Source organism: Ruditapes philippinarum, unplaced genomic scaffold (assembly GCF_026571515.1).
Source record: "Ruditapes philippinarum isolate M1 unplaced genomic scaffold, ASM2657151v2 ctg734_1_1_1_1, whole genome shotgun sequence".
NCBI classification, from domain to species: Eukaryota; Metazoa; Mollusca; class Bivalvia; order Venerida; family Veneridae; genus Ruditapes; species Ruditapes philippinarum.
The window spans coordinates 1-280071 of record NW_026855182.1 but is presented as its reverse complement, the minus strand read 5'-3'; the positions used below and the strand labels follow the sequence as shown (position 1 = coordinate 280071).

General features: G+C 32.9%; 15 protein-coding genes, 3 long non-coding RNA genes and 2 other non-coding genes across 27 annotated transcripts; 12 read left to right on the top strand and 8 right to left on the bottom strand.

The window, feature by feature from the left end:
• The first annotated feature begins 22131 nt into the window (after positions 1-22131).
• Positions 22132-23310, top strand: LOC132742346 (uncharacterized). Its single transcript, XM_060730719.1, has 2 exons — positions 22132-22247; positions 22602-23310. The coding sequence occupies exons 1-2, from the start codon at positions 22132-22134 to the stop codon at positions 23308-23310; spliced, it is 825 nt and encodes a 274-aa protein (XP_060586702.1).
• Positions 23311-29595: 6285 nt separating this feature from the next.
• LOC132742327 (uncharacterized) lies at positions 29596-36448 on the top strand. The gene is made up of 4 exons (XR_009627424.1): positions 29596-29687; positions 30434-30451; positions 34608-34679; positions 36414-36448. It is a non-coding gene; the product is annotated as an uncharacterized LOC132742327 (long non-coding RNA).
• A 14534-nt stretch (positions 36449-50982) lies between these two features.
• Positions 50983-58572, top strand: LOC132742341 (uncharacterized). The gene is made up of 2 exons (XR_009627426.1): positions 50983-51057; positions 51952-58572. It is a non-coding gene; the product is annotated as an uncharacterized LOC132742341 (long non-coding RNA).
• A 1863-nt stretch (positions 58573-60435) lies between these two features.
• LOC132742340 (uncharacterized) lies at positions 60436-64506 on the top strand. The gene is made up of 2 exons (XR_009627425.1): positions 60436-60576; positions 64274-64506. It is a non-coding gene; the product is annotated as an uncharacterized LOC132742340 (long non-coding RNA).
• A 135-nt stretch (positions 64507-64641) lies between these two features.
• LOC132742339 (chromatin accessibility complex protein 1-like) lies at positions 64642-71725 on the bottom strand. The gene is made up of 3 exons (XM_060730712.1): positions 71568-71725; positions 67024-67144; positions 64642-65512 (listed from the first exon to the last, which is right to left on the bottom strand). Exons 1-3 carry the CDS (start codon positions 71685-71687, stop codon positions 65424-65426), a joined length of 330 nt encoding a protein of 109 aa, XP_060586695.1. The 5' UTR covers positions 71688-71725; the 3' UTR covers positions 64642-65423.
• A 24-nt stretch (positions 71726-71749) lies between these two features.
• On the top strand, positions 71750-86567 carry LOC132742337 (uncharacterized). 2 transcript variants are annotated; one of them, XM_060730710.1, is made up of 10 exons: positions 71750-71928; positions 75300-75439; positions 76038-76507; positions 76811-76990; positions 78134-78256; positions 78712-78905; positions 79989-80096; positions 80736-80948; positions 81507-81575; positions 85974-86567. In XM_060730710.1, exons 1-10 carry the CDS (start codon positions 71872-71874, stop codon positions 86076-86078), a joined length of 1659 nt encoding a protein of 552 aa, XP_060586693.1. In that variant the 5' UTR covers positions 71750-71871; the 3' UTR covers positions 86079-86567. The 2 variants fall into 2 exon arrangements, with proteins under 2 accessions (XP_060586693.1, XP_060586694.1); XM_060730711.1 differs by lacking the exon at positions 71750-71928 and adding an exon at positions 74635-74772.
• Positions 86568-92840: 6273 nt separating this feature from the next.
• On the bottom strand, positions 92841-97818 carry LOC132742336 (large ribosomal subunit protein uL30-like). The gene is made up of 6 exons (XM_060730709.1): positions 97688-97818; positions 96914-97016; positions 96169-96335; positions 95212-95349; positions 94118-94227; positions 92841-93105 (listed from the first exon to the last, which is right to left on the bottom strand). The coding sequence occupies exons 1-6, from the start codon at positions 97696-97698 to the stop codon at positions 92897-92899; spliced, it is 738 nt and encodes a 245-aa protein (XP_060586692.1). The 5' UTR covers positions 97699-97818; the 3' UTR covers positions 92841-92896.
• A 1823-nt stretch (positions 97819-99641) lies between these two features.
• LOC132742335 (epidermal retinol dehydrogenase 2-like) lies at positions 99642-115024 on the top strand. 2 transcript variants are annotated; one of them, XM_060730707.1, is made up of 7 exons: positions 99642-100080; positions 103390-103555; positions 105816-105905; positions 107183-107337; positions 110530-110547; positions 112795-112920; positions 113175-115024. In XM_060730707.1, the coding sequence occupies exons 1-7, from the start codon at positions 99779-99781 to the stop codon at positions 113359-113361; spliced, it is 1044 nt and encodes a 347-aa protein (XP_060586690.1). In that variant the 5' UTR covers positions 99642-99778; the 3' UTR covers positions 113362-115024. The 2 variants fall into 2 exon arrangements, with proteins under 2 accessions (XP_060586690.1, XP_060586691.1); XM_060730708.1 differs by lacking the exon at positions 110530-110547 and having other exon boundaries at positions 99644-100080.
• A 672-nt stretch (positions 115025-115696) lies between these two features.
• LOC132742334 (uncharacterized protein C2orf50-like) lies at positions 115697-139242 on the bottom strand. 4 transcript variants are annotated; one of them, XM_060730706.1, is made up of 5 exons: positions 138812-139242; positions 120695-120850; positions 119871-119910; positions 119086-119103; positions 115697-117215 (listed from the first exon to the last, which is right to left on the bottom strand). In XM_060730706.1, exons 1-5 carry the CDS (start codon positions 138844-138846, stop codon positions 117024-117026), a joined length of 441 nt encoding a protein of 146 aa, XP_060586689.1. In that variant the 5' UTR covers positions 138847-139242; the 3' UTR covers positions 115697-117023. The 4 variants fall into 4 exon arrangements, with proteins under 4 accessions (XP_060586689.1, XP_060586686.1, XP_060586687.1 ...); XM_060730703.1 differs by lacking the exon at positions 138812-139242 and adding an exon at positions 132246-132638; XM_060730704.1 differs by lacking the exon at positions 138812-139242 and adding an exon at positions 124506-124805.
• Positions 121375-121446, bottom strand: Trnag-ccc (transfer RNA glycine (anticodon CCC)). The gene has a single exon. It is a non-coding gene; the product is annotated as a tRNA-Gly (tRNA).
• On the bottom strand, positions 121811-121881 carry Trnag-ccc (transfer RNA glycine (anticodon CCC)). The gene has a single exon. It is a non-coding gene; the product is annotated as a tRNA-Gly (tRNA).
• Positions 139243-148382: 9140 nt separating the features above from the next.
• Positions 148383-161481, bottom strand: LOC132742333 (nmrA-like family domain-containing protein 1). Its single transcript, XM_060730701.1, has 7 exons — positions 161046-161481; positions 158552-158736; positions 156154-156281; positions 153998-154142; positions 152528-152623; positions 151576-151769; positions 148383-150377 (listed from the first exon to the last, which is right to left on the bottom strand). Exons 1-7 carry the CDS (start codon positions 161084-161086, stop codon positions 150177-150179), a joined length of 990 nt encoding a protein of 329 aa, XP_060586684.1. The 5' UTR covers positions 161087-161481; the 3' UTR covers positions 148383-150176.
• A 4386-nt stretch (positions 161482-165867) lies between these two features.
• LOC132742330 (bone morphogenetic protein 7-like) lies at positions 165868-176618 on the bottom strand. Its single transcript, XM_060730697.1, has 6 exons — positions 175740-176618; positions 171693-171873; positions 170768-170919; positions 170165-170368; positions 169682-169752; positions 165868-168035 (listed from the first exon to the last, which is right to left on the bottom strand). The coding sequence occupies exons 1-6, from the start codon at positions 176131-176133 to the stop codon at positions 167775-167777; spliced, it is 1263 nt and encodes a 420-aa protein (XP_060586680.1). The 5' UTR covers positions 176134-176618; the 3' UTR covers positions 165868-167774.
• A 6880-nt stretch (positions 176619-183498) lies between these two features.
• LOC132742345 (protein lethal(2)essential for life-like) lies at positions 183499-183873 on the top strand. Its single transcript, XM_060730717.1, has one exon. The coding sequence runs from the start codon at positions 183499-183501 to the stop codon at positions 183871-183873; it is 375 nt and encodes a 124-aa protein (XP_060586700.1).
• Positions 183874-191120: 7247 nt separating this feature from the next.
• LOC132742331 (1-deoxyxylulose-5-phosphate synthase YajO-like) lies at positions 191121-200233 on the bottom strand. 3 transcript variants are annotated; one of them, XM_060730698.1, is made up of 9 exons: positions 200095-200233; positions 196987-197120; positions 196154-196299; positions 194700-194856; positions 193918-194091; positions 193373-193470; positions 192834-193018; positions 192147-192286; positions 191121-191623 (listed from the first exon to the last, which is right to left on the bottom strand). In XM_060730698.1, exons 1-9 carry the CDS (start codon positions 200111-200113, stop codon positions 191510-191512), a joined length of 1167 nt encoding a protein of 388 aa, XP_060586681.1. In that variant the 5' UTR covers positions 200114-200233; the 3' UTR covers positions 191121-191509. The 3 variants fall into 3 exon arrangements, with proteins under 3 accessions (XP_060586681.1, XP_060586682.1, XP_060586683.1); XM_060730699.1 differs by lacking the exon at positions 200095-200233 and adding an exon at positions 199083-199240; XM_060730700.1 differs by lacking the exon at positions 200095-200233 and adding an exon at positions 197664-197685.
• Positions 200234-205586: 5353 nt separating this feature from the next.
• LOC132742329 (zinc finger protein 2-like) lies at positions 205587-221259 on the top strand. The gene is made up of 4 exons (XM_060730696.1): positions 205587-205724; positions 208305-208486; positions 209215-209371; positions 221045-221259. Exons 2-4 carry the CDS (start codon positions 208397-208399, stop codon positions 221242-221244), a joined length of 447 nt encoding a protein of 148 aa, XP_060586679.1. The 5' UTR covers positions 205587-205724; positions 208305-208396; the 3' UTR covers positions 221245-221259.
• A 5-nt stretch (positions 221260-221264) lies between these two features.
• LOC132742344 (zinc finger protein 836-like) lies at positions 221265-226811 on the top strand. Its single transcript, XM_060730716.1, has 3 exons — positions 221265-222343; positions 224302-224408; positions 225272-226811. Exons 1-3 carry the CDS (start codon positions 222148-222150, stop codon positions 225713-225715), a joined length of 747 nt encoding a protein of 248 aa, XP_060586699.1. The 5' UTR covers positions 221265-222147; the 3' UTR covers positions 225716-226811.
• A 4632-nt stretch (positions 226812-231443) lies between these two features.
• On the top strand, positions 231444-237923 carry LOC132742343 (zinc finger protein 724-like). Its single transcript, XM_060730715.1, has 4 exons — positions 231444-231531; positions 234769-234993; positions 236097-236237; positions 237616-237923. The coding sequence occupies exons 1-4, from the start codon at positions 231444-231446 to the stop codon at positions 237921-237923; spliced, it is 762 nt and encodes a 253-aa protein (XP_060586698.1).
• A 2721-nt stretch (positions 237924-240644) lies between these two features.
• On the top strand, positions 240645-246956 carry LOC132742342 (zinc finger protein 596-like). The gene is made up of 4 exons (XM_060730713.1): positions 240645-240971; positions 241607-241679; positions 243980-244310; positions 246870-246956. Exons 1-4 carry the CDS (start codon positions 240764-240766, stop codon positions 246954-246956), a joined length of 699 nt encoding a protein of 232 aa, XP_060586696.1. The 5' UTR covers positions 240645-240763.
• Positions 246957-251121: 4165 nt separating this feature from the next.
• On the top strand, positions 251122-264365 carry LOC132742328 (zinc finger protein ZFP2-like; the record flags this gene model as incomplete). Its single annotated transcript, XM_060730695.1, has 8 exons — positions 251122-251361; positions 252646-252649; positions 253022-253138; positions 254267-254449; positions 256071-256220; positions 258003-258119; positions 260416-260544; positions 262527-264365. Coding segments are annotated over 8 exons (1236 nt in total), but the record flags the coding sequence as incomplete, so codon positions are not given.
• Between the last annotated feature and the right edge of the window lie 15706 nt (positions 264366-280071).

Below are 280071 nucleotides of genomic sequence, written 5' to 3'. Positions count from 1 at the left end.
TTGTGATTGTATAATATTTGACCTAATTATGGCCCTTTGTTTTTTTCCTTATACAGATTATATAGTGAACAATTTCTTCTGTGCGCAACTCCTCCTACATTTCTCAATGGATTTTGACCAAACTTTCACAGAAGCTTTGTTATCTAGTGCCCTAGCGCATATTATCAGAGTTTCGTGATTGGATAATATTTGACCTAATTATGGCCCTTTGTTTTTTTTCCTTATACAGAATATATTCAGTGAAAAAATTCTTCTGTGCTCCTACATTTCTCAACGGATTTTGTTCAAACTTTCACAGAAGCCTTGTCATCCAGTGCCCTGCTGATATTTTGTTGGGGTTTTGTGATTGGATATTTTTTTATCTAATTATGGCCCTTTGTTTTTTTTCCTTATACAGAATATATAGTGAACACTTTTTCTGTGGCAATTCCTCCTACATTATTCATGTTTTACATTGCACATAGTTACATTGTTTGTTGCTTGTATTTGTATTTCAAATACAACATATTTATCTACAATGGTGATAATTGAAAACCTGGTTTCGTGGCATTGCCATGTTTCTTGTTACTTTTATGCAAGTTTTGACAATAAAAGTTTATTTTAAATCATTGTTCTTTGTTTTGCTATGACTTTAACAGCATGTACATCAATTTCATACTAAAACACAATTAGTTATGTTTGAACTTACAAATGTAAGCACATGATGAGCTTTTCTTGTCCTTGAGTTTAAAATAAAAAGTCTCTTCATTAACTATGATTAAATAATGCTTATGGCATGGTCTTGAAGTAGTCATATAAGTCATGGCCGATTTAGGTCAAACTGAGTGGTTCTTTGTGTGCATAATGCAGTAGTATTATCTATTAATTCACTTATTACTATATTAGTAACAGAATTGCCTATGATTTCAACTGATTATGAGTGTCACAACTTATGGGTTTGGGGCCCTGGGCCAAGAACTAGTTATCAGCCCACTGAACATGAGTAGTGCAAAAACGGAAACAATGACGTCACATTTTACGTCATCAAATCAGCTAGCTGTAGATTGAAGCTTGCACATATTCCTTTGTTTTTAATTCACACGCATTAGGTATTTCTATGAAAATTTCCTTCCAACAGTACTTTCAGTGCTTTGATTTTTCTTCGCAATGGAAGCTGACATTTTGTACACAATTTGCGATGACGTCATACACATGTGCTTGTTAAAATCCGTAACGCTGGCTAAACACTACTAAAACAGATCCAAATGGGCGCACTCAATCGGGCTGCCCCCGTTCACATGTCCGATTTGTAGCGGAAAATTTGCCTGACCTTTACAGCGACAGGTTTTATACCCTTTTAGATTTTCAAGGCATTTTACTGAAATTCAAGGGGGTTTACTGAAATTCAAGGACAATTTTAGTGTTTTTTCAAGGCAACCCTGAATTCAAGGACTTTTCAAGGTTGAAACCAAATTCAAGGACTTTTCAAGGCCCGTGCGAACCATGTAGAAGATAAAACCAAAAATTACCAACTAGAATTCAAAACAAACTATAAGAAATTTTTTTATGACATGCTGCTTCTTTGACATCAACTTGTACAAAACAATCGACTTTATTTGTTGAAACAATTGCTCTCTCACATGGGTCAGGACTAACTTATGAATAAACAAATTGTTATGGTCAACTTACAGCAATCTTGATGAAGTAGTTGGACTTCCATGTTGCCTTGTCTTCCTTGACCATCTTGGTGAATCAGGGATAGCTGAGCAGTTTAAAGACAAAGCGGTTCTTGACAAAGATCTGAAAGATGTAAAAAAAGATTTTACTATGTAGTACTATATCTTATATTCAGGGTTCTCACTAGGACTTGAAAACATGGAGTCCATGGACTCCCAAGCCTGAAAAAGTTGGATTCCATAAGCGCATCACAATTAATATGTTTATAGATTAGTCATAATGCTCACAATAGCATTGCTGATATTTGGAATCTTCAAGAGACTTTCAAAGTTTAAAGTTATTCAAAACAAACTCTGAACTACATAGTATAACAAGCAATTATCATAGTATTGCAAGCAATCCATAAGTCCCCTACCGGTTAGAACCCCATCAACATTCTGAAGGGCCATTGGCCATTCACCAATGTTTCAATTTTTCTATATTTTAAGTAAATTTGTTGGAAAAGTTCTTTAAAAGTGCAGGGCTCATCCGGAAGGGCGATTCAGGCGAAAACTTCGCCGTGTATATTCCAATTTCGCTCTTCCGATTGATCAAAGAGAAGTCAACATCGCCGATAAAATCTTAATTCCCAAATAGTAATTACTTAGCGATGTAAAGAGCAGAGATTGTATCCGCCCATATGACGACCGCTAATTGTCATTATCCAATCAGAGCGTCGCTTTATACTACCCTTCTACCTGTTTAGCGAAGCGATAGACCGCCTACTCTAAACAGTAAATAATGAGAGCATCGGCCCGAAACGGTATTAAGTTTTGCGAGTTTAATACGGGATTTGGCGATAATTATACATTGTTTTTTCCCCGATTATCTAAACACGTGCAATCTTCCCTAATTGATATACACGATGCACTTCGATGGTGGGTTTTTAACCCGAGTAAAGGCGATGTGCAATGGATTTTTCACGGCTATCACAAAACTGTTAGTCAATTAAAAATAATCAATTTTATTAATGATCAGCGACCGGATTAAAAACTTAATCATAGTTTTGAATGATTTCAGTCTGTTAACATCAATTTTTACTGTAAATTGTTATGTCGCTCACGTCATGGCTACAAGGCGAAATGCCGAAACCGAGCAGTAAGAAAGTTACTGATTCTGATAGTTACACCTACGCAAAAATTTAAGAAAGCCAATTCGCAAAAATCTTGCGAATGGTATGTTGTAGACAGTGGGGGTGTTTGACATTGTTCTCTTTGTAGAAATGCCAAATTTGACACAGTTTACGCACGTGGGTAAGACATCCCGGCTAAACTACATATCGGTCGTATATCATGACAACAAAATTTGTCAGGAAAGAAGTGTTCTTATTGTTTCAATATATATATTTGTTTTAATGTCGTAAATATGACGCTCAGATTAAGATTTATCAATATTGTTAATTTTAAAAAGCATTATTTATAAAGATATTACCGAATTTAACGTTTCATAAAAATAAAGGGAGGTAATTAGAAATTAATTTTCTACAATTTCTCAGTCAAATTTTTCAATAAGAAATGAATGTATGTAATTTTAGTGATCAAATATAATGTTCACAAATGTTTGCAGTACATATTTTGCATATTCTTTGATGTTTGAAAATTGTTTTATAAGCATAATTATATGCATATAATAGTGACATTACAACATTCTGTTCATTGTAAGAAATTTCTGTTACCAGAACAGAATAGAACAGATAATATTAGTCAATATCCAATGTGACTTCATCTTCTTTTAAAGGTGAGGAAAGTATGAAATTGAATTTATCATCATATCTTTTCATACACATTACTATCAACAAATGTACATGAAAATATATAAACATATATTTAGAGAAAGCTTATAAATAGCTGATCAATAGATATCAAAAATAATTTTTTATGTTCATATTTGCAGCTCAAAAACATTTGGATGCCATTGCCATATCTACTACTAAATAATTAATCTACTTTTAATTTATACTACCATGAATTAATCTACTATTAATTAATAAACTGGAGAAATATTATAAGTGATGTTAATTGTGTTTATATTATAATTAAAGGATGTATAGCCATGCATGTTAATGCATACACATTGGGTTGTTTCCCTTCTCCCTAATTTTCGCGAGGTCGTCACTTCTCCCTAAAATTTCCCCCCAGGATGAGCCCTGAAGTGATCACAGGAAACAGTTTTTATGAACAGACAGACAGACGGACTGAATGACACTCTAAAGTTAATATTTGAAACATCCCTGTTACCAAAATATAACATTTTTAAAAGCAAAATTCTTAAAGAGGAGGCAACTCTTGAATTAAAGATGCAATTTCATAAAAATATTCATCTCTTTTTGACTAATCACAAATATTGTTATATTTGCCATGTTTTAAGCCTATTTGTTGCCAAGGCAACCAATAATTTTTCAAAGATAAGACATGCATAATCTCCAGACTGCCATCTACCCATATGATTGTCAAGTTTCATAAAAATATTTCCAGTACTTTTTGATTTCAGGCTTCGCGAAAGTTGCCGGACCGTCGGACATGTCCGGCAAAAATCAGGCCGGTCCGATTTTTTTTCCGGAGTTCCGGACCTTATGTCCGGTACGAATACCAGGATATATCCAAGATCGATCAAGACCGAGTTTTCTCCCTGGATTAAAAAAATGTAAAACGAGTTTTGATTCGCTGTTTCATTATAAGTGTCCAATACATACGACTGTCAATAACCAAAATGACGGTGTTACTACATTATTACGCTGGCGCTACGCCCGGCAAAAATCGTAAACTATCCAATGAAGAAAAAAAAGCGAAACAAAAGGAATACGAGTCCAGGCGCCCGCCGAGAAAATTTGTGGGTACCCGGTGAATGGAAAAATGGCTGCTTTGATCATGAATGTTTTGATTTCCAAACAGAGTCCATCCACAGGTGCTTGAAACAAACTTTTTAAAGTTTATATGGGCTATATACTATATATCTTTATATACATATATAGACTGGTTATGTAAAATATTTGATTATGTGACTAGCGCCTGTGAGTCCATCAATCTGGATAAACTTATGTTTTATTTAAAGGAATAAAATTGTGTTGCAAACCTTTAAAAGTTGTTATGGCTTTAAAAAAACACCAAGGTATTACCATATACATATATTTGGGGAAAAAAATTGGTCAGACAAAAGTTATTTCGGTCAGACAAGAATTGAAAGTTTGTCTGACCGAATGTCAGGCAAATTTTTCAGCAGTTTCGCGAAGCCTGTGATTTATCACTGGATTCAGTTTATGTGTAAAATTTGCCATATTTTCAGTCTATGTGTTGCCATAGCAACCAGAATTTTCAACATAGGAAGAAAAGAAAAAGGCGTGCATAATCTCCAGACTGCCATCTACCCATATTACAAGTTTCATAAAAATATTTCTCTTACTTTTTGCGTTAACACTGGATCCAGTTTATGTGTAAAATTTGCCATATTTTCATTCTATTTGTTGCCATAGCAACTAGAATTTTCAACATAGGAAGAAAAAACAAGAGCGATCAGTGATCACGTGTCGCCTCATGATGGCCAATTTCATGTTGGGACAAGTTTTGTGACAGACGGACAGTGCACAACTAGACTTGGTACTGATCATTCCTGTAAAGTTTGGATAAAATTGCACCAGTAGTTTATGAGGAGTAGTCCGGACAAGCTTTTGTGTATCTGGCAACACACAGAAAAAAACACCTTTTTATCAAAGGGCCATAACTCGGCCAAAAATCATTCAACCGGAAAACCCGTGCAATATGCGCAAGGACTTGAGCTACAGATCAATCCTGTAAAGATTCATTGAAATTGCATTAGAGGTATAAGAGAAGTAGTCCGGACAAACTTTAAAAATAAAAATTATTAAAGGGTCATAACTCTGACAAAAATCATTGAACCAGAAAATGCTGACAATATGCACAACTAGACTTGGTACTGATCATTCTTGTAAACTGCAGTGTTCTAGATAATTATTTTTACTCAAGAGTCAATACTCTCTGTTTTTTATACTTGAGAGTAAACTGCCAGTTTCTGGCCAAATGAAGGAGTAAATTGACTCTCAGTTTTAAGAACTTGGGAGTCAATTTGCCACATCTAAACTTAGGAACCATACTGCAAACAAAATGTACCCATACTGTAGATCACTTGTATTTTTTGGTATCATGTATTTACACTTTATACACATAATTTATCAGAAATATTGCAGCATGGCAAGGTATAATTTATATTTAGGTTTAAGGCATATTATAAAAACTTGAACCATTTTTATGTGAAATGAAGTAAATGTATACATGCAAACAGTTGTGACCTGCACTGAATTCTTTTAGCTTGTGGGCTAATAATCAACCATTTATATACCAAATTGTATGTTGAGATTACTGCTTTATTTTAAATTTAAAGGACTGTAAATTATCCAACATACAAATGAAATTAAATAAGGTGTGAAGTATAACTTAGTTTCATTGTATTTTTTTTTCTTTAAAAAGAGGAGCTAGGTACAAAATAAAAGGTTGCAATTAATGCATTTTTTTACCGTTCAATGTTAGACTTTTGGATGTTGAGGACCCCTTCTGTGGCTCATTTTCCACCCATTTTGTGCTTACAACACAAGACTCATTTCAAACGCACTACATCTGTCGTATCTGACGTTACAGACAGCCATGGGAAACCTTTACACCATGATTTGATCGTAGCATCTGAGTATTTTTGCTCTTGCAAACAATAGTCAAAATTTCTTCAATAATTGGCTGAATTACGCACTGAGAAGACACTGGGCTTGTAACACGGTAGAATGCGTCGATTTTTCATTGTTTGGGTTTTGAGCAAGACATTGTCAATGTAAACGATTTGATAATTTGATAAATTTGACAATATTTTTCGTCTACTCCAATAACGTGACAGACGCTTGATTTATCTTATATACATCTATTACCGCAAACTCCTCGCAGCGGTTACTTCCCCTGATCAGTACAGTAACCACTGCCACCACAAGTAAATTCGGTCGAATATAGCCGGATATATTTTTTTCACTTTTAATTTTAAAATAGAATACTTTATATCATTTTAGTTTTCTTTCGTTAAATAGTTATGCTTAATGTACAAGAATGTAAAAAAATATATGCATAAAAATTATTTTGTAAACATAACGAAATATATTTTCACTGTGACACCGTATGTATAGTAAACAATGGCAAAATTTAGACATTTATTGAACGATAGCGCAAAAGATTTGACCCGGCACTTGTTTTAAAGTTTAAACAAATTGTGTGTTTTGAACATATTTTGTTTGGTAAGAATGTAATTATAAATCTGCCAGTTTGATATGGGGTCCTTGGCGTTCTGAAACTGGCCGCCATGTTTTTGTCACATGATACAACTATCGTCACGTGATTTCAGTGGTGGCAGTGGTTAAAGTAGCAAAGCGTGATGTAACCGCTGTGAGGAGTTTGCTATTACCGAGCGTCTCAGTGATACAATGTTGACTGGTTTGAAATTATAAACCCAGCATGAGAAAATAACACACCTTTATAGAACAGTACGCTAACCAGTCAATCATGTTTATAGGTGTCAATGTAAACATTGCCTACGCCAAATTTGTTTCACTAAATGCGTAAACTGTAATTATTATGCGTAAATATACGCCAAAATAATGACAAAGCTAGCGTATCCTGAGTATTTGCTTGCGTAAATGACGCCGATACGCATGCTATCTCTAATGCTGTGTAAAGTTTGGATGAAATTGCACCAGTAGTTTATGAGGAGTAGTCCAGACAAGTTTTGTGATGGACGGACAGACAGACGACGGAGAAGTGATCCCTGTATGTCGCCACTACTCCGTAGAGGCGACACAAAAAAGACGTGCATAATCTCCAGACTGCCATCTACCCAGATTTGAAGTTTCATAAAAATATTTCCAGTACTTTTTGTGTTGCCACTGGATCCAGTTTATGTGTAAAATTTGCCATATTTTCAGGCTATTTGTTGCCATAGCAACAAGAATTTTCAACATAGGAAGAAAAGAAAAAGACGTGCACAATCTCCATACTGCCATCTATCCATATATCAAGTTTCATAAAAATATTTTCAGTACTTATCAAGTTATCGCGGGATCCAGTTTTGAGGACGGACAGACTGACAGACAGACGGACGGAGGGTAAACCTAAAGTCCCCTCTGGTAAACCGGTTTGGGACTAATTATTGTTTTGTTGTTAATATTAATTATGGAACAATAAAATTATAATGCATCAACATGTGGAAATCGTTGTTTTTTTTTCTCTTTTATACCAAATCAAATTTTATTCTGGTTAAATAAGTCCACTCTAAAGACCAAAAGTTTATATTTGTTAAAAAAAAAAAAACATATATATGTATATAGGCAGCATTTAGCGGAATGAATAGGAATATAATGTACAGCTTCACACAGTGTGTAAGAAATTCACACGATCAACCATTATTTTAGCAAATATCTTCAAAAGGGGGCAAATTGAAGATCGATATTTAAAGATTTAATGTCGAGTAAATAACAAATTAACAATTCATTGACATGTTTGGCTTGGAAACTGCGAATTTTTGTGCCCTTTGCGAAATTTTAGGGTTTCTGGCGAATGTGAAATCGCCGGTTTTGGGATCAATTTTCGGATAGAATGTAAATATCAAAGAAAAGCGTAATTACTAAGTCTGTGTATTTCGGTTTGTTGTCCTGGCATTTCGGCACAATATCTTAGTCTTAATACACTTATAGAACGTTTTGACAAGAATGAGAACAGCAAAATTTTGCATAGAAATGCCGAAAATAATTATGGTTCTTGTGCACTGCACATCTACCCGTTGAAAGCTATTTACATACAAAGTTTCATTTTGATATCTCTTATAGTTTTAGAGTTATGTCCTGGACAAGTTTTTTCTAACAGGGGAGATAATTAAAAAAACCGGGCAAAATAGAGTTATGGTTCTTTGACACTGCATATTCCCCCTCTGCCCTTGTATGAATCACTTTAAAACAAAAATACATTTTAACACATTATATCAAAAGTAAATCTTATCTTGTAAATTTCGCTTTACACGGTGATTAACTTTTATCGTTCGATGTATTTTCAGCTCAAACTTCACTATTTTAAATATTTTTTTTGGTTCTGAAATTTAATTTGCTCTAAAATCATTCAAAGAATGCATAAATATATAATTTACAAAATTACTTTAACAGATAAATGCACTATTTCAAAAATAAATCTTATTGTCGTAGCCACGATCTTATTTTCGCGAAAATAGCTTATTTTCGGTATTCATCTATACCGATCCCGGAGCACAAGTGGTCTCTAGTCCTATAATTATGACGTCGCTTTGAGATATTTTTGTTTCTGGGCAAAGCAACGTCATATCGAAATTGCTCAAAAACCCATAGCATGTTCCGACAGAAAATCGGGCGGAACGAAAAACAATGAAGACAGCCTGTATTTACATAAGTTTTGACCTATTTATAAACAAAACTAAACAAGATTGCATTTGAGAAAAATGCTATGCCACCGCATTAATACAATACTAAATAGTAGTGTAGGAACAGATTTTGTTTTGTTTCTATACAATTTTGAAGATTGTCATAATGCATAGATCCCTGACCTTATAAATAATCTAATTCTTATTATCAGATTAGTGGTTAAATCTGTTGTTAACTCAATAAAAGATCAGAGTAGGAATATATCAATGCACTCGAGTCTAGTAAATTTGGTGGTGAAGGTCATATTTCACACAGCCTAAATTTCATGACGACATCAAAGGACAACACAGTAAGACACTTTGTCAAAATCTAGGTCAGCTGAAATCAAAGTTCACTTTACATCTTAATCTGTGCACATGGTTCAAATTTCATAGCTGTACATCAAAGGACAAGAAAGTAGGTCACATCATCAAAATCTAGGTCACCTGATATCAAAGTTCAATTTTACAACTAAAACTGTGCACATGGTCAAAATTTCATTGCTGTACATCAAAGGACAAGAAAGTAGGTCACTGTCCCCTTGGGCAAGGCAAAATTTTGGACCCAAGGGTTCAATTCAAAACAATCTTGATATAGGTCCACCAAACAACATTTCAAGTCAAATATCTAAGCTGTAGCTTTCTCCCATTCAGAAAACATTTGTTTTATTTTCTGTTTTTACTATGTGTACAAAATGAGAATCAATGCCCCAGGGCAGGGCCAATTTTGACACCAGGGGAAAAATTTGAACACCTTTGGTAGAGGACCTATAGATGATATCGTCACCTTGGCGCAAAAAGTACTGTAACTGACATTTTTGAAATTTTACAGGAGACACAAAAAACTGATTTGTTCATTTTGAGTAAACCCTTTTAATTCCAGACAATAATGTTAAAATATCATTAATAAGTATTATTAAATTGGTTTTAAACATTACAATTATTCATTTATGGATAAAAAGTAATTAGACATTCTTCTACACTTACATGACTTTTTGCACTGCGATTTTAAACGCAAAAAGTGATGTAAGTGCACTTACCATAGTGTTTGCACTAACTCTAATTTTAAGTATCGAAGTTACTGCATTGCATAGACATTGAAAGATGTTTATTATAAACAAATTAATTGAAAGGTTTGTTTAAAATAGGTCATTGTGGATTATGAACCACATTTAATACATTAAACATATGAAAGATTCTTAGTTTAAAAACTGAATATTTTAAAATTAATTTTAAACAGTAACAGTAAATCCAAAGCAGTGTATTTTTTTTAATTTCAAAGTAAATGTAAGCATAAATCACAACAAAATTACATGAAAAACTTCAGACTCAGTTGGTTAAGTCTGTACATGAGCAATAATGAAAAGTGCAACATCCCTCACGCCCCCTAGCACAGACTTAAGCTGTACTTCATTTTCATCACTTAAAAGTACTGGAATCAGTGATTACAGAGAACTAGAAAAACATAACAACACTGAAGTGAAGTACGTGACAACTTATTAACCATGTTTTTTACTGTTGTCATTTGGAGATCTATATATCATAATCCTATGTCTCAATAATATCCAACCATCACAGGGACGTAGACTTTGAGATTTTGGATAAAACCACTTGGAATCTTGAACTTTTCTGAACATTTTGGTTGGATGTAGTCGAGATTTTGGATGAACCTGCTAAGAATCCTAAACTTTTCTTGTCCAACATATCCCTGTGAGATCCTTTTATATTATATCTCATGAACAGACTTTAATTTATATATATAATTTTGTTTTCATTTCAAAATTTTGATATACTGAATTCAAATTGTCTTATTTCCTGCCACCAAACTTTAAACATTATACGCCATATCACTATCATGGTTTAATAGCTTTGATTTTATATAAAAATTCAGATTAATTTCTGTGACATAATGTGGTTTGGGTCTTTGAAAATTGAGATTTTCTGTTAATTAAAGTGTTTTACATGCACGACATAGAGAATGAACTGAGTCATTCTAATTTTTGATAATAGACCCCGTTCTATATGTATGAATGTATGGGAGTTGTAGATGCACCACATTAAACTTAACATACTAGCAATTATGGTTTTGATCAATATATTATAGAAACAGATTACATGTCTTTGTCTGCCATGTTTTTATAGACATTAAAATAGAAAAGATAAACCAATGTTAGCAACTGTTTCTTTCCAGGGCTATATATATAAACAGTGAAATTGCAGTTACATTTTTATAATACAGTTGGTTTTTTATAAAGCAATAAAAATGTTCTGTTAAGCAAGTTTTATCTTTATTTTTATAATAAATAATTGAGTAAACAATTGAAAAAAACATTATATTACTTACAGCTGTCATAGAAACAATGTTGATGTATCATTGATATTTTTCTGTTGGTCAGTACACATTTTAAAAAATCGATAATTTTGTTTTAATAATTGAATGTCTAGAAATTGTGAAAATTCAACCAAAACATATGCAGAAGCATATTTCATGGCAGTGATGACAAAAAATTGTTAGCAAAAATCATGCAACGGGCATTTGTTTGAAACACTACTCTGGACACATTTATGAAAAGACCATGTTTTTACTGAAAGCATTAAAATTTTTTAAACAATTATGGAAAAGATTTAAGAGAGGTGACGAAATGTGTTAGTCATAAATTGTTTAAAAATTTTTAAACAATTATGGAAAAGATTTAAGAGACAAGTAGTACGTAATTATCAATATATCTGTGTATCATTAAAAAATTTTAATCTTAAATTTGTTTTCCACCGAATCAATGACAGCTCTTATTACTTGAATCATTTAAAAATATCAACAAAATTTGAATACAGAAAATATTATTTGTTGTTAAATTAAAATAAATCATTTTCTTTAAATGTTAGTTTCCTTTAGTCGATTTATATATAAAATTTGTATTTTAGAAATAATTTTGCTATTTAGTAATGCATTAGTGAAATATTTTAATGCAGTTACAATACTTTTTGCATCAAATTATTTTCAACTTATCTGTCTAAACATTGGCGCAAAAACTCATGTAAGTGTACTTACTGTAGTTTTTGCACCAACAAATTCTGAAGCTGCACTTACATTTTTTATTTTTATGCCAAAAAAGTCATTTTTTATCAAAATTCAGCTTCTAAACTTCAGAGACTGGTGAAAGTTTGTATTTCTAACCAAATAATGACAAAAAGTGATTTTCTCAAAAAATGTCAGTTACATTACTTTTTGCTCCAAGGTGACGATATTATATAGCAAACATCAAAGCTCTATGTCTTGTTCCTTCAGACAAAAATATTTTTTATTTTTTTACTATATGTACATAATGAAAATCAATGACCCCCGGGGCGGAACCAATTTTGACCCCAGGGCTATAATTTGAACAATCTTGCTAGAGGTTCACTACACAATGTTTCATGCAAAATATCTTAACTCTAGCATTTGTAAATTAAGAGAAGATGATTTTTTAAGTTTTTACTATATACATATAAGGAAAACCTATGGCCCCGGGGCGGGGCTAATTTTGACACTAGAGACAAAATTTGAACAACTTTGGTAGAGTACCTATAGATGATATTATTTAACAAATATTAAAGCTCTAAGCCTTGTACCTTCAGATAATAAGATTTTTTTATTTTTTTACTATTATGTATATATTGAAAATCAATGACCCCCGGGGCGAGGGCAATTTTGACCCCAGGGCTATAATTTGAACAATCTTGCTAGAAGTTCACTTCTCAGTGTTTCATGCAAAATATCTAACCTTTAGCATTTGTCAATTGCTAGAAGAAATTTTTTTTAAAGTTTTACTATAAGTTTTTACTATATACATAAAAGGAAAACCAATGACCCCCGGGGCGGGGCAGATTTTGACCCCAGGGCTATAATTTGAACAATCTGGGTAGAGGTCTACCATACAATGCCTTATGCAAAATATCTAAGCTCTAGGCCTTTTGGGTCTTTACAAGAAGGTGTTTTAAGTTTTTACTATATGTACATATAGTGAAAATCAATGACCCCCGGGGCAGGCTGATTTTGACCCCAGGGCTATAATTTGAACAATCTTGGTAAGGGTCTACGAGACAATGCCTTATGCAAAATATCTAAGCTCTAGGCCTTTTGGGTCTTTACAAGAAGGTATTTTAAGTTTTTACTATATGTACATATAGTGAAAATCAATGACCCCCGGGGCGGGGCCGATTTTGACCCCAGGGCTATAATTTGAACAATCTTGGTAGAGGTCTACCAGACAATGCCTTTTGCAAAATATCTAAGCTCTAGGTCTTTTTGGTCTTTACAAGAAGATTTTTTTAATTTATTCTTATAATTCCTTTTGGTTGCCATGGCAACCAGATTTCTGCATGGAATGAAATTCTTTGAACAACTTTGGAAGCCCTTCACCCAAGGATCAATCCTGCCAAGTTTGGTTGAAATTGGACTAGTGGTTTTTCACAAGAAGATTTTTTAAGTTCACTATATAATCTATATAACACACACACACACAAACAAACACACACACAGGTGAATCGCTATATGCCACCGCATCGCAGATGCTGCGGTGGCATAAAAATAAATACCTTTTGTCAAAATAATTAAACTGTCACATCTGAAAAATCATGATTAAATCCTCTCATGTATTTCAATTCTTTTTACAGCCGATAAACAAATGGCGGCCATAAAGTGCGCGAAATCTGATTGGCTAATTCAAATGCAAGCGTTTAACTGAGACAGAACAATCTAACGGAATAATTTTTTAACGAAATAATTGCCCATGCACCGTCAGTGTGTTCAAAAATATTTTTACGTTCAAAAATTTGGAATTAATCTGTAAAGCACCTTGATTAACCAGTATAGCTGATAGACAATCAAAGTGCTGCAGCACTGAATGCGACGGACATGCAACCGGAGAGACATTAAGGCTTCTTTTAAACAAAAACAGAACACAAAATATATAACAGAGAAAATTTGTTCCATACAAGTTCGAGATTTGTAGAGCAATATATTTTGTGTCCCAAACTGATATAATTCAGATTTTCTACTTTCAAGCACTTAAATACAGAATGAAATTCATGCCTAAAAACTCTGGTCAAACTTGTAAATCAGTGTCCTTATCGATTTATTCTAAGAAATGATATGTAAATAGAAAAAAAAACTGTCAACGAAATATTTCTAAAATAAATCCAGGCAAATAAACTTCAAACATAATACATTATACATTTGAGAATGCTATTTAGAATTGCTTCGTGTTATATCATAGTGGGCATATAGACAATAAAATATAAGTCATTTGTATTTTTATTTCTCTTGGATAATCATCGTATGTCTCATTAAAAAAATTTGGTTAAAATCATCAGCAATTAATAGTGTATTTTTTAGATTTTTTTATTTACAAGGTAAAGATGTAGAGGCCAGAGCACATCGTTTTTATTTTAATTTTAATGTCACTTAAGCACTACAGTGTTTAGTTGTCCTTTTCAATTTCACACTAAATTCCATTTTCAACTTGTTTGCTTCTTACAATTGTATAGAATTTCTAAAAGTATTGCATGTAATCCGCTGGTTTATTAATTACATGTATAATGTGTACTCCCTAATTATAGAGGCTATTCATTGCCAAAAATCCAGCCTTTGAAACTTGACAATGCATACTTCGGTTCTACTAAACAGATTAGTAAAAATCTAATTGTCGATCCGAGAGTTACATTCCGCACTGGTATTAAGCATTTTGATTATCTCGATTTGATAAAATGAAAGCTGTTAACATGCAACTTAGATAAATTGCAAACTGTATTTATAAATGTATAATTTCAAATTTGCGACATGTAGAAATGTAAACGATAGAACGTACACAATACGTTTAATGCTGTGCACCATGACGTTGTGAATGTAACTGCATCATCTTGACACACTCAGGTTTACAACACCACACTTTCCTTTTACATTCTAACGCGATTAACATTTGTAAACGATTTTGCAACTTCCATATATGGAATTATCACGGAAATAGACGAAAATTAATAGGCGGAGCCAATTTCACGAAAGCAGAATATAAAGAGAGGTAACTCTTGCTGGTACAAAAATATTTCAAATTATATAGAAACTGTTACATCAATCTTGACTTTGAACATCCTCTGATTTTGTTAAAACGTATTCTAGTACAGGATATTCAAGTAATGCAAAATTGGTTAAGATATAATGTAACAAGAGCTGTCCGTAAGACAGCGCGCTCGACTTTTTTATTGCTTGCCAATAAAAAAAGTTTTTGCAGTAAAAGGCAATACAAGAATCTCTGTATTTTTAAAGTGAACTAGTTGTTTGATACCCTTGAATATTACAGCAATGTTTATATGACATAATTTATGGTAAAGTGAACAAGTGGATAGGAATGAATTTTTTTAGATTTTTTAAGTTTTTTAGTGCTTGCCTATAATACAAAACATTGACAGTTAAGGGCCATAATTCAAATAAAATCTTTGACAGAATTACCTTCTCCTGGACATGTTTGGGAATCATGATTGTAAACAAGTATTCCAACTTTCAAATTAATATCTCAAACAGTTCAGTCAAAAAGTGGACTGGTACTAAAAACTTAACCAAGATTCTAAGTCGATAAAAGGCCTTAATTTTTAAAACAAATCCTTGACAGAGTTACCTTCTCTTGCGTACAGATGGGGGTAATGATGTGAAATAGCATTAAAAGTTTCAAAGCAATATCTCAAAGGGTTAAGGCAATAAGTGGATTTTTACCCATATTCAATGTATTTTCTAAGTCAAAAAGGGGCATAATTCTGTCAAAAACCTTGACAGAGTTATGTCCTCTTGTCTGTTGATGAAGGTCGTGATGGTAAACAAGTATGGTCAGTTTCAAAGCAATACCTCCAATGGTTTTGAAATAAAGTGAGGTGGTACAAAAAACTTAACCAAGCTCAATACACTTTCTAAGTCAAAAAAGGGCCATAATTCTGTCAAAAACCTTGACAGAGTTATGTACTCTTGTCTGTAGATGGAGGTTATGATGGTGAACAAGTATGGTAAGTTTCAAAGCCATACTTGTAATACTTCTGAAATAAAGTGGGGTGGTACGAAAAACTTAACCAAGGTGTGACGCCAACGCCGACGCCGGGGCGAGTAGGATAGCTCCCCTTTTCATAGAAAAGTCGAGCTAAAAATGTAACAACGTATATACTGATAATGAGCATAATAATATGCAAAAACTAAAGTTGGTGAAATAAAATAAGGAAATGTTTCCCATATATAATGACACACATCACTAATCATTGATAACAATGATAGGGTTTTGTGAGCCACGGCAATACTCTTAAGCATATCTTTTTTTTTTACCTTCAGCAAATAGTACTAGAATGCGATACATGGAAGGCACTTTTGGCAACACGAATAAAGAGAACTGAACAATAAGCCTGTGCCTTCTTTCTTTGAAGGACTATGTTGGATTGTAGAAAAACTCATATTTTTGACCAAGTGTATAACCACGAAACAATGCAAAGTTTACTATCGATAATTCCGTTGTATAACCAAAACTTGTGAATTTGTCCCATTTTAATGTTGAAATAAATATTCAGTGTATCCTGGCAACTCTGTTTACCTCCATTGGGAGGTATTTTGAGTCATAGGATGTGATTTATCCTTTTATTGATAAATATATGTAAGCTGATGTAGGTTAAGGTCTTTTTATGCATTGTGCTGAATCAATAGCACCTCTAAAATATGTGTATACATGCTGTCATTAGCTGTTACCTAGATTTGCTGTCTAGATTTGCTGTCTATATGATCAAAAACAGAGAACTACTTTTATGTACATGAAATACTTCACAGAATATTTATTAAGTTTTGTAAGTGATGGCTATCTAAGAGATAAAATAAACAAAGTATACATAAATTGATAATCAACATACATACATTTGGACTCTTTTAATTTTTTACTTATTGAAAAACAAAATGGGAAAAATGGGAAAATATATGGTAAAATAAAAAGTTATGTACGAAAGGGTACATACAACTTTGGTTTATAATTTTACTATAATAACTGTTAAAAGTTTTTTCTTGTCAAGTCATACGCTAGAATTAAAGTTACTAATATAATAGTACTACTAGGAAAGACAACAGCCAGAATTTGGTCTGTATTAGTAATTAGTCGTATCAAAATCTCTATCAGATGTTGACTTGAAAATTTGAAAGTGGTAAGGTAGCAGCTTAACTGTAAATGTTACTCATTCCTATGCAAATTGAAATATCATCAGTAAAATTTATTTGTCGTTGAATATAGTCTTTTCAATAGTTTTCACTTCCTTGAAAAATATTTAACCTCAGACAGTATGTAACCTGATGTTTTTGGGGTTTTTTTTAAGTTTCTTTTTCCAGGAAATGTGGTGTCTACAACGTTTTAAAACTTATATGCCTATATTCCTTTAAAGTCCGCTGATGTTGATTGTAGGCAATCATGCAAGTGAATTATGTTTAGTAACTAAACACCTAAAAGGTATGATAAACGGAAATTACGCCGCTTCTTGTCGCCGACGGTAAATACCGAAAATGAGCGGAAAATACGTTTATTTACGATGATTTAGTGGGCAGGGAAATGGGCGGAGCTTATTTTATCTCCTATTGAAAACGTGTAAAGCTGGATTATGCTGATCTGAATCATGATGGTTCGACAATGTAAAGCTAAGAATGTAACTTCTGTTTTGAGTATTCGAACACTTGGTATTGCTACTATCAGTTAATGTTTTGTCGTTTAACAAAATGTATTTTGTTGAAATGCATGTTTACAATGTTAAATCGGCAAACTCAATCCAAGTATTGTCCAACAATATTGACCTGGCACTTCATTAATTTCCGTAAAGGTCAGTCAGGTGATAAACAATGGTATCTAACGAATATATCGATATCTTTGTTAATTTCACACGTCAATGAGTTGTGGTGTATTGGTATAGATGCTAGACTACTGATCTGAAGTTCCGTGGTTCGATACCTTACCAACACCACGTTGTGAGGACATGCAATTTTTATTTCATTTTGTAATTTACTTGCAAGAATTAATTTAAAATCGTTTTACTACATCTGGTTTTTAGGATACCTTTTAAATAGTGGTTTTTATACAATTTTATTTTACATTCATTACATTATCTTTGATTAATAAAAAGGACAGCATGTTCATAATACAAATTAAAATATTACACATATGGAATACACAACCAAAAATCAAAACGTTTTGCACGAGTTAAGAGAGAAATGGAAATTTTGAAATTAAGAAAAGAAAATATGTAAAAGTGGCTGAACCAGGATTCAAACCTACGAGTGTACGTTTATATTCTTGAAGTGAAAGCCCTTAACGACTGTGCTAAGAGGGATTTGTAATTAAGAACATTTAACAACTGGTTATATACATTCATATCGATCTACAAATAGATAGTAACGTTTACGGAAATTACCGAATATGGGGTCAAATGCAAGAGTGCCAGGTCAATGTTGTTGGACAATATGCAACATTGGAGTTTACATACAAAGAAATACAATTGTATTTTTTCCATTAACAAACTGTTCAACTCAGATCAACAAGGATGGATTTTTGGCAACGAATAGCCTCCATACCTAATCGCCTGTCCAAAAATCAGAACAGGTGAAGCAGAATCTATTTTTAGAATAGCGAAGGTTAATTCATATCATGACCTAGAAAAATATGTAAACAAACCACAAGAATCGGAAGTAGAGCTGATATTATAACTTCCTTACCATGAAAGACTACATGGCGGTAAAGTGTTGAAAACTCACTTCTTACATGCATTTTCAAAAATAGATATTTATACTAACTATTGTACTGAATCTAATATATTAATAACTGCTGAATGTTCAGCTAAACCCGCGGTATGAGTCACGAAAATAGTTCTTCTTTTATTAATGCGCGAGTTATCCTAGAGTCACGAAAAACTTTTGATTTGTTAATAATAATGTTTTGTATGATGTAGAAATATTTATTTCCTACTAATAATGTCTTGGAACTCAGAGGTTACACCTTTATTGTAGTATAATTTGCTGTCCTACTTTTTCGACAGCGGTAAATCGTTTCAGCAGTAATTTGCATATTGCGCAATAATACTACGGGACTACAACGTTTTTATCAATAATATACGTTCATATTTTAACTTGGATAACTAAATTTGAAATTGAAAAGGCTAAATATGGAAGACATTAAGATATCCAGACAAAGTATGGGAGTTTTGAAGGATCAAATTCATGTACTATTTCTTGGGCTCTTAATCGGTTTAGGACACATTGCGCGAGTGTAGCCAACGAAATCCCATGTGTAGATGACTTAGCTCTGAACGCGCCTGAGGGCGCGTCCGTCGCAAAAATAGATTGATGTTTATATTTTATTTTAAATTGATAAGTACATTGTTTGAGAGTTTTTGTGTATTATTGAGCATGAAATTGAAAGAAAAGAAGATAAGCTTTTGAATAAAGCTTGAAAGGCAAGACAATAGACATTTTCTGAATTTTTTATGACGCTATGCGTTTTTGAGCAATAACTATTAGACGTCAGGCTTGACCGACATAAACTATAACAAGCCTGTAAAGCCTAATATATTGGACTAAAGTGGTCTCCTTCATTCAATGATGGGTTTCTACTGTACATCAACTTAATTAATTCTTGCAAAATGGCATTTCTTCCTTATTATTCAGCATTATATTACTACAAATGAAATCAGAAACAAATAAGCAAACCAAATGACGATATAACAGGCCTGAAATTTTCAAGTGGCATGTCGCGAAAACAAGTGCTAAAAGCGAGATATGACGACTGCTAGCGATTAAATTGATATGTTCTCAAATTTTTGATAAGTAAAGTATCTAATGAAACATAAGTTATATTTCTTCATATGTTTTTAACAATCATTTCACAGACTCCCTATAATTTTACTTTAACCGTTTCTGTACACCTACCTTGCCGTACAAAAATGTCGGAAAAGAAATTGCACGTGTTGCAGCCTCGTTATGAAATATAGAAAGTAGCGCAAAGATTATTTAAAGGAACAAAAAGTACACTTCACAAACTAATACAAATAGACATAAACAGCTAATAATGCTTTGAACACAACAGTTAGATTGCATTTTGTAAATATATATGTAAACAAGGCCTTTCAAAGAGAAGATCCTGATGTAAACTACTTTATATTTATGTCTTTCACAAAATTTCTTAGCTTGCACTGATGTAAAGTACCAAATTAATGGCCTTTCACAAAATTTGAAAGTTAATTTTGAGAAAATCTTATTCATATTGTATCAAATATGTACAGTTGACTTTATACTGACCGGATGAAAATGTAAATTTGCTAGTTAGAGTTAAAGTGATCATAAAAATTGACATGAAAAAAAAAACTCACGGAAGCACGTAAATATACAGTATTTCCTGAAAATAATTGTTGGGGAATAACCCTTTATGTTATTAAGGCAGGGATGTTTATAATAATTCAGATAATGTATACATGTCTAGAAGACATTTCTGTTACAGGGGACCCCTGATTTCGAGACCATTCACTGTATAAAATACAATGTAAGATAACAGGTGCAAAGTATTTAGACGAAAAAGTTTAAAAGACAAATCCCAACATAGAGACAACACATAGAATTTCCTACAAATCAGTAACGGTTTGTTTTACTTTTAAGTGCTGTGTGGCAGCCGTAAAAATGTTGCACCATACTTAATTGTTGTTTTTTTTTTTTTTTCTGGTCCTTGGGTATCAATGAGTCAATCACTTTTAAGTGTTGAACACTGAATACCGCTCAAGTCAGTGCTGGGGACCGTGTGTGGGATGTTGTACTTTTTCATTATCCCTCATTTACAGGCTCAATCAAACAGAGTCTCCAATTTTCATTTAATTTTGCTGTTTTTGATTAATGCTTTCAAGGGATCACTTTTCCAGATATTTTTAGATAATTATATGAAAGATGTTTGAAATTGGGTGGTTCAAATTAACTTTTAGTTTGGAATTTGCATGAAAAAGACATTCTTAAATTATTTGAATTATTAGTATTTTTAATAGATAACAATTCAACAGACCAATTTCTTATCCAACATAAAACAAAACCAGAATTGGCCGTCTTCTTTTTAAACAATTTAAACAAATTGTTCATTGATTTTGAAATTTTTAATCCGTAGACATGAATATTATATATAAGTTTTTTATTTTACAATGGTTGGTAAGAAGGATTATCATTAATAACTATTATTAGAGGGTTAATTGTGCTTTTGGTCACGACAATTTAGGGATATATATTTATATACTAATGTAGTGACAACTGGCGTATACCCAAATGAAAATTAAGTATAAGTGCTATATAGCCCTCAGACCAATTCGAAAACTCTTGAATCAGGACTGCACACCAACATATACTGAGTATATTTTTTATGTATATATTTTTTTCACTCGAAAGTACTGACGATGTATATGTTTAAACATTCTAACAGCACCTGTTGTTACAGAATTGTATCAAAATTCATAATTCATATGATAAATAACGAATATGTGAATGACAATTGTGCACATCGACAACTTTATATGTATATGTATACAACTTTTGTATGCTGTAAAGCCGTTGGGTTAATTTAGCTCGACGATTTCATTTTGATGTCAACATGAACATTTAGACGTTACCTGCAGTTTTGTTAAAGTACACCCAGTTTCAAGTTCGTTTAGTTTATGCTTTGTAATGAACAACATGTACTGTAACTATTAATGTTTAAATAGCTCGAACATAGTTTATAAAATTAAATAAACGAATCAAATCATCCTGAATCCCCTCATAACAAAAGTAGATCCGTCCAATATAATCTTGACATTCCTAATTGAAAGTGTGTACTGGGGCGGACTTGATTCGAAAAACTCCGTTGAACCCAGAGTACTACGGAGTACTCCGAGTAAAAGGAACGAATCAAATAAATTGAGAGTAAAAAGATGGCTACTTCTGTTAGAAATATTGTAGTTGCTACTACTTTAGCATTGTTTGATGAGACTAGCAGCAGTTCGTCAGACGAAGATGATGAAATTCAACCTCTTCTTGCTCTGGCTATGTACGTGATATTACGTGATATTTCATAAAGTCTTTTTAGACGAGTGTCGTACAATTCTACCATTAGACAAATCAATCCCTAGACAATTCGACCCCTCAATAAGCTTAGACAATTCGACCCCTGTGATAAAAGTAAAGGAAAAAAAGAAAAAAAAAGGAAAGGCAAAATTTTAATCTTGAGGACCATAATTATCTTTAAAGAAATATTGATGACTGATTTTATTGACATTAAAAATACTTAAGAGACTGCCTGATCTATAAATATTAAATACTAAGTGCATTAACTTAAAATATATTGTTTCTTATGATTAATTGATTCACAAATGCTGTATATGATTTTATTTGTTTCTTTCAGAGTTCGTCGCAAAAAAGCAAAAGTTGAAAATTATGTTGAAGAAGTGGTTCCTCGTTACACTTTAGACGACTTTAGGCGTTTCTTTAGAATGACAAGAGATACATTTGAAGTGATTTGTCAACAACTTGGAACAGTATTGCCAAGGTACCAAACTGCCCGTCCATCTGGACGACCTGCCATACCTCTTCAAAACCAGCTGATGATATTTCTTTGGTATATCGGCAGTCTTGAGCCTCTATGTAGAATCGGAGATCGATTTAATGTGACCGAGTTCTCAGTGTTACGCATTCGTCGAAGGATTTGTAAAATGTTGTTAAGACATTTCAAGTCTAAATATATAAAATGGCCAGATGGACAAGATCAACAAACTGTCATGAATGCATTCAGAGAGAAAAAGGAGTTTCCACTTGTAATTGGAGCTTTAGACAGTACCCATATACAAATTAGACCTCCTAAGGAGCATCCACAAACCTACGTTAACCGTAAAGGCTACCATTCAATCGTTCTCCAGTGTGTATGTAGAGAGGATATGAGGTTTACACATTGTTTTGCTGGATGGCCTGGGAGTTGCCATGACTCTAGGGTGTTAAAGAACACAGACTTGTTTCAGAATGCACAGCATTTATGTCAGGGTGGACACTTAATAGGAGACGGTGGGTTTCCATTGAAGGAATGGTTGATGACCCCATTTCGAGAAATAGGACTCTGATCCAGACCGACAAAACACATTATAATTACTGTCTTTCCTTCAACACGCCAAGTTATTGAAAGATCTTTTTTGGTCTTTTAAAGAAGGACGTTTTCGAACGTCTGCAGAACATTGATGTGCTCACTGTTTCAAGCAGCTGTGAGAAAGTATGCATTTCAGGCTGCATATTGGCATCATATATTGTATTACTTCAAGCGATGAACTAGAACGATTATTTTAATGATAATCAGAAGGACAAGAATCGCAAAACAGACACGTATGTGTTCTCTAGGACAATGATATGCTGCCGGGCATTCTTAAGCGAACGATCGTATTAGTCAGCAATCTCCCTTGAGGGGCAATAAGATAGCTGATTCGGTTTGCTGAAAAATGTACCCAATCCATGTCACTTTTTGTTATACTGCAAATCATCAAGCTATTTGTGCTACCTAAATGTACTGTAAGCTACACTATTAAAAAAACTGGACTTTTATGAAAATAAAATTGATGTTATAATATAACATGGAAATTGTCTTTATATGCGGTCACTAGGAGGATCAAGCATCCATGGTTTACAATTTAAATAAAGCTTAGGCGAGAGTATTCCACTTAGGCTATAGCTTTACATGCTCGTTATCTTACTTGTCGTTGGTCTTTTTGGATATATATTAACATTTTAAGACACACTTATTGCCAAATCAAAAGGTCCATAACTCATCGAAAACACTATTGATCTATAGCTGGTCTGGCCCCCTAAACTCGAACCTCATCCAATAAGTTATTTGCTCTCTAAAACTCATGAAACCTAGATTCAAACAGGATCAGCACGGCCACAGCTCATTAGAATCACACAGATCATTAATCTGGGGACAATGAGCCAATGTAGAAGTTTCTGTTGTGGACATAAAAGGTGATTTGAGCAGACTGAGCTAAATTAGGGGATAAAAGAAATGAGTGCTAAATCTAAATTCAGTACCTTTGTAGGACCCTTATATCCTGTCAAGGTTCATAGCTGCAACTTTTTAAATCAATAGGCTTGCAAGTATTGTTATCACAAAAAGTTAATATGTTAATCACAATGATACCTAAATGTAACTTTAGGATTCAATAATCCATAACTTATGTAGCCTAGGTAAATCCTAGATAAATGACAAACAACATGAATAATTCTGACTTGTACATCTATATATTCTATAAGCTTGCTACAAACAATAACATTTGTTTAATCGTAATAACTCTACAAATCACTATCAAACAACGCCACTCTTGAAAAAATTTAAAGAAACTTTACACAGGAGTATGCCAGGGACTGCACTTTTAAAGATTATGCCCTTTGGTCTTCACAAGCCAATATTATGCCAATAATAAATCTAAATTGGCTTCTTTTATGTGCTGAGCTGTTTCTGTTAGTAAAGTTTGACTAGCAATAATTCTCAAACTTAAGTTGATTAAGCAGAAAGTATTTCCAATGTCTATTCTCAAAGCAACCAATATTCATTACAACAGCATCCGAAGAAATTTTAAACTAATGACTAGTAATGAAGACATGTCATGCAAAAAAAACCACCAACATTAACATGGCGTATGTGTGGACAAGTATATATCCAGTTGAGTATTGCACGATGCTTAAAGAAGGCAAAGCAGTATTATGGGGTCTTTGATCAAGACTTTGCGGACATTGCGCAGATGCACGGGTATGGGCCTAGATTCCATATTATGTATTACTCATTATGTTGGTCTTTTGCCTACTGATATGGCTCAACTTATGTTTTCTTGCAAAAAGAATATAACATTAAATCCAACTGCTACTTGCAGAGAGTTGAAAAAATTGTCTTGTTAAACAACAAGTTTAATAAACAAGGTGCAGCAAATGCATATTTATGCAACAAAAAAGAAAGCTGAACCACAATAGGGGCAAAAACTATGTTAACATAAAACAAAATTCTATGTTTGATATGGTATCGGTATCTGTGCTCTGTTATTCTCTTGCTATTTATCTACCATTGTTAACGATAAGAAATCACAGAAAATGAAACTGAAGTTACACAATACTCAGAACATCACTTCTGCTGCAATGTAAGCAGGGACCATGATGGCTCCAAGCTAATCCACTCACCTGTTCATACTGGACCAAAGATAACCCATATACAACCCCAAACAAGATTTCATCAAAATAAACATTTCTGACAAATTTCAGAAAGAATTGATTGAATCAAGAATGTTTATTTTAGATGTTTTTGACAATATTACATTTAAGAAAAACAACAACTTGACCCCTGGTTGGTGTGGTCATTTTTTTGACACCCCTAGCATAATTGGTATTAATTTTTACCAGAGGACCACTATAAGATGATGCTGTAAATAAACCAAAATTCATTGCAGTCTAGCCCTTGTTGGTTTTTTGACAAAAGGATTATTTCAAAAAATTTTTCTTTTGGTTTTGCACATGAAGCGAGCCAGAAGCTCTGCAAGTAATGACCCTTCTCTGCTCATTTCATGCAATGAACATTCATACCTGACAAGTTCTCATTAACTTTCGGCCAGTGGGTGTTTCAGGACGGACAGAAGTTATATGTTTGAAATTGTTGACGGAAATGGTCGACGGACATCAGGGCGATCACAAAAGTCACCTTAGTCAACTTGCGCGACAAAGTGATGCTAAAACAAAAATGAACACGATTTTTTGAAAGAAAATGGTATGAAACTGGTCGAGAAAGCTAACTTAGCTACAGTCATATTAATTTGCTAAAGGCGACGCTAAAATGCTCCAACATCATACCAATTTTTCTATATCTAAATAAGTAATAAGACTTTCAGACATTTGAAACAGAGAAATGGTTTAACTGGCAGAGACACAACTTCAGCTAAAGTGAATTAACATATGGTGTTAACTTGTACTATTTTAGCAACATAAATGCAACTAACAAAATTTGAATAAAAACATGAAGGAATAAAATGCAATATAAAAAAAGACATATAAGAACTAATATGCTAACACCGGACACAAAAAGAACAAATTATGAACAAAATTTCATTACTTGAAGATACTCTAGAATTAGATATGAGTATATCCAGACTTATGAACTTGTTAGAACGATATGAATCACAGGATTTTGATTATCTTCATCACTACGATATGGACAGATATATCAACAATCCTCACAGACATGATTAATACACACATATCATTGTGAACCACCAATCTCAGCACAACACATCGTCGATATGAACTAGAACGATCCTATGCGATAATATAATAGCATAATCTTCTATAACTAGAATTTTTAAAAGACATAGTTTATATAAAAATATTACTATAAATAGAAAATATGGGGAATTTGCTTCTGTTAGATCAAATAAAAAATTCACTGGCTCAAAATGTTACCACAACTGGAACACAGACAAATGAATTAAAAAGTAAAATGAAATATATATCCAAATATACTGATATACAAATAAATGATAAAGAAAGTGTGCTATAACGATAGCTTGAAATAAAAATGTTCATGAACTTTTTGATTAATGGGCTATATTAGTGAGGAGTATACAGACTGCATAAATCTTTATAATATTTTTTTTAGGACATGAATCAGCTCTCTGAAACATTATTCATTTTTTCATTCATGTCTTCTAATCTCCTTTATCTTTCCTTCTCATTCTGTACAACGCCATCATTATTCATGCTTCACTTAAGCACAGAAATTAAATGAAAAAAATTAAAATATACAGTAACATGAAATATTGATGATTTTCCTTAATTATTGGAGACTAGAATACCTATTTATCATCAATGCAATACCATGATAACATAAGTACTATATACTAATATAAACAAAATAATCATGCTGCTATGTCAACAGCAAACCTTGCCAAATCAGTCCAATCAAAATCACCGATACTTACATCTGAACGTGTGACATAAATGAAAGTAGCTAGTTAACACTTACTCAATTACAATTACTGGATTCTAATGTTCGGTATGAAACCCTAAAAATTGAAAACATTTGAGATCCAAAAACTATTAAATACATAATATGAAGAGAATAATATAACGCATTAGCCATGAAACGATATTTATAATATCTTTAACATATCTATTGTCAACTGTAAACAGTATTAGGAGTTTTCATCCTTGAAATGACACTGCATGAATCAGTAAAATGAATGAATTTTAATGAATGCAATCTTTAAGAAACACTGATGCAATTATACTTATACAAACTGCACTTCCATTAAACTTCTGATCAAAAACAGTACACGACGATGATTCAAACGGATCCTGTAACATATATCTTTGAATCAAATACAAGCAAAATATAGCAAAGATAAAGTTCGAGATGCCCTGAAGCTCCATATTATAACAAAAATTTCAATTCCATCAATTCCTCTATGCGTTAACTTAATAATCAGATCTATACTAAATTTATGCGTATCCTCTGTTCTATTTGCGAAAAAGAATTCACCAAGCTATAACAAATTGATGATAGAAAAAAAAGCAAAAAAATAAAAATGTCACATAGAAATCACACAAATTAATAAATAACTAAAGATTTTCATAACAATGATAAATGGAAAGAGCTGGAGCCTATACTTAGTTTCGGAAAGCTTACTGGGAGGAACCTTTGTCTAGTAGACAAAAATATTTATAATAAGTTGTCGTACCATTACTAAATACAAGTCAAGAACAGACTTCGTTAAAGAGAAAATACACAATCAAAAAAGGCCTTACAATATCAAAGAATTGAGATTGCCAATTTATTACTAGATAAGTAGAAGAAAATATAATAAAAAAGACATATAGAAATCACTTTAAAGAAAATAAAAAAAAAATAAACTCTAGGATAATTATAAAAATATATAAAACTCAAAAATAAAAAAAAAATACTAAGAAATATAATGAAATTATATTAAATACCAAGATCGCTGAAATATTAAAAAATACAAACTAAAAAATAAAAAAGAGACAAAGCAAAAAAATAAAAAAAATATAAACAGGAAGTTAAAATTAACAAATGACAACGTTTAACAAAAAAAAAAAGAGAGATAAACGCATTATATCGATATTGATATTAATGAAACCAAAATGGCTAAAAAGTATATTATGTTTGAAAATGGTTAAACTTAAATTTTTATAACTAAGCATTATATGAAAATAATAAAACAGTAAAATAAACCATAAATAGATCTAAAAATAAATATAGAGAAGTAAATAAGGTAAATTACTTGACGACCAGGAAATAGATAAAAAACAACACAAGAGATAATAATATAAATATAGGGCAAAAATTTCCAAACACAAAAAAAAAATTAACGGATAACTTATCACATTACTTAGATACGTAAGAAAAAAAAAGAAAAAGGCCAAGAAGAAAAAACCTGTCACAAAACGGAAAAAATGACACGCAAATAACCGAACGGACAATTATTTTGTGAACAATAGGATTAAGCTGGGAAGAAATATAATCAGAATAAAATATATATTAATACCTTCTAAATTTATTTTGGTAATTAAGGAATAAAATTATATACCCTGAAGCTACACATGGATGGTTGCAAAAGACCTCCATAGACAGAAAAAACATGTTACAGTCTTCACATTGAAACATGGTTCGTCTTTCCGCCATGTTGGTTTGTGACGTCACACTCCAAAGTTCCCTGCCCATACGGTGGAGAGTTTGGAGTATACTCCGAGTGACTGCTCTACATCACTTGATTAAGATTTGGAGTAAAAGTCGTAGAAAGAGTAAAAAGAGTTGCCCAATCAAGTCCGACCCTGATTGACGACCAGGTAAACATGTGAATTTTGATTTTCAAACATGCGATATTTGTAAATATTAGTGTACACAGAGTTTAAATATTGTTCAAATGAAGGAAACAGTGCAGTTTATATAGCGGAATATGGGATCGGGTTCAAGCAAACCAAAAACTCAAGAAAAAACTCCACCAGCCAGATCTGATAATGTTTCCAAGTCATCAAGGCAACTTAAAATTGAAAAAAGTGAGAAGTCAGGACTTGGTGGAAATGAAAAGATCACAAATAACACGAGAACTGATAATAATAAGTTCCAAACAGCTTCTGTGACAACAAATAAGAACTCTAATGAAAAGAAAAATGGTAAAGTCAAAAACAACGAAACTTCAAAGACTTTGGGAAACTTTGAAAGTGATTCAGAATCAGAAGCTGGTGATATCAATGCAGTCTTAGAAGCGACAAGAAACGAATATAACAGTCAGCTTCGAGAACAGAATTTGAGAGAAAAACCAGGGACAATGATGCAAGTTATCCAGAAACCTATGCTCAAAGGACTGCAAAGGGAGCAGTACCAGGAATCAGCCGCAGGGAATTCTGCGGCAGAAAACTATTTATAGAAAATCCAGATGAATGGGAAGTGGATGAGGTAGGGATACATCTTTGATTTTGATGGCTATTGTAGTGCACAATGGTTCACCAACTAGTCTAAAAGTTAAATACAGCCACTTTTAAAAATCTTAGTAAATTAGCTTCATATTTAAATTTTAAATATTGAAAACTGCATGTATAGTATGCGTAGTCCTTGCATAGCTTTATCTTTAGAGCTACTTTTATTGACATCTGAGTAAATAAATTCCTGAAGATAAATGGATTAGAACTGTGATATACATCGTTAATATGATCAATTTATGTCTATAGTTATTATAAATTTATCTGGAAAATATCAATGGTTTGAAGCAAGAATTTAACCAACCCTGATCAATCTAAATAATTTTAATTTTTTTATTGGATTGAAAGTGTATATTGAATACAATATATTATATAAGTTTTGGAACAGTGAATAAAAATTTTACAGTTTTTACAGTACTTTAATTAGCACTGAGAAATCACTTTAATTTAGCACTGATAAATCTTTTTTTTGGAAATAATTTGACTGTGCTAGAAACATTTTTATATATTTAATAAAAGTCAAAATTTAAACAAAATTTTATTTTACACTTATCAAAGCCTGTAGATGCTTTTTAAACCTTTTAAATCCTTAAATGCATGCTTTTTACTGTCAATTTGCTTTGTCAAAATTATATTATTCTAAAATATATTTATGCATCTGTATCATAATTCATGTAACTCATTTTAGTAGTTTTAACATTTACCTTTCTTTCATGCTTCCAGCTTTTAGATTTGAACAAGGTAAGATATTAACATAGCCTTTGTAGAGCTCCCTTAATGCCTAATAAATCAACTTTTTTATATTAATTTTCTCACCACATTGTAAGCCATAAGTTTTAGCTTAAGAAAAATTGGCATTTTAGTTTTGTGTGCTCTTTTTCTGCACATTATACCCACCCTTTATCCCAATATAGAGTGTCAAAATTGTCAATCAATCCCAACTGAATGTGTTTTCTTTTATATATATGTGTTATAATTCAAGATTTTCATGTGTGAGTGACCTGTACTTAACACCTTGTATAACATGCTGAATATTAATGGATTTATTTAGCTTTGAATTTGGAACAGACTTTTTGAAAAGTCTGGGATTTCAGTACCAAAATACAAATAATAAGTAAGTTATATGTACCTGCAGTATAAAAACCGGGCCTGACTGCACCAACTCAGGCCTGGTTTTATACTGGTGGCAAAGATTAGTTCACTTGCATCTTCAGCAGGTTATTGATTAGGGCTTGAGAGAGACCACACAGCCCCAGCATTTGTTCAGAATATTTTGAATAAACCTGCAAAATTTCTTAAATGATACATGTCCAGCTTCCAATTTTGGAACAGTTGATTATCAATTTTTTAGGATGTGCAGGCTGGTCTAACTAGTGGCAATAACCTTTGAATAAAGGCTAATCATAATTGGTTCCAGCAGGGTTACAGTTTATAGATTAGTGTTGTTTTGGTAGACATAGATATTTCATCATAATTTTATTTGTGTTACATTTGTTGTTTTGCATGACATGCATGTACATGTAACAGTCCATATTGTTTCCATTTAACACCCCCTCCCTCTAAGTAGCCCCACTCCCACCACATTTTGTGGAAGAAAACATTCAGCCTTAATATATAATATTTATTACCCAATATGAAAGATCAAAATATTTTTATTTGAAAAATAACAATTAATGACACTTCAGTAATGTAAAATAAATTAAATTGATTTAAGAAATCCTGTATTATATATTAGATCATAATAATGAAAGATAATTTTTACAATTTAATTCTATCTTTTACATAACTAGAAATGTGTCATCATGCCACGGATGCCCCCGCATGCAGCCAAAATTTCAGATGTTATAATATTTAGTTCCAAATTTTGTTTGCACAAATTATTGTTTTCATTTTAAGTTCAAAGCCCTTAAAACTTTTCAATGTTAACACAAACCATTTTCATACAATGTTCAAGACACTGAAATTATTCAGTCTTAACCTTTTGAAAATAGCATATTTCATATTTGTAGCCAAAATAATGGCTACATACATTTCCATAAAAGTATGAGTGCTGAAACTGAAAGTTCAAAATTTTTCCAATATTCAAGAAAGATAAGTTTGTCCAAAATCATTGAACCACGACCAAATTCAAACTTAAACTGCTTATTCCTAAGATGTATCTATATTATTTTCAAAGTGAAAGGGACATAACTCTGCCAAAAAATCATCGAACCATGACCAAATTCCAACTTGACCTGCCCATTCCTTTGACATACCCATATGTCAAATTTGAGTTGAATATGTAACACTGTTGGGTAGATAATGAACAGAAACTGTAAATTTCATATTATTTTCAAAGTGAAAAGGGCATTACTCTGCCAAATATCATTGAACCATGACCAAATTCCAACTTGGCCTGTATTTTTGCATGACATATCCATATGTCAAATTTGAGTTGAATGTGTTGTACTGTTGGGGAGATAATAAACAGAAACTGAAAATTTCATATTATTTTCAAAGTAAAAGGGGCATAACTCTGCCAAAAATCATTGAACCATGACCAAATTCGAACTTGACCTGTGTTTTCTCATGACATATCCATATGTCAAATTTGAGTTGAATGTGTTGTACCGTTGGGGAGATAATGAACGGAAACTGAATATTTCATATTATTTTCAAAGTAAAAGGGGCATAACTCTGCCAAAAATCATTAAACCATGACCAAATTCGAACTTGACCTGTATTTTCTCATGACATATCCATATGTCAAATTTGAGTTGAATATGTGCAACCGTTACTAAGATAATGAACGGAAACTGATGATGACGGAATGACAGAATGACGGAAGGACGGAACAGGGTAACACTATATGCCCCGGCTATTACATGGCGGGGGCATAATAAACATTTTAATAGTTCTAATTAGTGTCCTCCTTGTCCCCAGGGGCATTAAATGGAAACAGTATGGTACCTTTAATGGCATCAGTTATTATACTTTTCTATACTGATTTAAAAAGCTGTTTTTCAGAAATGTGCTATCATTCCATTGTTATATAGTATTGTAGCTCTTTTAGCTATTTATTGAAGTATTCTAATAATGTTCACAGAAAAAAATCAGTAGATGAAAATTTGCATATCTTTACACTTTTTATTTAAGTTTTGTAAATTTGAACTTTTCTGTTATTCATAATGTTGAAACCCATTATGTTGGTTTTGTCATGGTGCGGCTCATATAATTCCTTCATTATGAGTTTCTTGTCATTTATGATACTTAATTCTATCATCATAATTATCTATGATAATACAGACCTTCAATTATAGACCAATTCACTTTAAACTGATGATATTTTAAATTAAAGTTTGCCTGTACTTTTCACTGAGTATATTAAATTTTGTATTACAAAAAAAGAGAATCTAATTACAGACTTTTTTTATGTGAGAAAACTTAATTAATAAGCATCATACAAAGAGCAACAAAATCAAACGACTCAAAGAGAATAATTATATTAATCAATTGTTGTTTAATAGAAAGGAGATCTTTTGAAAATATCATTTTGAAATACCGTTGGGATATATACATTGATTTTTCGTCATAATATGATTAGGTTATTTGAAAGTTGTTCAATATTCTATCCAATTAAGTAATGAGGTGTGAAAAAGAACATGCTTTAATCTCGGACAAGCTTTACTTATTAAGTGAATAATTGATTGATTTATATACATAACAAGCAGGTTATATCTATAAACAGTTAAAGTTCTTTCTAATAATTGAGGATGTCAGTAATATTGAAGTAGAAAGATATGGAAACCCTAAGCTAGGGAACCAAATAAGGCTCAGCAGCAATAGTTGTTATCCAGAACTTGGCAATGTGGGTTTTTCTAAGCTAACCCCCGGTACAATCAAACTACTGTAATAACTTCACGGTGCATCATCGATTACAATAGATAAATCAGCCTTCTTATTTTTCAAAGCAGAAACTGTAAAAGTTTGTTGGTACCCATGGATTTGTTGGGGAAACTCCAAAGTATTCTCAATTCCAGAGTAGACATGAGCTAGTCAATTGAAACTTGGCTGCCCAACCCTGCGGAGAATTGCAATGACTTTGACTTTGTATTCTTAAACTCAGCTTTTCAAGGAGTAGTCTTGAAAATATATTCTGATGATAAAACCCTTACTACATGCTACAGAAACAAAGAGTTAGGCATTATCATCACATAAGTGAGGCTTATTCCCAGCAGTATGACCAGTGACACATAAAAGGTTAAAATATTGTTCAATGTCACAGCACTGCCCTGTGGATGGGGATGGGGGTGGGGGGGAATGGTGGAAAGATAACAGTTTAGTAGTGAATTAATTATCCATGCTGGAGGAGGCAATGGGGAATATTGTTATAGCGGTACCCTTGTAATAATCTCTATCAGTCATTTCGCTGTTACACATTTTTACGCAGATTAGACACCAACTTGATACTTTATATAAGTTTTTGGTTGGGATGCATTGAGCAAGAATTGATAATTCTTCCTTTCATATTACATTTGCATTTTTGTTATTGCCATTTTCCTTTCAATTTCATGCTTGATTTTTATCTGGAGCTAAAAATGTCTCAAAGAGTAATAGAGATATCAAATTGAAATTTCATAGGTCGGTAGATCTTATTCATAGGAGGATTGCAGTGCACCAGGATGGTTAACTCTCCATTATTCATTATTTTTGAGTCCAAGCAGTTTTAGAGTTGAAATCATTACTAACCGTAAAGTCTGCCATGGTTGATATCATCATGATAAATTATCTATAAATTATAAAAATATATATAATATTGATACACTAGTCATATGGTTATTTCATTCGTTGTCAAATTTTTTACCTAAGATTATTTTATAAAAATGAATAGCAAGCTGTGTTTTACTTTATATTCCAGAATGAGACACAAAGTTTTGATGTGTCAAAGTTTAAACAAGCAAATGTAAACCAAAGAAACGACACTGAAGAAGTAAGTAGTGTGGATAAATGAGATATTATTTTATTAATATGTATGAAGCAATGTATTATTAAGTCATGGTGCTTTTTGTAGAGAAATAAAGAAGTAAGAAGATACTATTACAAAAGTAATTACTAGTTTAGTGATTTTATCTCGACTATTTGAAGAATAGAGGGACAATCATTACACTTTTTTTGGGCCAGAATTCAACACCATTTTCCCTCCCCAATTTTTTCCCTATAAAAAAATTCCAATATATTTTTTTTTTTACCTGCATAAAACCCTTATCAATATTATATTGAAATTTACTTTTTGCAAAAAGAAATAATGTAATGGATATGTAAAAATATGTAAACATTATAAGTATTTTTGTATCACAGATAAATTCCCCTTTTTCGTCAAAATGATACTAAATTCCTCGATATGAGTATCCCAGCCCCAATTCTGTACATGGTTATCAGGGCCCTGGCCTGGGCATAATAGCGTCTGCATTGAGTTAACACTTTGGTAAAAGTTTTACATGCAACTACTTGTACAACATCATATTACATCAACCACTGCAGATATATGTTAGTAACTTCACACACTTAAGATCATAAAGGGAGGTCACTTTCCAAGGCCATTTTGACTGAATTATGGCCCCTTGTGAACTTACAAAATTCCTGAATGTAAGTTTTGCAAGCTTCATCAATCTTCAGAACTACTGAGAGTATATAATTTTATTCATTTGAAATACATGTAGTTGGTGGTAACTGTCAATGCAGGCCTGTATTACGTCTTGGCATGAATGAAATATGGCCCTTTGTGAACATAGAAAATTATTTGGTCAATATCCAAAACTATTGGGCCAGGGACCTTTTCGAATTTAAAAAAATTAGTGTCATTTTGCCATTATTTGTGAAAATACGTAGTTTTCGGTTCAATTGCTAAATGCTGTTGTAGCTTAATAACATGGAAAAAAGTTTGAGTTTAAATAATATGTCATAATAATTATATTGATGGAAAATTACTGATCCATGACAAGCACCTTATTAAATAAAGAATTATTCTTTGATGTTTCTAATGTTTTTTGAATTCATTGACAATTCTGTCAAAACGATCATACATGCACACTAAATTATACTATTTTTCAATTTTATTGATCAACACCTCCAAGCAACAACCGAAATGTGTCTCCCAAAAGCCGTGTTAGTTCTCTACAGAGGTTGTATTGTATATTTGAGCCGCGTCACGACAAAACCAACATAATGGGTTTGCGACCAGCATGGATCCAGACCAGCCTGCGCATCCGCGCAGTCTGATCATGATCCATGCTGTTCGCTTACAAACCCTATAACAAGTAGAGAAACTGATAGCGAACAGCATGGATCCTGATCAGACTGCGCGGATGCGCAGGCTGGTCTGGATCCATGCTGGTCGCAAACCCATTATGTTGGTTTTGTCGTGACACGGCTCATTTGTCCCCTTCCACTGTGCTCTTTTACTTTGTGGGCCTATTCATTAATCAATTGTGTTTGGTTTTCTTGTTGGTTACTATAATTTCTTTTCATGTATTATTTGGTGATTATCCTGTCCATGCTCTGCCTTGTGTCCTGTCCTGTTTTGGTTTGAGGTCCTCCTGGGCTCCTGGCTGCTGGTCCTTGTTGCTGGGTTGTGTGGGGGTTGCAACTTCATTGAAAGCCACCTTTCCTTGTTGATCTTTTTAACTATATTTTAGAATTAATATGTATTTTATTCTTGTTACAGGATACTATGTTAAACAACGATATTTTCACACCAGAGATAACAGGTATGTTATTATTTTAGAAAGTTCATGCGGTTAATGTAGAAATTTGTTCAGTACATAAAGAAACAGTTATTATAATGAGAGTGTAGCAGAAAAAACTCTTTAAATACCCTGTAAAACTTGAATTTTATTCTTAAACTCATCCTAATTAATGGCCATAAATTGGTTTGAATTTGGAACAATCCATTGTTATTTAAAGGGTAAGAATATAAAATACTAATTCAAAAATTGATCAACCAACAAGACCTAAACACAAGATAGCCTCACACACTGTCCAAGTTTTATATTGGTGATGTAGCTAGATAAACCTTTAACCTTTTAATCAGCTGGAATGGTTTGAGACTTTTTCATGCCCCCGGGCATATAGTGAATGAACCGTCTGTCCGTCCGTCTGTCCGTACGAGGTTAACCTAGAACGGCAAGTTGGATTTTTCTTAAGTTCTACCTGTACCAATGGCTTCTAAGTTTACACACTTACTAATCAATACAAAGTACATGATCTGGGCAAGTTACATAACTCTGGCTTTCATATTTACCAAGTTATTGCCCTTTTCAGCACTTAGAAAATGAATAATGGTTAACCTAAAACGGCAAGTTGGAAATATCTTAAGTTCTATCTATACTAATGGCTTTATAATTTCCACACTTACTTATCAATACAAAGTACATGATATTGCCAAGTTATATAACTGTGTCATCCATATTTCCCAGTTATTTCCCTTTTTTCACTTTGAAAATAGGGCCTTGTCTGGTTAACCTATTTCGGCAAGTTGGATTTATCTTAAATTTCTCCTAATTGCTTAATTTCTTTAATGATATCTTTCATATTTAGTAGGTGGATATCTTTGATGGTCCTCTAATTTTTTGTGGAGTAAGCGGTCTCTAGGGTCAAGGTCACTGGATTAAAAAATAAATATAAACATTTTTGCTCATACAGCCTTTATATTTTAGTTGATGTTTTAGTTTAATACAAACATGGGAAGTCCTCCTTCTTTGGGTGTAGTAAGGGGTCATTTGGGTCAAGGTCAATGTTACCAATGTCAAGGTCACCAATGTTAAAATTGATTTTTACATTTTTACAGGTGTATTGACCTTATTCTATAGACAGATGTTATTTATAATTGATAGAAACATAAACTTTGATGGAGTTAGTGGTCAGTTGGGTCAAGGTCACCAGTTCTAAAAATAGATTTTTACACATTTGCTCATACAGCCTTTATTAAGTGACAAATATATTTTATATTTGGTAGGAAGATAACTTGCATGGTCATCATTTTGATTGGGGTAGGGATCAGTGGGTCAAGGTCACTTGTGCTAAAAATAGATTTTTACACTTTTGCCCATACAGCTTTTATTTATTGACAGATGTATTTCATATTTGGTAGGAAGATAACTTGCATGGTATTCTTCCTTTGGATGGAGTAAGGGGTCAGTTGGGTCAAGGTCACCAGTGCTAAAAATAGATTTTTACACTTTTGCCCATACAGCCTTTATTTATTGACAGATGTATTTCATATTTGGTAGGAAGATAACTTACATGGTATTCTTCTTTTGGATAGAGTTAGGGGTCAGTTTGGTTAAGGTCACCAGTGCTAAAAATAGATTTTTACACTTTTGCCCATACAGCCTTTATTTAATGACAGATGTATTTCATATTTGGTAGGAAGATAACTTGCATGAAGTTGAATATTTTTCATCTTCACAAGTCAGAGCAATGACTTGGCAACTTATATTTTTCACAATTACAAAATGCTATGACTTTGTCAAGCTATATTACTTGTGTTTACAATTTTTTGGCAATTTTTCTGTCCTTAACTGAGTGAATGGGTAAGCATTTTTAGCTCACCTGTCACAAAGTGACAGGGTGAGCTTTTGTAATCGCTTTTCGTCCGGTGTCCGTCCGTCCGTCATCCGTCCGTAAACTTTTGCTTTAAATGACATCTCCTCATAAACCACTTAGCCAATTTCATCCAAACTTCACAGGAATGTTCCTTTGGTGGTCACCTTTAAAAATTGTTCAAAGAATTTAATTCCATGCAGAACTCTGGTTGCCATGGCAACCGAAAGAAAAATCTTTAAATATCTTCTTTTAAACAACCCTAAGAGCTAGAGCTTAGATATTTGGCATGAAACATCTTCTAGTGAGTGTCTACCAAGTTTGTTCAAATAAAAGCCCTGGGGGTAAAATTGGCCCCGCCCCGGAGGGTCATTGATTTTCCCTATATGCATATAGTAAAAACTTTAAAAAACTTCTTTTAAAGAACCGTAAGAGCTAGAGCTTAGATATTAAGCATGAAACATCTTCTAGTGAGTGTCTACCAAGTTTGTTCAAATTAAAGCCCTGGGGTCAAAATTGGCCCCGCCCCAGGGGGTCATTGATTTTCCCTATATGCATATAGTAAAAACTTAAAAAATCTTCTTTTAAAGAACCCAAAGAGCTAGAGCTAAAATATTAAGCATGAAACATCTTCTAGTGAGTGTCTACCAAGTTTGTTCAAATTAAAGCCCTGGGGTCAAAATTGGCCCCGCCCCAGGGGGTCATTGATTTTCCCTATATGCATATAGTAAAAACTTAAAAAATCTTCTTTTAAAGAACCATAAGAGCTAGAGCTTAGATATTTGGCATGAAACATCTTCTAGTGAATGTCTACCAAGTTTGTTCAAATAAAAGCCCTGGGGTCAAAATTGACCCCGCCCTAGGGGGTCATAGATTTTCCCTTTATGCATATAGTAAAAACTTAAAAAATCTTCTTTTAAAGAACCCAAAGAGCTAGAGCTAAGATATTTAGCATGAAACATCTTCTAATGAGTGTCTACCAAGTTTGTTCAAATAAAAGCCCTGGGGTCAAAATTGGCCCCGCCCGGGGGGGGGGGGGTCATTGATTTTCCCTATATGCATACAGTAAAAACTTAAAAAATCTTCTCTTAAAGAACTCAATAAGCTAGAGCTAAGATATTTAGCATGAAACATGTTCTTCATGGGGGGGGGGGGGGTCATTGATTTTCCTTATATGTGTATAGCAAAAACTTAAAAATCTTCTTTGAAAAAAAACCCAAATAGCTAGAGTTTAGATATTAAGAATGAAACATCTTTAAGTAAATATCTACAAAGTTTGTTCAAATAAAAGCCTGGGGGTCAAAACTGGCCCTGCCCCAGGGGTGTCATTGTTTTTAACTATATGTGTATAGTAAAAACTTTAAAAATCTTCTTTTAAAAAACCCAATGAGCTAGAACTTAGATGTTTAGCATGAAACATCTTCTTATGGGTGTCTACCAAGTCTGTTCAAATAAAAGCCCTTGGGTAAAAATTGGCCCAGGGGTGGGGTGGGGTGGGGGGCCTATATACAGGTGAGCGACCTCAGGGCCATCATGGCCCTCTTGTTTGAAATATTGCTACTGACAAGAATCTGAGCCAGGGGCATTTGTGTTTAACAAACACGTTCTTGTTTCATTTGAAGTAGATAGGCCAAAGGGACATTCTCTTCAATTTGGAGAAAAATATTTTTTGCGAAAAGGGAAAGAAAACTCGTAGGGGAAAACTGTTTCATAGACATAAATGATTTTTTCTTGGTGAATTCTTAGGCATGTTAAGTGCCCATGCTAAAAGTAATAAGAGGGGGGAAAAAACCTGTAACCAAAAGAGATCATTCTCTGCTACTAATATAAGTCCAGTCTAGCCTCCACATCCGTGTTACGTGGTATGTCACTGCCTAAATGCTGTTGGTCAGTTCAATAATTTGATTCTAAAATCCATATGAATGGACTTTTTCCAAATTAAGTGGCAAGGGCAAATTCCTTACACAGATTTCACTGGTTAACTATTTAAACTTATAGGGTCATTAATTAATTTGGTTTATGAAGCAGGCTTCGAACTTAAAGCTTATTTTTTGTGTAAACTGTAGTCTTGAAGATTTATGTGGTGCTACATAATTAATGCACAAATGTAGATGGGACATTCATTGAAGAATTTGACCGTTTACATGTAATTGTAGAATTTAGCCATTCATTGAAGATAGGGCCAATCAGTGAAAAATTTGACCATTCAATGTAGATTGGGCTAGTCAGTGAAGAATTTAGCAATTCGGTGAAGAATTGGGCAATCAATGAAGAATTCAGTGAAGAATATTGCCATTTATTGTTGATAGGGCCTACATGTGAAGAATTATTTTCCATTTATTGTAGATAGGGCCTACATGTGAAGAAGTTTGCCATTTATTATAGATATGGCCGACATGTGAAGAATTTTGCCATTTATTATACTAATAGATATGCCTACATGTGAAGAATTTAGCCTTTTATTGTAGATAGGGACAACATGTGAAGAATTTAGCCATTTATTGTATATAGGGCCAACATGTGAAGAATTTAGCCATTTATTGTATATAGGGACAACATGTGAAGAATTTAGCCATTTATTGTATATAGGGCCAACATGTGAAGATTTTAGCCATTTAATGTAGTTATGGCCTACATGTGAAAAATTTAGCCATATATTGTAGATAGGGCCAACATGTGAAGAATTTAGCCAGTTATTGTAGATAGGTTGTTTATTGAAGAATGTAGCCATTTAGTTTGTAGATTGGGCCATTTATTGAAGTGCCTAGACAGGGCCTATCGTACATGAAGTTAGAGAATTTGGCTCCATTAATTGAAGACTTTTGGTAACTATTTGAAGGATTGGGGCATTCATATTAAAAATGGGCCATTATTGTAATGCTGTAGTTAAAATAATTTGATTTAAGCCATAAACATTAAACATGTGCTAGCTCCCTTGTTTGTAAATATTTTGATATGACATTGTATAGATCGGTTAATGAGAGACATTAGTGATTACATAAATTCCATTGATATAATTTCAAATTTGATGCACTGTACCACGACCTGCATTTTTAGCTCGACTATTCGAAGAATATGAGAGCTATTGTAGTCGCCCCGGCGTCGGCGTCGGCGTCAGCGTCCGCGTCGGCGTCTGCGTTGGTTAAAGTTTTTTGTAAAGTCAAATATCTCAATTATTACTTGAGATATTCAATTGAAACTTACAATACTTATTTATAGTAACAAGGTACATCAGATTGACAAGTTGGATAACTCTGCCTACAATATTGACAGAATTATGCCCCTTTTTAACTTAGTAATTTTGGTTAAAGTTTTTTGTAAAATAAAATATCTCAATTATTGCTTGAGATATTCAATTGAAACTTACAATACTTATTTATAGTAACAAGGTACATCAGATTGACAAGTTGGATAACTATGCCTACAATATTGACAGAATTATGCCCCTTTTTAACTTAGAACTTTTGGTTAAAGTTTTTGTAAAGTCAAATATCTCAATTATTGCTTGATATATTCAATTGAAACTTACAATACTTATTTATAGTAACAAGGTACATCAGATTGACAAGTTGGATAACTATGCCTACAATATTGACAGAATTATGCCCCTTTTTAACTTAGAACTTTTGGTTAAAGTTTTTTGTAAAGTCAAATATCTCAATTATTGCTTGATATATTCAATTGAAACTTACAATACTTATTTATAGTAACAAGGTACATCAGATTGACAAGTTGTATAACTATGCCTACAATATTGACAGAATTATGCCTCTTTGAAACTTTGAAATTTTGGTTAAAGTTTTTTTGTAAAGTGAAATATTTCAATTATTCCTTGAGATATTCAATTGAAATTTAAAATACTTTTTTATAGTAACAATGTACATCAGTTTGCAAAATTGCATAACTCTGCCTGCAATATTTGCAGAATTATTTGCCCCTTTGAAACTTAGAAATTTTAGTTAAAGGTTAAAGGTCTTCAAAGATATTTACTTGAAACTTTACACATGCACTTACGGTCATAATTGGAGGGTCATACTATCAAGCACTTAGAATAGTCGAGCGTGCTGTCCTACCGACAGCTCTTGTATTTGATTTAGGTTACTCTTATTCAAAGAGGTAATAGTCATTGAAAAATATTTATTGCACACATGAAATTATTTCATGTTTCTTTTGAAAGTTATGCTTTTAACTTTACTTGACAGTTTTTCGGCCTTATTTTGGTTCAAAAAGTATTTAACTGGTGATAAAAAGAAAAGCACCATTTAACTAGGTATTTAAATTTAAAATGCTATAAATCTGAAATCATTCTTGTTTAAATAAATTGGAGATTTAGCCTGTGTCAATTCAATGTTTTAGATATGGTGATATTTTAAAATAAAAAGTCCTCTGAATTAAAGTAAGAAGTCAATGTCGTTGATATATCGCAGTCTGTTTAATCCAATTTTATTAAATTTTTTTACTTGTGAGTTTTATGCCAATTTCAATACAATTGGTGGTGTAACTGGCAATCCCGCATAACTTAAAGAAGTAATTAGTCAGATTTCTCTGCTAGAAATCTCCGAATATCATAAACCTAAGTTACACTGCTGGTGGCGACTGTCTATACCAATGCGTCATTGCCGTCTTACACGGTCGTCACTGTTCGCTATTCAGTCAGTACTTATTTTGAAATATTCCCGAAAAATGATAAATGTTTCATTTTTCAAATTAAAAAATAGACAATTTAAGATATTTAGTGTGCAGATAACGTTTAAAAGAGAAATCACGGAATACCCTTATGTTAGAGTAAAACAATTGATTAGAGAGTGGTTAAAGGAACTCAACTGAAGTCTAATAGTCTAAAAACATAAAATTTGAAATTCTTTTATAAATCAACTGATGCTCTTAAAATGGAAAAACTATTATGCAGTAGATAGTTTATTTATAAACTCGGTATAAAATTAATACTCTTTTTTTTTTTATGTGGTTTTTGGCTGATTTGACAATGTTTTTTAATCTGGGGTCAATTTACTCAATAAAACTGATAATCCATCGGAATCGGAGTGAGCAAATAATCTGAAATTTTGTACACAAGTTTTTAGTTCAGACCTACATCCAGTTATACAAAAATCTTGAAAAAATATTTTCCTTCCCTTCATTTCAAAAAACCTCGTTGGAGTTTTTTGATATATTTTTGAAGTGGATGCATTATTACCGTTATGATTATATATTGCACACTCGAGAAAATTGGGGGGAAAAATCGGGCCAACAAATTTATCCCAAGGTATGAAAGATATATTCCTATCATCACATTTTGTTAAGACGAATAAACAAGTCATTTTCCAGTTCAACATAAATAATACCTCCTACAGTGGAAAAATCATTTGAAAAATCTTCAAATATTTGTATGAAAAAGTGGCCTATACTTTAAGGGTCAAAGTTCTTTATGGGATCTTGTAAAATCGATGAAAAGGTTAAAAACTGATAAATGATCAGTTAAATATTATTCAATATTGATTTCCTGTATCAGGTTTATTACCATAAATTCCCTAAAAAATGCCTTTTTTGTACAATATCATTGTGAAAAAAGTGACATAATAATTATTGTTTATCTGAACTATCGGTATACCGGTAATATATTTTTTGTGAAAATAGTGACAGAATTATTTATCTTAACTACAGATTACCATAATCACTCTAAAATTGATCCTTAAGAAGTTTTTCATTAAAATATAGTAATCATTTAAAATTTGTGATCAAATTATTGATATTGAATTAAATTAGCAGCTATCAGGAATATCCCAGTCCCATAATTAAATTAGGAATAGCTAATCAGGAATATCCCAGCCCCATAGAATATTTTTTTATAAAATGCTCTTTGTAAATCATTGATATATAAAAGGCACCAAATTTTAGTCCCTTAATCTTTTCTGGGTTTATTTTCTTGCAGCAATTTTAATTGCATCAATTTCATAAAGGAGCTAGTATTATCACAGTTAATAAAATGATTTAATCAAAGGGTAATGTCTTTTTCCTCTTATATTGACAATAGCTCAGTTAACGCTAGCTACCATTGTATACTAAAGCTAAAATGGTTGTTTCATTAACCAAATATGGGCCTATATCAAGAAGCGCTCTATTCTTGGTATACATGTACAGGTGAAAGACATATTTAATGAAATATTTCGTGTTTATGGGAACAATAAACTTTCTTTTTCATCTGTTACTCGGTGATGTTAGAAATTTAAAAGTGGTGTGGATTCAGTAAAAGATGCACCTCATGCATGTGGTCCGATAACTGCAACTTTGCCAAAAATGGTTGAAAAAGTAAATGATTTGATTGCTACTGATGCTTTGTTTGTTTGTTTGTTTCATTTTACGCCCTTTTTCCAACAGTATTTCAGTCATATAGGCGGGTAGTTTCCTAACCATCGTTCCTGGAGAGTTACACCAGTACTAGACTACCTTCCTCAGCGCTAAACTACCAAAGCATCTCCCGGGGATCGAACCCACGCCAGAGAGGTAACTGGAGTGGAAGTCATCGACTCTAACCCCTCGACCACGGAGGCGGTCTGCTACTGATGCAAGATTTACAACTAGGTGTATAGCTAAATGTGTTGGTATCTCCTGACTTGTTCGCGTAAGAATCTTCAAACATTTGTAGAAACAGTTCCCTAAATACAACAATTTAAACAATCTTATTGCAAATATCATCACTGGCGATGAGATGTGGGTTCACTTTTATGAGCCCAAGCGAAAGATATATAACAAAATATGAGCAACCAAAGGAAGTCAAAGACCTTGCATAGCAAGACGCACCATGAGCGTCAAAAAGGTCATGTATGTAACTTTCTTTACCAATCAAGGTCTTGCTATTCAAATTGCCATACCAAAGGATAATTCTGTTAATGCAAGGTTCTTCATAAATTATTGAAGTAATTGGTCTCTGTGGTGTTAGGTTGTTGCAAGACAATACTTCGTCACACAAAGCACCCAATGACCAAGAATATCTGAAACAGGAAAAGGGTGCCCAGCTTCCTCAACCCCAGTATTTGCCAAATATTACCCCGTGTGACTTTTTCATATTTCCCAGGCTCAAAAAAAACCTTGCTGGACTTAGGAAATATCAAACGCAAAAAAATTTCGGTTCAGCTATTTTCCAGTGTCAGAACACTATACCTGGAAAAGATTATGAAAACACATTTAAAAATTAGATTCAAAGACTACAACTTTGTATATCACATGGTGGTAAGGCCACCACGGTTACACGTTTAAACGGATCCGTTTCGAATTTAAGTCGTAAACGTTTACGTAATTTTTTAACGTTTAATCAAAATGACTATAATTTTATTGTCTTACAAAAAATATTAATAATTGCCTGTTATCAGGGATTTTATCAATTCATATTGGTTTATTCCAAAGTAAAAAACAAAACTTGGGTGGTTACAACCCTCCTCACAGCATCAAAGTGCAATAATCGCTCGACAAGTCATAATACATTTTGGTAAAGTTGTTTTACCCTTGATGCACAAAAGAGCGAAATAGGATACAATGCAGAAAAACTGTGCCCACTTAATCGTGATGAGCCCTGAATATTTATTTGTACATGTATTAATAATATAAAGTAAGTCATCATTTGGCGGCTTGAATACATGGTGTAATATAGTACATAGAAGTACCCCCCGTTTAAACTGTATCGTTTCAGTTCTTAACAATCGTGTAAAAATTGTAAACATGGGAGCTTTACATGGTGGTGTGTATTTTGAAGGACTGAGATAATTATTTTGGCACATACTGTTTGTTAAACATTCTCTGAAAATTGACCCAGTTGCATTCATATTTGAACACCCCTGGTAGTAATGAGTTTCAACAAAAGATTTAGTAACCATTGAAGTGTTATGTCTAAAACCTGATGGATGTCCAGTGCTCTTTTCATGAAACATAATGTCTTCAACAATGGGTAGTCCAGTGCTCTTTTCCTGACTTGTAGAGAAGTTGTAAGTAACTTAATGTTAAAATAAAGCTACAAGCCTACAACAAAATAGGGGGTTAATTTCATTGACAATCTGAAGAAAACAAGATCAGATTTAAAGTCCAAGCCCCCAGGTTAAGGGATTTTATAAAATCTGAGGGCTTGTGATGATGTTTATAAATAAACCATGGTGTATTAACATTATTCTTGCATAAAAGTATGTCTGATTCGGTAATTCCGCGATTTGTTTTCAATTTAAAGAAACTGGTTTCATTATAAATGCATTTCATGTGCATGTGTGTTGTCATGTGACAACGGAAGCCTGCCATTTCAGTTAGCTATTTTTACATGACCACCTGTGTCACGCATATAAAATGTGTAACAGTGGCATGTGCTTGTGTGGTTTTATCTGTTAATGCACATGTTTTCATCAATGTTATTGTACACCTGCGTGCCCAGTTTTTAAGTTTATATATTACCTGAAATTTTAGTATTGTATAATGGGATATTAATAATTATAAAGGTAGTTAAAATGGGTGTTCTGTAATACTGTAATAGATTATTGCAAACAAGTAATTAGTTATGTTATGTTTATCTGGAATTTGTTGCAACAGTTCTTATGTATCGGAGATCTGGAAATTAAAACTTTGAATAATTTATATTTAAAATCTTTCTATCAATCTCACAGTGGTGTTATTCAACCCCTCTCGGGGGAAATAGACATAAGGTACATGTGTAATGATTATATGAATTATTTAATTACAATGTGCAATAATTTAGGAATTGTCATTTCTATACATTTCTATATAATGGAAAGAATTATGGTTGAAATTAAAAGTAAATATGATCTTGTAATTATGAAATTGGCATCTAACAGGAACATTGGCAAAGGGTGGTTTTCAATGGTACAAATTACTTAATTTTTCCCGCAAATTACAATTATGAAAAAATATTACATGTATTGATTTATAATACTTGAGTAAAGATTTTAATTTAGGTGTCTGCCATCCCGTTAATAACATGCCTGTTAAAATGCTAACTTAAGTATAAAGCTCATAGGCCTTTGCTCCCAAAACAAAATTATATTTTTCGCTGCTCATATATTTTATTTCATGTAAATGAGTAATGTGCCATATCAACTGTTACATGTGTTCAGTGTGACAGTCTAGTATTATTATTCAGACGCGGAACCTATATTAAGGACAAAAATAATAATGTACTATGTCAATTTTTACCCTGATGCAGTTGTTCATGGACTGATTAAACTTTTTGAGCAGTATAAAAGTCGACTGCAGTATCAAAATATTAAATTGATTTGTAGTCTGGCCTGGTTCTAAAAGTTCCGGTGGCATTAGGTCTGGTATTATTACTGCTTATCTTTAAATAGTTATATACATATATACATGAAATGTTTTAGAATTCGGTGGTTAACCAACTTGCAGTAATGTATCACCAGAAGGTAACAAAGGGCGTTAGTATATCACTGCTTCGATGAATTGATGAATTCGGTCAGTTCAAATTTCATGTGACATATCATCAATCCCTCGGGGGTATTTAATGTTATTAAGCAATCAGGGAAAATCAGTTGGTTCAATGATGTTTACTTTAATTATTGATGAAATACATCACTGACAAAGAATTGTTTACATAGAAATTACTAGTGATGACACAATTCAAATTAAACATTATCAAAGAAATGACGTATTGAAACGTGTATAGGTGATGTTTTTATTTTATAGTCACCTCCAAATGGGAACACACTGCAATTAGTAGGCAATGGTACATTACAGTGATTACTCGAGATCTATTCCAGGAGAAACAAATGACTCTTATACATGCAACAATTTAAAGAGCAAGGGGTTGGGGGGTGTTGAAGGGGGATGGCGTTGGGGGATTAGGATTTTATTATACATGTTATAATATGCCTTTGCCTTCAATATGTCATTTTTCAGATTGATTTTAATCATCTGGAAGTTTTACTTTATTTTTTTTTATTCTATCAATGTTATGATATTTTGTGACATTTTTATCAAGGTTGTTGATTTCAAACTTGACTTGACCCTTACTGCTATGGGTTGGAATCCTGCAAAGGACTTTGGATTCTTTGATATGAGAAAGCTTTCCAGCAAGCTTACAGAATGTCTGTGGTTCTACTCAGGTGCCCATTCATACCGGAAATAATACACAGAAGGGCACCTAAGGTCTTCCTCCACCAGTAATTTGAGATGGAAAGGTGCCATATCACCTGTTCAGTGTTGGTGACACATTAACCCCCACCTCCCCCAAAAAAACCAAAACATTTGATAAATCTTTTTGCATGGCGGCTGGCATAAATAAATTGGTGATCAACATTATGAAATTAAAGGGCATTTTCATCATAGATATAAAAAAATCCCACTTTTTATTACTCTTTCAATTTATTGGAAGTGTACAATTACTGTTGTTCACCTACATTATGGTTATTACAAAATTTAACTGTTACAATAGTCCAAAGTTCTCAGATACAAAGTAGTCCCTGTGTTTACAGAGTATGAATTGATGCTTTCAGAGCCGCGTACAGTTTGATATAAGACTCTGTAAATATTTGCATAATAATCAAATTCCATAGATAGTAAATATTTATTTTGTCATTCGTTATACCTAATTGATATTTATCTAACAAAATTAGCTGCAGACGTCAATTATTTCCTGCCAGTTTATGTTCCCACAATGCATCATGCAATATTTAACATGTGGTCTATAATTACTCTGAACAAAGTCTTAAAATTGATGATAGATCACTGTAAAGCAATTTATATTTTGTCACAATTAGGAACGTCTATTAAATATGTAGCATCTTTGTACTGAATAACCTGTTGGCTCATGTGGAACGGAACAATAATATCTTGTTCTTAGAGTGATTCGTTGATACAGTTGCAAGTGTTAGCCATCGACTTGCCATATTTTTTCAATTTTTCTGTTGTAACATTAAAAAAACAAAATTATGGTCCCATTTTTTCTTAACCAAGTTTCAACATCGTTTTGTACATGAATTCATTTGTCCCAGTGAGCCTATATATACAGTTCAATGTGTGTAATCCTTTTATTCCGAAAACTGTATCATGTCTTGATGACAGGATTCTACACATTGATTTGGTGGAAAACTAGGAAAATAATTCTTAGATTTAAGCGCTTAATAGTAATAGGAGATCTTATTGCTGAAAAAAAGTTAAACATTTTTGAGTAAATTCTAGCAGATTAAGACTTCATGATATACTTTTAGCTACTGACCAATCTCATCTTTTTGATATTGACAGAAAACCCATTGAATTGAAAATGGATTGTTCAAAATTCTAATTCAGAAAGATTTAATAGCGTATGTTTTGTTTATGTCAACTTACTTCAATCACAGTAACAGATGAACCCAAATGGGTGTTACCAGTTAAAATGTTTTATAAAAGAATCATATCGTACCAATGTGTGTGTTTTTTAAATACAGGTTTTCAAGTGCATGTTAAACATTTGAGCTGGACGTTCACTTACAGTACGTTTTTTAAAGTGGAGAGTATCAAATACTTGTAGACTTATGATATTAATATAACAGGGTGTATACATCACCTAAATATGACATCTAGTTAATGTTTTTCAAGACTTGTGTTTATTTATCACAAGTTGTACCTAAGTGCCGTTAAAACACGCATGTAAAATTTGAATGATCTATGGATTAATTTCAATACACTTTATTGATAATATTATATACGTTAGTTATAATATTTTAATACCATATTTTACACTGGATTTAAGTAATTTCTATGTTTGGAATGTAACATTCCCTTTTAAAGCAGTGAACTTACTGCTTTTCACCACTTATTATAATATTATAAGTAAATTTAAGACCTATTTTTTCTTGAAAACTTAAAAATTGTCATGATAAAAAGTAATGATGTATATCTGAAATTGTTTCTGACATAAAATGGCAAGGAACATAGATATTTTTAATGGACTTTATTAAAAAAAGACAAATGAATGTCAAATTACTGATTGCGTCAATTACCGTAAGCAAGCAACTTTCTCATTGGTCACCATATGATTTCATGTATGTTTTATAAACAGAAATGATTGAGTATTGTACTAATGTGTAATATACACATATGATAAGTTGATATTTATCAGTTTGTGAAGCACCTTAATTCTTACAAAGTCAGTTTATTCATTTTTACTTAGTTTTATGTACACATTACATTTGAAATCATCCTGTTACAGATATTGTAACATTTCATGCAATTATCATTACATTTAGTACACTTATCATAACATTTAGTACAATAATCATAACATTTAGTACAATTATCATAACATTTCATGCAATTATCATTACATTTAATACAATTGTTGCTACATTTTGTACAATTATATTTATAAATTTTCATACAATTATCATTTTATTTCATACAGTTATCATTACATTTCATACAGTTATCATTACATTTCATACAGATTTCATAATATTTCATACATTTTAGCATAACATTTTGTGCAGTAATCATTACATTTTATATCCAATTATCATTACATTCATACAATTATCATTAAATTTCATGTAGTTATCATTAAATGTTCATGCAATTAGCATTACACTTCATGCACGTATCATTACATTTCATATCCATTTATCATTATATTTAAAACAATTATCATTACATTTCATACAATTATCATTAAATTCCATGCGATTATCATTAAATTTTCATACAATTATCATTACAGAGGTGAATGAGCATAGAAGAATGGCACCAGATCCAGAAAGCTACTATTTTCAGCCTAACCAGAAAAAGAAGTAAGTTGAAATAAATATGAGCTATGCATTGGTTTGTGTTTCTTTGTCAGCATTTTTGTTAAATTTGTTGGGCTGCTTAGCTGTGCAACAAATATAATGGAATTAATGCTGACCTCATGAATACTTACCTTTGTGAAATTATGTTTTGAATCTTGATACAAAGTGAGTACAATGCTGAGTTAATGGGATCATATTCAGTGAAAAGTTTGATTAAATTAAATGTACTTTAGGATTTTGTAAAACAAAAATTTATTGGTCCAAAAAAAAAAAATGTAATTTCAACTACTAAGTAGTGGTTTGCGTTACAATCACCATGTGAATCCTGTTAGTGTTACACAGGAATGGGAGTGTGAAAAAATAATCAAGTAATTGTGCAGTAATAAGAACAAAATCTTTGCAGTAGAGTGTTATGTTTTTGTGCGGAAGTTGGTATCTCCAAAACTACTTGAGGGAATAGGTTGAAACTTCACACACTTAGTTTAGAGCATTGTAGGAGGTCACTATCCAAGGCCCATAACTCTTACACAGATTTTATCATAGAATTATGGCCCTTCTGAACATAGAGAATTCTTCATTACCCAGGCTCTTGTTTTACTATCAAGCACTGAGAAAAGTTGAGCAAATAGCTCTTATTGTAAATACAATTGAGAGAAGTTAATGAGCACATAAATGGTGGCTAAGATGCTTTATTTCAGCTGGCATGACAAATATTTTTAAGGAAAGTGGTAACTTTTCAAGATTATTGGTTAGAATGACAACCTGGCAACTGCATTGGAGACTACTTTTGCCCATAGGATATTTGAAAAAAAAATTTACTTCAGAAACTTCTACTTGTATACATTTTGTATTATTTCATTTCAGATCCTTGTATGTATTTGTATTAATCCATTTCAGATCCTTGCCACATTATGATACCTCCGAGGAAGCCTTGTTAGATGAAATAGAGAAAGAATTTGATTTGTGATAAATTGTTAAATCATTCCAGATTATGACATCATTCTTTGCCTACCATAATGACATCATTCTTCGCCTACAATAATGACATCATTCTTCGCCTACAATAATGACATCATTCTTCGCCTATGATAATGACATCATTCTTCACCTATGATATATTACTCTCATAGTCAATCATGATATTTCATCAATTTTAATTTTTTATGACATATCATTGTTTTGTTTGTTATTTTAAAATTTATAATATGATTTCAACGTATGAATATATGTATGGTATGTAGTATCATGAAATTACAATATCTAATTAAATGAATCATGAAATAACAATACCTGATTGAGGTATCAAAATGAAGGATAATTGTAATTGAAGTTGGATACAGAGGACAGGTCAGGATATCACAAATGATGTATATTTTATGTATATAAAAATTGATATCATGTCCAGATAGTGATATCATTTTCAGTGTAGGATATCAAACAGAATAATTACATGATATAATGACATAGATTATGATATCATTATCAATGTATGATATTGTATACAATATATGATATCATTAACAGGATTATGATATCATTATCAAGGCATGATATCATATACAATATTTGTTATCATGAACTAGATTATGATATCATTATCAATGTATGATATCATATACAATATATGATATTATGAACTAGATTATGATATCATTATCAATGTATGATATCATACAAATATAAATATGATATTATGAACTAGATTATGATATCATTATCAATGTATGATATCATACAAACAATATAATATCAAGAATATCCCAGTATGGGATAAACTGTCTACTTATTACAGCATGTATTTAGTGATGTATATATTGATATCATGAAATACCATGATATTGTCTGTGTGTGATATCATTGTACAGAATGTGATATGATGGCAGCCATAGTTATGTACATTGTGATTATACCATACCATGATATTGTACATGTATATAGTATACATGTATATGGTATCAGGTATATTTGTCATGATACATTTTTAACTGTGATATCAGACATTAAACCATGATATTATGAGTGATATCAGGAAAATCTGTGTTATTTTATGATTTAACAGTATGTATTTTTAAGGTTATACCATATTTAATAGCTAGGATATCATGTTTTAACACTCTAAATGTTCTGATATAAAGATTTTTTTATTTTAAGATACCATCTTTGTTAGCACAAAGATAACAACTTTTTTTATGTGAAATATTGCAGTCAACTTTGATCTTTAATTCCTATCTTTCAAATTGTTTGATTTATTTTAGGCATTATGTAATGATTGTCACAGAAATAATAAATTTAATATGTAAGTTTTAAGACAGGTCTAAATGTTTGTATATATTATTATACAGTTAGATAATTATAATATTTAGTATAATAATGGACTGGTGGAGAATTTTTTTTTACAGAATCAGAATGTGATATATTTTTGTATAAAGTAAGAACAATTTTAATAGAAAATCAGAGTAGCCTTAGTCATCAGTATTTTTGATTTTGAAATCCCTAACATTTAGATAAACTGTTCAATATTCAGAGCTTGGCAAATCCATTATACAAATAAAGGCATACTTACCATGGTTAACGCATAATAATTTGTACTTTAAGTCAGGGGAACAAATATTTTATAAATTGGTGATATTTTGTTTTTAGCCAGTAGATTTATTTTATTGGTATTGAAATATATATATTCATAATTAATGACCATAATGGCATGTGATATGAACAAACTGTTCTAAAATTCTCTTGTGTTCTGTATATTTGTATTCTGATTTATTAGTCCCCTACCGGTTTACCGGAGGGGACTTTAGGTTTACCCTCCGTCCGTCTGTCCGTCCGTCTGTCTGTCCGAGCCAACATTTGATTATTATGAGCTTCATTCCGTAGTTAAATAAAGAACATAAACTCATAAAATTTAAAATTAAGAGCTATTTTTTGTTTTTATGAGCTTATTTTGCTTATGGACGTTGGTCCAGGTGGTGTTTATGAGCTCATTTGCCTCATAAACATCAAATTTTGGTACGTCCGTCCGTCAGTCCGTCCGTCCACAAAACTGGATCCCGCGATAACTTGAAAAGTACTGAAAATATTTTTATGAAAATTGGTATATGGATAGATGGCAGTCTTGGAATTATGCACGTCTTTTTTTTTTCTTCCTATGTTGAAAATTCTGGTTGCTATGGCAACAAATAGGCTAAAAATATGGCAAATTTTACACATAAACTGGATCCAGTGATAACGCAAAAAGTACTGTAAATATTTTTATGAAACTTGACATATGGGTAGATGGCAGTCTTGGAATTATGCACGTCTTTTTCTTTTCTTCCTATGTTGAAAATTCTGGTTGCTATGGCAACAAATAGGCTGAAAATATGGCAAATTTTACACATAAATAACGCAAAAAGTACTGGAAATATTTTTATGAAACTTGACATATGGGTAGATGGCAGTCTTGGAATTATGCACTTCTTTTTCTTTTCTTCCTATGTTGAAATTCTGGTTGCTATGGCAACAAATAGGCTGAAAATATGGCAAATTTTACACATAAACTGGATCCAGTGATAAAGCAAAAAGTCCTGGAAATATTTTTATGAAAACTGACATATGGGTAGATGGCAGTCTTGAGATTATGCACGCCTTTTTCTTTTCTTCCTATGTTGAAAATTCTGGTTGCTATTGGCAACACATAGACTGAAAATATGGCAAATTTTACACATAAACTGAATCCAGTGATATCTCAAAAAGTACTGGAAATATTTTTTATGAAACTTGACATATGGGTAGATAGCAGTGTTGAGATTATACATGTCTTATCTGTTCTTCCTATTTTTGAAAAAATATCAGTTGCCTTGGCAACAAATAGGCTTAAAACATGGCAAATATAACAATAATTTGTGATTAGTCAAAAAGAGCTGAAAATTTTTATGAAATTGCATCTTTATTTCAAGAGTTATCTCCTCTTTAAGAATTTTGCTTTTAAAATGTTATATTTTGGTAACAGGGATGTTTCAAATATTAACTTTAGAGTGTCCTTCAGTCCGTCTGTCTGTTCATAAAAACTGTTTCCTGTGATCACTTTTAAAGAACTTTTCCAACAAGTTTACTTAAAATAGAGAAAAATTGAAACATTAGTGAATGGCCAATGGCCCTTCAGAATGTTGATGGGGTTCTAACCGGTAGGGGACTTATGGATTGCTTGCAATACTATGATAATTGCTTGTTTATTTTAATTGTTGCTCTGTGACAAGAAGGAAACTTTGTAAAGCATTTTATTTATTGTTTAGTGATTGTAATTATTTATTTAAGTTACACAATTTATGTAAATAATGGTTTAAGAAAATTATATATCAGGGACAAATTTTGTGGTAAAAAACTACAGGTCTATTTTCTCAACACAATTCATTGTTAATAAAAAATTAGAAACCATGGGAACAGAAATTGCTCAAAGTGCATTCATCAGGTCATTGTCAATAATAACTTTTATTTCCAATAATTTCTTACATTATACTTGTCCTTTCTGTCAAGATAAGTTTGGAAGTGGTTTTATTTTGTGATTTTTTTCTATGTAAGGAAATTGTGTAAAAAAAGACAAAACCAATCCAATTGTTTCCGTTGTAATATTTCAAACTATGTGCTGAATATGTATATATGCTTTACTTTGTATATGTAAATGAAATTTGGGATAAACATGAACTTGACTTTACATAAAGGCAATTGAAAGGAAAAGTTTTTTTTTACTACTTTCTGTGTTAAGATATGAAGCAGCATATTGTTTGACCAGTGATTATTTCCTGTTCAAATTTATTAAAGGTGTACATTTGAGAAACTGTACTCTATGTGTCTGCCACACCTAGCGAAATATTTTGACATCTATCTCACTTTTAAGCTTTTGTGTCTCTATTTTAAATTACATTTAAGATTTTATTTAGTAATATTTTCTTTTTCTTTTAAGTTTGACTATTTTATAATGTTGAAAAAGTTCTACATGAATAAGTTTGAACAGTTATTTGAGAAATAATATTTTGTTCTAGAACAGTTTTTATCTGTTATATGAAGATTACGATGTAAGATTTGTAAAATTTGATCATGTATCTGACACAAACAATATCCATATATAATTCTTTTGGAGTTTGTATTCATGTATTATGTAAACTCTATCAACATAATTGTTAATGATATATTAAAATAAAAAGCAGCCATGTTTTTTTATGTTAATCCCAATTTTCAGTTATTTCCTTTGCTTAACTAGATGTAGATTTTTTTTATTTATTTATTTATTTACCTCTTTAGAGAGGAAAATTTACTTGTTACACTGTCCCTTATTTATCAGTTTGCAGCACCTTCTTGACAGTATCTTTGAATTATTTCCAGATTTCAACGAAACTTTGTTATGAATATTAAGTGTTGTTCGGATGAAATGTTTATTGATGTCCAAAAAAACTGCTTTTTACATTTGCAAACCATTAACATTCCATTCTATTTATAGTACGAGAGCATGATGTGTTATTTTAAACAAATCATTTCATTATCATAAAAATGTTGCCTCATTTTCAATTAATTTTAACCTCTGACCTTTCATGCAATTTTCACATGTATACAAGTTTGTAGGTAAAAATCCTTATTCTGCACATTTTCAAGGTCACAATTTAGTTCTGAAGGTCACATAATCACCTAACAAGGTTACATTTATGACATTGTCATAATCTTCAAGGGCGTATGACCACAAATCAGGTTCATATTATACTGTCTTCACTTTTTAAAAGTCACATGATCACAGCAATACTGTCCTCCATTTTCAAAGGTCACATGACCGCAAATCAAGTTCACATTATACTGTCTTCACTTTTTAAAAGTCACATGATCACGGCAATGCAAAAACTTATATAAATCTCAAGTAGAAAAAGGTTAAACAATGGAGTTATCTCCCCTTATGTGTAAGAGAGAAATTGATGAATAATTTTTTAAGTGAGATATGGTTTAAAAATTACTTTTTGTTTAAAAACCATTTTAATTTCTAAAAAACAAAAATCACTAAATCTAAAGAATTTTGTATTTATTTTTCAGTGTTTTAAGTATTTATAATGTACATAATTATAATGTACAAGTTTTCTGTGATACATCAGATATCATAGTATTGATATTTGAGCCGCGTCACGACAAAACCAACGTAATGCGTTTGCGACCAGCATGGATCCAGACCAGCCTGCCCATCCGCGCAGGCTGATTAGGATCCATGCTAATCACTTACCAACCCTTTTACAAGTATAGAAACTTAAAGCGAACAGCATGGATCCTGATCAGACTGCGCGTATCGCAGGCTGGTCTGGATCCATGCTGGTCGCAAACCCTTTATGTTGGTTTTTTTTTGTCATGACACGGCTCATTTATTTTCATAGTTACAAGTTCAGGAGAACATGGTTATTTTACTATAAGTATCTCTAAATTCAGCCAAGAAATATTATTACTTATCTTGTATTGACTAAACCCTTTAACCTGTGATAAGCCTTTGCCACAGGTATATAGCCAGGCCAGCCTACACATCTGTGAAGTCTTACTTGAGGACTGTTGGTAACTCTAATATTTGTATTTTGATATTGAAATCCCTTGAATTTTTAATGTACCTTTCAACTTAAAAGCTGGGCAAACCCATTACAAAAAAATTTTAGGTTTAGAGTTAGGGTACTTAAAGATATACTATGCTCAAATTTGATAGAAGAAAATATTGATAATTGCTATATAGTCTTTTTGTAAATACACATGTATAAAATAAACAGGTTTTGACTTCACACAAAGTAGATCTGTTATGTTTAAAATTCTACACACTATAAGGTATTAATATAGTGTCATCAAAAAAAAATGGCAGTAGAAAGGACCAACTTTTCTTGACTTGTAATAGGAAACACAGCTTCCCATACATAATTATTCATTCTTTTATTCAAATTAGACATATTCAGTAAGAATTTCTGTGATTAAAATATTTTAGGGGGTTTTAGGATGATCAGAGTATATCTTTAACATTTTGTGATGTCACTTTTCATTGGATAAAAGAGAGATTCACAAAACCAATAACCAATGCTGTAAAATTTATGAAGCAATTTTTATTTTTCCGCAAATGAATAGTTGTAAGTTTTGAGAAGAAAAATATTTTCTCTGTATTGTACCACTGAAAATGTGAAAAATAAGAAAAATCCAGGATTTGGATAGATAGGCTAAGCATAAATTTGATTAGGTAGGCCAAGTGTAAATCATATAATAATAAAAATTGTGATAACTATTGTAATAAAAAATGATATATCATTTACATGTATATAGAATTATATTCAGAAACCACCTGCCGTACTGTGATATGTTTTGTTGTGTTTTCGTTTTTCTGTCCAATATTTTGCCATTTTCTATTTATTTTGATAAAAAGAGTTTTATGTTTAAAGCAAACGATATTTGAAATGTTTACACATTGCAATTGGTGTGATGATCAGTCTGTCCACATTTTATACACTGTTGAAACAAAATAAAACTATTTATTAAAACTGATGGACCTTTCTTGTTGTAATTGTTATACCCTTACCATTTTTGTGTTGCCAGCTTCAGAAAAAAATGCATGGAGAAACATCCAATTTCTTCCTCTCCATCAATCAAGCTGTAAAGTTACCATTACTATAATTATTCTATCGTGAATGTACCATATCAACACAATCCTGTTTTGGTAATGATTTTTGGACAACAACAAAAATCTGCTTAACTAGTTTGTGCTTGCTGGTAAAATAAGTCTGAATAATGTGAATTCATTCAAAATCCATGCTACGTATCATGGTTTAGAACTGTTCACTGTGTAAGTAGGTATGTGAAAGTGGCTAAATAGCTCAAGTCAGTACAGCTTTCTAGGATCCTTGGTTCAAGTCCCAGGCATGCTGCAGATTTTTCTCACCCAGTGACATTTGGTTCCCATTGTAGGGCTCAGTTTAAATCACATTTGTCTGTAACTGTGAGAAATTCCATTGGCAAATATCAGTAAAGCGGGGAAGAATGAAATAGTTTAGAATTATTTAGGGAAGATGTGTAAGAAGCCGGATAGCTCTGGTAGAACCAATGGAACTGTATTCCAAGGGACCAAATTCCAAGTCCATTCATGTTGGCACATTTTTCTCACCCTGTGACATACAGTTTCGGACCTTGAATAGTGACATATTATTACGATTACAAAGACATATGTGAAGTTTCAAGAGAAAACCTTCTTTAGCTTTGACCATTGATATTCAACCAGGATTTTTCCAAGTTCAGAAAGGGCTATTATTCAGTCAAATCCATGCTAGAGTCACCAAAGATCTGGCAAAGAGGATATAAAATATATGACTATAGAGGTGCTATACATTTAAAATATTTATTTCATCATGCCATGTTTAATAAATTAATGTGATTCAATGAGTTTTTAACACATTTCATGTTAATGAATATCAATTCAGTTATGTATGAGTATGACTGTATAGTATCAATGTAATAAATGTTAACATTTCATATATTTAATTAACCAGGTCCCTTAACCCACTAAATATCTTAAATGGACTTGTCTAACTTTCAATCTGGGCAAAACCATTTATTATTTTTAGGTAAATTTTCAAATTAAGTACAGACTGATAAGCAAACTATCTACCCAAGTGACCAGTGCAGGGCATGATCTTTGTATACAAGGGTCACATAGGTAGAACCTGTTGCTGTCAGCAAGCTAAAGATTAAGGACTTCGGAACTTTAACAGAAGTATGCACACTGCCATAATAGTTCTTTATCAAAGAATAATGTCACATAGGAAAACATGCTCTTACATGACAATAATGTACCAAAAATACATGTAGGTTAACATAAAAAAGAACTATGGAACAAAAAGTGAATCGCCTTTGCCAACAGTTTAGAGCCAGCCCAGCCAAATTTTGTATTTTTGAAACTATAGAACAAAAAGTGAATGGCCTTTGCCAACAGTATAGAGCCAGGCAAGCCAGATTTTGTATTTTTGATAATAAAATCGCTTAAACTTTGAATGGACAATTCCAGATTCAATGCAGGACAAAACCACTTATTCAGCAGGTAAAATGTTAAAGGAATCCCACCGAAGTCCAAAAAAACTTAAAATCTTACACAGATCAGCTGAGGTACATGAAACAGAAAGAGCAAATGAAAATATAAATGTACTCGGAAATAAATTCAAAATCGTATTTGTGTGCCAGTGTCACCGTGTGCAATTCATAGCTTTATATCTTTTAAAAGTGACATTATGCCCAACTAAATGTACATGGTGAATGTACAAGTCAAAATAACTTTACATTCTGCCATAATTGTTTTAAACTTTACATCGTATTTTACACGTATAATCAATAACCCACGTGACTGGCAAATAATATCTAAATATCCCCAGGTTTGACTTTTACTTCAAAAGAAGAGGAGGAAAGTCATTTTATATTTTAGGCAGTTTTAATATAATCAATTATTGGTCGTTGACCATTATAAATTAATAGTCAATGTTTGGAAATATATATCTAATTAAGGTAGCTCGCTACTTTCCGACCGAAATTTGACAACATCTCAGATCTTGATGATTTTTTGTATGCAAACATATAGATATGTGAACTTTACTTCTGCAGTATTATTTTATAAATAAACACCGTTACTATGACGTCAAAGCGCCCTCTATCGGTGGCGGCGAAATTGCGTCTTTTTCTCAGTAAACCAATCTGTTCTTATCAATTTTCATCCGATTTCCTTTGTTTTTTTTTATAGTGTTCAGTAAATGTATGTCTTTGTAATATATCTTTCTTTAACATTTACTTAATAGTCTGCGATTCTACGTCATTATTTTTCTACATTCTGAACCGTCCATATCTGATGCAAATACGCGCGATTCGCAATAAAGGAATTGTGTAATAAAAAAAAATTCAAAGCACGGTGAGCTTTGCAAAATTTTTATCGAGCGTGTTTTGAGAAAGTGAAGGAAAATATTTATGCAATAAAAAATATAGGGTCAACGCGTAAGATATTTTGCTATTACTGTTTTAAAAAATAAAATAAAGGGGGAATGTAACGTAATGGTTTTTGGTGGCGTTAATAGACGTTGGAGTTCAAAAAAATAATACCCCAAATAACAATTTTCTTACGTCAAAACATTAACGATAGTAAGTAATAAACAACCAGGAAATTGATGAAATGTATATTTTTTTTTTAATTGTTGATTATTTTCTCAATGAAAGCATGCGCTAGATGAGCACATTTACAATGTTTAATCTTAAATACGTTTCCTAATTTGCAGGACGCAGTCTCATACATCTTTTTAATTTTTTATTTTATATTTTGATGTTTGTAATGAAAGAGTGAAAAGTGTTATATATGTTAACTATGAATTAACTAGTTTCAAAGGCGCAAAAAAAAAAATAAGATTCACATATTGCTGTATGAAAGAAAAGTAAGAATATTAGGTCGCTTACCTTATCCCGTTAGAATATTAATTTTACGTTACATTCAGCTTTTAAACACTTTCATATAATCACATACAGGCAGACGAGCCTCGGTGTCAAAACACATCGTAAAGATTGCAATTAAAATAGATATGCATCAAATGTGAAATAAGTGATAAAAAAATTTTCAGAAATAATATTCAATATGTTAAGAATTTTATAACAAACTGTACAAATTTATTTTTGCTTACCATTTTTAAGTGATGTGCAATACATAGATTATAATAATTATAATCTAATTAAAATGTCATAATTAGAAAATGACAAACTATAAAACTTTTTGGATCTCGGATTTACGTATACCTACTTACTGCTTTTTCATTACAGTATAACAAAGCGGCCCTCAAATAATTATTTATTTCTAAAGGTTCCACTACATTAGGCAACAAAGGGCATTTCTCTGTAGATGTTATACTGTATATTTTAATTAAACACAAAATATAATTATTAAATACCATGTGCAACTTTTGTTACCACTGAATTATGTTGACGTTACCGTGTTCATTTTTAATACAATACAGTTTGCTTTAAAACAAAAATATATAAAACAAAAAACAAAAACAAAAACGAAAACACACACCAAAAACACGTGTTTATGATGTAAACAATAAAGTGGACTTCTGCCTTATTAAGGGAGATCATAATCAGGTTTTTAACTTTGAATATTCTGTAATCGGTAAAGTGGTCTTACGCTGAATTCGGAGGGTATGAATTGGAGACACGATTGCGTATTGTACTAATAGATAATCCTTTAGAATTGTTTACTGTGTATGAAATGTTTCAAGGTCCACCTCGGACTCCTGTCATATATTTCCGTAGAGAAGTTGATACTGTGAGAAACACTGGTTTTGTTAAATTCCCGTCAGCTATAATTGAAAATACTGTTGAAAGCGGCGTTAAACCCAATATTAAAAAATAAAGAAGATATAAAACATAAAATGCATAGTTCATTATTTTCATAGGCTCTACATAGCACTGTATTATGTGAAGACAAAAACGAGCTTCTCCGAAAACCATATTCACACAAATTGAGGATCCTACATGATCGTCTTCAATACAAGAGAATCTGTATTAATTTTGATATGCAAAATTATCCGCTAATGAATAAATAAACGGATCTTTCGCCTCGAATCGAGCTTCAGGTCGCCTCAAAGATGCGCTAGTAAACGCATACCGCGAGTCAGCGAGTTTTAATAAATAATAATATCTGTAACTATGTGAAATGCGTGAGAAATTCAAGCCATAGCACGAGAACGTGATTTCTCCTTTAAATCTGAGTCTCACGCTTAGTGCAGGGATATTATTTACTAGTATTTAGCTGTGAGAAAAATAAGAATAACTGATGGCTGTTAATACATGAGCCGTGTCACGACAAAACCAACATAATGGGTTTGCGACCAGCATGGATCCAGACAAGCCTGTGCATCCGCTTTTAAACATTTTAACAAGTAAAGAAACTGATAGCGAACAGAATGGATCCTGATCAGACTGCGCGGATGCGCAGGCTGGTCTGGATCCATGCTGGTCGCGAAAGCATTATGTTGGTTTTGTCGTGACGCGGCTCAAATACATTTTTATACAAGTAGAAAAGTTTTAAAATGTCTGCTAGATTTATATAATTAAGACTACCAGTGAATCATGACTTACGTACAAATCGTTGTTACTTCCAGTTGATCATACATTTTTGAAACGTAAATTTGATTCATTTCCTAATAACTGATATATACAATTCGAAATTGTTACATACGTATGGTAACATGGAAGTTTATGTAGTACCGAGATACAAATAACATGGTGACACCGCGACTGCACCAGCCTTTTTATTCTTTTTTTCTGACATTCTTTGGAGAAATGTTTGTTTGTATTATTTCCACTTAGGTGGCCTTTTAATTATATCTTTCAATATTCTGATTGTATTTCAGTCCTCGAGGTATTAATAACCATTCGTTTGCAGTTTTTTTTAGATTGATACGAACTTTTGCAGACAGTCATACCCTGATTTGTTGTACATGTATATAATTGAAGTTGTTCATCGAAATGCGGGCACCTGACAGGACTTTTAAAAGAACATTTTACGGAACATGTCTAAATACTATTGTTGTTGATGGTTTTCACACATTTTAATTTCGGTCAGTATGCTATTTATCGGAAAAGTCGTGACAATTTCCTTGAGAAAAATATTTGATGTCACCAAAATCATTACGTTTACTCATCCTTTATCTTATATTAAATAAGTAATACCAAAATATCTTACGCGTTGACCCTATATTTTTATTGCATAAATATTTTTTTTCATGACTTCACTACATGTTAAAAAAAATACAGCAACATTCACCGTGTTGATTTTTTGTTATTTTACAATCTTTATTGCGATATCGCGTGATATTTGTATCATAAATTTACGTCAGAACGTGGGTTAAAATAACGTAGAATCGCAGAGTATTATGCAAATGTTAAAGAAAGACATTATTTCAAAGACAGACATTTACTGAACATTATAAAATTAAAACAAAGGAAATCGGATGAAAATTAATAAGAACAGACCGGTTTATTGATAAAAAGACGCAATTTCGCCGCCACCGATAGAGGGCGCTTTGACGTCATAGTTACGCTGTTTATTTGTAAAATAATGCTGCAGAAGTAAAGCCTACCCATCTATATTTATGTATACCAAAAATCATCAAGATCTAAGATGTTGTCAAATTTCGGTCGGAAAGTAGCGAGCTACCTTAAGCTCAACTTGGTAGTGCAAAATAAGTGACATGTCAAAAATATCTCAATCAATGTTATTTTGGGGTAAGAGATTGCAAATATGTACCCTTTATAATCATTAATAAATGTTCATTTTATGTGCTTAATTCTTGATGTTAAGTCACTGAACATGCCCATGGCATGAAACTTGGGACTATTAAATGCCTTTACTTTTATTATACCCTGAATATAACAGTGGTGAGACTTTCACAAAAAGTTTTAAACTTAACCACTTCAAGTTATAGCCATTGAAGAATGAAAGAAATATAAAATTGATGATCAGTTTTGAAAAAGTATTGCTGTGAAAGAATTTCATTTTTCATTTTAAGAATTGCTTCAAAATTGAGTCTCTTTACAAGTTATAATAACTTCATTTTGTTTCTGTATCAATAAATATTTATATAGTCATTGGCTATCTTATATGCATAAATCTTGAATTGTTTCAACATGTACATACATGCAGCTCAGACAGAATAAATACAATTAAAGCAGCACGCCTCCAGATTCATGCTTATTTTCATGAACATTTTGAAAATGTATTTTAATGTATAATATTGTGAAATAATCATAAGGAAGGAATTATCACATTATCAATGGCACAACCCACGTAAATTACCAAATCGTGGTCAAAATATGCTTAAAAACCCTAACTGCGTTAGTAACGCAGTAGAAATATAGTTGTAAATACTGAAAAATTAGTCATTAACCGCATGTCACATGTAAAATATTACTTGACTCTTAAATCATTTTGCTTTTCCTAAAATCGTGGTACACATTTTTCAAGTTTGATTTTACTGAAATATTTTGACTCATCTGAAGGCATGTAGCTTTAAAAATTATATCTTTTATAAAAAAAAAAATTCACTTCTAACAAAATTTATGTTATTTTGTCACTACTAGGTATTAATTGTCAAGTAACAGCAAATCCAAATTGACAGGTTTTTTTTTTCGAATAAAAATCTGCTCCTGGAGATTCTTTCATCATTTTCACTATAGTGAAAGTTTCATTCATTTTGTTCCATTTCTTTTGTCTATTCTGTTAAAAAAAAAGCCCACAATAGGCTGTGCTAAAGTTCTTGAATATCCTCGCCAATATATACAATTGTTTCACAATGATCCATCCCATTAAATCATCATGTGTCACTGTCACCTCCATTTTCTTCTTCCCATTTCTTCATTATTTCAAAAAATTCTCTAGCTTTAATCTTCTTTGGAATAATGTCTGAAAAAAAAAATTTTCTTTGGAATAATGTCTGAAAGAAATAATTTTCTTTTTAAATATCACACTAACGCAAACATATAATTATTTCATATCACTGTTGTAAATGTAAGGGTGGCCACAGATATTTCAAACCATTATTCCCTGATATTTCTCTGTAAAAAAATAATATCCTCTTAACAATTTTCCTGAAAAAAAAAACCCTGTTTATTTTTTTCCCTAAAAACCCGTAATAGGGTGTTTTTCCACCAAAAGAAAAAAAACTTTAAAATACTTTTCCCCCAAAAAAACTTTTTACTTTAAAAAAACCCCTTTTAAAAATATAACCTGTTATTTTTTAAAAATTAAAACGGGCCCCCCAAAATGTGAAAAACCCCTTTTTCCCATTATTTATAATAATAACATGCTTTTTAACCGGGAAAAAAAAAGGGCCCGGGGGAAAATTTTAAAAATTTAAAACCCTTAAAAGGCATCTTTCCCCCTTTTGAAAAAATCCCGTAGGGTTCATTTATAAATTAAAAGTTTAAGGGTAAAAATTAAAAAAAACCCCCAAAAAAGTGAATCAGTTAATTAATAAATAGGCCAATTTCCAGACAAAAAATATTTTGATTTCACAACTTTTAAAATTAAAACTCCAAAAAAAACAAAAAAAAAAGTTTAAAAATTTTAAAAAATTTTAATTTTTCAAAAACTTGCTCAACTGAAAATTTCCATAAAAAATTCTTTAAAATGGTTTTATAAACTTTGAAAAAGTTAAAAATCAGGGGGGAAAATTTCAAAAAATTTGAAAAAGGGGGAAAACTCCCCTTTTTTCTAAACTTGAAATTCCAGGGCCCTTTTATTTTTTAAAATTTTGGAAAATTAAAATAAATTTGAAAAAATTTTAAAATTTTAAAACCCCAACTTTTTTTCCCAAAACAAAAATTAAAAGATTTTGTTATTTAAATCTTTAAGAAAAAACTTCAATATTTAACCAATGAAAACATTTTTACCCAAATTGACAATTACTTCAAAACTTGCTCTATCTAGTCATTCACATAAAATATTCTCTTTAGAAATGGCTGACTATACATGATGTATTTCAAAAGAATTTGAAAGAGTAACAGTCTTTTTTTTTTTAAAGACTTGAAATTACATGCCACATAGATGTATCTGTTGATGGGTCTTGGTAATTTTTTCATTAATAAATTGACAGGGTTTTCGTTTTTATCTGAGCTTACCAAAACAACCAATTTAGCCAAAGGTCAAGGGGAATATTTAATCTACATGCTAAAAATACAACCAATTTTAAGAATATTTTAACTGACGATATGGATCGCCAATCTGTTGATAAGGAAAACCTTTGCAACTTTCATGGTTTTGCTTTTAGTCTGTTTACCATTTAAATAAATAAACAAAGAGGCTTCTGGTCTATCTATTTTTTAAAAAACAGTTTAGCAAACAATATATAGATAAATAATTTATACATAAACATCAGTTTTTTATGTGACAGTAGTAAGAAGTAAAGTTAAGACCTTGCAAAAACTGTAAAGTGTCAATGCCATCCACAATCTCCGCTAGATCATTATACTTGAGCATTCCCTTGTCAGAACTTTGTTCCAATGACACTTGTGCCAGACTCTGTATAAACATCTCCTGAAATGATATTTGAATACTAGTCAAAGTAAAATCTTTCTAGTTGTTAGCAATTCTTTTCATTGCTAGGCCAATTGCTCATGAACTGTATCACAAATAAAATCACTAGAAATGTGTCCATAGGAGTAAGGACACGGGTGCTGTCCATTTTATGACTCTAGGTCAAATATTTTTTGGACTACATGTGCCACAAGTTGAAAACTAAAAATCTTTTACTAAGTAAAGGGTAAGAACTTTACAAATACTGAATAAATCCACAAGCAAACCCCAAGGTGCATAAGTACACATGCTGACCAACATTCTTGTAAACTGTCAGGCCTACAAGTCAAATACTTTTTGAGCTATGCATGAGCAAGTTGAAAATTGCAAATTTATACTACTGTAAGTCAAGGTCAATAACTCTTAACAAAACTGAAAAAAAATCCACATGCAAAGTCCCAGGTGTATCACTGCAAAGCTTCACAGTGATGTTGATCATTATTCCTGTAAAGTTGGTTGATTCTAACTCAAGCACTAAAGGAACAAATAACACAACATAATAAAACAGCTTTTACTAAGTCAAGGGCAATAACTGTACAAAATACTGTATAAATCCACAAGCAAAACCAAAGGTGCACAACTACATTTGCTGAGCAACATTCCCGTAAGGTTTCATGACTCTATGTCAAATCCTTTTTGAGTTACATGCAACACAAGTTAAAAATTGCAAAATTTTAATAAGTCAAGGGCAATAACTCTAAAAATACTAAATAAATCCACACGAAAATACCCAGGTGCACAACTGCACATGCTGATCAACATTCCTGTTAAGTTTCATGACTCTAGGTCAAATACTTTTTGAGTTACATTCTACACAAGTTGAAAATTGCAAATTTTTACTACACATGTAAGTCAAGGGCAAAAACTCTAAAAATACTGAATAAATCCACACGAAAATACCAAGGTGCACAAATGCACATACTGATCAACATTATTATTCAGTTTCATGACTGTAGGTCAAATACTTTTTGAGTTATGTGCGACACAAAAGAGAACGGACAGACAGACAAGGGTAAATCTAAATGCCCCCCACCACCCTAAAGTGGGGGCACAACGAGTTCCATTGTGTAAACCAGGTCAACCTTTGACTATCTCAAAATTGCAGTTTGATAGCCGGTCAGCTAATTTAATTAAACAAAAATGGGTCAAAGACAGAAAAGGACGGGTTGCATTTGTATACCAAATATCATGATGCTGTGATGTTAAGAAAAAAATTTACCACTGAATATTAATGTCGAAAATTTAACAGTCAGTAAACAGGAAGTGGATGAGAAACAAACCTGACATAAAATCCCAAGATATGGAACTACTAGTCAATGCTGTAAGCCAAATATCAAGGGGCTGCTGAGAAAACTATTACAAAAATTTCCTACCAATGACCATTAATGTCGAAAATTTAACTAAGTCAGAAAAAGGAAATGGATAAGTAACAAGCCTGACATCAGATCCCACGATACGGGATTACATGTAAATGCTGTATGCCAAATATCACGAGGCTGTCATTAGAAGTTGCTAAAAAAACTGTTACGAAAATTTCCTACCATTGACCATTAATGTCGAAAATTGAATTAAGTCCATAAACAGAAAGTTGATGAGCGACAGACCTGAAATTGAATCCTACATTATGGGACCATGTGTCAATGCTGTTTGCCAAATATCAACAGGCTATGATAAGTACTTGCTGAGAAAACTGTTACGAAATTTCCTATCATTGACCATTAATGCCGAAAATTTAACTAAGTCCATCAACAGGAAGTAGATAAGTGTCAGACCTGAAATTGATTCCCACGGTATGAGACCATGTGTCAATGCTGTATGCCAAATATCAAGAGGCTGTGATAAGTAGTTGCTGAGAAAACTGTTACGAAAATTTCCTACCCTTGACCATTAATGTCGGAAATTTAACTAAGTTGATAAACAGGAAGTGGATGAGCGACAGCCCTGAAATCTGTTCCCACAGTATGAGAACAAAAGTTAATGCTGTATGCCAAATTTCAAGAGGCTGTGATTAGTAGTTGCTGAGTAAACTGTTACGAAAATGTCCTATCAATGACCATTAATGCTGAAAATTTAACTAAGTCGATCAACAGGAAGTAGATAAGCGTCAGACCTGAAATCGATCCCACGGTATGAGACCGTGTGTCAATCCTGTATGCCAAATATCAAGAGGCTGTGATAAGTAGTTGCAGAGAAAACTGTTACGATATTTCCTACCATTGAACATTAATGTCGAAAATTTAACTAAGTCGATAAACAGAAAGTGGATAAGCGACAGACCTGAAATCGATTCCCACGATATGGGACCATGTGTCAATGCTGTATGCCAAATATCAAGAGGCTGTGATGTGTAGTTGCTGAGAAAACTGTTAAGAAATTTCCTTCCATTGACCATTTTTGTTGAAAATTTAACTAAGTCGATAAACAGGAAGTGGATGAGCGACAGACCTGAAATCAAATCCCACAGTATGGGACCATGTGTCAATGCTGTATGCCAAATATCAAGAGGCTGTGTTGTGTAGTTGCTGAGAAAACTGTTACGAAAATTTCCTACCATTGACCATTAATGTTGAAAATTTAACTAAGTCGATAAACAGGAAGTGGATAAGCGACAGACCTGAAATCGAATCCCATGGTATGGGACCATGTGTCAATGCTGTATGCCATATTTCAAGAGGCTGTGATAAGTACTTGCTGAGAAAACTGTTATGGAAAGTTTTTCCCCGCCCGCCCACCAGACATTCACCATACTATAACCCGGGTTTGCACCAGTGCAACCCGGCCAAAAATGTAAACACAGGAAGGTTAAGAGTCAATTTGGCTCTCTATCAACTTGGCACAGGTCAACTCGGCCCACTTTTGAAAAAAAAAAACATATTAAACGTATTAATTTTTTTATTACTGTACTAGCATGTTTAAATATCAAGGGAAGTTGTTTGAAATGAGATATCCTCACATTGATTACCTTGGCAGCATTGTACAGATAATGGGAGATCTCTGCGTAGGAGATTGATATTCTTATATAAGTACATAGTACTTCTGTAGAATTATGGCTACAACTTAAATGGAGAATATTTACTCTATATTCGGTCATTACTTCTTTAGCCATCTTATTTTTTTGGATTCCTAATCCATAATTGTAGATATTTAGGCTTGTGTTATTTTATGTTAGGCAAGTACTTTGCCAAGAGGCAGTAGCTAGCCGTACTGGCCCGTACGGCTAGCCAAAGTTCTAGCCGTATGTGAGTCACGTTCGGCTAGCCAGATCACACTGAATTGGCTAGTCGTACAGCACTTTTTAAAATTACATGGAAGTCGAAAATGCATACCGTATGTTATTTCATGACTTTATTAAAGCAAGGATTTTAACAGAGAAACAGCAATTGTCTTCGTATGTTTACTTTTTAGAGATTAATCCGTCGCCATGTTGGCTACAGTACAGTAAATGATTAAGTATGAATATCAATCTTTGTCATCTCCAGATGGCGAGAAAAAAAGAGCGTTTAAAAATTGGTTGCAGTTGAAAAACATCAATTGAAATAGTTTACAAAATTGTGATAACAATCCTTTTTTGTTTCAATAAGTTCAATTTTCAACACCTTTAAAAATAAAAAAACACTGAAAATAATTGTTGTTGGCTCTAATAATTGCGTCAATTACTGACTATCATAGGGAAAGTTTGCATGTTCCGTGAAACGCATTCTAAAATTTTATTGTCAGTCCCTGGATAGGCTTTAATTAAGGCTTATTGATTGTGCTTTTTTACTTCTACTGTATTTAAAAAATTTAAAATTATTTTTGCTTTTCAAAGTGTTTTTTTTTAATGTTCTTTTTATTTATTCCATTGCGATCATACCATTATGAAAAAGCTTCATTTGCCGTTATGATTATTTATTCAATTCATCTGCATAATTAACAAAAATGATTTAATAATTTATCTTTCATACAAATAAAACAACAAATCATCTAAATTATGAAAAACAATGACGCTATTACTTATAACAAGAAACTTTGACACTTTTATCAAGATTACAACGCTTGTAGATATATTACCTGTCTTCGTATTCATTTTTTTTACAAAATGGCGTAGCATCTTTATTAAAGTAAACATACAAGGACAAATGCAGGGACTTGGTTAAAATCCTTGTTTAAAGACACAAATAACGTATGCATTTTCGACTCTCATATAATTTTGAAAAGTGCCGTACGTCTAGACAATACAGTGTGTCCTTGCTAGTCGTACGTGACTCACGTACGCCTAGAACTTTTGGCCAGCCGTACGGCTAGCCACTTCCTTGCCAAGAAGGTAAACAACACAAAGCAACATTACTGCTTAACTTGGGCAAAGATTGAAATGACAGAAAACATCTGGTTTCTTTGAAATTACCGTCGCTTTTGCTGCTAAAAAGAGTGCCTCCTGATTTATGTTGCTGACATCAGGTGAACTTTTCATGATTGTCCTCACCCGTGAAAGTGGTAATTCACATTTCCCTCTTTCGTCAGCCATTTTCCCGGCAATTGGCGAGCTTGATTAAAATATTTTTCAATGTTCCGAAATTAATCGAACCAATTAAATGATTAAAGGGAGACAATTTTGTTACAGCCTAATGAAATAAATCCGCCTACTTAAAAACTAAATTAATGAAGATTAATATGGTTGGCATTCTATTTTGATAAAAAAGATTGCCGGGATGGATATAGATACATCATCTCTCGTACACGAAGATGAGCTAAATGAAAAATACGAAGTATAAAAGACAATTTCTACTTTTTAGTCATACATTCGGATAGTCTTTATTTTGGATGCATCATTTGCATGTATCACATGTATGATGCATACTGCTAGATGTCATTTTGTAAAATATAAATTTATGTTTCCCTTAAATTATCGTTGTACTATTTGCATTTAATGTTTGAGTAGCCTTAACAACTGAGTGCAATAGTTTTGTTATTTGTCAAAAATAATATTTATTTAAAAAGTGTTTAACTACTATACAGTGATACTGTACATGTATGCAGTTTTTTATATATGTTATGTGCATAAGTTTAAGATAACTAAAAAAATAAGTACATTGCATTATATAACATTTTTGTTGAATTCAAGACTGTATTGTTGTATGTCTTAACCAATTTATCATTCTTCATGTTACTCAGGTATTATTTAGTGACTGATGCAGTAAAGCTAATTATAGATGACAGGTAAATCTGTAGATTTATAAGATAAATATCGTCACTTTATTCATTAGTATTCAAATGAATCTTGTGCACCGATCTATTGTAACCTGATCCCCAGTGGAATAATGTTTGGGTGATCAAAACAAAAACTCTGCTTGACAGGACAGATGCCAATTAAAACTTCCCTTCCACTCCCTCAGTATATTGTGGTGATGGGGTTAGTATTGAACAAGTGGATAACTAGGATGACGGTAGTTTTATACTTTGTAGATATATATTGTGTTAATGGTTTTAACTGTATTTAATGCAAACAATTTATAAGTCAAAGTGTATCTATCTTTAAAACTGACATGATTTAGAGTAAGAGAGCAATAAAATACAAAACATTTGTCTTCATGAGATAGCAACTGATTGATTTATAATTATATCTATTTATCGTAGAAAACTATCTGAACCCAGACATTTGTTTACTTTTACTTGTCTTGGTGATATTAAATTTATATTAACTTCTGAATAAGATTATATTTAGTTTGATAATATACTATAATTTATGTAAATAATTAATGATAAACTTGATGTTGAACTGATAAATTCAACTGATATATAAATATTTTGATTTGAAGCAAAGTTGAAACAAGGTTGTTTATTATATATCTTTAAAACTAACAAGTTTGAACAAATATCTCACATACAAATTTACAATTTTGAGTGAAACACTCACTGTTAAATTTTAGTCACAATTTTTGTGTGCAAGTTAGTACACCCAAAATTTCTGAAGGGAGTAGGTAGAAAATCTCACAAATTGTTCTCTTTGGTTATCTAACATGATGGACACATGGCCTATAATCCTGTGTTAACTTATTACAAAATTTTGCCCCTTTTGTTTCTGTCATGCACTTAGAAAAGAACAAGCTGTCTTATGGATGAATGGGAAATCCCTTAAACTGCTAAGTTGTAAAATTGGTAGGTTACAGGTCAAAATGGCATGTTGCAATATAGACCAATGACTTCAGATGTCCTGCCATGCATTATTTAATGTACAAGTAGGCACCTGAGTAGAACCACCTGCATTTTGTATTTTTTTTAAAGTTTCTGTCCCTAGTTGATCTTTATACTCATATACCCTGAGGTATGGGTATAGCTTCCCCACAACTGACTCAGAATCCAGTCTCTGGCAGGTTTCAAACCCACAGTAGTAAAAGACATGTGATTTGAAAAGAATGACCTTTTGACCATTTAGCCACACAAGACTGAATGTGGGCAAATACTGACACAGCATGTGTTTGTTAGTGTACACATACATTTCAAGTCCTTATTTCAGGCATCTTCCTTAAATGCTGAGTTTAAAAGTACTTGAGTCCTTTCATATATTTGACCTCACTTTGATATCAACCTCTAGTACTTGAACTTACAGTGGGTACATTAGTCACCATATCTTACGTTAATCGTGTGATAAATAATACTGTAAAGTCACTCATATTTGTAAGTTATAAATATGTCAATATCTAATGTACAATCCATGAAAAGATTGATGTGAAATTTTAAAAATAGAGGGAAAAGGAATCCCTAAAAAATGCTAAAAATGGCAAAATTTGATTGCACCTGTTACAGGATGGTATTGATAATTTGCCCCACGGCCGCTACCATTGGCTTAAGCAGAATTCAGCGTTTAAGCACAAAAATGGTGAAATTCTTAAATTTGAAACATCTGCTTGTTTTCTGTTTATTTTGTACAAGAATTGACCAAGAAGTTATTACATTTGTGCTGCGTCATGATAAAACCAACATAATGTGTTTGCGACCATCATGGATTCAGACCAGCCTGCGCATCTGCGCAGTCTGATCAGGATCCATGCTGTTCGCTATCAGTTTCTCTACTTGTAATAGACTTGGTAAGCGAACAGCATGGATCCTGATCAGACTGCGCGGAAGCGCAGGCTTGTCTGGATCCATGCTGGTCGCAAACACATTACGTTGGTTTTGTCATGATGTGGCTCATTTGTGTATATAAGTACAAGTTGTGTAGGTACAGAAGTACTGGTGCATATAGTTTTTAAACTCACTCTTGTTTCTTTATTTAGGTTAAGGTAAAAGCACTTGACTTTTATTTCAAGATTACATTAAGTTCATTAAATGTGATAAAATTCTGCATTTTAATTAGGTTAGATAAACAGGTGTATTTAGGATAATTTTCTGTTTTCAAAATACAAGCAAGCATAGAAACAAGTGTTAAAAGCTATGTAGGAGTAGGAGGTACATTACGTTGTATGACGTGTTTGGAGTATAAAATGAATAAGAGTATAAGAATTTAAACTGGATACAGAAATATTTATACAGGATATATGCAGTATAGTGCTTGCTAATACAGTTAATTAGTGATGAATAATACATTGTATATGCCAAAACGAGTTGTGCTGGTATGTATAATATTTATTGTATTAAAAAAAAATTCCACAAAGAGTGATCGATGGCTGTGTTTCAATACTGTAGATTATAACAGTAACCTATGGGTTTTCTTTTGGTTCAATCTTTAGTGCTCATGCATTGTGCACTCTGAAAATTTTACTTAGATGAAAACCCTTTATTAAAGTAAGTGTTTATGAAGTTTTAAATTGTTTTTTGAAAAAAAAATTCTGGTTAAAAAATTTGGAACAATTAATGTGTAAATTTTGAAGTTAAAAGTTTTTGACTTTGTGCTGTTGATGGGGTTATATAGTTTTTATAGCTCCGCACGTTTTAACAGTGTTTCCTTTTAAGGAAAATGCAACAGTAACCCGTTTTCTAAAAAAAAAGACTGGCGTACTGAAAATTTTTTAAAAATAAAAAATTTATTCGGGTATCTTTTAATTTTTTAATTTTTGTTTTTTATATTTAATAAAATTTAGTAAGAGTGTTGAAAGGGAAAAAGAAAAAAATATTGATCATCATGATGTTGTATTTTCAGAATTCTAAAGGTGAATTACATAGTGTGGTCGGTGATGACAGAACTAGGTCATTTAGTCAGCGACAGATTAGCCCAGACTCAGACAGGGACAGACTGAGATCGTATACAAATGAGGCAAGAAAAAATTATAATGCTTGCAGGTTAGAGATGTTTTTAAATTCTCCAATGATTCCTATGTTTCATTTAAATTTTATGAATTTAGAAAAATTTCACAACTGTATATATTGTATTCAAAGTTGAAAGTTTTAAAGTAATATGTTTAAGAATAATTCATTTAGACATGTCTGAAATGTATGATTATTCTCAGCCTTTATAAAGCTTTGTATGCAAATTAAAACTATGATCATGACATTGTTTATATTTGTTCCTATATCTATTGAATTTAGAAAGGGTACTGGAGGTTGGGTAAATCCTGCCCATGTGCCTTATAGTTCTTGAAATATTACAGATTACGTCTTGCTTAAAGTAACATTAATTTTGTAATGAAAAAAAAAATGTATTTGTCGTGATATGACAAATAACAGTGTCTATTCTAAGATTTGAAAAACGGGGAATTTTATCGAAAGGTGAGAGTTTATGTATTTTTTCTTTCTTTCTCTATGTAAAATTTTCCCCCTGCCTCTCAAAGAATTGGAGGCATGATTCTCAAAAATATGAGTGAATCCCCCCATCGCCCCCTCCTAGAAAAGACATTGTCAAATATTATGACAAATTATGTCCTCTGTTTATATGTTACAGGCCATCCATTAGAAATCTCCATGTTGCTAACACACCCCATTTCTACGACTCTACTGAGACTGAAACCGAGTCACCTAGGACAACGAAACATCAAATCAAACAATCCAAACATCTTCCCGGCTGGATTTGGAAAATTGTCACCTTGGTGTTAGGAATCAACCAATCAAAACGTTGGTTTGCGACAATACTGTACGTGATTACGTTATTCTCTGCCCTGACATTTACATTCCTCGGAGTGCTTTTCGTAGTCTACGATGTTGCGAGTAAGAACTCCTCAACGACCGTTCATATCGGATTTATGTCGTTACTTATTGGTTTTGGCTGGTTGTGTTTGGGCATTTACTCGTTCAGACTCGCAGGGCGATTGTTTGGTGACGAGGACTTTGCGGCCAGTATTCGAACTCATTCCAAAACACTGTTCAAGATCAACTCAGCAATTCTGCTAATTTTGTGTGGGTTTATATTTACAGGTTTGTAAACTTTTTCATGCTTTTTTCTTGAAACAATATTTTCAGTCTATTGATGTCAAAAAACTTAGTTGAGTCTTTTATAATGTACAACAAAATTTTCTTACTTCAATTGTTTTATGATGATACAACAGTGAAAGCATTCTAGAACATTATAAAAATATACTTAAAATAGGTATAATGAAAACAATTTAAAGTCAGGAGTCTGGTTATTACAATGTTACTTGACATTAAAACTGTCAATAGTCAATCTTAACAGATTCATAACGGTTAAAAATCTTAAATGAATTTTTTGGTTGATTACAGGATTGAATCTCTATACTTCATTTGACACATATGCCTCAGACTACTGTCACATTGTGGGTCTCCATCATCTAGTGTGTAACTCCATGTACATCAGCCGTGTTGTGTTCTCTGTGTTAGCCACCATTTGGAATCTGCTGGTGGGATGTATGCTACTCTCTGTATGTCGTACACATACTATAGGTATTTATAATCTCATTATCTCCTCCAATAGAACTTTAGTTTGAAAATTCGAAGACTAGGTAGAACTATTGTTCTCGCTCTGGAATCCGCATCAACGTCACACTTTCGTTAAATTTTTGCGCGCAGTTTGGTATCTTGAAAAATACTGAAGGGAATTGATTGTAAACTTCTCACACTAGTTATCTGTGATTATCTAACATGATCTGCACAGGTTCTATAACTCTGAGTTTCCTTTTTACAGAGTTATTTGCCCGTTTTCTTACTGCGAAGCACTGAGAATAGTCAAGAGTGCGTTTTAGTATCATTTTATGTGTTTTGGTTTTAATATATTGACAATATTCATATTTATAAGAACTTATAGAATGGATCTCTGACATGAAGTCTTATGGTCATTAATTTTGTCCAGCACTGCTGAATCGGAAATCATGTGGGATTGACTGGCAAAGAAATTGGTAATAACTGGTTAGTTATCCAAGGAAAGCTGGTTTGGTGGATTGATGACGAGATACAATCAAAACGTGTGTTAAATTGGTGTTAGAACCAAAAAACCTAAAAAAAACAATATTTTTTTCTTCTCCTTTTATCTCTTATGAGTCCAGATCTAGTCATTACTGGTGTCATAAGAAAACTGGTAAAAAGGTTTTACAGCTTCTTGTCCACGGCTCAACCTTGTTTGAAATTTTTTTTTCTTCTAAGGAACCTTTCCCCATGTAAAAAATGTAAAATTTTACTTTTGTCTGCTATGTGTATATGATCCCCTTGTAAATATTCCTTGTAATTATAAAGTACTGAGTATATAAAATATCAGTCAGACACTTACCTTACATTAGTACGTCCTGTGTAGACATTTTAAACTATCGTCAATACTTATCAAAATAAAAATACAACCTGCTGATTCTCTTAAATGACTTTGCCCAGCTTACATTTTCTCGAGAATGTCCATTAATCATTTAGGGGGATGTCAAGATGTAAATTCAAAGTCAGTCAGCCATTAGTTTAGTGAGTTGTCTGATTGCAAGGATGTGCAGACTACTCATGTCTCTACACTGTGGACAAAGGGTTATCACTTTTTTGTTTTTAGCTGGGTACAGGTTATGGGTGTATTTTTCTTTACGAGACATGTTTTATGGAATACCTTTTCAGGAATTCGTAGATTTGTGCGTGATTTAGAGGATGATGGGAGAAAATATGATGACTACTGGAAGAAACGATTAAAGAATTCAAAAGACGGGGAATATCATCGAGAGACATCATCTATCCTAGATAGTAAGTACAAATGAGCCGCGTCACGACAAAACCAACATAATGCGTTTGCGACCAGCATGGATTCAGACCAGCCTGCGCATCCGAGCAGTCTGATCAGGATCCATGCTGTTCGCTTACAAACCCTATAACAAGCAGAGAAACTGATAGCGAACTGCATGGATCCTGATCAGACTGCGCGGATGCGCAGGCTGGTCTGGATCCATGATGGTCGCAAACGCATTACATTTGTTTTGTTGTGACGCGACTCAAATATTGCTGTTGTCTGTCTTTTAGATTGGTTCCTTTCTGTCATCCGTTATTCTGCTTTTAGATTGGTTTCTTGCTGACACCTGAAGTAATAAATTCTTTTCAACATTATAACCTTTAATGTATTTATTAAGAGAGATAGCTGAACAGATTTCGATACATCTACAGCTTAAGTCGTCAGTTCAGAATTGTTGCTTATCTTATTTCAGACAGGGGATGGTTTGTGTTACAAGACAGTGATTTAAATGAATTAATAAAAGAAGGGAGTGTTCCAGAACAGCCAGATGTTCCTGCTAATCAGACAGTTAACAGACAGGGGAGTAGAATAGAATTGCAGACCCCAGAAGATGTTGTGTTAATGAGAGAAAATTCACCTGTCATGAATCTGACTGCTAGTGTTGAGGTAAAGATCTGTTCAACTCATTACCTGAAATTTGTACATGTATTATAGATTTTACGGGGTTTGAATTTGGAACAGTCCATTCAAAGTGGAAGAGATTTACATATAATGCAGGGCTTTTGATCTCCCTTAGCTAAAATGTTGTGTTTATTTCCCCCAGTTGCAAAAACACTTTAACTATAATCACTATAATAGTGACTTAATAGTTAGTTATACATGTAGTTAGAAGGATTTTTGATTAACATAGCATCAGAATGTAAAACTTTGACCAAAAACTTTACCCTCTATCTCCATGAACCTTGTACAAAAAAAATTAAAACTTAACCCAACCCCACAGATCCATAATTACACTAAATATACCTTACCCCATACCAACTTTCAATTCATTGAAATGAAACAAATCACAAGCACCAATTAACAAGATAAAGGAGATAAAAATCAGTCATATGTAATAAATATAATTATATTATCACATAAACTGCGGTGCAGGAATGTTATAAACACTTCTAATAAAGATGTTATTACACCATGATGTGATGACATTTTGGTTTTATACAAACATAGCGTTAAAGTGTGTAAAACTAAACGTTTCACTATAGGAGCGTCAACGAAAAAAGACTTTTTCATTTTAACTGTAAGCTGTTCTAACTTTAAATTGTAATAATTAGAATATTATATGTGTGTATTTGTGTAGATTTAGAACTGAATTTATTGGAGTTGTTATTTAAAACAATATTATGCTAACCAGAGGCCCCACGGTCGAGGGGTTAGAGTCGATGACTTCTAATCCAGTTACCTCTCTGGCGTGGGTTTAATCCCCGGGAGATGCTTTGGTAGTTGAGCGGAGGAAGGTAGTATAGTACTGGTGTAAATCTCCATGAATGATGGTTAGGGAACTACCTGCCTATATGACTGAAATACTGTTGGGAAAAGGCGAAAAATGAAACAAACAAACAAACAAACTCCCATAATATGACTTGATTCAACTCGTTCACTAAATTTAGTATTAAATCTACACTCAATCAATATCCTCTATATATATATATATATATATATATATATAGATAAATGATTCATGTATTACAGGAGGACCTTACAAACAGTATTGGCGGTACAGGCAGTATAGACTCCCAGCTTGATGAACCTCCTATTATGACAGAAGATGAAATACTTCTCTGCTACTGGAAAATTTCTGTAAGATTTTGATTTAAAGGAGTATACACAATACTAGTAAATATTTCATCTGTATCTATATTGATGAATTGCTGTTTACAGACACATAGATAACAGACAACAACTTCCTAGCCAGATATCATGCATGCTTGCTAAACTTAAAATTTGTAACAAGTAAAACTTATTAACCTGATATCAAAATTAGTAAAAAAAAAAATTTCTGGAAGCTTATGCATTTTTCTATATCCACCCTTAATCCTCTATAGTTGCATAATGAACTTATCTTGTTTCTCACCAGGAACAGTCCATTAGCCAGGAGAGAGATCTCTATAACAAAATTTACATAAAGCAAAAAGATTACAGTAATAAAATGCTAAATTTAGCAGGTAAATGAATATTAAGGAAATAAAATACATGTATGCATATTTGAGATTAGGACCTCTGTCCTACAAGGGATCCATCTTATAGGAAAATTGAAGTATATGTAATTTTAAGAATCATGTTCTTTTCTAATATTTATTCTGATGATACCCTTATAACTTATAAAATACAGGCAATTTGCCAGTATTTATTTTTTTCAGATAAGATTTTATACATTTGCATGTACTTTGATTAAATCCAGTAATAATCTTAATGAAATATACATGTTAATATTTACAGAGTCGTATGAGATTTACATCACAGTGCCTGCAGCGATGGCTTGCCAGCTGGGTGGCATTTGTCGGGATTTGGATCGGTGACTACGTGATTTACTGGCTTAGTCATTCCCCGGACTTAGGGGATATTCTACAGTTTGTGGCACCCATGTTGTTAATACTAATACTGTGTTCAGCGTATGCAGAAGCCAATGGGGAAGGCCAGCAGATGATCAGGGTGAGTTTAAACTGTTGAATTTATGTAACAGATTGGTCATTTTTTAGGTTTAGTATAGTCTATTCAAAATTTAAGGGATATCAGTATCATTACCTTAAGGTTTTTAAAGTCTTAATAAATTCATTTTTTAAATACAATTTGTTAAAGGAGCACCAGTGAGATCACAAAGCTTAGAGACTAGAATTTGAAATTCTTACATACATTAAATTAAATGAACAAATCTGTAATCTGTGATAAAGAAATATGCTCACAATTAAATTAAAATCAATGTATTTTGGTGTAAAAATCGATTTTTTGTGACATTTCTTAGCTTGACTGAGTGAAAAGCATTGCAACTCTTCAATTGTGGGTCATTTTGCACAATAAAATAATTCTGGAAAAAGACAATGTGAAGGAATGATCAGAAAATTTACATGCAAGTTACAAGTTTTGTAAGGTCTACATCAAATTGTATACAAATCATGGAAAAAAAATATTTCATGTCCCATTATGTCAAAAAACCAAAGTGGAGTTTCTTTGAAATATAATTCCTCGTATGATGTTTATTTTAAATTTCAGTGTATATGTCCAACAAAGGACAGATATGGACTGCTGAACTTTCTACACAGACAGCCACTACAGATGCAGGTAAATAGTATTGGTTATGTATTTATTAACTCCCTTGGTTTACCTCTCTTGGTGAGAAAATTTGGTTATTTTCAGTCTTCCCAATTAGACAGTGAAACTAGAATGTATTTTAACCCTGCTGGAACTTAATGGGATAAGGATTTCTATGCTGTCTGACCAGAAAATTTACTGATAGCTCAATTTTTGTATTTTTATATTTCAATACCTTGTTTGACCTTACAAATCATTATTGGGGGCAAACTCTTGATATGTCCTAAATCCCATATCAGGAGTGACAGAAAAATAATTGTGGTTTTGTGCCAAATATGCCAAATTCAAAAGTTTTAGCTAGGTGACTCACTGAGTATGATGTCAGGTAATGAATATACTAAGGATGTAAAAATGATAAAGAAGATCAAGATTAAAATGACAGCAGTGCTGTTTAAAGGAAAGCAAAGGCTAGAATAACTGCTTGGAATTAGGAATGTTGAACAACTGCTTGTTCAAATGATTCAATAGTTGGCAAAGTTACAAATTGTTCTAGTACTATGTACCACATGTTGGTGGTTTGTTGGAAAAATGGTAGTACATGTAGTTTACGAGGGCTATGTGGATACAAGTTACGGGGTAAACTTCCTGGGACTTCTAGGTACTGGGGAAAAGTAATTGCTGTAAAATTGTCTACCTGGAGTAAAGACACCTCCTCTCTAGTGAGCTCCAGCTTTTTATGTGTGCACTGGAGTTCTAGAGATGTCATTTTGATACCCATCTGGCTGTTCTTTGTTGTATATGTTTGTCATTGTTCAGGGTTATCAGATTATGGGAGAGAATTCAAGTTAAGGTTTTTATGAGTATGTTGCCTGTGAGTGTTTTGAAGTTTTCATGTTTTGGGTTAAAAAAATGAAAATAGGTTTTAAAAAAATAACTGTATTTATAAATAAAGTTTTTCTTTTAACCGATTTAATCTTTCGGTCTGTGAAATTGTTGCCATTTCTTAAGCTAGAATAATCTTCTAAAGACAAATAAAAGTCTTCAAAATCTGTATTGGGATTCAAACCCAGAGCAGCTAAGGGCGGGTTATTTTAAGTCAGATATCTCAACCACTCAGCCATACAGAATGCCAACCATGGTGTAGATAGTTGCATTTATTAACAAGAGCCACCGCCGGGCGGGGGCAACGCTCGACTTTTTACTTTTTCTAAACGCAAACATAGAAAGGTTTGAACATATATTAACGTTTCCTTTTTATAAATTTAGTTGGTGTGTCTTGTCACATTAGTTTTCTTTATATATTTTGTATATATATGAATAGAAACATTAAGCATATTTCTAAAAATAGCAACAGTACGCAATTTCTTAAAATAGCAACATGACGCAATTTCTAAAAATAGAAAAAATGACGCAATTTCTAAAATTAAAAAAAATGACGCAATTTCTATAAATAGCAACAATGACGCAATTTCTAAAAATAGAAACAATGACGCACTTTCTAAAAATAGCAACAAATTCTAAAAATAGCAACAATGACGCAATTTCTAAAAATAGAAACAATGACGCAATTTCTAAAAATAGCAACAAATTCTAAAAAATAGCAACAATAACGCAATTTCTAAAAATAGAAAAAAATGACGCAATTTCTAAAAATAGAAAAAATGACGCAATTTCTAAAAATAGAAAAAATGACGCAATTTCTAAAAATAGCAACAATGACGCAATTTCTAAAAATAGAAAAAATGACGCAATTTCTAAAAATAGCAACAATGACGCAATTTCTAAAAATAGAAAAAATGACGCAATTTCTAAAAATAGCAACAAATTCTAAAAATAAAAAAATGACGCAATTTCTAAAAATAGCAACAATGACGCAATTTCTAAAAATAGCAACAATGACGCAATTTCTAAAAATAGAAAAAATGACGCAATTTCTAAAAATAGCAACAATGACGCAATTTCTAAAAATAGAAAAATGTATGTATATATATATATATATATATATATATATATATATGTATATATATGTGTATATATATATATATATATATATATGGATTTATATTCAATCAACACATTGAAAAACACATTTTCCTTTACTAATTAGTTTCATGCGCAAAACGCAATCTTCAGAAGTGTAAATGGTAGTTCTCAATAAAGGGACGTAACTATGAAGTGTAAATGGTGGTTTCTCAATAAAGGGGCGTAACTATATTAATACTGTTCATTTTTTAAAGTTGCTTAATAGATATTTCCTGGAATGTCTGCAGGTTGTTACAAGTTCGTTTCTTTTGTTAAGTTTAGCGTTTTCTTGTTTGCAGATAATGTAGAATTTCTCCCATAGGCACAAGTTGCATCGGTCGGAGGCTGGGTTGTAGGGTGAGGCTTGTTTTAAGATATTCCATGTTATGTTAAAGTCGATGTTTTCTTCTTTGAGTTCCCAGATATATTTACTTAATTCAGTGCTGTTTTTAAGCTTAGGGATTTCTAAATGATGCTTTGTGGTTTGTAAATCGGGTTTTAAAGGTATTTTCTGTTAATCCTACATAAGTTTGTTTAGGCTTGTCGTCGTTTGTTTCCACTGTAGCTCTATATACAACCGATTTCACCAAGCATCGTCCTGACGTGGGGCAATCTATTGTTTTCCTACAATTGCATGTTTTAGGCTGATTTTTTACTATTTCTTTGGAAAGAATAGCTTTGTTATGTCCGTCGATTATGTTTTTTATATTGTTCATGCAACTATAACTTAATTTGACTGTGTTTCTATTGAATATTTTGTGTAGCAAGTGTTCCTTGGGAAATTCTTCGTCTAGTATTTTCAGAAACGTTTTTCCAATGTTGGTTTCTACATTTTTACTATATGGTGGGTTATACCAGATTATATTTCTGCTTCTGTTTTGCGATTCTTGGTACCGTTGTCAGTCTTTTCTTCATTTGAGTATTTAAGTTGGTGTTTATATCCACTATTTGTATAGACCTTTGGTAGATTGGTGTTGCTATGTCAAAAGATTCTTGGTCATATGATATTTCGCATAGACGTTTGTTAATGCCTATGGGTATGTTCTTGATGATATTTGGTGGGTGGTTCGATTCGGTATGCACATATAACGGTGTGTTGTTCGGTTTGTTGTATGGAACATGTTTGCCATTCTTCAGGTTGAGTGTTACGTCCAAAAAGTTCACGATTTTTTTGTTGGATTCAATTGTAATCTTCAGGCCGTGTTTAGAAAAGATAGAGCACAGGTCTTTTTTAATGTTTTCAATTTCACGTGGTTTCGCATCAGATACACCATATTTATATATGTATATATATTTGATATAATAATATATATATATATATATATATATATATATTATTTGATATATATATATATATATATATATATATATATATATATATTAATGTATGTATATATATCTATTTGATATATATATATATATATATCTATTTGATATATATATATATATATATATATATATATATATATATATATATATATATATATATATATATATATATATATATATATATATATATATATATACACACACATTTATATATATATATATATAATACATATACTATACATACACACACACCAATAAATGCACAATCTGAGAAATTCAGTAATATAACCTTCAAGGTCAAGGTCATTAAAGAGCCAAGCAAATTTGGGTTTGATAAACAACAAGGTCTGGTCCTTAAGAATGTTCTGTTATAATATGAAGTTTATCCTTCAAAAATAGCAAAGTTACAGTCAGTTACCGCCAAAACAATGAAAATTTCAATAATTTGACCTTCAAAGACAATGTCATTAATGAGTGAAGGTCAAGGTCTTTCGGTATATTTTAACAGTTATCTTTGAAGATTATTATGTTCAAGTTTGAAGACAATCCATTCAAAAATAACAAAGTTACAGCCAATAATAGCCAAAAAAATGAAAAATTTTCAATAATTTGACCTTCAAAGTCAAGGTCATTGATGAGTGAATGTCAAGGTCTGACTGGTTATTTTTAAGGGATATCCTTGAAGATTATTATGTTCAAGTTTGAAGACAATCCATTCAAAAATAACAAAGTTACAGCCAATAACAGCATGAACAAGCAAAAATTGGACTTTTAACCTTGAAGGTCAAGGTCATTTATGGATGAAGGTCAAGGTTAGTGTGGTCTACTGAAAGGTCTTGTCCCAAGGGTTGTTGTGCCAAGTATGAAGACAATACACCAAGAAATAAAAAAGTTATGATCCAGGTACAAGTTTTCGGACGGCAACGGCAACGGCAATGGCAACGGCAACGCCGACCTGACTATAACAATACCTCTACTTTTTTTTTCAAAAAAAAAAAAGTCGAGCTAAAAATGTCCCATGTCAATACATGTTTTTAATATTCTATTTATAATATATGTTGTCTTTCCTTGATACAGGTGTTCAGTCTAAGTGTGTCGTACAATGCCATGTTGACAGTGATCTTGGCTTTCACAGTGGCGTTTGCCTCTCGTCTTATCCTCGATGAAGTAGTCAAGCCATAGATATCCAAACAACACTATCTTCCTTCATGCATTCCAGATAATAATTCCATAAAAAAGACTTCGAACTTTGATGCAGATGAAACAGCCTCAATAACTCTGACATCACTTAATGATATTATCATGATTTGGTCTCAAGGGACATTTTTGTGGGTTCTTAAGATCAAGGATTGTCTGGGTGTTTTTGTTGTTTGTTTTTTTTTGTGAAAAAGTAAAACCTAAATGATGTAATGAAAAAAAATCTGATCGCAGATGAAAAGAAATTTTGTTGCATCTTAAATATGTAAAGTGACCTATCCATGAAAACCACAAAAATTAGTGCCCCGTGAACAATGATTTTGTCGCACCAATGTGATAAAATATTAAAAGGAAAACAATATTCAATCCAGAATATAAATAATATCTAGAAGAATAAGATGGTGATACTCCACAGATTTGGTACCAAGGACCAGTTATTAATACTCAAAAGCATTTAAAAAAAATATGTTTGACCAATTCAGACTTTGTTATATTGCTAATTTGGAAACTTTGGGTTTTCATTTTGGGGTTTTATACTATTAAATGAAAATTTTTATAAAACTATAAAGTAAAGTTTCTTCAAAAAACCTTTTAAAAAAAAAATTTTGTTGGTTTTATTTTGCCCGTGAGTTTTAGCGTTAATGATTTGATTTTTTTAGTTAATTTGTGATATCTTTTAGCTCAAATACTCAAAATGTTGTTTTTCAAAATGTAGTTTTTTTTAAGGTGATAGTTATACATTTTTTTTTTGTGTCTAAAGTTCAAAATTGGTTAAAATAGTACAATGTAATTTCATATTCATTTACATATAAAATTTACATTTTGTTAAAGCATTGAATGTTTACTATTCCAGCCATGTGACACATACAGTACAGTCATGTGACACATACAGTACAGCCATGTGACAAATACAGTTCAGTCATGTGACACATGCAGTACAGCCATTTGACAAATACAGTTCAGTCATGTGGCACATGCAGTATAGTTATGTGATACATGCAGAACAGCCATGTTAATCATGCAATACAGCCATGTGACACATACAGTACAGTTATGTGATACATGCTGTACAGTCATGTGATTTATATAATTGATTCAATCTGTATTAAGATTTGTTACTGATGTATGTAAAGAATCTTTTTTGTGATATTCTTACAGGCTATTGTTTGCCAATTTATACCAATTAACATTCCTAGAGATCGTAGTAACATACATGTAATTTGATAGAATCAAATTCCCATTAACATGAACTTAATGTTTTTTCTTCTTGTTTTGTTTATATGTATTGTTTGAAAGCAATCTGAATAATGTTACTTTATTGTATTCAACAATATGGCATTACATTGAAAATTAATTTTTACATGTTAAAAACCATTTTGATCAATTTATTCACTGTCAAGCTTAGTTTAATTAGTCATATAATTCAAAAGATTGAGTATCTTAAAGAGGATTGGACAATTATAGTAATTGATGATTACAAAGGTTTAGGATAAAATATAAAAACTGCCTAAAATATAAAAAGACTGCCCCACTCTTCATTACCAATATTTTCATAAGGATATTTATAGATATTTATGTGTGTTACTGGGGTTATTATGTACATTTTGTATTTTAGTGCATTGTTGCTTTCATTTTCTCTATTACTAGTTAAAGGTACATCTTGTTTTAAATATCACATACTTCATTAGGTTGCTGGGATTTTTAAGCTCAATTTTGTGATATTATTATTGTAATAAAGGCACTTGAATATTCTTATTTTTCATGATAGGAAATGTAACAAAAAGGTTCATCCATATTTAATACTCGTTCGTAAAATACTCATGAAATATTAAACAAATATGAACTTAATATTGACCGCGGCGATAGGCAGGGTCAATATTAATTTTTTCAGTACATATCACATCATATTCAACAGCTAAAAAGTACATATCTGTTTTATTATATAATTTTTAAATAGCTTTTATATGGCTTATGAAATCTACCGTTGCATATGACGGAAATAGTTATTTTTCAGAATGATGTGGCCCTTTCTTTTAAATGAGCGCATTGGCACGCTAATTTGTATTGTTCTTAAAAATAGAAAGTCGGTAACTAAATAGACTAATTTGACTCTTATTTACGAGTCATTTAACATTTTTTTCTGTATAATAACAACAAACTATGCGTGACGTCACATCATAGTCTCGCGTCTTTCAGGGGATTTCCAGAAAATCTATTTTTAGGAGAAAAAACAGTGAATATACCCTGAAAATCTATTTTTTGGGGAAAAAAACAGTGAATATACCCTGATATTGACTGGTTATTTTTATAAAAAGTTGCTTGTTAACCTGAATCAGGGAAAGGCATTTTCAAAGCTATTTATAGATTATATAATTATATACTTCATATTTTTTACACTCTTGAATATTGCATCAGGTTTTGTGACATTTACGAAGTTAAATATGAAAATTTCAATTTTAAAACGGAATAAAAACAAAAATTTTTAAGTTAATTTTGAAAAAAAATTGGTTTTAAAAAAATGAATTCAAAAAGTTGAATTTGTGTAGACCTACATTTTATCATGCAAAAATTCATTTAAAAGTGCACTGTTATTTATTGTACATTATTTACGTATTTGGTATAAAAAGCTTTGAATTCTTATCATACTGCATTTATACTTTATTTGATATACAACCATTTTTTCAAGTGAAAAAATTACATTCAGATCAACTTTCTGTATTTCACGACTGGTTTTGTTACAAATGTGTCTTGACCTTTTATTCATTTAGCTTGCCTAAAAAGATATGAATGCCCTCGAGAGGAGTGTTTGTAAGAAAAAATAATTCTTTTGATTATGTTGACATTTTCTTTACTTATAATAACAGAAATTATAAAATAAAAGGGAAATTACACAAATGATTATGTTCTGGTAGATTGTATCAGTCTTATTACCTTGTCTGTTTTCGAAGAAAAACTCGAGCTATCATGGTCCCTGCAGCATTGTTGTCGTCAGGCAAAATCTTGAATAAAGCCAATCATTAAACAACATGAAACTGGGAACACTTGACAAGATGCTGTTGTAAGACAAGGGGCATTATTCTGAATAAAAGTGTTATTTTATTATTGAATATGTTTGATATGGATGTAATGTTCATTAAGAGACTGAGAATGTTCATGTACCACGGATATGTTCTATATATAGGAACTGTTTGTGTACCAAATTATCATGTTCTATATATAGGAACTGTTCGTGTACCAAATCATTATGTTCTATATATAGGAAATGCGCAGTAAGGATTTTCATGTACCCAATATGTTCTATAAAAAGGAAACTTGTGTTCGAATGTTCATGTACGTAATATGTCCTATATATAGGAAATGTTCTGTAAGACAGTTCATGTACTGAATTTTTCTATACAAAGGAAATGTTTTGTAAGGATGTTCATATACCGAATATGTCCTATATAGAGGAAATGTTTTGTACGATTTTACATGTAATATGTTCTTTTTACAGACTGATAATGATAATTATGTTAGAATGTTCATATACTGTGTTATGTTAAAAAATGTCTTTTCATCTGTAGATAGTAGTTATGCTGTACTTGCCATACACATCGCTGTGTAATTTTTTGTACTTTCATGGAAACATTTATTTTTGTAACTTGTGCAATATTAAAGAATATTATTTTATATCATGTTGAAGTTTTTTACTGTTTTTTATTTCATTATAATATATCAGTGTTTATTCAATATTGTGAATAGTTCTTGATGTTCAATAATTTATTATTTATAAGTGTTGTCATTAGTGTTTAACAAGGTCATTTACACGACAAAAATTTTGCCCAATCCAACCTCATCAAAAAGTGTGTTAATTCCCCTACCATTAGCATAATTTACCCATTCAGAAAATTCAGTTTGAAACTATAGAAATAAGTGTTCTTGACATTAAAAAAAATGTTGACTGATACTCATTTTAATCTCAGGTTCTAATAATAGCCAAAAGTATCACAATTTTGTTCGAGGCAGTTTTTCTACCTTAAGGGACCCCACTTCCATTTTCCATGCTGGAAAAAAAATGGTTTTGTTCCCCATTTTTTATGTTCATTCCTGATGTTTATACAGAATTTATTTCAGTACGATTGTGTAGGAAGCTTTGAGCTTAAAGACACACTTTCTATTCTGTCACTGGAACCAACCAGTACTGCATGAACAATGAGTGTACTTTTCTTGATCAAGGAAGTGTCTCACCCCTGACTTAATTGTTTAGTTTTCCCAGCTAAGTACAAACAAAATTTTACAGCTCTGAAAATCTGCTCATACAGTTGGAAAAATCTCTTGTGAACTGTAGTGCACTTTAAAAGTTGAAATGGTTAAAGTTTGGTTGTACCAGGGGAGGGAAAACCCCACCTTTCACAAGTTCTGGATAGCAACTATTACTGATGTTAATTCCAAATTTTTTAATCATTCCAGAAGCATGTTAAGCATAAAATGTTCAGATTATTTTGAAAGCTCAAGAGTTTAATATTTAAATGTTATTAACATCAATGTCATTTCCTCCTGTTATTATTGTGTCTGTGATATCATATGTACTAAAAGTTGGTTGATTTTGTCTCGAACATCGAATTGTCTCCAACTCTGAAAATGTCTTTGAGTTATAAAACTTTGACGGAGGGAAAGGTTGAAGCATTTGAAGTAATGCAAATCTGTCAAGTTCTGTAGACTTTCTTAATATTTTGTTCCTTAGGCTTCAATGTGATAAACTTTTTTTTTCAGTCTATGTCCAAGTTATATAACTTGAAACCTCCTGAATTTCTTAAGTGGCTGGAGGATGAAAATTTGAAGTTAGTTAGCCATCAGTGTAGAGCTTCTTCTAAGACAGCATGAATGTTGCTGGCTGGCCTGGCATTATACAAGTGGTAAAAACTTACAACTTTTAGTTCCTGTTGGATAAGGGTTAAATTTATTATACTGTGAATTCACTTATATTCATGGACATGGAATTTTGTGGTTGTATCAAAATGGGCATTTTCGTGGGTTCTTAAATTTGTGGATTTTCATTCAAAAAATGAAATAAGTATAAATAGCCTTGTACAAAGTAATTTTACATTTAAACGCCACCCTTTTTTATTTTACGCATGTACAGATCTTTACGAACTTGTATGCTTTTTTCATGTCATAGAAAGTTCATTTTGCTTTATTGATCATTTGTTTTATTCCTTTAATACTCATATATATGGGAACAAATTATTATTGTTATCCCCTGGCAAAGACAGAGGGCTAAAGATGTGGTGTCGTCGGTCATAACTTTGGCCCTTTCACCAATCTGTTGCTATTTTACTGGAGCATAAAACTTGGAAGCTATTTCCGTAAGAAACTTTAAACCTTTATAAACTTTCTTTTTTTCAAAATTTTTGAGTTATAGATCTTTGATATTTTTCATTTGAATTTTTTTGCGAAATAAGAGTTATCAAGTTGAAACTTTACATATGTATAGATCTTATTACAAAGTGCAGTACATAAGGACCATAACTCAGAAAGGTATATATCCTTTGCAATTTTTCATACCATCCTATTATTTACATACTTTAAATTGAATTACCAAATGCATTAATGAAAATTAATATCTTAAACGTTATTATTGTAATGCGATGCCCTTTCATTTGACACTGCTCATATTTGTGAATTTTGCAACATACATGTAATAATGCTCCGAGGTAAATAATACAAGAGTGGTTTGCTTTGTCCGATACAAGATATCAAGTCAATGAATTTGCTTGTATGTACTTGTATTTTAACATTGCTCATGTACTGAAGTAGTACTTTTTTCTAATAGAAGTATTCACTCGTTTAAAACTCTATGCTTCTATAAAATAAATTTTAAAGGCTATCGTTTTGTTTTTATTCTTGACTTTTTTTCATGCATGTTTGTGTGCGTTTCTAGCAAGTCTTAGGGGGGAATGGCCCTAGTACGACAGCAATACATGTAGTTTGGTTGGGTAAAATTGTTTAAATTGGTGCAAAACTAAAGTTTAATAAACATTTTTATAAAGGGAAGTAACCTCCTACTAGAGTGGCTAATTTCTGTTCATAGAATATGGAGCCAAACAATATCATATGACGAACAAGTGTCAAGATACTAGTTAACTAAAATACAGAAAAATCCACCTCATTTTATACAGTTGACAGTAGGATTAACATATGGCCTTACAGCAGTGTGTAACAATTTGCATGAAGTGTAAAGCTTGAAGTTGAAGCCATGTATGCACATCATTCTTAACCATAAATCATATCTCAACACTTATGTCATAAATATCAAGACAACTATTTATTAATTTTGCCATTTGAAAATATTTTTGACTTTAATGAGTTAAATGATACATGGAAATTTTTTATTAGCCATACATCTTGACAAACTCACTTTTTTAAAAAATTTTGTTAGGGTTCTATATTGCACCAGCTTTATTGGAGAAGGATGGCCTCGGGTTGCATGTACATAATTTCAGGCATTTAGCTCACTCGGGTAGAACCAACATTCCGTAAGCTAACTGGATAGCTTTCTCATTGGTGGGAATCAAACTGACAGCGTTGAGGGGCAAAAGGTCTTGTCAACGACCTTACTCACTATGTCATTGACACCTCTCAACTTACTAATAAAACATTTCTAGAAATCATGTTTTGCACAGATATTTCTGCAAGCAAAACAGATTATTACTCGTAATCCCATTGAAACACTCTAAAAGAAAAATCTGTTGACAACAAACACAGAACTAGGGATTTTTCTCTTTATTTTTTTCCAGCACTGAAGGTCCATGTGTACAAATAATTTAAACCATATTTCTCAATAACGGGTTTATCTGGGCGTCACGGAGTCCACAATCCCCACCATCATTGAAATGGTTGTATTTACGTCTCCAGCCTCCGTTTGGTGTGTTTAGCTTGAATGGCCAGAGGAAGTTGGCGGCCTCTTTGAAGTTAGGTCCTACAGTTACGATCTCATGGATCAAGTCTTCCATACAGATGATACCTTTGCTTCCTGCAAAATTGTAATATGATTACTGTTAGTAGGTTTGCAGATCTTGATTTATTTTATGGTTGGTAGGTTGTACAATATAGGTCATATGGCAACTTAACAGCTTTACTGGTGGAGCAAGACTGAGCATTATTTCAGGCACAAATGGGCATTCGAGTAGAACCACTGGTAAGCTAGCTGGATAGCTTTCTTACATGAAAGAATCCAAAGCTGCTTGTGCCACTCGAACCTACAGCAGTGAAAGGAAAGTGGTTTAAAGTCATGACCGTAACCACTCGGCCACAGATGCCCTGTCACAGCAAACCTCTTTACTTGCAGGGCTCCCTTATATAATAGATCATGGAAGTATTATATAAGTTTTGATGACAAGGAATGACTTCAGGTAGTTTGTTTGTTTCATTTTACGCCTTTTCTTAACAGTATTTCAGTCATATAGGCAGGTAGTTTCCTAACCATCATTCCTGGAGAGTTACACCAGTACTAGACTACATTCCTCTGCGCTAAACTACCAAAGCATCTCCCGGGGATTGAACCCACGCCAGAGAGGTAACTGGATTAGAAGTCATCGACTCTAACCCCTCGACCACGGAGGCGGTCAACTTCTAGTAGTAGAAAATATATTGTCCTTTGTGACAGGACCAACTGAAAATTTACACATAACTTTTGTAGAAGACTACAATGTGATGGTACATGCAAAATATCTAAGCACTGACAATTGTGCTTATGGAGAAACTAAGAGATAATTTTCTACTATAAATTTTTATGTAAACTTAAGTGGCTCCTAGGACAAGGTCATTTTTTGACTAACGGCATCTTAGCTCTGGGCATTAAGGTTTCCGAGGAGATTTTTAAAGTAGCTCAGTCATGTCCATCAGACTGACCACCTAATATATTCCTTCGAGACAGAGATGTTGTTTACAGAAACTATGGATTACTACAAATGACAGACACACTGCTTAGTATCAAAAAGTTCACTTCTGAGCATTTTGTGATATTCAAAAACAAAGTGTTTTACCTAGTACTTTCTCAATGATGGAGTTATCTGTAAGTGGTATTCTTCTGCCATTGACTTTTCCATACCCTCTCTTGTAGATCAATTCTCGGACACTCTTCAAATTGGGGTATCTGTCCAAGAAATAAAATATCGTTGAAAAAATATAAGACATTTTAATACAGAAAGGTCTGAAAAAAATCTTACTTTTAAACAAAGAGGAGTAAAAAAATAATCTTTTTTATTCCCTCAAGTATTCCTTGTTCTCTTTAATGTGTAATAAAAATGCACACCTCTGAAGTTGGAACAGTGAAGTGTCCATATCCAGTTATAAAATTTTGACTTTTAAATACTGTAATGCAGTTAAACATGTAGAGTTAAACATGTAGAGAGCAGTCTAACTGCACATAAAGTTAAAGGTCTTGTTTGTTTGTTTCATTTTACGCCTTTTCCAAACAGTATTTCAGTCATATAGGCAGGTAGTTTCCTAGCCATTGTTCCTGGAGTTACACCAGTACAAGACTACCTTCCTCCGCGCTAAACTACCAAAGCATCTCCTGGGGATCTAACACACGCCAGAGAGGTAACTGGATTAGAAGTCATCGACTCTAACCCCTCGACCATATAAAATGACCTTCCAAAACATAAATTATTGTAATATATCAACATATAACCTACTGTGACTAGCGTTTGCAGTCAGTATACTAGACCCATGAAAGCCCTACAGTTGACAAGTACTTATGGTAAGAAGGCTCTATACTGATCATGTAGGATTCCTACACCATTTTGAAATTCTATGATTTTGAATTACTATCAAAGTGTTTCAAATTCAAAGCAGGGCAAATCCATTAATCCATTACACAAATTTAGCAGATGAGTGGTTATATAAATGTCTAAGATAGGATCACAGATTAGAAACTTAAGGATTCCATGAAAACCTCAAAATTTCATACAAAATACAAAGATAAATATACATGATACAAAACTTGATGTGGAGTTCTTTTATAATTTTTAAAATAATACACTATCCAAACTGGTCCAGCCTTCTGCCTCAATGTAATTCAATTAATCCCATCTCAGTCAGCTTCTGTAAATTTTTTAAGACACCAATCACTTACCCCCATGTGATGAAAGGCTCTGCAATTCTCAGCATCTGTACTGTAGCTTTATTCAGCTTAATGAACACACCATTGTTGATCTGACGAAGTCGCAACAACTGTAAAATCTTCCTGGGACGTGGATGTACACCATTTATACTGCAAGAGATTATTTTACTCATTTAACCATAATAGACACATTTTATAGCAATGATTTAAACAAAATCACCCTTTTGGCATTTATAAACAAGAAACATCATAATTGTATAGAATAATTGTGTTTTAGCAGAATTTTAATTTAAACAGACATGAAATGAACATAAGTATATATCAATATTATTTGTGCATGATCAATATTTATCATCCGATATGGTCCTGGATAATGGATACTACACACTGAATCAGTAACAGCTCTACATATATTATGCATTAATGATTATGCAACACAGTATAATCAAATGCTAATTTTTTCATACATGTTACAATTTGAGGTCAGTGAAAGAAAATGTTTTGGATAATGATATAGATTTTGGGTAATGATATAGAATATTGAATTTGTTAAGTGTCTTTCCTATATATTTATATTAACATATTCAGCTTGTGAACCTTCTTCCATTCAAATTTTTCAGATACCAATACACCCTTATGATACATTTGATAGCAAGGAGTGAGGTGAAAATACTTGGCTTGTCTCAATGGAAACTATTTCAACTGGGGAGGGAAATTAATTGTAAACACAAATTGTGAATAGATATTCTGTAGACTGACTTTTCTTAGGATGCATGCATGACAAAAATTGAAGGGAAAGTTCTATTTAAGACCTCATGGAAAAGATCACAATGCATCACTTGGGTAAAGTTTCATTTTTTCTTCAATTACAATAACAAAGAATTAATTAAAAACAGGTTATTCTTCTAAAATAAATGCTGGCCAAAGTGACATGCAAGTTCAAAGACTGTCTGGATAAATTTAACCTACCCTCTGATTCTCATGACAAAAGCTAGTTTAGACTCTGCTGGAACATAGAAGTTGCCAGATTTCTTTGCCTGTCTAGCAAGATTAATCTCCGACTTGGCCTTGGCGCGGTATTCCTTCACATACTTCTCTGCACGCTTGAAGATGACTCTTTTCTTGTCTTGAAGTTTCTGATAATAAAATATACATGTCAAGCTCAATTATTTCACTTTATAAGTCAATTATTTGATCATTTACATTTGATGTTCGTCAATGATAAATGAACATGAATTAAGAAAAAAAAACATATCTGACTGAAACAAACAGAAGTTAATGTAGCCCGTTTGAATGAGTATTTAAAAATATGCAATCTTTAAACTAATTAAATAAAGTTTTTCTTGACCACTTGTCACAAACTTAAACAAGTTTTTGGGGGGTTTTTTTTGTGGACAGATTTTAACACATTTTTGTTCTAACTCTTTTCTTGGCAGTCCAGTCCACTTCCCAGATTTTCTGGATAACTAGCCAGTATTTAACAATTTCTCCTCAAATGACTATTTATCCAACATGATTTCTGAATTAGTTGCGAGATACAAATGACTTTCAATGACCAAGATCACAATGTAACCGAGAAATTAACCTTGTCAAAGGAGCAAACCAGTGACCCTTGAATTACAAATCTAATGCCGTCTTTATTGAGCAAAGCTGGCACCCAAATCATTTCAGAAATGAATAGACTGATCATTTGAAGTTCTCCTAATTAGATTACCTTCTTTGATGCTAGATTGGCCTTGATTTGCTTGGCCCGGGCTTGTTCATTCTTCTTCCTTCTTTTAAGAAGAGTTTCTGGTACCTTCGGCGCCTGCTTCTTGCTGAAAATGTAAATTGCTTTTTAAAACTACAATGTTTATAGTATAGTCATTTTCTCTTCTGACAGAACCTAACTTTCAAAGTATTGTAAACTTAACTTGAGGTAATCACAGTATCCACTTTTTTCAATATCAATTCAACAAGATTAAGACATGTAATGATGTATACAGAATGTGAAGTACGTAAACATCATGAAATCCAAGTGGTAACAAGGAGTTGAAGTCATAACTACCGGCTGTACAATACCGTCAGTGTGTGAAAGTGTCCTTCAATTCAAATTTTTGAGGAAAGATGTTCATCATGTTGACAAATTAAAAAGCACTTTCATATTTTGTGGATAATACAGAAAATTTTAAGTGTAAACCTAAATGTTTGTAGGAAACAGATTAAGAAGAAGATTAAAACAAATAACGGTCTGAACAATTCATCAAAAACTATGCATATCAAATTCAAGCTACAGTTAAACAAATCCAAACAAGTTATATAGTTATTATGAACCTTTAAACGACAGGTTTGCTTGCAAAAAAATTCTAGAAGGAAACTGATTTAGAATAAATGCCGCTATACTTTGCTAAAGCAAGCAATTAATTATTAAATTATCATTTAATTTGGTCGATTAGATAGATAATTAGACGGATGTCAACAGATAATGGAGACCAAGCATAAAACTTACGTGTTCGCCATATTTACAATCGGGAAAGAGGTAAATTACCGGAAGTCAACCACTAACTTCCGTAAAATGAAATAAATTGTGTATGACAGCTCTAGTGTATGATTTAATTCGATAACTATATGGTTTTATTTATCAATTGAACAATTTGTGTTCTCTTAATATTGAAAGTAATGAAAAATGGGTAAACTTATATATGTGACGAATGTTTGAGAATAAGGTAAGGAAATTGCTATATCCTGTAAAAGCACGTTAAGTAACCGGATATCAAGGGACCGGTCCAAGGCCAATTCAAATAAAATATCGGCAGACTAGTCAAATCGCCCCCCAGTCAGATCGGCCCAAGTCGAATCGGTCCCAAAGTAGTCAAATCGGCCTCAAAATGGGTCAAATCGGCCACACAACATTTTAAAAAGTCAAAACTTTCGTACTATACTGTATGTAAATATAGTAAACCAGTTTGAGGCTTAAATCTGAATTCCACTGTCCTTTATGAATTATACTGTATATTATTTTATGTTATCACTCTTCAACTTTAAACATCAACTCTGTCAAACTCCGATGAGACACGAAATATAATATCTTAGCTATCTGCTTTTTTTCCCCAGAAATTTTCATTCTGTGGTGACGTACACTGTTTAAATTAGGACCATATAACCTGTCAGGAATCTTTATTACTAAAGATATAAATAAGTTTTTAAATTCAGGCCTACATTTTCTATTGAAATTAATAACAAATGAGATAAAAATAAATGTCACCGTGTTTTCCTTATCAAAATATACTGTATGTTTGATAAGTCACATGTATCTTACATAGCAAACATGATCTGTGCAGGGTCTTTATATTTGCACAGACATTTATATATACATATATTTAGCTCCATGATATTTGGGATGCCCTGATATGTACAGATTTTTCATATTTGGAATTACCTTAAATGTGCGAAAACTAGAGAAAAATGTAAAATTGTAAGAACAAAATACATTTCTGCTGTAGATCTAGATCTGTTATATAGCAAGTTCACATACTGAAGTAAAAGACTGCGCAACATGAAATTGAATTGTTATAAATTATATGAATGAAGTCAGTTTCGTGAACCCTGGTGGTATTTTAATGTTTCCTCTGTCTATTTATTAAAGATTTTAGCCAATGTCTAAGACCGTCCAGGACCAATCTTAGGCCGAAATCTAAAGAAAATTATTTTTAGAATGATAAGCTGTTACACCGAATAATTTCCATACATTTCAGATTTTTTTTTCTTCGCGTACAAGTACATTAAGGTTAAATATGTAGGATTATGAGATGGCGATTATCTCGTTTCTTTAATATACAGTAAATATTTATTGACATTGATATGGATTAAGGACAAACTTCATAGATTACGTCACAACCACGTCCTATTATATAACACACAACTAGCTGTATCTGTTATCTGGAAGTGACTATAAAAAAAAAAAAAAAAATGTGTGCTCACATTTTAAAGCAGTATGTTATCAAATGTTATAATATTTAATTGACTTTTGCAAAAAAATATCTAGACAATACACAGTGTTTTTTTTAAGGAATAAATAAATACCACATTATTTCCATTTCTATTTTAATAATAAAATATGCGAAAGAAGCGAGTTAAAAGGTCAAGTTAAAAGCGTTCATTTCTCTCATTCCTTATACAAACATGACATAATATGGTGACAAAAATAAAAGTACAATAAGGCTCAAATAGCAATTAAGATAAGGTTATAATGACGCAAGATTTTAATAGTAAATAAGTAACAACTACGTGGAGAGCTAAAACTGTTCTGTATATTTATTAAACATATGAGTAAAACTAAATTCCGCATATTATAAACAAGCAAACACTTTCAATTAATATATTGCAATAAATTTTCATTCAGCAAAATTCCCGGAGAGAGACACGCTTCTTTAATTTTTACAAAACCATTCATTGACGGGTTTTATCACTGACAATCGGGTTAAAGGTCACGCGGTTAAAGGTGAAACAGCTGATTAAAAACAAACTTTTTCAGCTGAACGATGACACTCGTACACAGAGACTGCTCGATATTTATACAGCGACACAATATTGGAATACGATGACTGAAGATACACCTTTAAGTATTCTTGTAGAAGGAGTGCACGTGACATATACAGTGATCAAAGCATTGATATTATCAATATTCAGATTTTTCGTACCAGCAAATAGGAAAAGTGTTCAGGGAGAGATTGTATTAGTTACTGGAAGCGGCGGTGCTATAGGGAGCCGTATATGCACTGAATTTAGTAGATTAGGGGCCACGCTAGTATTATGGGATATTAATGAACGTGCAAATGAACAAACAGCCGAGAAAATAAGAACAAGTGGTGGAAAGTGTTTTACGTACACTGTAGATGTTGGGTACGTTACTGTATATATGTAATTTTTATTTTAGTACAACATTGTCATCTTGTAAGACAGGCATTACTTATCTGCTTATTTTTAACCAGTCTGTTGTCTACTTTATTTAAAGTATTGTCTACTGAATTTAAAGTTACGTTTTTATATTTCTTTTAAAGAAATATAAAGTATTAAACAAGTATACTACATGTAGCTGTATAGAACTATTTATATAAGCAATTATTAATATAAATGCTCGATTACATTTCGTAAATTTTAAACAATTTTAATAGGCAGCTTCCACTGCTCTATGTACTTGTGTTTTGGGAAACTATGTTGGTATGTCCAAAATTAATCTCACATAAAAGATTCGTTGATGGAAGCTACCCTTGTAGATAAGATACATATCTCTAGTCCAACGAACTACGGGCTATTTTGTGTATGGGCAATACGTACCTTCCCTCTACAGCATGATTTTGTACACATATATCAGAATGTAGCTTTGGCAGGTCAATATATTTCGACTAGATACATCTCTTGCATTATTTTGGAAATGTGTGTACAGCCTAAACTGTTGTTGTATTTTTTTTTCGCAAAGACACTGATTAACCTTATGGTTTGACCCTGTCCTCTTCCATCCAAGTTAATACTCGGCAACGTTTTTAGAATGTTCACACGACGTGCTGGCATTTGTTAAATATATAATCATAAACTTGTTTTGAGAAAATTTCTCAAGGATTAGAAAAATCACATTTACCACCACCGATACCATGGCTAAATAAAGAACTTTACTTCGAGCTTGTTTAATATTTGAGGAAATTAAACATGCACAAGTTCTGTGATGCCATATATACGTATATACCTGTTGTATTGTATTAAGTTTGTGATAGTTGCCAAGAGTGGTGCAATAGAGCAAGACCCCATAGTGTCTGTATTCTTTTTGTCTCATAAAGTACACCATGTACCTTTAACACAAAGTGTCTGTATTTTTTATCTCATAAAGTACACCATGTACCTTTAACATAATGAATATATCCTTCTTGTGGGGTAATTTGATAGAGAGAAAAAAGACTTGTCTTAACATTACTTCAGCTTATTTACCACAAAACGAAATTAATGTGCTTTGAGTAACTTTCTTAAATTTTGCAACAGTTCTCGGATGACTGCATGCATATTAAATGATAATCCCTGTTTCAATAAGGAAGACGATGTGATATTATGAGCTTAACCATTTCTTAAAATTAATGAAACAAGATTCATATTTAATAATTTTAGCATGTTTAATGGTTTGCTTTGTTCATACTATTGACTTTTCTAGTGGTGAAGATAGTTTCTTTAATATACCATATATAATCAAATTTCGAGAGATTATTCTTTTGAAAATCCATGCGAAACAGGCCTGAAAAAACATCACTGCACGGAGTTCGGAAATACTTTAATCATGATAATTGCATTAGAAGAAAACAAGTGATTCTCTGCCTCCATGGTTTTCAATCTCAGACTCGGAACATCAATCGTAAATGTTCGGCCCTTTCCGACAATATACTGTTCTGTGATTGAATGTGAGATAATGCAATCCATTGTTACTGAGAAAAACGCATCTCATCCCTTTCCTGTTTATGTTGTTGATGATGTTTTGATCAATTGTTTTCTTTTATCTTAACACTGATTGACCAAAGTTTACCGTGCGTTTCAGTTTTCACATATATTTAACACATTTACTGGTTTTGCTGGCAAATTATATGCTTTTAGTTTATCAGTTAACTAAATGTATGTAAAGAAATAAAAGGAATTTTGCAAAATATCATATTTCTTTCACATATACGAGGACGTGCTGGTGAGAAATCGACCATTTGTCCCTCTCTCAATTGTGCGACTAGTCCAAGTGTGATTTATTGAACGAAAAGTTCGCGTTTTTTTTTTCGTACTCGAGTAAATTTATGCTGACAAGGTTCGCTTTGACTGATTTCTATAACACAAGTTATTTTATAAGCCTTACATTAATTTCATGCTTTTAAGTCATTGTAATACGGAGTTACCGAGTTACTCATTAGTGGAACATTGATTTTCTATCATTGTTCAGTGTATATACTTGTAGTAATGAAACTTCATGATGACACGTGAATTTCTTCTGGGAGAGTCACGTGGAGGAACTGCTACACTAATATACGAGTCAATGCGAACATCTCAGGAAAATAGACATAAGAGTCGCACGTTCAAGTTCTGCTATTGACATAGGCTTTTAACACTACAATTTGGTTGACAGATTGTCAATGAAAACACCGCTTATTGACAGTTCTTCTGGCCGGCATCTAATTATGATTCAAATATTGTAAAAACTTGCACTAATTCTTACAAATCGTAGAAAAGTTCAAAATACATTAAACAAGTAAATGAGAAAGTAGTTTATACAACAAACCGTGCATTCAATAATCTGACAGAGTAGGTTCAATCTGTGACGAGATTGGATGAGCAAAGCTGTACACTTAACGGATGCAATGTTATTCCCGGGTGAGAAACATATACATGTATATACATACAACATGCAATTATTGCGTGTTAATTTGTTAACTATACTTAACAACTCTCGTTTTGTGGTCAATAGTATTGATCTGAAACATTAATTCGGTCATTTCTGAGACAGATGATTATATGCGAGGTATTCCAAATGCATTCAGAACAAAAGTTGCCATTCTGTAAATGTGCTATGTTGAAATTGTTTCTAACTTGTTTTTTTTATGTTCTTTAAAGCATGCCCCTGATGAGCCAACATATTTCAAGAAAATCAAACTTGTGGTAAATGTATTAATATTTTAAGAAGAAGTATGTAAAAATATAATTTACATGCTATAAGCGATTAAGGCAGAACTGACAGTATTTATCAGCATGTTTCTATACTGCGTGACTAACGCAGTAAGTGTTATTTTTGCATATTTCGACCCGTGATACGTGGATTGTAAGTGCCGTTTGCAATGTGTATCTTTCTTTTTTGCTCACTTACAATATTTTACTTTCAAACCCATTTTTTAAATTTTCATGAAAATAAGCATGGATTTGGAGGCCTGCTGCTTTAAAAATCGAGTTAAAATGACTAAGGCTTTTCAGTAAAAGTGCATTGCTTTTCAAAATATTTTGATGAGATATTTATGTGAATGTAAGACATAAATATTATTTTACCGGTAAGTCATTGAACCTTGATACATATACAACAATTTTGTGTGTTAAAATATTTAAGTCAACTTGACTTTTTACATTTCTTTCTTTACAATATGCTAATATGATATTTTAACAATACGCGGATATTTTTATGGTTTATGGTTTTATTTGCAGTAACCATGACGATGTCTATAAAACAGGTCAGAAAGTCACGGACGAGGTCGGAGAGGTGACCATACTCGTTAATAACGCTGCCGTCGTGATAGGTCGTAAATTGTTAGACTGTCCCGACCATGAGATTGAGAAAACATTTGATGTTAACTTACTCGCACAGTTTTGGGTATTTCTTTTTCGGTCATTTTGCCTGTATTTTCCATTTTTATTTCAAAAATGCATGTGGTAGTAGAGAAACACATGAAGGCAGGGTTCGGTTTGGCACTAGTCGATGCACTGCGCATGCCAAGTTTCGGTGATCACCAAAACCTGGGAACCAGAGAGACCGCGCTTATGGTGATGCTTCGACTAGAGTAAATTCGTGACGCCACTATAGTCAAACTAGTGTGTGGAGTCGAACTACTGCACATGTGTCCATAGTAAGCGCCCGAACCCTGTCACTGTGACACAGGGTATTTCACGGTACGTCAAGCATACATATTAAATGCAAATGAGCCACTCGAATCCACGATGGTTGTATTTGTAAACAGTTTTTTTCACAAAGGAACCTGCAATTTTTAGTTTTAATAAATACTTTTACTAGTGTTCTCGTTGCATAAAGTTCAAGGTGTAACTCTAAGGTCGATAACTTTCGGTAACTTGTCCTTCAACCGCTTTCCTATGGGTGTCGCATTTTCTACTTACTTATTTTAATAAGGTTATGCTCTGCTTGCCAAGAGCTTTTTCTCACAATTTTATTCAACAACTTAGTGCAGAAAATGTTATAAATGTTAAACAATCATTTTATACCATACAGATATATCCTGTTACATTTGTATGCAATAGGATAACCCGCTACTGTTGGCAATGTTTCAAATAGCAATATATTATTTTTTGGCGCTTTAAAATGTTAAGATGTATTGGCTATCTGACATGGCCTTGGTTAAATCAATCAGCCTAGTTTCATATTTGAATTAAATTGTCTTGTTATTTATAATGGTACAAGAAAAAACCCACTTAAAGTACGTTAGATCCGAATAATTCAGTATTGCAGATACACGTAACTAGATCTGTATAATTCAGTTTTACAGATACACGTAATTAGATCTGTATAATTCAGTATTGCAGATACACGTAATTAGATCTGTATAATTCAGTATTGCAGATACACGTAACTAGATCTGTATAATTCAGTTTTACAGATACACGTAATTAGATCTGTATAATTCAGTATTGCAGATACACGTAATTAGATCTGTATAATTCAGTATTGCAGATACACATAATTTCATTTGTATAATTCAGTATTGCAGCTACACGTAATTAGATCTGTAAAATTTAGTATTACAGATACACGTGATTAGATCCGTATAATTCAGTATTACAGATACACGTAATTAGATCTGTATAATTCAGTATTACAGATACACGTAATTAGATTCGTATAATTCAGTACACGTAATTAGATCTGTATAATACAGTATTGCACATACACGTAATTAGATCTGTATAATTCTGTATTACAGATACACGTAACTAGATCTGTATAATTCAGTATTGCAGATACACGTAATTAGATCCGTATAAGTCAGTATTGCAGATACACGTAATTAGATCCGTATAAGTCAGTATTGCAGATACACGTAATTAGATCCGTATAATTCAGTATTACAGATACACATTATTTCATTTGTATAATTCAGTATTGCAGATACACGTAATTAGATCCGTATAATTCAGTATTGTAGATACACGTAATTAGATCCGTATAATTCAGTATTGCAGATACACGTAATTAGATCCGTATAATTCAGTATTGCAGATACACGTAATTAGATCCGTATAATTCAGTATTACAGATACACGTAATTAGATCTATATAATTCAGTATTGCAGATACACGTAATTAGATCTGTATAATTCAGTATATTAGATCCGTAAAATTCAGTATTGCAGATACACGAAATTAGATCCGTATAATTCAGTATTACAGATACACGTAATTAGATCCGCATAATTCAGTATTGCGGATACACGTAATTAGATCTGTATAATTCAGTATTGCAGATACACGTAATTAGATCCGTATAATTCAGTATTACAGATACACGTAATTAGATCCGTATAATTCAGTATTGCAGATACACGTAATTAGATCCGTATAATTCATTATTCAGTATTGCAGCTTGTATTCAACAAGTCGAACTAGTGTGATCACTGCAGCTTTGTCGTCGTTCTAAAACTCCAATGTGGCCAATCATTCAAATATTTCAAAAGTTAATAAACATGAAACTTGAAACACTTGCTTATCATGACAAGGTGTAGTTGTTAGACAAGGAGCATAATTCCTAAAGCACTATTTCTTTTGAGTTTTGCCATTTTAAACTTAGAATTTTTAACTTAGACGAGCGACGATACCTCATGTAGTGCTCTTGTTTTGTTTTCAGACAGTAAAATGTTTTCTGCCAGCCATGTTACGACGTAATCATGGTCATATCGTGAACATAGCAAGCTCAACGGGTCTTGTGGGACTGAAGGTAAGAGTGGCTCCAGATAATTTGTTATTGCATTTTTTATTCACGTGCATAATCTTAATTAACAAGTTACGCTATGTCACACTTTGTTTATGATTATTTGAGCGTTCAGCGTATTAAAAATATATTTATACAAAATGTATTATTAAGTATTTATCAAGATACCTTGGAAACAAGACCATTTGAAAGATACCAGTTAGAAATCAAGTAGCTTATGTTAAAGCAGCATACCTAGATTAATGCTCATTTTCATGAAAATTTATAACAAATGTATTAAATGTATTTAAAAGTAAAATATTGCGAAGGGAACAAAGAAGTAATTGTTGTACATAACAAACGTTACGTACGATCCACGTAAATTACCGAATAGAGGTAAAAATATGCAAAAATATCTGTTACTGCGTTAGGAACGCAGTAGAAATATGGTGATATATACTGCAAAATTGGTCATTAATCGCACTTGACATGTGAATCTGTACTTCAGTTTTGAATCTTTTTTTTTTACCTTTCTTCACATCTTTCTCAAATTCGCTTCTCTTGAAATATTTAATATATTTTGACTCATCTGGAGGCGTGCTATACTAGTATTTGTTATGTTAAAAAGAAGTTCGTTGACTGCATAGTCCCCAGGTGTGCGTGAGGATATAATATTTGAGCCGCGTCACGACAAAACCAACGTAATGGGTTTGCGACCAGCATGGATCCAGACCAGCCTGCGCATCCACGCAGTCTGATCAGGATCCATGCTGTTCGCTATCATTTTCTCTACTTGTTATACGGTTTGTAAGCGTAAGCTGGTCTGGATCCATGCTGGTCGCAAACCCATTATGTTGGTTTTGTCATGACGCGGCTCATTTGTCATATATCAGAGATTTTATCATTGCCGTCTTTACTACTTATTGAATTACAGATTTATTGATGTTAATCTTTACAAAAGCTCTTATAATACTTGCGGCAGTTATGTAACGGTGACATTTTTGAAACACATTACCGGTTGAAGAGTGGTTACGCTGTGGGTTCGTATCCCGTCAGAGACTTGATTTTTTTACACGTGGGGAAGCTATGCAGCAAGCTTCCTAAATGTCCCTTTAATTGTGCTTAAAATAATGCACAATGTGGCTTACTGCCGTGTTCCGGAGTGAAAACTACCAACACCACCACCACCAAAATAATGCACGGAGAGGCACCTAGTCACGAACAGAGTTAGTGTTTTACGATATGAAAAAAACCCAACTTCTATGATCCTATTCACGAACTGTAACTTTTTTTTTGTTTACCAGAATCTTTCCGACTACAGTTCCTCGAAATATGGTATTGTGGGCTTCACAGAGGTATTACATTATGAGATCATATTTTCCGGATACAGTGGTGTACATACGACCCTTGTGTGCCCCTCGTTTGTCAACACCAAGCTATTCGATGGCTGTAAATACAGGTAAGGGCAATGCTTTCCATTGAAGTCGGAGGTAACTTAATACTAGTGTGATGCAAGAGTTATGTGTCTTTGTAATTTTACACTAGTATATATTTTGTTATTTTAGTTTAACTCAGAATGACCGGAGACCGGAGTTTTTGCTTAAAATAAACCGAAATGAAAATACTTGAAACTTATATGCAAACATAAAAGTCAAAATTTGACCTTTTATATGTCTTTGATATGTTTTTTATACGCCTGAAGTATTATGTACGGCGATTTACGTCCGTCTTACCGTCCGTCCGCTCATCTGCCCCTAGAAAAAGGTTTTTTTGCATAACTTTTGAAGAATATTTATGGTTTGGTTTATTATTGGCATGTAAGTATATTATAATTACCAAAACACTGTTTAAGTTCGATTGTCGTTGCAATCAGCTCATTATTGAAAGAGTTATGCCCCCGTTTTAGCCGATTTTCTGTTTTCTGTTTATTCGCAGAATTAACTTTTGAAAGATTTCATTAATTGTGTTTATATTTGGCTTGCAAATATGTAACATGAAAACATAGATCAAGTTTGATTTTCTCTGCATACAGCTTATTGCAAAGTCAGTTAGAAATTAGTAAGGCAAATTACCAACTATTACTTATCTATTACGGTATCTTTTTCCTTACAAAAATAGACTGCACAGAAAATGTGCTTTAAAGAGATATAGCCAATTTATTGTTGTATATAGCATTAATAGTTGGATTTCCGACAAATGTAAAAGTACACTGTGAGTGTACTTTTACATTTACACACACTATAACTGCCATATACAATAATAAATTGGCTATCTCTCTTTAAATCCATGAAACTTTCTTGTAAATTTGTCATCGGGCGAAAATTGCCCCGCCTTAAAGCCTAGGTCACAAATAAGAAAATGCCGCCGGGCGGCGTCTGTTTCTCCAAAAAATCGCAAAATCAGCCGGCGTCCGTCCGGCGGCAGTGACTATCGGACGGCAGCAGCTGAAAATTTCTCATCGGGCGGGCGCCTTCGAGTTTTAAGTAATACTTAAAAGCTAACGGCGGCCGGACGATAATTTTTGGGGTCACTGAGTATAAATATAACCGAGCGGACATCGCTCGGTCGCCGGGCGACGACCGGGCGATGATTTTTTGATCGGGCGATTTTTTGTTCTACTAAAACACCGTCCGATTTAAAAGGCGTCCGGGCGGACATCGGCCGGGCCCCTGCCGGATGCTTGAATAGAGACAAGTAGTCTCAAACGTATTATCTGCACGTACCCGGACGATTCATGGTACAGCACCGGGCGGTCAATACCGTATTGTGCTGTATACGGACCGGCTGTCTTTGGGTCGGATGTTCTTAATACAGTTGATACAAGTAGTAATTGTCTTCAATATAATATATATTTTGAATTTTTTTGAATAAGCAGTAAAATCGAAATGAATTTCTTAGCAAATAGTCAAAATTTGACTTAATGTCTTGATATGTTTTTTAACGCCTGAGCCGGTTCGATTATCGGCCGATTTACGTCCGTCTAACGTCCGTCCGATCATCTGCCATTGGGGTTTTTGCTACTGTTTGAAGATATTATGTTTGGTTATATTGCAATGCTATTATATCCAAAGATGTTTTAATATGTCTAATAATCATTTTGAAAGAGTATGCCCCCGTGCCGTTTCTGTGTAAAGGTCGCGATTACTTTTTATAATTGTGATATTGGCAGCAAATGTAACGAAACATGGGATCGTTGATCCTGCACCAGATTGAAAGCAGTTCAAATTTTACGGCAAATAAATTCCATACGATCTGTTTCATTACAATGACCACGAAATGGTATAGATTAGATAAAGATCGACCAGGTAAGTCACGGAACAATTAAAAAACACCTTTACTGCCGATTTTATAAAAATTGCTTATTTTAAATCGACGGACTTTTGTAATTTGTAGGCGTAGGCTTATGGAGCTCTCTATTGTTATTTCTGTTTTTGTTCACTGTCTTAGTTTTATTAATTTATCTTTAAAGCTTGAACAAATGTATCAATATTCTTAAATCCTATTTTAATGCAAATGTTTGCTATCAAAACAACTCAAGTGAACTTTAGTTAAACTTTAATTTGAATTTCATGAAAAGAACGTTTACTTCAAGAATGAAACCCAAAACTCACATCGCGGTATGATAAAACAGAAATATGTCAAAATCTGTATTTTTTCTGACAAAATGTCATGTGCCATTCGCCAGGATGACCGATTCACCCTTAGCGTTCGTGAACATTAAAATGATTAATACGCGCCATAACGCGAAAAGTAGTTCAGACATTGTTAATTGGTTACTTGCAATTTTGACAAAATATTACAAAAAATTAAAAACACGAAGTTAGTTATTCAATATGTGTTTTTTTCGTAATTTTGGTTTTATTTTAGTACAAAAATTTTAGAGATTGAAAGAGTTTTGAGAATATAGTGGTACATGTATATTTGAGCCGTGTCACGACAAAACCAACATAATAATGGGTTTGCGACCAGCATAGATCCAGACCAGCCTGCGCATCCGCGCAGTCTGATCAGTATCCATGCTGTTCGCTATCAGTTTCTCTACTTGTTATAGGGTTTGTAAACGAACAGCATGGATCCTGATCGGACTGCGCGGATGCTGAGGCTGGTCTGGGTCCATGCTGGTCGCAAACCCATTATGTTGGTTTTGTCATGGCGCGGCTCATTTTGTTTGATTTGACAGAGGGTGAATGGTCTATTCTCAATCCCTCTTGCCATTGTACCCTTACGCGGGCTCTGTAATTTTAAATAGGTTAGTTAAATATGTTTGTAATATAAATGAATGTTAAAATACCGCTGAACAATAATTTTGTTTAAAAAATTATTTTATTACTTGAATCCATTTTCTCATTTTTCTTACGTATTTACAAAGGGTAGCTATAAAGCTATCGGATTTTTTTCGTAGAAATGTATATTCAAGATCCTTATACCGTTGCACACTGAATTTCTTCTTTTTTTTACAAATAAAACAGAAAAGAAAAAAAGAAGGATCAGATTTTTACAAAATGAATCCATTTTCGGACGGACGGACGGACGGTTTGATTAATGGACATTCCGAAACAAACACTCGCACTGACGGACAGGAATACAAATAAATTATTGTTTATCTTTGTTGACTTATTTATGTTGATAGTTTTGTTATTATTCTTTACAGATTTTCAGATTCATTCATGTAGGTATATTTAATAAACACGAGGTTTAACACTAGAATAGTTTATTACATTGTAGATATATACTAGACTAAGAATTATTAATTAATGAATGCATTTTCATAGAGTACTCACCTTGGCGTCAGTGTCAGCGTCACACATTGATTGACTCGTAAATGCACAGTATATTACTATGCATACTATATAATTATAGTCAATCAAAATGTGTTTTAACCCGACTATTTGAAAAGTAAGGAGAGCTATTGTACTCACGTCGGCATCGGTGATGCTGTCGGTGTCACACTTTTGTCAAGTTTTTCGTGCAAGTTGTATCTCCAAAAGTACTGACGGGAATGGGTTGAAACGCCGCACACTTATTTGAGAGACTCTGAGCACAATAGAAGGTCTCTGTCCAAGACCCATAACTCTAAAATTGATTTTGACAGAATTATGGCCCTTTTTGAACTTAGAAAATTCTATATTATGCAAGCTCTTGATTTACTCAAAAACTGAGAATAGTCGAGCACGCTGTCCTACTGGTAGATCTTGTTTAAGGTAACATTTTTAAATCTAGGTCACTATGTTAGTAGCATTAATACATCTAGGTCACTATGTCACTAGTATTGAAATACCTAGATCACTTTGTCAGAACATATTAACATGGGTTCACTAATCCACTAACCTGGTGCCTTGATGTCTTCCAACTGAACCAAAACAGTATGTTTAAGTTTATCTTAATATTTGAAATAAAAGAAAAACTAACAATATGGTGTGTTTTAGTTACAGACAAATGAGTTTTCTTGTAATATATATTTAAAATATCTTTTATAGTTCGTACATAAAGTGAATTAAAATATGTTTATCTGTTTTTAAACATCTTTTTCAATTAATTATTTTGTATAACCATACGATGCACTTAGTGTTAAGTTACCTAAATTCTACTTTCTTTTTAATAAGTTTTTAGAAGACAATGTAAAATGATCACCCATGACAAGATTACTGTTAAAGTATCCTTCGCGAAATAAGCGTTGCAAAAGAAAATGTAACTCAATTAAATTCAGCTTTTAATTTCAAATCATTTCAAACTTTTGCGAGGGCTGTTAAAAAAAGTTCGCATATTATTATTATGTAAAATATAGATAGCCAACCAATACATATAGTTTATAATATCTTGCCATATATGTAATATGGTATTTCACGTTTTGTAATTAATATTGAAATCCGTACTTGAATATTAAATATATAGTATATTTACCAACATAATTATGCATGTAAACATACCCTGCGGAACTTTTACATCATTTCATAAATCTAAGAATAAATTATTATCAGTCTTTTGATAATCTTAGCGATACCGCGGCCATACACGTACGTACGATCGCTTTTAACCACGTTTCTTCCTGCAATGTGACACTCGATAGCTGTTCATCGATTGTCTTCAATTGAAGTTTCTCACTTTCTAGAACTCTAGCCACTTTGTAAACAAATAAATCATTGCTCAAACATTAGGTTGATAACTCATTTATGGTGTTTTATCGAACTGTGCACACATCTTTGGTATTGTATGCAATTTGATGTTATTGCACGCTATTTGATAATGTTATAATTATTAACAAAATGTCATGCACATGTAAATGATTTGTGATAAAATGAATTATTCTGAAGAGTAAGCAAAATAATGGAGTCCAGCAACATGAGGTTTCTATGATTTCAAATAATTTAAGTATACATACTACATGATTCGTAAGTAGAAAGAATTACATGACACGTGATTGCATGCGTGCTAATTTTGATCGAATTTGATATAAAATAATATTCATAAGTATGGATTTTTACGACCTAATTCCACGGTTTTTAGCAGCCCTCATATAATGACTGTAATTCTTATTAGTCACAGTCGCTGTCATGAAACATTTCAATCACACACCCATAATACTTTTGATATTTGATTGTAAAGCATGTGAATATATCATATTCATAATTCATATCATATTGTCATATTTTATTAAACTGGGTACAGAGCCAGTATCACACTTTTTAAATCATACTCTGCACATGACTTTATAGCCGGGGAAAGGCAGTTAATATTTGATTTTATTGTCATGTTTATATTTAATGTAATATTGATTCTTTTCTGTTCTCAAGAAATTTGAACTTAAGATATATATTACACGTATTACAATTTCTGATATACTGTAATTATGCTATGCTCTGGTAAACGCAGGTTTTAATCATTTACATTTAAGATTTTTACGAATATTTTGCTTCAGATTTCCTAGACTGCTATCTCCACTTGAAGTTAACCAATGCGTGGACAGAATCATGCAAGCTGTATTGACCAATCAAATCTTCGTTTGCATACCAAGAATCGTTTATTTCTTTACTGCGCTGAAAACGTAAGTCAATTTCCAAGATCTTAGATTAAAAAAAACCCATCAACCACAGGTTTTCAATTGTTCTTTTTATAGCTTTAAAAGTTCGTTTTAAATAATTCTCCAATGAAAAGTTAAAACAGTTGATGAAGCTAGCGTTTCTAAATGTAGACTGTACTTTAAAAGATATGCCTCTGTTGTTTTGTTGTTGTTTTTTTTAAATGTTATTTAGAAATGTTCGTGACTCTTTATATTAATAGCCTCCCGTATTTTTCTAGCGTTTTACCGGTGACAGCAATGAACGCTCTCGTAAAATATCTCGGAGCAGCCCAGTTTATGGACACGTATGTTGGCAAACCAGAATCAAGGAATACGGACATAAACAATACTTTAGTTGAAAATGGTAATGACAATCTCCCAAGGGACTCGGATCGTGTTGATGTTACGAGAAAGAAAGATATTTGAGTATTTATTTTTACAGAATTGAAATGTTTGTTTACAGATGGTGCCTTAACATATTGTTTTGCTTCTAAATATATTGTTGATTTTGTTATTGTAGCTCATGTTATTTAACCGTTTTGTATTCTATCAACTGATTGACACGAATGAGTGCACTCTTTGGTCGGCAATATAACATTATAAGATTTTTAAGATCGTTGTTTTCCTACAAGTAATAATGGCAATTAATACATATCGAGAAAAACTCATATTACACACTTTGGTTGCCTCGCATTCAATACCAATATAATGCATAAATTGGTTTTATTCCTTATTCATATGGAAATACAATTTTATTTAAGACTAGTGCTTGTTAATATATCTTTTTTGTAACCGCTTTGAACGTTGAAAGAAAAAAATAAGTATTGAGGCAATTTTGTCTTTTTTTCCCCAGTTAGTTTATGTTATATATAAAGAATATAACAGGAATCGGGAAGGCTTGTTTGACTAGATAAAGTACCCACTTGTTTATTGTGGAAATAACAAGTGCTCTTTTAGATATACATGTACTGAACATTTCGAGAGACTCCAAAGAAGTTAATCAATATTTACATCAAAATACATAAATTTTTATTTTGCTAAATTCACATCAATTGTGATTGATGCGTCTCGGTTGTTTCTTGTCAGAAATCACTCTATAGGGAAATGAAATAATGTAGACAACGGGATCAATTGTTATTAGGGTTACATAATATTATACATGTTGTTTGATATTTATTTTGTATTTATAGATGTTCATGAATTTGAATTTTTAAACAGTTTTACTGCAAATAATCATATCGGTGTGTGTATATATAATTATATTATTCTTTAAAAGAACCAATAATTCATGAGTTTAGTTTTAACATGTTTTATTTCGGATGCATTTGTATGAGGGAAGCTAAAAGTTCATTTAACCCTTTTTCGTGATCACCTGATTCCTTGTAAACCAGTTCTGACATTATATCAGGAAACGTGGTTGTGACGGAAATAGGGCTCGAACTAACGGTCCCAGGGTTGAGAGACTGACACCTTTACCACTTTTGTCTGCTCACTTTTGATTTTAATGATAATAAGTCATCCCAAATTCAATATAGGATAAAATTATATTGCCAGTGACTTTCGTTTCTTTCATGTGAGTAAGCTATCCTGCCACCTCACGGAAGGTCGGTGGTTCTATTCAGGTGCTTGTTCGTGTCAGAAAAAAAGCACCAGGAGTGCTTTAAAGCGCAGGGGACTCTGCAAAACCACATATATCAAACACATATAATGCGTATCTTTTCGTCCGACATAACCATTCGTTTATGAATTATCCATACTAAACATAAGAGTATTTATGGACTGACATAGTTTTTCATTTTGTTTTTCGCATGAGAAAGTTTGTTTTTCGTTTTTATATTTTTTATGACATTATTCAGCATTTTTTTCAAATGGTAATCTTTTGAAAGATCTCATCAAAATAATTATACTTTTTATTTATTCACAAAAGTAGTATAGGCGTCTTTACGCCTATACTACTCACAAATACTTTTTAAAGGCCTTTTTATTGTATCTGGATTTTTTTTAATGCAATGCATTTAAAAATATATTCTTTTTATTGTGCCGTATTGTTATGTAATTATCATTTGCTGAAATTAAAGCAGTCATACTTAAAATGTAATTGTGTTTGTTTGTTTTTTAGATTTTTATTTGTTTGTTGATTTTTCATTTGTTTTTGTTGATGGGTATTTTGTTAGTATATTGTTTTACAGCACTGCTAGTGTGAGTCCATATTGCTCCATTGTGCTCAGTTACAGACGTTGAGAAACACCATGTTAAAACCAGTGCCATTCTGGAAGCAAATTTTGTAGCTCGCTTTCACAAAAGAAGTCTGTGCCTTTGGGGAGACGCCTCTTGTACTCGTGGATAGGAGCAAATTATTTTAAAACAGACGTGCCAGGGCAAATGATTTTAAAACAGACGTGCCAGGGCAAATTATTTTAAAACAGACTTGCCATGGCAAATGATTTTAAAAATGACGTGCCAGGGCAAATGATTTTAAAACAAACGTACCAGGGGCTAATAATTTTAAAACAGATGTGCCAGGGCAAATAATTTTAAAACAGACTTGCCAGGGCAAATGATTTCAAAACAGACGTGCTAGGTTAAATAATTTTTAAACAGACAGGCCAGGGGCAAATGCCATTAGGACATAAACATGTTTTAATTAGCTTTTTTATGTCTTCCTGTCCATAGGCCAGACAGAGTCATTAAAATTGCTGATGAGACTACAAATCTGCTAACTTGCAAATGTACATATAAAATGAAAAACTCGAACTATATATTCAGATTCAAAGTTTTATTTTTAAGGAGCAAAAGCTTTTAATTTTCCCGGCTAGATTTTTTGTATCGGCCCGTTGTCCTATCAACAATTTTGAAGCATTTAGACGTCATCAGTGACGTAACATCAATATTATGTTTTAACCCTTCTTGATCTCAATGGCATTTTATTTAAAAATCTCATTACTATATATCCGATATGAAAGAAAATGGGCCAAAATAAAGTTCGAAAATACTAGCCGGGATGTAGTACATAAGAGCATTATTACCCCAAGTCTAAACGAAGATAGTCTGTACATGAGATATCAATATTTCAGTTTAAGTTCCACATTATATAACAAATATGTAGAGTAACAAAATCACATAATAAAAAACAATCATACTTTCAGTGTTCTTTAGATATGGTTGCCAAGTATGATTTCTACAGTATAATATTGAATTTCTATATCAATGAAGTGTTCATTGTAAATACTTGCTGGAAAAATATACCATTCAAAATATAACTACGTATTTGTCGGAATCTAGCTTTTTGATATTGCTGCCTTTGTTTCTTGACTGAACAAACTGCACTTAACAAACTTCTGGTTACATATTTTCTGTTTGACATACACCATTACACAGCAAATCGATTAGGAGACATAGACACTACACAGATTAAAAAACGTGTAACATAAACTTATTTCAACGATTCGTTGTGATTTTCCTAAAGAAAAACGAATAAAAATTAGAACTAAATCCTATAATTTATGCTTATTCATAGCCAGATGTTTTCTTTTGAGTATACAATTAACATAGTTCAATTTTCAAAAGTGAATATAACATGTCAGCTACTGAAAATCTATTTTTTTTTAAGAAAGAGATATTCTTTAAAGTTAAAACGCTTTAAAAAATAAATAATAATAACGATATACAAAATTTGAAACCAACACATAAATTTATGAAAAAAAATAAAAAAATCGAACAACCTAAGACACACCCCGAATAGTGGCAGTGATGTTTTATATTTTGAGCCATTTCTTTACTTACTGCTTAGCCTTTATTTAAAACTTTGATTCATCTTTAACATGATTTTTTGAGAAAATCTTAATTCGAAAGAAAAAAGAAAATGCTGAAGGGAAAGGTTTTAGCCAACATTATGTGTACAACGTTGATTTCCTTAAAATTCTCGCCTCAACTGAACACTGTTTAATTCCGGTACCTACCCGTACCAAAATTTCGTAACCTTGTATCACAGATAATGAAAAAAATGCGATTTTCATAAGGACAAATGTAGTCCAAATGTACAATAAATAAAAGACAACAGGTTTTAAGTTATGGCAATAAATAGATAACTAATAACAGATCATATCGCCCCCTAACTTCCTACGCCGTCTGTCACTGTAAAATTGGTGTTCCATTTTCGCCATTGCCGTTCCTATGTCAGTATTTACTCGATTTCCATAGTTACCAGAATTTGTGTTAGGAACATGATCGGAGAACTGAGTTGACTTTTCGGGTAAAGGTTCCGGTTCTTTAACGTTCCCCTGAAAAAAAAGAAAATGATCTTAAATGATGTTTTACTGATACGATGGAATTTCGGGATGGTAATTTTGCTGAAATTAGAAACGCTTTCTGTTATAATTCAGCTTAAGATTAATATATTTTTTCGGTTCTTTTTTTAACATAATAGTGGCTATATAAAGGGAGACAATCAATTGATACTCTTTGGAAGTCGTACTTGCATTAGTTGCTTCCCTTTATTTGCTTAATAAGCTAATATTTGCGTCATATTTTTTTCTTTTAAACTTAAACATTTCAAATCGAGACCATACAAAAATTTAAGCAATCAGTTGCTGTTATAGCCATGCATCAAATCTTCACATCCATGTTACAGTTTAAGATTAAAAGAAGCAATGTTGGTGTTATTTCAAAACAGCTTTAGCTTCACCGACAAAAGTCTGTTAGCAGCAATAACATTGCGTGATTGTTTTTCGCCCACGCTTAACTCTGAACTATTTTACAGTTCACTTATTTTTTGTTTTAAATTAGTTCTCTGACTTATAAGATACTTTGCAAAGTAGATTGGCTAGAATAGATTTGATTATAATACAATCATTGTCACATGTCAATTCCAAATACTGAATTCAAAAATGAACTAATTAGATGCTATTTACAGTTCTTGAAAGCATCTCGGCTATTAGAAATGTCTGCGTTTGGCTTTCTAATCCGAAGTTTGACGGATGTAGCTTCTCGGCAATCTTCGTTTTATTCCGGTAAAACATGATAATCATAAACAATCACAGAATCACCGTACAACAAATTACTGGGAATCACAAGGAGGTTGGGGATAGATATAAATATAAACATGTTTATATATTGACACCCGTAATACCACAAAAAATAACAACTTCCACTTCATATACCATTCACTTCCACCGAGCTAATGTACGAAACTTTCAAAAACAAACACACATACATTAGATGGACATGGACACAATGCACGTCTGCTAAGACCCTTTGACTGTTGATGTTTTAAGTTTTACACATTAAATTTCAAAACATAAATACTCAATACCAAACAATATATATTACATACAGTATTGTATTATCAAACAAGTCAACATTTTGTTAGAACTAAAGAAAATGAGCCGCGCGCTGACAAAACCAACATAATGGGTTTGCGACCAGCATGGATCCAGACCAGCATCAGGATCCATGCTGTTCGCTATCAGTTTCTCTACTTGTCATAGAGTATGTAAGCGAACAGCATGGATCCTGATCAGACTGCGCGGATGCGCAGGCTGGTCTGGATCCATGCTGGTCGCAAACCCATTATGTTGGTTTTGTTGTGACGTGCCTCAAATATTCTAAACAAACCCTTACAAACATTCCATTTGCGAATTTACAAATGTTTACACAAAACGTCATTCTTGCATTGTTTAGTTTTTTTAAAAAAAGGTAATGTTGTTTCCTGCAATATTCAAAATGCATTCAGCCAAAAATACAAAATCTAGAATTAGTCATCAGTATTGATGGGCCTTTAAGTGACTCTAAATTTAGGATATATTTCTTATCTTAAAGGAACGACCACACATTTGTACATATTGCTGATTTGAGCCGCGTCACGATAAAACCAACATAATGGGTTTGCGACCAGCATGGATCCAGACCAGCCTGCGCATCCGCGCAGTCTGATCAGGATCCATGCTGTTCACTTACAGACCCTATAACAAGTAGAGAAACTGATAGCGAACAGCATGGATCCTGATCAGACTGCGCGGATGCGCAGGCTGGTCTGGATCCATGCTGGTCGCAAACGCATGTTGGTTTTGTCGTGACGCGGCTCATTTATAAGAAATGCAAGTTTTGTGTCAACATTTCATTCAACAATAAACATTTCACAGAAACACTTACTTTGCTCCCGGCTAGAATCTAAAATTGGCATTATGATATTTGTATGTTATTGACCCGAATAAACAACATGAAAGATTAATTGAAAAACAAATAAGGAAAAACACTTAAGATCAGTCGAGCAATATGCTCAATAAATCCTTTTTTATAGCTATTTAAGTCTTGTAAAAGAAAACGGTTGTAAAGCTTAAAAAATCTGTTTCCATTTTCTAAAATTAATGTTTGCAAGCAGTTGATAAAAGATATGTAATCGAATCATACAAATTTATAAAAAAGAGAACTGAAAAATCGCCATTTTTAAGGTATATAACATTGTTTTAAAAAGATTTAAAAAAAATAGTAATGTTTTGTAAAATATAAATACGAGGAAATTATTCTTATCGTATTGAAACAGATTAAAATAACAGACAATCGGTTGCTTAGAAACCCTTTGCAACTACCATAGAGCCAGGCCAGTTTGCACAGTCGTGATATCTGACCAAGGCTCTATACTGCTTGTAGATTTAGCTTTTCGTACTTTGATATTAAAATACTTTAAAAATGAACGTTCAGAACAGGGAATGTACATTAAACGTCAGAAGGTTAAAGGTCAAAACTTTACTACACATGACTTTTACTAAAATCATACACAAAGATTCATAATTCATCATTCTGAACGAAATAATCTTTATTTAGAAAATTTAAAATAGAGAGAAACGGAATCCTTCATATTTTTGTTACATATAGAATAGAATTATATCTAGAACAGTAGATCTATATATAAAAAAATTCACAAAACTAGAGATTACCTGAGCATCAAACTCGGCTAAAAAGCCCCAACTTTCTTCCCTGGAAGAAAAAAAAAGAGAAGAATTTAAGTAATGGACACTAAACATTTCAAATAAATGATTAAGTAATAATTTTTTTATCATTAGACAATGCATAAATTCAAGGAAACACATCTTTAAGAGAATAATAATTATATACTTCTTTGCAGTCTTTGCTTTCCTGTTGCAAGATCGTTTATACTCCAATGCATTTACTTTAATAGACAATAAATGAGCCGCGTCACGACAAAACCAACATAGTGGGTTTGCGACCAGCATGGATCCAGACCAGCCTGCGCATCCGCACAGTCTGATCAGGATCCATGCTGTTCGCTGTCAGTTTCTCCACTTGTAATAGAGTTGGTAAGCGAACATTATGGATCCTGATCAGACTGCGCGGATGCGCAGGCTGGTCTGGATCCATGCTGGTCGCAAACCCATTATGTTGGTTTTGTCATGACGCGGCTCAAATAAGTCTTTAACGTCTACTAACAACGTTACTATGACGCTAATGACGTTCACACCTAACATAGACGTCGCTTATCGGCTATTTAACTTTTGATGCGGAGGAATTGACCACGAACGCCAAAGCAAATGAATCAAACAAAGTCAAGAACTTTACAATGCAACATTCTACCTCTGCTAAAACGATTACGTTGTAATTAAGGTTAAGACATGCACGTAAAAACAAAACAACTTAATATCAAAAAGGAACAGTCGTGATTGGTCTGTAAATAAGTAAAAGAATTTGCCTTTGATACTCCACATATGTGATGAGAAGATGGATAAAAGTATGGATAACTTACCAATTTTTTAAACATCTTCTCTCCGTGCCTACAGCTTGTTTCCATATAGTGTCTTGTGAGACCTGGTCACAGTTGCTGTATTCAGCCTCTCTGTAAGACTTAGTCTCTGGTGGCAGTTGTCGCTTCTCCGCTGGTATACAGCTGTCGTGGTATTGACTGAAATACATAAAAATGTCGTGAAAAACGTGCAAATTTTAAAAGAGTGTTTACATATGAGCCGCGTCACGACAAAACCAACATTGTGGGTTTGCGATCAGAATGGATCCAGACCAGCCTGCGCATCCGCGCAGTCTGATCAGGATCCATGCTGTTCGCTTAGAAACCCTATTACAATAAGAGAAACTGATAGCGAACAGCAAGGATCCTGATAAGCTCGCGGATGCGCAGGCTGGTCTGGATCCATGCTGGTCGCAAACCCATTATGTTGGTTTTGTCGTGACGCGGCTCATATTGATTTGGATTGCGACATCGGTATTAAATGACAATAACAAAACTGAAATTATGAGAGATTTGATGAAAAATTTGGCATCTAAATAACGAAAGTGTAAGTTTAAATGACAAATATTTGCACGAAGGCACGTCGTTAATGACAAAAAGGTGTACGGTCCTGATTCACTAATCGAGGTGATGGGTGGGTAGGAGTTGGATTGGGGGAGAGTGCAAGAAAAATTAAAATATTTGTGCGCCGCCGGGAATCGAACCCGGGTCGCATGAATGGGAATCTTGCATGATACCACTACACCAGCGGCGCAGTTAATATTACAGTTATCTATAAATCATAGGATACTTTAAGTTTTATCTCTGATAACATGTTGATATATACGGTAACGGGTAACAGCTTGAAGGTGTTTGTTATTGAATAAAACTACACCTATTACTAAAAATAGAACATTCAAGGCCCATATAGCAAACTCTCTGGTTGTAAATGCATTGCATGATAGTATTTCGATGTCCGATTTGCAGCTTTCTTGCACGGAGGTCCTTATACGTGATTTTTATGAAAGAAATTTAGTATTGAATTATATTTAAGTTATTTTAAGATTTTAGTTTGCATCAAGCAATACTATAAGTTATAGTTAATCATAGAAATTTTATTGAAATGAAAAAATATATAATTGCGCCGCCCGGGAATCGAACCCGGGTCGCAAGAATGGGAATCTTGCATGATACCACTACACTAGCGGCGCAGATGATTATGATTGTAAAACTTTAAAACTTCAGATTATCCTACACCGCACTCATCCAGTCATTGACTTGCAGCAGAGCAAAATAGAATGCACGGGAAATTCGTGCGCCACGAAATTGCACGTAGTTGATTGTAATGTATCTGAGTGTAAAGGTAAATTAGTATTTCATATATTGAAAATAGAATATGACTTAAAAACAATGTCATATGGATCGAAATGAAATGATACTATATACGGCCATAATGTGAAAATGTTAGTATCAACGTAATAAATAATTAAATGAGCCACGTCATGACAAAACCAACGTAATGCGTTTGCGACCAGCATGGATCCAGACCAGCCTGCGCATCCGCGCAGTCTGATCAGGATCCACGCTGTTCGCTTACCAACTCTTTTACAAGTAGAGAAACTGATAGCGAACAGCATGGATCGTAATCAGACTGCGCGGATGCGCAGGCTGGTCTTGATCCATGCTGGTCGCAAACCCATTATGTTGGTTTTGTCATGACGCGGCTCAAATTAGTCAATAGAAAAAGCCTAGTATTGATCTATATCATAATCACAGTCACCGTCATTATGAAACTCAAGAGGTAATTCATCTGCATTGATCATCATCGCCCCCCCCCCTTTAGCATCATCACTGTTATCATTAACATTTATTCTTCTCCTTCTCCTGATCATCATGATCACCATCATCAGCATCATCATCATCATCATCATTAGTATCATCATCATCATCATCATCATCATCATCATCATCATCATCATCATCATCATTAGTATCATCATCATCATCATCATCAGTATCATCATCATTAGTATCATCATCATCATCATCATCATTATCATCATCACCACCACCACCACCATCATCATTATTATTACCGTCGTCGTCAACAACGTTATCATCTCCAAGTTTGACAATGTTAACACGTATCTTCATAGGAACATAATAAAACCTATCTTTATGACATTCCAATTATACCCTATATATATTTGATGAATGATTTATAACCATAATATTGCTACTGCATATCAATGATTCACCAAGCTATTCAACCTGATTTACTACAACACCGACGATATACAAACAAACACGGCTTGTTGCTACCTGCCTGTACACCGCCAGAAGTTTAACAAGGTTTAATTCACCTTATATTGATACTGTATTGTATTTGATCCTAGTCAAAAGCTAATAAAATGTTCACTGTGAAATACTGGGTATCGCAGATCGATTTTTCTTTTTCCCGTGTTATTAGGTCTTTATTACGGTCTATTATATTTATGAAAGGAAAACGTAGTCCATATAAAGCATTTTATGTGAAAATTAATGCATTTTATGAGGTAATTGATTCGTTGTGTGTGCAGTTATGACCGACACACGGATACAGACAATATCCCTGGTTGATGAAAATGAATATAAATGAAAAATATTGGTCTATTGTTCTGGCAGATGCAACGAAAATAAATGTTAGTTATAAAAAAATGACGCAAGTATCAGTTTAGTTCACAATAATTATTATCTGAAAATAGAAACTGAATTAAAAATAAAAATACGTTTCAAGTGTTTATACAATCTTTTAAGTGTATTGTAACATTGATGAGAAGTTTAAACAGAATTTTATTTAAAAGTACAATATAAAAGTAAAATGAAAGTATTCTTTTTTGTCTAGCATTTTATTGTCACTTTTAGTTTAATTAAGAATCGTTTTTTTACTGTGTGTACACATTAAAGCTGAATATGATTACAGCTTGAAACTTTTGAATCATGTTTACCTAAGTCAATGAGGGAGTTACTCAGGTTTTGGGTAGTTCTCTGGCATCCTTTCAAACATCTGGCTTTACACTAAAATTGCATTTTATATACAGCTAGAATTATTCGTGTTTATTTATTATATGTTAAAACCAAATATAAATCATGGCATACAACAACAACAACAGCATCAGCAACAACAATAAGATTCAAATAGTAATAACTAAGAGAAACAACAACAATATTTGAGTGCTTTTTGTTAGAAACAAACTTCCCACATTATAAACTCAGTAATGTCCAAACGCTCACCAGACCCATGTATGAAAGTCATAAGAATTTGACAGATCATAAAATTAAGTTTGGATTATGATTAATTTCATTTTATTTCCAGTGGTGTGATATATATGAGTATTTACAAGAATTAGGAAACCATTTATAAAAATTGAAGATACTATTTACAAGAATTGAGTATATACAATTTACAAGAATAAAGTATAAAATTACAATGTTTGAGTAAACCATTTACAAAGAGAATTAAGTATACCATTAACAAGAATTGCGAATCCCCAAAAATTATGAAAAAAAAAAAAACAATAAAAACAAACAAACAATGAGGATACCATAGTCACCATTTACAAAAAGAATTATGTATACTATTTACAAGAATGGAGCGTCCGTACCATTTACACGAATTAAGGATTTCTTACAGCGAACAAAACCGGGTAAAATATCCTTAATAACACCAAAATAACATAAATAAAGAAGTAGAGCTCAAAATACATTCATATATTCCATACAAGATGTTTGTCTTTTTTCTTCTTCTTTTTTTTTTTTAAGAATAAATCGTAAATCTCCTTAAGCACTGTCCTACCTTTTCTGGAAATAACTGAACATCATTCCGCCTATTGGTTTCGGTTCCATTTTCTTTTTGTTTGTGAATAAAAGTTAAAAAAATTTAAAATCCGGCTGCTTTTCACGTTATAAATCTATGATATTTGGATTTCACCACCAATCTAACACTTTTTTATCATTCGAATTTACTTCGCTTTATGAAATAAACAGAATCATGGAAGATTTACACGTTTTATATATTAGATAAATGCGATTAAATTAAATATTCCCCATAAAGGCATGTCAAAATCCAGTTATATTTCCGCTGGTATTCTCTATCTAAAGTTACCGTGCTGACAAGTAAGCCGAAGTTAAATATTTATTTTGAATAATTGTAGTGATAAAATTGATCGTTTTTTTCAATCCATTGTAAAGGCGTCCTTCTATTTTCCCCTTTATTGAAGTACATTAGATTTATTCAATCTTTCTACACAAACTATTCAGTGTTAAACTGATCGATGGATTTCACAGCCGGGGTCATTCAGTTATCTCTCTATTTATTTTAATGTCATTTTAGATGTGAGCGGTTTAATTTTAGAACTAATTCTCCGATTCTAATCAAAATTTAATCGATCGAATTGCAGCAGACGACTAATGCGAGCGTAATCAATTTAAATAATTGAAAGATAGAATAATAAGTTCAAAGGTCAGTAATACGAACACACAGACTGATTTGTCACAGTTTTGATAACATTTAAACTGCAGTCAACCTTTTGCACAAAGACAAGGCTGGAAACATGAGAAATATAGTGGTAAGTGTTTCCGTTGACTTTGTTAGAAAACTAGAGATTATTGTCAATTTAACCTTGACCTTTATACATTGCTGGGACTGAAAGTGATTAGCTTTTGCCACCGGTGTAGAGGTAGGCCAGTCTGCATACCCTTGCAGGATCGATTTCAAATTTTATCTTGATACCCTTAAATTGATAATGATCTGTTCCAAAAGTATAACCTATGTCAGTGCATTAGGTAGGTCAGCCAGCTTTCCAGTACTGGAGTAGATTATTTTATTTGGAGAAACTTTTCAAAATTTGATTCTTCATTTATTGTACATGTGTTAGATCACTTAATATTTGCAAATGCGATTGAAAGGTTTATCTTTCAAATATAGATACGAAAATATGTCTAAAATTGTCAACTGTGTCGGTAAATACATGTACATTACGTCAAGTAATGTTATTTTTAGTCAATGGGTGCTGAGGAGTAGTTTTGTTTGAAGTTGATATTTATGATTATATCACCATTATTGGCAAGACAAATAAGACGAATGTCTGTGATCATTATATACTGAGTCCTAGGAGAGAACTTTACATATTTCCAACTTCTTTAATTAATTAACTTTTAAAAAATGAATGAAATTGTCTTCCGCAATAGGGAGGACTTCGGCCGATTAAGAATGCAGAAAAAACTGATCACGGGAAAGGAAAGTTGCTCTGCATACAGAGATGACTGAGTGCACAATTCCTTTTTTTTCACCCTAATGCAGCAAGGAAAACACTCGAAAGTGATATAAGGCACAGTCGTTCTAAGTAACATCATTTTTTTTGCCATTAAAAGAGTCCAATTTCTATTACAAGTTCATGTTTATATTCAACTTCAAAATTCTTTAAGCTCTTAGAGTTTCTGATTAGAATTATTGTTTTCTTTCAAGAAGAAACTCAAATATTACATGTAATTTGCTTTGCTGTTGATGTATAAAAGTTTTTCATCATGAAAAACAACATCGTTTCCTAATCACTCGGAAGCCAGTATGAAACTTCCGGTTTGAACGCTGTAATCGGAACATCATTGATTTTATCGATGCTTCATCAAAGACGAAAGTAAAAACAATTTCCATGTTTTAACACCATCTTCGCAACGGAAAGGTACGAAAATCAATTATTCAACCATTCTGAGTGGGAAATTTTGCACATTGCAACATAGAAACGTCTAGCCGGGTTAATGGTGATTGGGATTTAATTGAAGCAATTTTAAGATCGAAGCGCGAGTCGGAAAGATTTAAAACGATGTACGTGCAGTCGCCATAAATAGTCCTGAGAATCAATGACAGAACTGAACTGAACCGAAGTAGACTAGAATTTTAAATGCTAAACAGAGGAAATTGCATTTCTTCTTACAAATAGACAGTAAATAAACAAAACATGAAAGAAAAAAGTACATTTCTTGATTATCATTGATATAGCGTATCCTTGGTTCCTTTAGTGCATGGCGGCAACAACAAATTAAGTCTATGTAAGGCCTAAAATAAAATTTAATTTGTTTTCTCTAGCCTACCTACCAAACAAATTTGCCCCTACCCAAAAGATTTTTTTAGGTTCTTAAGGGATGAAAGTATTTTTTTTTCGTTCAGAGTACAATAGGTACAATCTAATCTGATATTTTAGACAGCTAGCATAGTCGATAAATTATTGCATGTGTCAGTTGTGAATATGGTAATGCATGTACATATAATTTTGCACTTAATAAATCAATTTTAATGGTTCATTATACATATATGCAGATTATTTATTATTATATTATTATTTACATATAAAAAAATAATTTTCCTACATGTACCTACCTACCCAACCCTAATGTTAATGGGTCGGGGAGGGGAAACAAACATAATTTTATTTTTGTCCTAATCTGACCGATTATATTCCGACAACAAATTATAATAAATTTATTGCAGACTTTTAAAATCTAAATCCTGATATAGAAATGATAAAAAAATCTTACTTTTTTTAAGTTTTATAAAATGCATGCGTCGGGGTGCGTGAAATGTGCTACAAACCCCTTATACCGTTAGTAACGTTATACATTTTATGTGAAATAAAAACCCGCATAAAATCCCTTAAATTGCGAAAAAAAAAAACACCTTAAATTGCCAAAAAAAACCCAACATCCTGCGTGTCCATTAAAACAGAACAGGCATTGATATAAAGAGACTGAGTACAGAAGTTCTACATATAAGTATGAAAACTAAAAGAAGTTCAGGATAATCAGCTTCAAGCATCACAATTAATATATCAATGACACAACATGCATGGTCACAAAATGTGAACATAGTTACCTCCCGTGACAATCCAAACACCTAACCAATAATGAACCAATTGGGAACGTTGCGGCTTCAACTTAGTTGTGAACGTTAAAGGTTGAACTCATTTGTGAACGTTGTGGGTTGAACACAATTGGGAATGTTTAGTGTTGAACTCAATTAGGGGCGTTGAGGATTGAACTCAATTAGGGACATTGAACTCATTTGGGAAAGTTGTGGCTTGAACTCATTTGTAATCGGTAAGTATTGATTTCAGTTAGTGACGTTGATTGTTGAACTGAATTGGGAACGTTGTGGGTTGAACTCACTAAGGAAGATTGAGGGTTGAATTCAGTTTGGAACGTTGTGGGTTGAACTGAATTGGGAACGTTGTGGGTTGAACTCACTAAGGGAGATTGAGGGTTGAATTCAGTTTGGAACGTTTGTGGGTTGAAGTGAATTGGGAACGTTGTGGGTTGAACTGAATTGGGAACGTTGTGGGTTGAACTCACTTAGGGAGATTGAGGGTTGAATTCAGTTTGGAACGTTGTGGGTTGAACTGAATTGGGAACGTTGTGGGTTGAACTGAATTGGGAACGTTGTGGGTTGAACTCACTAAGGGAGATTGAGTGTTGAATTCAGTTTGGAACGCTGTGGACTGAACTGAATTGGGAACGTTGTGGGTTGAACTCACTTAGGGAGATTGAGGGTTGAACTCAGTTTGGAACGTTGAAAGTTGAACTCAATTAGGTACGTTGAAGGGTAACTCATTTGGGAACATTGCGGCTTGAACTCATTTGGGATTTTGCGCATTGATCTCAGTTAGGGACGTTGAGGGTTTAACTCAATTTGGAATGTTGTCGGGTTCGACTCATTTAAATTGCAAATGACAATAAAACTGATTACAATAAATACATAATCTTTCGAGTTATGAATAAATCTGGACTGTCAAAAATAATGAAATATGTGGACATATCAGGTCATAAATTTACACTTCAGCATTTCAAAATAAAGTCTTATTCTTCCAAAAGAAGCACAACAAAACAACGAAATGAAACATTAAATATCAGTTCAGCATAAATAAACTTGCAACCGTGTAATCTTTTCAGAGCGAACCTTTGTAGAACAATCACCTCTTTATAAAATCAGTTTTAGTTTTACCAAAAGCGATTCTTATTTCACATGATTTTAACCTTTCTGGAGCACTATCTCTTAACAACAACCATTTGAGCCGCGCCATGACAAAACCAACATAGTGCGTTTGCGACCAGCATGGATCCAGATCAGCCTGCGCATCCGCGGCTGGTCTGGATCCATGCTGGTCGCAAACCCATTATGTTGGTTTTGTCGTGACGCGGCTCAAATTTTTATTTTTGCTTTCTTTTGACGTTGATCTGTTGTATCAGTGAAAATTAAAAAGAAAGTTGACAACATGTTTCATTGTTTTAAACTCAGATTTGACATTCGTAACTATAAGATTTGGATACGTATTTAAGAATCAAAATATTTTTTTTCAATTCAAAATACTTCTTTGCGAATAATGACTTTTCACACGAAGTTTCAACTTTCTCAATGATTAGGAAAAATGGTCTTTTTTACAATTAATCATTTGCCATGTATATATGACATTGAAAAGTTATTCTAACCATGTTTTATGTCGTAGAATACATCATAAGTATTATTTTACTGACTTTATAATGCAGTGTCTATTCTAGGAAGGGGGATGGGGGAATTCACTCATATTTTTAGCTCACCTGTCACAAAGTGACAGGGTGAGCTTTTGTGATCGCTTTTCGTCCGGCGTCCGTCCGTCCGTCCGTCCGTCGTCCGTCCGTCGTCCGTCGTCCGTCCGTAAACTTTTGCTTTAAATGACATCTCCTCATAAACCACTGAGCCAATTTCATCCAAACTTCACAGGAATGTTCCTTTGGTGGTCACCTTTAAAAATTGTTCAAAGAATTTAATTCCATGCAGAACTCTGGTTGCCATGGCAACCGAAAGAAAAATCTTTAAATATCTTCTTTTAAACAACCCTAAGAGCTAGAGCTTAGATATTTGGCATGAAACATCTTCTAATGAGTGTCTACCAAGTTTGTTCAAATAAAAGCCCTGGGGTCAAAATTGGCCCCGCCCCCGGGGGGTCATTGATTTTCCCTATATGCATATAGTAAAAACTTAAAAGATCTTCTTTTAAAGAACTGTAAGAGCTAGAGCTAAGATTTTTGGCATGGAACATCTTCTAGTGAGTGTCTACCAAGTTTGTTCAAATAAAAGCCCTGGGGTCAAAATTGGCCCCGCCCCGGGGGGTCATTGATTTTCCCTATATGCATATAGTAAACACTTAAAAAATCTTCCTTTAAAGAACAGTAAGAGCTAGAGCTTAGATATTTGGCATGAAACATCTTCTAGTGAATGTCTACCAAGTTTGTTCAAATAAAAGCCCTGGGGTCAAAATTGGCCCCGCCCCAGGGGGTCATTGATTTTCCCTATATGAATAAAGTAAAAACTTAAAAAATCTTCTTTTAAAGAACCCAAAGAGCTAGAGCTTAGATATTTGGCATGAAACATCTTCTAGTGAATGTCTACCAAGTTTGTTCAAATAAAAGCCCTGGGGTCAAAATTGGCCCCGCCCTGGGGGGTAATTGATTTTCCCTATATGCATATAGTTTAAACTTAAAAAATCTTCTTTTAAAAAACCGTAAGAGCTAGAGCTTAGATATTTGGCATAAAACATCTTCTAGTAAATGTCTACCAAGTTTGTTCAAATAAAAGCCCTGGGGTCAAAATTGGCCCCGCCCCAGGGGGTCATTGATTTTCCCTATATGGATATAGTAAAAACTTAAAAAAATCTTCTTTTAAAGAAACTGTAAGAGCTAAAGCTTATATATTTGGCATGAAACATCTTCTAGTGAATGTCTACCAAGTTTGTTTCAAATAAAACCCCTGGGGTCCAAATTGGCCCCTCCCCAGGGGTCATTGATTTTCCTTATATGCATATAGTAAAACTTATAAAATCTTCTTTTAAAGAACCCAAAGAGCTAGAGCTAAGATATTTAGCATGAGACATGTTCTAATGGGTGTCTACCAGGTATGTTCAAATTAAAGCCCTGGGGTCAAAACTGGCCCCGCCCCGGGGGTCATTGATTTTCCTTATATACATAGCAAAAACTTAAAAATCTTCTTTGAAAAAACCCAAATAACTAGAGTTTAGATATTAAGCATGAAACATCTTTAAGTAAATATCTACAAAGTTTGTTCAAATAAAAGCCCAGGGGTCAAAACTGGCCCTGCCCGAGGGGTGTCATTGTTTTTTACTCTATGTGTATAGTAAAAACTTAAAAAATCTTCTTTTAAAAAACCCAATGAGCTAGAACTTAGATGTTTTGCATGAAACATCTTCTTATGGGTGTCTACCAAGTCTGTTCAAATAAACAAATAAAAGCCCTTGGGTAAAAATGGGGCCGGGGGGGGGCTATATACAGGTGAGCGACCTCAGGGCCATCATGGCCCTCTTGTTGATAATTCCCCCAATTTTTCAGAGGCAGGGGGGATAGTTTACATAAAGAAAGAAAGAAAAAGATCAATAAACGTAATAAATTCTACCTTTCGTTAAAAATCCCCCCTGTTTTCTGATCCTAGAATAGACTCTGATAATGTGGGTAATAATGTAAGGTGTTAATTAGTTTATACATATTCATTTTAGTTCGATTGTGCTGGAAGCTATAAGCTTATTGAAACACTCTCGAATCCATTCCTGGAACCAACCAGTACTAACATGACTAAGCAACGCATGCATGGAAACAACGGCTTGTCCCTGACAGGGTTTGAACTCACGCTGTCAGCAATCCCTAGATAACTAGTTAAATAACATCAGTTAAGTACATTGAAGAAAGTATAATTAGTTGATTAATTGTATTCGAGTGATTTAATTATACTGTAAATTTTATCTTTGTATTGTAGATTAGATTTTTATAGTGTATATTGCCCTATAAATCTAAATGAAAATGATAAAATCGAGTGCATATTGTTTTCTATAGGTTGCATATTATTATACAGTAAATTTTACTAGAAAAAAATGTAGTGTTGAATTTGTATTGTCAGCTCTGTATGTAATGGTGAATAAAAATATACATGTATGCAAATAGTATAATTACTCACGAATACCATGAAGAGAAGAAGCAAGTCTCGAGACTTTTCTTTTATATTGTCTAAAACTAATTAATTAACTATTCATTTCTCTTACGTAAAGAACTCATCCAACGCCAAGTAAGTTATCACTAGACTTTAGCATGAGGATTACTGTCATATTGATCGGAAAGTTATTCCAATCCCTTTGATATTCCTTCTGAATTATTAAAAGAACAACATAATGAAAACAACAAAAGTATCTAGGAAACAAATAACTTTCAAAGAATTGAGACATAGTGTTAACATTTGAAATAGATAAAAAATTGAGCCGCGTCACGACAAAACCAACATAGTGCGTTTGCGACCAGCATGGATCCAGACCAGCCTACGCATCCGCGCAGTCTGATCAGTATCCATGCTGTTCGCTTACCAACTCTATTACAAGTAGAGAAACTGATAGCGAACAGCATAGATCCTGATCATACTGCGCGGATGCGCAGGCTGGTCTGGATCCATGCTGGTCGCAAACCCATTATGTTAGTTTTTTTCGTGACGCGGCTCATATCATTTACTTACGAAGGTTTGTATGAGGGTCTGGAATGCTCCGATAAAGTTTTCGACATTTTTTCCATTTTTACCAAATTTTAAGATTATTCCACAGCTCTAAGAACTTTTGTTACATAAACATTATTAATGAATATCTCCTTTCATCACCGTTTCATATTCCCATGAACACTTCTTTTATATGAAGAAATATCATTAATGTTTGAATTCTTCTTCGACTGAGCTCAGATTCGTAAAACCCTTTTCTTTATCTTTCTATTGTTTGTTTTTCTTCCAAATTCATTTTGAATAAATACTTCAAAAACAGATTAACTGAACTCGGTCCGTTAATGTTGATTTCTAAAACTTAGTTATATTCCCCAGAATATTTTTGTATCCGATGCACATAGAGTTCGGTACGAAAAAAAAAGAGAAATGGAATAAAAACCAGCGTACGTGTCAATAGACAATTTATGACGCTACGGAATATTTTACGATGGTAGCTAGGCACACGGCACTCGGGGAAAACCTCTCGGATATGTATGACGGACGCAAGGCATAAACTTAATTTACTGTTTAAATAATTAATCACAAAGGCTCGAAAGAAACATTTCTGTGATCTTTTTTTGTGCTTTTAACGGCCAGGTAATTGAGTTTTAAGAAAACTATCTATGCAAGAAGTACGAATCTAACCTTATGTAAAGAGACTTAAGAAAGAAATGTAAATTCCTTTTTTTTTCAAACAAAATTACAATGAACTGCCTAAATGGCTCTTGTGTACACAAAGAGGCTTGGGAAAATAAATAAAACAGATTAAAATTCCTGTTTAAATAATATGTGACAATTATTTGAATACATATACATATAGAGGGATTTATGAACATGTAGCAAATAGAATGCATGACAGTAAGACATAAGTGTATGTTGAAAGTGATGATAATTTGTTTCTTCATCAAAACTTACGATGTTATCTGTTTTTGTTGTTGTTGCTCAAACTGTTGTCGTTGTTGTTGTTGCTGCTGTTGTTGATGTTTATTATGATAATGATGATGGTGATGATTGTCGTGATGATGTTGATGATGATGATGATGATGATAATGATGATGGTGATGATGATGATAATGATGATGGTGATGATGATGAGCGTGATGATGATAATGATGATGATGGTGATGATGATAATGATGATGATGATGATTATTATGATGTTGTTGTTGTTGATGATGATGATGATGATGATGATGAGGATGATGATGATGATGACGACGATGGAATGTATGATATATATAATAATCAGACAAGCCACACAAACACGAACATTTAGTAATTTAATTTAATTGCAAACGTTTCGGCTATATGCCTTCATCAGTGCAAAACATAATAAAATTACCGGAAGCGACGTCATAACGGAACACGCGTTAAACGCGCGAAAAACGTTATGGCGTTTAGCGGCAAAACTATGATAACATGTAGAAACAAATATTTATGCTATAAATAAAGCTGGTACATGAATTAAAATGGATCAAAGGTGATACAGATGTCTATTAGACAGTGTTAATAAAAATAAGATAATAGACAAACATATTAATATTCATGTAACCTATTATAAATCAAACAATACTTTATTATTTAGTCCATTTGGAATCATAGTATTTAATTTATGGACCCAAAAAGATTCTTTACATAACCGGTCCATGTTGTTGTCTATAATTTCTATAGGTAAAAATGAAAAATCTGACAATGAACACTTATTATCGTTTGATCCGAAATGGATCGCAACATGTGAAACTGGATTAACGTCACAATTTCTTATATCAAATCTATGTTTATTCATTCTGCATGATACATTTTGATTAGTCTGACCTACGTATTGCTTTTTACAGCCTTTAGAAGGAATTCTATACACATAAAATATGCTTGCACTGCACTGGTCTGTTAAAATAAAATGAATTCGGTGATTCTATGCTGTTAAATAAAATGAAGATGATGACGATGATGAAGTTGATATTTATGTTGACAAGTTATATTTGGAATTTTGATGATAACAAACATTTTATTTGACCAAGAAAGATACTTTTTTTCAAAATTCAGTTTGTTAGATGGATGGATGGATGGATGGATTGGTGGGTGATTGGATGGATGGATTGATGGATGGATAGATGGAAGGACGGGTTGGTGGATGTGTATGTGTGTGTCTGGGTGGTTGGGTGGATGGATGAACGGACGGACGGACGGACGGATGGATGGATGGATGGATGGGCATACATGCAGATAGTCAGATACTGTAAGAAAAACAACTCCCGAAACACTTCATTCTGCTAATCTTTGAAGATTTAACTCCCTTTCCAATGTTTTATGCTGATATAACTCATTCGGCTTTTCTTTAACTTGGCAGGTGATTTCTTTTAAAATTAGTAACAATATTTTATGTCACAGAAATGACCAGTCTAGTTAAATAATAGCCAGGAGAGTTAAAATCTTAATAATCCTTCGCCTTCGCACAAAGCATTGTGAAGGGAGTTAAATCATTGAAGATTAGTAAAATGAAGTCAGAGTTTCAAAAACATCTACTAATAAATAATTAAAAATTAACAACTGGTAAAGACCTGACTTGCGGGGTTTTGATTGTAAAGTTTCATTAAATACCACCAACCTCCCATTGCAAATAAGACATACTTCCTGCTATTTTTGCCCTCAAACAAAACCTTCAAATTCGTGACCTTTGTTGGAAACTGCGGGGACGGAAGGAATGTTAAAACTGAGCTCATTCCCCTTACAACTTACTGGTGTATTGCGGTAACAAGAAACATGGTTTTTCTCGGATTATCGGTTACGCCCTGGTTCAATTTGTATTCATCAATTAAGTATCAACTAATAAAAAAGAAAAATCAGGCTTAAATTCATAGTTAGATATACAATGTATAAGTCTTGAAAAATACGCATAAAATGAGAATAAGGAATCATTTATAAATATCAAGATGTATTTTACTACATATATCAAATGTCTCGTGCGAACCTAAAGTTTAAACGCAGACGACACTCTGATAAAATATTTTATCGGTTTATCTGGCGGTAATCTCATTAAATGGTGATTTTAAAATCAATTTAACAATTCTATTCAGGGGCTTTAATACGGGATGAATTCTAAAACCACGAATCTCTTTGTGATAGATTATAAGATTATGAAATATTAAATCATAAGATTTTCCATACATCAAATGTCGACATGAATCGTTTGACGGTTTAATGTATTGACATTAATATATGCAAGTATGTATGTCCATGTACTTTTAATATGTATGCTGTTTATAATATGCAGCAGATTTTCTTCCTTTAATATTACATAATTAAAGACCAACCAATATCAGGTTTTCTGAACTATTGAAAAAAAAGATAAAATATTGTATAATATTGTAGTATATTGTGTAACGTATCGAATAAATTTATACAATATCTTAATATTATAATATTGTGTATGATGATGCATTTTGTGTACTAGTCGAATTAAAAATATGTTTTAATCTATTCCGTATTGTCCTGTGCCATTGTGTATCACGATGTATTGCACTGTATTATCACATTTTTCGTTTCGTTTCATTTTTATGGTACTGCGCTGTTTTGAAATTTATTGAACTGGATTGTTCACCGTGTTGTTGTGTTATTAATATTGTTTTGATATTGTGCGGCGCAGTGTGGTGTGGTGAGGTGTTTAGTGGTGCGGTGTGGTGTTTAGAGGTATGGTGAGGTGTTTAGAGGTGCCATGTGGTGTTTAGTGGTGTGGTGTTTAGATGTGTGGTGAGGTGTTTTGAGATGCGGTGTGGTGTTTAGAGGTGTGGTGTGGTGTTTAGAGGTGTGGTGTGGTTTTTAGAGGTGATAAGTGATGTTTAGAGGTGTGGTGTGATTTTTAGAGGTGTGGTGTGGTTTTTAGAGGTGAGGTGTGGTGTTAAGAGGTGCGGTGTGGTGTTAAGAGGTGTAGTGTGGTGTTTAGAGTTGAGGTGTGGTGTTAAGAGGTGCGGTAGGTGTGGTATGGTGTTTAGAGGTGTGGTTTGGTTTTTAGAGTTGATGTGTGGTGTTAAGAGGTGCGGTGTGGTGTTTAGAGGTGTGGTGTGGTGTTTAGAGGTGTGGTGTGGTTTTTAGAGTTGAGGTGTGATGTTAAGAGGTGTGGTGTTAAGAGATCCGGTGTGGTGTTTAGAGGTGTGGTGTGATGTTAAGAGGTGTGGTGTGGTGTTTAGAGGTGCGGTGTGGTGTTTAGAGGTGTGGTGTGGTTTTTAGAGTTGAGGTGTGATGTTAAGAGGTGTGGTGTTAAGAGATCCGGTGTGGTGTTTAGAGGTGCGGTGTGGTGTTAAGAGGTGCAGTGTGGTGTTCAGAGGTGCGGTGTGGTGTTAAGAGATCCGGTGTGGTGTTTAGAGGTGCGGTGTGGTATACTGTTCTATGCTGTGTTGTAAGGTATGACATGAGAATTATAATATAGTTGAAAGCTTTGACTGAACTATCTTTTCTTCATTGATTCAACATTACGCTTTTTTTTCGCCTTACTTTTATATACATCCATAAACCGTTTCACAAGTGATCCGTTATTATATCCGAAAATGTTATTATTTTAATTTCTCAAAAACTTCCTTTTTTTCCCCCGGCGTCTTGTTACAATTTATTAAAAGCGCTCATTGGCCTTATAGCTGAAATAATCTTAAGCTACTTTTACGTTCAAGCAATTAGTTAAAATAATAGGGAGTTAGTGTTTTGAATAGAAGTCAAAATACCATTTTGTTAACATTTTGCTATTTTCATGAAAAACATTTTTGCATCCAGTACTTATATCTTCCGATGATAAGCATTGTATATGTTTTAAATCCTTAATTTATGCATAACTTACAAAGGTTTGGCCCTTATAAAGACAAAACAAATATTTCATTTAACAAAAAAAATCAGAAATCATATCTTAAATTTTAACTAACAACTGAACTTTTTCTGGCATTAAACTACATACAGTATGTAGCTATAAGTGTAAAATTTACCCTTGTAAAGTCACCTTTAAAATGGTCAGTTTAATCTATAGATATAGACCAGGTATACTTATGGTCAATTTATTTTGATTAGAAGAAAAATTCTTTCGTGCTAATGAATGATAAAAATATGCTAAATCATTGCCCCATGCAACTTGTTTAAAACCGTCAAATCACAGTTGATCGAAAATTTTGATAAAAATTCATAACAAATGTATAACAGTGTGTTGGTAAATAATATATCTATTCAACACGACATCAATATTTACCCCAAAGATAAGAATTGAATTGAAAGAAGCGTTTGTATTCTGTGTGAATGCAGTAATTTGCGAATTCTTAAACCTGAATGTCGAAAAATTTAGATCGCATTAAAAGCCCATCTGTTAAAGAAAAAATCAAATTACTTTGTCAAACAATTTTATGACACAACGCTATTAATTCTCTTGAATTTGAATAACAATTTATGTATTTTAGTAACTGTACATTATTTGTACATACGAATTTGATTAAACCATGTTATAACTGTGAAAGAGACAATTTTTAAGTATTTTTCCTTCAAAGTAATTTTCAATTATACAATACGTAATTTCCCACACACGTTCTTTGTGCCAGGGATCCACTTAAATTTAACGAATGTAGGACAGAAAAAAACGAAGAAGGAAAGAACGAACAAACTTAACTAAAGCTAGGTTAAAGGAATAAAAAGTCGAATAAATGAATGAGTAAATAATTGAAATACAGAGCGAAGACTTAACATGAGACTTAACGAATAAACAAATTACCTAACACTCTAATAACAAAACGTGTCAGCGGACAAACATGAAGGAGAAAACGGACGGACGCACGGACACATAAACAAGTGAATTCGACGTAAATTATACCCGATGAAGACATTTGAGTCGAAACCATTTTTTTAAAATGATAATTTATTTATAATTCTAAACTGGAATTGACTATCATGTTCATACACTGTCATATTTTCATATCTATGTACATTTTACATAATTTAGACAGTTGTATTATTTTGATATGATTGTTTAAATTCACTGTAGAAAACTCTCGTTTTAAGTTTTAAGTAATTTTTTTGTTACTCTATATGATTATTAACAATTGTATCAGAAAAAAGTCTATATCTTAAATAAACATGAATGTCTCCAATTCAAACATAAACTCGATCTATGTATACTTTATCTTTTGAAGTTTTGAAACGTTTGAATTAAGACTGAGAAAATTACTAGTTTATTATATGTTGTTCAATGCTAATTGCTTTGGAAATTATTTGTATAACAGTTAAAGTAATAAGGTTTCCTTTTTTATCGGTTGAAATTACTAGGTTGTAAAACTAATTTTTAAAGTCTATAATTATTACTGCATGTCAATATCAGGTATTCGATTATTTAAATTATTCTAAAAACGCAGTAAAAATCTTAAAATCTTGTTTAAAATATCTGAAAGTTTTATTTATTACATGGGTAATGTATAAGTTCGTGTTTTATTTAAAAAATAACCCAAACAAAATAGTGCAATGACAATTTCACACAGATAAATTACTTTCACGTAATAACTAATTTTTTAGTTTTATTTCCAAGCACTTACCTTTTTCTAGTTGCTAGCATATAACTTGAAGCCATGTTTTTGGTCTTTTCGTGAACCGGTGTATATCCAGAAACCAAATCAAGTGGTGAAAAATATAGTTAATATCCTGACTAAAAAAACTACGTTTAAATTATTTGTTAAAAATTCTCTGAACGTCAACACTTAACTTAATCTTCCTTTAAAGAATGCGTCCTTAAGAAAGAAGAATAAAAATAAGAATTTTCCTAAAATCAAAACAGTCCTATTTCACGTCAAAATATTTGCAAAGAAAATGAACACATTGTATATCTTTTCTCAAACGACAAAGCTTGTTGGCAAAATATTAAAATAATCCTTTCAACAAGTTGTACATTTATTTTTATCCTCTTAGTACAAACGCCGATACTTTAAGGCAGTAACTAAGTCGTATTCCGCGCGAAGAGTTAAAACCACAGGGACCTGACGTGTACTGATCTGTCCTATAATGTTATAATCTCATTGATTTTGATGATTTAAAACATGCCCAGATCGGTCGCATAGTTTGTCGCGATGTTTTTCTGACGTTTGGATGTGTCGCTATACGGATAATTTTGAAAGGTTTACTATGATCTAAGCTGACCTGTTTCGAAGAAGAAAAGATCGAGCTCTTATGATTGCTGCGGCGCCGTCGATGTCGCCGTCCTTTAATAAAAAAAATTAATAAAGCCCAAACTATTCAAGTAAATTAAACGATTTTCTAGTTATCAATATGATAATTGGAATGCTAGCTTATGATAACAAGAGCCAGTTATAAGACAAGGGGCTATATTTTTCTGAAAGCTATGTTCTTGGAATTATGTCCCTTTTAACTTTGTACTAATTGCCTATTAAAAGTAGGATTATTTCAAAGCTATCAACTTTAAACTTGTCATGACAGGTGTAGATGTAGGACAAAGAGGTCATCCTGACAGCACTACTTATAGAAATGCTCCCTGTTTTAAAGTTATAATACATGTATTAATAAAAGAAATGGTTATTGAAAGTGTTTGCCCCTTACAGACGAGCGATAACGTCGAAAGCGGTGCTCTTGCTTGGGGTATTGAATTTAACTGCCTTTCACAACTTATTACAGAATACAGAATGCTATCATTGTTGAAAGTACTTGTTGGAGTTATTATTTATAAAATATATTATAAGGCGGAGAAAATAACTGTAAAAATAGAATAGAATCCCCTCAATTTAAATGGCTTATATGCCAGTGGGTCCAAACGCCTCAAAACATTCTTTCCCCTGATACAGTAGCGCTGCGTGGTGTAACCCGGTGCAAGGAATATATGGGAATAATTGACGTACAGGGGGCTTGAAACGACATTTACCTGAAGCAAAGTAGTTTTAGAGAGCACTTTGCATTTTATATAGTTAATTAAAAAGATAAGACTGTAGTTCAATGAGGATTTATATAACTTTATTCTTAGTTTATTAAAGGGAAAAAAGGAGATATGTTTAAGCTGTAAAAGTCTTAATTTATCTCAAGTATGTTTATTTAAAAATAGTCATGCCTCACGATGATAGTAACAAATATATAACGTCATTTTAAAATATTTATATTATTATTTTTTTAATTTATAACTCATGCAATTAAAGTAAACCCATAAAGTAAAACATCTGATTCTAAAACATAAACAAATATAAAGACTAGAATTATTAAGAGTCTCTGTGACCCGCTGACCTTGTCTGGCGGGGAGGTTCGACTGGGACAGTGCATTTGTCAAACGTCCCATGGTGGGCTCAGGGATGCGAGTTTCAAACACGTAAGTTCGGTGCTAGTGATTCCGCATCAATGTTTGAACACGATCGTTGATTCCATGTTTCGTTAAATATACAATCGTCGCACGAGTCAATCCATCGTACAATGTTGGTCACCAGGAAGTGTATCGGGAGTTAAATATACACATATTATGTCATACACATATGAGCCGCGTCACGATTAAACCAACATAGTGGGTTTGCGACCAGCATGTTGTTCGCTTACCAACTCTATTACAAATAGAGAAACTGATAGTGAACAGCATGGATCCTGATCAGACTGCGCGGATGCGCAGGCTGGTCTGGATCCATGCTGGTCGCAAACCCATTATGTTGGTTTTGTCGTGACGCGGCTCATATAATTATTCACAATTTGTGTTGAGGCTATTAAACATCTGTCACAAATACTTCCTATCTGATGACGACTGAACAAAAAATAATGTGTACTATGATAAAACAATTTCTTGTAAATTATTGTATTTGTAGTTATGAAACAAAGTGTGAACTAAATAGCTATGTTTAAAAATGCATATACATGAATTTAAATACGTGACTAACGCTTTTCGTGATAATGAATATGTATGCTTTACTACGTTGATAAATACAGATAAATACATTAATAGATTTCTAATATTATGTATTGCGAAGAACTGTCAAATTTCGGCACGGCGCCGATTAAAAGGTCGGGAAAATTCGACATTTATCGTCACATTCCGTGTCCTAATAGATAAACAATAAACGTCTTTATTGCTATGATCAACAAATATTTTGTGTACATAAATTGATAAGAAACGTCAAAAAAGTATGTCAAATAATGAAGTTGGTCGAATTCGTGCACCGAATATGCATTGTATTTGATTGTTTTCTAAACTTCCTACAATTTCACATTATCGTGTCATTTCACACATCAAAAAAATAGCATCCACCTGGCCTGCCGTGTCCCATTTGTAATATCTATACATAATGGACATACTATCAGTAGTCAGAAGAAGTTTTTGTTGTTGTTGTTTCTGCAGCTTTTGATCATTTTCACGATAATTTGATCTTTATTGATGTTCATTTCGATATTTTTTATCGATGTTACTGTCGATGATAATGATGATAATGCTATATTTTTGACAACTCTAGTAACAAGTTGTCGATAATCGATGGATGTATCGAGATCTTTTTTTTAAATGCCGATAACCTTTGTTTAAATCTCTATCTGATCGTAAAAAAAAGTTATAGAAATCCACTAAAAAAAAAACCGCCAAGTTTTCACGAAGGTATTCCTAATGCATATACATTAAATGTAAGAAAATAATAAAATATAACTATATAATCTAAAAGACGGGTTATTTATTGTCTGTTAAACCGATATTGGATCACACTGATCTTAGGGCAATATATCTTTAAAATATCGACACACAAATTCAGACCCCTGTGTATTTTATAAAGTCGAACACAATATTTACAAAGTTTGTTTCTTTACAAGTACACTGTAACAAACCTTGATCCTATGTATCGATATGATATATTAATAACCAAATGACGCTCAATCATTCGCTAAACCTCCAATCTTGACAAGGCGGCTTTTAGGGGGAATTCTTTGATTTTAAAACATCATTTTTCCCAGACTAGACTCGGGTTATAAGGTTATCCAGACGTTTCTATATCTGTATAAAATATGATCAATCGACGTTAAATGTGATAGGAAAACTTCTTAATATCGTTTGCACTGCTTTTAGAAACGTTATGCTTTTCACACGTTTGTATTCAAGATTAGATAAAATTATATAATCGAATTGCGTAGAGATATTGAAGTTATATCAATCATTCTCAATCGATCTATCTTGATTTAATTTACAGCGTATGTTTACGTAAGTAATGGAACCCCCTAGAAGGTATGCAGACAGAAAAAAAACAAGTTCTTGGTATAACAGGTAATAGCATTCAATCGTTTTTCCTAAAATGTTATCAAACTCTCTTTAGAACAGCATGACTCAAAATTCATACTTATTTTCATGGACATTCACGAAAAATGTATCAAAATGTTATATATTGTCAAGTGAACAAAGAAAGTAATTTACACATTGCAGACGACACTTAGATCTACCAATAAATATCCGAATATGCGCAAATAGCCCTTATCACGTTAGTCACGCATTAAAAAATATGAGCCGCGTCACGACAAAACCAACATAGTGCGTTTGCGACCAGCAAAAAGACCAGCCTGCGCATCCGCGCAGTTTGATCAGGATCCATGCTGTTCGCTTACTAACCCTACTACAAGTAGAGAAACTAATAGCGAACAGCATGGATCCTGATCAGACTGGGCGGATGGTCTGAATCCATGCTGGTCGCAAACCCATTATGTTGGTTTTGTCATGACGCGGCTCAATTATAGTGATGAATACAGTAAAATCAGTCAATAATTGAATATATAGAGGATATTAAATGAGTGTAAGTTCAATACTGAATTTATTGCACGAGTTGAATAAAATTATATTATGCGAGCCTCTGGCGAGCATTATATTATTTTATTCAACGAGTGCAATAAATTCAGTAATGAACTTACACGAATTTAATATTCTATTTATCACATACCCAAATAAAGACCGTTTGAAGTGAAATAAGAGTCATTTTTCATTGACGCGCCTATAGTTTAACGCTAACATTTAGCGCGTCTTTACACTATGCTTGTATAACGCTAATGACGTCACGTCAAAATATATGCACGGCCGTGCAATACCATATTTACGGAGTCGCAAAATCGGCACGGGTGTGTGATAAAACATGTAAATTAGTTCTTGAATTGTGAAATTTTCACAAAATCTTAGTACAGTTTTCTTAAGGTTGGATTTCTTGAAAATTTTGGCTCCTCTGGAGGCATGCAGCTTTAAAACATGTGCTATTGTTTTTGGCTTAAAACCATTTTTTATTTTTAGCTTAATTGTGAAACAAACGTGACGGTTGTTACAATTCCTCTCAACTATGTTCAGTGTTCAGTTTTAAAGTACATGTTCGTGTATATACCAAGCTCACCTTAGAACAACCGGGTAATATGTAAATTTTACAATTGTTACCAAACAAGTAGTCCAAAAAAAAAATTCATTTTCTACGACCTTCAGTAATCTGCCACTGAATAAGTTATTTTTTGTATATTTTGACTGGTGGGAAAGGGCGCTTTGCATATAAAAATTCTCCATTCAAATACTTTCGTTTCAGAAATTCGTGGGTCATTTATTAACAAAATAACACGAAATTTAATATCTAAAATACATTTTAATAGATTATTGTAAATAATACGCAGACAAGTAACATTGTCATAAATATATGTGTAATCAATAAATAGATAAATAAATACCTGCAATAATATAAATATCATGTGATAACTTGAAATTGTATAAAACGCACGGATATTATTGAACTGTTCATATTTGTTCATTTTTAATACTAATACACTGTAGTTTAAAAGTAATTGCAAAAATAACTAAATACCTAAGATCTCAGATAGTAAAAAAATGTAACAGTTTTCAAGTAAGTTATTTTGAAATAAATATTAACGACAAATTTTTTCCCAAATAATAAATGTCTTTAAATGTCTTTTTTCACCTATGCATTTTAAACACGCCTGAGATTTATATTAATTGCCAAAATACCATATAGACTGTCGGAGAAACACATGTACATTGTACATTATAATGTCTTCAGAATGGCTCGTGAAAAGAATGAACACAGACGGTGTCTCACTCAAACGTGACGTCACTCTATAATCGTTGTCTTCTTAACTGAAATTCACTTTCCTCATCCTCATCCGAACTTGCTTCTGCAAAACCATTGTCATTTTCAGGACATCTGTGCTTTTGGCGGGAATAATCTAACACGCATGCGCATAACTCACATTCTATCCAATCAAAATCGTTCTTTGAGTCGTAAACCATATCCGGGCACCTGTGTGGTTGACACGGGTGCGCAAGAACACAATAACATCGAGAGCACTCTGGATAAAAGTTTAAAAGTTGCACATTCAGTGTTGTAGCGAATCCTCCTTCGCAGAAATGAGGCTGTTTCGGAAATTCCAGGGTTGATTCGCAGCCTTCACATTCAATCCATGATCTAAATATAGAACTGTTCGATATTGCACGATTTTCACACGATTCTGCTGAAGTAAAATCCAGTACAGGATAACCAAATGAACACACGTCTAGAATCGACCAATCGTTTCCTATTCCCTCATCAATCAAATACGAAAGCATATTTTAACTGTAAGTGTAAACTAGGTAATAAATAGTCCCTTAACAAAGTACCCCTCTGTAGTTTCAATAGCGATCCCAGTTCCCTTCTATGAGTCAATCTCTATTTCTTACTTCATGAATTACTTTTTAAGATCTCTAAACGATATAGATACCGAAAACGTATAAGAGCACGTAACGTTTCAAGTGATGATATGGATGATACATTTAATTTATTTATATCTATTTGGACTGCCCTTAAATTAGTGACAACTTGTGATAACATGCGTTCAAACTTGTTACCTATACAAATAAACACTATTGTCAAAAGGTTTGACCAGGCCTTTATTGCACGGACATGTTTTTAGCGGCTATTGTTGACCTTTTATTGTATTGTTCACACACAAGATTTTAAAGTGAAAGATTAAAATCTAACGAAAAGTGGATTAATCAGTTTAACGTATATAATTGTTATTTAATGTAATTTCTCCGCCAGTTTCGAATTTTGAAATTTAAATGGTCATTTAGAGGCCGATAAGATTGAAAACAAGTCTGAACTTTAAGTTGAACGGGTTCAAATATTAAATTTGAATACGGATTCAAAGGTGAATTTGAAAAAAGTAAATAAACTGTAGAAACGCGCAGCAAAATTTATATTGTGTAAAACCAGTCAAAACGCTATCTGTATAACTTTTCCTTAAATTAAACTGGTTAACTTTTGAAAATAGATGCACGTACCATTCTGAATAATTAGTATTTAACTCTATACAAGGATTGGCTACTTCCTACATTTCAGATATCCTAGTGTTCTCGAAAAATGAAACGTATACACTAAGATCAACTACTTATACGTAGATACATAAAACATTTAAGACCTAAAACAAAATATGTTAGAAGAACCTTTAGAAATAAAGCTATGCAAGTATGGAATAATTTACATTTATATATTAAAGAACATTTGTCTCTTTGTGTTTTAAAAAGAAATATGAAAACATATTTACTTGATATACAACTTAAAATGAATCTGATGAATGCATGTCTTTGTCGATTTAAATGTTTTTTGTCTTTATGTTGTATATGTGTGTACATATTTGTTGATTTCTTTGTCTTGTTTATTTGAAGTCCATATTGTAAACAAGACATCTATTTCTTCACGTGTTACCGTGTTTATTATTATTATTATTATTATTATTATTATCATCATCATCATCACCACCATCATCATCATCATCATCGTCGTCGTCGTCGTCGTCCTCATCATCATCATCATCATCATCATCATCATCATCATCATCATCATCATCATCATCATCACCATCATCATCATCATCATCATCATCATCATCATCATCATCATCATCATCATCATCATCATTATTATTATTATTATTAAGAAAAAGTATAGTTCCCCCTTTTAAACGTCAATTGTTTTTATTGATAGAAGCGGCAAAAGATGCTTATTTTATTTATGTCCACAATCGGAACATCCTCGGCTATTATCTCTAATAACCTTATCCGAAGACTGACGGAAATGGCCGAAAAGTTGCGATTGTTATGTCCGGTGACCTGCTGCTGTTGATCTTAATAACTATCCGCCTTATTTGTGACAAATGCTGTTCCCAAATATTACCGAACATTCCTCCCCTGATACTTTGTATTACAAAGTACACTTGATTCTGTCAAGAAATATATGGCAATGTTACATGGTGGACTGATATATCTGCCGAGAACCATGGAAGGTGAAATATTTTTCATGGTTGGGTAGTATCTTATAAGAACCATGGAAGGTGAAATATTTTCCATGGTTGGGCAGTATCTTTTGAGAACCATGGCAGGTGAAATATTTTTCATGGTTGGATATTATCTCTTTTGAGAACCATTAAAAGTGAACTGTTTACCACAGTAGCCTATTTTCATGAAAACATGAAAAAAAATACCTATTTACCATGGTTAACTATAAAGTTTGTCCGTCGTGTACCATGGTCAATGACATATATACCATGCTTCACTGGTATCTACGCCGAGGATTATAGAAAGTGACATAATGACCATGACTCGCTGGTATATCTATCCAAAACCATGGGAAGAGACCTTTTTATCATTGTAGATTAGTAACTCCGTCGATAACTTAGACTTGTATCTCCGCCGAGATACACGGAAAGTGTCATATTTACCATGATTCAGTGATGTCCGAGATCCATGAAGAATCAGAATCTGATAATGTTTAGCTGTGGTATCTTGGTATGTTCCTATGTTCCTAGACATGGTAAATTTTACACCCGAATTTTAAAATAGTTGGAGTCAGAATTTATTCAAACCACTAAGGAAAGATATTTGTCTATCAAAGACTATAAGAAGTAAAGATTTATTTTTCAATTGTCAACTGGTTATCTATCGACCATTCACAAAACATTCGGTCTGCACTGATACTGACACTAGAAACAGGGGCGGGGGCATTTATTTTCTCAGGGAGAAGGGCTGGGATATTTTTTAATCGATTTCCAGCCACGTAATGTCTAGACAAACAAATATAAGTACAAGTAAAATGGTTTCCTGCGGTGAACATTTTAATGATATAAAGATATTTCATTTAACTATTTTCAACATTATTTGGGGGGTGGGAATAAATAAACGTTTGTATCAGGAATATAGTTGACAATTGAATAAACGATCAATATAGAAGAAGGTCTTTGGAAACTGGTGACCGTTGAAGACCCGGGAGAAGTCGAACATAAAACAATTATTTCTTTTTTTAATGAAAATGATTAAATAGGCCTGCCATTTTATGAATAATTCCGAGCAAAAATTAAATAAAGTAAACACACAAGTTTACGCAGAAAATATCTCTATTTATTATGGCAGATGCCCCTACGAATATTTTAATTTCGTAAATTTTCAGTGTAAACAATTTATTGTTTGTAAAATTTGAGATAGATATTAAAGAAACATTGATAATTTTCAAACACATCATTCAAGTTTTTCCACCTTAAACGGTAAAATAATTATAGAAAATTAGAAATATCACGTAATAGTTTTTTGTTCTTAATAAGTTGTAATTCGGACTAATTCCCTACAGGTAAATCCGTAACGTAACGGCAAACGGTATTTAGCTAGGTTTTCGGAAAGGTCAATTAACCAATCATGTACGGTTTACAGATCACATGCTCCTCCATGTACCGAAAACAGGTCACGTGCTCCACCATGCCTCAAAAGTTAAACGCGTACCAGTACCCTGCGGTCTGGAGACCGCAGGGAACTAGTTGCCCCACTTGCAGGTGCCCGACGGTAGCATTACAAAGCATAAGATACAGTGAACTCACAGAGTTCAGATACTTTTTTTTTCAAATTCGTTGTTAAGACAAAACGTCTAGTGAAGGTGCATAGTGGTATAGACTTATAGAATGTCGGGGGCTCGCACTTATTGTGCCGAAAAGTGCAGATGAACCCTTATTAAACGCCGTGAATCATGGTGTCTGAGCATACGGCAGATTAATATAGATCTGTCGAGAGCCATAAAAACACGTCTGAGTTTACCATGCAAAATCATTCAATGTAAATGGATAAAATAAAACTAATAACAAAAACAGTCTTTCGGCAAAGTTTATAAAATAACAACCAATCTTTGCAATAATAACAAAGAGAAAGCAAATGAGCCGTGTCACGACAAAACCAACATAATGGGTTTGCGACCAGCATAGATCCAGACCAGCCTGCGCATCCGCGCAGTCTGATCAGGATCCATGCTGTTCGCTTACAGACCCTATAACAAGTAAAGAAACTGATAGCGAACAGCATGGATCCTGATCAGACTGCGCGGATGCGCAGGCTGGTCTGGATCTATGCTGGTCGCAAACCCATTATGTTGGTTTTGTCGTGACGCGGCTCAAATCTTGTTTTATTAATGTTAAATCAATAAAAAAATCAATCATATGATGTAAATCATATACATGTATATGTTCGTTAAATTGTTGGATTAAGGAATGAAAGCAAGCATATATATTGAAGCAACAGTAGGTATCACAGTTTGACTAAAACAATCGTTATTGCATAAATTATAGGAATTTTTATAATAATACAGTAAAACCTGTACTTAAATGCCATATTGATATTGCTATTACATCTGACTTAACCGACCATCCTTAATTATTTTTTTATACAAATAACCACCCTTATCTGAATTACGTACTAAGAAACTTTTTCACCTTAAAGAGACAGTAATCTTTCCGAAAAGGGTGCCTTTGAAAATGCCTCAATTTTCAATTTATGTTATTAAAAAGAGAATAAATAAACGATACTGTCAAACCCCGTCTTTGATGACCACGTTGTTTATTGGGATCTGACTTTATTATAAATAAACATGATATTCTTTAATAATACCTGTAGTAATTTCATTACTATAGTCACTTCCTATAAATAGGCATCGCATATTTGAGTAAAACTTTTAAATTTTTTTCAAATTAGCACTTTCTCCCATTGAAGTTAAAATGAAAAACAAACAAAAACATATAAATAAAAATATGAAAACGATTGTCTTGCATTTGAAGAGAAAGTGATATGCAGTGAACGATGTAAGAACATGTTTTAATCTCTTGACCTTTGAACTTCTTTTAAGTACTCAGCAACTTCAAGGTAAAGCTGAACGAAAAATAAAAATAACAACAGCAACAACAACAACTTGTAAGCCTGTTCAATCATGGCAGTGGTTAATGCAATCTATCCCTCATGCCCCTAGCACAGGCTTAAGTAGAGCTTAATATTAAACAATAAAAATGGTGTAAAACTAGAATTTTAAATTCATAACGTGGTTATCATGAAACCTTAAAAGAGACACATGTGCGCCATTTACGCAACGAAGAGCTGTGTTGGTAAAAATACCTCCATCTGAGGACTATTTCTGTGAATGTTTGATGATAAAGATTTTAAAAAAAGGACAGTGTATACATATACATTTTCAGGAATGCTTTGTATTATACTTGTCCGGTCCTACAGGTGTTAGGTTTTCAGGAGTTACACTGTACTCTTCAAATCATATTTACTGGATCTATGTCAACAGTAATTTCCATCTTTCAACTGCATATCACTTTTCTTCCTCGCTACACTTGAGCATTAAAAACTAGTAAAAATGTCTTTACAAACATATATACAAAAATGATAACGATTAAAAAATTATTTGATTTCGACAATTATGTAAATGCAGTATAACAAGAATGTAGCGTGACACGTGACTCTCGTTCATTTTCCGTCGACCTGGTGTGCAGAGTTGTCTCCCTTTGAATAAGGTTAGAAAGTAACGACAACTCCGTGAAGGCGTTCGTTTGTACTAACTGCCCCTCTATCATCACGTGTTATCGCATTTCCTGTTTTATCACTCACGTGACTTGCAAACGTCACTGATCTTGTTCTTTCAATGCATTTTCAACAGATTCAGCTTCTTCCTCAAGCCATTTTTCAAACGTTTGATATTCCGGGTTTAATCTTTTAGTCAATTTTATATCACGTGTTATCTGTGCCTTTTGGTAAAATTCGAACATGGCGGCCAATTCTTGTGAACCCGGGAAATCGAATTGTTCAAAATCTTTTATCCTGAGCTAAAATACAAAATACAATGGTGACTTTTAGATATACCGCATGTCAGCAAAAGTGTGTCATTTTAAAAACGAATGACAATGACATTGTATAATCAACAATTGTAAGACGAGCGATGAAAACAATAAAATTACATGAAAATTGCCGCCTTAAAAAGTTCACCTTCTCCAACGTCTACATGAATATTTTAAGGAACTGATTGTTTGATTTTCTTTTTTTTATATAATCTTATCGTTTGTTCGAAAAAACTGTTACCATTTTATACATGCATGTTAAAACTGTATGCATGCATTTTAAAATCTTGCCAAAATGATTTCTTGATTATAAGTCTCTGTAAGAATTGTCTCTTTTCTCCTTTCTTAACTTATTGTCGCTAAGAGATAATAAAAGCGAAAATATCTTTAAATTGGAATATTAAGTTGCATGTTAGACAATGTCAGATGGCGTGTAAAGTAATGCCAGGCATCGTGTAAGGGAATGTCAGATGATGTTTAAGTGAATGTTAAGCGAATGGAATAAGAGAATAAGAGTTGACATGAAATGAAAATGTCAGTACATATGTTAGTAAATGACACGTGATGTGTGTGTGTGAATGTCAGCTGACATGTATGTTGAATGTCAGTTAACGTGTATGTTGAATGTCAGTTGACATGTATGTTGAATGTCAGTTGACATGTATGCTGAATGTCAGCTGACATGTATGTTGAATGTCAGTTGACGTGTATGTTGAATGTCAGTTGACATGTATGTTGAATGTCAGTTGACGTGTATGCTGAATGTCAGTTGACATGTAAGTGAATATTAGGCTACTTTTAAAATTATTTTAAGCGATATGTAATTAAATGTCAAGAAATGTCAGATAAAATTCAAGAGAATGGCATGTCAGGTTACATGTACATGTATTGAAATTACAGTTGATGTAAATGTATGTCAGTTGATGTGTAAGTAAATTTCGGATAAGGGAATGTCAGGCGATATGTAAGGGAATGTCCAGTGTAAGTGGATGTAAGGTGATGGGTAAGGTACTTTAAAATGTAGTTGACAATTCTGTAAGAGAATGGCAGGTGGCATTCTCAAGTATACTTTTTATGAAAACATTAATTGATTTCTTCATTACATATAAACATATATTTGCAAGTTCAAATAAGAATACAAAATATACATTAGATACCAACGATTTAAAGAAAAAGACCATTTTACCTTAGGGTGTACGAATTTCTTATTAAATATGTTTCTCGACAGCGCATGCGCCATTTCCTCAGTGGTAAGTCGGTCACCACCAAATGATAAAGTTTTTCTAGAATAATATCTAGGTCTATAAAATAGTTTCATCACACATTGTCCTACGTCTGTCACTGAGATCATGTCTAAAGGCATATCTTCCATGGGTATTGCTAAAAATAAATAAATAAATCATTTTTAACTAGTTTCACAATAGACCCGGTCCGCATTTATTTATAGAAAGAATGGCCTCTATAACAATTGAGCCCCGCCATGACAAAACCAACGTACTGCATTTGCGACCAGCATGGATCCAGACCAGCCAGCACATCCGCGCAGTCTGATCAGGATCCATACTGTTCGCTATTAGTTTCTCTACTTGAAATATGGTTTGTAAGCGAACAGCATTGGATCCTGCTGGTCTGGATCCATGCTGGTCGCAAACGCACTATGTTGGTTTTGTCGTGACGCGACTCAAATATAATGAAAATATTACAGAGGGGTATTGTGTAGTCCTCAGGCTTTCTTTGTGATCTTTATAGAGCCGTTAAGACTCAAACCAGCGAAAGAGTTAATAAATGCAATAAATAAATAAATAAAATAAAAAAATACAGAACAAAGAAAAGAATTCAATGCGTAATAATTGAAGCGATTGTGCAAAAGTTCTGCAAAAAGTAGTTCCGTGCGATATCAGTGGTGAAACTCGCGCACACATGCTTTTGGGATTTTTTTATGTGTTCTTTTTTAACTTCGAAATATCTATTAAAGAGGCAAATATCTGACAAGCATACACCGCTTAACAATCAGAAAATCTCCAAAACGTCAAGGACCAAATATTTTGATATCTATAAACAAACACGAAACTTTCTTAATAATATAGTTCGATGCATGTTTGAAATACATATAGTTTTGTTATGTGATTGCTACTTACGTATTGCATACACTCCGTGTTTTACTTTGTGTGGTCGAAACACTGTAGTAAAATTCTCATACCAAAATGGTAATCTAATAATCGTATAGTTGACGCCTGAAAAGAAATTAGGAAAAGAAGAAAAATACTTAGTAAAATAGAAATCAAATAAAAACATAGTCATGTACATATAATATATTTTAAGGACCAAAATAAAGAATATTGATCAGACGTTTTCCATTGTATATATATGCACCGGTTATTTTCACCCCCCCCCCCCCCCTGGGGCGTCCGTGGCCGAGTGGTTAAGGTCGTTGACTTCAAATCACTTGCCCCTCACCGCTGTGGGTTCGAATCCAGACAGGGACTTTGGATTCTATTATTTTGTGAGGAAGCTATCCAGCTAGCTTACGGAACGTCGGTGGTTCTACTCAGGTGCCCGTTCGTGCCTGAAATAATGCACGGAAGGGCACCTGAGGTCTTCCTCCACCAGTAAAGCTGGAACGTCGCGATATGACCTATACTGTGTCGATGTGACGTAAAACCCAAAACAAACAAAAATTTTCAATCCCGGTCTCACTCCAGTTTAGTGAGTTAGTGCAGGGGACAGCGGTCACATCGCACACACGTAAGGATAACTAAAACGTAAGGATAACTTAAGGCGATGAAAAGGGGACAGGGCCTTGAAAATACAAAGCTCTAAGTTCTAAACTCTAAATCCCCGATATCGGTTAAAATTGACTGGTACATTAATATATTTTTGGTTGATATGGCTGGTTTATAAAATGCATGCATGCTGTATTCTTGTTTCTTATTTAAAATACATTCATGATATAAATTATTTAAATGTCAATTATGCTGATATGGTGTATTCTTCATGTATATTATATTTTACACCTATTATAGCAACTTCGGTCTTGAAATGTTTCAGATATTGTTATGTTGTACAGTTGTAGTAGAATAAAATGCACGTCTGCCATTTCACTGTACCAACCCGGGCTGGCCAACAAAACCTACTTAACAGTCTTTCGGGTGAGACTTTCAATTGCAGACCCGTGTATGGGAGCTTAAACACCTGACACGCTAAAGAACCCAGGAGAAGCTTCTGGAAAATTGGGGAATCTTTCTGTACCTCTATCTTGCAGTCGTAAATATCTAATACTCTTCTGGAAGACTCGCCCATTTTGGGCAACCGGTGGCGAGTATAAATAAACTCAAATACACACAGAGATTTGAGCCGTGTCACAACAAAATCAACATAGTGGGTTTGCGATCAGCATGGATCCAGACCAGCCTGCGCATCCGCGCAGTCTGATCAGGATCCATGCTGTTCGCTATCAGTTTCTCTACTTGTTATAGGGTTTGAAAGCGAACAGCATGGATCCTGATCAGACTGCGCGGATGCGCAGGCTGGTCTGGATCCATGCTGGTCGCAAACCCATTATGTTGGCTTTGTCATGACGCGGCTCATTCAATAATTTGAGCACCTACCAACTTCTCTAAGGTACTCTTCTATAGCAGCCTTGCTGTCGAGATGACCACAATCTTTACCGATAGTTTTACGGACATTTTCTGACCCATTAAACACAATATGTGTTAGACCTTTATGAACTGCCGCGTCAATTGCATTTAGACCCTGTAAAATATTAAAAGATAGACGTAAATTCACACAAGTCTTGATTAGAGACTAAAGTAACACAGTGGACGGGTACAATTGTTTTAAAAGAGGTAAAATAATAAATTGCTGTGACGAAAATACGATGTTGAAAAGTCGAATGTACGATGATGAAAAGTCGAAATAAAGAAGAAGAAGAAACTCGATGGTAAAACGTTGAAAGTACGATGGTGAAAACACGAAATTATATCGGGTTTTACCATTTTCGACTTTTTATCACCGTACTTTCGTCTTTTCATGATCATACCTTCGGCTTTTCACCTTCGTGGTTTCGTTATATCAACTTTTCACCATCGCATTTTCGTATTTTCGTGTTCGAGTTATATGTGTGTCGCGATGGTTTAACGGGACACCGTAGTTTTTCAGAAGTGAGACCCGTAATATTACTTAAATTAACGTAATTCATAGATATACTGGCATACCTATTGATCACAATCAGACTTGTAATGCATTATGAATATAACATATATATTATCATAATAATTCAAAAAATACAAATGAAAATACACTTTGAGCAATATTTAATGGATTGTAAATAAAACGTTGCTGTAAAAATATGAGCTCGTTAAAATCCGGTATATTTCGTCATTTCCCGTGTTTTTGAGTAAATAAATAGACTAACAAAATCATTCCGATCGAGTGGTAACACAGCTTGACCGCAAGTTCGATCCTCCGTCGGATGTTGGCTGATTTGGATTACTTTTTTGCGTCGTGTTGTCGCTAGCGACAGCACGACAAAGCGTCAAACGGAGCGTTGTCGGACTTTTGTCTTTTCGTACTGTCGCTAACGATGCCCGCCAAGCACGTTGTCGTGCGGCGTGTTTTCACGATTGTCACATTGTCGCTCGGCTCAAATCGAAGGATTGGCTATTTGTATATATGTATAAGCCAAGCGATAGGGCGACATCGCGACAACGCGCCGAACGACACCGCGCCGTTTGCGTGCTTCGCTAGCGACATGACAACAAGACGACAGTGCGAAAACGCGCCGAAAAGGCAATAACGATGTAGGTTGTGTTGTCGCTATCGACAAAGCAACGCGCAAAGTGCACCAAATCAGTCACAATAGATAAAAAAAATTATAAAACTTTTTTTCGGAACAGACTGTAAACTCACGTTCCCATACCTTTAAAATGTGTTTGTAAAAAGACCAGTTGTATCAAAGGGAAAAAATCTATAAAAGTTGCATTATCCTCTATATAAAAAAACAACCCACTGGGATAAAGCTGATAAATGAGAGATTCTGTGGAAGCAATGAAAAGTATATATAAATTGCAGACTCGGATTGTATTGATACATCAAATGTGTGCAACAACTCTCACGGCCCCTAGTCGCCTCTATGTGTTTCCGGTTGCGTCTTTAAATAACAGCAGATCACAAACACTGGGACTCTGTATCATAATCAGCATTATTGTTATAAATCTGTTAATCTGTCTCCACAAACGCTATATAACTACAAATTCGTTAATCCGTTATTTAAAGCCAATAGATATAGGGAAAAAATCCGTGTCTAACAACGTTCGCCAAATCCACGATGGAATTGTGCTGACATCTTGAAGTAGTTTCTGTGACATATTTATTTCCCATTTCATGAGAGCACCCAATTGACAGGTAATCTTGTAACGAATTAAGGTATAATACATGTTTGAAGGTAATACATATGTGTATGTAATACATGTTTGTATGTAATACATGTGTATAGGTATTATATTGTGTATGTAATACGTATGTGCATGTAATATATGCGTGTATGTAATACATATGTGTGATATATGCATGTGTGTAGGTTATATATGTGTGTATGTAATACATATGTGTATGTAATACATGTGTATAGGTAATATACATTTATAATATGTAATATATATGTGTATGTAATATATGTGTGTAGGTTATACATATGTGTATGTAATACATGTGTATAGGTAATATACATGTATAATATGTAATACATATGTGTAATTAAACATACCCTGACAATTTCTTTCTCCTTGTTCTTGTCTTCCCAATAATGAGTGGTAAGGAACATGGAATCAGCGCCATCTAGCGCCTTTTCTAAACTCGCGATGTCATTCTGGTTGGCTGTGACGATGACAGCTCCTGTAGGGAAGATACAAAAAGGGACGATGTTAAATCAAAACACGAAATGGGACGATATTGAGTTAAAAACGGGACAGATATTAAAGTGGGGGCAATTCAAATGTTAAAATATGTACCCAATTAAAGATATGAAATGAAAGAATGCATTAAAATGGGCTGATGATTATGTAAAACTATGAAAAAAGTTAATTAAAGATTTAAAAAGGCCAATGTTTTTGTAAAGATATGAAATGGAAAAATGATTAATCAACTATTATAAAATATGGCATTTATTAATCAAAGATAGAAAATCGTAGTATGCTTAATCAAAGATATGAAATGGGACGGTGTAATAATTATTAAGATATCATGAATCTGTGAAAACATAAATAATGGAAATTCAAGGTTTGTTTTTGTATATGGCACAGTGGTCCTACGGGAAGAATTGCAGGAAAGAATATCCATAATTAAACACATTATTAGGAACTGATTACTGGGTATACATATTGAATGAGTGTAATAACTACTTTTGTCTTTTTGTTTACCGTTGGGTCTTCTTGAATGCTTTGATTCTCTTTCTTTGCAAGAGTTACAAAGTTCTTCTTAGTGCATATCCTTTCCGGGAAAAACAAACAAATAGGTTAATTACCAACTGGGGTATTTAGGTCTTATAGTGCTATCTTATTGTGTTCATTGTGGACATGGGTGTATATTAGGTAGCACACCACACAAATTGAGGTCACAGCGAGGATGTCATAGTTAAAGTAGCTGTAAGGGATTTTAAATAACTGGTTTTCTTTTTAAAAATGTATTTTAGCATCAAAATTCATCTTTTGTATGACTTGAACACTTGCAAGTTCGAAAACCTGGCCACAAATCACAAATGTTGTTTCAGGCCTCGGACCACAGTAGATTTTGGATTCAACGGAATGAATCGCAGCGTTTTGAATCGCCTAACAAATATGAATGGCATAATGTCATTATAAAATTTCAATGTTATAACATATATGTTCACAACGTAATGCTTGTAACACATTGACGTTGTTTTTCATGCAAACATATAAACGCTGCAGTGACGGTTTGATTTTTTAGCAGACGACAAATCAATCGTTATTCCCTATCTTACCAATATAATGTAATATAATTATATATTTCATTCAACTTGAATTTTACATACAATTTATAGTCATACAGTTTAAATATACTATAAAGATGCAGTTAATAAAAATATTTTAGCAAAACAAGTAGAAAAAAATAGATCTTTACAATTTTGTTGTTGACGAACACAGTTAAGGTTGTTAAAAGACATTTTATATGTTTCCAAAACGCAATAATAAAAATAATAATAATAATAATAATAATAATAATAATAATAATGATTAAAATAATGATATGTAATGAAATAATGATAATAATTGTTATTAAGTTATCATCATCATCATCATCATCATCATCATCATCATCATCATCATCATTATTATTATTATTATCATTATTATTATTACAATCATACTGGAAAATGGGCACCATATCTCATTCACGTGACATCTGCCACGAGTTTATGTCAATGATCATAACTTACTTTTCTGTTGCTATGTATTTGTAAACAAATTAGCAAATAATTACACGTCTGTCTTAAGGGCACTATATATTAAAACTTATGAATATTTAATGTATAGTTATTAGCATATTAACACGTTTATACTGAATGAGGACCGAAACGTAATCTTGAGCTATCTTATTTTCAAAAATGTCTACAGTGCAACCTTTATATATTGGCCATCTACAGACCAATAATCTTTCTTAAACAAGAGTTTCAATTCTTCAAAAAGTAAGACATCAGAATAAGTCTATTCTCTATAAAGCAACATATCTTAGCAACAACCAAAGTCTCTATCCCACAAAGGATGTTGTTCTGTGGTTTATATATTTTATACCTCAAATAAAATTATTGTGCTAGCAAGAATTCCACTTTCTTGTCAGATATTACTTCATTACTTCAAAACTTGAAACTCTAAAACAGTCATATTGGACGAAAAAAAGAATGCAAAAGACACTGCTTTCGGCAAATGAACGCTATATTTTGTCCCTGGTGAAGAGTGCAAATTTGTGTCATTTTCAGAATATACTTATTTGAGAGAGATTCATAATGAAAAAGACAAAACATGCCCCTCAAAATTTAAACCAATTCTTAAAAATGATATTACCCGGAAACACGACAAGAATATGGTGTGGGTGGAACAGGGAGAACACGCATTTACCATAACGTTGACAGAATGTTAAATACTAACCTTCTTCCGCCAACTTTCTTGCTTTTTCGCTCGAGGGACGTCTTGTCACGGCTCGAACTCTAAACCGTAATGGATCTTCTAATAAGGCTCGAGCCACAGACCCACCAAGTTGTCCAGTCGCCCCGAACACGACAACGGTTCTTGGCTCGTCATCCGGGAACTCTTTGCTTGACCCACAACCCATCCTGTAATATATAGAAATTGATTTTGTTTTTCGTAAATAAGCATAATGTAATTACCCGAACCATTAAAGACACACCTTGAATTAGTTAAACAAAGCTTAAATCGGCAGTGTTTTCAAATTACTCCCTCCCTCACCGCTGTGGTTCGAATCCCGTCAGCTTCTATGGAATTTTCCTCATGTGAGGGCGCTGTCCACCTAACTTAAGGACGTTAATGAGGTTCTACTCAGGTGTCCAACGTGTTTCCCTCCACCAATACAGCTGAAAAGTCGCTATTTAAAGTGAATAGTTTGGCTGTTGCTTTCTACAAATAATTTTGTACAAATAAATTTTTAAAATTTTCTATTTATAAGTAGTTACAAAACCGCTTTGATTAATCATAAAAGAAAGACACCGGAACATTTCTGTATGATTTGATTTACACCTGTCGTAAAGTAACTAAGCGTACCTTGAACAAATGTGAAGAAATCGTTCCATAGATTCCATTGTTAATATAATATGTAACTAGAAATAAACTAATGCAAACACTTCATGTGTTTGAGTCACAGGAACATTAAATGTACTAGTATATAGAATATCTGTTTCACGTGCAATATGATTATTGATAACCCACTATCTATTCTATACATTTAACACAATTCACACGTGCAATAAAAAGAACATTGCTGTTAAAGACTATACAAAATATTAGATTTTTTGTGGGACACTAATTGGGTATTTAATTGAACGAACATGTCTGGATGGGGACTGGCTATTTTGTACCAGTCTGCACGTGTCAGTGGCTCGGAATATAAACATAAAGCTCTTAGACAGATTATTATGACAATATACATGCTACGATAGAGACAGAATGCGAAAATTTTCTGTCAATAAGCACATAGGAGAAAAGCTTTCAAGGGGATATACAGCATGCCATATTATATGAGACGATTATGCAACGATCTTTATTTGTTACCGTGAACTATATGCACTGACATTTTTCTTGCAAAACAATCATCTTCTTAGAAAAAAATCTTAGAATTGTCACTTAAGTAAATGCGTTTACTGCTGTAAATAACGAAAACATGGATATTTCTATTTCATCGTAATACCTACCAATGTGAAATGTACTGACATAATTAAAGGCCCATTATACCCTAGAAATTAATTTTTATTTCCCAAAAGCTTCTTATTTCTTGTGTACTGATCAATATGGTTTCCAAAAGGTTACTCATTGATGAATTATCTGAACCCTTATTTTTCTTCTGTTGCCTTTTGGTGATGAGTACAGTTATAGTGATTAAGTCTTTTGTATGGAACTCAAAATACTACTTTGTTTACATTTTGCTACATTTAAGACAATAACTGTCACATTCAGCACTATTTTCTCTTTTTGATAACCATATAATTTGATAACATATATAAAATTCATGATTGTCCGTTTAAAAAGGGGGGGGGGTGACAATTATTCGTTTCTGAGGCATAATGTGCCTTTAAAGAATTTGCACGCGTCATGACAAAACCAACGTAGTGCGTTTGCGACCAGCATGGATCCAGACCAGCCTGCGCATCCGCATAGTCTGATCAGGATCCATACTGTTCGCTTACAAAGTATATAACAAGTATAGAAACTGATAGCGAACAGCATGGATCCTGATCAGACTGCGCGGATGCGCAGGCTGGTCTGGATCCATGCTGGTCGCACACCCATTATGTTGGTTTTGTCGTGACATGGGTCAATTATATGATTGTGTTACTACATGTACTTCAAAATACTATATCTCGTTCTTTTCTTAAAACTAGTGCCAAATCCTTTCGCCTTTTATTATTTAGTAAGCACCTTTGTTTTGGTGTATATTTACATGTACGTGTAAAGTGTGATTAAATTAAAGCCACAAAGGAGAAAGAAAGAAAAAACAATGTCAGACGTTTCTTGTCAAACTTAAATATATGTACATTTGAATATGGAACTAAATTTTTGTGTACCGTTATTCACATTATGTTCCGTGTAGAAAGCTTGACACTTTTATTCGCTTAACGAAATTCGAGTTATTCTTTCACAATGTTTTTTTTGTTTTTTTTTTAATAGAGAAGTTGTCAGAAGATTGCGGAGACAGCCCTATTAGATACCAGTACAACATACTGTTGCGTACTGACACACTGATGATATGCCACTGTTATAACCAGCAAACACAAATTGAAAAGGAAATAGAAAGTATGTATATGTTTATTCGTATACACTTTGCACTAGGAGACGGTTCTGATACCTGTATACACCGGCTGACATTTAGATTTTAGATTTTGTAAGTTTGGAAGGTGAAGGAATTTCTTACCTGTATTTGTCGTCTTGACTACGTCCGTAGCAACCAAACATTACCCATAGTAACGAAATACAGTTTGATTAAACATTTTATTCCATTTTATTCAATAACTCGTGTCAACGTCCCAAAACGATTTTAAAAATCCAATTCTCCCTGAACTACGATCGTTCCACACCAGAAATGTCAGTCAAACAAGCGATCGAAGAGCACAGTAAATCAATTTCCAGTTACACGCGAACGGGACAGTATCGTAATTATTCTATGTCAAAATTTGTATGTAAATTATCTTATATAAAGTGTACGGACTTTTAATAAGTCTGGAATGCAACTTGATATGTAAAATATCTGATCAAACATTTATCCCGCATTGTTATATACTGTTTTGAAGTAACTAGCGAATACGACAAAAATAGAGAGCATTCCGAAGCATACTGGATTAACTATAGTGAATAAAGATCTGTGTTTAAAGCGTTTTACGCCTATATAATTTCCAATAGATCAATAATGTCTTTATGTATTCGGGGTATTAACTAAAGTAAATCTACCCGTACTCGTTAATAGCATTAAATCTCCAGTTATTGGATAAATACAAGGGAGATAATTATAAGCTGTTATTGCGATTTTTAACATAATGGTCTAAGCGAGACAACTCTGATTTGATCACGCGTAACGGTAATAAGTAAAATTTAATTTTTTAAGTAATTGAAAAGTTGGTGAGTGAACAATTAATATCAGCTGAGTGTTATATTCAATTGTTCATGTGCACAAAAAGGTCACGTGCGTGTGTTTTCAAATGCGCATTTTTTTCAAATCATTTCCAAATATCAAGCTGGAATTATAACTCAAAACTATGTAATGAAAAACGATGATAATAAATTCTAAATAATTTCATTTAAACTTTATATCGTTTCCCTACCAAACAATTAGGCTATTTTTTAAATGTTTGTTCATGTTTGATCCGGAGAGTAAGGTTAAGGACTCTATCTACACTTAACATTTTCGTCTAGTCCGTATTACTAATCCCTTAATATCAAATCGTTACACACATTCTAATCCGTGTAAGATTTAACCCTCAGACCGCAGAACCTGCCGATTTCACATATCATTTGCTCCACAAAAAAGCTTTTTTTCCCCGCCATCTATTATATTGTCATCATCATATGTGTAAACTTTTATTATTTGTCTCTTCTGGCAGTCGATGCATATGTCGCGGGTCAGCTCAACCAGGTAGGCAGTGAGTCCATGAAGTTGGCACAGAGATCGACATTAAACATTCAGCTCGACATTCGATTTATCACTGTTGAGCTTGTATGGGAAGCTGGCAAGACATTCAGCAGAACATTCAGCTCGAAATTCGATTTATCACTGTTGAGCTGGGATGTGAAGCTAGCTAGACATTCAGCACAACAATCAACTCGACATTCGTTTCTTATATTCTTTTTGAATGTCGAGCTGGGATGTGAAGCTGGCTAGACATTCAGCACAACATTCAGCTCGACATTCTTTTCATGCCTTTTTTTGAAATGTCGATATGGGATGTGGAGCTGGCTAGACATTCAGCACAACATTCAGCTCGACACTCATTTTTAGTCTATTTTTGAATGTCGAGCTGGGATGTGAAGCTGGCTAGACATTCAGCACAACATTCAGCTCGACATTCGTTTTTTGTCTATTTTTGAATGTTGAGCTGGGATGTGAAGCTGGCTAGACATTCAGCACAACATTCAGCTCGACATTCGTTTTTTGTCCATTTTTGAATGTTGTGCTGGGACGTGAAGGTGGCTAGACATTCAGCACAACATTCAGCTCGACATTCGTTTTTTGTCTATTTTTGAATGTTGTGCTGGGATGTGAAGCTGGCTAGACATTCAGCACAACATTCAGCTCGACAATCGTATTTTGTCTATTTTTGAATGTTGTGCTGGGATGTGAAGCTGGCTAGACATTCAGCACAACATTCAGCTCGACATTCGTTTTTTTCTATTTTTAAATGTCGAGCTGGGATGTGAAGCTGGCTAGACATTCAGCACAACATTCAGCTCGACATTCGTATTTTGTCTATTTTTTGAATGTTGTGCTGGGATGTAAAGCTGGCTAGACATTCAGCACAGCTGAATTTTGTGCTGAATGTCTAGCCAGCTTCACATCCCAGCTCGACATTCAAAAAGAATATAAGAAATGAATGTCGAGCTGAATGTTGTGCTGAATGTCTAGCCGGCTTCACATCCAAGCACAACATTAAAAAAATAGACAAAATACGAATGTCGAGCTGAATGTTGTGCTGAATGTCTAGCCAGCTTCACATGCCAGCTCAACATTCAAAAATATACAAAAAAACGAATGTCGAGCTGAATGTTGTGCTGAATGTCTAGCCAGCTTCACATCCCAGCTCAACATTCAAAAATAGACAAAAAACGAATGTCGAGCTGAATGTTGTGCTGAATGTCTAGCCAGCTTCACATTCCAGCTCGACATTCAAAAATAGACAAAAAAAACGAATGTCAAGCTGAATGTTGTGCTGAATGTCTAGCCAGCTTCACATGCCAGCTCAACATTCAAAAATATACAAAAAAACGAATGTCGAGCTGAATGTTGTGCTGAATGTCTAGCCAGCTTCACATCCCAGCTCAACATTCAAAGATAGACTAAAAACGAATGTCGAGCTGAATGTTGTGCTGAATGTCTAGCCAGCTTCACATTCCAGCTCGACATTCAAAAAGAATATAAGAAACGAATGTCGAGCTGAATGTTGTGCTGAATGTCTAGCCATCTTCACATCGCAGCTCAACATTCAAAAATAGAAAAAAATGAATGTCGAGCCGAATGTTGTGCTGAATGTCTAGCCAGCTTCACATCCCAGCTCAACATTAAAAAAAGACAAAAAACGAATGTCGAGCTTAATGTTGTGCTGAATGTCTAGCCAGCTCCACATTCCAGCTCGACATTCAAAACTTTACAAAAAACGAATGTCGAGCTGAATGTTGTGCTGAATGTCTAGCCAGCTTCACATCCCAGCTCAACATTCAAAAATAGACAAAAAACGAATGTCGAGCTAAATGTTGTGCTGAATGTCTAGCCAGCTTCACATCCCAGCTCTTCATTCAAAAAATAGACAAAATACGAATGTCGAGCTGAATGTTGTGCTGAATGTCTAGCCAGCTTCACATCCAAGCACAACATTAAAAAAATAGACAAAATACGAATGTCGAGCTGAATGTTGTGCTGAATGTCTAGCCAGCTTCACATCCAAGCACAACATTAAAAAAAATAGACAAAATACGAATGTCGAGCTGAATGTTGTGCTGAATGTCTAGCCAGCTTCACATTCCAGCTCGACATTCAAAAATTGACAAAAAACGAATGTCGAGCTGAATGTTGTGCTGAATGTCTAGCCAGCTTCACATCCCAGCTCAACATTCAAAAAAAGACAAAAAACGAATGTCGAGCTGAATGTTGTGCTGAATGTCTAGCCAGCTTCACATCCCAGCTCGACATTCAAAAAAAATATAAGAAACGAATGTCGAGCTGAATGTTGTGCTGAATGTCTAGCTATCTTTACATCCCAGCTCAACAGTGATAAATCGAATGTCGAGCTGAATGTTCTGCTGAATGTCTTGCCAGCTTCCCATACAAGCTCAACAGTGATAAATCGAATGTCGAGCTGAATGTTTAATGTCGATCTCTGTGCCAACTTCATGGACTTGTAGGCAGTATCAATTCGATTTTTGGGTCGAAGTGAATACTAACGCAACGTTGTCCCTTGCTCACCGTTAGGAACCAAAATGAGAAGTGGGACTCGGAGCAAAAACTTTATCTTAAAGATTTTTAAATCATATCTTAACTATGCTCAGACATTACCGGAATAAATTCTTAAAGTAGTATGCGACCATCAGATTCATGTTAATAATAATGAATATTTTGAATTTTTGAAAATGTATTTGAAAGTAAAATATGATGAGGTGAACAGGAAAGTAATTTACACACTGCAAAAGGTGCTTGCAAGCCATGTAAATTACCAAAAGAGTATTCAAAATATGCACTCACGCAGTAGAAATATGGTAATAAGTACTGCAAAATCAATCTTTAGTTGCATATAACATGTAAATCATCACTTAAATATTGAATCTTTTACTTTCCTCAACATGCTTACTACATTTTTCTCAATTTTGATTATTTGAAATATTGAGGCTCATCTGGAGGCAGGCAGTTATAAGTATTTAACATGTGGACTCACTGTACAAAGATAGACCACAACTTTGTCAAGGTCTAATGTTTTAAAGCAAAAACGTTTCTGGCTGAAACAATGCCTTAAAATATGGCAGTAGCCAGTAAGATAAATGGAATTAGCCAGCAAGTACGTAGTATACAGTCACTGAAGCAGTTGTCTCCCTTGCTCTTCATTTGTAACTTGAGTTACATTTCAGAAAATGCATTAAATCGCATCTCCACGGCCCTTTTCGTCAAATTTGGATCCTCGAGGTGTGCTTAGTATTATTATACGTGTACAAGAGAAGAAAATGCAACTTAAAGGCTCGTTGTGTTGAAATGCTTTTATTTATATTTCTTAAAAGATTTTTAATTTTGGCGTTCTTTTATAGTATTCAAAGATTAACTCATTTTTCAATGCCTGAACCAACTTTTTCATCTGTTACTTTTTGGCAATAAGTACAGTTTGGAATAAAAAAGGTTTGGGAAACTTTCTTTTTGAAACTTTCAAAAATTAAAAATCGTATATCCCCAGGCGTTAACTGACAATTATTTACATTAAACATTTGCCCTTGATTTTGGTTTTTATTCGGGTTACTTATGTCTACGAAAGGAAAAGAGACAGAAATTTTAAATTTTTAAAATTTATTACAGGAGTAACAGAAAAGTCATAGCACAATGTAAAAATCAGAAAGACAGATCAAGGAATAGAAAATGCATATAATCAAATCTGAAAGCAAATGAACGATAGATAAATTATGTGTAATGTTAATTTATGAAATATTGTAACCTTTCAGTGAGATATAATCAATATCCCTCACTGAACTGTATATCATTTACTGTAAATTAGTCATAATATTTCACTCACTGTACATCAGTCACTATATATCACTCACTGTTCACCATTCACCATATATCACTCACTGTACATCATTTACTATGCATCACTCACTCTACACCAGTCAGTCACTTTATATCACTCACTGTTCGCCTGTTACTACATATCACTCGCCGTTCACCAGTCACTATATATCACTCCCTGTACACCAGTCACTATATATCACTCACTGTACACCAGTCACTATATATCACTCACTGTTCGCCTGTTACTATATATCACTCGCCGTTCACCAGTCACTATATATCACTCCCTGTACACCAGTCACTATATATCACTCACTGTACACCAGTCACTATATATCACTCCTTCTCCACCAGTCACTTTATATCACTCACTGTACACCAGTCACTATATATTACTCACTGTATATTACACACTATAAAGCATTTTTTAGGAAAAAACTAATTACAGTATTTCATCAATTAGTACTAAATGAAACGAATATTTTATAAATTTACATGCAAACAGTTATACTTTAGAGTCAACACGTTAAAATCCGTTACACTTACATGGAACATACTCTTATAAGTCATAAACGTATATCTAACCGTGAGATATATTCTATATTCTCACTACAAATAGATATGTTCTTTATAATATTAATGACGCTAATGAAAACGCCTGCTATCATCAAGTGTGATATGCATTAGCAATAGAAGTAAACAAAACAAAATGATAAATATGTGAAATGACAAAAATATTGTTCATAAATCAAATTATGTACAAGTAAAACCATAAACCTATTTCAAAAGCTTCTTTACATATTCATGTTTATAAAATAAAAAAAGTCAGACATTGATGGTGTTAACGCAGTCATGTGTAAGTACATACATTTCTTTCTTATTTTGCCAGACACTGTACATTTACCATTTTATTCGCACCGTCCATATGCTGAAAGATTTCTAATCAGCAAAAAAAATTGAGAGAAAAAACTTAGTTTCCGTTTCTCAGAATCAAAATAAACATGTGGACAGTTGTTACACTCTGTCCTTATCTTGAATAGTCACAGAAAGTGCAGAAACGACGAATTCAAGTTTGATGTATTACCTTAAATATGCATATAACAAATGCTGTAATACTTAATTTTGAGTGATTACATGCCCCCTATACATTAACCTGACAGTGGTTAGTATGATAAAAACAAAATGTACAGGTCACAAAATGCCAAAACATCATATATCAAGGTGCATGTAACAAAAGATAACAAATTTCTGTACAAAAAACAAGTGTTGACATTTCAGTGAAACAGAAAACAACAATATTTTGAGACAATTTTTGCATTAACGTATTTACATTTCTCGTGTTTTTTTATCACAAAAAAGCAAAGATTTTTCATCAGTCCAAAAATATGAATAAATTTAAGAATATCACCTATCAAAATGACATAGATGAAGTAAATAATGTATGAATGAATATTGCATAGCTTTTTTATGGAAACTCGTGTTCATCTAAAGTTTGCCTTGAAAGAGCTAAAGTCGTTTCTACCATTTTATCATTCTCTTCAAGCAGTGTGTCAGATATTTCGCTGTGAAATAACCATTTATTTTAAACCTTTATTCCATCTTTATTTGTTCGCTGTTTTATAGGACATTCCATATTCCATGTTTTAAGTTGAATTTTGTGTCATTTTTCTTCTAATGGCAACCACACGCTTTAACTTTCATATTTGGATATCTTTTTAAAACAACATTTGATTTTTCGTCGAAGAATAAAACTTGAATGGCCGACAGCTTGGTCGGCGCGCAGCATGGTTTTGGAACTACATAAGGTTTCGTTAGATGGACAAGCGTCTGCACGATCGCGTGATTTGTAGCGTTCATGTGCGCCCCTAGCGGGAAAGTGCATTCGCCACCACAGTAAAATGCTGGGTATCCTTCAGGGGCGATAATCCAGTCCTGAAAAAATTGAAAAGCGAATTGATATAATTTTAAAATTAGCCCACTTAAACGATGATTTGTAATATCATAATGTCCTCGATCCGCATTGGTATTGGAACTGTTTCGTATTAATTTAGGAGATGCTTAATGTAACATGCCGATCATCCACCAGTGTATATCTAGTGTTATGTTCGGCTATACAGAAAAGCGATGATACATCGAGATAAACAAGATTTGTACATTTAATGTTAAGCAGTTTCATTATCAGAAAAAACAAGACTTTGATGACATATTAATGCAACGGTTTTAAAAATTAGGCAAAACAAAATATAATTGATAACATGCTTAGGTCGGTTAATGGAGAACAAAAGTCTCTAGTGAAAGTTTGTGTTTACTTTAGCTCACTTTATAAATAATGTCGAATTATGACATTAAAGCTCTATGGTAGAGGCAGACAGTCGGGTGCCGGCACTAGCATGCAACCAAGTAGAGCCAGTGACCTTTTTTACGAAAGCTAGTCGACCAGATTTCTAACAAGGACGAATTCAAAGCCTCTGGCTGGATTCGAACCCATAACGGCGAATAGTGAATAAATGGATGGTCAATGACCTTGACCATTTGGTTCCAAATTCCTCTATATAACGAAACGTTAGATTTTCATTCTCAAAAGATTATCTATATTGGCTAAGTCTTTAAGTTAAACCACTTATCTACCAGAAAATATTGATTTTGCCATGATAAAAATCGAGGCCTTTTTCTACTTGCAAAGCAGTGATTAACAGTTTAACCATAAAATAAGTGGAAAGGCTTAAAACAGGAATCAAAACACTTTTATTAAAAGCTTTACTATTTCCATGGATCAGACCACCATCGTATTCACATTAATAAGCAAAACTTCATAGATGAGATTGGATGCTTACTTATTTTAAAGGAAGATTAAAGAGGCCGATGTTGTTTTTTTCTTTGGCAGCGGATTAACTGATAATTGTTGTTAATGTGATATATCAAAAAGCCAGACATATTTATTACACCTGTTTTCTCGTAAATAAAAGCTGGGGTTGTATGAAAAAACAATTTTATCTTAAAGTAGTAAGGAAAATAGGGCATACATTTCTGAGATACTCATTTCATCAATTAAAATCCAGGCATGAATGTTGTTGGGGAAAAAGCTGTTTCACTAACAAATTAACAAAACTTGAAAATATAGCAAGTATTCACTACCTAGCTTGTAAATAACACTATACGACAGTTATTAAACCGTCCTAACGACCTTAAAATCTTCTAATTGAGTGACTGAAACGGTGACATCAACATTTCAGAGTGGTTAGGTTAGAATCCAACCATAGCATCATGTTTATAAAGTTACTTGCAGAATGTACCCTGGTTACCATTCTTGAGTCCGTCCCTGCTAATTAGCAGTATAATGGAACGCACGAAACCACCTTTCACCGATTAAAGCTTTAGTCACAATATGACACGAAAAGGGGACCAGCCCATCTTGACCCAAATCCAAGAATGAAGAATATTGTAATCACAGAGTTCCAAAATACATAACAACTCTATTTTATGGTTCAAGGCTAATTTATATCCAATAAACAGAAATTGGGAAACCACGTTTCTTTATATTATTTATTCTTTGAAGAGAATGATGTAAACAGACCTACCTGCCAGCCTAAACTTTTAAAACTAACATATAATGTATGTCTTTGGCATGCACTTTTTCTGTAGTCCATTGCTGCAAGACATAAACATATTTCCATAGATTAATGCGCCAAACAGGTGCAGGCCGCTTTCACTGCCGATTTACTGTTTGTTTCATACACCAGGTGTATTTAACTTTTTTTCCATATAATTATAAAGTGAACATTAATCATGTGGAGAATGCATAAAGGACATAATGAATGAAAGATAATATAATGTAAACATTATAAAGACCTCATGAAAAACTTTTCAGTTAACAAAACTATACATTAGGATAATATATACATATATACATTGCAATTTTATTACATAGTCATTTTTCAGGAAACATATTCAGAGACAAAATGACGGCCAGGCATTACGCTGCCTTAGTTTATTCTAAACTAATTTTATTAAAACTTTATTTAAGACTTTCGGGTAAAGTTTAATGATTTCATGAAACTTACAATAACTATCCGCTCCTTTTCCCCAGTAATAGTAATTTTCAGCCTCGTTTGGAGTACTGTTTTCTGATTGGTCGGCGGATCTCCGATGACGTAAATTTAATTCACCCCGCGCCATTTTGAAAAATCCAACGAGGAACGCTTGTTTGTCGTCTGGTCCCCTATGCCCTATAATACCAACTTTACCAGGGTCTATGACACGGTTATCTGAAAAATTTCAAGGGTTCGTTTTCAAAACAAATCTATAAAAATGGTGACAGATAAATTTATTGTGTTTTCACAGTATAAAAGCAAGTTTTCTTCCTGTTATCGCAAGAAAAGTTAAAGTTGAAATGGATAGGATCCCAGATCAAAAGTAACACGTGCTTGTAATCGCAAGACAGGGTACACAATGATTTTATAGGATTGCAAGAAAGGGTGAGGTCATTTATCTACCTTGTTTCTTTTTCTCACCTTGGCAATAGAAACTGATTCTGGTGTATGACGTGTACAAAGCCCACGAACAGCTATACCAAATGCTTTTTTTTTAAAGAAATATTTTAAAGACGTCGACTGTAAAAATAATTATTAGGCACAGGTATGAACATTTACCAAACCTACACCTACCTTTTGCTAATACTGTAACTTTCATATATAGACCAAGGTTCATGTAAGGTAGATATGTCCACAGATAGACTGCCCTGGTTACGTTAAAGTTGATCCAACCCTCATAGTCCCAGGGCACCGTCATGTTCGCTTCCGGTTCAAGACTCTTGTCCCTACAATAATAGTTAAGTTTCAAATTATTCATCAAGTTCTTGTGTTTAGTCTACTAGTAACCGTTATCTAGCTAGCGACAAAAATGACCGACTTTTACCACCATTAAAGAGTCACGCCAGTCTGCACATCCGTCTGACCAGACTCTATACTGCTGGCGGACTTTTTTCATATATTTATTTGTATGTCATTTTCATTACATGACATGTTCAGACAAGAACAGAGAAGTTACAAACGCTCAGGTTGACCTTAAATACTGCCACCAAGACAATCTGAAATAGCGCTTATCTACACAGAATCCATCATTAAATATTAAAAGATCGACCAGTATTGTGAGTATTATTATATATACAGTTTTTCTTCTTAAAGTCTTCATGAAAAATGTGCACTCATCTGAGGAAGTGTAACTTAAAGCATATGATTGGTAAACATTGTGCGATCTAAAATTGTTTAAGTTTAAAATGAAAAAGGTCTACAAGCCAGTACGGAAAAGTGAGCTTGACGTTTATGCAAGTCAATTTTGATTAAAAGAAACTGGAAAGTTTGACCGAAAGTTGATTCGAAACTCTTTTCGAAAGTTGAAAAGAAGTTACATATTTATAGAACTGAAGCTCGTGGCTAAGTTTAAAAGATAATCCTAGGATTTCAGGAAATTGCGTACCCCAGTGAAAAAATATGTTGTAAATCAGATAATTTAAACATATCATTTTATCGAATATTTCAAAAGAAACCGAATTCCACCAATTTTGTAATCATAACTTTTTAAAGTTCTTACTCTGGATCCTGGCCCTGTGTTATTCGGAATATTTCTATCAATACATTGGAATCTCTGGACTTTTTAGCCTCCTTGTAAAGCCGGAACTCAGCTCCCATAACGAGTTCTGCCGTTGAAATGTCGCTTGTATCAAAGTAAAATGTCGCATCTTTATCGTGACGTAGATGTGGAATTTTATCCGCTGTATAGCAAAATAAAAAGAGAAAATGCGTTATAAGGTATATTTTATAATCGTATCCGAGGAGACTTGTTACATGCATACTGAATTGTTAACATGAATCATTATCGGATGTCATAAATGACGCCGAAGGTAACCTTCATTTATCTCTACTTCTATCTTGTACAGAGTTTGGTTTCATTATGCTAGAAAAATATGTTTCGATATAAGCATCTAATATTTAGTCACATGAAGTGGATCTCTCTGTGTTATTTTCATTAACCCATAATTATCTTAAATTGACTTGTTCATCTTTAAATCTGGACAAACCCAACAATTTTTAATAAAGCCAAATTTCAATATAATTACTGACTGAATAGCGGACGTGTCAGTTGATCTTGGTCTTTATTGACCAAACTGTTGTCGGCAGGCTAAAGGTTTATTGCATAATTAACTATTAATTTAAAGCAGATGACTTCCAAGTTACTATTAAAAACCTCATGAAGAGATGTCACTTAAAGCCGACATTTTTAAAATGAACAATGAAAACACAATACGATTTTAACAGCATAATAACACTGTCAAAAGAAAGAATTAAAAGGAAAAGGGAAAAAACTTAAGTAAAAACCCAGAAACGTAGAAGTAGCAATTTGAAAAAAAAAAAAAAAAAAAAAATTGGTAACACCCCAGAGGAAAAGTGGGAAACCCCTTTTAAAACCCAGATTTTTTAAAAATAAAACCCCAAGGTTTAAAAAAACCAAAAACCCAGTTACTTAAATAAAAAAATAAAATGTTATTTTTGTAAAAAAAAAAAATAAAAATTGAAGAAAAAAATGAAGATATACAATGACGATTAACTTTTACCAACAACGCATTAATGTCTGCTTCTTCAAGGAGATCTACACTCAATGACTTCTGACTATATAATCATCCTAATTGATGTTTTATCCAAACATTTTAGAACATCTGCCTACAAACCCATTATCTTGTTAGTGTATCGTGGTAACAAACATTAGCCGGAAAGATTCAAACCGTGTCTGATGCTTTAGTCATTATATGAGCCGCGTCACGACAAAACCAACATAATGGGTTTGCGACCAGCATGGATCCAGACCAGTCTGCGCATCCGCGTAGTCTGATAAGGATCCATGCTGTTCGCTATCAGTTTCTCTACTTGTTAATATAGAATTTGTAAGCGAACAGCATGAATCCTGATCAGACTGCGCGGATGCGCAGGCTGGTCTGGATCCATGCTGGTCGCAAACGCAATAAGTTGGTTTTGTCTCGACACGGCTCAAATGTATTTGAATATGATTGTATGATATCAAATTTTAATGTTCAATTTAAAGTTATTTTAGGGACTAATTTATGGTTCAAAATTTAACAAATGTATAACTATAATATAAGGTATTGATTAGGAAAATAATTGTGTAGAAAAGCATAATAAAAAAAATATCATATATATTTAGTCACATACAATACACGTAAGTCGTTACATTCATTTAATTCTAATAGCTATAATTATGAATAGTCAGAAAAAAGGTTAGTTTTAAAGGGACTCTACTGGGTTGTTTTTTTTACATGACGGGACTGAAAACACTTTTCGCAATTGGAACTCAAATCCTGCAAATAATCGCTTAGAAATCTATTTACAATATAATTCTGAGTATATTTCTTTGTCACCATTTGCAGTTTTTTTTCCAATCTAGATATTTGTTAATATTTTCAAATTTCATGTGACCTCAGTAGAGTTCCTTTAAATGTTCTTTGTTTTTTTTTTTTTTTATTTTTAACATTTTAATGATAAGATTCGTATGTTACCTTACAATGATTAAGATAAACTGAATGATTAACTGTTTGTAAATGTAGGAAAGGATCGGCTAAGATTGATTTAATAATTGTTAATGGCTGACATTTGTAGCCTTTACAATAAACCATATCTCAGGTAAAAATCTTAAGTTCTTTTTCTATCGTCTGACAGCATGTACACTAACGTTATAACATGAATCACATTTTAAATTGTATGTTCTAAGTTGTGTTTTTTTCCTTGTCCGTGTTGCTGTTATACAGATATTTACGCATTTAGTTACAAAGCCACGTTATTTACGCGTTTATAAATTATATATAAAAAGCCATATAATATGAGAATTAGATTACACGTTGCTGTAGCCTTATTATACTATTTATATAATGAAGTCTTTATTTTTATTTTTTACTATGTCCAGAAAGTGTCTGAAAATAGATAAATCTGTATTGTATTAGTTGTGTAATACATATTCAAAGAAAAGTTTCTTAAAGGCACATTATGTCTTAGAACTGTTTTAATTATATTCCTCTAATCTAAAAGCTTTTATTTTTTGTCATATTATATATTGTTTCCAGAAACTTGGTCAATTATCTGAACCATATTTTACCTCTGTTGCGTTTCGGCTATTAGTATTCTTATAGTTATTTAGTATATTGTATGGAAGTCAAAATTTACATTTTGCTACTTATCATGCTTATATAACAAATATTTTCACATTACATTATTACTTTCTTCAGGTTATATAAGCATCTTACATGTTGTAAAACCGTTACTTAGTTGCTATAAAAACTGATGTTTGTCATTTCTAAAGAAGGAAAAATTTATTCGTTTCTGAGGCATAATGTGCCTTAAACGCTTGCCTCAGAACTGTTTATAAAATGATGTACACACGCTGCTTAGTCTACAAGTGGGCATGTCGACTGTACCAGGCATGTGGAAAGGCACTGCTTCCCAAACCGACGTTTATAAATTTATGAAATGACTTCTGATACTCGCATGTTTTGTTTTTAGTTGCATTGAATTTTTTTATTTTTGTCACTCTCAAGTGTGCGTTTCTTTCTGGTTAATACGAGATAATTGAGCTAAAATGAACATGCATGTCGGTGATTTTAATGGAAATAGAGGTCAAATACACTGTATACGCATTTTATTTTCATTTGAAAGAGAAATGTTAAGAAGTTCCTTATAACCAGAAAATTTTCAAAATTTGTTAAGACTGATTTTTAATGCATGCTTGACTTTTATGAGAAAATCATTATTTATAAATGTTTACTTTAATCTTAAGAAAGAAAGGTATCATACATTTGTTAAATTTCCCCCCAAAAAATAATTTAGATACCCTAAAATGTCATAATTTATAAGGCTTAAGTTGCACAAATACTCTCGAACTTTAGCTAATTTAATTAACTTATATTAATTTATTAGTACTTGTATGAAAATAATCTTTGTAAATTAATTTGCAGTGTATATGATCTGAAACATCTATGTGAGCATAGGAATGGTTTGGTCTATGCCGTTTTAAACAAGATTGTTTATATTAAACATTTATCAAACTTTAATAATGTTGACAACTACTTGCTGGTATTTGTTTAGCTATTTTAAACGTCTCCAGTTTATTTACACACCAGGTGAATTATCTTGGATCATGTTGTATTATTGTTTACTTCGGATGAATTATTCCAAATTTTTCACCCATGTGTCAACCAGGAAAACCCTATCCGTTAAATCTTTATGAGCCGCGTCACGACAAAACCAACATAGTGCGTTTGCGACCAGCATGGATCTGGATCCATGCTGGTCGCAAACCCATTATGTTGGTTTTGTCGTGACACGGCTCATATTATACCCCTGTTGCTCCTCATATTTGTAACATTGTTACGCTCTCTCATTAACGATTTTTACGTTTAACGTAACGTTACTTAAGCATAGACGTAATGTGACCTTTATTGTTTATTATTACATTGTATATCACTGCTATAAGACAGCAAAACAAAAAAGCAACAGTTTCAGTTTTGATATAATTATGACATCTTGTTAAAAAGAAGAAATATCTACCCCTCACGTGCAATCCATAGCTACGTACCGTGATTTATAAAGCTTCTGATGACGTCAGTTCCGTTAATATGTTCAATAGCTTTCCCTAACGTAAGATTCACTTTACTATGAAACTCAACTTCGTCTGTTATTCCTTCGCCGTCTGCAGTTTGCAATGAATTGTATAAACTTATCATAAACTTTGGCGCCGAATAGTCATATCCGTGTTTCACTACGTGAGGTCGCTGGTGCAAACCCAGTAACTGTAGAATCTCGGCCTGCACCTCGGCCTGTTTCCGTTTGTGATGATGATCAATCACGATCGTCTGCTGGTGCCCAATACCATTGTCCGCGAAAAACTCCGAACATATTGCGTTATTTAATAGCTCCAGAAGTATATAAATTACTACTGACAAATTGTTCACAACTTTATTAACCTTCATTTTAATTTTATACACTCCCCAAACCCACAATTCACAATCTTTCAATTTTTGTTAATTTAACTTGGGAGCCTTTCTGCTCCGTCAGTATTTCTTACCTTTTAACACTGTATTATTGAGCCTACATTTCGGTTAATTATGCTTTAAAACAAATCTATTACCCGAGTTAAGATATCCTTAATATACTTCTTTTTCTACAGATGTACTTATGTTTATATCCGACAACTTTTATATACACACCGGGTAAATCACATTGTTAACTATCATCTCCCAAATAAATTCTCACTCAATTAACTAAGGATTCTCAACTTTAAAAAGATTTTTTGAACGGTACAGAAAATTACTTTAAATGAAGCCCTGTGTCAATTATCAGATCACACGAAACACCTGTTAAATCCAAAAAAGTTTAAAAGTATAAAACTAGGTTTACAAAGAGATATCTGTTCCGAAAGGAATGCTAAATGTACACAAAGAAATCAGTGCATTAATAACATTAGAGGCGCCTGGGGGGATTCGTATATACCTGTCTGTTCTATTTATAGTAACATTTTTAACAGGTGCGTGTGTTTCAAACCGAGACAAAACGTAATGTTGACTGTAAGTTATTAAAACTGTATATTATTAAAATTGATAATAATTAACCTATTTGTGGACGTTTCAATACAAGTGTCTTTGAACATGTGTTTATGGACATACATGTAGATAAATCTATAGATATATCAAATGAAAGATAAAATCATTTCTATAAATACGCACGCAATTATTATAAGTTGTACAAATCTATAAATTTAATTATTGTTATAAGCAAACCACGTGTATTGAAAATCAATCAAGTAAACGTTTACAGACCAGAAAGACTGATAACAAGGATGATTGAAACACCCTGTTAACTAGCAGAAACATGGGACGAGTGCAGACAATTCAGTCAAAGCATAATATGAAGTTTTCCCTAAAAATGATGAATGATTTAGTTAATAAGTCCATTTAAATTTCATAATAACTGGTTAGTTTAATTCCTATGATGTAAAGTTAATTCTACTTCTGATGAAAGTTGTGATCTGCTATAATGTCGTCTGCTTATTATGTCCCCTTCAAAGAAGTGGGGGTATAATACTTTGCATTTGTCTGTCTGTCTGTCGGTAGGTCGGTCCTCTATCTGTCGGTAGGTCGGTCCATAGACCAAATGGTTTCCTATCAATAACTAGAGAACGTTTAGGCCTAGAAACTTCAAACTTGGTATGATGATTGTACATGACCAGTAGACGACCCCTATTGATTCTTGGGTCAAGGGTCATAGGTCAAGATCACATTGACCTTGTAGGTAAAAATGGTTTCCGATCAATAACTAAAGAATGCTTTAGCCTAGAAACTTTTAAACGTAGTATGTACAAGACCAGAAGATGACCCTATAGATTTTGGGGTCAATGGGTCAAAGGTCAATGTCACATTGACGTTGTAGGTGAACTGAAGTTGCCTTGGTTGATTATTTTTATTGAACTAAAATGCTTTTGGTATATACATTTCAAGGTCGTATGTAATATAACAAATTGGCTGTCATTGAAGAGGCCTACATGATTCATAAAATTTATGCATGTATTTGGTAAGATTTGTGATAACTTTCTCATAAAATTGCTGCACACATTATTTGGAGTTGCGTGCTTATTGGCTTGTTACATCAAATCAGGGGAAAACCCGTTACACCGGACAATCTTGAAATTTCTCTAAGCGCTGTAACAAAGGAACTGACAAATAACATGAACCACCAATACTTTGTAGGGCCATGTGCTGCTCCCGACGCTGAAAACTCTAACGTTTATGGAGGGTAATTTATGCCAAAATTACATCTTGCTTTCTTACGTTACATCGTGCTTTCTAACTTGTACATCGTGCTTTCTAACTTGTACATTATGCATTCTGACATATACATCTTGCATTCTGACTTTTACATGTTGCTTTCTTACATGCACATTATGCTTTCTGCTGTGTGCGACATGCTTACTTTTATGTTGATGTCGTTATTTAACGATCAATTATTATTCATTTGTTGATCTGGTATATTAATTCAATAAATTAACCTGCAACTGTTTGTATTTGGGTCTATATACTCAGCTTGAATGACGAATGTCATAAGGTAGAATGCGCATAGCCGAAAGCCGAATACAGCAAGCATAATACAACGCGACATCTGGTGTAATAATATGTGACACCCAAATTATGCTAACAGGTGGCGCTACAGTTACATTCTCGGTAAAGTCCGTATTGCGGTTCGGATTCAGTTTACCAAGTTACGTCCCTTTGTTTTAAAATTTCCATTTGCACTCATGGAGAAAATATACAAAACGATTTAACCCAATTTTTATATTTATTAATGAAACTCTGTAGGTCAAATTATATTTCCAGCTGACAATGACAAGTTGCACATTTCCAAATCAATGGTTTTTAGAATTATTTTTTTCATCAACAAAATAATTATAAATATAGAACAGTTGTTCAACATTGTTCAAAGTGCTTGGGCCATAACAAACTTCTTATTAAAATATTTTCATACTCTTGAAAAGTTCTTAAATTTTGACATGGCTTATTTCCAATACCTGTGACCATCCACAACATTTTTAATGTGTTTTTATTAATTAGGACATTTTCTTGCCTATTTTCAAACTAATTTTGTACACACGTTAGATTTTTTTAATTCAACTTGTCCAAAAAATGTCTTTTTTCACTAAGTTGAAATTATTCACTAAGATGCTTTATGAATACGGCCCAGGTTCTTGTTCACAGTGTCGGCTTAAAACTGAAGAAACTGCTGCCAAAATCAGCTGATTCTGAGAAAAAAATAAAATAAAATGTCAAAACTGTCTAGTCTGTCAGACTAGACAGTTTTGCCTTTTTTTTCTTTTGCAGCGGCACGGGCTACCTCTCTAGATTTGAATTTTTATATCACAGGTACCCTCTCATTTTTAACACATACGTACCCACAAGGCACGACATATGCTTTTATTTGCGTTAATCGTTAAGTATCACTGTATGTAATATTTACATAAAAGTAAGAAATATTACATACCTATTTAACGATTAACGCAAATAAGAGCATATGTTGTGCCATGAGGGTACGCTGCAAAACCGAAAGTAGGGTGTTCTTATGAATTTTACATTTATTTTTGACAATATACTGGTATTTGTCCGAAGATGATATGTAAATGAACATATTAAATATGTATAATGCATATATAATCAAGCCCATGGTTCATTGCAGCCCGAAAAGTATGTCGAGGTGATGGGCGAGGCAAGACATGTCGATTTTTTGTAGCTTATTGTGAAGTTGCAGTACATGAAAAACGGGCACATGACAAATCAGCAGATAAATAAAACATTTTAGTGTTCCGTGGTATATATCTTTTGTACGTGTCAAACCCCCTTTCCTTATTACATTGAAATTTTACTGGATTGTTATCCATCGCTGGTTTGTTTTTAGCAGAGAATGAATTGTGCATGTGTAAAGAGGGTACCGTTTGAGCAGATTTCGCAAAGAGGGTACCGATATAGATATGCACCGTGGTGTAGCTTTAGGACGAATGATTTCATAATATTAATTGATGAGTACATAAAAATAAAATGTACAAAAATGGTCCCAAGAAATGGTTATAAAACGAATATTGCATGTTTGGCTGAAGATGCCTTTTTAGTAGTTTTCTTTAATTATAGCGTTCATGATATTGGAAATGTATAGCAGATCTTACTCATTTAAAACAAAAAAGTTGTATTCCTTAAGGTAATAGTATTTGCAATACAAACACCACTGAGAATGTAGAAAAAAATGTTTATTAATATCTTCTATGACAAACAATTCATTTGATTTTATAACCATTTCTTGGGACATTTTTTGTACATTTTGTTTTTATGTACCTTTTTTTCTCAGAATCAGCTGATTTTGGCAGCAGTTTATGTGTTAAAAATGAGAGGGTACCTGTGATATAAAAATTTAAATGAAGAGAGGTAGCCCGTGCCGCTGCAAAAGAAAAAAAAAGGCAAAACTGTCTAGTCTGACAGACTAGACAGTTTTGACATTTTATTTTATTTTTTTCTCAGAATCAGCTGATTTTGGCAGCAGTTTCTTCAGTTTTAAGCTGACACTGTGAACAAGAACCTGGGCCGTATTCATAAAGCATCTTAGTGAATAATTTCAACTTAGTGAAAAAAAGACATTTTTGGACAAGTTGAATTTAAAAAATCTAACGTGTGTACACAATTAGTTTGAAAATAGGCAAGAAAATGTCCTAATTAATAAAAACACATTAAAAATGTTGTGGATGGTCACAGGTATTGGAAATAAGCCATGTCAAAATTTAAGAACTTTTCAAGAGTATGAAATATTTTAATAAGAAGTTTTTTATGGCCCAAGCACTTTGAACAATGTTGAACAACTGTTCTATTTTATAATTATTTTGTTGATGAAAAAAATAATTCTAAAACCATTGATTTGGAAATGGGCAACTTGTCATTGCCAGCTGGAAATATAATTTGACCTACAGAGTTTCATAAATAAATATAAAAATTGGTTAAATCGTTTTGTATATTTCTCCATGAGTGCAAATGGAAATTTTAAAACAAAGGGACGTAACTTGGTAAACTGAATCCGAACCGCAATACGGACTTTACCGAGAATATAACTGTAGCGCCACCTGTTAGCATAATTTGGGTGTCACATATTATTACACCAGATGTCGCGTTGTATTATGCTTGCTGCATTCGGCTTTCGGCTATGCGCATTCTACCTTATGACATTCGTCATTCAAGCTGAGTAAATAGACCCAAATACAAACAGTTGCAGGTTAATTTATTGAATTAATATACCAGATCAACAAATGAATAATAATTGATCGTTAAATAACGACATCAACATAAAATTAAGCAAGTCGCACACAGCAGAAAGCATAATGTGCATGTAAGAAAGCAACATGTAAAAGTCAGAATGCAAGATGTATATGTCAGAATGCATAATGTACAAGTTAGAAAGCACAATGTACAAGTTAGAAAGCACGATGTAACGTAAGAAAGCAAGATGTAATTTTGGCATAAATCACCCTCCATAAACGTTGAAAATGCTGCTCAAACTTAGAAAGTTTCATTTTTAGTTTGATTTATACCAGTTCAAGCCAGACAAGATTGAAGTTAGTGTTATTGGAAGTTTTATGTCTGTTGTTGGAAAGCATGGAGTGAAAAAAACCTGGCTCAGTATTTTCTATGAAGTATAACAGATCTTCCTCTAGATGTCAAACCAGAAAGTGTGCTGTCCGAGCTTAGAAGTGATGATTTATTGAAAATTATGGCACCTGCTTCCCACTGGAAAAGTTGTTCACAAATTTTTAGCAATTTTTATGAGAACTGGATACATGTATTTCAAAAGCCTGCAAAATGAGACTGAATTGTGGATTCTGAAATATATTGTAAATGATATAAAAAATAAACACACCTTAATATAGATTTATTTGTTCTGCTCTAATTTAATGTAATTAAATTTGTATGCTACCCCATTGGGCTTCATATAGTCACCACTTTTACCATCAATTCTGTCCTTCCATCTATTATCCCAAAATTTTGTCCAACTGTTTCTCAGCTGGAATTTGTCAAAAGTTCATATTAAGCTTCACCATTAAAATATATGTACATATTGGTGACAATGCTAACTAACTAGTTCGGTAATTTTTGCAGAGATATATGCTCTATGATGCCCTTGCCATTGCCAGAATACAGCTCCAAAGCTATTTAGAGGACTTTGCTGAAGGTGTTCAGGTTTATAGGGGTGATACAATTCAATGTTTACCGTATCCTGCAATTACAAGCTCTTGTCAACTGTCCATGGTTAAGTGGTTAAGGCTGTTAACTTAAAACCACTTGCCCCTGACTTTTGTGTGTTTGAATCCAAATAGAGATATTTGATTCATTTATATGTGTGGAAGCTATCCAGCCAGCGTACGAAATAATGCACATGGGCATTCGATGACTTCCTCCACCAGTAAAGCTGGAAAGTCGCCATATGACCTAGTCTGTTTTGGTTCAATGCATATCCCCTGTCTTTCCCCATACCTCCTCAGAAGGATTCTTTAGGTTCTTCTACTTGGATGATACATAAAAAGCACGTGGCTTGTAAGGCTATATTCGTTTACGTTATGACAATTCTTTCAGTTCATTCAAGTGTTCAAATTCAGTGCCTTTTGGCTGCATATTTACTGTGACCTTAAGGAAAAATCTGTGTCACCAACCTGTTACCAAAGGCATATTTTATACGCAGTGAACTTATCTTATACGCAGTAGATGCATTCTTTAATTAAATGAGAATGGATGAAATAAATTAATTATCATGCTATTTTGATAGTGAGGTAAATTTATGCTATGAGGGCTGTTTATTTTATCTTATTATGAAGCTAAGGAAAATGTTTAGAAGACACATAATTGCATGGTAATCTTAAAAGTGTAGTTTTCAAAATGAAATCAACCTTCAATTATATTCTTTAGCTAACATGAGCCCAAAGTGTCTAAAAATAAGCTTTTGTCTTGTGTTGTCTCGGCATTATCCACAATTTCCTTGTAACAAGATATTGGTAGATTAAAAACTAGATTTCGACCAAAGTTCAAAGGAAGTATCATCTAGTTATGTTAGGAGTTTCAGGCTAATTATACAAGTAGGCCACCGGCTATGAAAGTAATGTCAAATCTAATAATTTAAAAAAAAACTCTTCTCCTTACATGTAGTGAAACAATGACCAGAGCTAAATTATTTTGTATGCTGAGCCTCATCGTGTGGTCTTTTACAAAAGCAGAAAAAAAAACAAAATAATGACCAGCCCTTGCGCACATTCAAAACAAAATATAATGTTATAATGTGGTTGGGTTGTCGGAAACTTGTCAAAACAATAAGAACGCAAGTTTAAGATACTGATTTTAAGAAGTCTTGGCTATTTTATAAATTTAAAACAGTTTGGAGGTATACTAAACCTGTGAATGAAAACGAGAAGAGTTTTCTTTGAAAATTGACATATTTGAAGAAGCAACTACAATGTGTTTTAAGATTTTTTGGACTGCTGTGGTAATGAGCTTGTTAAATCAAGTATGGGGATTACCTGTCAAACAAAATGTTCCTGAAATTTCACCAAGTATGGCGGGGGATCTGGCAAAAATGAACCCTAGATCTGGTATAGCTCAATCAGGTCTAGCATCTGTAAATGACTGGAGACTCACTGAAAACTTCAGAATTTATAGGCCTTTTCAAAAAAATAAATGGAGTAACACACTATCACTATTGTCAACCCCGTTAAGCAAACAATCTGTCACGTGACCTCACAAGGTATTTTTGTTTGTATTATTCGCTGTATGCTCACATGCTTGTTGTCATGGCTTGAGCTTAATAAAGTTTATGTTGTTGTTGTTGTTGATAATCCGGTTCAAACACTGGCAAACGGATCTCGAAAATTCCAACTTGAGTTTGGTTTGCGTCAGTTCAAGCCGGAAGAGATTCATGTTCGTATTTCGGGAAGCACCTTAACAGTCAGTGCAAAGCGTGTAGATCCTGACATAATTTCCAGCAAAGGAGGTCCTGTCGAGTATAATAGATCATATATGCTTCCTAAAGACATTACACCAAACAGTTTGATGTCTGAGCTCAGAAGTGATGGTTTATTGGTTATTAGGGCATCACTACCAGCTTTAGAAGGACAAAGAGAGAAAATTATCACAACATCAGCTTAATCAACATTATTTTGTGATAACTGGTTATTCAAACAACCTGCAAAATGTGTCAGAATTATGAAGTTTGATTGAAGTATGTTGTTAATGATATAAAGAATATATTCAAGTTGAAATATATTTGATTGTTCTTCTCTTTTTAAGCAGCAAGTTGATTGATCAAAGTTCAAGGTCACAGTTGCCTTGACTACAAAAAAACTAGTCTGACCAATAACTAGAGAATGCTTCGCTTTAGCTTGGAGTTGAAGGTCGATCATGAGTAGATGACTCATATTAAATTTTAATTGACAGGTTATTCAGTTATTTAAGTCAAGGCTGACATGGCCATCACAACAAAACTCCAACCAACAATAAAACTAGAGCATGCTTTGGTCTATTGTCATGAGATTGAGTGTCACGTTTGGTCATGACTAGTGGAACTAATGTTTTCTATTTATTTTGAGGCAGGTTGATCATAGGTCAAGGTCACCATGACCTTGTCAACTGAAAGGTTGTCTGACAAATAACTAGGGAATGCTTTGGCCTACAGTCCTAAGAGTTTGTGTGTGATAAGTAAAAATGAACCCATATAATTTTGGTCTGAATTATGTGTCTCTTTCAAAATGATTCAAAACTTTTTAATATATTTTAGGGATATATTTTCGAATTTGTACAAATGCTATTTGTGGCAAATGTTATATTCAGTTTTTAATCTGTTTGCTGTGGCTGTGGATTATTTTGCCAAGTGGTTAAGGCTTCTGGGTTCAGGATTTGAATTCATTCAGCCTCATGTGGGAAAGTTTGTTATGCCTCCGGGTATATTTTAATTGAACCGTCCATCTGTCGCTCTCATGAAACAGTAATAATGTGGAAGAGGGACAATAGCTAACTGTTCTTTCTCTTCGATGTCATTAATTCCGTAATGCTTTTATGTGGCTATTTTCTTTTGTGTGACTAAAAATAACAATAGACAGTGATAGAGAGAACAACTACCTATACCACATAATGTACATGGTCTGGGTAAGTTACATAATATATATTGTAACGTTCATTTATGTTTAATAAAGAACTTTTAGGCATTTGCATAGCTTTTATAAAACCTGTCTTTATAACCTGTAAAGGATATTTTCTTTTTATTAACATAAATGAACGTAACAATAAACCTATTTTACCATATATTTCTACACATATGTGTATAATTATGTGCCGATAATCATGTAAAGATGTTATTTACAAATGGTGCATTTTCAATATGGTGTCGTTTGTCGGCAAATATTCTGAATAAATTATCTATATTTTTCAATAGATCATGGCTTTAAAAGCATTATTTTCTGAAACATTTATCTTTTTTTTCACAAGTTCAAAGATTTTTAAGACCATCATGTTGTTAGAATTTTCATTTTTACTCTTATAGCTAATTTTCGCCCTTTTCTTGAACACTTATATAATTTGCATAGAGCAAACTATACCGAATTATTCCTAGATATGTCTAATTGTAGCGAAAAGGGTTTACGTAGCGCGTTTCCAGACCATTACATTTGAAAGACCCTAATTTAAAACACGTGACTCAGTCGAGACATCTTTTTTCGTAGAACTGGTCTGACTCGAGACCATTCTATTTGAAAGACCCTGATCTGGATTACAAAATAACGTGATTTCAACTACTCGTTAACTAAATGTAAATAATAATTTGTGACTGTTAACATACATGTATTTGCACCAATGGTACAGTAATGAATTCTTGGGTGGATTAGAATAACCTTAAGTCCTGCAACGATTGTCCCCCTTTCGTCGCGCCCACGAGTCAAAGTGGAAATATTAATTTTCATGATTTTGAATGCATTACGGTATAATATTGCACGGTATAGAATCTTCGGCCTTCGTGTGATTATATTACTGCGCATCTGAAAACCACACCGTGCGTTATTGGACGACATATTGCTCTCCAAATCAAGATATATCACTCATGATACTATATGTATAATTATTAAGTTGGTCAGTTTGTTCACTTGTGAAACCTTCTACAGTATTATCAACATTATTGTATATTACTTCATAACATTACACCTATGTCAAGGCCTTGTTTCTGATTGTTCACCTTATTATCTAAAACAATGACATACATCTAAACATGTATGTGAATGTTAAAGGCAGTTCCATTAACAACGTATAAATGGCCGTGGAAAAAAACGTGGTAAAATGCACAATAAAGTATTCAAAGTTGGCCATACCACATGGTATGATTTATTTTGTCATTTAAAGGTATTTTTATTCGCGGTATGCCCCAAAATTTCGTCTTTTCCTTTTTTTGATGTTTTTTTTTATTTTATTTTTTATTTTATTTTTAAAACAACTCTTTCCGTAATTGGCGAGGTATTTCGACGGCGACTTTCTTTGTAAGGGTCCATCCACCTGTTAAGGCACGAAAAGTAGCTTTTTCGCTACCGTGTGTACAATACAGTCACCAGTCATGATCTTGAAGCGCTGTTGGACTCTTTCGTAACGGATCACATATGATACACTTGTTATGAAAGACGTCCCATTCGTAACATGTGTTACTAATGTGTAATGGAAATAAAGGTACAAACAATACAATTTTTGTTACGAATCTGATCGATGCAGAGTTTTGACGTGCCGTAGAACCACATTCGTAAAAAAAGTACATTTTTCATTGAATTACATATGTAAATGCGGGTACTTCAGTCCGTAATAAGTGTAACTGAATGTCTGGTCATTAAGCATAATTTGTGTAGTAAAATGATGGGTTTTTTGTACACTGCAATATAAGTTGAAAAAAAAATTGCCGATCTAATGGAACAAGAGAAAATGGTATTTTTCATTTCTTACCTACGACCTAATTTAAAACGAATATCTCTTGACGACTTATCTAACTCCTTATCAATTTCAGCCTGATACGTATATCTTAGACACGATTTTTTTTCGTTGTAAGTATTTATAGAGTCGTCTGCATTCAGAAATAGTCGTCTGTGACAGAAAGACTAAAATATCCTTCAAGATGAAGATTGCAATAGTTTGTGTTTTGGGTTGTCTGATTGGTAAGTTAAATGTTTATTGAAATGTAGCACCTTGTTCACTGTAGCAGAAAAATGGTTTCCGATTAAAACAATCGAAATGTAGATAGTTTGGACTTGGTTTTAGAGTGTGCAAGAAATAAGTGAGTCACTCTTGCTGACGTTTTTTGTTTGTTTCACACCAACTTTCCAGCTTTTTCCAGCCAGAAGGCGTAAGGTGCCACCTTCGTGCCTTAATACACGCACGAGCGGGCTCCTGAGTAAAACCGACTATCTCCGTAAGCTCGCTAGGTATCTTTTTTCACATTAAAGAATCTGACGACCCTTGCGGGATTCGAACCCACAGCGGACAGGGGCAAGTGATTTGAAGTCGGTGACCATAATTATTCGGCCGAAGAGGTCCCTGATATTTGTGCACATTGTTATGAAATTGGCAAGCAATATTGAAATGACATAATTATTTCGTTAATTGAGAAATTGCTTGAATTGTTTAATTGTTGATTTGTAAAGGAATTTGTGTTAAAGATAACATATGGCTGGAGTTTTCATGAATTGTACAATTGAAAAGAAATCCATGCCAAGTAAGAAGAGTTTGGATGTATTGGTAGGTTGTGCATTAGCATAAACATTAAATGCAGCAGTGTTGGTAAACCTTTTGTTTACAAAACAGTAATTATACTGTCTGTCAACAGTACAGAGCTCCGTCAGAGTTCATACTGGCCCAGTACTGGTGGTAAAGGTTCCAGCAAGGCAAGAATGAGAGCAAATCCTGTATCGACTCCTTACCACGCCTGGAACTACCGTGCAATAAATAAATTGATTAAAGCAGCATGCCTCCAGATTCATGCTAATTTTCATGAAAATGTTAAAAATGTACAATATATTTAAAAGTAAAATGATTTTGTGAAAGAAACAAAGAAAGTTATTCGTACATTGCAAACGGCACTTACAATCTTCGTTTATTACCAACAAGAGGGCAAAGTATGGAAAAATAACCCTTATTCCGTTTATCACGCTGTATTAAAATATGGTGATATGTATATACTGCAAAATCTGCTATCAAATCGTAAGTAACATGTAAATTGTTTTTTTTAAATCTTGAACTCTTTATTTTTCTTATAATCTGGAGGTATGCAGCTTTTAATATTTATTTAAAAATTGATTGCACGATTAACTGATATTTTCGCTAGTTCTTTGATTCAAATTTATTCATTTCTTACGTTTTAAAAAATAATTTCTCCAGGTTTAGTGATGTCACAGAATTGTCTGCTTCAAGCGGACTGCAGTCTGAACTGCGGTGAAGGGTTCGAGGCCCACTGTTTGGATAACAATTGTAAATGTCTGCATGAAACACGTGAGTGTTACATCTTAACACTAGAATGCTTTTTAGCTTGGAAAAGTTATCCACGTATAAAGTATATTTTCTCATGTATTGTCTGATTAGCTTTTTAAATTACAATTTGGTAGACGCAATACCTTTACACAAATGTAACGGCCTACTCTATTATAAGGTAGCCTGATGAAGAAGAAATAAATGTCCGTATCGGTGTATATAAACTGCGGCGATTTTTAATTCATTTTTGAGTATATTTCGAAATTGTCTTTTGCATATGTTTCTGTTTTAAATGCCGAAACTCATATACTCGTATGTAAGAAATTCAAATTTTGTGTGTTTTTCTGCCTTTAAATAAGTTCAAAAGTGGAAACTATTTTCCTTGAAATGTTTCGAAACTGCACAAAGCTACATTTGGACATTCCTGTAACTGTATAGGTATAGGTTTGTGTCATTTTCCTGCACATTTATAAAACAGCTATTTTCTTTAAAATAATAGGATAATGGTTACGTGACATTCACCCAACCTATTGATAACATTCAATCTTCTTTGGCATTTAGTATTTGCAGGTAGCGGTTTGTGACATTTCGACCCCACATTTTTTACAGCTGATGACTTTTTCCTATTATCTTTATCTCCGCTCAACCACTTCTCAAATTTTACAGTGTGTTATTAATGTCCAGCGTTGACCAACCGTATATTTACAGCGTGTGATAAGTGACTGGTGCGCTCTCAATCCCTCTGTATATTAACAATTTAACAGTGTGTGATTGGTGACTTACTCACTCTCCATCCATTCGTATCAACCCTCCGTATATTAACAGCGTATGATTTAATAAGGGACTTATCCCTCAGACTCTACATCTCTCCGATATTAACAGCTTTGAATTAGTGACTTTTCCCCTCAGACTCTACATCTCTCTTCATTTATTAACAGCGTGTGATTAGTGACTTATTCCCTCAGACTCTACATCTCTCCGTTTATTAACAGCGTGTGATTAGTGACTTTTCCCCTCAGACTCTACATCTCTCCGTATATTAACAGCGTGTGATAAGTGACTTTTCCCCTCAGACTCTACATCTCTCCGTATATTAACAGCGTGTGGTTTAATAAGTGACTTATCCCCCCAGACTCTACATCTCTCCGTTTATTAACAGCTTGTGATTAGTGACTTTTCCCCTCAGACTCTACATCTCTTCGTTTATTAACAGCGTGTGATTAGTGACTTTTCCCCTCAGACTCTACATCCCTCCAATTATTAACAGCGTGTGATTAGTGACTTTTCCCCTCAGACTCTACATCTCTCCGTATATTAACAGCGTGTGATTAGTGACTTTCCCCTCAGACTCTACATCTCTCCGTATATTAACAGCGTGTGATTTATTAAGTGACTTATCCCCTCAGACTCTACATCTCTCCGTTTATTAACAGCTTGTGATTAGTGACTTTCCCCTCAGACTCTACATCTCTCCGTATATTAACAGCGTGTGATTTATTAAGTGACTTATCCCCTCAGACTCTACATCTCTCCGTTTATTAACAGCGTGTGATTAGTGACTTTTCCCCCTCAGACTCTACATCTCTCCGTTTATGAACGGCGTGTGATTAGTGACTTTTCCCCTCAGACTCTACATCTCTCCGTTTATTAACAGCGTGTGATAAGTGACTTTTCCCCTCAGACTCTACATCTCTCCGTATATTAACAGCGTGTGATTAGTGACTTTTCCCCTCAGACTCTACATCTCTCTCTACATCTCTCCGTTTATGAACGGCGTGTGATTAGTGACTTTTCCCCTCAGACTCTACATCTCTCCGTTTATTAACAGCGTGTGATTAGTGACTTTTTCCCTCAGACTCTACATCTCTCCGTTTATTAACAGCGTGTGATTAGTGACTTTTCCCCCTCAGACTCTACATCTCTCCGTTTATTAACAGCGTGTGATTAGTGACTTTTCCCCTCAGACTCTACATCTCTCCGTTCATTAACAGCGTGTGATTAGTGACTTTTCCCCTCAGACTCTACATCTCTCCGTTCATTAACAGCGTGTGATTAGTGACTTTTCCCTCAGACTCTACATCTCTCCGTTCATTAACAGCGTGTGATTAGTGACTTTTCCCCTCAGACTTTACATCTCTCGGTTTATTAACAGCGCATGATTATAACTTTTCCCCTCAGACTCTACATCTCTCCGTATATTAACAGCGTGTGATTAGTGACTTTTCCCCTCAGAATCTACATCTCTCCGTTTATAATCAGCGTGTGATTAGTGACTTTTCCCCTCAGACTCTACATCTCTCCGTTCATTTACAGCGTGTGATTGGTGACTTTTCCCCTCAGACTCTACATCTCTCCGTTTATTAACAGCGTGGGATTAGTGACTTTTCCCCCTCAGACTTTACATCTCTCCGTATATTAACAGTGTGTGATAAGTGACTTTTCCCCTCAGACTCTACATCGGTCCGTATATTAACAGTGTGTGATTAATGCCTTATCCCCTCAGAACCTCCCTCCATCCGTGACTTATTCACTCAAGACTCTCTATCCTTCCGTATATAAACGACCGAGTGTGATGAATGACTTATTCTTTCCCAAATTCCTCAATTTCACATCTCCCGTTTTAAAGCTCACTGTAATTAGTCACAATTCCGCAACCATTTAAACAATTATTTTCGTTTAAAGGTATGATAAAATAACATTTTTGACATTTATGTTTTTTAGCTGTACCATGTCGAGATGATGACGACTGTGAAGCGGCCCATCATAACCACGAGCACTGTGGCGCTCACAATAACCGTGAATGGAAATGCAGTCACCACAGCAAATGTTACTGCGTCGATGATTAATTCAACCTAGTATGACGCATTGGTCGATTATGATGATGAAAATAAACAACAATATTAAACTACAGTTGTTCTTCTTTTTTAATATCTTAATTGCTACCCGTGAAGAATAATTATTTGAGTTTACAAGATAATTAATTAAGGGAGGTAATTAAGAGAAAGATATTAAAATATCTTTACAAAGAGTTATCATACAAAACTTTGACATTATACATTCATGAGTTATCTTATATTCATACAAAACTATATCATAATACATCCATCACACTGGTCAAAAGTCGTTATGGGCCTTTAAATGCCTCATGTTTTGATTCGTCTGTGCTGTTTAACATTATAGTTTGGTTACATTTTACATATTCTGAGAGAACTACTTTTTCTACCGACCATATAACATATAGTCACTGATTGTGCACGCTTTCTTCCTTCGGATTGATTTATTCAACATATTTCAATCAAACTTTGTTGGAGCGATTGAATGGATTAAATCTTCCAAAAGCGCCCATTCCCCACAACATGTCGTATGGGTAAGGTTTTGACAGCGGCGCAGCCTCGTCTAGTTCTTTCATCTGTGATAAAGATAAGAGAAATATGCTGAAGGAACATTTTTAGGTCTGAAACCTAGCTTATGCAAAACTGCTAGTTATCTTTTAAATCACTATAACTGAGGTTTTTTTAAAGAATAAATTGGGTTTTACGTCGCATTAAAACAGAAGAGGTCAAATGGCGACTTTTGAGCTTCACTGGTGGGGGAAGACTTAAGGTTTCAATCTGCGCGTTATTTCAGGGACAAACGGGCACCTGAGCAGAACCACCGACGTTCCTTAAGTTAGTTGGATAGCTTTATCACATGAAAGAATCCGAAGACGATTGCTCGACTGGAACCTACAACAGTGAGCTAAAGCTTCTTTCAAAGATACATGTGCAGCTTACAAAGAGGTTTAAAACGACTGATTTCGGTACATCAGAAAATGGTCTAAGTATATAAAAATCATCAGACAATTCCCTAATTTGATTGATAACATTTTTTTAGGAAATAAGTGTTCTTACAAATACGTCATACTTATAAGGCCTAATCAAATAAAATAATACCCCTTCGGCGGAAATTTCCCAGCCCCCTGAAGCGCCCACGTTGTCTTCAAGTTGCCGTATTGAGGTGCAGCCTATTATTACAGAAGAGACCACGTTCTTTTGCAGAAGCCATCTTAACGCTACCTGAGGCACAGTTTTACCTGAAATAAAATGAAATTTTTGGTTCACTGATTCAACCGCAAAAGTCATCTTAACGCTACCTGTGGGGCAGTTTTTGCCTTAAATAAAATGAAATTCTCGGTTGCTGTTTCAATATGAAAACTATTCTTTATATTAACCAGAGACCACCGATGCGTTATCATGGTTCCGGCTTTGAAAAGTATTGTACTGGTACTTAAATACTTCCTTTAAAAAAGTACTGGTATTGCAAGTACTGAGCTAAAATCTAAGTATGGTTACTGGTTTATGGTATTGTATAACTTGGCAAGTACTAGTACTGGGTACTTAAGTGGTTACACCTTAGTATTGATGCCAGGGCTCTGGTATTGAAATGAAAAAATAAATGAGCCGCGTCACGACAAAACCAACAAAGTGCGTTTGCGACAAGCATGGATCCAGACCAGCCTGCGCTTCCGCGCAGTCTGATCAGGATCCATGCTGTTCGCTATCAGTTTCTATAGGCTGGTCTGGATCCATGCTGGTCGTAAACCAATTATGTTGGTTTTGTCGTGACGCGGCTCAAATTACCGTTGGCTTTTGCAACTTTTTCCATGACTTCTATAAGTTTCCAGTAAGCATCGTTGTCTCCGAACTCTTCCCAATTACTAGTAGATTTATTCTGTCCCTCTTCTCTCTTGGCTTGCATGTACCCGGTTCTACTTCCGGTGGCGTCTGGTTTCTGGTTTCTCTTGAACTTACCCGTAAGCATGCCCCTATCAAAATGAGAAAATATATTTAAAATAATGAACACAATATGCACGCATGGCAAGACCTGAACATTCTTGAGAAAAAAATACTTAGGCTTACATAATTTTTCAAACATTCATAGACTTCGACTGACGTTTTCAGAAAAAAGATGAACTTTTCCGGGGAATTAGGGAAATAGACAAATTTTCCCCAAAAACCCGGGAAAATTAGACGAACTTTTTCCCGGGAAAACTTTATTTAAAAAATTTTTTTAAATAGTAAACGAGCATTGGGTTTAAAATTTTTTTTTGGGAAAAGGAATCCAAATTAAAAAAAAATATACCCGAGATAAACTATATTTTTAAAGAAAAAAATTTTACCCCTTCAGTGGACTCCATGGCAACACACCAAGTCCCTCATTTTCACACACCATAAAGGCCTCTAGTTCTGAATCACGTCGCAGTAAACTGTATTGTTGCTAAGGTGGCAAATATTATGTTGTTTTAATTCATATTACATATTATATATCTTTGGCATTTCAATAATCATTTCGAAAAGTAACAACATCTATCATAAAATTACCATGCATCATGCCAGGGAAATTTGAAAAAAACAAACAACAAATAAATATATTTCAGAACAGAAAATAGTTTTTATTCAATTGGGCCTTATATTTCTTTCTTTCTTCAAAAACATTTTGTTTTGGGCATATGGTTCTCACTTAAACTTAGCCATTATTGTCGTTTAATTAAAAAAGAGAAAGAGTATCGTGTGTATGAAGATTTAAATAGCATATTAATCTTTTCTTTCCTGAATACATGTAAACATATAAAGATACGTGTAAATCACATATATATTGTGTATTCAATTCTTAAAAATTCTTAAGAAATATGAAATAACATCTGACATGATGAAATAATAGTACCTGCAAAGTGACACATGGATTCAAATTAAGTGTTTTGGTAGTTTCAACAATTTTCTGCATTTGCCAGCCGCAGACGTTACAAAAACCGTAATAACGTATTTTCCCGCACTTAACGAGATCGTCGAACGCACGCAACGTCTCTTCTATAGGTGTTGCATTATCCCACATGTGTGCCTAAAATACAGAAGTGAGGAAATGAAAAGATTTAGTGGTCTTTAACAAACGAATAATTTTTTTACAATTGACATGTTTTCACAAAGAACAATCTTCTTCGGTCTTTTTTCAAGATTCGGAACACCTCCCCGATTGACGGAAATAGTATAAAAGCTATCATTGCCTTTCATACTTCGGTATTACCTCGTGCTTTATTTAAGCAGTTAAAGGTACTCAACTGAGGTTTTTCTGTTAACGTGACAGAACTGGATTTTTTGTCGAGATTTGTTAACTATTTGATATAGGTCTAGACTTCATTTTGTGTCCAGAATTTCTGATCATTCCCTCACTCCGTTTTCCGAGATTTTCCGAGAATTGTCATTAAAATTATGCAAAATGACCAAGTCGGGTTTTTAGACATACACAAAAACAAATCGATTCACAATTCAGAGTATATGTTTCATGACATCAACGTATTTTTCCGTGTTATTTGGCCCCTAGTATGTAAGAATTTAAAAGCCTTTTCCACCTCGGATAAGCTCCTTTGAGTTTAGAATCCGATCTAACATAGAGAGAGGTAATTATGAAGATCACATTTAATAGTTAACATAATACATGCATATTCAAACCTGAAACAAGTCGATGTAGTCCGTCTGTAATCTCTTCAAACTGTCGTCACATGCCTTGATAATGGATCGTCTGCTAAGTCCGACATCATTCAGCGATGAAAAGTCGACGGGGAAACGCACCTTGGTCGCAATAATCATATTCTCTCTGTTCTGACGCCTAGAAAAAAAACAGAAACAAAGTTAGTCAAAGAAACGTACAAAAAGCATCGCACTTTATAATATAATTCAAAATAATTTTATGTACATGCACTATAGGTATGGTAAAGCATCCAGTTTTTTTATCGTTTCGCGATTTGGCAAAACTTATAAAAGTACAAATGTACCCATATTGACCTCTTCACTCCAAAGCTATGCTAAAGATCGTTGGGTCAATTTAGTTACATGTATAGCGGGGCATCCGAAATGTGGGCATTTGATGGGTATGTGGACGTGATGGCAGTCGGGAATAATCATAGAGAATCCAGAATGTTTGCGGTGGCATGGGTGTGTACAGGGTGCGAAGTGTCTATTCTAGGATTCGAAAAACAGCGGGGATTTGTTGATTTTTTTGTAAAACATTTCCCCCTGCCTCTGTAAAACAGAAGGGAATTCACAAAAATATCAGTGAATACCCTTACTAGAATAGACACTGGGCGACGTCTTCTTAATTCCGTTACAAGCAGCCTTCATATCATGCTGAGACATGAAATTGAATTTATCAGGAGTGCCAACGTGTCACTATTTATAAATACACCCGTGAACAAATACTTATAGCCTCTTTAATAATATCAATGGGGTTTGTGTGGACTAGTGGTTAAGACCTCTGATTAAAATCACTTGCTCCTCACCGCTAAAGGTTCGAATTCCGCCAGGAACTTTGGTTTCTTTTATGTGAGAAACTATCCATATAGGTGTTTCTATACCTAGTTGCCTGTTCATGCCTGAAATGATGTCCGGTGGGGAACACGAGGTCTTCCTTCAACAGTAGTTCAAATATTTAGACGTAAACCGTGGATTTGAAGCTGGTCAAATCTGCATTTTCCGATAAACGTAAAAATGTAAAAAAAAAAATGCGATGTCTTTCAATGAAGGACTACTTTCAACAGTAAAGCTGGAAACTCGCCATATGACCGCGACGTAAAACTCAACCAAAAAATAATCTTAGCATACTGAACATCTACTGGGATTCGCTTAAAAATGTTATAATAATGAGCCGCGCCATGACAAAACCAACATAATGGGTTTGCGACCAGCATGGATCCAGACCAGCCTGCACATCCGCGCAGTCTGATCAGGATCCATGCTGTTCGCTTACAAACCCTATAACAAGTAGAGAAACTGATAGCGAACAGCATGGATTCTGATCAGACTGCGCGGATGCGCAGGCTGGTCTGGATCCATGCTGGTCGCAAACACACTATGTTAGTTTTGTCGTGACGCGGCTCAATTATGTTTCATAAATAGACGCTACTTACTTCTTCAGCCATGTTCCAATTATTTCCTCGGACTGACCATTACAATACAGGTTTGCCGTATCTAAAAAATTACCCCCAAGTTCTACAAAGCGATCCAATATCTTGTGCGAGTCGGCCTCGTTCGTTTGCCGTGGATTGCCAAAAAACTGGAAATATATACGGAGAAAAACTTAGCGAGTTGAAAACATCGATAATGGTTGGCTTTATCGCCAGAATGAAAATATTAAAAAATATGTTTCACTGTAGTCGAATAAATGTCAAATTAATTGCAAATATAAAGTAATCAAAGTGGAAAAGTGATACTTTTTGCATAAAGTAGGCCTATCATGATTTACAACTAGAAAAAGAAAAAGAAGTTGTCGAAATAGCAATACATATGTATATTTTACCAGAACTGTCAAGAATTAAAATATAAAAAATATGGTTCACTGTAGTGAAATATTACTAATACAATACTGAAGTTTCGTATAAGCCAATAACAGACAATATGCCCCTAATTCGATATTTGCCATAAGGACATGTAGTAGTTTTTGTACAAAATGTTATTATACAGTGTACATATTTTAAATGATATGAGCCGTGTCATGACAAAACCAACATAGTGTGTTTGCGACCAGCATGGATCCAGACCAGCCTGCGCATCCGCGCAGTCTGATAAGAATCCATGCTGTTCGCTATCAGTTTCTCTATACTTAAAATAGGATTGGTAAGCGAACAGCATGGATCCTGATCAGACTGTGCGGACGCGCAGGCTGGTCTGGATCCATGCTGGTCGCAAACCCATTATGTTGGTTTTGCCATGACACGGCTCAATTATTATATTATATACTTACAACTGCAAGAGGTCCTGTATCAACTGAGCCAAACGTCATAGTACCCAAACAAATGTTTGACACTTTAAGACCAGTCTTCCCCAAGAAGTTATATTCCATTTTTGTCTCGGCCGCCATTTTTCTTTCAAGTTCTTCTGAAGAAAAAAAAAGAGTTGAAATCCTGATGTCAACTTGGGAACAAAATAATGAAAGAAAACTGATCATCATCGTCTCTGAAATTACATGAGCTGGGCTTACATAAAAATGATGTTAATGTAAGCAGACTGGGGAAAAAAAAACCCTTTCATAAACAAAGGAAAAAATTTAAAATTCTAATTTTGTATTTACCGCGATTGCCCTTTAACAAAATAAATTTTTCTTTTTTGTACGTTACATGTTGTCTCTATGCTGAATTTGGGGTTTTATCAAACTCGTTAGGTTTCCCTTTAAAAGGGTTAAATTTGAAAACAAGAGTGTTGAAAAATTTTTAAAACCCCTGTATTTTTTCCCCAGAGTAATTTGCCAAGATATGGATTCTGAGCCAAAAGTAAGTCACTGTATAATGTAATGTACTTGAATCGCTTGATTTGTACTTTTAAAGTTTCATAGACATAGATAACAATCTGAAGACATGATATTTATATGGTTAACTTTATATTTTCTATGCCAGATAACAAAAAAGAAACAAAAAATCTTACATTTATCCAAAGCAATTGTTTGAATTTAATTTACCCACGTTGTCCGAAATATTCAATAGCAATTAACCAGTTCAAGTTTTTGTCATTTATTATGTGTAATGTTCCTGATTTTATACAGGACAAAATCTGGAACTTGCGAGTGTCTTAAATGAGCTCATTGTACATTACGGTGTACATGGTTCTTTCTGAGAGTCATTACGCAAAGACTTTAAAGGGACTCCACTGAGGTTTAAAAGCCTAAAAACATAACATTTGAATTTCTTACATAAATGAGCTGGGACACTTTAAACAGAAATATTGGCAATGATTGTTAAGAAATATACTTTAAAATAAATTGAAAATCGTATTTTTATGCTTAACCCGATTTGAGTGAAAAGTGTTTAAACGCTTTCATTTTGGGTCACTTTTTTAAAATTTGAATAATTATTCTGGAAAAAACAAAGTGCGCGAATGATCTGAAATTTTGCACAAAGATTAGTGGTCTTAACCTACATCAAATTGTACAATTATCTTTCAGTCCCATCATGTCAAAAACCTCAGTGGAGTCCCTTTAATGTCAATCTAAATAAACTTAAAAAACAGAACGCAGTGGTCCGCTTTTGCTTCACTATGTACACAGACCACTGTCATCAAAAGTTATTTTGTAAAAGATTTGATAAAACGTAAGACTGAATAATTATTTTAACAGTGATAATTATATCTTTTGTACGGTGGCACAAAGGTGACATGTGTGTATTTTTATTTATCTCGTGCGCACGAGATACTATGTCGTGGCCATGAGTTCCTAAGTCGTGGCCACGAGATACCGGTAGCTAAGTCTATGCCAAGGGATACTATGTCGTGGCCACGAGATAGCTAAGTCGTGGCCACGAGATACTATGTCGTGGTCACGAGTTACTTAGCCGTGGGAACGAGATAACTAGTTCGGGACTGATCGGACAAATCGGTCGGAACTGAGCGATTGGGACTTCTATTGTTTATAAGATGTACTACATGTGCTACTTTGTGCACTGCATTAATGCAAAAAGTTCTTAAAGTTTTGCTTGACTTATTAAAAATCTACATATAACAGTGAACTACTCCTCCATTAAACATTTCTTTATCCGACAGTACACATTATCCGGCGCCGGCGGTATACTGGGATATATAGTCGAATATTGATCCACATTTACAGTGTCTTTTGTTCTAATGACGAAAAAAAAACTACCAGTTTAATCTAGATTTTCTAAAAGTAGGACGGATCGATGTTCCCTTTATTCACCCAAACTACATGTATATATTGTAGTCTATAATTCAAACACAATTATTCAAGCTAAATTACGTAACACAGATCTACGATATACGTTCATTGTTGCAAAAACGTTACAATAATTTAATGTTGAGTCGTTTAACAATGTAAAATAGCATAAAATAGCATACCTTATAGATTTAATCCAGGACTATACGATTCAAAAATGTATACTAAACATACACATGCATGTAAATGGTCACGGTCATTATATAGTACAAGGATATGCATTAGTCTTAAACTAGGACACTTATTCGTAGCTCCAGATTTACTTATTCTTACGAAAATCTAAAATACCTTAATGAAAAGAGTAACATAAAGTAATTTTAGCTTTCTCGAGGCATTTGAAAATGTATTAATTAAATTTGTGAAAATATGCACAAATATTTTGCAAAGTGTACTGTTTTACATGTCGAGATCTACATCCCTGGTACATGTTATCTATAAACGTAAACAAGTACATGCAAACTTATCTTAACTACGAATTGAATACAAGTTTATGATTTTCTTAAACACAGCTAGCATTCTTGCTTAATCTGCTTTACAGACTTTTTACACGCATCTGAAAGTATGCAGCCTCACACCACTCCACACGACTCATTATAACGATTAACCAACTTGACGGCCCGTATAGACATGCATGAGTTGTTCAAAGTTCCTAAGGGGCCCCGTGAAGTTCTAGATATTGTTAGTATCCCCTACAGTGATTTTATCGCTAAACAAAATAACAATTTGGTATGGTGGCTGATTTCTGCCATTTTGTTTCTTCGATCACCCCTCAAAAGTCGAAGCGAAGACACGATAATATGCACGAGATTTTCATCAGCAACATTATCGTGTCGGTGCCCTATATTTGTCGTGAGTGTCGCTCAAAATGCGAAAGGCGAAGAGGCGATAATAAGCCAATTTATCTTGCCTTTTACTTTCGCATTTTGAGGAAACGGCAATAATAGGGTACCGATACGGAGATATCTACCCGCCGATATGATAATTTTTACAGAAAAAGATCGCGTGTCTTCGCCTATTAAAATATCTTTATTTCGCCTAAAATATATCGTGCCTTTGAGGGGCGAAGACGCGAAATGGGAGAAATCAGCCTCCATAGAGTTCTGGTGCTATGAAAAAAAGAAAAGAAATTCAAACCTTTGTAAGCCCTGTACATGTGCTCTGTCTGAGAAAAAGGGTGGTTTAAGTCCACATTTGCTTCCAGCAAAATATTTAGAACCAGGTCACTTTAGATTTATCGTTGTTCTAATTTTTGTAATACATAAGCCTACGAGGGCTTGAAGTATATAAACGATCACAAACTTGAACTCGTAAATCAATACATCGATAAACTAAACACCGAGTCGTTAATTAAAAGGCAAATATTGTGCCTCAGATAAGGGCAAACATGAGTTCCGTACGTTACAGTAAAACACTGGTTTAAAAGCATGTTATATAGATGCTTCATACCTGAAAAAAGATGTGCTATATGTGAAATCATTTGTCATAAAAGTAGCAAAATATAAACAAAGCAGTACTTTGACTGCCATACAAAATACTTAATCAATTATAACCGTAATTATTGCCAAAAAAAGGTGTAAAATAATGGCTAAAAAATAAGGTAAAATATGGTCCAGGTAGTTTACCATTGAGTAACTTTGTGGAAACTGTAACAAGACACCAAAAATAAAAAGCTTTTTAGAAATAAAATTAAGTATTTCTTGGGTATGATGGGCCTTTAAGGCAAGGTTCAACTAGCTACTCACTAGCTTGGTTACTGTAACAGTTCGAAATATATTTTTGCGAGGGTCCCGGGGTGGTGTGGGTCGAGTCCCGGTCAGGTCGACGTATACAGAATTTTCAGGGGTGTATACAGAAGTTTCGTTTTAGGGGCGAACTGTCAGGCTGGCTTATTGGTGTAAAGTCTTGAAATGTTTTGTATTTGTCTATGCCATTACAATAGCAGAGCGTTTGATTTAACTTCGAATACAGCGACCAGCGCGATAAGCGCCTGGTGATTTTTATTCCGACTGTATGTCAGCATTGTGATGGGACTGAGTTGAAAATGGTGTTATTTTCCTGATTGTCTAATGCTTTTTTACAGTAGCTTTTTGATAATATAAAACACTGATTTAATACTTTGTTAATTAATAATTAACGTCAACGAGTTGTATTAATAGTATGCAATTAGGATTTTTGTATTTTCTGATCGCAAGATCAGTAAATACATAGCTAACATCCACGGTCTAACACAAATTTTCCTAACAGACCTAACAACGCAAAGTAGTTTTTCTCACTCAGAACTGCTTAAAAACCAGCAATTTAAAATAAAGAATAATTTTTAATGTATGCATTTAACGAATTACAGTGCATTAAAAGTTTAGAGTAGTCAATAGAAATATGAGGTTACAATCACAAATTTCGCGGATGAATATCTTTTTTACCCAATGAAAAATGTTCGGCTATTTCCGTAAAGCTTAATCAACGAAAATGCTATTTTGAGCTATGTCGATTACCGAATACTCCAGAGCGTAGTACACATAAATCTGACTGTCGAGTAGTGGAATATATACATGTCGTACTGTTTTGGCGAGAAGATTTTCGCTAAATTATTTTCATCAGTGTTAAACAACAGGTTTATAGTGAAGAAAATACCTCGAAATTAGTAAGGATTACAAACACGGAATGGAAATTCTCAATTTAGAATTGCAATGTATTTGTTATTATTCAAGCTACATATGTATTACTTCACCGTGGTGCAGAGGTAGCGCGCTCGTTTGGGGTGTGAGAGGCCCAAGGTTCAAATCCTAGTCGAGGCAACTTTTTTTTTTGAAGTGTCTTTTTTAAGGAAGTAGCCACGATATGCAAGGATAAAGTATGGCTGTCATAAAAAATGAAAATGATTTTTTGATGCAACTCTAGTCGTGCAAAATTCCATATGTATCAATCTCAAACTGTTATAGACGCAGTCGCTGCGTAAGATTAATTATAGTATATAAAATAAACTTATATAGGAAAATACATACAGATAGTCAGTATGATTTAGATTGCAAAGATCAGAAAATACCACAGAGGTTGCAGCCCTTTGATTTCCATGAATGGGTCCATTATAATTAAGATATCTGTTACAAGATACAAGATACAAGAAACTTTATTTTAAGTCGGTTTACATATTACAAGAAACATTAGCTAATAAGCTATTTACCGACAATAACAAAGGCATAAAACATATTTACTAACATATAACAGTTCTGAAAATAAAAGCATATAAAACTATTAGCAGCTTAAGCATGAAATAAGAGTATCAAGGTTAAGAAGAAACTTTACAATAAGATGGTAAATTAAGGCATAGATTGATGACATGCACAGTACAAATTGTATTAAAGGTAATAACAGTTTCTAAAAGTAATAAATAAATGACTGTAGTCTAGAAATTTAAGTATGATACATATAGCAATGTGAAATAAATAAAAATAATAATAAAAAAATAAAAAAAAATAATAAAATAGTAATATTTAGTTATAAGTTAACATCTACAATTTATTAATAAGTAATTGAAGGTTTCCTAAAAATATATATAAATAAATAAATAGATAAAATTAAACTTACTTATAAAAGTGCATAAAAATTTATGATAGAACTAATACACCATAAAAAGAAACAAGATAAAGCACATACAGTGTAACAAACAAAGTTTACTAAAATTTAGTTGCATGCACAGCCTAATGGAATGGGGAATAAGGAGTTTTAATATGAACAAAGCATACAAACACAACAAAGATTCAACTAGCATAAAATACAAGGGTTTAAGAAAAATTAACACACAACATATAATCAAAGCATCATAGCAAACTAAAAAGGGATGCACAAAAGCAAAGAAAACAAACAAAACATGTAGTCTAAGCATTTACATAAATTAAAACTAAGCAAAATAACAAGCACATAGCAAATTTACAAGCACATAGCACATTTACAGCTTGGGCCACTCCAGACCTGGATCAGTCTCCCAAACTCTTTGTAATTTTCAACCTTGCGGATGTCATTAGGGAGACTGTTCCATATCTGGGCACCTTCAAACTTAAAAGAATTCTTACCGTATGTTACTGTTTTGACCCTTGGGACATTTACACTTTTTTGATACCTAAAAGAATAATTGGAATTTTTAAATTGAATTAAATCATTTATATATGGCGGTGATTTTCCGTACAGGCATTTAAACACTTCTTTGGCTATTATTTTAATTCTTGACAAATGTAAAGTAGGCATATTAACTTTTTTTAATAATGTGTTCATGAGCACATCATAATTTACATTTAAATAAGCAAATATAAAAGATATTTAAAAACAAGATGGCAAATCATTATAAATCTATATAAAAAAATAAATTTCGAAAATGAAAAAAAAATCATATTTTGATAAAAAAATCAGTTAGACATAATAAACGGGTTGACTGGGGCCGGGTTGACTTGTACCGAAATTATTCAATGTGTACTGTAAGCTTTGTAACACCGCACTTTGGGGTCAAACGCACTTTGGGGTCCGACCCCAAAGTGCGTTAAACATCGCACCGCACTTTGGGGTCAAACGCACTTTGGGGTCAAAATCGAGAAATTGACCCCAAAGTGCGTCAATATGCTACATATCAACGCACTTTGGGTTCCAGAGATCTAAAGGTGTCATCTGAGTTCTGCTTAAATACTGGGTACTGACTTATTTTCGATCTGCGACATTGAAATATTTGAGGTGGAGTTCATGATGGCGGTCAATACTTTGATGATGCTTAAGTGATAAAAGTTTCATTAATTTTACCACTCGAAATATCTAAAAATTGTGTTCATATAACAAAATTACGGTGGCATAAAAGTGACATTTGCATTTTTTTTAGTTTTAAAATATGTATGCAAAATTAAAAACGAATATCTATGTATGCAAAACTAAAAAAAAGTATGTGTTCAAAACTTAAAAAAAATATGTACGACAAACTAAAAAAAATATGTACGACAAACTAAAAAATATATGTACGAAAAACAAAACAAAAAAGTATAAAAAAAAATGCAAATGTCACTTTTATGCCACCGTTCAAAATACTCTAGTACAGAAATTGTGTATTCCTAAAATTAAAAGATGCTGCGGAAAATGTCCCGTTTTGTCAGTCATTTACCTGATAACTTTTGGTGCCATATTGAGCCCCATTTTAAATATGTTGGGAATGAAATAAAATGCAGTTAATATTTTTTTCCAAAGAACTATAAATATACTCTATTGCAATGTTCTGGTGAAACATCAAAATTTTCGATCGGACTATAAATAGTGATTTTTACAAAATTAACACATTATTAAGCTTATCAACAAACTTAAGGGTTTTTGTAAGCTCCGTAACAACCGTTCGCCAGAGGCTTTTTTAATGGGAAATCTTACATACTTCGTAAGAAAGAGCAAACATGAATTTTATAATGTTAAAATAATGGTATCAGAGAAATGTAAGATGCTTGTTACCTGAATAAAGTAGCGATAAATGTTAGATTATTTGTCATAAAAGTAGTCAAAACAATGTAGTATTTGACTTCCATATAAAATACTAATACACTATAACTGTACTCATCATTGCCAAAAAGCAACAGATGAAAAAGATGGTTTAGGTAATTGGCCAATGTGTATTTTTTGGATAATATAGAAGAACATCAAAATAAGAAAGCTTTTAAGAAAAACAAATAAAAGCATAATGGGCCTTTAAAACGTTATTTTAACCCTGGGGGGGTCGATACCCCACAATCCCCTCTATACCCCCAGTGAGAATTTTACATTATTCTGAAGCTCCGCTCTTAATGTGCGACTACTTAAATATTTGATATTTTAGGACTACTACCTAAAGCCGCATCTACACCTAGTCAAGTTTCTTATATGTCACATTTAGCTAAATAAATGGCTCTGTCAACATATTATCAGGCACATTTTTTACTGAAATGTCTTACTAAAATTGCCCAGAATTAACACCTTTGTCTATGCAAAGACTATCATATTTCTATAAAATGTGTAAATAAAAAACGGGAAAATAATCCATTTAGCTAAAAACAATGGAGTTAATGAAAGGTGTACATTCTTTTAAAATAAATGGAAAATTTGAAAAAAAATAAAATTTTAAGCTTAATAATTGATACAAATTCTTTATTAGGTGATTTATTTGGTGAAAAGTTTTTCACTTACTAATCAAGACCATTTAAATCCCTATTGATTCTATTATAATCCAGGGCACATGTTTTGCGTCTTTTTAATACCTTGATTTTTTGTTTACCATTCGCTTTGACTACAATATATTATTTAAAACATTATGAACATTAATTTTCTATGACCCCAAAGTGCGGTCGTTTGCCTGATGTTAAAAAATACATATGTACCTGTTTAACGCACTTTGGGGTCGAAATTGGACCCCAAAGTGCGTAACGCACTCTGGGGTCGGACCCCAAAGTACGTAACGCACTTTGGGGTTGGACCCCAAAGTGCGTTTGACCCCAAAGTGCGGTGTTACAAAGCTTTAACATTAGAAATCGTTTCCAGTCATGTTTTTCAGTTTCTTTATCAAGGCTTTGTTAAGGCGGATGTATGGTTGGTTGGTTGGATGGATAGACGTACATCTTCCATAGGAGTGATGTCGGAATTTACCTTTAGGAAATCCTTTCGATTTTTGCACACCACGCGTCCGCTGTTGAATTTATCTCCCTTGATTACTCTTAATTGAACTATTTGAAAATCAACGAGAAAAAAGCCGGGTTTTGTGTCAAAATATTCAGGTAATTGTGTGTTTTTTGACTGGAAAATTGGGCCATATCTTGTATGGATGCCCAATAAATCATATTAATTCTTTATATTTTTAATGAAGAAAATAAAATCGATATCAATCGTGTCAACAAAGATCTCGATGATCGATCTAGATTTTCTTTTGAAAAAAAATCCAAGCGTTGGCAAGATTTGAAAACAAAACAATGCATGTTATAAAATGAGGATAGCTTGTCTTTGATATGCAGGCTTCATATAAGAGGTAACCTCTTATCCCCTTTCAAAATTTCATTCCATGTAATTCCACCCATTGTTCCTTTAATATTAAACTTTTTAAATTAGGGCACCCTAGTTGCATTTGATTTGACCTGAAATATGTTTAATCATGTTATTCGTGTAACATGTCTACGTCCCTGAGACGGGTTTGACATTAACAGAAGATAGATAATATTCAGGGTTGCAGACTTCCCGAAAGTTGAAAAAAACTGTCAGACATTCGGTCTGACAAACCATGAAAATCTGTCAGACCGAAACGAAATCTGTCGGACCAAATAAAATTGATCAAAATCAAAGAATAACTTGTGTTTGTATTTCTAAGACACTTTTTGTTTTTAATTTTTTCGCCGTAAAAATCGGCACATTCCTTACAGCGCATTTTCATCTCCTCCCTATCATACACCAACGATTCACTGTCTTGCTTCTATTTTTCATTAAATTTTGTCTCAGGTCTATTCTTTTTATCCTTTTACTGCTGTTCTGCCTGTTCCTCTGACGTAGATTTTTTATTTTTCCAAGGTTTGGCACCTTTAGCGACGCCATTTTGTAAACATGCGGCTTGGATAAAAGACGGACAGTCGGACCGATCAGGAATAAAAACTCGTCGGACCTGATCAAAATTTATCGGACATGTCTGTCGGACCGACGTATTTCGGGAAGTCTGGGGTTGGCAAAAAACTGGGTTTTATGAGTATCCAAACCATGACCCAAATTCGGCGTTCTCCTAAATTTGGCGATTTTTTGTTTTTTCGTCATTCACGCGAGATTTCAGAGGAAAATGTCCATCATGTTTATGTCCCATGGTCTATTTTTACAACTCCAGTGATTTTCTGTGCTAAATATGGAGATACGGCTGGTAAACATTATAAATTGTATATATATGACATGGAGAAAATTGTGTCTTTTTACCTGATGCAACTTCAAGTTTATCTATACTTTCCTCTATTTGATTGATATTATTGCTTAAAATAATTTGACAGTCGCTGTCTGTTATCTTACTGTTTTTACTGCCAATCTAGGTCAACATTGACTACGTCACAATTCCGCCAAAATTAAAAATTTACTGCAACCAATCAGAATCGCCGAATTTCGGTGACGTTTTCAGATCGTAGTAAGATTTTACATCAGACATATTTGTTTATACTTGGCAACCGCTGAACAATTACATTGTTAGAAATCAACTTAAAGTAACTTTTAAATAGTTGTAGTAAAATTATATCAAGTATAATTATAGAATAATGTGTTTTATTGAAAATGCCATCGACATTTGTTCTTATATCGCCAAATTTAGGTTACACCGGGATATTGCCCAGCCCAACCTGTGTTTTTCTGGGAAATACTGGACATTACCGGATAATACAGCATAATACTATTTACTATGTTATGTTTTGAATATATAGTGCATTTAGAGCTGCATTTTCTTTACAAAGAAAGGTGATAACAAGTAACTTGAAGTGATAATTGTTTGTATAGGCAACAATATACCTTACTTAAAGCTCAAATTGGGGGATTACCTATAATGACTCTTTATATAGTACCAGCAAAAATCTTAACAGTTGAAGCGAATTTGAGCTAATAAGTTTTTACAAGTACAGCAAGTAAAGGTTTAGTTAAACAAACATTCTCTATCAAACATGAAACCTAAGGACCCCATTTTGAGAATGCCTGCAACTTTAGCTTCCATACAGGGCATATTTTCAAACTTTAGACTTATTCAAAATAAATTAAGAAACAAAATTGGAATACAAAAATGTGCCAAGTTTAGTTTTCTGGTACAGAATGCTGTGAGGAAAGGAAGAGAGAGTGATGAACTTATCCTGTACTGTAGCCTGATAATGACAAGCATAGACAACATAGTTGTTGATAAGGGGGGTTTGGTGGCCTAGTCAGTAGTGGTTAAGGTGTCTGCCTCTCAACCCAGAGATCATGGGGTCGAGCCCTACTGTGGTCACGACCATGTTTCTTCATATGACACCAGTACTAGTTGGTTCCAGGAAGCGGACTATAATTATGTACATATAGTAAAAACTTAAAATACCATCTTGTAAAGACCCAAAAGGCCTAGAGCTTAGATATTTTGCATAAGGCATTGTCTGGTAGACCCTTACCAAGAATTTCTCAAATGCAATCTTGTTTAAATTTTTGTTATGTCGTAATAGATGTAATAGGGGTGGTTCAACGCAATTTAAATATATTACCATCCGAGCCACTGAAGGTCAAGTAGGTTCGGGATTGTTAAATCAATTCAACAAACAGCTATTATTAAGTTCTATCATGTTTATCATCATCATCATCATCATCTGCTCATCTGCTTTCAGACTCATTTGACAACTGCTGAAGCCAGCATCACTACTGGATGCCAAGAAAGATCTATATGTACACTTGCTGAATTGCATAAAAAGGCAGGAAAATGGCGGCCCCAGATATGGAGGTTATTAAAGACATTCCAGGATATAAAGTCATCCTTAAAGCTATAATCAAAGCTCAAATACAACAACTGGTAAGTATATATCATATCAGCCCAGGGCCTTGATTATTTATGCCCACTGGTACATGTAACAATTCACGAAGGTGTCCAAAGGCCTTCCTCAACCAATAATTGAATAAGGCTGAAAAGTCGCCATATGATTGTTTCAGTCAGTGACTCAGTGTTGGTGTGACTAAAAACCCAACAAAATAAACATGCAAGGCTTTTTTTCAGATTTAAGGGGAAGTAGGAACTACTTTTCAGGTTTGGAAGAAAACAATAATCAAAACCATTGGTGTTACATGGCATTTTTATCCTGTTACTAGGGGCCAATCTTTAAGCCCTTTTTCTAAGATAATCTTTTTTATTCATAAATCAGAAGAAAGAGAAATAAAATCCTTGTCGGCTCGTAATTACGAGTAGTATTTAAGAGTTTTTACTAAATACAAAACAAATAGAAAAATGTTATCTGCACATTGGATTTAGAAGCTTCTTGTCCTGCAGGATGAGTGACTGAAAATATTTTACGATGCCTGATACTTATAAATAACTTTAAACCTTTATAAGGTAGTTTGTAAAATTTCCCACTTTTCCTAAGGGATATTTTTCTAAAAAAGCTAGAAATGTCTTAGAATAGTGAAAATGTTGGGATGTTAAGAATATACGATATTTCAGAAGTGGCAAAATGATAATCAGTGGATTTTGCCAGTCCTGATATTGCATACGTTTTGACGTATAATAAATTGTCTTATTTTTTGTAGGTTGAGCAGTTGGCAGCACACACAGACGAAGAGTCAGTGATATTGACAGCCAGTGTTGCCGATGGTACACTTAGTCACCTGGGCTCAGATTCTGGAAAAGGATTCCTCGAAGAACAAGAAGATGTTAAAACACAGTTCCTTGGTTTCTGTCTTAAAAGTATGATGTATTTGTTTTATCTTTGAGATAGAATTAGTTTAAACTTTATATACAGTCGACTCTCTGTATCTCAAAGTCATCGTGTTTTCTTGAGCCTATTATCTCTAATTCAAATTAGTCAATATTTATAAAGTTACATAAGGGGATGTTTACCAGTAGAAATATGGGTGTTTTGTGATAAAAACACATAGTCAGGTTTACTCAGTAATACAAAACTATAGAGAAAACAGTGTTTTAGCGTGATCGATCCTGATATCTTCCCGGGTTGGTTATCAGGACCTTCTCGAGATTGTTTGACCGCTGTTTGAATATTTTTGATGTTGTGAAACAAAATTGCAACAATACATTTCCATACTTTCACTCTTTCATTTTCATTTCAAGTCATAAAGTCATAAAATATTTTTTTAAATAATGGAATATTCCCTCCTTTTGGACATAAGTCAATCAACACTCTAATAAGATTTACTTTTATAATAACAGCTCAACTTGTTAAAAACATATTCATCATTATGACTTGCGCTATTGAGCGATTATTGTCTGGTTTGTGTTTTTCACACATCAGGGGACAGAATGTATAAGTAGAGATAAACAAGGGATAAAAGTGTGAAAATAGCTGTTGGGTCTGAAATTTACTTCGAGATATTGAAAGTATCGAAATAAATATATCCAGATAAACAAAGATATCTAATATAGGTAAAGAATTGAGAAAATCTGAACTTTCAAAATTCATCGAGATAACAAAATATCGAGAAAAGTGATGCCGAGATAATGATAGTTGACTGTATTATGCTAAATTTTGAAGAAACTGGAAAGTGTCCATTTTACGGACCGTTCGTTGACCGAACCCAAACAAAGAATGAAAAACAATCGCTGGTCTAATGCATTAACAGATAATGAGGGTGGCTGAGTCACAGGAATCATATGGTTTGGTACATTTTGAATGACCCCAGTATTTTCCAAAATTAGCAATCAAGCAGATAATTGCCAACAAACATAAGCATCATGATTCTTGTTGCCTAAGTGAGCCATTAACAGCATATACATTTGTTAAACATGGCTTTTTTTGTTAATTGTGTGCATTTGGTAGTAATTTATAAGCCATAGGATGCAGAAACAAATTTGTTATTAAGATGAGAGGTGTTATCTTGTCTTTTTCTGCAGATAAATGTACACACTATGATTTATACTTGTATCGTGAACTTGTATTGCAGTACTTCCCTAAAGTTTAATCAAACTTGAAATACTTGTGACCAATTAAATTTCATGAACTATATGTTGCATTTACAATCTATTATTGCAATCTTATATGACACAGTTTGTAAAAAATTATATCATGCAGGGCTTTCTGTCAAATAGCGAACAAGCCCTTCCTTAAATCTTTGGAATACTAACACAGTATATAATACTGTATATTATAATAATTTTTTTTGCAATAGGTAAAGGAAAAACTTAATGTCAATTGAATTTTAGGAGTAAGCTGCACAATTTAAACTAATCTTATAGGGGAATGGCCCAGGGGCTTCATAGAAGAAAAAGGAAAACAACACCCGGGTTATGTATAATTTAATAATCCTGTTAGTAGATTTTTCCAAAAATGAATTGAATATGCAAAGTACCTGAATTTACATATTCTCATTACAGGGCATCCATAAAAAAGTTACAAGCGAGAAGGAAAAAGAAAGACTGAAATCACAGGGGCCATTGCCAGGCCCAGTTTGATCTTGGACCCGGTCCAAGAAGTCCACGATTGCCATCACCATGGATCCCAAGAAACCCTTTCTCACCTCAAGTATTCCAAGATGCGTTCTTTCGTCAATAGAATGAACCATATGACATTCCAAAAGGCCTGGCCGATAGAACTTCATCTGACACATCATTCTCAGAATCTAGTCAAATGACTCCCGGTGCATCATTTCAACCAGGGGCTATCTCAACACCTCAGGAAAACATTGGAAACAGGCGATGAAAACCGAACCCCCGACGACAGCAAGGAAATAATAAGACATACAATACAATTTACACTGGCACAAATAACAAAGTGAAAAAGAACTGCGGGGTGCCAGGGTTATAGATGTGACCCCAACTTGGAAAGTAGAAGCTATTAGTGAATCAGAATTTGAACTGAATAACAGGTTTGAGCCGGAGACCCGCTTCCCCAGAAAAATGGTACCCCAATTTTTTAATAGGATAATTGTCCATCAAAGGTGCGCCGGGGGCCAAGTTAAACCTCAACAGGGAACCCGTAAGTTCAATTTCTTTAAAAAGTAATTCTGACCCTTTCCAAATTTTATCCCTTTTGATGTTATAAATTATAAAAGATTATCTTTTTTAATTTCTTTTGGGGGTAATCATCATGATAAGAGAGTCAAATTTTCAAAATTTTCCTGATACTTTTGTATGTGCCTGGGATACCTGCTGTGGACTTTAGTTATCCAGTTATCTTACAAACAGTCTGTGGTTGTACCTTAATTCCTTGTTACATTTCTTTTGATGAATGTAGGGACATTTGGGAAGTTCACTTAATTTAGCTTATTTGCCTTGTATTTTGAACAGAGTAGGTTTTGTATAAAATCTGAAGCAAACTAGTAAACCATTGTTAAGTGTCAGTTCTGATTCACAGAGATTTTTCAACTTTACTGGTGGAGGAATTACTCGGGTGCCCCTATGTAAATTATCTCAGGCACAAACGGGCACTTAAGTAGGTGCAATCCGTCAGTCAACGCAACAAAAAAAAGAATAAGTCTTCACTCTGTAATAATAGAATATGGGGCCATGGCTCTTGGTTCAGCAACAGAAAATGACCAAAAAAATGCTTCGGCTGGTTATCCGAGCAAACGATAAAGGAGCTTAAGGCCAGTCTACAAATCTGCATGGTCTAACCAGATCAATTGACCACATCTTATTTGTTCATTATCCCTTAGTATTTTCCTTAAAAAAAAAAATCAATGAATATATAATGCTATGCATTAATTGATAATAATGTCATGTACATAATAATGTCATGTACATGCACTTAAATAAACAATGTGTGTAAAATAACTTATAAAATTATGTACCTGAAAAACAGGAATTGTTATACATACAGAAAGTGTTTTTGATCTTTGGAAATGGTTAACAGTTTGCAACTGCCGTCTTTGTTTATGTGAGATTACATGTAATATTTATGGCATATTTTGTTGTAAATTAATGAAATAATTCTTTTTTTGGAAATAAGAAAAAAAAAACAGAATAAATTTCAGAGACTTACTTTACATGTAAAGTGTATGTTACATGTCTCACATAATTGATGAAGGTGTGAGTGCATTCTGTTGTTTATTCACAAACAAGCATCACTAAATCATAAATGATAATAGATTTATGTACAAACATAAAATTTTTGTCCACAAAATGCATTTATTATAACTAGTCTTTTCAAGACATTCAATTAATGATTTATTGCAAAAAATGCTTAAAGCATACAGTTTAGAAATTCATGTATGTGTTTATATTAGACCACATTATGTTCTTGACTAATCTACATTTGGAATAATTACTTTAGAAACTCCAGGTGACAACTGATTCCTATGACTAACATCCACCCCTCCTTACCTGTCCTTGAAAACACACCGATTGATATGATTTTCGATAAAATACAGTGATTTTTTCCCCTGTATTTTACAGCCGAATAAAGGCTGTTTCCCCTAGCTCAAAATAGGTATATTTTCCCCTAAAAAAGCTAATATTTTCCCCTGAAATGCCCTGTGCACTTCTTCACCAGAACCATGACTAAACTGCATCTGACTTATTATATCACCTAGAAGACAGAAACTGTCCCTATAGCCTCTGCTATGTACCATGCATGTTAAATTGAATTAAAATTGAAAACTTAATAAAATGTGTGGGTAAATTCGGATTCCATTCTCAGTATTTCCCATTTTCTGATTTATCTCGCTATATTTTCCCCTTAGAAGGCCACAGGTTGTTTTGAAAATTGGAAAAAAAATCACTGTCCTAATAATGATAAATTGATAATTGGGCATCATTTTTCATCTGAGATCAGAAACTGTTGCCCAATATTACAACTTTTTTGGTTCAGGACTTCTATAGTGGAAGTGTGGAAGTCCTTTACTCCTTGATTTGGGCTTGGTAACTCCCATAAATAATATAATGCTCTTCCTTCATTACCTATATAATTATTATAATGTGACTTCAGATGTCAATCGTTTGACAGTCCATGACTTCTAAATTTTGGAACTTAATGGTCACATTGTTTGTTTGTCTCAGTTGAGTGAAAAAGGCTCAAAATGCCATTTTATGTCTATACTGCAATGCACTGGCTAATAGTGCAATTACAATTCTGTGATCGTCTTCAAATTAGATTTTCATCACTGCTGTTGGTACAATTGAGGTGCATGTGCTAACCTGATTCTGTACAGGTGTAGGTTAGTTTCTTACAGATCTTTTTGTAGAAACATACCTATCTTTCCATTTTACTCCTCTAAACATTTACAGTCCCCCACCCCCCCGGACCACACTCTTAAAACCTAAAAACAACAAAAAAGACTTAGAAAATGGAAATAAACACCTGCATTAAATGTATTGAATGTTGTCAGAAAGACACTAAAATCTCCCAAAATTACATTCTGTTTTTAATTTTGAAATAAATGCTTGTTTGTGAATGATAATATTACTATGATTTGTTATTTTAGAGTATTTACTATGTTATACAGTGTTTGAGATAGGTTGCCAGTTCTTCCAAAGAAATGTAGGTTGATAGTTCTTCTCAATCAAATGTTTAATTAAAAATATGAGTTTCAACCAAAATTTATATAAGCAATTTTTAAAGGGCCAAATTTTTGTAAAATTTGAAAGTCAATTTTTAAAAAAAGCGTTATTGTAAAATTGTATTAAAAATTTTTGGGATGGTTTATATTCATTTTAAAAAAAATTTTAAATTTCATTTTCCCAGTTGAAAAATTTAAAAATCAGCTTTAAAAATTAGTAAAAAAATCGGGGCCAAAAAACCGGGATAAAAAAAGCTAAAAAAAAAAAACCTGCTGCTCAATTTTTGGTTTTCCTTAAAAGGGATTTGTTTTTGGGGCGCTGTCCCTTGACTCCCCAAATGCCCAATAGGGAAATTAAAAAATGAAAAAAGAGCATGCCCGTATTTTTGGTGGAGCTTTCTTTAAATTTTAATCACAACCAAAGTGTTAGTTTAATTGAAGTTTGGGAAATTGTTCTAAACCCCCTTTCTGCTTGAGAAAAAAAAGAAAAAAATAACAGGATTCAAAAAGGGCTAAACTTTTTAAAGCGGTCGGGGGTTTCGGGGTTGCATTTTTAGAAAAAATTTTGCTTTTCAACATTAAAGATACAGGGGGAAAATATAGGGGGGAAATTTTTGCAAAAATACACAAGGTCCATGGGCTTTGACTGTACTTTGTAAATTTGTTAAATTTTTGACACAAAAAAAATTTTTCCCTTTTGGGGAGGGCCTTTTTGGCCCAATTTGTTAAGAGAAAGGCAAACGGGGGTTTTTTTTCCCCCTTCCCAATAATTTATGTAAATTTAGTAAAAAGGGGACATTTTTTTTCCCAAATTGAAAGAAAGTTTAAATTATATTTGATAAAACTAAAAAAAAATTTCCTTTTTTAAATATGGTAGTTTTAAAAAACTATTTTAAAAAACTTTTAAGTAAAACTGTTTAATATATACCGGGGCCCCCATAAACAAAAAACTTTAATGGATTTGCGACCAGAAAGGGATCCAGCCCAGCCGCGCTTTTCCGCACAGTCAAGGACCCCATGCTGCCCGCTATCATTTTCTCTACTTGAAAATTGGGGCTTGTAAGTGAACAGCAAAGGATCCTGATCAAAACTGGGGCAGTTTTTGCGCGGCGGCCCTGGATCCTTTGCGGGTCGAAAACCCCTTTTATGTTGGTTTTGTCAATGATGCGGCTCAATATTTAGTTTAAATCCTAAAGCCAAGACCATTGTTGCTTTGACAAAGACTTAGTTTTCTCTGCTTATACTATGCATGACAAAATTATAGTAGGATATCAGATCTAAAATCCATATCCAAAAAAGTTGTAAATAATTTATAAAAGCAAAGCATAAACATCCTCACTAGCAGTGTAACTTCAACCTTTTTTGCGGGGACAGGCTAGGTTCCACCAAATTGTACTAAATTATTAAATCATTATAAATGTTGAAATTTGGAAAATGGTGAAACAAGTTGTGATTCAATAGGACTTTGTAGGGATTGGACCTAAATCTACCCCTTTTTCTGGACCTGAAAATGTTAGAAAAAAACACTGACTAGGTGCCGGCTATTTGTTGTTTTTTTTTTTCCTTCGTCTTTTTGAGCGTGGAAGTTGTTGGAGAATTTAAAAGAAACGTCGGGGAAAGAATGTGGCAACTTATCCTAGGTTTAAGTATGTTCTATTTTTACTTAAGTTTTGTTATTTGCTTCTTTGTACGAATATATAATCTAAAGGCACATTATGCCTTGAGGAATGCTCTTTTTTTTCATTTTTTCAGATTTTTTTTTTTTTTTGGTGTCTCGTTATATGTAGTTGTTCTTAGTCCAGAACCATTATTTAAATGTTATAAAGTTCATGTTTACCATTTCTTAAGAATGAAAAGTAAACGTTTCTGAAGCATAATGTGCCTTTAATCAAACATCTAAATCCATTATTACCAAGTTTCTCCTGATTTAAAGTTGGCATTGGTTTGGCTTATACATATAAAATATCATTGGAAAAGTTCATTAATAACTTTGCATAAAAATGTAAACACTGGAAAATCCACATGAATTTGCATAAAACTGTAAGCACTGGAAAAGCCCACATGAATTTGCATAAAACTGTAAACACTGGAAAAATCCATGTGAATTTGCATAAAACTGTTAGCACTGGAAAAATCCACATGAATTTGCATAAAACTGTTAACACCGAACAGGTCTGTTTAATTTTGAAAACAAAGAAAATGTCAAATTTCGGAGAGAAAAAAAGAGTTATAATGGATGTTAGATTGGTTGAGCATTATATATTTATACAAATAAAAATATGCTGAATTGAAGTTATTAGCCCTTAACCTGCTGGAATCAAAAATAGATTTAAGCCTTTGCCACCAGTTAAAAGAGCCAGGCCAGCATACAAATCTATGCAGTCTGACCAGGCTCTATACTGTCAGTAGCTCAATATTTGTATATCAATTGAGATCTTGTAGTAAACTGTTGAATGGACTGTTCAAAATTAAAAAGCAGGTAAATCATTTTATTTTAAAATTTTAAAAAGGTTTAAAAGGGTTAAAATTGTTTTGAAACTATTAAAACTTGATAAAAGGATTTAAAAAAAAAAAGGGGAAAAGAAATTTGGGGGGAAAAAATGATTGTAAATGATGAAAAATATTTTTTTGAGAATCTACGGGGGTTCCCCGGTTTTGGAAAATGATTGAAAGTTTTTCTTTTAAAAAGAAATTTAAACTTTCAATATTAAGTTTGTTTTTAAAGGTTTTTTTCCCATAAATTAGAAATTTTTTTGTGATAATCTTTATTTCCTGTACTGTTCCTAATAAAAAGTTTTTCAAGTTTTAATAAATTGAATACTAAACTTTTTAAAAAAAAGAAATCCCCGGCCCCTTTAAATTTAAATTTGGAATGCTTTAAACCTTTTTAAAGCTTTAAAAATTTTCTCCAAATAGGGGAAAGTGAAAAAATTTTATAAATTTTTGGAAATACTGAAAATTAATATTTGGATATAAGTTTTGCCATATTCAAATATTTGATTTTTATTACATGTAGCTTATCTGTTTCGAAGAAAAAGTTGAGCTATAGTGATAATTGCTTGGTAGTTGACGTCATGCAAAAACTTTAATGTAGTCTATTAATCAAACATTTTTAAATGCATCCAGATGAAACTAATTGAAATACTTGATTATCACAACAAGGCACAGATGTAAGACGAGGAGAATTACATTTAAAGTAATATTATAAGGAGTTATGTCCCTTTTTAACTTACAAAAAATGGTGAATAGTGATAGTTATTGTCCTTTGCCGAGATGAGCATTAACACCATATGCAGTGCTCTTGTTTATGTAAGTTATAAATTGATAGGTTATCATACAAAATTTGATATCAGAATACTGGTGCTGTGTATTGTTACCAGGAAAACTCTGCCCAAAAATTTAAAAAATTTTTTAAAAAAATGAAAAACTGAAAAGGGATTTAAAAAGTTTTAAAACAAACTTTTTTTCAAAAAGAGCCATTTATTTAAATTTTATTTAACCCCAAACTTTGCCAAAATATTCGTGGGCAGTTTTAAAAAGTTTTAATATAATATAGGATGGGGTTTAAGTTCATTTTAAAAAAGTGTTTAATGATGAAAAAAAAAATTTTAAAGATGAAAAAATTTTTTTTTTTCGTGTTTTTTCCAGACTTTCCAAAGTTGAAAGAAAAAGGGAATAAATTTGGTTGAATATATTGTACGCATATTTACAAATTTCATGAAAAAGGGGGTTTTTTTTAAGTAAAAATAACCCTAACAAAATTTGGGTTTTAGATAGGGTTTTAAAAAAAATTGAAACAAGGGGAATGGGAAGTTCTTTTTGTTAGTGTCCTTAAATAAATACTAACCACTTATGTTTAAAGTTGTGCACAGGTTTAGCTAGGAAAAAACCTTTGCTTTATTTGAAAATTAAATTACAAGGAATGTAATGTCTGCCGCAAAAAAAAAAAAAAAAAAAAAAAATTGGGCGTCGAAGAAAAAAGTTTGCCAAAGCTAGCCTTGGTTTTGAATAATACATATCCTTATGTTATGTCCATCCCCCTGCCCCCCCCTCCCCCCGACCCGGCTGCAACCCGCCATCCCAAGAAAAATCTTCTAATTGACATTGGGAAAACAGTCATTTCAACCCCCCAAATAATGTTGAGACAGAAATGATGGTTTGAACTCACTGAGGGCAGTAATCAAAAAAGGATGATAGTACAACAAACATCTATGTTTCTGGTAAAATTTCCTTTAAAATTCATTTTGCGGAAAAAATTTTTTAACATTTGTTTTTTTTTTAATCCCAAGAATTGGGCCAGTTAAATTAAAATGGGGATTTCCTTTGGATTGGTTTTTTTCTTTTTTTTTGCCCTTTTTGAACATGAAACATGATGATAATGGGAAAAATTTTGGTTTTAAAATTTTTTCAAGGATAGGTTGGGGGTTAATTTTTTTTTTGTTTTAAAATTAAAAATATTAAGTGTATTTATATTTTTTAATAATTTAAATAATTTACAAAATTTAAGGAAAAATTTAGGGGGAGTATTTTATTAACCTTGTAAAAAAATTTTAATTTTAAAGGTTATTTGTTTTTAAAAATGATATTAAAAGGGTATCTTTTTTTGAAATTAAATGTTAAATAAATTTTTAAGGTTTTAAAAATGAAATATTTTCCCAAGCCTTTTTTTCCAAATTTTAAATTAATTTCCCCTTTCTCCTTTTTAATAAAAAAAAAAAAGGGAAGCCAATCAGGAAATTTTGTTAAGTTTAATTTGATTTTTTTTTTTTGCCTTTCAGGGAATTGCCTATTGTCAACCTGCATCCCTTCCAATATTTTTTAAAGTATAAATTTCAAGGGCCCGAACCCCCAATTTAATCCAAAAAACCCGGGGATTGGGGGTTTAAGCTGATTTTGGGGAAAAAAACCCCAACCCCCTTTTCAGAATTTAGGTTTAGGTTTAAAAAGATTGGGCCCTCTTAAGCCTGTATTGGGTTTTTTAAAAAAAATCCTTTCCCTAACAATTTAAACACCTTTTTTAAAAAATTTAAATTTAAAAAGGAAAAGGGGCTTTCCCTTTAACATTGAAACTAGCAGTTTGTAACACCAAACAATTTCGGTTTTAGATTGGTGTGGAAAGAATTCTTGTGATTTTGGACAGCATGAAAGAATGGAAATTGTTGATTAGCCAATCAAATGAAAGAATTTTTTTTATTGGACAGTTAAAGTTATGAAAAAATGTTTTGAATAAGCCAATCAAATGAATGGATTTTGAAACTCGGAGTCCAATTATGTTGGTTTATTGTTGATAATTTGTGTATATTAAGTAGGCAGGATAGTTTTCCCAATAACCCCCAGAAAAAAAAATGTTGAACGAAAAAAAGGAAAAAAAAATGTTTGTTATTTTGTTGTAATGTTAAAAAAAGGTCAAAAGGTCTGGAACCAGTGTTTGATAAAAGGTGTTGTGTTGAACAGTGGAAACTACTTTGATTTTCTTTGCCCAAGAAACATTTAAAATTTTCCTGGTTTTGTTGATGGGAATGCTTGTTCCTTGGATCACATTTTGTGAAGGATAAACATTTTATATCTTGTGTCCCTCCATCCAGAAAATACAATCAACCACCCACCTGCCACTTTTTTTCCAAAAACAAACAACAACAACAAAATAAAAAGATGAAAACATTGATTTTGAACCTTGAAATTGGTTTGGCTGAATGTTCTTAGAGTTAAAAAAGAATATCCAAATTGTCTATTTAACCTATTTTGCCCCAAAGCCAGTGAGCTAGGTTTCCAGATGGAATGAAGTGGTAATGTTTTAAGGTGTTTTTTTAATATGAATATATACCTTTTTTGTTTTTTGCGTAGTTAATACTTACCTATTTTAGTCACATTTTGCAGGTTGCCTCTTGTGAATAAAGTTGATTGCTGTTAAAAAGGGAAAGGAAAAAAAAGAAAACCTTTTGGGTAAAATTTGGTTATCCCCTTTTTCCAAAATGTTTGGCCCCTTTGGGTTCAAAAGGGAAGACAAAAGTAAAGGGGGGGCAGTTATTAGTAACCAATTTTCCCTTTTAACAATTAATTGGGAAACCCCCCTTTGGGGAAAAAATGCAAAAATCCTTCCAAATTTCAAAATGGCAAAAACCAGGATCATTTTGGCCCTCTTCCCAAAACCAAACTTTTGGGGAGCCAAGGAAAAATAAATGTGTCTGGGTTTTTTTTCCCCCGGATTTTTAAGTATATCTGCCCGGGTTTTTGTAAACCAAAACCTTTCAATCTAAAAAAAGGAAAATTTTCCCAAAAAATTTTGAGAAATTTCATCTGGAGAAAAAGCCCCTACAAGTGGTTTCTGTTTGTGATAAACAGGTTTTAAAGTGAAAGGAAAAATTTTAAAAAATTTATACTTTCGTTAACATTACAAAATGAATGTCTATGACACTTCTAAAATTAGCATTTTTTTGTATGCGTTTCGAAGATTTGCTGATTTTAGTGATACAAGGTGTGGAAAGATTATGGTGCAAAGATATGGTGTAAAGAAATGGAGTAAAGATAGAGTGTAAAGATACCTAGTAAAGATATGAAGTAAATTTGTGTTATTTAGGACTGATATGGATTCTAGGAAAGTATTGTTCAAGATGAATTATTTTCCTGAATGCTGAGGGTTTTTTTTGTTTCATTATGTGTTAAAAGGGGGATTGTCATGCTCAGAAGAATCATTAGTGGCATTATGATTGAAACAAGAGATTTACATGTATTTGATTAAATATTTGTTTATGTCATGCTATGGTACCGTACTAAATAAAACTGAAAATGATAATGTAGAGCTAATTTGTTATTGAGACCAGCATCAGATTAAAGAGATGGATGGCATGAACACTTTTGTCTCGGGGACTTTCTTATAGTAGATTTACATTAAATATCCTTATATTTTCAGATGTGGATTATAAAACGATGGGATATATGTGTACACTTTGTGGAAAATCGTTTCGTTCGCCGTCAATGTTAACCAGACATATGTTAGTTCACACCGGAGAAATGCCGTACCAATGTACAAAATGTGGTAAACGGTTCAACCAGAAATCGTCGATGAAAAGACATCAAATAGTGCATTTAAATGTCAATATAACTGTTTGATGCTGTTTAAATATTACAATGCTGTCAACAGTTACTATATAATGCTGTCGACAGTTGCTGTATAATGCTGTCTACTACATAATGCTGTCAACTACATTATGCTGTCAACTACATAATGCTGTCTATTGCATAATGCTGTTAATTGTATAATGAATGCTGTAAGCTGTATCATGATGTCAACTGTGTAATGCTGTCAACTACATTAAACTGTCAACTATGTGTTGCTGTCAAATGAATTAAAATTGGGAATGATACAAGTTGAACATCTTTGAAAATTTAAGCAGAGTTTTGATAACCATGTGAACATGTATATTGATTGCAAAACTCATACAAAATTTGAGCATATAATGCTTGTACCAAGGAATTTTTTAGAGATTATTCAGTTGGTTGAGTGTCAATTACTTTCAGAATTTATTATGCAAATACCAGGGCCTGAATTAATATATTGCATAATTATTATTTGTATGACATTGCCTTTACTTATCTTCAAGTTAACAAGACTGTAGGGTTACTTTTGGCACAAAGTCATTTAAAAATATGCCACCCACAATCAGGGTAGTTTTAGATATCCTTATACCATTGCAGGATATCAATTTCAGAGATCTTCTTTCCGCGATTGAGAGATAAAATGTACCATGTCCCATGGCATAATGCTTGAAAATTTAAATAGATGATGAATTTGAATTACGATGTAATAGAAAGTGTGATGATGCATTGGTATAATAATGTTGTGGAAAATGTAAAATGATTTAAAATAAAAGAATAATCTGACAGGAGTAGTGTTATGTCTTCAAACAAAATTTATGGATTTACACAAGACAGAAAATATTACCTTGTCATTCATTTGATTTTTGTATAGCTTATCTAATTAGAATTTCATTGTTTCAATTTCCAGGAGATGAGATGCATTCAGGTCGAGTGAGACAAAATCGTGTTTGCAGTTTCTGTGCCAAAGTTTTTGCTTCTCCATTTGCATTGAGGAGACATTTGCTTATACACACTGGAGAAATGCCATTCAAATGTGATATGTGCAATAAAAGCTTTAACCAGAAAGCTCATCTGAAAGTTCACCAAGTGACACATTTGGATAAAGACCTCTTTTAACCATTTACCTACAGGTTCAAATTTTATAATGGATTTTGAATTTGGAACATTGTCATTATCAAATTTAAAGGTTTTATTTAAAATTATATGTTTCTGCAGTGGTGCAGTTTTTTTTTTACAAAGACAAAGAAGGAAAATTTAAACTCTTGCCGAGAATGTTCTTCAACTTTGCATAATTAATAGAGAATCGTTATTGTAAGAAATTGATGGCAATATTATTACTCCTACATTTTGATTTATCTGCCCCTAAAAGTGAGCAAATTTTGCCCTTTTAAGTCATTTTCAAGAGAAGATAACTCAAATTTAAATTGTGAAGTAATTCAGAATAAGGACTTACAGACTTAAAGTATATTAAATAATAGACTTAGCTTGAGAAATTTTATTTGATTGTCAATTTCATTGTGGTTTTATAAAAAAAAACTCTTGTTGTATTCTTGGATGAAAAACAATCACATTGTGGTCTTATGATGGATAAAAACTATCTCATTGTGGACTTAAAAGAAAAACTATCTCATTATGGTCTTATGATTAAAACTATTTCATTATAATCTTATGTAGAAAAATTATCTTATTGTGGTTGTATGAAGATAATCTTTCTCATTGTATTCTTATGATGAAAAACTATCTTATTTTGGTCTAGTGAAGAAAAACCATCTCATTGTAGTCTTATGAAGAAAAACTCTCTCATTATGGTCTTATGAAGAAATTTTTTCTCATTATGGTCTTATGAAGAAATTTTTTCTCATTTTGGTCTTATGAAGGAAAAAATTATGTTATTGTGGTGGTCTTATGAAGAAAAACTATGTTATTGTGGTGGTCTTATGAAGAAAAAAACATCTTGAGATGGTCTTAATGAAGAAAAACTATTTTGTGGTGGTCTTATGAAGAAAACTAACTTGTGGTGGTCTTGTGAAGAAAAACTATCTTGTGGTGGTCTTATGAAGAAAAACTATCTTGTGATGGGTTATGAAAAAAAACTATCTTGTGGTGGTCTTATGAAGAAAAACTATCTTGTGGTGGTCTTATGAAGAAAAACTATCTTGTGGTGGTCTTATGAAGAAAAACTATCTTGTGATGGTCTTATGAAGAAAAACTATCTTGTGATGGTCTTATGAAGAAAAACTAGATGGTCTTATGAAGAAAAACTATCTTGTGATGGTCTTATGAAGAAAAACTATCTCATTTTGGATAATGAAAAACAAACTAAATGTATATCATTGTGGTCTTCTGAAGAACATCCATCTCATTGCAGTCATATGAACAAAAACTTTCCTATTATGGTCATATGACTGCAAACTACAGGAATAGGTCAATGAACTTTGAAAAAATTGAAAATATGAACTTCCCTACAACATTGATTTGAACTCTTACATGGATTTCCACAGAATTATGGCACTTTTTGTACTTAAAAAAATATTACATTATCCAGGCTCTTGTCTTACTATCAAGCACTGAGAATAGTAGAGCAAGCTGTCCTACTAACAGCTCTACTGACAGCTCTTGTTAATTATTGTTGTAATTTTCTGTAAGGTTATTAAATTGTTCTACATTGATAGAACATTCATTCTTTTAAATCATTAAGGGTCAAAAAGCTTTAAAAACATGAAATTTTGTAATTCTTACATATATCAAATAAAAAGTTAAAATCGAAAAAAAATTGCAAAGAATCCTGAAGATATGTGCTCAGAATTGAATTGAAAAATTAGATTTTTTGTGCAATTCTTAGCCAGATTGATGTGAGAAGTGTTGCAATGCTTTTTTTCATGTTTAGGTTATTTTGCACAATTAAAATTTAAGGCAGGGCGAGTCTGTTTCACAAATTCAGCATGTTTCGGGTAAATAAATGAATAAACAATTAATTGTTGTTTCTTTCCCCCCGTCATTTAGAAAAAGAAAATTATTTAGTTCTAGCTTATTCAGAGATGTTGAATAATTTTTATCATGTCTTTTCAGACTATGTCTCACATACTGATCAGCGGTCGAGTAAAAATGATGGTGAACGGAACTTGCACTTACAGTCAGGTCACTCCTCATCGCAAGATCATAGTCACGAATGTAATGTGTGTGGAAAATCTTTCAAAAATTCTCACGGGCTTCGACAACATTTGGTCGTCCACTCTGGAGAAAAACAATTTCAGTGTGAATTTTGTATGAAAAAATTCACTTTGAAAGGAAATTTAAGCAAGCATCGGGAAAGGCATTTGAGTGTTGGAAAACAGTTTCAGTGTAGAATTTGTGAGAAAATGTTCTCTACGAAAGGAAACATGAAACAGCATATGGTTGTTGTGCATGCCAATGAAATATTGAGTCAATGAGTAAGACTGTAGAAGTGATGCTGCAGGGAAAGGAGAAAGAAAAAGGAAGTGAAAAAAAAACAACAACAATAAACAAGAGTAAAATAGTGATGAAATATAAATGATCACATTTAGCAATTTTGTGAATATAGGGGTTTGAATAAGTTTTTGTGGGGATCACATAACTCAGTAAAGATCTCCTTTCTGTTGAATTCAGTTCTGAGTTGTCTTATCAAGTTGTTATTTTACAGTTTCATCACTTGTTGTTATTATTCTTTTTTTCATTGCATTTATCTGTCAATGCTTTCCAACTGTTTTAAGAAAATTTCTTTGTGTAATTTTGAGAAAATAAAAAAAGTTTAAACGACAAACTGAATTTTATTATGTTTAATAAGCATTAAGTAAGTTAAGGGTTAGACACTGCCTTGTTTAAAGAATATTTTGTTTGGAAAATGTTGGATTCTTCAGTTATTATTTTTAGGTAGTTTAGCGCGGAGGAAGGTAGTCTAGTACTGGTGTAACTCTCCAGGAACGATGGTTAGGAAACTACCTGCCTATATGACTGAAATACTGTTGAATGAAACAAACAAACAAAACAAATTTAGATATATTTAACTAAACTAATATAGTATCAAATTTTAGGACACAAACTATCTGTTAAATCATTGTTTGAATTCAGAATCATTATAATGAAGTTTAAGTCTTCTCATCAAAACACTACAAAAAATCTCGTTTATTTACTGTATATTAAAAACCACCACTGTAAAAGGCAATGCCAGAGAGGGTGTAATGAATTTATTCTTACCATAATTATTCTGTATAATTATTCTAATTTGGTGTTTTCAGGTCTGACTGAATTGGGTGTAGGACAAACAACTGTTGGAGGCGCGTCAGGGAAAAGTGGGCATAGCTGTGAATTCTGCGGGAAATATTTTCGTAATATGTCATGGCTAAAAAGACATTTGACTATGCACACTGGAGAACGACCATTCAAATGTCACATTTGTGGAAAGGGTTTCGGCGTGAAGGGGAATTTGATGCATCACATGGCAGTTCACTATGTAGCACAGTGATAGAATTGCATTGAAAACCAAATAGAATTCCCTGGAAAACATTCAGACAGTCGAGAGTTTATTTTTATTACTGTATGAGTTTGAGCTTTAGCCTTGTGGTGGAGACTGAATCTACCCATGTGACTTAAGTGCTGACCTAGATCAGCTGGCATCCCTGTGCTGACTGAACATTGTCTTTTCTGTTTCACTTGTTAGTTGGTAATAAATTTTGAATTTCCGGAATAATAATTATGAAAGGTTTTTGTTAAGATTGAAAGATGGACAAGTACACTTTTCGAAATTTAACATTGAAAGGAATTAAGCCTTTTGGATTGGCTATAACTTTCAAAGAAAGAACTTTTTTAGCTCACCTGTCACAAAGTGACATGGTGAGCTTTTGTGATAGCTTTTCGTCGTCCGTCTGTACACTTTTACTCTAAACAACACTTCCTGAGAAACCGCTAAGCCAATTTCATCCAAACTTCACAGGAATGTTCCTTTGGTAGTCATCTTTAAAAAATGTTCAAAGAATTTAATCCCATGCAGAACCTTGATTGCCATGGCAGCCAAAAGAAGAAACTTAAAATATTTTCTTTTAAAAAACCTAAAGAGCTAGAGCTTAGATATTAAGCATGAAACATCTTCTAGTGGATGTCTACCAAGTTTGTTCAAATAAAAGTCCTAGGGTCCACATTCAGGCCCAGCCCCAGGGTTCATTGATTTTCCTTATATGTATATAGTAAAAACTTAAAAAATCTTCTTGTGACAATCCAAATATAGATTAGATATTTGGCATGAAACATCTTCAAGTGGATGTCTACAAAATTTTATTCCGTAGGTTTAAAATTGGCCCTTCCCAGGGGTTTTTGATTTTCCTTATTATTGTATACAGTAAAGTTCCGCTTAACGACCGGTCCGAAAATACGACCAATCCGATAATACGGGCAGTTTTTGAAAGAACCAATTTTTTCTCTACATATTTCAATGGTCGGAAGGTCCAATTATACGACCGGTCCGCTATTCCGTATTACGACCACTTTCAAAAGAACCGACAGGTTAAATATTGTTGATTAATGTCCCGTAAATGCGACCGCGTGTCGAGTGATAAACACCGACCGTTATATTTTACGGCATTAGCTGTGAACGGTTTACGACTGCCGAATAGCAATTTTGACAATTTGCACACTAACAATTTAATTGCTATCGATTATTCGTTTAATGTGGATTAAATTATTGGAAAATCAAAGGGAGCTGTTTGATGTATTGAATCGGCACAGGTGCAAATTGATAGATAACTGGAGTAACAGCAATTTGTTATTGTTTGAAGCAATTCAATCCATTGAAAACATTAGAATGTACTGTTTAAGTAAAGGACTTACAGATGTTGTTGACTTGTTCGAAAAGGATTCAGTGAAAGCTTTAGGGTACTCTAAACAAACAACAATTGACAGTTTTTATAAGTAAGGTGATGTGTCTATGACTCACATGAAATGTATAGTGATATGTAAAAGGATTGATATGAGATAAAAAGAGACTTCTGACTTTCACATGTATAATGTATATTTTCTATTTTAAATGATGTACCAGTTATGTTGTTTTAATGGTGTTTATGTAAAATTAAAATACATTAAATAGCTTTAATTAGTTGTTTATACAATGTGTCATTTATCTGCCAGTAAAACAGTTTAACCCTTTACCACATATATACGCGAAACAACGCACTTTCGACCCCCTCCCCTTTTTGGGGCCTCAAATAGTGAAAAAATGTCCTATTTGGGCCTTAAACATAAGTTTTCGTTTGAGAAATGTTGCTAAAAAATTTGAGCACTTTTTCGGCGCCGCCCCCATCCAAAAGATACATCAGGGGGTTGCCAGAAGGGGGATGTGCCCCCTTCTGTTGGGGGGGGGGGGTTTGAAGGGGGGCGGAGTCCCCCTCATCGCCAAGAAAATTTTGGACTTGTGAGAGGCTAAAAATGACCCCAGGTCAATCATAATGTAATGTTTAACCAACACTGAAAAGCCTTTGACTCTATCTCAATCCCTTGAGAAATTGCAGCACTTTGAAATAAATTTTGATGGAAAAAATCGAGGCAAAATAGTGATTTTTGGCAATTTTGAGATGTCCCCTCGTTGCCATGGTAACAGGAATTTTAAGACTGAGCATGTCGTTACAAAGGCAATGGTCCAGTCAACATTTGTGCCAAGTTTGATTAGTATTGAAGCATTTTTCATAGTTTCATAGCAGTTTGAACTTGTAACAGGAGGCTTTTCAGTGAAAACGGCCATTTTTCACGATATGCTCATGGGGGAAAGGGTTAACTAAAAAAAATATAAATGTTACAAAACAACAATTTTTCACCAAAATTAGGTGAAAGACCACATGTTAACATGGAAAAACTAGTTTTTAGGTGATTCCAAAGTTTTTCATCATTTTTTATTAACCCTTTACCACATATATACGCGAAACAACCCACTTTCGACCCCCCCCCTTTTTGGGGCCTCAAATAGTGAAAAAATGTCCTATTTGGGCCTTAAACATAAGTTTTCGTTTGAGAAATGTTGCTAAAAAATTTGAGCACTTTTTCGGCGCTGCCCCCATCCAAAAGATACATCAGGGGGTTGCCAGAAGGGGGATGTGCCCCCTTCTGTTAGGGAGGGGGGGTTGAAGGGGGGCGGAGTCCCCCTCATCGCCAAGAAAATTTTGGACTTGTGAGAGGCTAAAAATGACCCCAGGTCAATCATAATGTAACGTTTAACCAACGCTGAAAAGCCTTTGACTCTATCTCAATCCCTTGAGAAGTTGCAGCACTTTGAAATAAATTTTGATGGAAAAAATCGAGGCAAAATAGTGATTTTTGGCAATTTTGAGATGTCCCCTCGTTGCCATGGTAACAGGAATTTTAAGACTGAGCATGTCGTTACAAAGGCAATGGTCCAGTCAACATTTGTGCCAAGTTTGATTAGTATTGAAGCATTTTTCATAGTTTCATAGCAGTTTGAACTTGTAACAGGAGGCTTTTCAGTGAAAACGGCCATTTTCACGATATGCTCATGGGGGAAAGGGTTAAAACAGTGACAAACATGTCTGCCTATCATTCCTATGTATTAACCACTGATATTGAAGGTATATGTGCCTTACTGGTGTGCTATAATCTAGGGTCTCAATAAAGAGACCGACTCGATAATAAGACCACCTTTTGCTAGACCCACAAGTGGTCTTAATAGCGGAACTTTACTGTATATTAAAAACTAAAAAAAATCTTCATGAGAAAATCCAAAAGAGCTAGAGCTTAGATATTTGGCATGAAACATCTTTCAAGTTTGTTCAAGAGGGTAGAGTTTCGATATTTGGCATGAAACATGCTTATCTAAACAACATTTTAACCACTGGTTCAATTTTGAAATAATTCTAAAAAAAAATTCCACAGTGACAGTGTACAAAAATTGTTCAGATTAAGCTGTCCGTTTAATGTTTTCAAATTGTGCTTCTGGGGACTTTGACCTTTCTATTTCTCAGGTGAGGGATCCAGGGCCCTCTGGGCCCTCTTGTTTATAGATTACAATATTACTTCAGGTGAGTGATTTCAGGGCCATCATGGCCCTCTTGTTTGTTTACTATTACTTCATGTTAACATTTAACAATTTTAAAATATTTGCCAAGAAATAGTTGTATTTATTTATCAGCAAGTTTTATAATGCTGTTTGTTAAGAGAGTTTTGCTATTTGTGTTGAATATGAAATACAATACTGCTTGCATGGAGATGCCTTGACCTAACCTAGATTTGAAAATAGATGGTATAAGGTATTAAAAATAAGTCAATATACATTCATTGATATATAAAATGCTATGATGAATTAAAATTTGTAGCAGTTAGTGAGTTGTATTGTTTGCGATAATAGTTCTTTTTATTTTTAGCTTGACTATTCAAAGAAATAGGGTGAGCTATTGTACTTGCCCCAGCATTATCATCACACTTTTTGCTTGCTAGTTGATATCTCCAAAACTACTTAAGGGAATGAGTTGAACAATCACACATTTGTTCTTTGTGGTAATCTAATGTGATGGGCATCAGTCGCGTGACTGAGTTACCTTGTTACAGAGTAATGCCCCTTTTCTTACTGTCAAGCACTTAGAATGGTTGAGCATACCGTCTAAAGGAAAGGTTTTTGTTTGTCCAGTGTTTGCTAGCAAGATCTTTTCCAAATGAAAAACACAATTACGATACAGCATGATCTGTGAAAGACGTCAACTATGTTATGACATTGGTTCTTTTCATTATTTCAGATTCAAACACAGATTCAAACACAGATTCAAACACAGATTTTGATCATCTGAAGGGAGGTTACCATTGTGAGTTTTGCAAGAAGAGTTTTAGGAACAAATCTAGGCTAAAACGTCATTTTAAATGTAAGGAATGTGTGAAAGTTTTTGGCTATAAGTACCCACGGGGGAGAATCACGCCGTTCGTTACCATAAACAAGATGGTGGATGCAGCTGCTGAAAAGTAAGTTTTTCCTTTTTATCTCTGAAATTCGTAATGTTCTAGTGTAAAAGTCTATATAACAACCTTCTCCACAATTTTCTGCGCACACAGGATTTTATTTCATGATGTTTTGTCCTGTACTTCATCATAAATGCGCGTCACCAGATTTGAAGCGAGAGAATTTTCCACCGGTTTGATCGTGATAATGTACGGCTTTTTCTCTCAATTTCACTGTTTCTTCCACATATATGTAAATTTACTGGAACCACTGACTTTTAAAAGTTGTAATATGTCATCATCTAAGCATTCATGCCCATTCTGGCTAGAATAACCACTCTAAATATTAATATCGGGGAATTTTCCGGAAATGATAACGTAAGGCACATAAATTATCAGTGATAACGTACGCCGCATTTTTGTACTTGGTGGATGTCATAAATATCAGTCAGTTTTCAATAGTGTTCTTTTGGATAATGTTTTATACAAATACTAAAAACAGAATGTCATAATTTATGGTGTATGTTTAATTTCAGTTCTGCAATGAATCTTTGTAATGTATGCGGAAAAAACTTTAAGAGGAGGCAAGACCTTAGACGCCACGAAAGAGGGCACATAGGGAAAGGCCCATACCATTGCTGTGGACAGGTTTTCAGAGAGAAAAATGAATATTCACAGCATAGGTAATTATTTTTTTACTGTTTTTCTTAGAAAAATTAAAAGAACTAATGATAAATTGGAAATGTTGTTTTAAACATAATAAAAAGGTCTTAATGAAATCGGCGCATGAACTACAGATAAGTGATTGTAAGAATGATAGTGACGTGATATATTGTCGTACTTAACCGATATTATAAAAAAGTTTATTTCTAAAGTTAAATTATTATGATTAAATTATGATTAAATGATTCGACATAAATGGGTGCAAACATGATGTATTCAGACCTGAATTGTAAACTCACCTCAAACTTCGCTCAAGAGTCACAAATAAAAACGTGTCGTTTTTCGTTTTGATTGTAGTGTTTCCCTGTATCTATATAATTTATGTATTTAATTTCATTATGTTTTAGATGCGACAAGCATATAGCCAAGAATGTTTGCATGTCAGCACAGTGACTGCAAATCCAGCTTTGCTACCAATCATGCCTTGAAGAGACATGTAAACGAAGTACATCCCCTGGGTCCTAGAAGGTTCTCTTGTGATAGCTATAATGAGGAACTTTGTTACAGATATCAGCTGTCAAATAATATTTCCGTGAAACATAACCATGAAAGAAACCATAGATGTACAGGGTGTTGGAAAAGTTATGTTTTTCGCTCAGGTCTTTGCCGGCCTCAGAGGACCTGTAGAGCTAAGTAAAAAACTGAATATTGTGTTTGCATAATGATATATGTCATGTGTTTACGTATTGGATAGAAATATTCGATAATATATGTAATATAATGCATAATGTTATGCTCATTTTCGTCGTCCATCTGCTAGCAGTTTTGTGTCAAACTTGATCGTTTGAAATGCTTATTTAATTGTATATAAAAGCAAGATTACTCTGTTATTTTTGTTTATGTTAAGAATAGATTACTAGTACTGTATTTTAAGGAGTATTCAACAAATATTTTCATAAAATTAGCGGTCTAAAGTTTTTTTGTATGTTTTATTATTTTCAAGGCCTCTGATATTTCGTTCTGAAAACCTGGTTTTGTGACCATTTTGTGATAATTCATGTCTCTTGTTATTGATGATGTTTGAGAATGTTGTTTTTACGCAATATCAGTGTTTGTTACTATTATTTTTTGTTTTATATCTGAAAAATCAAGGCAATTCCAAACTTTTAGTGATTGTTCTATACACGTTCAATAAAAGTAGAAACATTTGTCTTATCTTTATTTATTTATCATTGAAAATATGCTAACATGCCAGAAGAATTCTCCAATGTATTACTTAACAAAGAAAGCAAAGCAGTAATCATTCGCCTTACATCACTGCATTGTTAGAACCAGGTACTTCACCTGTTTCCGTATCATTTGGTAGACAGTTAACCATTTACACTGCTGTCCAATTTACTTGTATTTTTATTAGATCTGGTTTGAATTTTACCAAAACTATGTTGCTGTGAGTTGTACTTAAGTAATGCATGTCAATCACCCTAATTACCATTCTATCGGTAGCCATCATTTTAGACATATTACATCGCGCCTTTTCAAATCTAACACCAAGAGTGCCCCTTTGTAATGCATTCCTATCGGTTGGAATATGGTCTCTGTTTCTACGACCATCTAGCCGTCTTCTTTCTGGATTATCAAACGGGTGATCCCTGAAATGTATCACACAATTGAACATGAGGTAACAAGTAACATTCTAAGTGAATATAACGCTAAGATACATGTGTGTGGATAACACGTATTATATAAGTGGTTAAAATACAAACAAAAATGAAGAATATGCTTGTGTAACAAACATATTTTAAAACATATGTGTTTACAAGCTTTCTTGATGCATGTTATAGTAAAGATAGATTTAGAATCTTTGGCAAAAAAGTGAAAACAACATGGCGCTATTATTTCTTTTCTTTCTTTCTTGCAGAAATTTCAGTCAGGCCAATGGAGAAGTTTCCATCGGATGGTTCCCATACATGTACAGTATGTGGCAAGATATTTAGTCAAGCCGGGAATCTGAAACAGCACATGGTCATACACACTGGTGAAAAGCCGTTCTCGTGCGAAATGTGCGGGAAATCATTCAACCTGAAAGGAAACTTAAAGAAACATATGGCTGTGCATTATAGCTTCTAGAGATTGCCTACATGGTCCTACAATTGTCAAAAAAAATTGTACTTTTGTGGACATGGTGTTAAGAAAACTCCCAATTAAGAAAACTCCTAAGAAAACAGTATAATACAGTACGTTACGATTGAGTGAAATTTCATGATTTCATAACTGTCATGTTATTGTTTGAATGGTGAAAGAGGTTAATTTCTCTTCATTCATGAAAGTTATAAACAATATCTTTCTTTTTCCAATGTCCTACAAAAGTTCATGGTGTGTTAACCTAAGTATTTTAAATCTTTAGTTTTATTTACATAAATTTTTAAATTGAAAAATGTGGTAAAAATCATCTGTGCTTTATATTAAACTGTGGTAAAAACTTGTGTGCTTTTTATGATGACAAATTCAAAGGTATGTCAGTGACTAATGTTTACACTCAGCATAATACTATATGCTTTGATTGCAATGGTATATTGGCCTTTGCCACCAGTATAGACCAGTTCAGGCTCTCTTAAATTGGTTGACCAAACTTATAATTTTTCAAGTTTCATTTTAATATCCCCAAAATAGATAATGAACAATTCTGAAAATTAAAGCTGGACAAGTCAATTTAAGAAATTTAGCAGGGCTAGGGTCAAGGATGTCCTTGTAAAAGAATCTTGTATAAAAATGATGAAAATTATCGTTGAATTATCATGAAGATTTCTTAGCAAGATTCAGTGGTGGTAGAATTAATCTAATTTATATTTTCTAAATAATATTTATTGCAAGTGTTAAGTAGAAAAAGAAATGCATGAGGGGCCCCTGAGGGCTTCAACCTCTACAGACCATTACTGTTTTTGTCAGTGAGACTTAAAACCCACTATATAAAAGAATGTTTTTTTTTCTAAGTGACATTCAACTCTGACTTCTGTATGATTGTTGATTTATTCTTGATTTGTAATTTAGCTCGTGATATGTATATATTACATGTATTTTAAATACATGTAATGAGAGTACCAGACTAAAGGAATTGTTATCTGTCTGATTAAATAATATTAATGGTGGATTTTTATTCATTTTTAAATGTGTATTATTTTATTACGGAATCTTTTATTCTTATTTTCTCAACCACTTTATGATGAATAATCTCCATAGATAAGATTGTACTGCTGACTTAATTATTCTGGTATTATTGTATCTGATTTCAACAATGTACATGGGTAATTGAAAATTCAAAGCATGGTTGGCTCATATATTAATAATATGCCTTTAATCTTACATGCTATGATGAAGTCTTAAGTCTAGTCTTTTTAAACCATGTAACAAGAAATTCTTATATAATCTTGTACTCCGTACTCTCGAGCAATTTCAATTCAAGGAAAATAACTCTCTCGAGCAATGTCAATTCAAGGAAAATAACTCTCGAGCAATGTCAATTCAAGGAAAATAACTCTCGAGCAATGTCAATTCAAGGAAAATAACTCTCGAGCAATGTCAATTCAAGGAAAATAACTTACTTTATTAAAACTTGTTTTTTACAAACAGATATTTGATTTATGTACTAATTTATTAACTTATACATTTACTATTGTATCAAACATATTTGTACAAATATATATATGTATATCATGAAGTATGAAAATAAATATATCAATAGATAGTTTATAGTGGTATTTTATCAATTTATATGTTGTATATATATATGTGTAATACATGCCAACCTGTATTTAATGGCCATATGTCAATAGCCACCATTTTAGTTCCGTCTCCTTGCTGACCACTTTAGACAGGTTAGACTGTATGTGTGTTTAATAGTATTAAAAAAAATATTATTTCTGCTTGTTTCAGATGACGAATTTCAGTCTTTACTTACAACTTATGGTGGAATGGCAAACCCTAAGCACACATGTCAAGTTTGTGGCAAACAGTTTAAGAACTACAAAGGTCTTTGGCAGCATAAAGTCGTACACACTGGCCAGAAACCGTACGAGTGTAAAACATGCGGGAAGTGCTTTAATTTAAAAGGAAATCTAACTAAACATATGATAACACATTTATCTCCCGTGTCAACAAGTAATTTGTTCTATAAACAATGAGTGATTGATTTAGAAGATTAAAAATGGAATGACACTCTGATATTGTTGTAATTTTGTAGAGACAACGGAAACGATTTACGAATATTTCGAATTTTCCGATGTGTAAATATTTTACATGTGGAAATAGTATGAAAATGGTAATTTAATTAACATAGCTCCTGGAGGATAGTGGCTGTTTTTTTTCCAATGGATTTGTGATGTGAAAAAGGCAAAAGAAGGAGAAAAAAAATGTGAAAATAAATGTTTTATTGATGGGTGACTTCTATCATTTATAAATAGTTTATGAGAACCAGTCATTGATTCATGAAAATGAAGTATTAAATCTTGAAAAGAATAAAGTTGTATGGTTTTAAAGTGTGAAAATGTAATTAAATATGGAATTAAATATGAATTTGAAAAAAAAATTCAATAATACTGTTACTTTTGGCTTATTAGCTCAACTTAATGATACTTGTCTCAAGGTCAGTGTCATTGTTGGCTTAACACTGATCCAAAACTCATAATTTATCATATTAAGTAATGAAATCTTTCTCTTTACTCATTCTTACATTATCCGAGTCGCACTGAGAATAGCCCTGTTTTACTGACAAAAATATTTTTATGAATACTTTTAAGATAAAATCAGTGACATGATTGGTTCTCTGATGTTTTGAAATTAATGATGAAGGTTACATCATCTATGAAATTAAAGTTTGTAATTGTAGAGGTCCTTAGACCTATATAGATATTTAATGAAAAAGGAAACTAACAGTGTACATATACATTTTTGTTTATTTATTTAATTTATCATAATTGGAATACATGCAATAATAAGTTAGGTCATCAATCTGTCTGAAGATTTTCTTGAAAAGGTGCTAAGATCCTGTTGAAAAAGTTAACTTTATAGAGAGTGTATAATTTTTACATAGAGCAGCTACACCCCCACCCCACCCCCTGTCCCTGTCCGATAGACAAGAAACAACTTACAATAGAGTATTTAGCTTTTAAAAGGCATTGTCTCAAAACCGCCATTTAGAATTTTTGTTAGGGAACTACTCAAAATACTTTAAACTCTGAATTTCATACTTTTATATTTCTCAGGTGATGAATATCTCGTGTCCAGTCTCGATCGAGACCCAGCAATGTTTCGGTATGATTGTAAAATATGTGGGAAGCGGTTTAGATCAAGTACTGGACTATGGCAGCACAAGTTTACCCACTCCAGTGTGAAACAGCATATTTGTAAATTCTGTGGAAAAAGTTTTAGTCTGAAAGGAAACTTAACTAAACATATGGTCAGGCATTATGACTAGGGATCAGGTATTGGAAGACTGCAAATGTATTTGCAGATGAAAAAGATAAACCCAAATTTGCATTGCTGAGGAAAATGGTGAATTATTTAAAGAACTTAAAAAAAAACACAATCTAGCATGATAATCAAAAATGATACAGGGTCTACTGTCAAAGTTTTTCTGTTGAAAGAAGTTTAGTCATGGCTGTATGTTTGTAAATTCTGAGGAAAAAGCTGGACTTGGGAAGGAAATCTTTCGAAATTTATGGCCAGGCGTAACTTGCCATTAGAAATGATATGAGCTGCTATTTTGGAAAGTCTCACCCTGTCAGCATTAATTTTCTGTTGCTATAAGTGATATTGCTTCATGATAAAAAGGGCTGTTTTAATATTGTGCAACAAGTGCCTTATTAATATATAACATGGAGATTGAGAAGTTATTGATACAAATTATGATTTATCCTATGATCCCTAATCCATACATGACTTTTTTTGATGTTGAAGTGGGAGATTTTTCGTCAAAAAGAGGGAGATTTTAGCAATTGCAATAAACAAAGGATCAAAAATAGGGAGATTTGTGAAAATACCCCTTATTTTAAGAAAAATCTTTGAAAATATGGCTGCAGAAAGTGGGAGTCTCCCGCTAAAAGTGGGAGAGTTCACATGTATGCTTATCCTGCTGATATTCAGAAATAGACTTGTTCAGCTTTCATGTTTTGAATTGTCCTTTATCAATTCTGGGTATATCAAGATGAAAATTATACAGTTAATCAACCAACAGTATAGAACCTGGTCATGCAGACTGGCCAGGCACTTTACTGGTGGCAAAGGCCAGTTACTTTCAGTTTCAGTAGGGTAAACAATGAACTTTTAAAATCATTGATAATCAATTTTATCGTTAGGCATTAAGTATTGTTTCCCAGAAATGTAAACTGAATATTTACTATATGTACATAATAAAGATATTCTGAATATTGATTTGAGATTTTACTGATGTGTATTATAAATTATGTTGAAGCTAAATGAAAATTGTTGTTTTCTGTTTTAAAATGCCTTGGTTCATTAGCCGGGGGACATGCGCTACATAGGAACATGGGTTGTCTCATAACTTTGAAGTACTTGATATGTTTTATGTTTTGCCCGTTTTCTTACTTTCAAGTCGAGTGCACTGTTACATAATTACAGATAGCTCTTATTTTATTAATTTTTACGAAAATTATAGTGTTATTAGTATTGGTATTTGTAACTCCATAAATATAATTTTTGATAGTTTAGTCAAGTTCAACTTTAAATAATTATTTAAAAAAAATGTTTTTGTGATATTTGCAGATGATGGCATATTCCAAGGAAATTCAAATTTAGCATGTACTATTGGTATGTTTGAAAGAAATGACGACCCTGAACAATTCAGATATCCGTGTCCAGTATGTGGGAAAAGATTCAAAACCAACTCAGGACTCTGGCAACATAAAGTTATCCACATTGAGGCCAAACCTTTCGAGTGCAAGTTTTGTGGCAAGGGTTTTAAGCTTAAAGGAAACTTACGCAGACATATGATTACACATTATAATGTGGATACATCTGATAGTGTTGTACAGCCTAATACTGACAGTAACATTGACGGTTGCTCAGAGTGATTTTTCAAGTCAAATACTGACACTAACTTTGACGGTTGCTCAGAGTGATTTTTCAAGTCAAATATGACACTAACTTTGACTGTTGCTGCGAGAGAGTGATCTCTTCAGTCAAATACTTTTAATAACTTTGATGGCTGCACAGAGTGATTTCTGCGGTTAAAGACTGATATAAGCATTGATGGTTGCAAACATTGATGGTTGCGCATACTGATTTCTCCAGCCAAATACAGAGAGTAACATTGCATTGAGTGATTTCTACAGTTGAATAACATGCATGGTTGAATTGAGTGATTTTTAGCTCGACTTTTCTATGAAAAGGGGAGCTATCCTACTCGCCCCGGCGTCGGCGTCGGCGTCGGCGTCGGCGTCGGCGTTAGCGTTGGCGTCACACCTTGGTTAAGTTTTTCGTACCACCCCACTTTATTTCAGAAGTATTACAAGTATGGCTTTGAAACTTACCATACTTGTTCACCATCATAACCTCCATCTACAGACAAGAGTACATAACTCTGTCAAGGTTTTTGACAGAATTATGGCCCTTTTTTGACTTAGAAAGTGTATTGAGCTTGGTTAAGTTTTTTGTACCACCTCACTTTATTTCAAAACCATTGGAGGTATTGCTTTGAAACTGACCATACTTGTTTACCATCACGACCTTCATCAACAGACAAGAGGACATAACTCTGTCAAGGTTTTTGACAGAATTATGCCCCTTTTTGACTTAGAAAATACATTGAATATGGGTAAAATCCACTAATTGCCTTAACCCTTTGAGATATTGCTTTGAAACTTTTAATGCTATTTCACATCATTACCCCCATCTGTACGCAAGAGAAGGTAACTCTGTCAAGGATTTGTTTTAAAAATTAAGGCCTTTTATCGACTTAGAATCTTGGTTAAGTTTTTAGTACCAGTCCACTTTTTGACTGAACTGTTTGAGATATTAATTTGAAAGTTGGAATACTTGTTTACCATCATGGTCCCAAAACATGGGCAGGAGAAGGTAATTCTGTTAAGGATTTTATTTGAATTATGGCCCTTTTTGACTTAGAAACTCAGTTAAGATTTTCATTCTTGTCCACTTGTTGACTTAACCATTTGAGATATTACTTTGGAAGTTGGAGTTCTTATGTGCCATCATGAGACCTATCTGTAAGCAAGAGAAGATAACTCTGTGAAAATGTTTCTTGATTTGTACTTAGAAATTCCTAGTTAAAGTCTTGTGTGCCCTTAACTGTCAAAGTTTTGTTTTATAGGCAAGCACTAAAAAAGTCGAGCGCGCTGTCCTTCTGACAGCTCTTGTTTTTAGTCTTAGACTGACATTAACATTTACAGTTATACAGAGTGATTTCGAAAGTAATATTGATGGTTGCACAGAGTGGTTTTTAGCCAAATACTAACAGTAATATTGATGGTTGCACAGAGTGATTGATTACTCCAGCAATGTTGCACTGAGTGATTTGAAACTTTTGGCTTGAAGTATTTGATCACTCTTTTACAGTTTTAAGTGAGCTGCTTTAGGGCTATATATATGTATGTATTTTTACTAGTTTTGTTATATAATGTGACTATTTCTGATTTTTATGTGAAACGACAAAAAAAAAAAAATAATTGTATTGTGATATTTTCTTTTAAAATACATCAGGTTTCATCTATAAATCTAGTTATTTTTTTTTAAAAACTTACTGATAGCTTTTATATCGAGTATCAACAGGATTCACTTGTCATGTTTGTGTTATATTAATTTGAATTAAAAAAAAAAAAATACCAAAAAACTTTATAATGTTTGATAAGAAGTTGCAATTTTAAGTGCTCCACAAAAGTGTATTGGATTCATTTCACATAGCAATTATTATCTCCCCTAGCCATCATTTTAAAAATCAAGCAGTTATTATCTCCCCTGGCCAACATTTTAAAAATCAAGCAGTTATTAACTCCCCTGGCCACCATTTTCTGGATCTTATATAATATGTTTAAAGCAAATGCCTTCAGATTCCTGCTTATTTTCATGGAAATTTTGAAAAGGTTTTAAATTTTCGAATGAACAAAGAAAGTGATTTATACATAATGCAAAGTGCATTTTCAATCCACGCAATTTAATCAAATAAATCTCAAAATATGCAAAAACATATTATAGTGTCAGTTTGTCAACATTTTAATAAAGATTTTACAAGGTTATAGTAAAGTACAAATATATATACATATATGTAATGGTGAAAAAATGTAATTGACAATTAAGAGAGATCAAAAAGGGAGGTCATGAGAACCCGGAAAAAAAGTAAAAAGTATTACATAATTATTCCACATCTTTTGTACATCAGCTTCCAACAACAAGTACAAAGTCTTATAATTAAGGATAATGAAAACTGTATTTCATTTCCTAATAATTATGTGGTAGTGACGGTTAACTTAAATCTATATTCATTTTGGGCCTTTAAGGATTTAATTTAAAGCTCAATATTGAGCCTTTAAGCTTAATCTGTAACAGATAGATTTTCCTTAATTAAGCTTTGAAGATTTAAAAGCTGTATTTTGCCTTGAAGAATTTAAATTAATATTTAGCTTTAATCGACCAAATTAAATCTGTATTGGGCCTATGTATTTAACTTAAAGCTGTATTGGACTTAGAATGGTGTATAAGACTGTATTTAGCATTGAAGAAATAAAGTGATGCTGTATGGGCACTCAAAAGATATTACTTGAAACTGTATTCCAGGACCTTGAAGGATTAAATAAAATTGTTCAGATGCTTAAAACTTTGTCATTTCAATATTTCAGATGGTGATCCATTTGGACAGGTTCAATATTCACCAAATACTTCTGGCGCTCCAGACCTCTCCATGGCTATGAATATAACAGACAATTCTTGCCTCTTATGCGGGAAGTCGTTCAAACATCCATGTCGTCTAAGAGAACACATGAAAACACACGCAGGATTTAGACCCTGGAAATGCAAAGTGTGCGGAAAATTTTTTAGTTTGAAAGGAAATTTGAAAAAGCATATGATAATTCATTATATATCGAAACAGAAAATTGCAACTTCATCTTGAGAAATTAAGGGAAGTATGTGGGAAACAGGAAAATGCAACATTGTCTTGAAAAATCAAGGGAGATATGTAGGAAAGTATGGAAAGTGAATCAGGAAAATGAAACATTGTCTTTAGAAAACAAAACATTGTCTTTAGAAAACAAAGGAAGTAAAATGAAACATTGCCTTGAGAAAACAAAGGAAGTAAAATGAAACATTGTCTTGAGAAAACAAAGGAAGTAAAATGAATCAATATATTTTATTATTGTCTTGAGAAAACAAAGGAAGTAAAATGAAACATTGTCTTTAGAAAACAAAGGAAGTAAAATGAAACATTGTCTTGAGAAAACAAAGGAAGTAAAATGAAACATTGTCTTGAGAAAACAAAGGAAGTAAAATGAAAGATTGTCTTGAGAAAACAAAGTAAGTAAAATGAAAGATTGTCTTGAGAAAACAAAGGAAGTAAAATGAAAGATTGTCTTGAGAAAACAAAGGAAGTAAAATGAAAGATTGTCTTGAGAAAACAAAGGAAGTAAAATGAAAGATTGTCTTGAGAAAACAAAGGAAGTAAAATGAATCATTGTCTTGAGAATGCATCATTGAATTAGCAAGGGAAGTTAAAAAAGAGATATGAATGTCTAAATTGTTATTTAAGACATGAGGAGAAAAAATGTTAAAAGTTACAATCTCGGAAAGAAAAGTCTGTGTGCTATCATATCTGCTGAAATGTGAGATCTTTTACCTGCTTGAACTGAAAGGCCAGCCTGTATACTGTTATATTATGTTGTATAATATAATTATCAGTTACTAGTAACAATTGATGCCTAAGTAATAAAAGTCAACCATTATGTAATATCAGTTATCTTTTCCATCATAATGTAATAAAAAAAAAAATGACAATATTTTGTAGTTAATAAGTTCAGAACTTTTGTTAAACATACAGATCTGAGAGTCACCAACTCTGATTTGCCTTTTGTTTATTATGGATTTTCAAAAAAAACTTTCTTAAAGCAAACCACTTTAATTGGCCATAACAAAGAGACATTTGGACGTAAGAAATGCTAAAACATTGATTATACAATGCACAATAGAAATGTATGTCAGGTGTACTTTCTGAATAAATTCTACCCCTGGCTTTGTAAGTTGACTTTACTATTTTATTGCTATATCTACATTCATTCATTGTTATTTACAGGCCATTGTAATTTTTATTCACCATTGTGAAAATCACTCCTGAAGGCTGTTTTTGGTTTCCCACCCTTAAAAATATGGGAAATAATTCACTTAAAAAAATATGATAAGCTATAGTTTTATTATAAATTGGCTGATTGAAAGGTTACTTAGAAGGTGACCTGTCAAATCCAAAAGCATATTGTTAATTTATAAGCTGATTTTAATCTGATTGCAATTTTTAATTTCCTATGAAATGAACACTATTCAAGTTTTTCATGTTTTGATGTGACCTCATCATTCTTTTTACAAGATGGATATTTCTGTGTGTCAAACATGCATAAGTTTATACAAACACTCAATAAATTTGAAGTCTAACCTTTCATATATCATCATCGTTAAGTAGGTTAAATCTGTAATTTGTCTTTATTTAACTTTATTGTATTGGTTTTTAAAATAATTCAACCTGAATTAACCTGTATCCTGCAGGTAATCACGTGTCAAGGACATTTGTGGGGTTATAGGGTTGGCATTTAGCGATAATTCTTAGTTCTTTGTTAATTTTTAAAGACACAGACATTAATAATACTTTATTTATTAGCTGTCATTTTCTTACTGAATTACATGTGCTAATTTGATATTTTTAGTATTTACTCATCTATAGGACTGGCCCTGTCATAAGTGTGAAAACTTTTGTTGATTCTTTACTTTTTATATGGGAAAATTTAAGTTATCTTTGCTAGTTAATTGTAAATAAAAATTATACCATATCACCTTTGTATATTATTATGTTAATACAATAAATGGTTGAATGTTACTTAAATAAAATGTAAAAATGAGTATAGTTTCTTTGTGAATTACTGATATAAATTACCAATATTGAATTAAATTGTGAACCTCAAGAGGTTTAATGCTCAGTTTACAATAGGATTTGGGCCATCCTGAGCTCAGAGTGGTTAAGGTCATTGATTTCAAATTACTTGCCCTTCACCATTGTCAGTTCAAATCCTGTCATGTGATGAAGCTATCCACCTAGATTAAGGAATGTCTGTGGTTATACTCTGGGAAAGCCCACTTGTGCCTGAAATAATGCCTGTAGGGGCACACCTGAGGTCTTTCTGTTCAAGTATTAAGCTTGAAAGTCTCTATATGACCTTTACCTTGACAGTGTATCTAAACAAACTATCACAATATGGTTAAGAAAAGATTTGCATATGACATACCTGCTATATTACAAGACTGTATTGGGATGATTGCTCAATGTAGTGTATTTATATGTAAATCCCTCTAAAATTGAAATGATTATAAATTCAAAGTATACAAATAAAGTAAGGCTTTAATATTATTAATAGATGAAGGGTAATCAATCTAGAATTTCAGCTTGACCATTTGAATCTATTGTACATTGCAGTCATACTAAAATTACTAAGTTTTTCCTTGCAAGTTGGTATCTCCAAAACTGCAGAATGGATGGGTTGAAACTTCACACACTTCTTCTCTGTGATGATCTTACATGATGAGCACTGACCACATAGCTATGAGTTACATATTTAATTATTTATAGAGTTACGCCCATTTTCTTACAGTCAAGAACAAAGAATTGTCAAGCACGCTGTCTTATGGACAGCTCTTGTTATTCCTGTAGATTCAAGTGTTTCTAAGGTACACAAAATGAGCAATACTATACAGTACATTATATCTTATTATGTAAGAGGAATAATTTTCCTAAGAAAGTAGGACGTCCATTTTGAAGAAATTGTTGGCAGATAAAAGGAAATTTAATCATTCTCAAATAAACCTTAACTTCAAGACAATATACAGAACTAATACTTTGTTTTAAGATAATTTATTATTACAGAATGTTTCTAGCGTTATGTTTTAGTCAAAGTCGGTACATTCAAGTGAACTTACATTTTTTATATTTTTCACTTCCAGGCGAACACAGCCCAGATGGTCAACTATGGGGTATGCACAGGAAGGAGAATGAACAGTTTTACCAGCATGCTTGTGAAGTTTGCGGAAAAAAGTTCCGGCACAAACAAGGGCTCAATCAACACAAGGTCACGCACACTGGAGAGAAGCCGTTCAAATGTGACATTTGCGGGAAAGCTTTCGCATTGAGGAATAATTTTAAACGACATTTAGTGAAACATATGAACTTTACTCAGATGGGTTTGGTTTTAAAATTTGTTTTTTTGAAATTCTTAAAATTAGTTTGAACAAAAATTTCTGTAAAAAAAAATTTTTAAAGACTTTTCAGGGGAAACCCTTTTTAAACCCCTGTGGTAAAAAATTTACAACATTTAACCCTTTAGATTTTTTTTACATTTTGGGTTGTGTAAAAAATTAAGGGATTTTTTTTTGGTTTTGGGAGCTCTTTTAAAAAAATTTTTTCCTTTTAGGAGAAAATTAAAAATTGTTTGATGTTTTAATGTACATGAAAAACAATGGGGTTAAAAGTTTTGGGGACATTGCAAGTGGATCTTCAATATTTTTTTAGATTTTAAAAATTAAAACTTTTAACCCAGGCCAAAATCATTAAAAATTTACCCCAAAAGATTTGTTTTATTTTTTTGAATTGTTTAATTCCCATCAAAGGTTAACAGTTTCTGATGATAAAATTTTTAACTTTCAGCCACCCAATTTTAGATTTTAAAAAAGACGGGGAAACCAAAAATAAAGCTTTGAAAGGGGGTGGCACTTAAATTAAAAAAAAATGAGCCGCCAGACAAAACAACATGGGTTTTTGGACCAGCTGGACCAGACCCCCTTTCGCTTTCCCCGGGTTTTATCAGGCATGCTTTTTGGGTTTACCAACCCCTATTTGTAAAAAAGGGGTAACCAACAGAAATGGATCCTAAATCAGACGGGCGGGGATGCGCGGGGCTGGTCTGGACCCATGCTAGTGGGAAAACCCCATTATTTTGGGTTTTTTGTAAATGGCACGATTTCAATATAATAAACTGGCCTGGGCTCTGAATTAAAATTATACTTGCCTTGCTCTGATTTAATTACACAGGGATCACTCTAAGTGGAAGTTATACTGACCTGACTCTGGATTGAATTTATACATTTGAGCCAAATTTATACTTGCAGGTGTCTTTGAATTAAGGTTTTACTTGCCTTGCTTTGAATTAAGGTTTTACTTGGCTGTCTTTGAATTAAGGTTTTACTTGGCTGTCTTTGAATTAAGGTTTTACTTGGCTGTCTTTGAATTAAGGTTTTACTTGCCTGTCTTTGAATTAAGGTTTTACTTGCCTGTCTTTGAATTAAGGTTTTACTTGCCTGTCTTTGAATTAAGGTTTTACTTGGCTGTCTTTGAATTAAGGTTTTACTTGCCTGTCTTTGAATTAAGGTTTTACTTGCCTTGCTTTGAATTAAGGTTTTACTTGCCTTGCTTTGAATTAAGGTTTTACTTGCCTTGCTTTGAATTCAGGTTTTACTTGCCTTGCTTTGAGTTTGTTATACTGAGATTACTCTAAAGTTAAGGTTGGTTTATACAAGGATGACTCTGAGTTAAAGTTATACTGGATTTAAGCTCTACGTTGCATTTATACTTGCCTAGGTCTGAGTTAAAGTCACACAGGACGGTTTTGAGTTGAAGTTACTCTTGCCATGCACACTCTCAGGAGTGAAAGTTAAGATTTACAAGTTGTGAGTTAAAGATAGAGTGGCCCAGCTCTGAGTTAAAGTTTGACCTGGCCCTAAGTTAATGTTTATACTGGCCTGGCCCAGAGTTGAGGTTACAATTTTTATAAGAAACAAGTAAACTGTAAAATGCTTAGGAAGTTATCACAATGGAACTGTATAAGTAACGACATCTGTTGTATTGATAAGTAATATGCAATTTAATTTAATCATGCTAAATCACTTTTTTTATAGACAATGTATATAAAAAATAAATGTTATGTCAACTTTGTTGTTCATTATTTATGTATTAAATTATGTGTCGAATTATGCACAAAGGAAAGTTGGTAAATTAAGAATATCAATGCTTATCAAACAGACAAATTCTGGTTAAAAAATTAAGTTGTAGTAAGTATTTTTGTTTTTTTTGCAGGATCATTTAAAATAATGTCTTGAATTTTTTTAGTGTTTTTGCACAATATTGATGTAGGTTAATGAAACACATAAGAATAATAAATTATATGTGAGCATAAATTCACTTCCTAAGACTGAATTCTGTGTGCCAGAAAGAAGCTAGGTCATTTCCAGGGTTTCTAATTTTAGAATATTGTGCTTAATTAAACAAGTTGGGCACACCTGAGGTCTTCCTCCACCAGTAAAGCTGGAAAGTTGCTGTTTGACATAAACAGTGTTGGTTTTACTTAAATTCAACAAAACAAACACAATTTGCAATTGTCCTCTAAACTTTTCTTTGTTTGAATTTGGAATTTTCAATTTAAAGTCTAAATTTTAATCAACAGTCTGACAGTAGAATGGTCCGATTTCACACCTGCTCTTAGTGATATTTAATTTGGTTCTACATGTATATACCATTGTCACAAGTTTGTTTGTACTCTAAAATTACCATAGATAATTGAAAGATGTACAAGCTCTTTTTGTTGTGTTTGTCAGAAAATGACATAATCTTTCAAAAAATGGTAAAAAAATTTAGAAAAGAGTTTTCAGGCTTGTATATACATGTATAGAAGTTGATAATATAGAACTGGGTTCTTTTGACACCTTTAAAAAAAACATAATTATCAGATTGATGTAAAACTATTTTTTATTTGTAAATCTTTCAGATGCTGAAGAAGTCGGTGTACAAAAGCATCCTTGCCCAATGTGTGGAAAACCTTTCTCTAGAAAATTCAACATGCGTGAACACATGAAAATACACACTGGCGAGAAACCGCATCAGTGTCAAATTTGTCACAAACATTTCCTTTTGAAAGGAAATTTGACTAAACATATGGTGGTGCATCTGAATGTATTAAATGAATGAATAATTAAAAGCCGTTAAAAAAAGCAAACAGAACACAAAATGGCCTAAATTGAACAAGACATTGAACGGCCTGAAGAAAACCATATTATTCTAAATTAGGGTTTGTAACTTATTATTTCGATGCTAAACACAGATGTAAATAATCATGGAGCTTACTGTAAGCATGTTCATATCTATAAAGAATAAAACAATATTAGAAATCTTCGACCATTCGGGAACTACTTTGCTTGAAAATTAATGCGCCTGTCATTTGACAATCTTTACGCATTGATCTCCCCTTAATTTTTTTGGCGTTAGTGTACATATAAAGGGAAGTAACCGCTTTAAAAAAGTGGCCTTCTTTAGGCATTTGCAATTAACAGCATTAGGCTCTGAAATTTCGCTACCATTATTTGTTTGGTCTGACGACCCAAACAAATAAAAAGGTAAACATTTAATTGAAGAACTATCCCGTAATTAAAATATGTCAACATTTTAATTTTCCATCAAATTTTACGGTAGTTTTGTTTTGAGAACTTATATCCTATTGATAAAGGTCATAATATTATTTCATTTTTCCAAAACTTATCTGACTGTTTTTGTATCAGTAATGATTTGTATATATTACTTTACTTGTGAAATAAAATAGTAGAATATTTCTGTCTTAAAGGTTTTTTTTATTATTTTTATCAACAATATGTATAGAAAAGAGAGCCACGATACAAGATTTAATGCAGTATGAAAGAAGCTGTCTGGTCATTTCTTTTTAAAGGACAGTTTCAAAAGAATGATGTGTCACAAACAAGTTTGTTGGTTTCATTGTACTCTAAAGTGAATAAAAGCGGAAGCTGTACAGACGTTTTCTGCGTTTGTCAGAAAAATGTCCGAATCTTTTAAAATTATATTTGAGCCGTGCCATGACAAAACCAACATAACGGGTTTGCGACCAGCATGGTTCCAGACCAGCCTGCGCATCCGCGCAGTATAATGATCAGGATCCATCCTGTTCGCTATCAGTTTGTCTTACTCCAATAAGGTTTGAAGTCGAACAGCATGGATCCTGATCAGACTGCGCGGATGCGCAGGCTGGTCTGGTTCCATGCTGGTCGCAAACGCATTATGTTGGTTTTGTCATGGCGCAGCTCAAATTATTAAATTTGTCAGAAAAATGTCCGAATCTTTTAAAATTATATTTGAGCAGCGCCATGACAAAACCAACATAGTGGGTTTGCGACCAGCATGGATCCAGACCAGCCTGCGCATCCGCACAGTATAATGATCAGGATCCATCCTGTTCGCTATCAGTTTGTCTTACTCCAATAAGGTTTGAAGTCGAACAGCATGGATCCTGATCAGACTGCGCGGATGCGCAGGCTGGTCTGGTTCCATGCTGGTCGCAAACGCATTATGTTGGTTTTGTCATGGCGCAGCTCAAATTATTAAATTTTGTTTTGATTGTAGGGATTCTTCAGACCTGTATATATTGATATTGAATAAATACTCGCTTTTACCTGTACGAAAATGCCTACCCTGACTACACCCTGATTTGACATGGGATCAGAAATTTATTCCCAGCCAGGTTTTTTAAGCTATTCAGTTGACTATAGAGAAGACAGAAATCTATTTTTAGATTTTTTAGTATACAATAAAGAGTCTTTTCAGGGTGGATTCAACGAAATATTTAAATGAGCCAGAAAAAATACCACCCTGAAACGGAAATCCAGGGCAGAATTTTCACTCACACAGATTTCTAAAAATAGATTTACTTCTATTTAAATTAAGAGTAATTTCAGGGTGGGATTAATTTGAAATATTTAAATGAGCCATAATTCACCCTGATTTCTGTTTAAAAAATCAGGCCAGACTTTTTTCCTCCTGTTATTATCCCGCCCCAAAATTTTGCAAATCCCACCCTGAAATAAAAATAAAAGTCCACCCAGATTCCTGTTCTTTTTGATATTTGACAAAATAATAATTGAGATTTTTGTTTCACTTATCTGTATTTGATTTTCATACAACTAAATACATTTCAAAAGTCATTCTTGTTTGATATTTCCACTAGGTAGCTGCACACTGTATTACATAATTCCACACTACAGTATCTGGACTACACAATCTGTAAACATATGAAAGCAGTGTAGGAATATGCTATAGAAATCTTTCAATTTATATATACTGTATCAATCTAAAAGAAAATGTAACACCTTGATATAGAGAAACATGTCCATTCAGTGTAGTTTTAAAGATGTAATATTTCATTAATTGCAATCAAAACTTCAAAAGAACAAAACTAATGATTGATGAAATTATTTTAAAGAAGCACTGCAGCATAATATAAACATATTTGTACTGACTTCATGAAGTCATTAATTCCATAAAATTTGCAGGAATGAATACTTTTAATAATTAAAACTGAAACTAATTTTGATAGAAAATGAAAAAAGTAAAAATTACCAGTAATATTTCCTCTATTGTATTCTTTTTTCCCAACTACACCATTTTCTTCTTCTTCATCCTCTTGTCACATGTTACTGAAATATTTGGCTTCAACCTAAATTTTGGAAGTAGAAAAAAACAAATATTCAATCATGTCAAAATTTTTATTACATTTTAAGACTTCAGTTTTTTTCTAAAATGGAATGATCAAAATGTATAGTTTATTTCGAAAAATAAAGAATGATTTCATTTTCCCTCCATATTTTAAAACAGGTTTCCTGGAGATTAATTTAAAATCGTTTCAGAATACTGAGCTTACAGAATTCACAATTTTATGAATAATTGAAAATAATAAGAACTGTCACAATTCAATTATAACTCACCATCTATTATCTGTTACAATTGGCTGCTTATTTCCCTCCATTTTTTCAAAATGAATAACAGAGTTTAACACATCTATTATGCTCCATGTTATATATAAGTTTCACAATAAATTTCCCAAGAAAATTCTGTATAGCTGGGGTAATTGAATTCTTAAATCTCATTTTCTATGTAATTATCAAAACTCATTTATGTATTAATATTATAATTGTATGTTGATTTATTTGAATTAAAATCACAACTAAAGCCTCCAATCTTTCTAAAGAAAATGACCATGCTGGAAATAATTTTCAGGGTGTGATATTTGCTCTGGATTTTAAACTGCTGTTGGTCAATCTGTGGTAACTTCTCTACTTTCACCTGCCAGATAGCCCAGTTTAACATAAAGTATTTTGAAGTACTGTAAAAAGTTCCACTTGAAGGTTATTTGTTTATATAAACTGAAAGCTGACCTTAGAGTAGGAGATTCTGTGCAGATTGTGAGATTATGGATACAAACTAAAAATCTTGAACATTACTTATTTGCTGACCAATTTATGCATTAAATAATAAATTGTTTGTCATAAATTAAATATAAATACAATCAATTATAAGAAAAAATTATCAATTTATAGATAAGAATAAATCATGTTGAGCTAAATAATCTACATTATAAATTTCAAAAAAAATAATAATAAAAAAAGAATAATTCAGTAAATGAAAAGAATTTTTGTTAAATGGAGTTTACCATAAATCAACTTAAACTTTCCAGAAATAGACATTATAATATATTTTCTTCTGAATTGAAAATTCAATTTTATCTAACAGCAATGTAAACTGTACCAGGAGTGTATAATAATAAAAAAAATACAGTATTCATTTCTAATAACTCTATTAACTAAGAAAAATCAGGCTGGAAATGAAGAACTTTTAAGATTGTATTAAAACTGGTTCATAAAAATTTTGAAACATTGAAATATCTGGGTAGATTTTGCTTATATTTCTCAAAGTCAGTAAAATCTGTGTCAAAATATTTTCAAAGTGCAAATATTCCTGGTTCCACCCTGACTTTTACCAAAATGAAGACAATGTCAGGGTAGAAAAAACTTGAATTCCCATGTGAGATTTCTTGAAAATTCAGGGTCCATGTCTATTTCACCCTGATTTTGCCAATTCTGGTGCAAAACAGACCTGAATCGGTCCTGTTTTTCATAAAAGCCATGCTGATTTTTCGTACAGGTAGAAAGTGATCTTACTCTTTTGACACCTAAATTTAAAAAAAAACCCATAATAATCAGATTGATGTAAAACTTTTATTTGTAATTATTTCAGATGCTGAAGAAGTCGGTGTACAAAAGCATCCTTGCCCAGTATGTGGAAAACCTTTCTCTAGAAAATTCAACATGCGTGAGCACATGAAAATACACACTGGCGAGAAACCGCATCAGTGTAAAATTTGTCACAAACATTTTCGTTTGAAAGGAATTTTGACTAAACATATGGTTGTGCATCTGAATGTTTTTAAATGAATGAATAATTAAAAGCCGTTAAAAAACCCAGACCACAACCACAAAATGGCCTAAATTGAACAATAGATTGAACAATACATTCATCTTTAATGAAAACTTCAAAATATGTTGTGATTGAATAATAAATAGCAAACAGTTCAGACCAAGATCAGGATGTACTGTGTGAGATTCTAATGGTCTGCACTCAGGTCCTGAGTAGATCAGTTGCTTCCAGCAGGCTAAGTGTTGACATACTTTAATAAAAATCATAATTGGTCAAGACGATGCTTATAAACAAAAAATAAAAAAAAGGTAAACAAATTGAAGAACTATCCCGTAATTAAAATGATGTAGACATTTTAATTTTCCATCCAATTTATGGTAGTTTTGTTTTGAGAACTTATATCCTATTGATAAAGGTCAAAATTTTATTTCAGTTTTCCAAAACTTATCTGCCTGTTTTTGTATCAGTAATGATTTGTATATATTACTTTACTTATGAAATAAAATAGTAGAATTATTTCTGTCTTAAAAGTTTTTTTTATCATTTTTATCAACAATATGTGCCCTGATTTAAAATGATAAATGCCGTAAGTTGAAAAACCAAACATGTTTCACTTTATTAAGCATCTTCAGTTGATATGATAAATAACAAAAGAAATGTTAACATGCCAAACAGATGTCTTTGTACTTCCCTTGCGAAATGTGATCATGGTTCACCATGTTCATCCATGGTCAACCATTGGTTCTACATGGTCAAACCAGGTTCTACTAGGTAACCATGGTCTTGAACCATGGTTGACCAAGACCACAATAATTAAACCATGGTCCACAATGATCAACCATGGTCTAAACAGGTTTTTCTAGGTAACCATGGTCTTAACAATGATTCAACCCTAGAATGCCAATTTACCAGCTCTGAGTAAATGTTTGGCCTGGCCTGGCCCTGAGTTAAAGTTATAGTGTCACAGCTTTAAGCTAGAGTTCAGTTTGGTGGCCTGCCTCTGTCAGTTAATTGGAAGTAATAGCATTAGCATTCAAATCATTTATAAGAAACGGATGAACTGTTAAATACTTATGAAGTTACAATGGAAATGTATAAATAAATATGTTGTATTTAATAATGCTGAGTAACTTTTTTATATGAAAAATAAATGTTATGTCAACTTTCTTAATTGTTCATTATTTATATATTTAAGTAAATTGGATTTACTCTAAATTAAGAATATCAATGCCTGTCAAACAGACAAATACTGATTAAAAATGTTTTATGTTGGAATAAGTATTCTTCAGGCCTGTATATTTTGACATTGAAAACTCGCTTTTAGAAAGGTGATCTAACTCTTTTGACACCTTTCATAAAAACATAATAATCAGATTGATGTAAAACTATGTATAGGTTAGAGTGCATAATGGGTGTTCTTCGTAAATAAGAAAGTTAAAAAGGAGAGGGGTTGCGAAGCAACTGTAGCTTTCTTATTTACGAAGAACATCCAATATGCACTCTAACTGGCTTAGTGCTCCGCTACCTTGCGTTTTATAATATAAAATGTCCAGTTTATATAAAATCTGTTCTATTAAGATTGGAACCTGAAAATTTGAAAAATCCTCGTCGGTGATTGGCTTAAAAAAATTGGGGAGCACTAATTTTTATTTGTAATTATTTCAGATGCTGAAGAAGTCGGTGTACAAAAGCATCCTTGCCCAGTATGTGGAAAACCCTTCTCCAGAAAATTCAACATGCGTGAACACATGAAAATACACACTGGCGAGAAACCGCATCAATGTAAAATTTGTCACAAACATTTCCGTTTGAAAGGACATTTGACTAAACATATGGTTGTGCATCTGAATGTATTTAATGAATAATTAAAAGCCGTTAAAAAAAGCAAATAGCTCACAAAATGGCCTAAATTGAACAATACATTAATAAACAATACATTTATCTTAAATAAAAATTTTAAAATATGTTGTGATTGAATATTAATAGCAAACAGTGCAGACCAAGATCAGATGGCATGGATATATTGAGTGATCTAATGGTCTGCACTCAGGTCTTGTGGGTTACAAGAATCAGCAGGCTTATAAGTGTTGAAAAACTTTAATAAAAATCATAATTGGAAGACGATGTTTATTAACAAAAAAATAAACAAAAAAGATAAAAAAAGTGAAGAACTGTCCCTTAATTGAAATATGTCGACATTTTTATTTTCCATCCAATTTTATGGTAATCTTGTTTTGAGAAGTTAACATCCTTTTTGATAAAGGCCATATTTCAGTTTTCCAAAACTTATCTGTCTGTTTTTGTATCAGTATAATGATTTGTATATATTACTTTACTTGTGAAATAAAATAGTAGAATTATTTCTGTCTTAAAAGTTTTTTGTATCATTTTTGTCAACACTATGTATAGAAAAGAAAGCCCCGATACATTAGATCTGTTTAAAAATGTTAAATGCAGTATTTTTAAGTTAGCAACACAGTTAATCAAAACATGTATCACTTTATTAAAGCATCTTCAGTTGATAATGATAAATAACAAAGGAAATGAAGTAAACATGCCAAACAGATGCCTACATTAAGAGTCACTTGGTACATTTTGTGCTTTAATACAACCCTAGACTGCCAATTTACCAGTTTTAGTACATTGAAGTATTGGACACACAATCATGACAATGTTGTGAAGTTGAAGTAAAAATTTTCGTCCAAATTATGTCTGAAATAACATGTTAACATTTTAAGATTAAAATCAATCCAAAGTGTAAGATGTCTTAGCATAATTAATATGGCCGGTAATTTATGATAGTGGTTTATATACCATTTTCATTTGGCTGTACATGTATATTTTAAAGGTAGGATGAGGAAGTAATGATTTTATTAATGTACAGGTTGTTTTCTATTTTCACTGTTTTAGGTTACAATGAAGATGCGATGCTAACATGTCCAGTCTGTCAGCAAATAATTGATGACAAGTTGAAGCTCGAAGTGCACGTGCAGACTCATGTAGCGGATGGCCTGGAGCGATTTCCATGTCCTGTATGTCAGAAAATGTTCACACGGAAATTTAACATGGAGGTTCATCTGCAAATACATTCCGGTGAGAAACCGTTCAAGTGTGAAATCTGCCAGAAACGGTTCAACCGGAAAGGGAACTTAAAGACTCACATGGTTGTGCATGCAAATTTCCCACTTTTATAATTATTTACAAGGTACAGGACTGTTGTGGTGCATGAATTTTTATTTTCTAGACCTTGGAAATAATCTGTTTATTCTGCAAGTAGACATTAGTGAGAAACTCGTAGCAAGCCATTTTTAACAAGAAAAGATTATGAAGTAATTTTAAGTGACTTACACAAGGACTTAGTTCAGTCATATGAGGACATGCATACACATTTGAATGATAAAAAAATCGATTTTGATTACTTTCATATCATTTGATAAAATTGATTTATTATAAAGTTTAAAGCATTTTTTGAAACTACTTGATGACAGCCAGTGTTTGTGATACTTTGAGGAAGGTATTTAAATTTAGAGCAAAGATAGATTATGAAATGTCAATTGATGTATTTTTAATGTTATGATTTATTATATTTTTTAATGTTTTTTTGCTATTTTATTTATTTATACGCCATTTGTTTACATAATTTAATGTTAAGATTTGAATAAAAATTAAAATGAATAAAAAAAATATAAATGAGTTGAGATTTTAAATTTTTGTTGTTGTTGATGATTTTGTGTCTTAGTCTTGAAGTGTATGATAAATTGGCAGTCTAGTGTTAAAGTAGCTAGTGACTAGCACAATCTTTTCCTGTCAGGTTCGCTGATAATCATTGTCTTTTTTGGTTGGGTTTATATTCATGCCATCATGGTTATAGGTCATATGGTGACTTTCCAGCTTTTACTGGTGAAAGAAGACTTTAGGTGCGCCGCTGAACTTCAGGCAAAAAAGGTATCCGAGTAATTAGAACCACCGACATTCTGTATGCTAGCTGAATAGCTACATCCTCTCATGAAAGAGTCCAAAGTGACTGGCAGGATTCGAACCCACAGCAGTGAGGGGCAAGTGGTTTGAAGTTAATGTCTTTAACCATGGACGCCCCTAATCATTATGTCTTAAACCATGCTTATGCCTACTTTTGTTTTGACCATAGATTTACCACACCATACAGTATTAATCAGAGTATTTACAGGTGAACATTTAAGTCCAACTGATTCATGTTGATCAATATTTACGAACAATATTTATGAACATTTCAATATTCAACAATTGACTACAGGTATATTAAATTATTACAATTTGTGTACAATTTGACTACATTTGTGAACAATTGACTTACTATTGAGTTAAGAATAATTTGGGTTTTCCAGGCTTGTTTAAGGATACATACAAACTTTTACAGTTACAGTTGGAAAAAACAACCTAAAAAGTGTTGACTAATCATTTGTGAACAGCTTTAACAGTTAAAAGTTTGTACCCCTGGATTAGATTGGAATAAACCACCTTTACTTTGCCCGGGTAACATCTATTGGCCTACAATCATGTGCAATTGACCTACATTTTTGAATTATTTTAATTGTATTATTAATATTGTAAAAATCTATTTTCATGTTTACTAATTTATAAAAGGTAGGTGTAGAGTTCATAAAATCTGTGTTTAACATCAAGTTTATTAACAATTTTGGTATGAATAATTAAGTGAGTTTTTGTTTATTTTCAGAGAGTATGACAACAGAGTCTGCAAGATATCCATGTGCGTATTGCGGAAAAGTTTTCACAAGGAAGTTTAATATGGAGATGCATGTAAAAATTCACACTGGTGAGAAGGCATTTCAGTGCACCATATGTGAGAAACGATTTGTCCAGAAAGGTTCACTGAAATCCCACATGCTTGTCCACTATGGAGATAAACTATAGAAAAATGGACACGTGGTGTTGATGATTCATTGTGTATTTTAGGGAATAAAAACAAACAATTTTAGTTATAGAGTATTAAAATAATTAGTAGAATGATAATTGTTAGATGGATGTACATTTAGCATATTTTTGCAATAGGGTCAGTATTGTGTATAAGTAAGAGAAGTAAAGAGAAATAACTTCAGAGATGTGGATTGTACTATAATGTAATCATAAAATTGAAAAGTTGTAGCAAATTGTGAACACTGGATAAAATAACAACAACAGCACTATCAAAATAACTTAAAGGTTTTGATTTGTGAACAGCATTTCTAAGTTTTACTTACTTTTTTTCCTTTTATAGGTTCTTTATTGAAACATTGTTTGTCCAGGCTAAGTGCAAGATTTTATCTATCATTTCAAGTCTCTATTTTGTGACTACCATATACATGTATGATGTAAATGTTTTAAGCAACAGAAAATACAACTGATTTAATAGACTGCTAAAGAAGTCATTTTGATTTTGAATTTTGTGAAGGTGTTTGAGTTGCCCTATTTTGTAGAAATCATTGACAGAGAAAATGTAATAAAAAATACTAAATGTTGCTGGTTGTTTTACTTGATTGAATTATGTACATGAAGTATTATGATTGAGTTATATATAATGTAAAAAAAAAATTGTATTGGCCGTAAGTTTTTGTTTTAGCTGATAAAGCACATTTTAGGATCCACTCTGTGTAAACAAATGATTGAAACAAATAATCAAGATTATTGTTCAGCCACTCCTTTTTTGGATTTATGTAAGCCTAATTGGTGTGAACAGTTTGACGCCTTCTACATACTGTTTTTTTCCTATGGTCAAACTGTTAGAAAAAAAGACGTCGCCGGTCTAAAATTATCTTGGTGTCACTTTAACAATTCTTAGAAGTTGGAATATATTTCTGTAAGACAAAATTTCATACTTTGATATCTACTGAAAAAATTTACAACAAACTCACTGTATGCTTGTGATATATAACAAAGAAATGTAATTTGATTTGTTCTGTATTAATTTGCAAATTTGTTCATGCTCATTTTATATTATATATGTATAAAATTGTTGTTCAAATGAAGAAATTGTGCCATGTGAGTCATCAAGATTTTATAGGGACACCACTGTTTGTTTTTTTAACATGACAGGACTTTGATATTTATTCACCATTTGAAAAAGGTCAGGACAAATTACTGTTACGCAAATTTTCAGATTATTCACTCTGTTTATTTTCCCAGATATTTTATTTTAATTGAGAGAAATTACCCGAAAATGAAAAACATTTGATTCAAGAATGATGTTAACTCAAATTGGGATTACACAAATGTAGTTCTTTATTCCTTATATGACTTATTATTGTTTGCATATCTTTCAGTTAATTTTCTAAGTATTAATGGAATTCTGTTGCAAATCTAGATCTAATAGTGTAAGAAATGAAAGAAATAGTAAAGGTTATACATTTTGTATTTAAGAGTAAAGGGAGACAATTATTTTTTCTTAGTCTCAAAATGGGACTCTTGTTACCTCCCCTGATATTCCAGGAAACTGTGAGGCAGCTACGTTTTTCAAGAAGCTTTAATACATTTGAAGATGATTCTCTGCAGACTTTTGTTGTAATTGGATTACAAACGTCTTATATGTCATAAATGCTATATTTGATCCATTTTTATTCTGTTAAAAATTTGTATTATAACTTATAATCTTTTAGTATTGTTTCTATTTCAGGTTTTCTTCCCGGACAGAAGGGCAGGGTTCAGTGTAATATTTGCGGAAAAGATTTTTCCAAAAAGTTTAATCTGGAAGTTCACATGAGAATTCATCAGGGAATACGACCATATGAGTGTAATGTTTGCTTTAAACGTTTCCATACAAAGAGCAACCTAAAATCTCACATGGTTGTCCATTTACATGGATTTTCATGATACAGTATTTACATGGATTTTCCTGATATTCTAGACTATGTTATCTGTTCAAGTATTTACATGGATTTTCATGATGTTCCAGTGTGTTAGCTGTTTAAGTATTGACAAGGATTTTCATGATATTCCAATGTGTTAGGTGTATAAATATTTACATGGATTTTCATGATAAAGCAGTGTGTTGGCTGTTTATGGATTTACATGGATTTTCATGCTATACCATTATTTAAGCTGTTTATGTGTTAACAGATGGATTTTCATGATACATCAGTGTGTTGGCTGTTTTAAAGTATTTACATGGATTTTCATAAAGTTCTAGTGTGTTGGTTGTTTTAAGTATTTACATGGATTTTCATGATACACCAATATGTGTTGGCTTACATGGATTTGCTTGATAAACAAAACAGAAGTTAACTAAATGATTCTCCTATAAGAAGACTGACATATTATTATTACATTTTAATGATGACCATCTGGAAATTGTAACTTTTCAGTTTGTCAACTCTTTTACTATTTACATGGACTTACATGATGTCATATAATAGAAATAACTTAATCTTTATTGTGAATTTTAAAGATTGCACAGTTTTGTGTCATATTGCAACCAATTAATATCTAACACATTAGCTATTAGCTGTCCTATAGTTACAGAATTTACATGGATTTCATATTAAAGTTAAAAAGCTTTTTTAAACAATAGTTGTCAAAATTCTTATATTTACTTGGATTTTAATTATAATTTCTGTTTAAACATTTGATAGAAAAATTTACATAGATATGCAATATGTCTGTGAAATGTATATTGCTAAAAACCTGTTCAAAACATTGCTAAAGCTGGTTCAAAATCTTTCATGTAAGATAACTAAATTATAATAATATGGATCATTATGCTGTCTGTTCTATGTTGTTTACAAGATATACATGAATTTTGATGTTTTTCCATATGTAAAAAAACAGATATAAATAATTTTTGTTTTCATAAGTTATAAAGAATGACTTTTTCAATGGTTGGAACAGTAACTCACAAAGCTTATTACTCTGTGTGATTTACATGGATTTTCATGATTGTAATATATCAATTATTATATTTAATTTAATTATCTTTAATTGATATACTGTTGTAATGATTGGAACATTAGATCTCAAAGTTTCCTTTTAAATTACATTATGGAGATTTACATGGATTTTCATCATTGCTGTATGTTATAGGTGTATGTTCAGTAGATACCTTTCTAAGATTTACATGGAAATTAATATTCTTTGAAATTATTGAAAATTCAACATGCAACACTTCACAATGAACATACCATAATGAACTGTTTTTACATGAATTAAAATTTTGAGTTTACATGGATATTGAGTTTACATGTTGTTAATTGTATGATTCTTATCAATTATAATTATCAAAATTTGTTCAAGAAACTGATTGAGTTCTTAAGATTATTATTCTTGCATGGTCATTATAATGCAAGTTTTACTGAATTTTGCAAATTTTGCAAATAATTATAATTATCAAAATTTGTTCAAGAAACTGCTCGAGTTAAGATCTGAAGATAATTATTCTTGCATGGTCATTATTGCAAGTTTTACTGAATTTGCATATTGAATGTAATATAAAAATATGACCATGAATTAACATAGTTTTTTATTTTTATTTCCTTTACATTATCTTTAATAGGTAATGAAATATTACCCACTTCCCATGTATTTTTGTCTCCTTTACATTATCTTTAATAGGTAATGAAATATCCCCCTCCCCGTATATTTTTGTCTCCTTTACATTATCTTTAATAGGTAATAAAATATTACCCCCTTCCCATTTATTTTTGTCTCCTTTACATTATCTTTAAATTAATAGGTAATAAAATATTACCCCCTTCCCATTTATTTTTGTCTCCTTTACATTATCTTTAAAAGGTAATTAAATATCCCCCTCCCCATATATTTTGTCTCCTTAACATTATCTTTAACAAAAAAAGGAAAAGAAAAATGCTGATTTCTATGTCTTACAGCCTGAATTTACACATTCTGAGATCATCTATGTTTAAATATAAGAATAAGTTCGAAGCTGAAATGATGGTTACAATTACATTATAATATTACCACTTTTGAATTCATTTTGAAGCCCCTATCTTATTCATTCTATTAAATAATCCATTTTTGAAAACAATAAATCATGTACAAATGTAGTATTAATACAATTTTTATTTTCATTTCAGTGTCAGGCGGTGTCCTGCAGCGTACTAATCCGGGCCGAGTGCCGTGCCATATTTGCGGGAAGGATTTTTCAACGCGTTTCAATTTGAAGGTGCACATGCAGAGTCATACTGGTGATAAGCCGTTTCAGTGTAATGTCTGCAGTAAACGGTTCAACCAGAAAAGTCACCTGAAATCTCATATGCTTATACATATTAGAGACGAACTTCCACCTGGCCTATAATGTACTTGGACATGTAGATTAAGCACTTAGTAAAGTGAAATTATGGCAAACCTCTTTGTCACCATGAAATATTAAAATGGACGTAACCATTTAGTAGTGAAATTTTGACAAGCTTTCTTATTTTTCTATTGAAAAAGTAACAGTGGATATATTTAAAAGTGAAGAAATGTTAAGATGTATTTAGCACAAGGACCGACGTAAATATAAGCTGGTTGAACCAGTTTTCAAATAAGTAAAGAATAGCATAATTGGAATATAATGAAAAAATACTGCATTGGCTAAGGACTTTGCAAAGGACTTACTTCCAGCTGTTTGGTAAAGGTTGACTTATTATTATTCTTAAACTATTACCATAACTATTATGTGTGTTTAACGTAGTTAAAATTGGTATGTCATGCAAACAAAATTTCTGCTTTTCTATGTAGAATTTTTCTAATAAAATTAAGTAATATTTGTTTGTTTTGTTTTGTTTTAAGACACACGGCACTTAAAAACAAGTTCATACGGCGATTCGAGCTTTGCTAGCGGAAAATACCTCTAATTACGCAGACCGAAGGAGTGCTTCATTGTTAAACTGCGGAACTCATTTTATGACCATAAATGTTTGAAACTTGTTTTGATTGAATGATTAAAGAACAAGTGAATACATGATACAAGAATTACAAGAATATTCGAGATTATGATTCACGAGTTACAAGAATAATGGAATGCATGATTCAAGAAATATAAGAATTACTGGATGTTTCATTCAGTAATTAGAAAACTTTATAATGATGCAAAGTCCAATATTTAGGAATTGTTTGGCTGCATAATCTGGTAATAACAATAATAATTGTGGTCAGGTAATTACATGAATTACAAGAATAACTGAATGCACTAACATTTAGAAGAATAACGTGATGTAACATCCAGTAATTACAAGAATAATTTGCTGTACCATCTAATTATTACAAAAATACTAGTTATTGGTGTACAGTAATCAATGCAATGACATAAAGAACTTGATGAAAAATTAAATTATTACAAGAATATTTACAATGGTCACTGCCGCCTTGACCACAAAAAGCTTCTACCAATAACCTGAGAACGCTTTTGGCTTACAGTCGTAAGCTCTGTTGTATACTCTGCTGTATAGATTGCATGGCTGTGATAATTGATTTTGAGGTCAAAATATACCTATTTGTCCACTGAAAGTTTGTCCTACCAATAGCTAAGAAATACTTTGACATACGATCTTTAAATTTGATGTGAAGTGTTTGGACATTGCCCTTTGTCAACGCTGCAGATGCTTTCTATAAATTTTCAGGTAACTGAGCAAATGGTCAAAGCCACACTGACTTATTGATCATAGGCCAAAACATTTCCTAGTTATTGGTAAGACACGCTTTTTGTGATTACCGTAACAATGAAAGAAACATAGGACTACAATTTAGGCCGAAATTGTCGAGTAACCTACAGAAAACATACATCTACTTTGTTTATTATGATATGAAGAAAAGTAAAATCGGGACAATAATGAGCCAGCCCGGGTTGTTTTGCGTGAAGGCAGCTTTGCGCCTGTCTTATGTCTAATTTTGGATCCCTTGTTACTGTATAGTAATTAACATATAACACCACGAGATAATTGTTAATCAAAATTACTATTCAGAAATGTCCACCACTTAACACTACCACTTGGCACAATTCGATAGATCTATCTCTGAAAGACAAAAAGTCAAGAAAAAAGTAACAGAACATGATTTATATATTTTAGAATAAATTTGTTCTTTTATTTATTTACATGTATTTCTTCGATATTTTGTAGATAATCATGTTTGTTCAGAAACCAGACCGACTACCATAATTATGCTTAAAAAATTTCAAAATAAGTCGTTTCACTGAAATACAAAGTTACAGCAGTTGGTGCTAGGGCTATTTTGATGTTTCTTACATGTTTTGATCACTCAATCGTACATAGTAAAATGTATCTTATCGGTACTTTATATATATATTCAGGACTAAAGACACGTTACCCATGCAGCATATGTCAGAAGGATTTTGCAACACGACAGGTTATGCAGAGACATATGCGTATACACACCGGCGAGAAACCGTATGGTTGTACACAATGTGACAAGAGGTTTACACAACAATCCCAACAAAGAGTGCATATGATATCACATGCTAAATATGAACTAAATTTGTAAAAAATAAGAAGGGTTATTGACATTGAAAATGCTGTTCAACTATGCGACATTATTATTGATTAGAGCATGTAGAGTGCGGCCATAATTATTTCCGATTTACTTTAAAATGGTTTTGAAAATTCAATCATTTCTATATATCTATACACATGTATGTACATTTTTATTTTTAAATTGTAATGACATGGAGTTCCAATTTGTTTTGTTTTTGCTGTAATATTTTGTTAATGTAATATTGACTGAAATTAGATTTCTTACTTATTGACTTTGTCATTGGTTAACTTCAGCGTTAATATTTCTTTACTTTAGACTGACATTTTCTCGTTTATCTGAAGAAATTGACATATACTTTCCCTGTTTTTTTTGTATTGCTCGCTGGATCGGAGGTGAACTTTTGCAATAGCAGGTTGTATGTTTTTTGTATCCCTCGTTCCATAAATTATGTCGAGAACAACACACAAAAGACCACTTACAAAGTTATATAAAATGGTTTCAGTTTAATTCATTAGGAATTAAAGAAATGAAGTTAAAAATAAAAACCCACACAAATACGTAGTTTTCAATGACCAGTGCTTTTAGGGTCATCTTGTGTTTGCAATGTTACATTAATTAAATCCCTGGGATCCACCGTGGGAGTTTCTGAAATTTCAAAGACTTATATATAGGAAGATACATTTAAATCTGTTCGTGTGGAATTACAATGCAGAGTTTTAAGATATTAAGCATTTAGTACTGTCTAGTGCATATCCACGAAAGCCGTGTAAATCATGCCCTGTATAGAATACAGACATTAAAAGATTTAGCAAGTACTATTATCGAGTGGACAAAGTAATTTCAATAATGACCTTTGGGTAGAATATAGCCACACCAAAAATGCCACTCGATGACTTTTCTGAATATGTATATTTTATTCATAAACAGACTGTTAAGAATGTTTAGTAGATCGACATTTATGATTTTTTAGATTAAAACTCTCTAAAAACAGAGTCAATATGGGTTTACTTATCGTGTTACTGTTTTTTTTAATTCAACTTTTATAAAAGTATTTTCTACGCGAGGATGAATTTTCGCGAATTTATTTAACTTAAATGAAGCGAAAAATAAACCTGTATGTAAATTTCTGATTATTTGTTTACTGAATATTTACACTACTTTTGCATGTTTTATTTTGTGATGTATTTTTTTCTGTGTATAATTGAATATCTTTTTAAATTTTTACTAGTTGTATTTATATTTTGAATTTTCCATTTAAGTATTGTTTTGTGTTAAAAACCATAATAAGACACAAATATTTTGTAAATGAATATTATTGTTTTGTGCATGTTTTACGTTCAATGATTGAAAAAATGCAAGTTTGTATGAGTGGGAAATAAAGATTTTACTATATAAGACTTTATATTCTGTTCATTGTTTACGTTCTTTTCACCTTTGCATACAATTTGGCAAATTTTCTTTCTATTTTTAATGTGTTGTAAATTTTCATTTAATTCATTTAATTTGTGCTGTACGCAAAGTTTATATTTCAAATTTGTCGAAAACTTCAAAAATTATAGTTGAAAAACTGGCTCCTATTCTAAATGCTTTCATTGCCCCCCATCCCCTCCCCCTTGTGGTTGAAGGATTGTCTTTATTGGTTGAGGTATTAGAATTGCAGCACGTGATCATAAGAATCGACTAAACGACGAGTCTGTGCACATCTTTGTTCCATTTGACCCCTAATGATGACACAGTGGTTAGCTAATAAGCTAAGCTTTCCTGTTTCATTGCAATATGACTTACCTGAACTGTGTTGATGCGCCGTAAAACCGAAAAAAAAAACAACAACAACATAACTTTTACAGCTTACAACTATGTGCCTTCCTTAACATTGTTTATATCATTTAAATTAAAGAGAACCCAAAGTAACAATTAATTATTTATAATAAAAAACATGGTGGCAATTAAAAAAGGGAAAACTAAGCTTCTCTTACGAAGTGTTACAGATACTATTTCTCATAGTATCATCAAAACTTTAAAAATTTCTAAACACTTTACCAGATATATTTATACGAATAGAAAATTTATTCTGTGAAAACTTGTGTTACTTACTTTTAATAAGGATGTATATTATATTTCGTAAAAAATATCGACGTTATGACCAGATGACATTCAAATCTTCCTTAAACTTCATAAGAGACCTCCATGCCCCTTTCCATTTTATAAATGTATTTTGTTACGGTTGGTGCATTTTTTGTGAAAGGTAATCTTTGTGGAACTTAACTTAGAAGCAAATAAATTGAATTACTTTTATACGCTCTATCCTTTCAGTAATGTGTATACTTTCATGAATTTTATTTCATTTATTAATTAGCTTTTTTATATCTTATTTCAGGAAGTTCAAAGACACGTGTACCATGTAGCATATGTCAGAAGGACTTTGCAACACGACAAATTATGCAGAGACATATGCGTATACACACCGGCGAAAAACCGTATGGTTGTACACAATGTGACAAGAGGTTTACACAACAAGCACACCAGAGGGCGCATATGCTATCACATGCTAATTTCAAATTAGATTTGTAAAACATTGATACTTATACACGACGATGTTCTGGAAACTAAAAGTCTTTTGTTATATCCTAAATGAGTCATTTATAGTATTAATTATTTGAGCCGCGTCACGACAAAACCAACATAGTGCGTTTGCGACCAGCATGGATCCAGACCAGCCTTCGCATCCGCGCAGTCTGATCAGGATCCATGCTGTTCGCTAACCAACCCTATTACAGGTAGAGAAACTGCTTTACTGAAACAACTCTGTGGATGAATATACTTTCTAGTACAACCTATATATGAATGAAGTATGTGTTAACTGGGCATCTTTCAAGAGTTTTACATGTGTATGGTCAGTAATGTGTTTTAAATTCTATTTTGAATTTAAGTTAAATAGTTTTATACAAGTGCATTCTAGGACAGTGTGAAGTGTATTTATGATTGAGTGTGCTTCGTAAGGATTCACCCGTGTATGAATCTCTAATACTGTAGAAACTGCTACAAATTATTGATGATTAATATTAATGCTTCAGATGGATGTTAAATACTGTTAAAAATTGTTTAGTATTCTATTTAACTAATTTGCTTTTTTAATGATAGTGTTACGAAAGTTTGTACTTTATGCTGTGTTCTGTTTAGGAATTGTACCAGGAAAAAAATTGCTATATACCTTGCTGTTGCGGTTGTTTGGTACATATATTTATTTAAACAGTTAATAACAGGATAGTTTTATACATAGTTTTTTGAGACATTAAAACTTGTTAGAGAGCTGATTATGTAATAAGTACTTTATGTTAATTGCTATTGATGTTAAATTGTGTATATCCCGTATAAAGCAAGAGTTGTGCAAAAGTAACGCAGAATCTGAAAATGGCAGAAACGAGCAACAAAGTAATTAAACGGACCAACATATCTTAAGCATATCAAATTGAATGATATGAATTCGCATACACGGCTTCTAAGACAATGCACTAAAAATCCACATTACAAGTATTTCTAGAAAATGTTTGCTATTCAAAAAGATTTGTAAAATTTAAAGATAATTTGTGAGAATTACAACTTGGCTACCACATGTTTTGTGTTTGGCCATTATTTATGTATTAGTACAAAAACGCATATAAAACTTTTTAGGTACACCTTTGCGGTTTTTGTCCATATATAACACCGGTAGGAAGCAGATTAAATTTGATTCAGACAAGTTTGATAAAAAATTATACATGCTCCTTCTGTACATTATTCACGAAATCGGCGTTACCTCATAAAAAGTTGACTCAATCACATGAACGGGTTGCGTTACCTCATAAAAAGTTGGCCCAATCACATGTCTGCTGATTTCAGAATTATATAAAACGGGTTGTTTGGTAAATGTTTCGGGTATTCAAATAACATTATATTTGTGTTATTCTATAAATAAATATTGACGAAACGCAAAACCGTCTTCCATATTGTAGCCAGGTCATTTCCACAAATGGTTTGAAAATAAAAACAAAACAATTTTCAAATATTTAATGAAGATTGAAAAGTGTTAAGAGCAGTGTGCGCAAATTAATTTATTTCAATTTCATTTACTGTAGATCCAATAACCACATTGTCTGTTACGGTCATATATTGCACATATTCGGGAATACTAGTACTATTGAACGATTTATGCGTTACATTTTCACATTCCATCGTTACAGGTATATACACATGTGTAAGTGGTGTGTTATATTTAAAATGCGATCCATCAATGTGTTATTACGGTTGTCGTCTGCTGTGTGTAGTCATTTAGTGCTTTGGTGCTATGATAATGTTTTAAGGTACTGAGTATGAATTTTAAGTTCTGTGGATGATGGAACGATGTATTTAATGGCAAGTGGTGTGTTTGGATGTTCTTTATTGTGTTAATATGTTTATGTACGTATGTTAAGTGATGTGTATGGAAACCAAATAAATTGATATGTGCACCAAAATATTGTAAACTTATATTTGTAAAACGTTTCTGCATTAATTTGAAAAGTTGTACATAAAGAAAAAATGTGACCTAGACCAGTTAATCAGAAATGGTTTTGTTGTTCGGGTTAAAAGGCAATGATGTGCATAATTGTTAGTGGGTTACATCTACTAACCAGGGATGTCACCGTTATAACTAAAGAAAAGGGGAAGATTTTTAAAGGTCGTTGTGTAAAATTTGATTTTTTTTGGTGGGGGGGGGGGGTGAGTCGTGATTCCCCGTGACTCGGGTCAATTGAAAAAAAAATAGAACAGAATAAATTATCACAGTGAGAAACACCTTAAATATTCAGAGATAATTATGTCATTTGTTATTTTCTCGCGAACGAACACTGTCGTGGTAAATACTCGCTTCTCGCCATTCCATTCCACTTTGTCATTCATACAGGTTAATACTTACCCCTCCCCCCGGCCCCGATACCATTCTACAGCAACTTTAGATTCGTCGTCAATAAAATGACTGATATATAGACTGAAGATAGTATGTTCTAAACAAGTTTTATTTAATATCATTTATTATGATCGATTATTATGATTTATTGTAATTACACAGAAGAAATCTTACTCTTCCAACATTTTTTCTGAGTACAAAACAGTCATTTTTCCTTAATAGTCATTCGAAGCTTTTATCGGAGGGGAGTTAAGTTACTGGAGATACATTTTGTGATATCAACTCCATTGAGAAATACAATATAGTACACGTTTCTTTAAAATGTATGATTAATAAGTTTGTAGGTTTTTCCTAAATGAAAATCCAAATGGTAACTAAATTACTTTGAAATTTATTTCTACCCTAGTTATATAGATCTCATTATATTTCTTTAGATAACCTTTTAAAAATCATTGTATGAATCTCTGTTTTACTTTCAGAGGTTCGAGCTCCAGACAGGCCATTTTCCTGCGAGACGTGCGGAACAGCTTTCAAGCGTAAACAAGCCCTTGCTCAGCACATGCGCAGGCACACTGGCGAAAAACCATACGAGTGTACAGTATGTCATAGACGGTTTACACAGCTGAGTGCACAGCGGAATCATATGGTTACACATATGAACATACCTGATTGCTAGAGCTTAACAATTAATGTATGAGTGCACAAAACAAGTTGAGCAGATTTCCGACTTCAGTTTATCATTGTGGAATGAGAATTAAGCAGCTTTGTACATCTTGAAGTCTTGCTGCAGCCAAGGACCTTGCTCCAGCTTGGGACATGAAATGGAATCTTGCTCCAACTTCTTATATTGAAATAAAATTGTGTTTGCGTGTAGAATGTTGAAATGAGTTAAGGACATTGCAAAGAAATTTTACCCCAGCTTTAGACATTGAAATGAAACCATTTTTACCAGCTTGAAAACTTTTTTCTTCTTTGAAAATAATGAATTAATTATAAACCTTCGTTATAAGATGCGAATATTATCAACTATAATTTGTTTCTTGTATAAGATTTATATTTTCTAGGCTAAAATATATTATTTACAACTATTGTTATGGTCCGTGTCTCTGCATTTGTTGAATATTACATGATTGAATGTAAACCGTAGCTAAATGAAACGCTTTCTAATGTTGATATTATTTTCAGTATGACTGTCTTTGTCTGTTGATTATTTATGTAAACATTAAAGCCGTGGTGATGTTTAAAAACTTTGAAAGAACTAGTTCAGAATTTGTTTAGAAATGTGTGCTGAATGACTTTGCTCTGGGCGTTTGGCAAAATGAAAAAAACAATGTGTGGGACAAACTGAAGCAGTAAACATAATTGACACAAACATCCTAAAGCCGGATATGGATTACATTCTACTTCTGAGATGAAATTTACTATTATTTACTAGATTTATATTTATTGTTGCAAGCCCGCACAATACAGAATTATATCACAATACAGAATTATACGTAATAATTAAAACGTAAAAAAAACGTAATAATATTTAACAATTATTGTCAGTGCTTTAGTGTTTTAATCAAATAGCATTCTTAAATCCAGAATTTTGCTTTAACAGTCAAGCAAGGTTATTCAAGCAACCTAAATAAAAATTGAACAAATAGCATTCGCAAAGGACAGTGTTACCTTACAGGTTACTGCATTGTCAGACAAAACAACAACAATAGCTTGTTTGCCCTGGTATTTTACGTTCACAACTTTGGATTCACAATTATGAGAGCTAAAATTTTATCCTTTGATACCATCGTGCATTCAACATGATTACAATCATAAAGAAAAAAAAAGTAACATCCCTTCACTTATTCATTGTTTGATTATTACATTTCTCATCGTTCCTCTGTTTGTGTAAAGGCTATTTCATTTTTGTTTTTCTGTAATTGCTAAATTCTTCTTCAATACATTTTTTATAGATCAAGATGTGTTTAACTTTTTTTTTTTTCAGAACAGGTTAATGAAAATGACTAGGTCATTGACAAAATGTGTAAATATTTTAGAAAGATATTATATATATAAGAAACTTTTGTGAGAATAAAGAATTTCATTAATCTATTTTGAAAGGCTCAGCTTATTATTTTTCCAGATGCCAATTTACTGATAGCTAATTGTTTTCCTGATACGAATTTACAGATTTAAGCAATCTATTTCTCTTACCCCATTTTAGAGACCTTTCAAGTTATTAATCATACTGTATGCGTACAATGTATGTTGTAGGACCATGACACATTTTTATGTTCTGCATCAAATCAAAGGTGTGCCATACTGTTTTATGACCTTATTTACTTGGTTACTTGGCAGGGGGAAGCAGGCATATATAGATTTGCCTTTGCCTGCACCGTTGTCACTCTCTGTTCGCCGTAGACCGTGTGTCTGTCCGTAGACTGACGGTGAAATGTGATCTGTGTTTTATTGGGACATTTCTAGTTTGTCCTGCCTTACTGTCTGTTTTTCTTTTTACATTATGTTGACATCTTAACCTTCATCAATTTTTGTTTTAGATATGTAATCTATTATGGTCATATACATCTAGCTTCAATTTCATATACATGAATTGAAACATGACCTTGACCCTAAAGAACGTTCAAGTTCGATTTTCAATATCAAAGAGATGGTTGCATGAGGGTTAAAAAAAAAGAACACATTCAATTCCGTTCCATTATCTACATAATGCTGGCAGGAATGTATGATGTCTTTTTCCCTACACATTTTCCTATCAAAATTATCAATTTATATAAATTTCGCTGTTATAAAAGTTATTAAACATGACTATCCCCCTTGTTTTATTTCAGTTGTCACATCCAACGATGGCAGCAGTGAGAGAATGTACGTTTGTTTGGTGTGTAATAAAAGTTTCGCAACGAAGCAAAGAGTGGAGCGTCATCTGCTGCTACATACAGGGGAGAAACCGTTTTCATGTTCTATTTGCCAGAAGAAATTTAACCAGAAATCCAACTTGAAGCAACACTTGGCTATACATATGCAATTTTGAACTTTCCTTTGACGTGTTGTTAGCGCAATGGCGTTAACATACTGAGTTGAGTTTTGAATTGTGTATAATATCACATTAGCTGTGCCGTGAAATTTTAACCAGCAGAAATCCTAAAAAAACAATGTGTTTACACATTTGTCACTAAATTCATTAAATATAGACCCATATAAAATTTCAAATTTATGTTATACTAGACTATTTGACTTAAGTTGAGGTCCTTTAACTTTGTCATGTTATTTGATTTGCATAATATGCATATTTACTGTTGCGAACATACATTTTTGCTTTAATATAAACAATTCCATGAGATAATCATGACAAAAATGATGATATACAGATGTAAACAGACTGATTTATCCGTGAAAATAATATTTGATAATTTCACAGTGAAAATTATCAAAAAATAATTTCACACTTTTCAATGACGAAACTACTTTTTAAAGATTTTCCCCATGTGGTACCTCAGTTTTATTTTTGCTGACAATTTTGACAATGTCAGAATATTTATAGAAAAGCAAAGCTGAAATTGATCAATAACTTAAATGTCAAAAGTAATAAACAGAAGAAAATTTACTTCTATTCATCCAAATTACTAATCACCAAATAATTTTTTTGTTTCATTTTTACAGTCTGAAAAAATACATTCCTTCCACATGCAAAACTGTCCTTGACATTTGGACATATTTAAGTATCCTACGAGCAATATTTGCCGTATACTTTATGAAAACTTGAAAAGCAATGACAGCCATCAGCCCGAAGAATAAGTAAACAACCCAGCGTTCGGTAGGCAGCCTGTCAACAAATCCAAGTTTCCAATAGCCGTTTTTGGAATGTTTACACATCTGCCAACACTTATATATTGTCTGTTGCAATCCTCAAATAAGTTTTCTTTCTTTTAAAAAGGCGTATGACTAACAAAACCAAATAATATCCCTCTGAATCAAACACAATTAGTTTCCTCCCGTGAAATACACAACTTTCAAAAAATGGCGGCAGCCTACATTTAACTGAGCCAGGTCTAATATAAATATGCAGCAAGTAGAAATATGGATGGATGGTTGGACTTTTTCTCCCAACTAGAATTGTTTATTTTTATTATTAAAACAAGCGATCATTCATATTTTTTAATAAAATTAATAATATCACCGCCATTTAACGTTGATTATCGAACTTATTTTTCGCCCAAGACTTGTATTTTATGAGAAATTCGACTAATACATGCACATAATAGAGGCTACAAGTGGGGAAAACAGATTTTAATATTAAAGTTAAAATCAAGGAATTTTCGTTTTAATTTGTTTTTAAGCATAAAATAAAAAGAAAATTTGTTTGTTTGATGTGTAAGATGTAATTTTATTTCATCTAGTGAACTTTAAAAACAGTATTCTCAGAATAAACGAGTTTACCGGGGTAATATCAAATCGGATAGTCAGGCCTTGTATAAAAAATACTGAGAGTAAAAACAGAATACTGTTTTTAAAGCTCACTCGATGAAATAAAATTTCATCTTACACACAAACAAACAAATAAATATCCTCTATGTAATATCGTTTTTATTAAAGGCTTTGTTACACTCCTGCGCCGCGGTTTATGTGATAAATAATAATTACGAAGATCTGTGTCTTATAAATTGAAGTTAGCGTATGTTGTATATACACTAGATAGTTCTTTGTATGTAGAAATAGATAAAAATAAGAATATTATTTTGTTCGATTTATTTTTTGTTTTTGTTTTTACTGACACGTATATCAATTATAATAATATCATTCAAGAATCAAATTACTCATTTATTTGTTTCTTCTGTCGTTACGTCATAACGGTCATATCTACCTAAGCCCCTCCCCCCACCCCCGGGTCAAACAGTCCGTTGATCGAATGTGTCTTAGAGCTTAGAGTGTCCAAATATTGACTCAGATTAATAATTTGTTAATACAAGGCCTGACTATCCGATTTGAAATTACCCCAGTAAACACGTTATTTCAAATTTGTGGCTGATGCTGAGGCCAGTCTTTATCTATCTCTTTATTTCATCTTCCGCGACCCATGCATTTCGGATAGAATAGTTATGTGTTTTATTGTATTTGCATTTTATGTATGGATTTAGGGATAAATTATGAATGCTAATCATCTGCCAAAGTCTCAAAGTTTTATACAGTATGATACATATTACGAGTATCCCAGTTTAGGATTTTTTTCTCTCGACCTTTATTAGGCCTTTTAGCTTCTTGATTTTGCGAAAATAACGACTGAAATAGCAAATCTGGGAAAGAAAAAAGAATTGTGTAAATAAGGATTTTTGCGAAATATGCATGCTTATGGAGGAATTTCAACTTTGAAGAGGCCATTTATAGGCGTCTGTTATGTAACGTTAAAAAGACAGACATTTTATAAAATTATATACAATGCATAAATATAAGGTAAATATTAATATTTGACAGACTCCTGAAATCTTTTAGGTAGTAGTGATAGTTAGCTCGACTTTTCGCAGAATACTTATGTAGTCACCCTTTTGTCGGCGTCGGCGTCCCTGTGGGTTGGGTTTGCGTGTAAGCTGGTGTCTTCATAACTACTGAAGGGGATGGATTGAAACTCAACAGACGCTTGTTCTTTGTGATTATCTAACATGATTGGCACATGTGACCTCCTTTTTGTGTCAAGTTTATGCATTCATAATAATAAAGCAGCGATTTACTTGATAAAACATCTTTATAACAAGCCTTGGTACCTTTTTCAGACAATTTTATGTATTCATATAGTTAAGCATTATCATACTTAGTGAAACACCCCTGTGACATTTTTCAAATTGTCGAGCCTCGTTGTCCTCCGACAGCTCTTGTTATTGGAATTGACAATTGCATGTTTTGGATCTTATTTTCTGGTGTGGTTTTGACTTGTTATTTTTTGATTTGGGGACTTCTGGTAACCATCAATGACAGCTACTTTTGTTATATGGTCCAAAATTGTTGATTTGATTTAAGACAAAGCTTAAGTATATTGAGGGGTATGCATATGTGTTTGTGTTATGATAATAAACGTGTATGTCCTTACATATAACGAGGGGACAAAAGAAACTCGTTCCAACTATGGTGGATTTTTTTTATTTGTTGAAACATTTATTAAATATAATTTAGATGTTGCCTTAGTCACGGGGGGAATCACGTGACTTTGTATAGTAATACCCACTAGAAAATGGCGACTGCTGAGCCCCGGTAAGTACCTTATTATGTTAAATTAAGGTGACAAACGTTTCTTAAATCAAAACAAAACGTAGCGTAACATATGCGCGTTAATTTTCTTCAAATGACAATACAAAGTGCATTATCCTACGTTTTGTAGTTTTTGAGAACATTGTTTGAATTGTGTGAAAATTGCACATTCAGCGATAGTAATTCGCACGAAGCGATATAATTTGGTACCAAAATAAATGAAAATAAGCTTACTTTCTGCACTTAAGACACCAAATCAATCTTTTTATTGACATCTGTTATCGTAGAAGTCCATATAAAATATTTTCCAAGGTCTGTAGCCTACAAATGTTCTTTGCAAGTGTATAGTAAGTAAAACGAACAATTTCTGGATAGTAAGTCGCACGAAAACAAAATAGTAATTTTCACGCACAGATTCCATTAGCATACATATACATAAAAAGAACGTTTAAGTTTATATATAAAGAGATACTTGTAGAAAATACTTATTTCAATTATTCAAGATCAAATATTTCACTTTTTGTCTATAGTACGAATGCTTAATTGGTTGTTATTATAATATATCAAATGAACTTTTGATGGGATTTGTTATGACACGGCTATAGTAGTTCTTTGACCTCTGCAGTTTCAGGTGTGTCTAGGCCCTCATTTTACTGTAATTAGAAAGAAGATGACAAATATAATTGCTAATTATTTGGTATGGTGATGTTTATTTACTGAATGCTGATGTTTTTATATGGCGGTATTTGTTACATTTAGTCACTATGTTACTTAATTTATGAAAATAAATTGAAGAATTCGCAAGAACAAAATAACTTCTTACAAAAAAAAAAAAAAAAAAAAAAAAAAAAAAAAACAACAAAAAACAAACAACAATGATACAAGTTATGATTAAAGACGCATTGTGCCTCAGAAATCCATATTGTTTTAATTCTTTAGAAATGTCAAACATGTGTTTCATAATGTTTAAATAATGGATAAAACGCATGATAGTATTTAATTACAACTGAAAAAGGTAGCGCTGAACATTAAGTGATGTGTCGTTAAAGTAGCAAAATGTAAACAAAGTAGTATTTTGACTTCCATACGAAATACTTATTCACTAAAGGTATACCATTTTCCAACAGAACCAAAAGTGCAAAAGATAGTTTGAGTATCTAGCAAATGAGTATGTTTTCGGAAACTGTAACAAGATACCAAAAATAAACAGTTTTTTTTTAAATAAATATGATAGTATTTAAGAGGCATAATGGACCTTTAAAGAAAAACGAATATTTGAAATCAAACGGTCAAAGATATTTACACTTTTTAAAGTGAAGGCAAGTGGAGTAAAAAAAATATTTACATAAAACAATCTTAGATGCTGGGTTTCAAATCACACCGTCAATGTCGGGACACCTGAGTTAAAGCACCGACGTTTTGTTAGCTAGTTTGATGAAATAATTCAAGGACTCTGGTCGGACTAGAATCCATAGCAATGAGAAGCATGTAAAAATCAGGGACTTTAAACACTCGGCTATGGACGCCCTGAATATCTTATTTACTTACTCTATCACAAACAAAAAGTAAGAGTGTACGACGCAACACATTTGCACATGGTAAGAAAATAAGCGTATACATAATGTTTTAACAAAACTTCTTGGGTTAATTTATAAAATCTGCCAGTGTAAAAAAGAATAAATTTAATAAAAACTTTGTATACCAGTTCTATGATGGCATTAAATATCAATGTGATATGGCGAATGTCTTCTCCTTTGCGTTTTTGGTCCAAATTGCAAATACTGAAAAGTAAATGATGGTGTTGTAATATTTCCTTCTACACAGTTATTTCTTTATATATCTAGTTCTAAAGATGACGGATGTGGGTCCGGTCTAACGTGAAAAGGGGCCAAGTGTAACGTACATTGTTGAGTGTCAATGTCTCATTTAGTTTTTTAAAGTTAAGTAATCTTCTATGAAATTATATGAATATGAATACATGTATTATGGAATAATATGAATTATCATTAAAATACTCTCTCGATATTTGTTTCTCTGTCACCGTAGACGGAAAACTATTGGAAACTGTGCGTGAAACTTACTATTTTGTTTTCGTGCAACTTACTATCCAGAAATTGTTCGTTTCACTTACTAAACACTCGCAAAGAACATTTGTAGGCTACAGACCTTCGAACAAAATTTTATATGGAATTCTACAAGAACAGATGTCAATAAAATGATTGATTTGGTGTCTTAAGTGTAAAAAGAAGGCTTATTTTCATTTATTTTAGTACCAAGTTATATCGCTTCGTGCGAATTACTATTGCTGAATGTGCAATTTTCACACAATTCAAACAATGTTCTCAAAAACTACAAAACGTAGGATAATGCACTTTGTATTGTCATTTGAAGAAAATTAACGCGCATATGTTACGCTACGTTTTGTTTTGATTTAAGAAACGTTTGTCACCTTAATTTAACATAATAAGGTACTTACCGGGGCTCAGCAGTCGCCATTTTCTCGTGGGTATTACTATACAAAGTCACGTGATTCCCCCCGTGTTAGTTCTGATTTTACCCAAGAGTAATACAACAAGCCAAAAGGTATTTCTAATGTTTAAGCGAAAACTCCTTATAATTGGAATTTGACTATGCTCATTTTGACTTGCAGTTTGTATGTTCATTTTAGAAAATGCAAAAGAGAAGGAAATAGATTTCTGAAAAAAATCATGAAATGTCTGCAAAAATAACATAACATTATGTTAATTTTGTCTATTTATGATTTTTCTTTATATGAATAGAATAGGAGTTGAGACAGTTCACGAAAAAAAAAGATTTATAACCTCTGATTTTATCTGCATGTATGGTTTGTTGTTTTGTCAAAGTTAAGGCTACTTGAAATCTAAATTATGATTGCTATGCTTGTTAATGCTATTATATATTCCCGAGATATAAAGTATTTAAAAAAATTGATCGTTGAAGTATATAGTAAATAAATGGCTGCATATATAATACAGCATGGCCTTGAAATTATTTTTAATTCTGATAAGTCACCCTATTCCGTCACGTAGAAATGTAGAAATGGTTAAGCTGATAAGGTAAATGTTGAGCAAAAAAAAATTTAATAATAAACACCGGCTAAGAACCCCCAAAACAAAATTTAACAAACAAAAATATCTTCTTAGATTATAGAACTGTCACATGACATTGAAGTTTGTCTGTAATGTAAATCATCTTTTTATATCTTACAGGAGAGAGACTAATGGATAACAACATGAAGGCATTTGAATGTATACTGTGCAAGAAAGTCTTTGCCAACAAACATCGTGCTGCCCGACACTTCTTAATACACACTGGAGAAAAACCATTCCAGTGTAATATCTGCGAGAAAAGATTTAACCAAAAGGAGACGCTGAAAACACATATGGGGTTACACTTGAGGAAACAGAATTTGTTATGATTTTATTTTATTTAAACTTTTGTCCAATCCTACACACTTACGACTGACGGCTAAGTTATCTGTGATGTAAGTGGTTTTCTACAAAAAGATATGAGCCGTGTCACGACAAAACCAACATAATGCGTTTGCGACCAGCATGGATCCAGATCATTATGTTGGTTTTGTCGTGACGCGGCTCAAATATTATGAAGTGAACAAAGAAAATAATTTACACATTGCGAAGAGCACTTGTAATCCACGTAAATTACCAAAAATATGTCGAAATAGGAAAAAAATGTCCTTTTTGCGTTAGTAACGGAGTAGTAATATGGTAACAAATGCTGCAAAATCAGTGCTTAATCGCACATAATATGTAAATTATTAGTTGAATCGTTTTACTTTTATTAAAATCTTAGTAAATTTTTCCCAAGTTTAATTTTCTTGAAATATCACAATGTGGCTTACCTGTAGGCATGTAGCTTTAAAGAATTTTGTTTTTCAAGAATGTACTAATTTGAGAAAAAAATATGTGTTGATTTTCTGTTGTGTAGATATATACAAATTACATATGCAAGCTTGTCTTGATTCTTGTTATACTTTCGGTTGTTGACTGAATGTTTTATAATACAGAGTATTCGACTTATTATAATCCTCACTTAAAAAGTCGGGCCTTGACCATTAAAAGATTGTCTAACCAGTAGGATCAAAAGTGTTTTTTTAATTTAGTCTAGTGGTTTGTAATATCTAGTAGATGACCTCTATTGATTTGGAAATGTCAAGGTATAAGGGCATCGACGATATATGTAGTGCATACATTTTTGGGTTTTTCTTGATTGTTTGCTTAAATTTATAATTTTTTGAGAGATGAAAACACATAAATCTATAACACACTGTATTTTGACTGGTATTATTACATGTATGCTTTCGGTGAATTTTGTATTATGTTTGTTAGCTGTCTGAAAAAAAATGATATACGATTAAAATGCTAATGTTCAGTGTATATTCTAGGATTCGAATAAACAGGGGGGATTTTCATGGAAAAGTAAGAATTTATTGCAATTTATCTGAAAAATAGGGGGGAATTCTCAAAAATATAGGTGAATCCCCCAATGCCCTCTCCTAGAATAGACGCTGAATGTTTAAGTCTAGTTTTAGTGTAATAAAAATATTTCCAATAACTTATAGTGTTGCTTGGACAATTTCTATCAAGTCAGAATATTAGAATAAACATTTTTCATGTTCACTGAGTGGCGGATTATATCTAACAAATCAAGTCGAGTTGAAAGATTAATTTAGTATATAAAGGCCACCAGCCCAAAAAAACATATCATAAAAAATGTGATATTTAACATTATAAGGTTCTGTCGTTTAAAAGTTTTTGACAAATTCGTATAACATTTAATTACAACTATGCTATACAGATCATGAGGTGGTAAATGTAAGTAGAGATTTTCTGAATTATAAAATTATCATTTAATGAAAGTAATTCATAAAAGTTATGTAATTCAGTTCCGGAATTATACCAGTTTAGTAAAAAGGTATTTCAAATTTCATTTCTAAATATTTACAATAGTTACAATGAAAAAAAAGTATGATATTCACAGTCGATGTGATAAGTTAAATGATTTTCGAGACAAAATTGCAAAAGCGTTCTTGAAAAATATATTTAAATGCCTACCGATTTCAACATTAAGTTTGTGATTTGAACATCGAAATTTAGCATATGTCTTACAAGGATTTCTATTAGAAGAAATCGTTCTTCATTTAATAAGCTTTTCTAATACAATGTAACAATAATGGTGACATCTACTGGCAATGTTAAAATTATCAATCTGTTATGCGTTATTTAAAACTGTTAACAAAAATATTCACAACTCATGTTTCTTAAGAAATCCAGATGTAACCAAATCCAGAAGTATTCGTATTTTGCTAGCCCAACAAGAAATCCAGATGTAACCAAATCCAGAAGTATTCGTATTTTGCTAGCCCAACAAGAAATCCAGATGTAACCAAATCCAGAAGTATTCGTATTTGGCTAGCCCAACAAGAAATCCAGATGTAACCAAATCCAGAAGTATTCGTATTTTGCTAGCCCAACAAGAAATCCAGATGTAACCAAATCCAGAAGTATTCGTATTTTGCTAGCCCAACAAGAAATCCAGATGTAACCAAATCCAGAAGTATTCGTATTTTGCTAGCCCAACAAGAAATCCAGATGTTACCAAATGCAGAAGTATTCATATTTTGCTAGCCCAACAAGAAATCCAGATGTAACCAAATCCAGAAGTATTCATATTTTGCTAGCCCAACAAGTTCTACCAGCTTCAACTAGTAATTTTAACATTAAATAACATTGTTTTGGGTAACGGCATGGTGGCATAACTAATAGCTTACACCAATATCGGATGCAATTTGTATAATAAGTACTAGTAATACAAAGTGGGAGTCTACCACATTCACCTAACACCATGCTTGTATTTGTATTGTTTCGAACATTTAATAAACCCTTACAGAACACATTATAAAAACGGATTCTATAGTTGAACTAAATCCATACCCCCACATCTGTGATCCAAAACAAACCAATAGGTTTTGATCATTGTATCAAATTTTTTTAATGTAAATTACCATATGGTTTTGCATAACCTTTGATGGCAAAACTTGCTCTTTGGGCTTGGG

Coding starts and splice junctions, on each gene's coding strand:
- LOC132742343 (XM_060730715.1), top strand. CDS start 231,444: ATGAAAGAAACCATAGATGTACAGGGTGTTGGAAAAGTTATGTTTTTC. Junction 234,994..236,096: donor TTTATCTCCCGTGTCAACAA/GTAATTTGTTCT, acceptor TATATTTCTCAG/GTGATGAATATCTCGTGTCC. Junction 236,238..237,615: donor CAGTGTGAAACAGCATATTT/GTAAATTCTGTG, acceptor TGATATTTGCAG/ATGATGGCATATTCCAAGGA.
- LOC132742345 (XM_060730717.1), top strand. CDS start 183,499: ATGCTCACATGCTTGTTGTCATGGCTTGAGCTTAATAAAGTTTATGTT.
- LOC132742335 (XM_060730707.1), top strand. CDS start 99,779: ATGACTGAAGATACACCTTTAAGTATTCTTGTAGAAGGAGTGCACGTG. Junction 103,556..105,815: donor ACTTACTCGCACAGTTTTGG/GTATTTCTTTTT, acceptor TTTTGTTTTCAG/ACAGTAAAATGTTTTCTGCC. Junction 105,906..107,182: donor CGGGTCTTGTGGGACTGAAG/GTAAGAGTGGCT, acceptor TTTGTTTACCAG/AATCTTTCCGACTACAGTTC.
- LOC132742333 (XM_060730701.1), bottom strand. CDS start 161,086: ATGTTTGGTTGCTACGGACGTAGTCAAGACGACAAATACAG. Junction 158,737..161,045: donor AGTCAAGACGACAAATACAG/GTAAGAAATTCC, acceptor TATATATTACAG/GATGGGTTGTGGGTCAAGCA. Junction 156,282..158,551: donor AAGAAAGTTGGCGGAAGAAG/GTTAGTATTTAA, acceptor TCTTCCCTACAG/GAGCTGTCATCGTCACAGCC.
- LOC132742344 (XM_060730716.1), top strand. CDS start 222,148: ATGCATTCAGGTCGAGTGAGACAAAATCGTGTTTGCAGTTTCTGTGCC. Junction 222,344..224,301: donor ACATTTGGATAAAGACCTCT/TTTAACCATTTA, acceptor ATGTCTTTTCAG/ACTATGTCTCACATACTGAT. Junction 224,409..225,271: donor ATCATAGTCACGAATGTAAT/GTGTGTGGAAAA, acceptor AAACTAATATAG/TATCAAATTTTAGGACACAA.
- LOC132742331 (XM_060730698.1), bottom strand. Junction 194,092..194,699: donor ACTACATCGACTTGTTTCAG/GTTTGAATATGC, acceptor TCTGTATTTTAG/GCACACATGTGGGATAATGC. Junction 192,287..192,833: donor AAAAGTTGCAAAAGCCAACG/GTAATTTGAGCC, acceptor ATTTTATTTCAG/GTAAAACTGTGCCTCAGGTA.
- LOC132742336 (XM_060730709.1), bottom strand. Junction 95,350..96,168: donor TTTGTCATGAGAATCAGAGG/GTAGGTTAAATT, acceptor AATCTCTTGCAG/TATAAATGGTGTACATCCAC. Junction 93,106..94,117: donor CATCATTGAGAAAGTACTAG/GTAAAACACTTT, acceptor ACAATTTTGCAG/GAAGCAAAGGTATCATCTGT.
- LOC132742337 (XM_060730710.1), top strand. CDS start 71,872: ATGGATATAGATACATCATCTCTCGTACACGAAGATGAGCTAAATGAA. Junction 71,929..75,299: donor AGCTAAATGAAAAATACGAA/GTATAAAAGACA, acceptor TTGTATTTTCAG/AATTCTAAAGGTGAATTACA. Junction 81,576..85,973: donor GACAGCCACTACAGATGCAG/GTAAATAGTATT, acceptor TCCTTGATACAG/GTGTTCAGTCTAAGTGTGTC.
- LOC132742342 (XM_060730713.1), top strand. CDS start 240,764: ATGGCTATGAATATAACAGACAATTCTTGCCTCTTATGCGGGAAGTCG. Junction 240,972..241,606: donor GAAAATTGCAACTTCATCTT/GAGAAATTAAGG, acceptor TTGTTATTTAAG/ACATGAGGAGAAAAAATGTT. Junction 244,311..246,869: donor TGGGTTTGGTTTTAAAATTT/GTTTTTTTGAAA, acceptor TAAATCTTTCAG/ATGCTGAAGAAGTCGGTGTA.
- LOC132742334 (XM_060730703.1), bottom strand. CDS start 132,301: ATGGAAAAAATGTCGAAAACTTTATCGGAGCATTCCAGACCCTCATAC. Junction 120,851..132,245: donor AGACCCTCATACAAACCTTC/GTAAGTAAATGA, acceptor TATGTATTTCAG/TCAATACCACGACAGCTGTA. Junction 119,911..120,694: donor AGAAGATGTTTAAAAAATTG/GTAAGTTATCCA, acceptor TTTTTCTTCCAG/GGAAGAAAGTTGGGGCTTTT.
- LOC132742329 (XM_060730696.1), top strand. CDS start 208,397: ATGGCGGCCCCAGATATGGAGGTTATTAAAGACATTCCAGGATATAAA. Junction 208,487..209,214: donor AAGCTCAAATACAACAACTG/GTAAGTATATAT, acceptor TATTTTTTGTAG/GTTGAGCAGTTGGCAGCACA. Junction 209,372..221,044: donor CCTTGGTTTCTGTCTTAAAA/GTATGATGTATT, acceptor TTATATTTTCAG/ATGTGGATTATAAAACGATG.
- LOC132742330 (XM_060730697.1), bottom strand. CDS start 176,133: ATGAAGGTTAATAAAGTTGTGAACAATTTGTCAGTAGTAATTTATATA. Junction 171,874..175,739: donor CAGAAGCTTTATAAATCACG/GTACGTAGCTAT, acceptor TTTGCTATACAG/CGGATAAAATTCCACATCTA. Junction 170,369..170,767: donor AGTTACAGTATTAGCAAAAG/GTAGGTGTAGGT, acceptor GAAATTTTTCAG/ATAACCGTGTCATAGACCCT.
- LOC132742339 (XM_060730712.1), bottom strand. CDS start 71,687: ATGGCTGACGAAAGAGGGAAATGTGAATTACCACTTTCACGGGTGAGG. Junction 67,145..71,567: donor TTTTAGCAGCAAAAGCGACG/GTAATTTCAAAG, acceptor ATATCATTTCAG/GAGATGTTTATACAGAGTCT. Junction 65,513..67,023: donor CACTTTACAGTTTTTGCAAG/GTCTTAACTTTA, acceptor TTTTTTTTTCAG/ACATTATTCCAAAGAAGATT.
- LOC132742346 (XM_060730719.1), top strand. CDS start 22,132: ATGGCTACTTCTGTTAGAAATATTGTAGTTGCTACTACTTTAGCATTG. Junction 22,248..22,601: donor CCTCTTCTTGCTCTGGCTAT/GTACGTGATATT, acceptor TGTTTCTTTCAG/AGTTCGTCGCAAAAAAGCAA.